This window comes from Numida meleagris, chromosome 11 (assembly GCF_002078875.1).
Source record: "Numida meleagris isolate 19003 breed g44 Domestic line chromosome 11, NumMel1.0, whole genome shotgun sequence".
In the NCBI taxonomy this organism is placed as follows: Eukaryota; Metazoa; Chordata; class Aves; order Galliformes; family Numididae; genus Numida; species Numida meleagris.
In genome coordinates this window covers 5308359-5564822 of record NC_034419.1, presented here as the reverse complement: position 1 = coordinate 5564822, position 256464 = coordinate 5308359, and the positions used below count along the sequence as shown (strand labels likewise).

The 256464-nt window shown below is 38.9% G+C and overlaps 3 protein-coding genes and 2 long non-coding RNA genes across 11 annotated transcripts in view; 2 read left to right on the top strand and 3 right to left on the bottom strand.

Moving 5' to 3' along the window:
- LOC110405069 lies at positions 7-10255 on the bottom strand. The gene is made up of 4 exons (XR_002442670.1): positions 9166-10255; positions 4670-4730; positions 3917-4066; positions 7-1864 (listed from the first exon to the last, which is right to left on the bottom strand). It is a non-coding gene; the product is annotated as an uncharacterized LOC110405069 (long non-coding RNA).
- LOC110405075 lies at positions 13138-38576 on the bottom strand. The gene is made up of 3 exons (XR_002442671.1): positions 35044-38576; positions 15476-15623; positions 13138-15167 (listed from the first exon to the last, which is right to left on the bottom strand). It is a non-coding gene; the product is annotated as an uncharacterized LOC110405075 (long non-coding RNA).
- HDAC11 (histone deacetylase 11) lies at positions 42355-87773 on the bottom strand. Of its 4 annotated transcripts, none has more exons than XM_021409314.1 (11): positions 87644-87773; positions 86810-86952; positions 66534-66682; positions 63391-63491; positions 56706-56822; positions 53503-53545; positions 51908-51984; positions 50151-50213; positions 47933-48029; positions 46612-46790; positions 42355-44226 (listed from the first exon to the last, which is right to left on the bottom strand). In XM_021409314.1, the coding sequence occupies exons 2-11, from the start codon at positions 86887-86889 to the stop codon at positions 43984-43986; spliced, it is 1149 nt and encodes a 382-aa protein (XP_021264989.1). In that variant the 5' UTR covers positions 86890-86952; positions 87644-87773; the 3' UTR covers positions 42355-43983. The 4 variants fall into 4 exon arrangements, with proteins under 4 accessions (XP_021264989.1, XP_021264990.1, XP_021264988.1 ...); XM_021409315.1 differs by lacking the exon at positions 87644-87773 and adding an exon at positions 87246-87327; XM_021409313.1 differs by lacking the exons at positions 86810-86952; positions 87644-87773 and adding an exon at positions 67808-68799 and having other exon boundaries at positions 63391-63488.
- Positions 87428-148973, top strand: NUP210 (nucleoporin 210). Its single transcript, XM_021409291.1, has 40 exons — positions 87428-87648; positions 95258-95394; positions 95973-96104; positions 98397-98493; positions 100432-100582; positions 103215-103347; positions 104200-104358; positions 104831-104899; positions 105205-105311; positions 106329-106469; positions 107717-107854; positions 110757-110912; positions 113726-113924; positions 115264-115409; positions 116835-117056; positions 118322-118495; positions 119728-119920; positions 120212-120318; positions 121891-121995; positions 122132-122233; positions 125425-125553; positions 126276-126403; positions 127315-127450; positions 127818-127880; positions 128485-128664; positions 130080-130160; positions 131118-131249; positions 131444-131602; positions 132455-132546; positions 133841-134015; positions 138119-138294; positions 139680-139897; positions 140373-140509; positions 141311-141434; positions 142192-142338; positions 144046-144296; positions 144853-145072; positions 145622-145717; positions 145833-145916; positions 147019-148973. Exons 1-40 carry the CDS (start codon positions 87494-87496, stop codon positions 147117-147119), a joined length of 5652 nt encoding a protein of 1883 aa, XP_021264966.1. The 5' UTR covers positions 87428-87493; the 3' UTR covers positions 147120-148973.
- The window catches only part of IQSEC1 (IQ motif and Sec7 domain 1), a 323384-nt gene continuing 271275 nt past the window's right edge, over positions 204356-256464 (top strand). Inside the window, exon 1 of one of the 4 annotated variants that reach the window (XM_021409298.1) lies at positions 204356-204919. In XM_021409298.1, the coding sequence (XP_021264973.1) occupies positions 204654-204919 (266 nt within the window). In that variant the 5' untranslated portion in view covers positions 204356-204653. The remainder of the gene's footprint in view (positions 204920-256464) is intronic. The other 3 variants (XM_021409295.1, XM_021409294.1, XM_021409292.1) reach the window with 3 other exon arrangements.

The window sequence follows — 256464 nt, the reverse complement described above, 5'->3', positions numbered from 1 at the left end:
CAGGACAGCCACGGCCGCCATGCTGTGGGTGCAGGGCAGTCACTGTTGCCATGTTATGGGTGCAGGGCAGCCACTGCCGCCATGCTGTGGGTGCAGGGAAACTGCTGCCGCCATGTTGTGGGTGCAGGGCAGGCACTTCCGCCATGTTGTAGGCATGGGGCAGTGCAGCACTGTGCTGTGGAAGGAATGGATGGGCTGCATAAATAGCTTGAATGGTGACACCAGCAGGCCTTAGTGAAAGATATGTACATCTGCTTCTGGAGACTGGTTGAAATATCTTGATGTTAGTCCACCGATGTCTCTTCAGTCAACACATTCTCTGTGTTGGTGATCTGAACTCTTTCAGTCTCCTCTGTTTTCAGCAAATAAAACCACAGGCAAGGACCCAGCTGAGAGTTCTCCAGCAATTTCTTTATCTTGTTTTTCTTTTTTAGTCCAGAAGCGGTTTATCTGTCGAAATCAATCCACTTTGCAAAAATGCACCTGGTTTGATGAACCTTGGATGAACTGCAGTCCAAACTCAGTCTTGCCACCAGTTCACCTGCAAAGCTGGGGGACTGCAGGCTTCTCTGAGTGCCCAGAATCCAAGCTGTGCAACACAGACACATTTGCATCTGGGGCTTCCTGGGCCCGCGGCGCTGAGGCAGCCATGTGCTGTGGGCTGATCCTGAGCAGAGGCAGCAGCAGCCCCCAGCATCTCCAGCTCCAACTTTACATTGCCCCTGTGCCCTGGTTTCCACAGGCATTGCAGGACAAGTGGGAAACCCCCAGCCAAAAAACGCTGGGACTGTATTTCAATGAGAGCCCAATCCTGGTACCTACAACTACCATCTTCCTTCACAGTTTTCAAAATGAAATGAGTTGAGTGTCTCTGGTATTTTCCTGCCAACGCAGAAATAGAAAAAAAAAAAATATCTGTTAATTGCACTACAACAGAATTTCAAGCTCTGCAGCTTCCCCTGCAGTGGAAGTGCTGACTCGTGATCAGTTTTAGTCACAGCCCTATATGCCGGCCTGCAACTATGTTTCTGATACAAAATGTAAATATCCTCTTTTCTAAATTTTATGCTAATTTGCCTTTTTACTTTACATAATTAGTTTCTTCTCAGTGGTATTTAAGAATTTAAAATATTTGTTCCATTTTAGTCATCCATTAAATAACTGGTTTGCCTTTAGTGAGTGGAAATCAGCACAACCATTTTCTTGTTGCCTGGGAAACTCGTCTCAGGGTTTTCATCAAGTTAACATGTCAGCAAGGTCCTCTTTTAGATGTTACCCAAAAAACCACTGTGGACGGCAGCATAAGGACAGCACTTGTCTGAAATCCCCCCTCCAAGCTCCTGAGGAGCACAGGCCAGTGCGAATCCTCCAGACAAGGGATGAAGAGAAGGCAGGATTGACGTTGAAAGCTCTGTGCCACAGTACTATTATCAGAGCAGGGACAGCCTAACCCACAATATCTTGCAGATTTTTTTTTTTTTTGCCCGTTCTCTTTCCAGAAGATTTAAATCAAAGCATGCGGAACAGTTTGGGTGCTGCAGAAGCGTTGCTTCCTAATCCTCCCCGCCCCTTGAAAAGGGTGAGCTATGAAGCTTTGCTGCATTCCATACAATTTATTTCTTTATTCAGTAGATATTTCTTCTTAATATCTTTCACTTCTCGAAGAAATGTCATGTAAGTACAGCATGGGTGGTTGGGTGGTTCTTTCCTCTCCCACATTCACAAGTTGTTCCTGGATTACAGGGCTCTTCACACAGCAATCACACCTTCAGTGATGACAGAATGGGGTTTCCTTTCTCCCAGTATTCAGAGCTGAAGTTTTGATTCTAATTTGGTAAACCTGGGAAAAACGCTTCTATTTTCACTTATAAAAAGTGAGGGGAAAAAGAAACAAAAAATTTAATTAATAATCACATATCCCGAGTTCCTCATGAGACATCTGGTAAATATATCTTCACTGAGGCAGGCAGGCCTACCTATTTGCTCTTTCTAGGTGGTTGGCTGCTCTTTTCACTGATGCATCAATTCAGATAGAGGTCAAAAAGAAACAATGACCCAAGATGAACACATAATTAGAAATAATGTCTGTTTATGAAATGGTATTTTGAACGATTAAAGTAATCCAAATGGGAAATAGCAAAATACTACACAGAACATAATTATGTAAAAAATACACTAATAAATAATGCACAGTGTTACTACATGTGCCAAAAGCACAGCACAACAGTTTTTCAGAGCACATCATGTACAAGGATACCAGCCTGACCTGCACATGCCTGGGGACATAAAAGGTCTGCCAGAACACAGGACAGTATTCAGCACCAACCACCACCTTTGGGCAATACTGCATGTTCTTGCCTAGTATTATATTAAATATATTGTACCTAGGGGATGAGAAATATATGAAAGAAAAACCTTTATGATTAAAAAAAAAATTATATACTTTCTTTTGAGTTAGTAGCTCATGAAATGCCTTCAAGGCCTCTACTTCAATTTTGTGGTATGAAGTTGGAAGTCCATGAAACTAACACCCCATATAGCCATTAGAGGTCCCAAGACAGGCATTAGTAGACAAGAGAGATTTGAGCCTTTTTTTGTCTTCAATTCTTTTAGTTTTCCTCCTGCGGCCCCACAACCCCCATGCCTTTTGGAGTGCATGGCTGCAGGGTGACAGGCGCTCCCGCTCATGTCCCTTCTCATCGCAGCACTGTCCTGCCTTTGCAAGGCAGCACAAGCACATTTCTTTAGAGAGCCTGACCATCCTTAAAAAAAAATAGTCCACAACCAGACTTTTTCTATCAATTAGTTTTGTGAAGACAAACTGGAAGGCAAGGTTCATTCCAAGCAACTCCCAGTGAAACAGATGGTATCAACAGGAACACATTTTACCAGTGCACAGAGAGCAGTTGTTGTTGAGGTGTTTGTAACAACTATTAGAAGGCCTTTGCAGGTTTTTTCCAGTGGTAGGAGAACAGGCAAAGCATACAGAAACATGCCAAGCTCAGCTTGCCACACTCCTGATAATCAAGGGTATGTCCCAGGTACAGGACATGAGGCTTAGTATCTTTAGGAGCGTTATTACTTCTTTCCAGTCACCTCCAAACAAATTACCTAGTTAGACTGAATTCAGATTACGGTGCAGGCAAATGCTTTTGTTCTACAAATGGTCTTCAGTCCTTCTCTCCTGTGGTGTCTGCAGCAGCTTGGAGCAGGGAGCCCCACATGCCATGCGCATGCCTTGAAGTGGTTGTGGTGCTGCCCAGGACAAAGGCATTCTCATCCCTCAGCACACTGCACTAAGGAATTTTGTCTACCAGATGGACTGCAGAGTGAAGAGCCAACAAGAGACAAGCCATAATTCATAGTTTTCTTGAATTCCTCCCACCAACCACACTAACCGGCATTTGTCAACAAGGAGTCGACGAACAATTAGTCACAGGAATAAAAAGAGCAGATTCTTGACATGAAAAGAGGATTGCTACTGTTCAAAAATATCAAAACTATACTGGTTCCTTTTTCTAAGAAGTAAGTGAAAAATTTAGAGGAGACCATGCCAAATGTTCAAATGTGAACCTGCTTAATTGTGGGAAAAGGCTACAATGTGTGTCTGTGCTTAGACGAATACTGTCAGTCTCCTTCCAGAATGAGTCATTCTTCCAAGACTTTTAAGCTATGAGGAGGCATTGCTTTCAACCCTTATTGCTAAACAGTCATTAATTTGTACAGTTACTTCCATGAATATGAATATAAGAGAAAGATGAAATCTAGCCCTGGGATGGGCAAAGGACCACAGCACCAGCCCTTCTGCATTTCTGCATAGCCCAGGTTCCCAGGATCTCCCCGCAGAAAGGGATGTGTTCAAGTTCTGCTACACTTGAAGGCACTTTTACATGGCTCTGCAGATCCGAATACTTACTTTAAACCACTCAGCCCATTCAAAGCCTGGTGTCAGCACCCCTCACCTCCCTGCAGCACTGGGATTCAAACACACGTGTGGTTGTCCCCAGGGCCTTGTTGCTTCACAGACTGTGCTCAGAGCACAGGGCTTCCAGGTTAAAGATTATATCTATAGAAAAAAATTTGATATGAGAGAAGTATTCCCTGCGGGCTTTAAAAATATACAGACTTTCCCTGAACTATGTTTCATATCTTTCTTAATAGAATACAGCTGGCTTAAGGAACAGAAATATTCAAGAACAATTACTTCAGTGACTGGTGGAAGTATCCCAAAAAATGTATTTATATTAGACAAAACTGATTTATTAATGAAGGCATTTATTCATAAGAAACATATTCAGTAATGATAGTGAAAATTAATCAAACATCCTATTTGCAATTGCTATTCCACCAATTCTAATTGAGAGATAAAATGTCCTTTAGCTATAGTTTTTATATAAAGTGCACAGTGCAGCAATTATTCAGGTACCTGTGCCAGAAATAGTTCAGCAGATTTCAGGGGCAATGGATGCATCAAACAATATCAATTAAGCTCATTCCAGCTAAAAAAATGCAATGTTCTCCTTGGGGTTTCTGCTACTTTCTAGTTATTTTGCATTATTAATTTGGAGTAATGCTTACACAGAATACCAAGAGGAGTTTGACAGTAAATTAACGTAGAGACTCCCCCCAGAGATGTGAGATTTTTCTAAGCCCATTTTTCCTTACCCACCGTTAATGAATAATCATCTCCTTGGCAATGGTTCCCGGAGTAAAGGCTTGTACTTTGGATCCTGTTAAATATAGAAAAGTAAGAAGTGTCAGATAACATAGTATCAGGGGGGATTTATCTAAAGAAACTTTAGTGAGTAAATATCCTCCAATGCACTGAGTCATTTACTTGCTTCAAACTGTTAGGGATATTAACATAGCTAGCTTCACTATAAAGGGAGTTGTACAGAAAAGTCACATTTATTCCAGTCCTTCTAAAGATACCTTGATATATTCTTCACATTCCTGCACATCCCCCACGTCAATCTTCACATTCTTCTGTCAGCCCTATAACCAGTCAGTAAGCTCAGGGAGTTCTTTCGTCCTTCCTTTCTCAAACTGCAGGACAATGACTTCCATAGGGGCTTTTCTTGGATTTCATCACTCCATTTATCACAGGCACGGAAGGTGAGCGCTGGAAGACATTTTCCTGTTGCCCTTGTGCTAACAGGAAGCTGGCCCCAGGGCAGTCTCTCACAGAGAGAGATTTCCTTGGAAAAATCTGAAACTGAGCTAAAGCTCAGTGCCCTTCAGAAAACTGATGAACTCGCTCCCTTTGCTGATGGCTGCAGAGCAGCCTGTGGCTCTGGGAGCACACCCAGCTTGTCCCTCCTGGAACTGCAAACCCTGCACTGCATTTCTGCATAGCTTCCCCAGCATGTCCCTGCACAGGAGATCTGGAAGTGGCAGGGAAGGGTTCTCAGGACCTTGACTGGTGAGAGACTGAGCCCAACAGCTCCACCATCATGGCATGGCCAAAGCCAGCTCCTTGGAAGGACGAGGTCTGTGCTCATGGCCAAGGGGCTCAGAGCATCCCATGTGAGACTATTAACAACAACCAAATGCTTTTCAGTGTGTTTTCCTGGCTACAAAACACTATTTTTCAATATTGCCACCACCACTAGCTTTGCATTTTTGTCAGCAATGAAGAAAAGCCCGTATGCCGTGCTTGTAACTACCTGCACCAGTGGAAGTGACCCACTGTCACTGTTGCTACCAGTGAAACACTGCCCACTGCCTCACTGTGCTCACATCCATTCTCCGGTCTCCATAAACATTCAACAAGCATCAATGAATGTCAGTGGGTGCCATTTCAGTTCCACCCCTTTCCCTCACCTGCACTTCCCTGTCAGATGCCATTGTGTCAGCAACAAAATGTAATGGAAAATTGGTGGGAAGGTTAAACTTCCACTGCTATACCACCAACATCTGCCTCTGGTGTTGTGGGCCAACATAATAAAATGGGAGGCATTATTTTCAGAGCAGTCCTCGTACTAAAACCCTTCAAACCATGGTATTTTTAGTGCACGTCATAAATAGCTTTTTAAAATAAACCCCTAGAACAATTGCTCTGTCACGGAGAAAATTCTGTTTACAAGTCCCACTTCTATCCCCACTATGTACCATACTCAAAATCATCAGTCCGAGCAAGGACTGCAGCAGTAAACACCATGGAGAGCTGGTCCCACCCCACATCCCTCACAGGGCACAGCTGGGGCTGGCGGAGAAGATGAGGAAATAATGAAGGCAAATTTTACCCAGTGACCACCGTTACCCAAACGCACACCACATTTTGTAGGACATAAATAACAAGCATGGTTTTGAGGCTCAGTCATTCCTCAAACACAGGTGTATCTATACATTCAGCATCTTAATTATGAATAACATCAAAAAAAGATCAATCTGCTGGGGACAAACCATCAGCTGTGGGCATCACACAGTGTTTGATAAGCTCTTACTGACGTCACTAAGCCCAGGTTTCTGTTTGAGCAGTTCAGTCTTCTCCTCGAATAAAAGCCAAACCAAACAGAAGAGGTAAATGCACAAAGGAATCTGGTTTACTCCAGGCCCTGGCTGGGCTCTGCTTGATGCAGAGGGCAGCTCTCCCTGCCATGAGCTGCCAGCCTTCCTCACTCCAGGCATGAGCTGGGGAGCCATCAGCTGGAGATAATACTCTGAATTTGGGCAATATTTCCATCATACCTCAGATTCTCAAAAATATTAGTAAGTTCAGGGCAAAAATGGCATTTTCTTGCAAGGACTGCAAGATGAGTTTGGCATAGATTGCAGAGATGGAGGAGATAAGGTCCAAACTAAAATGGCTCCTTGGAGGGAGCACCAACGGAAGTGCAACTAGAGGTGATATTTAACCAAAGCCTATCCATTCAATTGCTGGGAGCTTCAAAAGAGAGAGGCTCATCTGCTGCAATACTCCTGCCACTTGACTTGGGTGTTTCTGTTATCACCATCTTTTTGCCAAAGCAGCCAGGGGAATTAGAAGACCCTGAAAGCACAGAAAGTGCTTTCAATTAGGCACGTGCCTGTCTGAATGTAGATCATTCCTCCTGGATTCAGGTGAAACAAAGCTGTTTTAAATAATATTTGCATCCCTTAAAGGCTCTCTTCATGCCTATGCACACCAAAGCAACAAATGGAGGTTTTGAAAAGAGCAGTAATTGCATAACAGTAGCGTTGGGAATAGAAGAGGTAGAAAAGCATAGGAAAAAGCAGAAAGTATGCATGATATAAAATTATTGTATTTTTTACTTGATTTACTACAGGATATTGTTCTAATAGTAAGGGGGGGAAAGAAATAATGATCAGTTAACTCATTATTAATGCTCATTTTCTTTTCCAGAATTGCCAGCGGGTTGAGTCAATTATTAAGCATGACAGCAGGGCTTTAATATATCAGCTATAGATTCCAATCACAGCAGTCTAGTTCAATAACTGCTTTTTTTCTGCTTCATTTTGACTAATGGCATACTGCAGAAATTATTAAAATTCATCTTAGCACAGAAACCGTTTAAAACCCCATGAAAAAATGGCAGCACAGCAGACCTCTGCTCATTATTTACCACGGAATTCAAAACAGCTACTGAGAAAACATCGAGCAGCTTCTCTGAAAACTTTTCAACAGCCACAACGTGACCGTGGAAGTTCAGTCAATGCCAAGATTGCCTCTGATGAGCTGAGGCCCCATCTGTTGCCAATAAAGTGCATTCAGACTTTACAGGAAAATAAACGTCCCTCTGAAAATGTGAATTCCTATGCAGGCCTTTGCCAACAGATAGCTCAGCTGAGCTGTGGAAGATCACCGGCATTGGAGCAGTGTGGCACTGATCCCATGGGACTGGGATGGGCACTGCAGCCTCACTGCGTGCAAGCTGCCCCACAGGTAATGCAGGGAGGATGGGCTTCTGCAGGACAGGACAGTGTCAGCAAACCAATAGGAGCAGTAGGAAGAACATTTCTACTGGCACCTTGAAGCAAAGAAAGGGCCATCTCGTGTCCAAATAGCATTTTTTCCCTAAACTATCAAGAGCAAAAGCGCAAGACTTAGTAATTAAACCAAGGTCACATTAATAGTTGAGAAAACTAAAGAATTAAATAATAGCAAAGACTGCACAAGATCATTTAGCTACATGCCACTCAAGAACCAAGCCAGAACAAACCACACAACATTTTAACACCATCCTCTAGACACTATTTAAGAGCCAGTAAGAAAAGATCATGGAAGTGATGAACACCAGTTTGTTAGAAATTTTGGTCCAAATCAAAATGCTTTGGGCAAAATTCCTTTTGGCTAGAGGAGACCAAGCTTTCACTGATGGTGCTTTATCATTCCATGACACTGCTAAAAGCTTTGTTTTGTGTGCTCAGCTGTTGCACAAACCAGCGTTTGGCTAACCAGGCCAAGGTTCAGTGCACAAGAGAACATTACTATAAACAGTGGAAATGATGCTCTAATTGTTGGTTTGCATATCTATCTGGTTAAATGACCATCTGGGGAAAGAAGCATTGTGTATGTTAAATTAATCTATTTCATCTTCTTTAAATAAATTAATCACATACTATTATAAAATATTCCCTATTCACACGTTAAGAAACAAAATTATGCCTCATTATTTTCATTCTAGCCTTAAGAGAAATGACAAAGCCAGACTTCGATATCTACCTCTACTGTTATTACCTACTGTACTGCGAAAAGAGTTCTAAGGAAGAGAAGTGCAAATTCCCTGTCACAGAGAGCTGATCTTTAGGATTCTGATATATGTGAGCCATCAAGACAAGCACAGCCTCTTGGGTGCTAAAATCCAGTGTTTGTGGAGAGCAGCGGTCACTGCCAGCAAGGAGATGGGCAGCCAAACACAGCAACCACAACCAGCCGCCTGTGCACGGTGAGATAATTTAAGGAAGCCCTGTCCAGAGCTGCTTTGTTATTTCTGATTCTTTCAGTTTTCAGGTTGAAGCTTTGTACTGCTGATAGTGGCTGACCTTGCAAGACTCCTGTAAGTGAGAGCCTTCAGGAGGGATGCAAAGGAGACAGTGAAAGAACAGAGATGGAGATACTGCTCAGGAAGACCAGAGGAGGATGAGCAAGGTAGAAGCCAATGCAGCACCAAAGGAGGGAGGCCACGGCCTGTAACAGTGAGCTATAACAGTCAAGAGTCTTACCAGTTCTGAGGGCTGTAAGGCAGACCTGTGTCAATGGACGCATCCAACAGGCATGGAAATGAGTACAGAAGGGAAAAAAGAAAAGTTAAGAAAGCAAGTTATTCTAGATCAGCAATGTAACTTTGGAGAGGAAAAGGGGAGATATTTGGAAAAAAAATCAATCAAAATTAAGGCAGAAATTCTAAGACTAAGCCAGCTGCAAAGCAGCACCCCATTCCTGAGCAGTGCAGGGTTTCTAACCAGCAGGGTCAGCAAATAACTGCAGGACCACTGTGCAAGGCTACAACAGAGACAGAGGACAGGATCCCTCCACCTTTAATCTGAGGTATTTTGGCCGGGAGAAATATTCTCTGAAAGAAAGCTTGAAGGATTTCCAGTAAAATATTTATGTCACTATTTAGAAATATCTGGAGGCTACCACAGGGTCTGTGAAAAATCCTGGTATCTCTTCTGGTCCCCTTGTATTTCCCACCTGCTGAAGGAGCTGATCTACTTTACCTGAGAAAGAAAAAGCACAAAGCATACCAGAACATACTGCGTATCCTATATAAATGTAATTGCACCAGTACATAGGGTTCGGCACGTTGACACTTAGAACATTTTTATTTTAAAATAAATTTTTAAAATGATGATCAAATATACTGCATCATACTGAAAAATACCCACAAACTGCTAGCAGAACTGCAGCTAGTGAAGCCATAAGGGAAATGGAGTTAAAGGAGCAAATGTAATAACACGTGCACAGTAAATACACGTGCACAGTATTTTGACTTTCCCATATGGTGAGACTTAAGTAAACAAGTCCTAAGATCTGTAATAAAAGATGCAAAGATTGTTTCAAGTACAACTGTTCTTAAGTACAGAGTTTTGTGCCAACATACGTGCGAAAACCTGGTCCAGACAATGTTGTGGCAAGGGTTTGGGTTCTTCTATAGCAATGAGCTCTCTAGAGGTTTACTAAAATATGCGTGGTTTTAGGTGAAAAAAAAAAACATAGGTATGGCACTCACTTTTGTTTCTTACCATTTGGAGGCAGTAGCTTTCACTTATGCACTATTCCTGGCCTCCCAAGGAATACGTGCTCTCTACACCTGTCTGACAGGAGGTTGTGGTGAGGTGGGAGTCTGCCTCTTCTCCCAGGTGACAGTGATAGGAGGAGAGGGAATGGCCTCATGTTGCACCAGGGGAGGTTCAGGGTTGGTATTAGGAAAAACTTCTTCTCCAAAAGTGTTTGGGCACTGGAATGGGCTGCCCAGGGAGGTGGTGGGGTCACCGTCCCTGGAGGTGTTCAAGAAACACGTAAATGTAGCACTGAGGGGCACGGTTTAGTGGGCAATATTGGTGTTAGGTTGGACCAGATGATCTTAGAGGTCTTTTCCAACCTTAATGATTCTATTTGTGGCTTCCTAAGTCTCTGCTTGGGGTCGGCTGCCCCCGCATGCTGCGGGGAAAGCATGGGGCAGCCAGCACAGCCACAACAGCATGAGCACCACACAGATAAGTGCTGCAGGAGCACAGGATTAATAACCTCAACGGAGCACAGTAAGGCAGGATCAACATCCCTACTCAAATCTCAGTCCTGCACTTAGGGCATGAAAGCAGGTACGTTCAGAACCCCATCAAGCTCCGGCTGGCACTAGCACCATTCTCTAATTAGCTGTTTGCATTCACTTTGCAAATTCCAGTTTGAAAAAAAAAAGTGAATTAAAAAAAGTAATACATTATTCATAAATCTACTCAGGCAATTTTATACCCTGCCATTCTAATTAACGGTAGCAATTAGAAAATAATAAATTGGATTCATACAGTACTCAAGTCCCAGCTAATGTGCAACTTTTAAACAAAGTTTACAGGTGTTCCTTGTCTTTAATATTAAAATATTATAGAAGTTAAATGGTGATACTCAAGGCCAAAACACTGTGGGGGTTGCTGCTGTCCGTTTCCCACCCAGCCATACTACAGGTTGCACATCTCATCTTAAAGGCAAAGCAGCAATTGAGAAGAATGCCAGGGAAGCCATGCAGGATGGCATTCGAGACTCAGCTAGGCTTTGAAATACACAGTTTGATTCACATTTCAAAACTGGGCTCTTGTTTCCTGTTCTCACCCTACAGATTACATATCTACCCAGACTCGTGCAAAGTTGACATTTGACACTGTCCCATGTGACATCCTTCTCTAAGCTGGAAAGAAATGGATTCAATGGATGGACCACACTTAGACAGTTCTTTACTCAGAGGGAGGTGAGGCACTGACACAGGCTGCCCAGAGCTATGGGTGCCCCATCCCTGGAGGTGCCCAAGGCCAGGTGGGGTGGGGCCGTGGGCAGCCTGAGCTGGGGGGGGGCAGACAGCCCATGGTAGGGGTTGGGGCTGGGTGGGCTTTGAGGACCTGTCCAACTCAAACCATCCTACGATCCTAGGGTTTGGACTTGTTACGATGACCATTTACTCTCAGAGTCCTGGGACAACTCTTTCTTGAGAGTCTCCATAAATACACTTTTTAATTTCTTTGCTCACATTTTTTTAAAAATAAATTAGATGATTGTTGCAGATGTATCACTCCACTGGACTTGTAATATGTTTATGTGTGTTTGTGGAGTCAACAATTTGTGTAGCGATGGAGCGCAGAAGTGGAGATATAACCAAAGCTGCCCTTTTGCTCACATTGCCGTTTGGTTTAGGGTTTCTACATCAATCAGTTCAGGACATTGAGTAACTAAAAAAACATTGTGAAATAGCTTGCCTTCCAACACACCAGTGGTAAGTGCAATGGGAACAACAAAATGCTTTTTAAAAGGCACATATATTCTTGGATAATTTCAGAATTACTCAATGCTCAAAGGCATTTCAGCTTTGAAATAGCACCTCATCCTTACAGATTCTGCCATGCAAATTGGTTGCTAAATACCATCTATATATCAATTAGTGACCAATTAGCCAAAAAGCCCCTTTACTTGTCAATAACCCATCTTCAGCTATGACTGCACATTTGGAAATCATATGATAATGAAAGATTTTCTCCTCTTGATAGCAATAAGACAAGATTGCAGCGGGCCCTGTTTTACATTTTAATTAAAATCTCTGTTACCTGGAGGTGCTCCAGCAGTACCTGGCTGCTCCAATGGCTCTCAGTTTCCCTTAAGCACACCTGAGCCAGTCCAGGAACATTTTGGAACCCTGGCAGTGAGAACGCTGCAATTGCTGCACTCTGAAGCCAGAGGTCCATGCACTGAACAGCTCATTCTCCCCTCTCCATTTGCTAAAGGCTGTCTTTGGCAGGTAAGAGCTCTGACTGTTGAGCTTATCTGCAGCTTCTCGACTGCAGCTCTACAGAATGGTTTTCACAGAATCATTAAGGTTGGAAAAGACCTCTAAGATCACCTAGTCCAACCGTTTTGCTTTCTCCCCTTCAGCCCCTCCATCCTGCAGCCACCCGGCCCCTTGCCAGTGGGGTCTCACCGGGCATCGTGGCCCTGGGGATGTCTCCTGGTGCACACGCACCTTGTAAAAGCGTCACAGACTGCTTGCATGATAGCGGTGTGTTTGCATTGCTGGAGAGTTATGTCACTGCTTCCACAGTAAAGTTATTTCAGGGGGCTGTAAGTTAGGTGTAAAAACTCTCTTTGAGCTGGAACTTGGCACACACAGGCACGCAGACATGCACAACCTGATTTCTGGGAAGCGGGCAGAGATTTTGCATTATTTCTGAATTGTGCAAGTGCACAGGGTTTTCTGTGTGGGATTTCCATAGGGAGAAGCTGCAAAGCTCTCGTGGGGCAGGGCCTGGAAGGTGGTTGGAGACTAAAACCACTGCCATTGCCAGTGTCTCCTTCCTGCCTCGCAGCTCTGCAAACAAAAGGCTGAAGACAGCCCATCTGCTGGCTGCAGGGGCCCTCAGCTGAGACATACTTGTTTCCCAACCTCAGTGTAAAACTGTGAGGGCATAGGGATGCTTCAGAGGCCCCACCACATACCAGTGTCATAATGGGGATTTTTTGGAAGTCTAAAGAGACTTGAGACAGATTGAACCAATCCTTGAAACAAGCTTTGTTTCAGATGAATTTGGATATACCACCCGAATGTTACTCAAACTGCAGTGGAAAAATGCCTTCATGTAGCCAGGACCTGAGTCACACACGGCCACAAACAGAGCAAAACCACTTGGCAGAGGTCCTTCCTGCAGGACATTGCAATTCCTGTGCTGGCACTGCAAGAAGACTTGGTGCGTCTGCAGGGGATTTCTTCCATCTCAGTGGGGAGAGCACAGGAGTCTGTAAGCAGCATAAGGCAAAAGCGACTCTCTTACAACCTCTTAAAACTTACTGCAGAGCAGGGCACAGATCAACTCTAACCACAGTAACCTTTAGATCATTTGCTGCTTAAGGTGTTTGGTACACTTGACCTTTTATAATGAAACAATAAGCACATTTTCTTCACTTACTTCACAGCCTACAAGTCTGTTAAAGAATACACCAGACTTGAAGCAGTTATTTGCCGTGACATTTTGTTCCTCAAGTAGCACAACACTCCACCTTCATGTCATTTTTCCTCTGCTTTGCTGGGTTGAAAATCCATGTCTAGCCCCTGGGAGGTGAGTCATTTTCCCATGTGCTTCCACTTCTGCTGCAGCTGCAGCCTTCCTAGACTCTAGACGATGAACATATATAAAGAAACACACAGAAAGAACAGTAATCATCTGGTAATAGGAAAAGGAATGTGGTTGACAATAAGGGTATTCTTATCTAATCTCTTGCAACCATATTTAGTGATGTTAGTGGTTTAAGCATTATTATCTCTCATCCCAACTGGAAATTATCTGACTTCCTGGTTCCACACATCGCTGGAGCTCAGGAACACATCACAGCCGCTTCTTCCCACGGCACGTGCAGCACCAGGATCCCGGTCACTGCTCAGCAGAGCAGGCACTGAGCACAGCGGTTTGCTCCAGCACTAAGCACAGTGTGATCCCAACTGAGAAACTTCAGAAGGATGCATTATTAGAAGTATAACTGCAGCAGGAACTCTGATGGTTATCATGAGATAATCATCACACATCTGTATTTATAAGACACAGGGCACAGTCTGGTGCTTCCTAGTCCCGAGTGACATGATCTCATAGCCACACACCCCTGGAGCTGTACTGAGCCCTTTATGGTGGGAAATTATGCATTTCTGCGCTGGAAGAACATGCAGTTGGCAGCTCATAGCTGTAGTTCACGCAAAGCTGTTTGTTTCTTGTAAACAGATTTGTTTTCCTTCGGTGGTAGGGACCCAAGAGAACACGGTCTAGCAGCAAACAGAGAGCATGTTCTTGCAGAGCAGCAGCAGGGGACGGACAGACCTCCCGGCCTGGGCAGAGTGCTGCCGTGATGGCTTTTACATGAAGAGATGTGGTAAGTATGTAAGGCTAACTAAGGTCAGGAAATCTCTTGCTGTGTGTCTGAACTCCCTGATATTTGTGTTGCAGCATTTTCCAGGTGCCCTGCTCTGAGGCTGGGTGACAAATCCATGCTGCTTGTTCCCTGAGTCTCTCTGTAACTACCCGGTCATTCTTCACATGCTACAGCTGTGACCCAGTTCTCTGCCCTCTCATCAGTAGCAGGAAAGATTTAAGTGGTTATTACTCTTCCCACTCAGGTAATTCTATTGATATAGCCCCACACCTCACAAGCTACTATGGAAAATATCGATACCCCAAATATTCACCTGATAATACTAAAGTTAACACACGCCCTGTGCATCAGACCCCAAAAGAGAGCAGGAAGAAGAAGCGAGGGCTGAGGCCCAAGACCAAACCCTCACAGGACTCCTCAGCGGATGTGGGGTAGATGGAGGTTCTCAGGAAGGAAGGATGGTGCCCACACACCACCCACACTGTGGCCAGAAGGCAGCTGGAGCCTTGCAGGCGTGTTCAGCTCCCTCTGCTCCAGTAGTCAGGTCAGTGTACAGGAACAGCATAACCATGTCCATAAGCGCAGTGCTCAGAATGGCCTGCAAAACCTACTGGAAACATATGGAAATATTTAGGCAATTTTTTTTGTATTGCCTTCAATTTTTCTCTGATGATGTCATTCCGGATACCTGTGCCAGGTGAACTCAAGCCACGTCTGCCCTTTGGCAGGAGCAGAGACAAACCTTTAGGGCCAGCTGCTCAACAGAACGGGGACACCGAGCCCTTCAGAGCTGCAGGTGTCTCCTGCTCACCACCCACCTGCAGGCAGCCACCAGCCATTGATCTCCCCTCTTAGCTCTTCTCCCTCGCCCCTCAGCCAACACACCAGCTCCTCGCACCTTCTCCCATCCCTCACCTCCTCTGAAGTCACAGGCTCTTCTGTCCTCATCCCCAGGGAATGCCCCATGGGCTGCTTCCACAGCCTGCGCACCCACTGTATCCCTTCCACATACTGGGGTGCAGCAGACAGCGGAGGTGGAGAACACAGCAGACATCGGGTCAGTCTATTTATACAGAAAAGACAAATTAGAAGGGTACTTAGTTATTGGGCTCCTTCTCATTCTTGTTTTCCCTCTTCCTTCTCCAGCAGCTGAGGGAGAGCTGTGGAGGCTGTAACCCCTTTTTCTTTCTCCCATGCAAAACCCCTCTGTGCTCCCGAGAGAAGAAAGCAGACCTCTGACCCAGGGTCCAGCGCACCTTCTGACTCCTCACAAAAACAGCACACAGTGGGACTTCTCCCCCAAGCAGTGCAGCAGCACCTTGTGCCTGCATCCCAGCCCAGCCAAACTGCTGCTGCTCATGGCATCACCAGGAAAACTGGGGGTGCAGGAAGCCTGCACCATTCCCCTGGCACACAGCGCTGCCCTCGCTTGTGGTCTGCTCTGCTCACACAACGAGCTCGTGCTGAACCACCAGGAGCAATGCAAAGCACAGTCCTAAGGAGAGAAACCAGCACCAGAAACAGGCAGAGAGACCTGGATCAGAATGCAGAAAGCTCAGGGTGCAGGGCTGGCTAACAGCACTGATCACTTCACAGTGCCCAGCTCTAAACACCACTTCTGAGCTTTTACAAAAGCCTGGTTATGTGATCACTGCTTTGTTTGATTTGATTCAGGGAACGAGCAAATCTGTTTCACACGTTTTTAAAAGCTTGCTGAGGCTGCCCAGCACACTGGGTGGCCGCTCTTATTGCAGTCAGTAAAAAAATCAGCAAACAAACACAATATGCCCAGCAACTCGATGTGGTGCTTCCTGCGGAAAGGATGCCAGCTCCCCATTCACGGGGCACAGACGCCAGTGCTGATTTTCATCTGGGAGAGCTGCTGTGAATTCATAATGCAACTTTTCCAGCTGAAATAATACGCAGACCTGTGTGAACCAAATGTTCACAGTGGGCACACTTTTCCTCTTACTGTTTCCAAATAAAAATCAAATATAAATAGCAAGAAATCAGCCCCATCTCTACTAATGAATGGCAGCATGAGAACATCAGCAGCATTTCAAGTGAATATCTTTCTGGTGCAGTGAATTAGGCTTTTCCTGGAGAGGAGTACGAACCTTTGTGCTTGAGAAATTCACTTTCTGACAAATCCATGGGCGATAAAGAGAAGGAGCATATATATACTTTTCTCTTTGCATCCTGACTCAGCTTTTCATTCAGCCTTCCTTTCCTCTTAAATAGCAAATGCTCTGTGAAGCTCAGTAAGCCTGTGGTTCAGCACTGCTGTGAATCACCCTGCCAGCGAGGAGACACGAGCTGTAGGGGCAGATTTACCCTTCAGCTCACCCCTAAGGGCACAGTGGCTCCTCGCTGCCCTCCTCTCCCTCAGCCTGCCCTGCACCAGGCCCAGCCCCAGCACTCAGAGAGCAGCAGGATGGCCCCTCCCTGTCATGTTGTGGGCAGTGTGGGGGAAAACAACACAGGAACAGGATAAGTGAAGAGGATGAATGTACTGTGGTATGTTCTGCACACAGGGAGTCCCAAGCACAGCAGCAGCTGTGGTTTACAGGCTGCTGTTGGGTTCAGCAAAGCACAGGAGCAGCACAGGCCACAGAGAAGATCCAGAGGTGCCTCTCAGTGAGAGACAGCAATGAGGAGATGTCTCTACTAGTGGAGCTAGTAGACCATACTCACTTCAGAACACCAGTTTGCCTCGCTGTGCCAGCCATCTCCTTTTCAAGGGCACAGGAGGATAGGAGGACATGCAGACAGACAGTAGCGCAGCTTACCCATGGGCAAACAATGTGCTTTAAGTGTTAGCTGAAGAGGAAATGTTGTCATTTTTCTTTAGCAACTATTTATCTATGGAAGTCAACCTTTCATAGAAACATAGAAAGCAACTGAAAAACAGAATCATGGAATCATTTGAGCTGGAAGGGACCTCTAAAGGCCATCTAGTCCAACTCCCCTGCAACGATCAAGGACACCTGCAGCTTGATCAGCTTGCTCAGAGCCCATTCAGCCTGACCTTGAATGTCTCTCCCTCTGACACAGCACATTCTTCTCTTCTGAAGCAATAGAAGAAATCTTTTTCTATATCTAGTCTTACACCTGTTTTGATAGAGGCAGACAAAAAACAAGCAACCTGATGGGAGTGCGAGCGAGCACTGCTTGTGTTAGCCAACCATGGGCTGCTCCCAGTGATTCACAGCGCAGCAGTCACACACAGATGGGAATTCTCTCCTCATTACACACCTGCATGTCCTGTCTGGAACCAGTGCCCTCGCAGCCTTCACAGCTGGGGGCAGGACAGCAGCCCAATGGCATCTTCTAATCAAATCACTCCGGTGTTGTTTGTTTTCTTTTTGTGAAGCCACTAACAGCAGTGCTTTCAAAGATCATTTACTTCTTAAGATAGATGTTCCTGGGATAGTTGTTTTTTGTTTATTTATTTATTTGATAAACAGAAGCCAAAAATGATAAGAAAAAAAAGTCTTTAAAATGATGAATAGTTAGCTACTGTCATTGTTTTTTCAAAGAAATGACAAATATTGTTCATGATAAAACCCAAAGTGTTGTCCTACTTTTCCTCACCGTGTTGTTATCAAACTATTTCCATTTTTCTGGAAAATCCAAATTATTCTAAGATTTTCTGCAGAAAAGAAAATTGCATCTAATTCATAATTTCTACTGTAGGATGCACTAAGACACGTTAGTGAGAATAAACCTGCTGGAAATTTGCACCTGGTCACAACCAAGGCAGCTACAATCTTGACCATTCTAGTCACTTTTAAGGATATTTTTGAGGATATTTGTCATTGGTGTGTGTGCAAATACGCTTCACCTATTGTGTACTTCTGGCCAGATAATGCACCAGTATCTTGAGATGGCTTTTCAACACAGCAGGCATTAAGGCTACCCAGGCCACAGTGGCCCCAGCCCTACCTCCTGGAGGAGGCAGCTGCCCACATGCACTTCCCAGCTTGCTTTCCCATGGAACTTTCTTTAGTGCTGTAAAATACATCACTTCTGCAAAAACAGCTCAGCAGGATTTGAGAAGCTTTATGCCCTTGTTTACGTTAGCTTGTTAGATTCTCTGAATCAGGGTTTAGCTTTTGTTGAATGATATATTTCACCTGGCAGGAGAACTGATGCTCCATTTTTTTCAGAGGCTAAACTCCCATTGACTTTAATAGCTGTCTGGGCAGCATAAGACCTGGAAAACCATTTAACAGACCCATTTAGCCCAGAAAAGAGCCTAATAGATGTATGAAAAGAAGCTTGTTTAAATGTTGGAGACAATCAGAAGACCCCTTAAATTAGTCAGTGGCAAATCTTACTGCTTCCCTCCTTTCCACAGCTTGCAAGCAGCAGGCCTGACAGAGTTCTGTTCCACGGAAACTAAACTATGCTTTTACCCTGGAGAAAAAGTAAATGCACTGTATGTTCTCAGCATCATAAGAATGAGTTACTTAATAAAAATATGTTAACAGCTCAAACTGCGGAACTGTTTCCTCAGATTGCAACACTATCTAAGGGATTTTTGTAAACTGCCATCCCTTGAAAGAGGAGAAGCACTATAATCTTTAAAGGCACCCAGATACAACACCACAGCCTGTAGATATCACTCTGGAGTCACCCACAGCCACATGATAACTTTCATTTTTAAGATTTTTGATTAGGTATAATCTGATATTGCTATGTGCCTGGCATTCGGCACCAACTACAGCAAAATGTTCTCAGTCTGAACAGGGAAACTACTGATGGAAAAAAGCAGCCCAAAGGGAGGCCCTTGCTGCAGGTAACCCATCACTTCCAGGATAGCTGTACCACCCTGCATTGGAGCTGTGCACACACAGGGATCAGAAATAACACCTGGCAAGGCACAAGGATGGCCCCGTGCCCTTGCAGCCTGAACAAAGATGTGTTTCCTGGTGAGGCATTGCCAGCTGGAGCTGGGAGCGCTGCTGGTGGGCTGGGACTCGTGCAGAGCTGCTGCTTTGTTCCTTGACTGCAGCAGACACAGTGGTTAAGTAAAGCAAGTAAGACTCAGCCATCAAGAACAGGTCAAACCCAGTTGCCTTGCGGTTCTGGCCCCTGTCCTGCTTAACGCCGGCTGCACCCTGCTGTGATGTAAATTTAGAGTGCAAAATACACTTACTTTCTCCATCCTCTGTGCTAGGGTCGTGACACCAGAACTCTAAGGGAGCAGATCAGAGCAAGCAGAGGGCGGTAGCCCAACTCTGAGGAGCAGAACACAAAGTTCCTTGTCTTGGGAGATAACCTCAGGGTATTTTGAGAGCACTGAGTGGCAGCCCCGAGCAGCACGAAGCCCAGGGACACACTGTCTCTCATCTTATCAAAAGTATGTTGGACAGGGATGAGGAAGTCACATTCTTTGCAACCAAAGCGCCCCTGCCTATGAGGGCAGCAGCTTCCTCTTTGTTCCTTAGACATGTTCTGTACACTGGAAAAGACAAGATTGTCCTCCAGCTGTCCCAGAGATAAAAAAAAAAATTCCCTTACATATATAAAATTAAAGAACTATGAATTTCCAGAAACAAATGAAACACTCAGCTCATTAGCACTTTCTGCAGGAAATGTTTCCATTTCCTTGGACATTAGAAGCTTAATGATTTCCCTAAAACAAACAAGCAAACCCAAGCCAAGGACAAAGAGAAACCCCCGCCTTACTTGCAGCAGCGAGACCTCCCGCTTGCACAGCCCTGAGCAGCACGGGGCTCCTCTGTCCTTCCGAGCAGAGCAGGAGCAAGGGGAGAGGTGCCTGCAGCACATCCTGGATGTAACGTTGAGGTGGTGCCGTGACAATTACTCAGGACATAAGTTGAGGTGTTTTTGCACTCTTACCATTGCAGACAGTGCACCCCTTGCCTTGCCTTCATTGTATCCCTCTTATGGAAAGCAGTCCAGGTCCTATGCTCAGCACTAGTGTTTCAGAGGAAGAAGCACAACTGAAGCTTTGTGATACAGAAGGGGGAAAGAGAGGTCAGCTTTTTGGTGCTATGTATTTCCATTTTAAAATTTTTGACTTAATATTTAAAATCTCTTCAAAGCTTAGAGAGTTTTTTCACTGGGGTTTAAAACTAAGTGAAAAATTTACATTTTTTATAATTGAAATGTCTGTGACACCTTAATCGGAAAGGAAGAAATCCCCAACATGACTGTGCCGTCCATGCAAGGAACTAACGCAACCCTTATACAGATGTGCTCAGTACACCAGTGCTGCACGGTTTGGGCTTCCTCCCAGTTGCACATCATCCAACCAGGCTAAGTCTAAGAATTTCTTCAATAAAAGCAAAGCCAGGAACTCTCATAGAAACCTGCTTACTTGCAACCGAGGTAAAAAACAGACATGGAACAGAAAACAATGTTGTAGTTGGATTCAACCACACGGCCAAATCACCTGAAACAAATCCTTCACAGCTATCGCGGGCATTTTAAAATAACGTTTGTTCACTTTGAAATGGATAATGAAAAATATCTCTTTTCCTAAAAGGACAGCTATATTGTTGTGTAATGAAGAGCAGATGTCAAAAAGTATTTCAAAGACTCGAAAAAGTATATATATTAGAAAAACAGTATATAAAGGCAACAGCTCAGAGCTCTGCGGTGCAGCCCCACAGCACTGTGCCATGTGTGCCATCAGGGCTCTGACTGCCAGGCCCCAAAGGCCGGCACACGTAGCTGGGCACAACCCCACTGGCATGATCATGGCATAGCTGGGAATTGCTTCCCCACTGTAGATTTCTCCTGGTGCCTCCAGCCACATGCAGGGAACTCAGAGGACACATGTCAAGAGAAGCTTGCCTTGAAGAGTGCAATGTGGGGCACAGCCAAGCCCTGGAGGTAAGAAGCATGGTGCAACCTCATCTGCAGTGCTGGGGAGAGCCAGGGCAGCGGGGCTGCAGGAGTACTGCCAGCTTACAGCACTGAGCAGCCAGCTCACTGCTTAAGCATGTGCTCAAAGAGCAAAGCTGAGATCCAGTTTCATGTACAGTTTTATTAGAGGCCAGGACCGAGGCCAACTGTTTATCTGGTGTCTGGCCTAAGCGCTGATAAAGACTTGGCTGAAATTTATATAATCTGCCATTAATAAAGGCAATTTATGATAGTCTGAAGCAAACACATGACCACTGCTGGCTTCAGTCACGGTACGCTCGGCAGAGGCCAGGCATTAGGCAGCGCAGAGATGAGACTGAATTCACTTCTTGTCCCTAAGTGCTGGTACCGTAGGTCAGCCTAAGACAAAAGCCTGCATAAAAGGCAGTTTTGAGTTGGAATTGCTCATATAAACTGCACTGCTTTGAAACAACCCAGTACTGCACTGCACTCCAGCCACCCAGCAGCACATCTACAATGTCGGCTCCAGGAACCACCTCTCCCACTGCAGGGATAAACCTGAACCTGAAGTGATAGATGGATGAGTTTAATGCTACACACTACAAGTAGTTGCGCTGCTGTGCAGTGGGACGAGAAACAGCTCATAAACACCTTTCCAGAATTAGAGGCATCCAGATCAGAGACAGAAAAGCTATTACATCGCTACTGCATTGTGGTAATTTGTGAACAGGCACGGAGGCTGTTGTGCTTTACATTTGCACAGCCCTTAGCCAAGGTGCAAGGATCCCTGTAGGAGCCCAGCACTCCCTGTAGGACAACTGCTGAACACAGTGCAAAACACAGGAAAAACAGCAGAAACAACCTGACAGAACTGGATGTACAGGAATACTTTTGATTTCTATTCATGACCAGAACAGAATTCAAGGAAATAAATATATTTGTCAAATATTGCCCTATTCAAACCCAGCCTCCTAGTATAAAAGTGCATATTCCATTGCCCGTAAAATATTAGAATTTACACTTACCTATAATATACAAATCTGATCCTTACATAAGCTCTGCGTATTTAAGGAATGTATATTGAAATACACATGCACATTTATAGTTCAAATTCATCATTTAAAGAGTTCCATGTCGCTATCTGAAAGCCAAGACGTTTCTTTTCAAGATCTGTAATGAATGAGATCCAGATACAGGGTTGTTTCACATAAAGTACCATCAGTGCCAAAAGCTTCATCCAGAGAAAAATTCCAAGATCAATTATGTGGATCTAAATATCAAAGACCTAGCTCTGCTCTATTCCAAGCAAAAAAGACGTCTACGAATGCATGGATAAATCACTTAAAAAGTACATGTCAGAGGATATTAAAGGCAGGCACATAAAATAATTTCTAAAATATTGCTAAATGAGTAATTTTTCAGTTGTCTTTTCACTGTCTAATATAACGTCACTATGATTTAGCGCTAAAGGATTCTAACATGTTTATTTATTTAAACATGGAATTTAATCATCAGAGCTTGATTCCTCTAGATAATCTGGCTCTACAGCAAAATTTCACTGAAAAGCATTTTAAAATTCATCTGGGTTCATTCCTCTCACCATCTCCACCTACTTTGAATTACTCCCATACACCAAATCAATGCCAAAATTCTTGGCATCGGAGGTTACACCATGCTAAGATCTGGCTCCAGGTACAAAGCTGTCAAGAGTGAAACGTCAGCACTTTTTCCAACAGCTCTCCTGAAGCACCTGGCTCAGGTCGTGCTGGTTTGCCCACCCTGCTCCCCCACTGAGCTCCACAGGCACCTCCAGCCACTGGACTCGAGGCCAAGCACGTCCAACGTGCGGTTCTACTGCTGGAGAGAGACAAAAAGCCTGACTCATGGGTTCAGCCACTTTGCATCTACTCACTCATTGAGGCTCAAGTCCTTCATGAATGGAAGCTTTTACTGATCTTAGGAGCAAAACAAGAGAGGAGTCAGCAGGGAGTCCGGCAGTGGTGCTGGAAGCTGAGGATGCAGCATGGCACTGCAAAGGGCAGGCACCACATGTAGCAGGAGGCTCAGCTGTTAGCAACATTTATTCGGCAGAGTGAAGTTCAAGCAGAATCCATTAGCGTATACCCAAACCCGAGTCTCTCATGTGCCTCTTGGTGAGGTTGCATGGTCACTGCTGGCCTGGTGCTTATGGAGAATCGAGAGCCATGAACACAGGCACGCACAGGAGCTGGGCCAGGAAGGCCTGTGGTTCACTTATGGATTTGAACAAGTGCCAAGCAGAGAGGCCACGGGGAAGCTGCAGCTCTGACCTCTGGAAGGAAGGGACGTGGATGCAGGTGGAGTTGTCAGGCAACATCTGAAGCACTCACAGCACCTGAAGTGCCTGCAGGAACCAAGTGCTGAGAAACCTGAGCTGTCTCCAGGCACCATTTACATCTGCAATCCATGACAGTTGGTGAGCCACTGACTGAGCTGAACCCAGCTGACAGCCGTGAGAAGAACTGAATTTGGCTTTTGTTGAAACAATGGCTATTAACCAATGATGGTGTCTGCTCCAAGAATAAAAACATTAAATAGAACTTGGATGGTCTGTAATATTTAATTTATCATAATTTAAATTATGAGCAGGGAATTTGAGACAATAGGCACTGCTTCACCAAGGGAAGATTGTGCCTGTCCGCTCTGGTGGCCTTCTATGATGGAGTGACGGCATTGGTGGACAAAGGGAAGGCAACTGATGTCATCTACCTGGAATTCTGCACGGTCTTTGACATGATCCCCCACCACATCCTTGTCTCTAAATTGGAGAGATACTGATTTGAAGGAGGGAATATTTGGTGCATAAAGAATTGGTTGGAATGTTGCAGTCAGAAGGCTGTGGTCAATGGCTCAAGTCCAGGTGGAGGCCAGTAACCACCAGGGTCCCCAAGGGGTCCGTCTTGGGACCAGTACACTTTAAGATCTTTATCAGTGACACAGATGATGGGATCAAGTGCACCCTCAGCAAGTTTACTGACCACCTCAAGCTGAGTGCTGCAGTTAATGTGGCAGAAGGAGGGGATGTCATCCAAAGGGGCCTTGATAAACCCAAAAGGTGAGCCCACATGAACCTAATGAGGTTCAACAAAGTGAAGTGCAAGGTTTTGCACTTGGGCTGAGATAATCCCAGATATGTATACAAACTGGGAGAAGAACTCCTTGAGAGTAGCCCTGCTGAGAAGGACCTAATGGTCCTGGTTGATGAAAAACTTAACTTGAGCCAGCAGTGTACGCTTGCAGCATGGAAGGCTAATTATATTTCAGGTTCCATCAGAAGAGGGGTGGTCAGCAGGGAGAGGGAGGTGATTGCCCCCTTCTACTCTGCCCTCATGAGGCCCCATCTGGAGTATTACACCCAGGTCTGGGGCCCACAGCTCAGGAAAGATGTGGATCTTTTGGAGAGGGTCTAGAGGAGGGCCACAAAGATGCTCCGAGGGCTGGAGCACCTCTCGTATAAAGACAGGTTGAAGGAGCTGGGATTGCTCAGTCTAGAGAAGAGAAGGCTGCAGGAAGGCCTCACTGTGGCTTTCCAACTTTTAAAGAAAGTTTATAAACATGAGGAAAATCAACTTTCTACATGGGTAGTTATAGAACAAGGGGGAGTAGTTTTAAACTAAAGGAAGGGAGATTTAGATTGGATATCAGGGCAAAGTTCTTTACTGAGAGAGTGGTGAGGTGCCGGAACAGGCTGCCCAGAGAGGCTGTGGATGCCCCATCCCTGGAGGTGTTCAAGGCCAGGCTGGATGTGGCTCTGGGCAACCTGATCTAGCACTTGATCTAGTGGCTGGCAACCCTGCCTGTGACAGGGGCATTGGAACTTGATGATCCTTGAGATCCCTTCCAACCCAAGACATCCTATTCTATGAAATGGCTGATAGTAGCACTACAGTTGAAAAAGGCATTCCATGATTCCAACAGTGAGTACAATATAAAAACTCTGCTTGTAAATGACAAGACTATTAAAAATTGCTTTATAACTTTTTGTCATATATAGCATACCTGGCTTTCACTCAAACACGACATGGATCTGGTTTGCTGACACCCTGACAGCAGGTGGGCACCCCTCAGTGAGATGCACAAGGCAATCACAGTCCTGGAGAGAATTACAGGTGTCCTTGACTCAACGGCAAAGAATAGCCCTCTAGATAGTACAGAAAATAGATCACCATAAGCAACAGAACTGCTTTGACAGCAGAAAGCAATAGATCCCCATGAAGGCCCATCCTTTCTCCACGAGGGCTCCCTGCAGGTGCTGTCAGGCACTGGGCCAGGGCTCAACCCCCAGCAGCCCAGCCTGTGCCCCACAGTGCCGCCACCATCTCCTCACTGGGTGATCTGCTCTAGGGGTGGCATGTTGGGGTCTTACAGCTCATCCACTCAGTTGTACTGAGCTGGGCTTCTTGCTGACTTCTGTTCTATTATTATTTTATTATTAATTCTATGAACATATACGAAACCTAACAAACATATTCATTTATGGCTGCTCTCATCACAGACTTAACTGAATTTGCTTCACTCAGGTTAACTGCTGTTACATTAGCTCCACTGAAATGGGTGAAGATACAGCATTACACATTAGTCAAACTGCAGAGATCGTATTATCAGCTGGGGGCTGTGCTAACTTTGGAAGTGACACCCCCAGAGAGAAGAGCTGATTCAAGACAAAAATACCAGTTTGTGTGAGCAACAGGCCTGGGAGGTACAACTCGAGGTCAAACTGCAGAGAGTACTGACCTCACAGCAAAAAAAAAATAAAACAAATGAACAAAAAGAAACGTTATTTGATGCAACACAGAAGAAGATTTGATGCAGCCCTATAGCAAGTCTTAGAGACAAACCCAAGTGCCCTCCTAATAAAGAGAACACAAACTATTTACATTTTTCATTGCTTATGCAGCTGGTTTGGGCCTCCACTGTATAGAACTGATCAAACTCTGTATGCAGATCTGGACGGTAAGAGTCATTTATAGAGTAGAAAATTCTATTCTTTTTTTTTTTTCCTAGGCTTCCCTCTTAGGTTCCTTGCATCATCATTATCAATACAATACAAGTTCCACTTAACGGGAACATTTTGGATATCTCATACAGAGGGAGATGCTGAAAATCAGCAAGATACATTGCAGATAAATGTATGCAGTTTCTATATAATGCACATGGGTATACCAGTATTGACACAGCATAGGAATTGACTGATGAATACTTCCAGACTATCATATTTCCTCACCGCTATAATACCACTTTATCAGAGCTGAATTCAATCTTAGACATCTCAGTGATTCACGACGACATAACGCAGCCAGCTCTGTAATTTAACCAGCAAATTACCTCTTTCCAATCTGCAGGGGAAGTGATGCACAATATACAAGAAAATAGGCAGCTCTTGGAGGAGATGCATTTATCTGATTCATGAGGAAAGAGGTACAAACTCGGTAAGTTCGTGGTACAATGGGAATGAGCTGCAGGATTAAACACAAGAATATCTACCGCTTTTTGAAGTATTCCTTGTGGTTGGAGCAGCTCTGTGAATGTAATCATGATATTTAAAGTCTAGATACAGTTCTGCTGCTACCACGGGATCAGTTTATAATTACTGGAGTCAATGAAAGCAGCAGCAAATTCTGTCAGTTCTCCCTGAAATATCTCTCTATTCCCATTTGTCTCCAAACATAGAAAAAAATGCTATTTGTCAGACAGTCTAGATTTGAAGCTGTTAAGTGGTCTGAGGCGAAGACAGAGGAAAAAAAATTGCACCTTCCTTCCCAAAGGAAGCAAAGCTGTGCTCCTGGTGCCTCCACAAGCCAGACACACATACAAGGCTGGGCATCACACGCGCAGTGGTGCCACACCTCCACCAGACACCAACACCAGGGGCTGATGAGGCGTGAGGCCATCATCCCACTTCTGCCATCCCCAGACTGATCTTCCATGGGGAATCCCACAGGCGCATATCCTTCCCATTCCTTCTCACCCACTGCTGGGGGGGGGATGCCGTGGAGCTGCCCATGAGGCAGAGTCCGAGCAGCGGCCTACCTGCCCAGGCCGACCTTGGCGGCTGCCCTCAGAACAAAAGCCAAGGCTTAGGGAGCCTGGAACCGGTTGTAACAACAAGCAGGACCTGACTGCTCACAGATGAGCGGGCTTAGCAACTCACAGAGTCTGTTATGTGGCCCTGCTTTCTCAGAGATACTGAGCAATAAGACAGGGTATTTGTTTTCACCTGGGGAAGAACAGCAGAGCTGCCTTTCTCTGGGCATGGATTCAGCTCTTAAAGTAGAACCTGAACATATGGCAGCACTGTAAATAGGGCACAAAACAAACAAATAAAAAAATAGTATCTGAGATTAAGTTAAACCAGCAGAAGGAAGACCTTTGTAATTTGGCAGTTTTAAACATGTAATAATTAATTTCCCTAGTACCAATGAGGCAGTGTCCTCTAGTGGTTAGAGCACTGGACACAGAGCCACGAGCCCAGCAGACTGCTCCTTGTCTTGCAGATCCATCATGGCACAACCTCTGGCAGCATCCTTTGCATGAGTTCCACAGTGCCACTTAGGTGCCTACCATGCATGTGATTCAGCAGGAATCAGGAACTAAATAGGGCCAGGATGCCCAAATATTTTCAGAAACTTAGGTCCCAGACCATGATAATTGATGTCCTATTTGCTTCGTTTAGGACCATTTTTTTTTTTTTTTTTTAAGAAGCCATGAAGACAAAACCATCTCTGAACACTATCACAAGTGATTCTATAAGGAGAGAATAGGCAGAGTACTGAAAAGAAAACAACCCTTTACCATGTGGGACCACACAGAGATGAGCTGGCAGGCCCACAGTATGGAATATGACAGTTCTGCTGCCCAAGTTTCTCATTAAGAAACAGTACATCAGGTCCCTGTGAAGACTCATGAAATTGTCTTGAAACATGCATCCTAGAATAAGGGGTCTAGGAGACCCAGCACATCACAGGGTCAAAAATACTAAGTGTACTCTGACTCCATGGAAAATAACTGGCTTTTTTTTTTTTTCTTAACTACAGACTTACTATATTATCAACATCTTTAGACCAGAGTGGTAATAAAAGAAGAGTTTCTTGATTCTTATGCAAATCACATTGTTCCTTCAGTTGAAAATGATTCCTGAAATAACAACTTGCTAGACCACTTTTAACAGCTTGCTCAAAAACAGCGTACCAAAGCCAGGAAATGTCTGCTGTGAGATTTCAGCTATGCTGTCAGCCAGTTTTAGAGCAGAGAACAGGTGCACCGCAAACCTTAAGTAAAGATTTCTTTATTTTTACCTGGAAAAAAAATCACATTCCATAAAAAGATCAGCTTGAAATGGGTCTTGTAAAAATTAGATATACTGAAACAAGCTGGTATCACAGAGTTCCCAATTAGCTTGGTTATAACAAGGTGACTAACGCAGGGGTTTTGGAGATCTCCTGCACGTAATGTTTTGAATTATGCCAAGTACACTTCTCAAAGTATTGTTAACTTGTGATTTGGATTTAAATGGTCAGATTGGTTAAGTTGATTAATAATTACATAATTAATATAATTACACCAGATAACTCGTATAACTGAAGTCACCTAATCCAAAGCATGTAACATAAAGACAAATGAAGCAAATTCACTCTGAAACTGGGATGTATGGAAATAACTAACCAGATATCTCTACTAAGAGAATGCCATCTAGCACTTGCAATAAATATTCTCAGCTCATTGCAGAGTTGGTGGATTTCCAAGCAATCATGATTGTGATACATTGAGACATGTTACTAGGGGAACTTGATGAAATGCTATAGTTGAGAGAAAATTTTTGACCTAGTGGGAGTCCTGGAATTTCTCAGAGCATTGCATATTTCTCTCTATTTCAGCCAAAACCAGCAGGCCAGCCTTCAACATTAAATGTTTCTCCAGAGCACTAACAGCTTCTACAATGGAGACAGAAAGCTTAATCACATTTTAATTGAGCCAAATCAGATTTCCAAATTCAACACACATTCAACAGAGATTTCCTCCAGTTAAAATACAAAACCACTAGGCCTTCTGCAACAAGCAAGTAACTTAGCAAAGATAGACTGCAGGGTTAAAATATAACTGTGTGCACATGAAAAAACATTTTTAATAGAGTTAGCAAAGGAGTAATTGGTGTAGGTTCTCTTCAAGGCACAGGATTTTCCTTTCCAGGGCTATGTAACCTATCTAAGCAGCTGGGTTCCCCATGAGAGTACAGTAAACACTGGCCATCTCTCCCATTACCATGTTTTTTTAGACTCTTCCTGTGGAGAGAGGTTGAATAAGAGATGGTGGAGAGAGGTTGAATAAGAGATGGTGGAGAGAGGTTGAATAAGAGATGGTGGAGAGAGGTTGAATAAGAGATGGTGGTAAGACTGCCAAAGGGCCAGAGAGGCAATTTACTGGAAGCAAGCCAGGCCACACAATTATGGTACATAATGAGATGTAGACCAAGACGCAGCTCATGAAGAGATTTATGCAGTAGCTCAAAGCCTGTTAAACTGCATACATCTTAAAATTATTATTATTACTGAAGAACGCTTATAAATAAATGCAACAAAGGTTTAAATTACAATAATACACCTCATGTTTTTCTGCATGTTTAAGAGACCTGCAACATATCTGTTATGAAAGGATACTAATCCAAGACTACACGCCTCTGTCGGACTCCATCAAATAGAATTCTGAGTATGCCACAACACATACAAGGACATTCTTGACTTTAATTGCAGTGATCATCCCATTGATGTATAATTTTGTGGAAGCAGGTTTTAAATTGTGTCACTGTAAATAGTACAATTGCTTCAACACCACAAAATTAACTCTCTCCAACTCAAACTGAACTGAACTTTCCCATGTACAATGCCATGAGAGAAAGCTGCCAGAAGCCAGACATGTTAATTCCAGACAGAGTCACAACAAATATGAATCTTCTTTCAACTCTCAAATAACTATTTCAATTTCTGAGGAAATCAGCACTGTTGATCCCACTGTTTAGCAGTATGCTAAGGTTCAGCCATCTCCAGCATCAAGTAGCTCAGTAGCCTACAAATTCAGCTCACTTCCTCCCTACAACGTTTTAACAGCTCATGCAGTTTCAGAAAACCTTTCTGTTCTCAGGATTAAGAGCAAAAAAATAGACAAGAGAGGCATAAAGGTAGCAATGATTATTATTGATGTTTAGCCACGTATAATTATTGCACCTAGTTATGGTTCTACGCTATTCCTCAAGACATACAAAAGCCCTTCCTAGTTCTATCAATTTTCAATCCCACATGGAGATCTCGAAAGAAATACCCAGGTGCAGCATAGAGTTTTTCCTTCCATATTTCCCTATAATACACAGTTGGAAAGGTGTATGACATACTGAAGAACACAGATTTCAGAAACCATGTGCTGTCAAAAACCTCATACACCGAAACACTGAGGGTACAACACTGCCACCCCATTATTATTATTCAACAAACAAGCATAGTTTTGTCCAAGAATTAGTAATGTTTACAACTGGTCTGATAGTGCAAATGACCACAGAATCCCAACTCAAGTTCTGATTAACAGTTCTATTTATTTTTTAGAGCAGTTTTCTTTAAAAAGAGGAAAAATGTAATCCTCTGCTTAATGACTAATATAACCAAGTCCTTCTATATAGCAGGTTATTTCTAAGATACCTAAACTTTTCTCTTAACTGCTATGACAAAAATTAGAGGGTATTTATTTCCCTCATCATATGACTAAAGGAAATTTATCATTTGGTTGAAACAAGTACTGCTATTTCCTCTATGGAAATGGAAACACTAAATCATACATTTTTCTCACATACCATATTTTGAAAGGTCTGCATTCTTTCACGTTTCAGACTCAAATGTTCCCACAACTAAAGCTTCTTATAAAAGCATTTGACTCTTAAAGCACTCCCACCTCCAGTAACCAATCAACCCAAAACACCCCCCACTTTTACATGTAGTCTTGTTCATCCAAAGTAAATAATTTAGTCTGTTCACTAGAGATTTATTATTTTAATGTGCTCGTTTCATTGTTGGCCTTGGCAGAAATGTCCAAGCTTAGGAAGAAAGATAGTGAAAATTGACAAACTTTAAATCCCAGCATTACAAAATTCTATTAGGTAACAAATGGAAAATATAATTAGCCACAGCACAAGCCATCACATGCTTAATTTGGAGCCCTACTCCTATCAGATACAGTCACAAAGATAAAATCTGAGAGAAAGTGATGGCCATCATTTTCAGCCACAGGTCCTGGAACTTGTAAGAAACAATGAGAGCTCTTGAAATCTGGGGGAAAAAAGGCCTGTATTCTCTAAATTCAGCAGATTGGTTACACATTATTAGTGATTTATGGCCATAAGCTGGACCTGGGACTGCTGTGAAGGAAATCGCCTTGGTGACAAAATACAATCCTTGTTTGCAGTAAAAACTGGCTGAACAGTCATCACACAGCGCCAAATAATTACATGCACACACACACCAATAGCAAAGATAGGTTCGTCTACAATTTCTATGCAATCAAAATTGAACCACTATTTAGCTACTTCTGCTTAAGTTTGTGAAGGAGAAGCTCTGAGACAACTCTAAATTTCATGAGAAAATATTCAAATAAGTATAAATAAATGAAATATCTTTTAACACTGAAATGTCATGTTGAATTTGTGCTTATTTTATTAGGCATGAAAGGAGTTCTATTTAGATGGGCCAGAACAACTTCCCCCTGTAAAGGATCTTTGACAAAGCAAATCATTTCAATCTGTGGCCTCACCCTGGCTCCGTCTGTTAGTTATTCATGGAAGAAAGCTTTTCCAGCTGTCAAACTTCAACTCCTCAATCACTGCACCTCCATATCTTTTCTATTGTTTTTGTGGTACTCTTTATAAACTGTCAGGAAAGGAAGGCAAGAAACTGGCATGGCTGAACCAGGATCTGCTGGTAAAACTCGAGAGCAAGAAGATGATGCACAGGTAGTGGAAGCAGGGACAGGTAACCTGGGAGGAGTATAGGGATGCTGCTAGGCTGCATAAAAATAGAGTCAAGAATACCAAGGCCCAATTGGAACTGGACTTAGCAAGGGGCGCAAAGGATAAGAAAAGCTTCTATAAACAACCAGAAAAGGAAAATCCTCCAGGAGAGCGTACCACCCCCCTAGTGAGCAACACAGGCAGGCTGGTAACAGTGGACAAGGAGAAGGCTGAAGTATTCAACAATTTTTTGCCTCAGTCTTCACTTGCAACTGCTCTACACACAGCCCTTGAGTGGATGGTTCAGAAGGTGGGAACAGGGGGAATGATGCCCCTCCCACTGTAAGCAAAGATCAGGATTGTGACTGCCTGAGGAACGTGAACATCTGTAAGCCCACGGGTCCTGATGGAATTGGCTGATGTAGTCACCAAGCCACTCTCTGTATTTGAAAAGTCATGGTGGTCAGTTGAAGTCCCTGGTAACTGGAAAAAGGCAATATCACACTCATTTTTAAAAAAGGGTAGAAAGGATGAGCCAGGGAACTACCGACCTGTCAGCCTCACCCCTGTGCTGGCGAAGATCAAGGAGCAGATCCTCCTGGAAGCTATGCTAATGCACATGGAAGAGAGGGAGGTGATATGGGATAACCAGCGTGGCTTCACCAAGAGGAGGTCCTGCCTGATCAACCTTGTTGCTTTTTATGATGGCGTAACTGGAAAAGGGAATGTCAACTGATGTCATCTATCTGGACTTCAATAAAGCCTTTGACACAGTCCCCCATAAAATCCTTCTCTCCAAATTGGAAAGATGGATTTGATGGGTGTACTGTTCGATGGATGAAGAACTGGTAACAAGATCACACCCAGAGAGTGGTGGTCAGTGGCTTAATGCCCAGATGGAGGTCAGTGACAAGTGGTGTCCCTCAGGGGTCAGTACTGGGACCAGCGCTCTTTAACATCTAGTTAGGTTCTGGGGAGACCTGAGAGCGGCCCTTCAGTATCTAGACGGGGGCTATAAGAAAGAAGGGAACAGACTCTTTAGCAGGGTCTGTTGTGACAGGAAAAGGGGAAATGGTTTAAAACAAAAGGAGGAGAGATTTAGATTGGATATAAGGAAGATTTTTACAGTAAGGGCAGTGAGACACTGGCACAGGTTGCCCATAGAGATGGTGGTTACCCCTTCCCTGGAGACACTTAAGGTCAGGCTGGATGGGGCTCTGAGCACCTGACGGAGCTGTAGGTGTCCCTGTTATTGCAGAGGAGTTGGACTAGATGGCCTGTAAGGGTCCCTTCCAGCTCAAACGATTCTATGATTTCTTCCTGCAAGAAACAGACTCAGTGCAATTCAAGAACCCAGTTACAGTAGAGCAGAATGCCGCATATTTGGTAACACACAGATACGTTCAAAGAGAAACTTTCATATGCAGTATTCTGTCACCAAAATGACCAGACATCTGGTTGATGACAAGAGACTGCATCCTCCTCTCTTCTGCTAAAGAATATCTTGAAAATTACCCACATAGAGTGCAAAAGAGAAGCAAAGTATTTTCATAGAAGCAGGGGAAGTATCGTTATGAAAGCAGCATATACATTTTTCAGCTCTACAGTTTTATTCTCAATGGAATTCTTCCAAACAGCCAAAGGAAGAACTGAGCCAGTCCCTGATTTGCAAATTCTTTTCCACCTCCTTTTAAGTAGATGAACTGCAAAACAGCTACAGAAGATTAAGAAAGATGAAATGCAACCACAGCCACAAGTATCAGTTACAGCAGGAGTTCACTTTGGTAAACCTGAGCTGCTGCCAACAAGGGAAGGGAAAGATGAAAAATCAACCTCCCCCCCCCAAAAAAAAACCAACAAAAACCAACCCAAAACATTTCTAAGCATCAGAACAATCAACTTTAAGTCTAAAATAACCTTCACAAGCTGTCTTTCTCTGATGGCCTTTGGGTCTTCTCCCTGACTGCGCCCTACAGCACTGTTGGCTTTTGCCATCAGACAGCACTGATAACAGTTGCTGCTCAAGGGTGTGCAACAGTATTATTCTTCTCCCCACAGTGAATTTGCAGACTAAAAGAAACCTATGAGTCCCTGTACACTCTTTAAACCATTACTAAAACACAGAAAAAAACAAACAAAAAAGCATACTCCAACATTTCCAAATGCCCCCCACCAACCATACTGTGTGTCACGAGCAGGATGCCACGCACCTCCAGAACACAGTGCGCTCACAGCACGTTAGGAGCCTAAGTAAATTGGAAAGTGTACGTATATTTTGTTGTCCAGTGTGGAAGCAGATCCTCGTCAACTCACTGCATCTCAAAGACAGTATTTTTCTGAGAGACTAAATTTTCTATACCCTGGAAAATTTCAAGGTTTTTGAACAGGCCTCAAAATGAAAACAAACCAAAAATACAATGAGAACTATACCTCTGTTGTGTGACCACTATTGATTTCAGCTCATCCGCAGTATGGTAGTTTTATTTTTCCTCTCCTGGCAGTACTCCAGTGATAAAAACTAAATCAAATCCAACCCTCCAAACACTGTCCTTGTTGCAGAGATGCGCAATAAATCAGGCCCTACTTTCTAAGCACTGACCTTGCCAATGCTTCGTAGGAGTCCACATCTGAGGTGAAGTTTTTCTTGTCCTTATCTGGAAAAAGATTGTGTGTGAGTTAAAGCTTACAAGCCTTTTTTTTTTTTTTTTTCTTCTTCCCTTTTTCATTAAGCAATAACTATTATTCCCTTGCCATCCCACTCCTTTTTCTCTTTGGTAAAATTGACCTTAATAACAAATTACTGAAATAAAAGTACAGCATATGTAGTTACTGAAGACAACATTAAGGAAGGCCTAAGTAATGATTGCTTACCCCTAAGGAAGAATAAAAGATTCAGTCTTGCCTGTATCCTGAAAATATTTCATTTCAGCAAATAATCTGAGGAAGCTTTAGAGTATGAAAGGGAGACAGCATGTATACTGCAGTTGTAAACAACTTAAAAGCAACCACACTAAAACACAGGAATGCCTAATTTCTATTGTAGCATTTGGAAAAATCAGCCTTCCAGTTTTATAGGAAAGGATATAAAAAAACAGATGGCAATTGTTTTGAATGCAGTTCACTGTACTCATTTGCTGACTCAGCTTTATTTCTCAACGTAGACCCATTACATCAAGAACCTCAGGTATTTACAAATAAGATAGAATTACTGCAACTACACTGTTAAGAACATATCCATTATAGCCTGTTAACCTTCAGACAGTCACATTTACTTTTTTGAGGTCAAAATAAGGTAAACTTTTTGAGTTCTTAGTATTGTTCTCAAGCATATGCAGCCAGCTCTAAAAACATGTCTGCAGTTCATCAGCACTCCTGCTGCCACACTTCATGAAATTCTTTAATTCAATCAGCATGCTGGCATGGAAGCCTATGCTCTCGCCTTGCACATTCCTGCTTGGGTATGCTATTCGTTTGTGCAAACAGCATTCTCATGAGCAGACAGAACAGCAATTTGCACATATTAAACAACAAGCACCAAAATGAAAAGCCTAACAATGATCGTTTGTGTTACCTCTTCCTCTGTAAACCAAGAATATCCATACAATGAGGCTTTTCTTTTTGCAAATCAAATACAATATCTTAATTGCTAATTCAGACAGTTCATTATTTCTTATAGTATTGTTACTATCTGAATGGTTATTAATAACCATAATGATTTTAATATTGCAGTGCATTTAGACTTTAATAGTAATATGAGACTAGAGCCTTATGTTCTCTACTCATAAGTCTTATGAGGAGTAGCTGAAAGAACTGGGATTGTTTAGTCTGGAGAAGTGGAGGCTCAGGGAGACCTAATCGTTCTCCACAACTGCCTGACAGGAGGTTGTGGCGAGGTGGGGTCAGCCTCTACTCCTGGGTAACAGCATCAGGATGAGAAGGAATGGCCTCAAGTTGCGCCAGGGGAGGTTTAGGTTGGATATTAGGAAAAATTTCTTCTTAGAAAGAGTGGCATCGGAACAGGCTGCCAAGGGAAGTGGTGGAATCACCATCCTTGGAGGTGTTCAAGAAAAGGACAGGCATTGCACTGAGTGACATAGGCTAGAACAATCACAGGCATAGGTTGATGGTTGGACTAGATGACATTGTCGGTCTTTCCAACCTTAATGATTCTATGATTTAACCAGCTGCAACATTCAGAGTGACAGCAACGCTCCTGGCTGTCCTGTAAGAAAACACCTGTCTAGAAATACTGTATAAAAACAGACTAATGCACAAAAAAACTATGGTCAATTGCAAGGTATTCTGACATAACAGTACAGTAGGACGCTCACCTTTACAGCTGCCATTTCATTCTGATCATTATTTAAGATATCACAGATCTCAAATTTCATTGTCAATTTGCACACTGTGTGGAGGAGTGGGTCTTACACTTCTTGCCATGCAAAATTTAGCAGAAGTTCTCCTGCTATAACACTTTGGGAGATGTACTGTAACTTCATAGCCTTGTACGTATCCTGTACACAAACATATAGCATGCTGCAATTGCTACAGACACGCAGCTTCTGCAAGAGAGCAGGAGATCTGGGAAGTTTTTAAATAGAGCAGGAGATCTGGGAAGTTTTTAAATAGCAATAAAAAAATCTTTGCTTTTCATCCTTTTTTATGGCTTAAACTACAAATTCAGAAAAATGTCACCTTTCCTTAGACATAGTTCTTTCTTAGACAGCATTCCTTTGAACTAGCGGTGTCACATCATTCTCTTCCCCCTCCGACACAAACCCTTCTTTTTAACAATATATGGAAAACTGTTCCCAGCAGCAGATGTATCTGATTAAGCGTTAGGAGTTGTAGCTACCATTGCATACAGGACATAGGAGTTTTCAAATTATCTTACCAGCATATGGTCCTGCATCTAATCTCAGTGAGCAGCGTGAAATCTTGACAAGCAATGGAATCTCAATGGCTCTGCCACTCAGTTTTCTTTCAGTATCATACTCCATCAAGAGTAATGCAGGCTAGAGAAAACACAGGAGATTTCTCCTGCCTTTTAACACAGCCACTGCAACTTGCACTTGTTTTTGTGGCATAATACAGCTTTTAGTGTGTTATCTGTAAAACTCGACCCTCTGTTAAATAAGGCTTGGGCGGAATGTGCATGTATTCTACAGATCTATGAAAGAACTTCCACTCTAGATCTGCAGTGTGCTGACACTATGTTTACATCTAGAAACAAACAAAAAAGACAAAAGATCAGCATCATTTACAGAGCTGATGCTACTGTACACTAGAGGGAGCGAAGGCCCAAGTTCGGCTTCTCCTTCTCAAAAGAAAAAAAGGGGTTAAGACTGTTTCCACAGAGCCTTATTTGTTTCCACCATCTAAAATAATCATTTGATTTTCAGTACTTATGGTTGCCAGTTGTGTTCAGTGAATACCTACTCTAGCTTTACAAACTCAGAAGATATCTGAGACGTGAGTACATCCAATCTATGTTTGTAGAATTTTGTTCTCTGATCCTAACATGGCATGAATAATTTTAAGTGGATTATTTAATTTTAAACATAAGTACAACTTCTTTAAGGAGTATTTCTCCTAGTTTCACATTTAGCACTACTAAAACAAAGTTGTCCAGAAATAGTGTTCTGTTTCTGCTTTTTAATTAACAAAAGGTGACTTTCAGAAATAACGGGAAAGATGAAGAAATTTCAGCTCAGAATTAATCTCAGGGCCAGCCCACCATGAAGTTTAAACAATTCCTCCAGTTGTTAATTGTTAATTTCAATATTTCTGTTTGCAAGTTCCAATAGTTTAAAGACTTCCTCCTAAAAGTATTTTAGGAAATTGTTACAAACCTGCTTTAAAACATATGGATTGTAATAGGCAGTGTATTGTGTGACCTCCTAGGGCTACCTGAAAACTGACATAATATATTGCTGACCTGAATCAGATGCCCAACGTTCGGAGACGTTTTCATCCAGCCTGCGTGCTGCAGCTGGAGCTGCTGAGCCACACAGAGAAGTGCAGCCCCTCTTGCAGAGCAACAATCCTCTTTGAGGTGCCTGAGCTACAGCCCATGCTCAAGTGCTCTGCTAGATTGCAGCTGAGCCATGGCCGTGGCTTGTGTCCATCTGAGGATTCTTGTGAATGCTACAAAAAAATTTGTAAGAATCAACACTTTTTTTTTTTTTTTTAAGGAAATATCATTTGAATCTCACAATGTTCAAATAATTAAGTATTCTGGAAGAATAAAAACAGGAATTAGGATTCTTAGTCCAGAATGTCACCCACTTTTTACGCCTACAAAGCAATGAGCAGGGCCGCATTTTATACCATTCCTTCCTCTAAGCCAAAACAGCGTTATCATATCAAAGTAAGAATGACTATAGCAGTTGCATCATGTCACCTGCAGCTATTCCTTTTTCTCTCTGCTTTCCATTAATCCGAGCAGCGCAGATTATCACAGGATGTAGTCTTGGCAAAGACTGACTCATCCAATTTACAGTGGTACTCCAAGACAAGCATAAGTCCTTGAAACTGAGAACCACCAGATACACTAGTTTTTGGAAGTCCCCTAGGAAGAACATCTCCATTGTACACATCCATTGCTGAGAATCCATATAGTATGCGACCAGCAGCCGCTGTAACTAAGGACCAAGACAAATAAGCCCAAACTCCACTAAGACCTTATGTTTATCTCTGTAAAATGTAATTAAATGTTCTTGGTGACAATTTTGATGGGTGTTAGTTACCGGAAAGATTAGTGAAGAGTGAAAAGAGAAGCTATGGAAGATGTAAAAGAAAGTAAAACAAAATATGCTGATAACTCATAACAAGAAAAATTCTATCTGATTCATACAAAAAGCAGCTATCAATGTCACATCACATGTAAAGAAAGTAAGCACACTGCAGCTTTTTACTCAGGAAATTTTCAGCATCCTTGCCTCTTCTCTGCAGTTACCCCAAATCATTTTTACTCTCTTCTGTACTTGAAGTAAATACAAGGGCAAAAGCACAGACAAATGACAAGCTACATTTGGCTAACAGGATTAATTGCAATTGTTCTTAAGATGTCAAAATTGAAAGAAAGGAGACATCTTTTTGCTCTTACAAAGCATTGTATCTGTTACAACTCTGCTAAGGACTAACTTGAAGACACTGTATAGATAAGCAGCATCTTTCTATTCTGGCTTCGGATTTATTTATTTTCCTCATTTTTATAAACTCAGACACGGATTTCCAAAATAAAGATAATCTGTTCCAGTCTCTGTTCCAGTCAAGCTCAAAGGAAGTTACATTTGGCTGCAAACACAGAAGTTTGGATCTGATTAATGAGATGCGTAACTAGCTCTATATCTGACAACTTAGTTTAACTAATTACCTTCAATGTTAGTTCTGAAGGGAGGAAAAGGGAAGGAAATGAGTGATACAGACCATTGTCCTGGCCAAACACAATACCACAGTACTGATAAAACAAGATGCATCTCACAGCACTGACATTCTCCTCAAAAATTTTGTGTTGACTCCATTCCCAGCCAGAAGTTTGGTCTCAGATAAGATGTTGGGAGGAAGGTCAGAACTGCAGTGGGCAAATAAGTCAGACCCACAGCCCTACCACAGTGACCTCCTATTCAATCTTGTCAATTCAGTTAATTTGTCTTACCACCCTGTTTTGAATTCAGAGTCACTAAAATACGAAGGACATGGAATTTTTGTACATTCGAGATGCAGTAGTAAAGTAAGGCAGGAGTTGTTTACCTCTTCCTAAGCACCATCTAAAGGTGGGTACCATACTTGCACTGATTTGGGAACTGAACAGAACCAGTCTCCTATTTTCACTGCTGCAGTAAGCATAGGAGAGACTCAAGCACAGTAATAAGAGTTCTCCACACAGCTAACCAAAGTGTCATTTCTTTTGGAATTAATTCTGTTCATCTTTAATTAAAAAAAAAAAAAAAGGTGACATTAGCAAAGCTATCCACACAAAGTACAACAGAAAAAAAGAAAAAATAGATGAGCACTGGATAGTAATCCAAGAGATTACCAAAAACATCAGGGTCAAAGAAAAACTAGAAACCTGGAAATCACACCTATTTAAAACTTAAGATAAATGTGAGTACATATCAAATGACTTTGGGCCTGCCTCTAGTTGGGGAATAGACAGACAGTGCTAAATGCAAGGTAAATTTAGGATACAGAACCACTTGGGATTAGGCCCTCTATTACTGTTTCTGACATGCTCTGCATTTCAGAATCAACGAGGGATTATAAGGAAGATCGTTTCCCATTGGCTAAAGATAGTAAATGAACTTTCTTCTCTTGCAAGGAGATACAGATTTCTAGAACACAGAATGTCTTCAGTTATTCAGCAACTAGCACAGCGCACAGCACCAAGATCATAGACCCTGCACCTTCCTGAACTCAGCCAGCTCTAGCTTCTGGCAGAACAATGTGAACAAAGACTATATCCAAGACTACAAACTTATTAACAACTGGATTTGTCAGTGTTCTCCCCAAAGTGATTATGCTGCATGTAGGACACAAGTACAAGAAATGAGTCACTTCACAGCCCACCAGAAAGCATGCAGCCAGCACTGAAAAGAACTGTAAGCATTGTATGCATAAGAGAGAGCAAAGATACTAGTGCACAGCTCTCTCCAGTAGCAGGGAAAGGTCAGATTTCAGAACCATCAGGTTCTTCAAGCTGTGAGGATCAGCAAGGAGTAGGGAACCTGTGTGTTGAAACAGTATTCACCACAGAATGTCCCTCCCCTGCACACAGTAAGCTGGCTACCAATTCATTTTCTTTAACTCCATGTTTTAGCATTATAACAGCTGACAACAACATTTCTCAAATTCTTCCTTGTATTTATGGCAGAAGTCTGGGACTTCAGAATCCGGGGTATTCAAAAAAAAAATCAAAAGTCAAGATAAAAAAATCTCACATTCAAGTTAAAAGAGATTGTTATTACCATCTAAAGCTAAAACGCAGTCATTATGAGACTACTAACACAATGCACAGTGCTTTTAACGCCAACTTCTACACTGTATATTGACTGTGAAACAGAGAGGTGAGGGGATGGGGGTGAAACTCACCATGCCAACTGTTAGATCAGAGACGACAGCATCAACTCTTCAGGTTTTTCAACACACTTCATATGTAGCTGACTAAAAAAAATTCATTTGTACTATAAGCTATTGAACAAGTCTATTCTTAATTAAAGAATTTGAGTAAAAACCAATATCTCATTAGGAAAGATGACCTACCAGCCTTTCTTCAGGATAAGTATTTTGTTATATGTTACAGCAGCAGTTCTGAAACACTCCTTCCTATTATGGGAAGATTTATAGTCAAAAAAGCAATTCAAAAAAACCAAGCAAAAACAAAAAGAAGAACCCAGACTAAAAAAAGTCCCACACCTTTTGCCAGCATCATCTGCTACTATTCAGCTCTCCAGCAGCCTTAATTAGTTCAAGTTCCACTAAAATTTTTGCAGAAGCTAAGAATTCTGATGGTTGCAGGTACCTGCAGATGTTTTCATGACAAAATGTTTGGTGTACCTTGTCTACTGGTAACAAGATTTTTTTTATGAATCATAACGTACTAAGTTTAAATTCAACTTAGAAAGTTTGTCACTTCTAGAGTGCAATATGGAATTAGAAAGCAACATTAACACCTTATGATGACATCTTAAAATATATAGAGACATAAAAATTCCAACTTCACTTGAGAGGTCAACGCGTTAATTGCCAGAGAAGAACTCCACTGCTGACAAACACTGTACCGTTCATCCCTGAGACCTGCTGCAGTTTCACCATTTTAACTACAAAAAAAAGCATTTTTTTTTAATAAAGTGTTTCATCCAAAATGTTTTCAGACAAAATAAGTGAAAAGCAAAAGAAAAGTCAGTCATCATTATTCAACGTTATTTTAATCTCTACTGAGTTAAAGTAAAACAAACAAGTTAACACAAACAGAATATGTACTATTACAGTGTTTTAGTTCATAGAAATTCATTTATAATTTTATAAAAATTATATGAAAGAATACCAACATCTTTCAGTAACACAGACAGCATAGAAAAAATAAATCTCAACATTAGTCGTACTCTGACCACCTATAAGTAAGAAATTTAAAAGTGCCTTTTAACAATGGTGTTGCAAATCAAGATTAGTGCAATATGCCAAATCTGGTTTAAAGCAGCTATTTATAGCAATTGTGCAAATTCCAACAACGAATAAACATCAAATTTAAAAATGACATTACTGAGGTAAGTATTCTAATTAGAATGAAACTTTCCTTAAATAGCTTACACACCAATTCTACATGGAAAATATCAGGGTCCCTTCATAGAAAGGCTCGAACCTGAACACAACATCAGTGAATACTTGGAAGTTAAGAAAGCTCTTGCCAAGTATACAGTTTAGTACATTCAAGACCCAATGTTACAAACAGTACTTAATGCATAATATGCCAACTTAAACAAAAACAAAAGTTACAGTCAACGCACCAAAAATTTGTTTCTGAATGCACTATTTTGTTTCATATCATAGTACCTCCTAGAACCTCCCATATAAGGTTATTACATTAGCTTAACGTAGAAATTTCACAGTACTTTATTTCTAAATATGAACAATTTGGTTACCAACTATGGCTGTAGCTATGACTACCAGTGATCTTCAAGCAAGTGAAATACAGCACTAGCTGGAAAAAAATTGAAATTTACTCTTCAAAGCTTATATATGACAAGTTGGTGATAAAAAGCATTTTATATTTCTACATGACATTTTCTGCAACAGTTCTCAGTACACTACAATTAGGTTTAATTTTTCTAGTAAATCAGAGTAAACAAACTACAATGCATAGAAACTACTGCCTTTAAATGCAGGCCTCATTTCAAGAGAGGCGAAAACCACACTTATTGCTGACCCCTTACTGCCCATCATATTCTATTTTCAGTGTATTTAAAAGCAGGATCTACATCACTATTGTAAATAGGAATAAAATATAAATTAACAAACATTCATTCTAATAGGCTGTGGCTTAAAAGCCAAGCAATTGAACTGTTTTCCATATTATTGCACCTGAGTGTTAAATTGACAGTAGAAGACTGCACAGAACCATTGTAACACTTTTTTTTTAAAAAAGCAATAAATACAAGACAGTATCTAAGAATAATATCAATAAGTTTAGTGCAGATTACTCTGGCCACTGTCTGAACCGTACCACCAAACAGGTCTATGTCTTTCAACATAACAGGCAACCTATAACAATAGGAAGCAATTAAAGCTTTCTACAGTAATATTATAAACCCAAATAAGGTACTCTTGAGTACATCTAAATGAGCACAAAAGAATTTGTTGCCTTTGCTCAAGACAGTTACAGAAGTTAAACACAGTTAATCTGCAACTGTGTATTGTCTGTACTGGGTTATTTTTACAGGCAAGCTGAGTCCTTTGTGAATTTCTTATATTAACCCTGATAATGTGGAAACTTCCTGCTCCCAAATCACTAAATTTAAGGAAAAAACTTATTAACTCATCACTGCAGTGATAAATTGGTTAAGTCTGTTACAGAGTCCCTAATCATCTGTTCTACCTTGGGATTTTCAGCTCCACCGGCTGCTAGCTCCTTGTCAATAAGCCCCAGGTTGTGCAAATTGAGGATAGAATCAGCAATAATCCGTGCAGTCCTCTTCTGGTAGCCTCCAGACGTCACCATCAAGATCGGGATTCCGCGTCTTCTGGCAGCCTTGAACACGACTTCATCTCTCTTCACAATTCCCTGCATGTTTACAACAGTTACAAAAAAACCTGAAGTGATACAATATGGTATTTTACTTCTAACAGACAGTCTCTGGCTTATGGATTTGCAGTATGGGATGCTGAATAATTAATTCAGCCTTATATTTTGTATTAGGAACACAAAATTAATTTAAAAGCCCTGTTAGAGACTTTACATGTGTAAGCCTTTAAAAGAAAAAAAAAAAAGCAAATCCAAAACCTTCGTCTTGGTTTTAGAGGACACAACTGACAGAAATTGCCTACTACAAATTCTTTTAAGAATTCTTGCCCATGAAATATTAGGAAGTTAAAAAAAAAAATTGTCCACAAACAAATGGAAAAGTAAGAGAATTTTAAAAATGTAGCTGAAAAATATTTCGCATAACCATGAAATATTAATGTGTTTTTGTATAGTTTGACACAACCCTGTAAAAGAACAATGGGTGTAAGGACTAACAAATGAAAATCAAGACACAGAAAACTGAAGAATTATATTGGGAACAGATCCCTCAAGGTAGTAACAGAATTACAGAATGAGCTGTACATTCCTGGGGAGCAATCAGTGGATGCAGAAAATGCTATCTTGAAGGAGAACTGGCAGCAGTCACTGCTTATGGGAGCTGAACTGCCTCAGCCCTCCTCCAAAATCTCTAGTCGTTACTCCTGGAAGAACTGAGAAAAAGAGACATGGGTTTACTCCCAGCATCTGCATGTTACCAGAAAAGAACATACAGAAACTGAAGATGACAGCCTACTACACTTGCAATTTACAAACAAAGCTAAGAGTGACTACCTGCTACACATCAAATTTTCTATAGCGTGGAGGCATATTCTGAGTAGAGTTAACACTGTAGTGAGACTTTAAAACATAAACAGCATCCACAACTGACAACTGGACTAACTAGCCTTGAAGAGATGAACTATCCATGCTCAGTGTCTTCAGTTTTGGCATTTCCACTAGGCTGGGATTTCAAACTTGGTGAAACACATTAATCATTCCTAAGCCAACAAGATCAGAGAGAAAAGAAACCCTGCCCTCAGTTCAAAAACTTTTCTCCATCAGATGTCTGAAACAGCACACATTGCATTCCATCTCTTCTTGTAAAGATGGAGGGAAAGGAAGGTGAAATTATTTTTTGGTGACATTTTATATAAACAGCAACCAACAGGCTACAACAACTCATTGTTCTTGGCAGTTAACATATGGCAGAAAAAAAAATTGAAAAGGCATGTCAAAGTGTTTTTCATTTATCATTTAATGGCAGTTTCCTCTTCAAGCCTCTTCCCTTTCTCAGAGGAGCTTTTACACAGTCATCAAAGCAAAACCTGGAAATTCCAACCAGTTCCCAAATTCTTCTACCCCGGGCTCATTAAGGTATCTGGAAGCAGTCAGAAAGCAAGGACAGACTGATTGGTGATGGAGACAATAAGAGTGAGGAACTGCATCAGAAAGGCAACAGAAACTAACAAGAAACTAGAGTTCTGTGGAAGACTGAGAACTAAAGCACTGAAAAGCAGAACAGATTGAGTGATGGCTCCATTAGAAAGGATTCCCAGAGTTTTTCCTGTATTGAACTGGTCGACAATAAAAGAATCAAATGTGAAAACAGGACAAAGAACTGAGGAACTGTCAGAGACGGAATCATCAAAAAAGAAGAGGAAATGCGAGAGCAATAGAATTTTGTATTTTGAGAAAAGCATATCTGTTATGATATCAAGAAGGTGAAGACCTCTAAGCAGCTATACAGGACAAATGAAAATTTAAATCCGAAACTAAGCCGGGGAGAAATGCAAACTGAACTGAAAAAGGAAGCGATAGTTCGATAAAAAAGAATGAGGAAAGTGAAAAAAAATCTGTTCCTTTGTTAAGAATAACAAATAGACTGCACAAGACTGCTAGACATGGGAGACATCAAAAGAGCCATTTAAAATAGACAGGAGTGCTACAGAGGAAATTAAGTGTTAAGATACATACCAAGCGCCAGTGACAAAAATGTCAAATGGATTGTATGAGGGGGAAAAGAAACAGAGAGAACCAGATGCAAGAGAATGACCATACAGGGAAAAAACAAACAAAGTAGGTGCAGTGTGATATATACATCTGTCGGGACACTATCTGGATGTTCAATATGGGTATATTAATATATCTTAGAAAGAAAGTGAATGATACTTAAACAGGCACATGAAGAAACAGTCAGGAAATGAAGAATAAAAAAAGATATGGTGAGCAACGGATGCATATCTACAAAATAAAAATGCTTTGGTTTACCGTGAAGTACATTTCTTACCTTCCTCTAACAAACTGCCACAGGCAATTCATTCTTAGCACCAACTCCAGCATTTAATGAATAGTGAGAGTCTCAATGTATTTTGGTGTTATACAAACCTGAGGTGAAATAGCAAGTCCTCCCAATGGATCGCCATCCAGAATATCAGTTCCAGCGTTATAAACAATAATGTCAGGTTTTAATTCATTTAATGCTCCTTCCACATGAGTATGTACCTTCTGAAGATATTCTGTGTCCTCTGTACCCCACTCTAACTCCACCTTGCGTTTTATGGCACCTGAAATTTTTGTGTTATTGAACAAAGTAAATGCAGTGCACTTTCACAAATTCTTCAGTTAAAGAACATTTTTCAACTGCTTGGGTTTTGTATCAAATGTAAGCACAGTGACCTTGAAAAAAAATTCCACTGAAGACAGAATTCAATGCAGGAGAAAAGAAATCTCTCTAAATCACAAATGCAAAACATTGATGAAAAACAACTTATCTACAGGACCATTTACCAATCAGCAAAGAAATCATAAAGAAAAGAATAAATTTAAGAAGCAACCTAAATAAAGCATAATTAAAAGAGAACACCAAATTGCTGCTGCCGAGAAAAAGAAATCCACAATACAAACATCACTGAGAAATTAAGATGTTTTATCTTTATCTCAACACTAAAAATTTAACAGCAAGGGATCATGAATTTACGTGAATTGCTTTACGTATAACAAGATTTAGCTTTGCCCCAAGCATTTTCAATTTAATGTTCTCACCCTGTAATCCTACCAGAAGGAGCAAACATCTACTTTTAATTTAAATCAAATTATTTGAAACACTTATAATAAAGCATTAAAAATAGAAGAGGAGGGTTGGGAAGGTAGAAGAAGAAAGAAATCGAAGGCTATAAAGCTTAGTTTTGTCTGCTTTTAGGTAGTTATTTTTAACTCTAAATCTGAATTAATCAAATTATGTCAGAGTTGTTTCAAGATATGACTTCCACTTCAGCATATCCTATGCCTTAACTTAAAGGACTTGGAGCCCTTAATTCTAAGTATGGATTCAGCACACAAAAAGCATGCATGAATGAATTCAACACACAATGTTACTTATTGCCTAGTGAGTGCTGAGTACTTTTTTAATGCTTTTCTTGTCCAACATCAGTGAAATAGAGATGCTTATGCTTCTCACCCTACCCAGTCTACCCAATACCCACATCTTGCATTCAGTGCAGAAATGAAGGAAGGCACTTCGTTCTCAAAGCAAGGCGAATCACTACAGAATTAACACTATTCTGACACGTAGCAAAATCATTGAAAGCAGTATGTTCTATGTGAAGAAAAGATAACATTGTTGCAAGGAAACTTATCAGTAAACGAACAAGTTATTTAATAATAGTCTTTCCTTCACATTTGGAATATGAACTTCAATTATACTTACGTTTAGCAAACCCATCTCCTGGATAAATATATCTGTTGTACACATCCATAATATACACTCTATGATCATTCATGAAGTCCCTCTCATGGCCATTTCCCTGAAGGAAGTTTAGAGTTAGTTCTTTCTGGCACACTCACACGGAACCATAATCTGCAAATTCTAACATAATTAAGACTACCAAGACTGTTCAAAACTCCCACGACATCCCTTATTTATAGTCTTGAAGGCTATTTTCAGGTATAGAGTCTTGTGGGCTTTACCAGCATGAGTCTGAAGACTGCAGGTATTATCAAAATCAACATCCTACTACCCCCGAGAAGGTGATTACAAGATATTTTTTTATATGTGAAATGAGAAGTGAAAATTAGAAGATAATTGCTTTCAGAAGCATCACAAAAGCAACTGTGGCCAAGACTGCAGAACAGATATCTTTCCAGTAGTATAAAAATGTAACCTCCAACATTTAGAATAGATTCTGCTGCAAGGATACTTACATCCTTGTATAAGGATAACATATCAGACTGCAGTTTTCCTAGTAACTCAAGTCTTGGTGAGATAAGTAGACACTGGAAGCATTATGAACACTGAATAAGCAACGTAATAGTTTAAATTTTCAAAGATTAACACCACGAATTCCCTACAAAGATGTTTCAGGTGAAAAGGTGGATGCTCAAAAGAAAACTCAGATTCTGAATACTTCCTCCTTCCCCCACCTCTGAATTTAAATAGTATTCTTTTGTCTCTCCTGTAGACTTTTTTCAACCAGTACAAAATTATCTTCACAGTAATTCCCAAGATAATTTCATCTAAATCAGTGTATCATAAAGGACCCATTCCCTCACTCTCGATACATTCATTAGAATGATTTCATTTCAACTGTAGAAACAGAATTCCAGATATATCCTCAATACTAAAGACATATAATTTACGTTCATTTTGTAATCTTCCCCAGCAAGTACTTAAACTATATTTCTGTTATGACTTCCTCCACTGGAAGCAAAACAAGAAAAACAAACACAGAAACAATGGGCTAAAGCTAGTCAATACAAGCAATAAGGGGAATAGGATACTAGAATACTCCATATTTCTTTAGGCTAAAACATGGCAATGCCTACTTACTTCTTCAGCATATTTGGTCCACAAAGAAACAGTTACTGATATAAATCTAGGAATACAAGAGCCTCTGGGTAAACCATTTTCTTATAAACAGTACAACTCATAAACACACCAAGAACTGGGACACTCACAGGATGAGAATGTCTGCACACTTAAAAAGCATCTCCTGAACTAGTACTCCACACACCTCCTAGATCCCAAGGAAAGGAAACAGTTACAGAAAGGGGTGATTTAGCGTGCTGACTGAGGTCACTGGCATGACAACTGAATATAAAAATGCATTCCAGTAAATCTTTAAAACACACACACACACACACACACAAAAATTTAACACCAAACAAACAAACAAAGACAGAAAACCAAAGGCATCCACACCTTGATGGAATTACCCAGACAGAATGAGAAACACAAAGTATCTTTCTGCTGTATAAGCTATGCCTTTGTTTTCTGGCAATTTTAGGATGCCTTGCAGAATAGAGAACTGATAGAAGATGGAACTCTTCTGCAGCTATTAGGCTTCCTTTCCGCAATGGTTTATTCACAAAAATCTTCAATGCTTTAGATTGGATGTAATTTTAGCCCATTAGCTGCTTTTCTAAAAATACTATTTCCTTCCTTTTAAGATTTATTTTGGAAATCCTCCTAAAGATGAGATTTGTTCTCAGTATCCACAGTAAATCACTCTAACAGGAAAGAGAGATGCATTATTTACTTCATTAGCTTGAAGTCAATCTTTCCATTGTAACAGCGAAGGCCAAATTCACCTCCTGAGAAGGCTGCTGCAATGACCATGCAGCTGAACTAGCTGTCATTTCCTTATAAGAGATTTTACTTTCTTCTGGGAAACTGAACTGCTTTTCAGACTATTATGCTACAAATCAGTACGCAATTCAAAAATATTTTTATATCTAACCACATGATGGAGCTGCAACTCAGTTTAATTTTATTGAACTGGCTTAACAGCCCATTGGAACATAAAATAATAAAACAACCAAAATATTACCTATGATTTACTTTGCATCCCATGAGTTAATATTTTGTTACTACTACAAAAAAGGTGGTCTTCTAACAAAACAGTACTGAATACAGCAAAGTTTCTCACCTGGTGAGCATCCAGATCAATAATTGTGGCTTTAGACACCCCAGGTACTCTTTCAAATAAGAACTGGAGAGGTAAACAAACAAAAAGTAAAGACAGCTGTGAAGGTAGGTGATAGATTAACTGGAGGCTTGAAGCTTAACACAGTGTATTATTGTTTCAATTTGAACATCATGCATGTCATTTCATTCACCAAACAAAGAGCTAAATGATTTCAAAATTTCTAATTACATAAAAAACCCTATATATTTCCATCATACGAAATGCATAAAACATGCACTTCACAGTCATCTGTGCAGGGTATCTATCTACCTGTAGAAGAATTTGGTGAAGAGGGGGCAGAAAGTGATTTCTACTCATCTCCTCTTTTTCTCCAGAAGGTAGCAGGCTCAATCTAAAAATCAAGGACACAACCTACAGCATCACATGCTGACTTGCAAAACGGACTTTGCAAATGAGGCTTAAGCTCAAAGGCACTGAATAACACGGGAGAGCCCAGGATAAGAAGGGCTGCTGTAGCAGTGCTGGCTCTGCATAAGCACAGGTGGCAAGCCTCTGCATCCCACTCCAGCCAGGCACAGAAGGACATGTCCAGCTAGGGCTTATAAAGCTGACTGTGGCACTGGTGCTGTCAGAGACAACAACAGCAATGACCATGTGTTGGGACAGGGTGAAGCAAGAGCTGCATTGGCCCCGAAATGGTGAGGATTTTGTTTCCTGAGACACAAATGACAGCACAAGTGATGCTGAACAGCAGGAAGGGAGAAATGCTCCACTGATGGCATCCAGCTGTATAAAACTCACCACAGCAGGGACTGTATGCATTATAGTCACTTTTTACTCTAGTAGGGGAATTTATTTTCCATGTCAGCAAATAAAAAATATATATTTTTTAATTCTGTCTTACAACTTTGCCAAATCACTATTTTAAAATAGATGTTGTAAAAAATGTAAAGGTTTAGTATCAACTGCTACCCGCTATAATTTCTCAATCTGTATTATAGCAATAGAGAAAACAGAACACTGTAGATTGCTCTCTGCAAATTATAGTGTACAGAAATTAGGGTGTTCTGTCATTTAATGTGCTGCAATCATTAGGTCTTTTTTATGTTTTGATTATTACCGATATTTTATAAATATTCTAGTATACAAATACACCACAGGGCACTTGATAAAAATAAGCTCTAATTGCAGAAAGCTCCTGCTTCAGCCTTTCAACAGCTAAATAGCACGTGTATTCATTCAAATTCAGTCATTATTTTGGACACATTCACACTTTTATTCATGAATTTGAACCACTCTGAGGACTGTGCAGAGCAACTTGATTTGGAGAGAGGATTTCTGTCTCTGTGTATGTCTACATCATAAGCACCAAAACTCACGTGGAATTTGCAGGTTCAGCTGCAAGGCCAGGATAATTATCACTGAGGATATTAAAAGACAATCTGCTTTGACTTGCTGTTGGTTGGTTTTTTTTGTTTTTGTTTTTGGTTTTTTTTTCCCTGCAAGAATATATTATTAATGCAATTGGAGCAGTTTGTATTTCCACTCATAATTCTGGCCCTGTATCTCTTCCCTTCCACTTAATAGCTGCTTATGCACTGTGCTCTGTAACATTAAATATTGCATCATTTTCCTATTCCTACCATCTCTAGGTTTCATTTTTTCTGACTATGAGGTTAATTAGTTCTTACAAATTTCTGGAACGTTTTTCCATTTGCACAAATAGTCAAAAAAACCCTTTTGAGAGTATTTCTTACCTTAATAGCTAGTGTGATATCAGCATATGCACAAAATCCTCCACCTTTGTCACTTGAACAGTGATGAAAACCACCCCCTAAACATAAAAATTTTGATGAGGTAAAAACCTAGGTACCAGGGAACATTTATAGTCTTTACAAAGAGATACATAATATCAGGCATTTTTTTCCCTTTATGAAGTATCTCATCTAGAGCTGTCAGCCCCTCACCTAGCAAACCTAAACATCTCATAGGGCTCCGTATGCATCAGGCCACTGTGCAAAGGACCAGCAAATGCTCAGTTTGAAGGCAACTGTCATCTAGTGACTAAACTAGCAACAGAGAAGTACACGCATAATGTAGTGCCTACATGACCAAGCATATTGGTTTGAAAGCTCACCTCCTCCCAGAAGTGCCAGAGTTGCACTTGGCTTATATATCCCACAGGCAGCACATCCTAATGAAGCCAATTAACGTGTCCTTTGCATTTGCCTGTTATAAGTGCCTTTTATATGTTGAACACTGGGTCAAAAAACAACAAAACCACGAACTATGGCCTTATTATTTGCACATGTCATTGTCTTTTGCAAACAGACCAGAAGAATATTTTAAGAACTGATCTTTAAAACAAACATGCACATTCTTTGTAATGAAAAATACTTGGCCCTCTCAGAACATTAAAAATATACTAATTCAAAACATTTTAAGAAACCCACTACAAATATCTAGGCAAGAAATTTAACAACTCTGCTTTATACATCAATAAATCACAGGATATTAGTGTTTTTTTTTTTTTAAGATACACTTAATTTTTAGTACTGGATATTTACTTTATAGATTATATTTTAATGTATCATTTGCTACTAAAGGAGAAAAAGGTTAGCTTTACATTACACGTTATACAGCAGATCTTCCTTCCATTTGAAGTTTGTTAAAAAAAACAAATCAAACAAACAAATAGGAATGTTACACAGATAACACTACCCAAGACTTATTGCCTTCAGAAATAACAAGAAGCATGTGTAAGAAATAATGGAAAAATCTTAGAACTGATGAGCACTGAAAAAGAAACTACTAGTTCAATAGCTTACTGGTTGGCATCACTATTTTGTTATGAGCAAGGGTATAGATTTATACTCTTTATCATTTCTTTAGTCAAGTCTTTTTCAGGAAGAACTGCACAGCCAAAAATAGATCCTAACTGGTAGAGCCCAACTCTACAGCATGTCAACCAATCCCTTGATCACAGCTAACAAGATCTATGCAAACTTTTGTATAATTTAAAGGAATATTTTACTGAAATATTTACATCTACTCTGGACACTTTTTCCTCATTTTATTCTCACTACTACAATCCACACACTAGGTATAAATATCATATCTTTACCTGGTTATCTTTTCCCTTTCAACAAATATTTAGTTATAAAACTGCAACACGGGTGATAGTAAGTAAGAGAACAAATCCAGTACTCAATCCCCTTTTATTTCATTTAAAGTTTCTTTTATCCAGTCATTTTATCTTAAACAGAATATACATCATATTGAGTGAAAATTATGATTTTTAAAAAACACATTTTTTAAGTATCATTTAATACAAATTTACATTTGTACTTACCCACATTGATTGCCCAGCCTCTATCAACTGCAAGTTTTCCTGCCTGAAGGAAATGACAATAAGAACTTGACAAATGAATGAGGCAGCCACTGAGTGCTGTCTGCTCCCAACCCAAACGCAGCTCCTGGCATTCTAATGCACCCATTGCATTTTCAGATGTTTTACCAACGAAAGTCATTCTGAATCAGATCTCTCAATACAAGCCATACAAAACTATTTGCAGCAAAATTAGTAGAAAAAAAAAATTTGATTTCACATCTGTATTTTGTTCTCCTTCCGTCAAGAAGATTTAAAACTAGCTGGGCTTTGTGGAGATGAACACTGACCCCTAGCAGACAAATGATAAACTGAAGGTACAAGTATTGGTAGGAATATAAAGTGAGCAAAAAGCTTCCAGTATTCTTCCTTGTCATGTAAGAAATAGGAGGAACTTCAGCTCAAAATTCTGAAAATATGGATTAACATAGCTTCAGCTGTGGGTGGGAACAGAAAAACGCCAAGCATTAAGTGTCCTTTTTTTTTTTTTAAAAATAATGTAACATGCACAGTATAAAATACGACCAATTTTTGCCTTCTGGTACAAAAAGAAATCTGTGCCTGTTACTCTCCTATGAACTCAAATGACGTTGAGGAAATGAAAAGTATTGACAGAGAAAAGATACATGGGGCTAAAGTGATAAAATTTAATTGAAAAAAAAGTTATTCTGGCCAGGAGGACTCAAGCAGGTGTTTAACTGCAGAATTCCTTAAAGCCACATTAAAAAAAATATATATATATAAGTCATATATATATATGACTTTTTAAAAGCAGCCACTTCCAACACATAAGCCTGAATTAAAACCAAACTCAGCAACAAGAGGTACTTTTGGCTTTTCAAGAAGTTGTATGCCCTCTTACAACTCCAAGAGTGACAAACCAAAATTTCCATTGGAAACAAATCAGATAAATCCATCATGTCTCCAAAGCGTAGGTGAACAAATAAGGGTTACAGGAAAGTAATTTGAGTCCTAACATTTTGCTGCACACCTTGGCATCAGAAACACACCTAGGAATCAAAAACACAGCTTGCTTGAGAATAAGTATACAAAAACTCACTTGGTACTGCCTACAGCAGGCTTATTCCCTACTGACTGCACTCCTATATTCATGCAAACACCCAGGATAAGATATTTTACTACACACAATTCTGGTTACTGCTGATACAACGCTTCTTGAGGAGACTCTCAAGGCTCTACTGACTTTTTTTGAGATTAAAGAATTTCCAAAAGTAGTATCAAGATACCATAGAAGTGCAAACAGATGCTTAACATTTTTAACTTTGTGATTTCATCCTTTAACATTTAGCAAAAGAAAATTATTTCAACTTAAGTAATTCCCATATAAATTATGCTGTTATACAACATTAGCCAATAAACATACACAGGCATATATTTTTGGCAACTGTGATACAAATTCTTGTATAATTCATAGCATGACCACTAAGCTTTGAAATCCCAGAAAGTATACACCATTAAAGCCTCCAGTTACTTTGACAAACCCAGCAGTTAGATAGGATACAGATTTAAAAAAGTACTAAAATACTGAAAAAAAAATGCCATTTTTCCTGATCAAGGCATTGAGTTGTTCTGCCATTAAAGATGCAAATACAACAGAAAAGCTCTATTTTTCATTTTGCCTTTGTCTGATCATAACTGGCTTTCCACAATCATTTCACATAGTAAAACCAAAGAGGACTGAAACGTAACACTGCCCCGTGTATGTCTCACATAAGCCCTGTCATGTACTTGGAAAACTGTTTCATCAAGGTTTTGGGTTTTCTCACTTCAGTTTCTCAGGTCAGACCCTGTCGTTCTACATTTTGATAGATAAAAGGCATGGCACCATCTTTTATGCAGCAGTCAGAGAAGAGCTCTTAATTTTTATATCCTCAATGAATTCTTTATACATTCATGGAGGCATGCACTTAAAAATAAGAAATCTCAATTCTACTGTACAGTTAGATTGCTAAGTACCTATATTAGTCTTGACAAAAATGGGAAGCTGCCTAATAGGCTATTTCTGAAAATAATGTCATTTCTTTGTCATTCTATTATGGCTTCCCAGTCTTGCTCACCTTAAATATCTAGTGGTTGCAATAAATCATATACTTATATCTGGTATAAACATACTCTGAAAGGTTTGCCAACCTGCAGAACAATGTTCTTCAATAACTGGCTTCTAATAGATATAAAAGAAGCAATATCTGCTTCTATTCTTTTCACATGCATCCACTGTAACAGCTTCCTTCAGAAGGAGTAGCTAAAATGTAGCAAAGATTCATTTGTATCATAATATTAAGGATTTCAGATAGGATTTTTTTTTTCAATTTATGTAACCGTGAACGTTCAGTACCCATGAAGAGATTTGTAGTGTTACCACCTTATCCCAGACAAGGAATGAATAAAGGGAAGAAAGGGTTCCATTAGTTAGTGGGTTACAACTGTGAAGGCCTATTCTCCTCAACACGTCCCAGGCTACAGCAATTAACTGTTTTCTTTCTACATCTTTAACATCTCTAATGGAAGTTTCTCAGGCAATGTTAGATGTCTGGCCACTTGCACATCTCTCCTCCTCGGAGCACTCATTTAACTGATCAGAAAACAATCCTGTCAAGGTGAAGCAGGCTGTATCTCACTTCAGTTCAGCTGAGCTGCTTATGCAGCATACACCACTGAACAAATAAACTAACTTTCACTATTCAGATTAGACACAAAGTATAAAAAAATCACATCACTAAGCTCATTTTTAAGTTATGAACACTTAATACCATGAGTAACCAAACTACAGTCATTTGGTAAATATGTGCTTTAAAATATCTTCTATTCCATTAATTTTGCAACCACCCACTCCCAGAAATTGCTTGTATTTGAACACTGTTAAAAAGTATGCAGTTTTTGCATTTGCTGTAATTCCTGTCATCTCTCTCATTCCCTGCACAGGCTGCCCCTTACTACTTCTTTTGCTTCTGCAAATTACGGACAATAAAATCAGGTTCACCCTTCTTCTCTTCATTTGCTAAGTGCCAGACTTTGCTTGTGTTTAGGACTGTACGCTAACTTGCTTCCCTCAGTAGGGCTTTGGGGTTCAAGGCTTTACATTACACAGAGTACTACAACTCGCAGGTTTGTATAAATACAGTAAAAGCAAATCAAGAACACCTTACCATTATCGTTCCTCCTGTCTGGGTTCGCAGAGGTTTCAAAACTTTTCTCTGAACAAGGAAGTTGGGAAGAAAGAGAACTGGTGGAATTTCTGTGATTGTAGCCACAACAAATGACCACTGTGAGGGAAAAAAAAGTTGCAATTAACGTAGCCTGTCTTAATGATGTCCTTCAGCTCACTCATCAATTGCTATTCACTGAAAAGGAACCTATAAGGCCATAGCAAGATGTTTAATTTCTTTCAGATGAAGGTGACCACAACAGCGATTACTATTAACCTCCCAATAGCTTATTCCTATTACACTGTTAACAACTAAAAATTTAAATTAATTACCACCACCATTTTTTTTCCATACTTGAATATCAAATGGTACAAAGTCAAGAATTTTTCAGCAAGGCAGTAGTTAAGAAAAAAAAAATCTATGTGGTTGGGAAAAAGAATTATCAAATGTCTTCCAGCAGAATTTACAGCAACCTACAGTTAATACGTTGTTCAACTCTAAAATATTTCCCCTGCGTCAATTCAATAGAATATACCAAGGAGAAAGGAAAAAACAACAAAACCAAACAACTTGGCTAAGATGTTCAAATATGTAAGTGCACATAGTGCAAATCTTTGCATGGAGAATCAATTAAAATTTGTTTAGCATATTAAACACTTCTAAAACATGTTTCAAGGAAACATTTTGTTAAAAAGTCATATCATCAAGAACGTGACTTGAAGGTTAGAACAAAAATTTGCAGTATGTAAATGCTTTCAATGGAAAAAAAAACAAACAACAAACAAACAGATTACTTCAAAGAACTAGTGACATTGCTACCAGTGATAAAACTTCTAAATATATTTCACAGCCAAAGTCACAAGAAGGTTTATACCTTTCCAATCAATAGTAAGATATTCAAGTACTGAGAACTGGAAGTTTCAAGCCCTGTACAAATATTTCACATAGATCCTGTTTTCTTCAACATTAACAAATATAAACTGATTACATTCTGCAGGCTAGCTGCCAGTCAGCTAATGAGAGGATGCACAATTGGCCAATTTTGATGAAAAACAACTAAATGCCAAACTCAGGGTATTCTGGTATTCAATAAAGTTACCATGACTTCATAGTTGTCAACATTTTAACTAGTGAGTACAAGTTGTGTTTTGTTCTGGGGGAGGCAGTGGCACTATCATCATGTCCACAGGCACTGTTTTCTTAACAATTCATTTTTGTATTTGTATCTTTACTTATACTAATATATTTATCATTATTCACTAATTGTGGTATCTGCTTTCAGTTACTAAGAAAGCACTTTAGTTATTTTCTAATAACTTGATAAAATTCTTCCGCAAGATATTTTAGCTTTAAAATAAGCACAGCGTAGCAAACTGGATTAAACCTCAGTGTTCTGCGGTGGAATTGCAAGGGATTACATTTGGATAAAGTATGATTTTCTCATCTCAAATGATAAGCTTGTCATAAAATTTAAACACTTAAACAGTCAATCTTAAATCAAATAAATAATAATAATCCCAGGGGGAAGAAGCATGAGTAACAAGGACTCAAACTGACAAATATTTTCCTACAGCTTTTCAACTGACTGCAAGAAATCCATGCATGGTGCAAGTAAGCAATAAGCAAAGCTTTTCATTCAAAGTTCAGGATATTTACCAGAACAGTTCCAAGTCCAAAGACATCCACTGCCTTGGATTTAGTTCTTGGCTGTAAGGAAAGTTCTAGGATTCAAGAATACAGCTACTGACATTGACGGTTCTCAAAACAAACCACCCTGCAGAATTTAAGAAACATATTGCCTCAGATTGTGGGCACTTCTGCTTGTTTCTTCATCATGCTAATTCTGATTTCCAACATTATCCGTGATAAATTCTCAGAACAGTTATGTATATACTTGAAAAAGAACTCGCAAGAAATTGGTTTTCAATAAGTGTATAATATTTTGTGTCGTAAAAGTAAGAAATGATATTGAATAGATGAGGACATCAATTATGCTTTCGAGGCTGTCAGTTACCTGCAATAATGTAAATCTTCACACTAATGATTATTAGCTTCCTTTGACGCAGAACAAACCCTTCAAACGTTGATTTTAAAAAGCACTCCTTTTTGCTTTCTAATTGTATATATTATAGAAGAATATCAGATGCTGTTCCTTTTGGTAGATATTTGCTCTCACTTAGCCATCAATTTACTGATTCCCTAATAATGTTCTAGTAAATACGTAATTAAACAACAAATTAAAACTGGCTCTGCATTCAGGAAAGAGTAATAATCATACATAAACACTACTCAATATTACTTCACTTACTCTTTTCAACTATCAACTCAATTTAACTCATTTTCTTTATTTCTATCACTATCATAATAATTAAACAATATTTACCTGCACGTGTGTCAGATAAATAATTCTATAATTTCTGACTCAATTAAGAAAATCACTCATTTTCTTAAAAGGAGTAACCAAGTCGGGTTAGCCCTTCACTGCTATATTTTCCTTCAACATCTCCTCCTCCCAAGTTAAATACTAAGTCAGCATAACTCAGCCAAACTTAATGGAATACTCTAAGTGAAATGCAACATACCCCAAAACTAAATTTTCAAGAGCTCTTAATTGCCCTTGTTTAAACTCAGACTCTGTGTTTTATAAACAAAGTCCTACAAGAACAACCTCATTAAATGTATAATTAGCATCAGTGTTCACTCCCTAACTATAAGAACCTCCATTCTTAAGAAGGGTAAAGAAATTTCCAAGTTATTTGAATATGTGGCAGTAGCTATTCAAGTACTAAAAATTAACCTGAAAAATACTAGGAAGATAAAAGCTAAAATAGTTGTTTTATGCTGATCATCCTGGACAAATACAAACACATTGTACAACACATGTACAATCAAAACCAACCTCTGACGCATTGCCTTTATGTTATATCTACTGCATTCCAGCATTTCACAACAGCCAATATGTTATTAAAAACATTGTTTGGTAACATTTAAACTGTCTTTGAATCTTTTCTAAGTTTGTGAGGCAAACTTAGAAAAGAGATGAGTCTCAACTGAAATCTCAGCTTCGTGGTAAAATTCACAGATCCAACACCACGCACCTACTGACACTTTTATTCAGAAGCTTGCTGGGGACAATAGTATGTGTGTCATCTTTTCTAGATAAAGAAAGTATGTTTTTAACCTGAATTAATAAAACCAAAAAGACTAAGAAGCTTGCAATTTTCACAAAGGTTTCCAGGTCAATGTATGAACACACTATTATCATTAGTAATGATACGGCACTGGTAAAACCTCATGGTACCCAGGTGTTACTCCCACGAAAGGCAACCAGCCAAGCCTCACCAGTTTTGAGTATCACTCTCCCAACCAGAGTTGGAAATGCTGAAGAGAAACAAATCACTGTACACCAAGTATTACCATCTCCTTTTAAGAGGCCTAATTGTTGTTTTAGCTGCAAAGAATGCTCAGCTGCATTCACATATCAGTGAAGGTACTGAAACCTGTAAAATATTGTTCCCTCTAACCAAGTCCTCCTGTACAGTGTTTTAACCAAACACATTCAGATGCAATCATGTTTAAAATAACATTTATATTCCTTTACCTAACACATGTTTGCATGAAAAATTAGGTGTAAACAAATACATTCGATCTAATGATTTTTTTTTTAAATCAGTGTTTTACAGAAAACAAGCACTAGCCTTCACAAAACTTTCACCAATCAAGTCTGAAAACAATAACCAAGTAAAAAGCGTGATGGAGGAAGCAGAGACAATAGATGGCAGAATGAGAACCACAAGAACTAAGGAACTGGACAGCAGAATTTTAAGGATCTCTGAAGGTTCTCATCTTATCCAAACCAAAACGACACATTTTCAGCTGCAAAATCACCTACACTGACTAAACCAATGCACGCAGCCCAAGATTCATTTTGTGCTGTTTTCCTGAATACCTCAAACAGCCCAAAGTATCACAGGCTGAACTGTTTAACAAGGCTGCCTCTACAGCTTTCATTCCCAAACATGCTGCCAACACCACTACATGACAAAGACAGGCATCTCTTGTCTCACAGCAGATGGGCTCAGATGACAGGGCAAGAGTCAAAGCACACAAACACTTTAGCACTAGAAAACGCTCGCTGCAATCAAAAGGCCAGAGCCCAGCAGGCCCACGCAAAATTCTTTCTGAAGGACTGATATACTTCTTCAAAAGTAGCACACTAGTCACTGATGTTACATATCCATCTTGCACAAAACCAGACTTCCAAACAATTTCATCTGCTCAATTTGTTTTACCAAGCGTATCCACTTTTCACTAGGCATAAATACTTACATTCCTAAGAAAAAAATTCACTTTCTTAAAAATACCTACATCATCTGCAAATATATAAAAACAGATTACAATATGCAAGTTTGACTGATTGATCACCTGTTTCACATCTGTTCCAGAAAAACACATCTTGCATTTGACTGGCAACAAGCACTGTCCATGTTATTTGCATTTCAGTATTCACTCACATTCTAAAACTTCTGATAGATCAAAAAGTTTCAAGACCTACAAGTTCTGAAGATAGGTTCAACCTCATTGCCTAATCCCTTCCAGAATTTCAGAATGCTGATGTACATTAAATTCATTATTTTAGCTAACAGCGGACCATGAGGATGAGTAGAGAAGTACAACAAGCAAATTATCCAAAGGCTAGTCACTACCCGATGGACCTAAGTTCTTGAAAGAACATTTAGGGAGGAATCACCTCAATTCAAAATAACAAATTTTGTTGTAAGGATTGTTCATGTTACCTGAGCAGGCAACCAGGGACATTCTTTCTCCTAAAGGAGAACTGACTGACAGTATTCCTTGATCTACTTTGACTTAACATTTTGTTTCCCTACAACCAACTCCCAGCCCATCCCTAGGACAGCTTCTTCAGCTGCAGTTAAGATATCACACACCATCTCCTCTTGCAAATGCATGGAAATTTCCTACCAAATTCATGCTGAAATTTTAAATGAGGAGTATTCAAGTGATTCATTATTTTAAGAGATCCAGACGCTCCCGGAATGCAAACATCTTTGTAATCTTCAGAAGCGATAACAAAAATCTCTGCCATTTATTGGTAAATCTGTATTTGTCTGTATTAAAAACAATTAAAAATAGCACAGTGGACTTCACAAAAGCAGTGAACAGGAAACCCTGGACCATTTCGTGTAAACGAAAAATAACGCTGCTAGACAAGTGAACACTTCTCTGCTGCTTAGTAGGAATTTGCTGATGTGACCAACACAATATCTCCAAATTCCTACAGTTGTAGGAAATATGGTCTCAAATAAAGAAGAACAAGAGATACAATTAAGAACATCTGAAAATACAAGACAGTATTGGTTTTGAACACCAGAAAACAAGTTATCAGACAATTTTCAGTGAAGAGACCCTACAGGTACCAAAAATACTACTGTATTTCAAACTGAGTTACGCACATTACACTCTGCTTCAAAGAGGTGACTCAGTAAAAAGAGGTGGGTGATTCAATGGAATTAAAAGCTCAATACCAAGAATAGATGCAATAAGATCAAATCTAATGATGTATGAAATTACAAGTAACTTCATAGCTATGAATGAAGAAGCCTGTGTGAACATTGCAAAGGAATAAAAGTAAAAAAAACATCACACAAATCATAGATTCTTTACAGAAGAAAAACCATCAACGTTTCAGAAATAACAATATAAGGGCTTTTTTACTGTGGAAGGGCGAAGATGACTCAAAGTAACTTATTCTGAATTACAAAATGCAAGATTAATTTTAATACTCATCTCTCCTCTTCCCTCCAAGTAGAGAGCTGCCAAATAAAAGCAACTTTGTCTGCTACTACTCAATTCCTTTTGTGGACGACAATATATCTTCAAAACCAAAGATCTCTTATGTTTTAAAGTTAAATGCAAGTTTAACAAATGAATGCTTCATGTAGAATTAGCCAATGAATGCTCTTTGTGAATACATAATCCTGTATGAGGTGGTATTGCAAGCCCTCTTACACAGATAACATACAAGATTATGCCCTCTGTTGATCGTTCAACTCCCTCTGTACTCCACTGAAACAGGCACTCTCTACGTACAATGCCACTTCTTTCTTCCCCATCCCTCAGGTTGATGACAGAATTCCTACATGGATGCTCTTCTAAGATTACCTAACCTTCAAATCAATAACACAAAACTTACATTAAAAAAAGAAATATTGAATATTGTATAACAATCAATTTCAGGGTTCTTCAGTGCATTTTCAGTTTCAGAACCATACTTTGTCAGAGTAAAACAAAACTTGACACACTTAAGACCAAAACGCTGGCAGTGAGGAAAGTATTACTTGCACCTCAAACATTTTTATTTTCCTTATGTTCATTTAACTTTACTGAAACGTGCCTATATAAGATGGTAGACTCTCTCCCCCATCCCTCTCCTATACTTTGGCTTGTCTAATATTTTCATTAGTTTCTTTCAGCATTCTCAATGACTACGCTGAATTCAATATTTGTCACTACTGTAATCTGTAAAAGTTGATTCTACAATGAATCAAGTGGGATATCATAGAATCATATGATTCTAAATTATGACGAATCAAGTGGGATATCTGCTGCTCCTGGCACTAATTCTAGACACTTTGTTTGAAAAACACATTAGTAAGTACAGCACCTTTAATTTATTAAGGTAGCGCCTTGTGTGAACAACCAAAAGATCTTCATCAGTAGCCTCCCGTGCCTGCACAATCAAGTCATCTCCAATTAGTTTTTCTTCTGAAACAACAGGAAAAAAATTATAATTGTCATTGTATACCATATAGCATTCCCACAATCCACCCCATCAAAGAAACTACTTTGAGCTTAATTCCTACATCTGTAATGTAAATCACTGCAAACATTTTTGTTTACTCAGTCTTTGGAAGTTTTCACATACTCTCCATACATATAAGCTCTTAAATTAGAGCTTATCACGTTGTCGTTTTTTTTTTTCAGAGTTTTCATCGTGTATTCATGGTAACCTCATGTTTTGACTGAAAGGAAAAACAGCAACAGAGGACAGACAGGCAAAAATAAAAAAATTTACAAGGCTCCTTATAGTCCAAGACTTGATATTCTTGGGAAATCTCAGACCATCAAATATTCTTTTAATATCCTCTAAAAAAATTCTACAGTTGATAATAGTATTGAATGCTCTAAATTAGACTGGTGCACACACACACACAAATGAAGACTAAAAACAACTCAATTACTTGGATGTTTATGGACATGAACGTTTACTGTTAACCGTGGTATTTCTAGCACATTCCTACCTTCATTTAATTTCAAGATATATCAAGGAACAGCTATTAATTCTTTCCCTTAGAGAGCAAGAGAAATCTTATTTTAAATCTGTTTTTAAAAGAGTAAGTAACAAAATATCACTCCAAGACTCCTGTAGGTGAACAAACTGCGGATGTTTACATCTGGATATACTTGCCAGGAAGTTCCAGCCTGCACTGACTGAAGAAGCCAAGTAGCGCAGAAAAACAATGTTGCTTTGCATAGGATCGCTACAAGTAACAAATACCAGGCATCAGGGCTGGTCTTCCCAGACAAGTTTTAATGTTTAATTGCTGCAGGGCTGCAAATTTCCAAGACTAAACCTTCCCTTCCATTTTAAACTTGGCGGGAGGGAACAACTCAAATGTGAAAGATTTTGTTCTTAGTGTTATACAAGCACAGCACCTGCAAAAATATTTATTTTGGCAAGCTTACATTTCTCGGGACTGCAGTTGAGAAGCATTTCATTCACTCACATCAGACATAAAGCCAACGTACTAACAGTTTCATTCTTGAAAGGAAAAAGTAAGTGTATAAGGATTTTCACTGGTGATTTTTCTAGAAGATAATAGGAAACAGCACAGATCAGGTGTTCCCAGGAGTTGTTATAGAGGCAGAGAAAACCAGGAATGTCGTAAGGAACGCTGTGGCTTTTCTCTTTTACAATGAAAAGAGGGTGAAATGTTTGGGAAAGCTGGTTTTCTGTGAAAGATGAGAGCAAAGAGTAGACATTTCACACAGAAAAGAGCTAGGAACAAAAGACTACGCAGGGAAAGAGCAGAAAGGCAAAGGTTTTGATTAAGAAAATGGTCATGGAATCCAAGACTTCGATAGTGAAGATCATTAGAGGTCAGATCTAAAACTCAGCTAATAAATAGTGTTGGAAGTTATTTAACCTCAGTTAAATGAATACAAGGAAGCCTGAAGTAGGAAGAGCAGCATTTTACTGTGAAAGATCATCAGCTGAAGGAGTCATTAGAACCACATGAACTGTACAGGCCTGGCTCTTGGACAACCTTTGTTTTGGCAAGGTTTTTTTCTTTTCCCCCCCTCCAACTTGATGAGAAAACTCAAGTTTCAGATAAAGGCTTAAAGGCTCTGATCCTAATCTTAGTCTTAACATTTGTATTTCCTTGAGGTATTTATCTATATTTTCAAATTTATTTAAGAAGCAATAATGAGCACCAACACAAGAAGTTCTGCTTCCCACCAGAGGGGTTTCAAAGCTCCCCCCAAGACATTATCAGAATGGTATCATGAGGCTGAAAAAGATTTAGACAGGTTGCACTGATATTTCACACTGATGAATGTCATTTGCCAGCAGACTGCCTGCAGTCTCATGAGTAACTGCATTACAGCCTGCAGCAAGGCAGTTATCAGCAGTGGTGGTTTCCCAAGCCAAATGGACTGCCTCCTTCCTTGTTACACCATGTGTAAAAGCAGTGGAAGCCCATTGGCTAGACAAAGCTGAACACTCCCAAACTGCAAAGCAGGTCTTGCAAGCTTGCAGCTAACACAGAAAGGATTTTCCATTTGTTGTCACAAAAGTGAAGTCTGCATTTCATTTTAGATTCAGGCTTAGTGCTCAAAAATAAAGAAGAAACTGGAACTGCAAACAGCATCTATCTTCAAGGGGAAACTTAATGGAAATATTCTCATATACTTGCCTAGCACTGCAAGAAAATGCAAGAACCATCACAAGTCTGCTGAATATCAAAACATGGCACTGAGCTATGCACATAGGGCACCTGACTCAGGCTGTGCTTCAAGTCAAGACTCTGGTGCTCGCTTTAGAGGTGGAAATAGTTCTCATATATCCCACGTGCATCTTTCTTGTAAAGGTCAAACAATGAAATTCTGCACAGTCCATGCTTCCCTTCAAATCCCAAAGCCCAGAAATATTTTAAGATTGTCTAATACATTGCTATGCTCATGTTTCCCCTTAATCCTTTTTACTCAGCCTTGTAAAGTTCTAGGCCAAAATGAAATTAACCAAGCTGTTTGCTCTAACTAGTATTATTCATGCTGCTGGGAAGAGCAAGTTGTTTAATGAGCTTGAATTTTCAATCACATTTCACGAGTTTCACTCTGTACAGACACCATGACTGAGACAAAACCGGGCTTTGTTCAGTGGAGCATGCAAGAACTTACATTTTCAAAGGACTGTGAAATAAACCTTTGTATGAAAAAGCCCTGGTGTAGGATGCTTGCTCTAACAATTTCATCAACATCTTCAACAATGTACAATACGACATTCAACCCACCTCATAAATTCTGCCATCAATTTAACTTCTTCAGATTTAAATCTGCAGATACTTAAACATATTAAAGCACTTCAATGATCAAAGTGCCTAGCTTAAGTCTATACAAGGAGCAGTAATGATGTACAGGCACTATTACATTGGCAATTATTAGCACAAGTCTATTCTGCATGAATAACATCTTTTTTTAAATTGGTACAAATGTTGGTCTAAGTGGTACCTTCTCTTATTTTACCTTTCAAGAAGTTGATTACTTTCCCCCATTTCCCCGCATCAAATGGATGTAGTTTCTCCAGTCCCATGAACGTGATGTTGTAGTCTGGAGAATACACGATAGGCCAGCAGGTTGGTGGAACGCCTTCATATAACTCAGTTCTGTGAGGCCTTGAAAAGCAAAAGCCAAACTAATCACCATTTTTAGCCAACTGCATATGGAACTGAATATTTTTCACTGAATTCCCAAGCTACAAGTTCTTAGCAATCACAGCTTTACATCGGGAATAGCTCCTGAGGGTGCCGTTTCCCACAGTTAGACAGGAGCACCTGTTCGTAGCTTTGCAGTTCTTCATACATAACCCCCTTCTCAGCAGCACAGTTGAAATTCTTAAAGTAACCAGTGAGGAGGAAAACTCAAGAAGGAAAAAAAAAAAAAAGAAAAAAGAACTAAAGAACGTAACATTAGTGAATTATACATACAAAGTTACTGGAGACCTGAATTAATGGAAATATTTGCTTCTCTCCCCTAGTCTTTCCAAATTCATCAAGCAGTACCTCTACCTTAGCAAGTTCACCCAGATTCCACATTTATAAATAGACACATTTCCAGGCTCGTGTGCAAACACAGTGAGCTTTTGGATGGGACACAGATGCAGTCAGGCCAAGCCCAGAGGTGACTGCATCCATGCATGACCTCCGTCCCATGCCCCAAGCCTGGTGCTCCCATCCCAACCCCTTTCTGCTGCACAGCCTTCACCTGCTGGCTACGAGAGGCACCGTAACTCACAAAGTGAGACACAAGGTTCTTTGTCAGGCAAACAATACAAACAAAACCCACTGATTTCCAGCCTCAATATGCTCAAAACCATCCTTCTAGCACTCAGAAAGAACAGCTGCACGAACATGAAAGCACAATGGTGGTCTTTCACCAGAGCCCGCAGCCCCGATTCGCACACGACGCCCACAGCCGGGCTCTGCAGTGCCAGGGCTCCCCGCACCCTGCAGCGCGAGGGCAGCTCCCTGGAAGGCGCTGTGCCTCCCCTGCAGCCAGGGACGCCCGCCTGAGAGAGAAACGGCCCGGACTGCAGGAGCCGGGAGGGCGGGACGCTGCCACCGCCCTAGTGAGCCGCCAGGTGCGCGCCTCGCGGCTCCGCCCCGCCCGCCGTCGGGCCCCGAAGTCGAGCAGGCCTCCGCGGGCTCGCGCGCAGCCCTCCTCCCAGAGCCGCCCGCCGCCGGCACGGCTCCCGACACAGCGCCGGGCTCGGCCCACCCGAAGCCCCCGCCCGTACTCACATCCCCCCGCCGGGCCGGGGCGCGCCGCGAGGCCGCGCAGGGGAACCGTCGCCCCGCGGCCCGGCACCGCCAGCGCCAGGGCCCGCCCGCCGCGGGCGGAGACAGCGAGGGGCCGAGCCCGGGCGGGCGGGGCGGAGGGCCGACTTGCGTCGTCGGAGGAGTGAGACGCGGGCTCCCATCTTGGGCCTTACCACTGCCTGCCGCGGTTCTGCACCGAGGCGTCAGCAATCGCGCATCAACAGTGCCCGTGGGCCGGAAAATACGATCTTGGTGATGAAGTAAAATGAACGAGATATGAGGAAGCGTGGAGAGACAGCAGAGCAGGAGCTGAGCGGGGATAGCACAGGTGAAGTAGTGATGGTGTCTCAGTGAGCAGAAACACCAACGCTGTCAGGCCAGGACTCCCCAGGAGGGAGCAGCTGCTATCCACAGCCACCAGGAGCAGCAAAATGAGCTCCAAGTCAAAAGGCACTAATCCTGCTTGAACGTACACAAACAGCATTTCTTAAGCAATTGTACAGCTAAGTCAATAACACCATCATGAATAACGGCCCATCCATAACAGCAATATCTGTCAAGCAGTGCACAAAGCACAGAAGCACTCTTTCCTCGGGAGGCACACTGCCCCTTTATGAAAGCTGCGGACAAATATCTTGCCTTTCTAAATCTGCTGTCTTTGGCTGGCCTTCATTTTGATGGATGCCTGGATGTCACCTCAACATTTATAGAGCAGCAGGAGACCATTATCCCAACAAAACATTCCATTCCTTTGACATTATCTTTTAATTAACATTTCTTTGTTCCAGCCCTCTGTGCGTGTGCCTCAGTGTTAGTTCGACATATCTGCCTTTTACTCTTTGTTCCTAACCACCTAGTGCTTGATGCTTAATTAGAGTTTTACTGTTGTTTGGTTCATTAGTTACAAATATGTTATTTCATTTTCATTTAAATTAACTTCTAAAATTAAAAGCACATTTGCAGACAGGCTTCCTCATTTGTTGGTATGGTAAATTGCTCTTCAGGTGCATTCTGCCATTTAGCATTCATATCTAAACTGTGACACCCACACTTCTCAAAATGTAATGTTGACTCAACCATTCATTTTTTTCACCCAAACAACATCAAATGAAAGAACCTTCTCTGTGCTGGCTAGCGGTGGCATTTGTTGCTCTCCTTTTCCTCCTGTGCCACAGCAAGTCAGACACTCCTCACCTCCAACACGCCCCTCAAAGAGCTCCCTTTCCTTTCTGCAGCAGTGGCAGAGATGTGCTTGCTCTCTTGGAGGCACCCTAAGGAAGTACTCTGCATGTTCAGAATAACTCTTTGCTCTACCTGCTGGATGATTATTTTTGCCATCTACTTGTAACACATACCTGTTTTTGTGCAGGATGCACAATTTAAAATATTCTGAATTAGGAAATATTGCTTATAGTTTCTCTACATTACTGCATGCATTTGAGCATTCAGCAATTGCTAGTGTCAATACTGCAGCAGTATTGCAGCAGAACTGCAGCTGAGGACAACCCTCGTTCCAGAGAATGAACCACCCAGCTGTGGAAACAGTTACACTTCATTACTGAAGTGAGTACTGCTACTGTCACTTAACTAACTGCAGTTTTTAAAACAACCATACAAGGCATAATACTATTGTTCAGTCTCATCAAAAACTTCCTCATGCATTAGCCCCAAAGAATGCACAGAAATGACTTCTCTGGATTTTGGACATTAACGGACATGCAGCATTCTGGCAGCAGAATTTTCAAGACAAGTGGATTAGGAAACATTATGGCATTGTAAAAAATGAACAAACAATCAGAGTGTAGCAAATAATTACATCTTTGATTCACTCTCAGAAAGTTTCTCAAAGAAGATCTGGAGTTCAAATTATTATTTTTTTTTTTTTTGATGTTGCAATGTTCAAAACAAAGGGAAATTTTAGAAGTGAGTCAATCTTAAAATTATTTGGAATATGTATAGGTGAAATGATTTGATCTAAAGAAAAAAACATAATAAAACAAGAATCTTTTAGATTAGTATACATTCACAAAAATGCACTGAATAGCTGACTCCATACTTTGGTGAAAGATATTTCCTTTAGAAGTTCTGTTGAGTTGTAACCTTCAGTTTTCATGTTAGAAAAGCAAGGCAACAAGCAGAAGTCAGCAGAAACTATGAGGATATGACTGAAATCTCTCAGAATAAAAGCACATAACTAAGAAATAGCTACAGACAGCATGGACACACAGGCTTCTCTAATTCTATTTTTCATTCCTTCAAAATTAGGCCCCAAATGCATTATAAAAGTGAGAAAATTGATTAATTACAGCCCAGCTCATACAGTGTACTGATATTATTTTCAGACTGATAGCTCTATTTTTGCAAAACAAAGGAAAAGTTTTACCCTTATTCAGTTCTACTTCTGTAGAGACAAAGTGCAACTTGAATGGTTTTGACAATATTATGGATAACAGTGGTGTCCTGTGGTAAGGGAGTTTATTAATTGCTGCATACTCGAAAGCACAGATACATCATTGTTATAATAAAAACCAGCAACCTATTAACTCTCAAGGTTGGCCTGTTTAATTTGCTTTGTCATCCAGGAGATCATTCATTTCATGTTGAAAATCATAAAAAAAAAAAACCCACAACCTTTGGGAGGGGAGACTTCTTTTCAAAGGGAAATATTTTTTTATAATGTGGCTTCAGATTGATTTTTTTTCAGATAACAACCCTGGCCTTCCCAGAAACTCTTTTCAGGCTGTTGATGTGATTGGCTTCTTTGAAGTTCAGGGATCCACTTGTGCAGATCCATTTGAAGAAGCGTACCAGAGTCCAACTCAATAGCAAAGCCTTACTTGGGCAAATAGAAAGACGTGTCTGAGTAGCATCCCACGGGAAAGAGACAGGCTGGTCAGGCCGCCAGTGACTGTATCAGTTTATTACATCTGTTCATGTAATTTGTTGCACATTCAGGAGAATAAGGGAATATGGCAAACTACCTCCTTTCTGAAGGGACAGCAAAAACCCTTCATTAGTTTCTCAGCCTCACACAGAATAGAAATTGACTTTACTTACAATGTTTCATTTTGGTGAAATGACTAATATTGGATGAATGGTGAAACATAAGGATTTTCTCCAGATTAAAAAAAAATGAAGTTAGAGATAACAGTGAGTGACAGGAAAACCCTGATAGTATGAAATTGGGTCTATAGATTCAGTCACCCATAATTTGCATGTGATTAATCCTTTGGGTCACTTGCAAATTAAGAGTCACTGCACCTTACAGTACTATTTCGACCTCCCACAAACTGTCCTGTTACTGACTGTAATGTAGAGTTGGAATAATACAAGAGTTGGAATAATCCCAGTAGGTTTGATTAGGGCTGGACTCAGGTAGGTATCCCTCTGCTCTACACGGAGGCAACTTAGCCGCCTCCAACATCTCACCCCCATTTCTAATCATGGCAACATGTGCTCTGTTAAAAAAAAAACAAACAGCATGCAAATCTTCACTGATTGTGCTTCAGCTTCAATGCTTAAAGAAAGCATCCTTTCTTTAAGGGGCAAGACACCTTCCGGACAGAAGAGACATTACAAATTATTTACTGTCAAACTATTTTGAGTTTAGGCTTTTGAAATAGGTAGCATTAAAAAAAAAAACATGTGCTACAAATAGGATGAAATGGTTGGAAATGAACAAAAAGAAATGGGAGATTTATTCACACTGGGACTTTTTTTTTTAATAGAAATTCATTAATTAAAATTTCTGTAGAAACTCATCTAATGTTTTCCAATTGGAAACCAGTATTTTGAGAACCTGTGCTTCTTTAATCTCTTTGATCCTGAGGGCTTTGATCTGCCATGTGATGACATGACTGAGATCAGACATTTACTTCCACAGTGTGCAGAAAGTGTGGAATTATTGATTCCTATAATCCGGCAGAGCAGAAAAAGGCCTGTGCTTTTTATACCTCAGAAACTGATGCAGTTCTCTTTCCTCACTGTGGTTCTGAACAGCTGGAAATGCAAGGCCTGGGAGCTCCTCAAAGGCACAATTATTCTTCTCACATCCTTATCTTTGCTGTTACTAGCATAAGTCCTTCTCCCTTGCTGAATTACACCTAACTGAAATCCTCTGGTTTTAAAACAATAGAGTATGATACCACTAGCTATCACTGTGTGCCTTCAGAATCATACCTTCAAGGTGAGAGACACAGGCTATCACAATAGAATTCAGATGATACAAATCCCAGCAAAGATTTATTCCAAGAAGTCCTTAAATTGCATTTTCAAATTCACTGGAGTGACTCAGCTTAGAGCCTTAAACCAACCACTGAAAAAAGCCTGAGGCTTGAGTTACTCTCATGCAGCGTAAACGTCTACAGGTCAGTATCAAAATGGAGAAAACTGTACTGAGTACAATGAGATGCTTTCTAAAACAACAAAAGTTTTCAAAGAAGAAACTGTAGGCCCCTTGAAAGGTGCAGCAAGCTACTTAGCAGCATGAGCAGGAGCACAGAGGAGAAACATGATGAAGTTAATAACACACTGTCTATTGCCTCTGAATAATAATTAACACATTCAACTACGAGCATTTAGTTCATCTTTTTTTCTGTACCAATTTTTAAATGCTTTGGTAATATAAGTGATACTTAGTCAATGTATAACGGATAACAAAACAAATTTGTCTTGTATTTTCCAATTTTCCAATTACACTGAACAGAAATACTTTCAGGCATCGGGTACTCAGCTGGTGGTAGAAGCATAGCATACACTGACAAAGTGCTTAGAAGCATAGCATTTCATATTCTACCAAGAAAAGATTACATTTCAGATTTCAGGACTACTTTGTGTTTTTGATGGCCTCATGTACGCTCCTCACTAATCAAGTAACAATTGCTACAACTTCTCAATACCACTATTGTAATAATTGCCTAGTAACAATGCATTGATACTTAGTCAAATATTTTAAAAAAACAAGAAAGAAAATGCAATTTAAGGAATATTTCTAAAGATACCAGTAAGAAGAAGAGAAAAATTGCCAGGAGAATAAAGTCTAGGAAGAAACTCTAATATCCAGTCCAAAAGTCACTTGAGAAAGTAATCAGAATATTAAAACAGTCCTTTATTTACAAGTTAAAGCCAAGCAAGTAAAACATAACCAGAAGCATGAATGTTCTGATACCCATAGCACAATTAACGTTTGGAATGATTAAGAGAATTCTGTTGTCTTAAGAGAAGCCAGCAGTTCAACGAAGCACGCGAGGCGTACCTTGTCAGAACAATCATCTCAACATAAAACGTACTAGAAACATTTCTGTTGGTCCTAGGAAGCAGCAAACCTGGTTCTGACAAGTTCTTCACAACAGAAGGCAAAACATCATTAGGAATATCAATAATCACGCATAGGAAAATGTTAACTCACCTGACTGGTGATGAGAGTCTCTAGCTATAGAACACCCCTTCTCAGGGGCAAGTCTTTGTCCAGGAGCCGTCCTCCCTCCAGAGGCAAGCCCTTAAATGAGCCCAGGGAGGGATGGACCCAGGGACCCCCATTTCCAGTCACATGGAAAGCACAGTGAATTGCTTGCACCTGTGCTTCCTGGGCCAGCCCCCCCATGCTTTAAAGGTTTGATTAGCTCTGAACTATTCAGAAATTCTATTTCAGAGTCAAAGGCTTTCAGATAAAATCTCCCACAGGCACTATGAAAAGTTTACACATTTGGATAGGAGTGTCTTGCCATAAGTAGACTGAACATTTTGTTTATTCTCAAATATCACTGCATGACTTATAAATTATCAGATAATTAGACTAAAACTATATTAGGCATCATAAATTAATATCAATATTTTGAAGGACTGGTTTTAACAAATAGGTAGCTAATATAGTCCAGCACATAAAGGCTGGTAGGAGAAAACAGATGTTTCAGTTGCTGAGTGGTTATGATGCAATGACTGTAAGAACACAGGAATGGTAAAACCTATTTGAATAAGGCAAAACAGCTTCTGAGCTAATTGCCCCACATCATGCCAACCAGCCAAGCAGCAGTTATTGAAAGAAAACTAAACTGCTACATGAAGTGTTTCAAAAGCAAAGTGGTATATACAGGGGAATGGTAGGGATATTCAGTTCAATTCTAAAAGGGTGAAGAACGTTCCTGTCACATTGATAACAATCCTCACAAGACTTCCCACCAGTATTCTTAAAGTCCCTTTTTCAGTCTCCAAGTAACATTTTTATAAAGTGAACTTCACTGGTATTGATCCAGAACTGGATATACTGCTCAGAGAAATTATAGGGAGCATGGAAGGCTCTGCAACAGCAGAACTCCTAAAGAAAGCCAGAAATCTATGAAGCGAAGTCAAGCCCTATCAGCAAGGAGATAAAGAGCCAAAGGAGCACCTGCATTAGCTCTACATAAGTAGGGCATGATTCTGGGGTGCTCTGGTGGGTGGCTAGAGCAGCTGTCAGCCAGAATTTACACGAAATCCAGCTGGGGCAAATTCTACTGCTTCACACTCCCTGAGCTGGGACAAGACCTGCATTTATTTTCATCAATAAAAGCAAACAAACAGAAATCCCAGCATTTCTTATTTATATTGCAATTACAAAAATCATATATGCAAAGAAACATTTTATATATACATATTATTCACATATATTAAGAGATGATAGACGTAACAGGGGAACATATATAGACTTAGCACATCCTGCTCCAGTCCTAGTTTAAGAAACACTTGCTTTTTGGAAAGCATCAGTCAGGGATGCTTCATAACGTTCACGCAGAGAAATTCAGAAAAAGACAATCCCCTTCTGTTTTCCACACCATCTGACTAATTATCATAATTAAAGTGAAACAAACCCATGTTTTTTTTTAACTATCTCTGCAAAATTTTTCTTACTATGTACAGAGCAGCTCACTTCTTACTTTTATTCCACAGGAAGTTATTTTGACAAAGACGTGCTGATCACATAACATGGTAGTAATAAACCTCCCTCATTTCTAACACTAATAGGCTGCTCATCTGTTGAAGCATGTCAGTGACCAGCAATTAGCAGCCTTCTCATTTAGCTCCTGTGATTACAACCATTCTTATATTAGCATGGCATTAATTGCAGCTTATACCATCTTGATTTGTGGCACGTGGTGATTAAATGTAGCAGCAGGGGGTGGTGGCAGCGGCTTTTCTTACTTGCTTCACCACCAGAAAAGCTGGGAAAAAAACAAAGCAAGACAATGGCTAAGGCAGTTCAGCTCTCTGATCTGTTATGTGCTGCGGATTTCCATTTCTTCTTCCCATGCTCTAATCAGCAAAACTCACAAGAGTATTTGTTGCTCTCTCAAGTTTAACAATTAATTATTAATTTGTTCTTAGAAAAGAAAGGAGTAACTAAAAAGTAAGTTTTGTATGGTCATCTGTGTCTCTTCTATTGCTTCAGTTAAAGTTCTTGAGCTCTGTGAAAATCCATACATCCCTGGTCTATAAGGGAGAGAGAAAAAATCCCATATTCGAACCTGGCAGAGCAGCTAGATATTTGCAATTTCACATCTACGCAAAAAAAAAAAACAAAAAAAACAACAACAACAAAAAAAAACCTGTTACAAGTATGGGGAATTAAGATATGCAGTGAAGTTTGTTGTTTTTCAGGCTTTCCCCTTGTGAGAGCAGAATTTAACCTTGCCTCTGAAACTGAATTCTTCATTGGTTAAACCAAAGCTTCTCAGAGATGCTCACTAATAATATGCTGTTCTGGCAGGTGCCTGAGGCTGGTGCTCACTTACAGAACTGTTTATGCATCAAATTAATGAGAGCAAAACCTAAACCTACTAATGTTAGAAATCCTTAGTAAATCCCTAAAGCCAGGCATATCAACTAAGTCATACTTGTGAGTTGTTCGTACATGACCAATACTGCTACTCCCATAATCGTGACAACTACTCTGGCTTGCAGGAATGCTGGGGAGATCAGTTCACTAGCAGGGGCTCTTGGGTGGGTGGATGTGCTGGAAAAGGAAATTATTTGTTTTTCTCCAGGTTACATTTTAGTTGTGCAGTAGAGACTAGGCTTCGGAGTACAAACTTCAATTATAGGGAGAAAACAAAACAGAAAACTGTTGTCTATTCTGTGCTCTTGACTAAGGAAGTTTGTCAGAAGGGTTTATGCCAATACACCAGCACTACTTGAATAGGTAATTAAAGATTTAAAAAATCTATACAGATGAAAAAGGACACATATTAGTTTCTTCAGTTAGTCTCATTCTGGTAATTTATACATTTTCTGCGTGTAGTTGTTGTTTTTATTTCTAGCATATTTTTATTTGAACTTGGCTGTATGTTTTGTAACAGCCTGTCTCTTCTGGCAAGCTATTATTGGTTTATTTGAATGTATGCATAACAAAATAGAGGGGAGAAAGCAAAACTCATTGCTGGCTTTTTTTCCCCTGAACGCATTAACCTCCTCACACAGTATTCCCTGCTCACTGCAGAATTAATCCAGATTAGAAACTATCTTCCATGTAAATATAGCTGAACAGTTGCAGTATGTCTGATTCATTTAAACCATCAAGACAAGTAAGCCCGTGAGGAGGTACCTTCTTTGCATTTCCAAATGTGTTTAACCTGATGGCCAGAGGCATAGCACGTCATTGCTCATGGTTTCTTCTCCAGTGTAACTGCTCCGATCATCAGGCACGATGCCAGTGTCCTGAGATGACCATGAAACCTCACAGCACATTTTGGACTGGATGTCCTGGCAGACGTTTCAGCTTACAGATAATTAGAAAGCTCCCTAGAGAATACCTAACTTCGGAAAGAGAAGACTGTGAGTTGTTCTCAGTACGAAATAAACTGTACATAATATTTACATTGATCCCAGCAGTGCAATATGCTTTGGGTTTCACAACGCTTCATCTTCCCCTCTTCCTGGAGGGCATGAGGAGCTGACTGACCAGCTGTGATGTAGTCCAAGGATAAATACTCTTTACCTCTTTCTAATTCTGGCACAGTACATGCTAATTTGACCGCTCTAGAACAGGATCCTACTTCCTGGTTGTCTGCCTTGGAACACTGAATTGTTTACCCGCTTTGTTAATTATTAGACAATCATATTTCCCTACTGTTTGGATAAAAAAGGATGGAAGAGATAGCCAGGGGGGCGAGGGAGGGGGGTGAAAAACAGCTTCATGTGAAGACAAAACTTCGGACACCTCCTGCTTTTCAATATCAGATACAAATTGTTGGTTCATTCATCAAAACCCAAATACGTACATCATACAAAAAGCTACGTTTCGGTAGTTTGCAAAGTAAATCTGTCCATTTAACTGCATTATTAAAAGAAGTATGCAAGATCCATTTGTAGTAATGTAACTAAAATGCAATCAATGTGATTTATTACTGATGTAAGCTAATACGCTAGGGATTTGCTCCTTTATTAGGCAAAAGGGCAACATTAAGAGATTAAAAGTAAATGACAAGTTGCAACAAAATGCAAATGCATAATATATGTAAATACATAACCAGCAATAGCCAGGTGTAATTTCAGTTCACTAGCCTGAACTAGGCTTGTGGGTCAGATAAGCTGTTTTGGGGAGTGATGTTTTGTCTCTGAGTCTCTAACATGTTAAGAAAATGAAAAAATAGAAATGAAAGTACGTTTAAGTACTGAAAATGTTTAAAACACTCATGCTTTGCTTTTCAATTGATTACATTCCCATCTGAAAGAAAAGTAGGTTTATCTGGTTCAAAAGATGCCTTTCTTGTCTTTCTAAGGGGAAAAGCGTGGGGTCTTTTTGTTTCTTATCCTTAACCTTAGTCTGAATGTGTACCAACCCAGTACCAGTGCAACAGAGTGCAGAATCTGTAGCAGGACTTGATCACTCTATGCAAAATGCCAACATTTTGCTATAGCAAACACAGTTAATCACATGAATTCCAGGCTGTATACCTACTTTTCAGATACACTTATTTCACATCTCTGGATCAATTTAAAGCAAAAGATGTAATTTAAATATAACAATTCCCAGAGCTTGCAGTGTACAAAATAAGTGCATACATAAATCTGCTGAGAGGCAAATTGCCTGTAATTATAATGATGCAATTTTAAAAAAGAATTTGGGAAGTCAATAAAATATTTAGTTCCGTTACAGATGGTTATTGCACTGAAGAAATATTTTGAGCTCTATTTAGTTTCTTTTAATTAAATGATGTCCTTTACAAGAAGATATAGGATTAAGAAAAGGGCACAATTAAGAGACTGAGATATTGCTTAATATTTGAATTATGAAGCATATGTTATTTTTGCAAATATAGTACTTGCACATGCACATAGTCCTGCAGTATAACTAATCTCCTTAGTTCATTGTGAGATGAAACTCAGACATAAATTGGAAGGAAAAATGGTTATGGGGCTTACAGTGTAATTTTTCTCAGTAGATTTGCATTATAGTCCTTAAAACTAAGCAGATGCAAGATCAGATCTGAAAGGAAATTCCTTGAGCATCAAATGTATTCAGAATTCAATAAAACAAAGTACATAGTTTTACAAAGCTACACAAGTGCAGGGTTGTTTGTTTACTTATTTGAATTCTAAATTAAAAAAACAGCTCTTTATTATTTATACAGAAAAATCTCCTTTGTTGTCTGTTTTTTACCAAGCGTTTTTCAATTTAAAAGGGTCATTTCATTCTAATTTAGTCAAACATTAGTGAATAATTTAGTACCTTTCTCTGCCACCCTGTCCTATTAATTAGTTAGAACCAAAAAGTTCAAACTTTCAAACAATAACAAATATTTACTCAAATAATTGGTAATATTCAAAGACTCAAAGCTGTTACAACAGTCAGTTATGAGCAAAGATCATCTTTGTGAAAAGAAAACTAATTAACGAAAAATATTTTTCATCAATTTCAGTATTTCCAAAAGCCTAGGCCTTCATACAATGTACTACTGGGAATCTATCTGTAATTTCATTTGGCAAACACAAAAGCTAGATTTCCCCTCCTTGTAACTAATTTGGAACAGTACTGCATAGAAATAAGGAGAGAAAAAATCACAAAGAGAAACTACGAGCTGCAGAGTTTTTAAGACAGCATGGCAACTCTGGGGCTCTCAGCTGGGACACTTAGAGGGTTTTACAAGTTTTAAATAGAACGCCACAGTGGTAAAATAAGTTAATATTCATCTGTTTCATCCAAGTTCACCCACTTTTTTACAAGAGAAAAGCAAGAACAAGTGTTCCACAGTTTCGCAGTTCAGGGGAGACCAACTTTTTAAAACGGCATGAAAACCTACTGCTAAACATCTTTCTATGGCTTTGGTTTGAGGGCAAACACTACTGCAAAGGACTATTTGGTATTTCCATTTGAGAAGATTAAAATACTTGAATTTCACTTTGTAGCAGAGTGCAACTTATAAAAGCATCTAGCCTCGTAGAATCACTGTTGCTTATATCATAACTAACCTTGTCCCTAACCTTAGCATGTGTAATGCTAATGAACTTACAAGTTGATCTTCCTGTCTCTTTATCCCCTGATTAATACACTCGTTATGTGATAGAGCTGATCTGAGATAGTGAGAACATCCTCAAAAGGAATCAAAGCCAATTAAAAAAGCAAGTTGGAGGGAAAACGGAGAAAACAAATGTGTCACTGGGATCCCAAGAGAAAACGTGTATAAAGAACTTAAAAAACAGCACCACCAAGATGCCAGCTAGTTAGGAGAAATAAAATGGAAGAACGATGCTGATGCGCGCAGCGTGATCACACAGGAATACAAGCAGACTGATGAAATCTTGCAAAGAGCAGATCTTTTCTTCATAGAGCAACAGAAATCTGTTCATGAGACTATCACAAAATGGCACTGTGCTCAAGGCCAGGCTGGACGTGGCTCTGGGCAGCCTGGTCTAGTGGTTGGCAACCCTGCACTCAGCAGGGGGGTTGAAACTCAATGATCTTTGAGGTCCTTTTCAACCCAGGCCATTCTGTGATTCTATGATTCCAACTTTACCAAGCATGTGTTATAACAACAGGCTTCCAGCTTCTTGCATCAGAAACAAAACAGACTTGAACAGGGACTTCCAAATTATTGAGAAATGGCCCTATCTTAATTGGGATGGAATGACCCTAGCGTATTGTGAATTTTTACTTTGAACTGGAACTAATATTTTGCTATCGTGTTGTATCATTTTTATGCTATTTCTTTTTGTATTACAACACCTTATGTAGATTTTGACTACTACTGAGCATTGAGAAGAATTTCTACATTGTGCTGGGCGTTCTTTTTGCCTTTTGGAGTTAGGGATAAGTTAGAACAGGGCCACGCATACAAGCAGTTCAGAATTTTCATTCTAATGTGCACTAGGCTACATTTGTCAATGTCTGATTGTCATCAAGCATTATGCTGCCAATTTGTCTACCTCTGTTTGCATGAAGTTCCTCACAGCCTCCTCTTATAAAGACTTACGCTAAATAATTGTGTCATCTGCAAATCCTGCTGACCTCATTTTTTTCTTCTACCCTTCATTTCTGCCTTTCCAGATAATTAATGAATATATTAAGTACTAACTATAACACAGATCCTTGGGACATACTAATATTAACCTCCCGCTAAATTGAAAACTGACAGCCTAATGAATTAAATTCTCCACATAAGAATGGTGTTGCAATAGAAATCAGAATGACTTGTGCTTCATCCCTAACCTGAAGAGGAAAAAAAACAAACATGAAAACAACTTCTACAAGTACAAGCACCTGCAGTTGGTACTGAACGTTATGACACTCATGAAAAAACAGGCTACTGAGCACAGAGATTTATGCATCTAAGAGCTACTGTCCAGAATTAAAGAAGCTGAAAATACCTTAATAAATAAAAACATCTGGTCTCTGTACAGCTCCTTCACTTGCTGTTTGAAGAATCATTTAGCAATCAATAGTACCTCAAGCATTTTTCACCTACAAGACTGTTAAAAGTACTTTGGCAGAAATATCCTTGCAACCCCAAACCTTACTCTTGAGTATATAAAAGAATCATATATTCAGAAAGGACAATCTATAGATTTTAGAGCTAATTTGAACAAGATGGTGCAGTCAGACCTTGTACTTAGATCTGTACAGTAGATTTTAACGCATACGTATTGTATTCTGTTGTATATTGCAGCACCTCCTGCATTTTCTACTATCATTCCACTGCAGTAATCTAAATCTTCTCTGGAAGAACTCATTATTGAAATAACAGAAATTGTGTTATGTTCCTTCAAGGTCAGCAAGAGGTCCTGAATTTTTCTGTACTTATGCAATCTTAGAATGGAAAGTAAATTCTAATTTTACGTTTGAAATGCACGTTATATACTGCAAACATACATGGACAAATACAGAAGTATCTTGCTGAGCAGACAGGTACAGAAGCCCTCTAGAGTGGTGTGGACTCACTTTGAACTTTGCGTGCAGTTGTGGGTCCACAATATAAAAAGGATGTTAAGATACATGAACACATCCAGAGGAGGGCAACAAAGCTGTTGAAAGAGCTGGAAGGCACATCCTGTGAGTAGAGGCTGTCAGACCAGACAAAAGGAAAAAATTCTTCACCATAAAGGTGGTCAAGCACCGCAGCAGGCTTCCCAGAAGAGGTTTGTTCCCTACGCGTGTTAGTGTTCAAGAGGCATTTGGATAATGCCATCATTACCAGTGCTAGGATAAGCAAAGTCAAAAGACTCTGCTCAAAATACTTCTGCTGGAGAATAGAAAAGATGCTGGAGCATAATAAATTGTGCCGTGTTGGTGTTTAAAGAGTAGAAAATAAGAAACCAATTCAGTGTTAACATCTAAAAAGACACAGAACTATTGTACTTGATTGCCCATTTAAAATTTCTGAGGTGTGCATACCATAATATGAAAGCAAGTAACCTTGAAAAGATCATAATTCATTTTCCTTATTACCATTACCTAAGTCATTAAACATATTCATATGCCTATTTATATATTTGACTAATTATTTTCAAGATTTAAGATTTCTGTGATTTCCTAAATTTCCCTGATGTATTTAAGGGGAAACAAAGGTTGGGATTTTTGTTTGTTTGTTACTCATCTATTTCTTGTGAATTCTCATCACTCATGCATTCATCCTGTTGTTCAGTGAATAGCTCATTAATATGATTTCAATCTCTGTATAAAGGCACATGGAAAAACACTATTATGTAACACTTTGAAAAGAGCTATAAATAGGCTTCTTTAATAACCATAAATTTACATTAGAAAGGTAGATAAACTCCGATGTTAAAAACGTTTATTTTTATCTGATGTTACTGTTTCATAATCTCAGTATTATCAGACACATCCTGAATAATTTGTAAGTTCTTGGCGTTTTATACTATCTGGGAAAGTCTTGCATAGCAAATGGATTTATACAATAGGAATAGAGATTTATAAAGAGTTACATTTCTCTTCTGAGACTCAGTCACACTTACCTGGTACACATTTAAAAACTACCCATGGCATCCAGGACAGACTAGATATAGCAACGAATTATAGATTTGGCTCTGATTTAGCTCATTTTTCTAAAGACAAATGGTCCCTTCCAAATAACTTGAAAGAAACCAACTTTGCTGGAATTTAACGCTCTTTCCTTATTACCATTAACTGGCTGCCTTGATTTTAGTAATTTCCCGACTTTATGCCTTCCTTTGGCCAAACATCTTCTCATGATGCAGCTTGGAAAGAAAATACTGGCAGGCATAACCAAAGTGTTCAGTTTCATAGTTGCTATAAATCCATCTTTAGTTCTGTAGGGAACAGCTGTAAGGTTCAGAGTATGTTCTCATAAAATCTTCAATATGCGTACGAAGACACAAAAAGTCTAATACAGTAAATTTAACATGATAATTCTACTAGCAGAGAAAGAAATAAAGAAATAATTGAAAAATGAACGTTGTTTTATATACTCTGTGTCTATGACACCTATTTTAAAGTAATGAAATGTAATGCACTCTCTTGAAATTCAATCTCTGTAGGTAGACAGAAGCAGCAGAACAGAGACCTAACAGAGGCAGGTACCTAAACCAGGCTCCTCTGACAGCAGGACGGATGCACACTCAGTGAGAGTTCTGCCAGTCAAGCTTAGCAGCTGTGTATGCACATTGATAAGATCCTTCATATAGTTTTAAAATAATGGATGGCTGTAACCAAACACCCAAATACAATGATCTGTGAACTCCTAATTCCCACAAGCACTGCCATAGTAAGAAGGGATGCCTGTTACAATCTATTTTTTTTTTCTCTTGAGTGGTTAAGTACATTTTCACATATAGGACTACTTTAAATACTTCCATGACTGGTGCTTCTTTGATGGAGATATTTTACAGGGCTCTGCAGCTATGGGAATGGAACCAAATAGCAAACTAAGCAGGAAGAAAGCAAAGCAATGAAAGCTATAGGAATAGTCAGCCAGGAAATACACATAAAGCACTGTGCTTTGAGAACATAGATGAGTAAAACAGACATAATGGGGGTAGCTCAAGTGTTATCAGATGTGGCCTGATAAGGAGGAAATTGACCTTCTTTCCCAGCTATTTTACAGGATATAATTTTACTCTTCTTAAACAACAAACATCAGAAAAAAAAAAAAAAGGTTCTGATATTCTCACACAAATGTACTACTAACAGACCACTTTCTTTCTCCAACTCTATTAACCTACCCTTTTCATTTCCTACTCAGCTTGGTGTGTCTTCTTTGGATTCTCAACCAGGGAATCCACATCCTTAAAAGAACAGTCTTTTCATTACATTACAATTACTTGGTTGCCTCTCTTCAGACTTCAATTTATTTGAAAGGTTCATGAGGGCAACGGTGCAGAATTTTTTTCATTGACCTACTGTGTGAACTCTGATTTTTCCAGTTTCGTGAAACTGTCCATACAATTAGACTGTACCCAATGCATTCACCTGCTCCTACAGCACAGAGCCCTATATTGTTAACACATACAGATATATCTGAGGAGGATATGGTTGAAAGTGTCCTATCAGTAATACTAAGCTTGAACAAGTATAATTTAATATAATCTTCCAGACCTCATTGTGTTACTTTGCTGGAATTTAACCTTTTGAGTTGCAATTGTTCACACTTGGTATTTTGTTTAGAGCTACTTTTGAAGATTTAAAATAGTTCACACATTTTAAAATATGAAATACCTGAAAATAAAGGCGAGTGTTCTTTGGCTAGGGTTTTTTTTTTTTTAAAAAAAAAAAGTAAACTTTTCTTCCAAAGCTGATGTTTTCTTTGGTCAGAATTTGGCAGATACTCAGGCTTCGATTCAGGAAAGCATACAGATACATACTTAGTATCCACAACAAGTTGGTTCAACCTACCTAAACATAAGCCTTGCAAGTAGTTGTACTGCTAAAATAGGACACGTGTTGTATACCCCTGAGATCTGAGGCAGAGGAAAAGCTGAGGCAATTCTAAGAGAAGACAAGTGAAAAAATTCTGCATCAGCACCTGGTATTTGGTTGTTTTCTCAGTGTATTTCGATTGCCTCTTAAATTTCTTTAAAATGCAGTTCTATTCTGTCTCAGCTGCTTGGAGAATAACTGTTTGTTGTTTGCCTTTATCCTTCTCACAGCTAAGCAGCTCATTAAAAGCACTACCCATTATCATTCAGTAATTGCATTCTTTGTGACCAAAAAATTTCAAATTTTGCTCGTCATCAGACTTACTTTTACATGCATATCAATGTATACACCTCACTTCACAAACACATCTTTCCTGTTCCTATTGTCTAACACGCCAGCTAACCACCACTCCACGTGAAAATATTTCTACACTCTTTGTAGTGCCATTTCAGCCTGAGAAAGGTGTGCTGACTCTGTACTAGTCCTATCACTGCAGTACAGAAAAAGAAATCCAAGCACCGCAGCAACTATACTAAGTCAACCAACAAGTTTAGTAACTTCTCAGAGTGGGCAGCAAGTCTGCCTCCTAACCTATTTTTTTCCAAACCAGTCTCTAATACTAATGCAGTGCCACAATGCGTGACTTTCAATTTAAGTCAGTAGAATACTTGCTTCATAATTCTACTGTGTAATGGAAATTGCTGAGTTGCTCATCAATGTCTCCTCCATAATGCACTTCTTACAATAGTTTTGAAAGCTTTTGAGTACATATTTACGTCAGACACTTAATTGCTTCAGGTCTTAAGTGCACATTAATGTTGCTTATGAAATATTTTAAGTCACTCAGGTCTAACTATATGAGAACAACAATCTTCCAGTAATACAGAATAGTTACTCATCATATACTGCAGACTAAGATACTCTCCGATTGCGAAACCAATTTTTGACAGCTAGGAAGTACTTTTTATCACCTCCTACAAAGCAAAGTACTCACTATCTACTCCTTAGCTACACTATTGTAATTACACTGTAATTGATTGTAAACATAAGGTATTGATTTGATCATAGGCTATTTTATCCCATCCCTCCCTACTATCTGAGTCTTTTCTGAGCTTATCTCCAGAACACGTCTGTGAAAGAAGATTATGAACTGTGTGACAGTCAAAGAAAAAGAAGTGTCTGTTTTTTGGGAGCAATTTAGTGTGTAGTGCTTTGATTTGCCAGAACTTTTCATATTGTTGTAGCAATCAGAAAGACCAACATGATGGAAAAGGTGTTACAAAAGAGGCGGAAGGACTAGAACGATAGCAAAGTGCTACAAAGGAAGGGAGGTAGATTGCTCACCCATATCAGAAGATTCTGGGTTCACAGGGAAAAGCTTCCACTGAGGAGAGATCCTTCCTCAAGGGCAGTCAGCCCTTAAATGAGGCCTGGTGCAGGTGAATTACCTACACCTGTGCTTCCAGGGCTGTCTGGCTCTTTCCTCCAGGTGCTCAATCAGTGGTTCAGGCCAGGACTCAACAGTTCCCATACAATCGTAAATATTTCTGGGCCCAGTTTGCAGTGACTTACATTGCAGCTGTGAAATTCAGCTCTTCTCTAAAATCACGCCATTTCATTACGTGCATTCAGAAAATGAGCAATATACAAACAGAAGCTGCAGTGAGAAGTGAACTGTCCAGCACACCACAGTTCCCTAGGACAGAATAGGGAATAGTCTGATAACTAACACACTACAGCTGAATCAATCCTGGAAAAAAAGTATACTGTTAGATAAATAAAATGTCCTGTGTAAGTTTACTTGCTTAGAATAGATGAGAACCAGTTAACTTGACTATGCAAATTGTAAGCGGGCAATAGGTCAGCACGTCCCTGGATGGCATCCAAACTCTCTAAACAGAATTCAAATACTTTAAAATCAAGATGATTCTTCCCTTAATGTCCCTTATCTCACTGAATACTTAACAACTCTCTTTAAGGCAGACATTCCCTACACAACTTCATTCACAATGTAAGTGATTAATTCAAGGAGCTCAACCTCTCTCATGTACTGAATGGTAAAGAGAACCTACCATTAAACGTATGGTGAAATAATTATACATATGAGTGAACACTGACAATAAGGTAAGATTGCAATATCAATCTGGCTTTTAACTTACAAAATATGATGTTTTTTACAGAGTGCTTTGAAGTGTGTCCCAAACTTCTAAAAAATCAAATGAATAAATACAGAAATTCCATCATATGGAACCATAGTTATCCCTACGTACAGCAACCATTCATTTGAAGTTTTCAGCAAAAAATACCCACAACAAAGTGAAATGAATGCTACAATATTGTCCTCTGCTTCAAAGTCCAATAAGTACCTTGTGGTAAAGTAAACATTTCACAAGGTGTTTACAAAACATGAGGAAAAAAAATATTACATTGAAACATGTGCTTCCTAGATTCCATTTCAGGCTCTGAATACTTAAATAATTACAGATCTATCAGTGCTAGTTAAGACTTCTCTCTCTTCTTTCTGCATTGTCCTACTTCCCGTGCTGTCCTACCACACTTCTGAGCGCTACAGGAAAAGGTCAAGCCAGCATAAGGCCAGCTGACAAAATCCACCTACTTACTGTGCTCCTTGGAGGGGCTCCAAGCTGCTCAGACTACAATCGCTGCTGCATTCACCTGGCTTGCAGAGTTCACGTCCCATGGAGTTCCCTTTCTGGCTTCCTTGACCTCTTTCTGCACTTTGGTCTGTGTGCCACTTCTCTACCTATGATATGAAGAGTACAGGAAAATAAGTCTTCCTACTTGAAATACATAGAAAGGATATATTTGAAGGATATAGAAAACATGCTTTTATCACAAAAGTACTGCTGTTTAGCCTAGCTGTTAGCAGCACTGTAAGTAGCACAAGCTGCACAGTGACAGTAGAATACATAATGATACGTAATGTAAATGTTGAGAGGTAATACCTCAGCGGTGTTTTTGAACCGGGGGGAGGATTTAGTTTGTGTTTTTAATCGGTAAAGTCTATTTTAACCCAATCGCCCCACACCTCCGTACCTCCAGGCGATCTGCCGAGGCACAACGAGCCCCTTATCGACCTCAGCCATGCCCCGGGCTCGGCACCGCCCGCAGCCACCACCTCAGGGCGGCAGGGCAGGGCAGGCCCGGCCCCCCTCCTCTCCACTCTTCGCCCCCTCCGCCCCCCCGGGGCGCCGGCCCGCCCTGCCCCGCCGCTGACGTCCCTCCGCCCGCAGCGCACTGCCGCCCTTTCCCGCCCCCAGCGGCGGCGCTCCCCGTGGCGGAGCATGGCTCCCCCCGCGCCCCGGGCGCTGCTCCTCCTGCTCCTTTTCCACCGCCTCGCCGCCTCCTCCAAGCTCAACATCCCCAAAGTGCTGCTGCCCTTCACCCGCGGCACCCGCGTCAACTTCACGCTGGAGGCCAGCGAGGGCTGCTACCGATGGTGAGTGCAGGTGCCGCCGCCGCTCTTTGTCCGCCGCTTCTCCCGGCTGCACCTGCGGCGTTCCCTCCGCCCGGGGGGAGCACGCGCCCCGACCTCCCGGCGCCGCGCGGCGCCGTGCCGCTGCGGGAGCCGCGCTGCCAGGCCGCCCGCCACGCGGGCTCACGTTGCTTCGGCGCTCCGCCCGCTCCCCGTGCAGAATCCCCGAGGGGACAGGCTGGGCGGCTGCTCGCGGGCTGTCGCTGCTCGTAACGTGCGTCGCACGCGCTCTCGGGAGGGGCTCCGTGCGGGGAGAGGCGGAGGAGGCCCTGCGGAAGTTTCCCGCCGTGGTCGGGCGCCTCGTGCGCCATGTGCGTCCCCGGCCGCCTCGTGTCCCCAGCGCTGCCCTGCTGCCCACACGCGTCCTCACACAGCGGCCTTGTTGCCACACACGCAGCACAGGTGCGGGCACACCGCCCCGGCCGCACGCCCCGTCACCGCTGAGTAACGAGGCACCGATGGGTCCGGGTTTGGTTACCAAGGTGAAGGAGGGACTGAACAAATAGCAATTAGCTCAGCAAGTGCAGATTTAGAAACTGCCACGGCCTTCGTGTTAAATGAGTGTTATCAACTCCTTATCCTCTCTTTAATATGCCTAAACTATAATTTGGATGAACAGGAAGCTTCCGCTGAAGAAGCTGTGGCAGCCAGGATGTGTTCAGATGAGGCGGGACAGGTGCTGGCAGCTTGCAGTTGTTACTTGGTAGCTGACCGTTACTGAAACACATTTTTTAGGTCGATGTTTTTTTCACTGTATCGGTTTATTTGTGCTACTGCATTTCCCATCCCTGTGTAGTTCCAGGCTTGGGTCTGTGGTAACTCAGGTGCTGGAGGAGGCTCACGTATTGGAGCATCAAAAGTTGGCTGGGAGCAAGTTAGTAGATGCAGCTGCATGTGGGGATGTAATATTCTTATATGGACTGCTTTAGTGACAAAGTGCAGGGATTTTCCTTTCTGTAGTCTTAAGAGGTAACTGAGCCCCTTAAAGGCTTTGCTGTTGTTGGTGAAGTACGTTCTAGAAAGGTGAAAACCAGCTCATCAGAGCACTAGTAAAGTCTGGGAGGTGTGGGCAGCCTTCCCTGTTCTGCCAGTGGCCGGCTGGCTGATGCTGGGCTGGCTGCAGCCCTTCCTGCACGTGCCAGACACTGTCAGAAGTATGTGGGTGTCTGTACATCACACTAAGGTCTGCAGATGGAGGGGTAAGACTGTGCTCTAGGGTAATGCCAGATTTGGTCCATTAGGGTGATCCACAGGCATTTCAGAGCATGGTACGGTGGTTTGCCATGGGTCATGTCCCCTGTGCAGATGGGTTCAACAGGCTTTTCCATCCTCTCCCTCTGTATGCCTTCAGAAATGGATTCTGGTTGAGAATTAAGGAACCTATACCAGCTTCACACAGAATGCCATCATTTTCTCTACTGGGGTTGTAAACGTGTATTTGCTCACTTCTGCTTTGCAGGCTGGCAGGATGTGGGTGTTAAAACTCAACGTGTGTTTGCAAAACCATCAGAAGGAAGCAGTAGCTGTGTGTGTGGGACTGAGCAGAAGCAGTAATGCTCATCGCGTTGCTCTGATTGTGTTTGCTAGACTGCATCTGCATCTCTCTTTCTGCAGGCCTGGAGCTGTAGGGTATTAGAAAGAAATACAGACTTTGCAAGGGCAAGTCTATATTGACCTGCTGTACTTTCTTGAAAAGGCTGTTGGTAGTAGCTGCTAATGGAGAGAGGCCATTAAACTGCAGATGTTTGGAAGTACCAGATATAATCAGCGCGGAGGTAGTGACTGTATCTGTAAAATGAAGGTTAGGTTTCCATGTGTAAAAGCAGCAATTCAGTGAGGAAATGGTATGTTTTGGGCTGTTCGTGTGTCTGAGGAAGGGACTGAGGTTGCCTAATACAGGTGATTGTAGAGTGGGAGGTAGCATATGAATGCTGTTCTCATGTTATCAGCATCTGTCTTCCAAAGTTGTCCTTTGAGCATTTGAAGCACTGCATTAGTCATGCCAAGCATCCAGAATCCATGCCCAATTTCTTGAAAAATCAGTCTGTGACATGTTGTGACTTAATTTCTTCCAGTTTCCCTTTGGAGCTTATCTTTCCATGTTTACCTCTGAAAGCAGGAGATTTCCAAAATGACCATTGTGATGCCTGAAAATTCCACAATTTTTTTTTTTTTTTTTAAGATGCTTGTTGCTTTCAGGACTTTGGGTTGCCTTTATGCTCTTTTTGTCTTTTTTTTTCCCTCTTTTTTTGTCTGGTAAAAGCTTTATTTTCAAGCATACAGTTTTCCTATCTGTAAATTTTGTACATAGTACTATCTTCTGGGATAAAACAGCCTGTGTGGATATACTCAGCACTTAAATCACATTTTAATTTATCCTTTAATTACCTTAAGCCTGAAATTACAGCTGGCAGAATGAAAGCATTGAGAAGCAGAATTCTCTCCTTGAAATCTGCCTCACCATAATAACAACTGGAGAGAATGGAAAACAGAAACATTTTCCCTGAAGGTATACAGCATGGCATAGGGTATTTCTAGCAGAAGTTATCTGTAGCATCTAGATATGTTGCCACGTTTGTAACGGTATTATTTCATGTCTTTAGAATTGAGGTTTACGGTAAGAATCAGTGGAAAGTCGAGCTTCAGGAGTTAGCTTTGAGAAATACAACTGATTAAGTTTAGATCACTACAGTCAGTTTCCTTATGGAAAGGTTACAGGTATTCAAAGATGGTAACGGCTGTGTAATATTTGTTGCGAATGTAATGAAGTTGATTTCTCTTGAAAGGTTTTGTATGTGGTGCTGAGGCTGCTGCTGGCAGAATTGAAGCTGATTGCCCTCATGGCAGAGTGCTGGATGAGATGCAGTGACTCGGTGCTGTTTGGGCTGTCATGGATGGTACTTCCCAAGAAACCAAAGCCTATATGCAATGCTGCTGTTGCAATAGTTGGCCACCAAAGCTCGTTCTCCGACTCCTTATCTTGCATTTCTGTTACTGGTTTGTAAATTAGTCTTATCACTCCATGAGATATATCTGATGGTTTGCAGTAATAACACAGCAGGGTTGCCGACCAAGTCTGTAACCTTGTTTTGCTACTGACAGTCTAAAGATGTTCTGCTTTTTTGTCACTGCTGTTGTTTCCTGGATGCCTGTGTTAGCAGAAGTCTACAAAAGCCTTGTCTTAGATTCTGACTGAAAAATGTCTACTGCAAGACTGATTGTCATTTCCCTTGCTATAAAAAGACTCATTATGCAGAGATTGTTACTGCCTGCTGTTCTTACCCCTTCCTTTGGTTTCCACTTGGCCTGCATTTCCCTCTGGCAGGGCCACAGTAGTGGGAACCAGCTCAGGATCAGGCTGAGGTTGGGTACAGAGGCAGGCCGTGCTGCTGTGGCTCTGTCTGCACCACCAGCATATGGTGGCTTGAAACCAGACCGGGTGGCATGAGTGTCTGGCATAGTTGTTCTGCCAGAGCTGAAGATGTCCAGGAAGTAGTTGTGCCTTTTCTCTTAGCAAATGTATCAGCCTGCAGTGTAGATTTACTCTTGAAGAAGCTGCTTCTGAATCAGAGCACATCCTGCCTGGATGGGGAGCAGGCACTTGTGTTGCTTTTTAGTTTGGCAGCCACTGTTGCTGGGCACCTATGAATTGCTCTAAGAGTTTTGCTCTCTTCAGGTGTGGATCATCTAAGCTTGAAGGGTGTCTGCATATGACAAGGTTTACTAGGCTGGATAATCTGAAATAATGCAAAATGTGAAGTCTGTGTTTTGGAATGAAACTGCCATTTTTCACTTTATTTTCTATTTTGAAATCAGGCTAAGCTAATATCAGAAAAACTCGTGTAGGCAAACCTTTACTTGTTGCATTCTTTTAGTTACGTGTTTGCAGTTCAAAAACACCAAGCTGTCCAGCAGAGGGGCAGTGCAGCATGCTGATTCCCTTCCTGCAGATAGGCAAGAGGCAGGGATAAGCGCTTACAGTAAAATGCTTTTGGCCACCTGTTGATTTGACAAAGTATGCAAGTTGGCTGGGCTTCTGGGTTAGATTGTGAAAGCAATCACTACTGGCTTAACTCAGCCTCCTTTGAAGTTAACGTTCATGTCAACCCATCTCTTTATAAAATCTCATGAGCAAAAGCTTCATTCTTGTCTCATTTTCTGGTGTGTGATGTTTCCATTTGCCTTTAAAGCAGAACTGGATGGAGGATTTCTTGCCGCTTTTTGTTTTCCCAGTGCAACGCAAAGCATCCTATGAAAGGACTGAGTGAACAATTATCTCCCACTGGGTAGTTACAAATCCTTAAGATTTGAGGGAACTCTGCCAGATTCCCTCTGTGCTTTTTTTTTTTTTTTTTTTTGGAGTGGGTTCAGTTCCCATGTCTTTGGTTCTCTAGGAATATACATTTTATCATATAACTACAGTTGCCTGTATGCTGTTCTGTCCTGTGTGTTCTTTTTTGTATGCCAGCAGTGTTAGCTCCTAGAGTGGGCTAACACTGCTGGCATACAAAAATGAGCACAAGTAAGGCACCTGCTGCATTGGTCAATCTAGTCCGATGAAACTCTTTAAAATCTTTACTGTCCACTTTCTCTGGTTAGGCATTTGCCTATGTACATGAAACGAATTCTAAAATATTCAGTTCAGTTATGGTACATCTCTACAAAGGTGGATTTTTCCTCATTTAATCAGTTGCATTTAGTCCAAAGAGCTGACAAAGCAATGTAATATGTGGAAGCAATACAAATGAGTGGAGTTTTGCTAGACTTGGGGAAGTAATATTTGCCTTATCTTTAAACCAGCTGATAAGAAGATTATATTTAATCTTTGAAGTATTCATATGTGATATCACAGAGCAGTAAATAAAAATACAGGAATAGGGCTGGATAGATCTGTAGATGTAATCTTGCCACTCAGTTCTGTGTCCAAGGGAGAAAAGCTTATGAATGAAATGGAAATGAGCGAAAGGACTGGCTCTTAATTGCAAGTTCTGTCAGTTTCTCCGTAAGTAGGATTTTATTCATAGGGAAATAAATATTGGCTCTTCTCGTAGCTTTTTTTTTCACCTCCACCACAGTCTTCTTTCTACTACTCTCTCCCCTGCCTTGTTCTTTATTCTAGAGACTGATAAGAGATTGAGAGCTAGTGCCAGACATGCTTCCCATTGCTTGCTTCTCAGGATCTAATTTTGACCTCTGACAAGTGTCGCTTTCAATATATATCACACACTGACGTGCTGCTGAAGACCTGCTGTAAGTGGAAGATGATACAATTGGCGGTCTTTGGTGTCGTTTTAAAGTAGAAGTTTCTTGTCTGTCTAGGACACGGGAGCGATCCCTTTGTGTGTTGCAGCAGAGAAATGCCACTAATATATAGCTTATTTGATTATGCCTTATCCTTTCTGTGCTTGGCCCTGATTCAGACATACCTGAAGACAGTGTTTTTTTGATGTTGACAAATGATATAGACGGGTCATCAAATATTTTGTGATTGTGGTGTTTAAAAAAAACCAAGCAAACGAACAAACCAAAACAGACATCATGCAGATTGCTTTATGATATAAATCTCAGTAGGCCCTATGTCACCTTCCCAGTTCAGGTAATTGCCTCAGATGAGCAGGATCCTGTCAGTAATAAGATTAAAAATGCAGTGTCAACTAAGAGTTAGCCCATATCCAGCTGTAAAAGCTTAGAATTCTCTTTATAATTATATAGAGTTTATCTAAGTTTACAGCTAAAATTTAACTCAAACTATTGGTTTCTTTGTTCCTGGCTTTTTCTAATCTGAAAATTATTCTGTAATTCAGTTTAGTTCTATAACGCTACTATTAGTGCTAACTGTAGTTGTTATGTACTACATTACTTAATGATATATTATAAGAACAAATACAAAATACAGTGAAACCCCTGTTGTGTTGTAAACAATCAATTTCAGACTGTAAAAAAGCCGAATCTCCAATTAATCAAAAATTCTCATGGCCAAGAATATTAAACAATGCGAAGAACTCAGTAATAAAAGTCAATCCCATAGATACATGCTTATTTAAAAATGCCTGAATGCTTATTAAGTCGGATCTACATGCTCAGCGTAAAAAGCCTACATAAGAAAAGATTGCCTGGTTGTGAATAGGAATCTTGTTAATGAAACTTGCTGCATGTTGCAAACTGTTTCATGCTTGCCTAGGAAGCTACGGAGTAACAGAAAAATAACGAATTGGTTATTCTGAAATAAGTAGCTTTATAGCCAATTTGAATGTACTAATAAGATACAAACAAACCATTATTTTAGAAAGCAAACCATTATTTCAGAACCAGTGTAAACGCAGTATAAAAATATGTTCGTATTTGTGTGCATTGCTTAGGTATCTCGAATTAACAAATAAAATATTTTGAAAATTCCAGGTTAGCCATTATGACTGTTTCAAAGTCCTTTAAAGCTGGTCTTTCTCTAAGCAAAACATTGCTGGAGGCACACCAATATTATGAATTAATAATTCATTGAATTAATGGATCTTGCCCAAGATAAGCATGTTATAATGCTGTGCAGTGTCTAATGAACCTGTATGCCTCCAATTAGCAGGCACAATTAAAAATGTTCCAGCTGGGCTTTTGTGCCCTTGGATGACAAGCTTTTGGGGCCTTGCTGCCTGTACAGGTATAATAGGATAAAATCCAGACCAATATTCAGGGGATCAGAGAGATGGCACAGAGTTATTTTTGTTTCCTGTGAAGGAACGCAGTGTTCCTGTCTTACTGACTGCTTTGAGCTGAATATTTATTTGGATAAATAGATGTATTGTTTTGCATGCTTGGATTTGTCTCCCAAGTTGTGTTTTTGCCCTTACTCCAGTGCTTCCAAGCAAAGTGTCAGTGTTCGCCTGGACTGTGACTGTTATCGCTAAGAAAGCTGAGTGTATTGTGCTATTTTATGGAATAGGTACCCTTTTAGTCAACGAGAAGGTTGTCTTCAATCCTTTGGATTGGTTGGTTATACCAGTAATAGAAGTAAGTAAAATCAGCCTCTGCAGAGACAGGTGTGTATGGTACTGCTGTTGGTTTGCAACCCGCCTCCAACTCTTTGCTGATTTGAAAGGTATTTCCCGTAGATAACAGGTTAATGTTTTTGAACCTCCTTCCAAGGAAAGGTCAGAATCCAAGCAATGTCATCATCTTAACCAGGTGGGAATCTACTAAATGGTTTAGATTGCATTTGTCAGACAGCAAAATGGCTTCATCAGTACTGGCACAAATGATCAGGCCAGATAACTTTGGAAACAGCTGGAGATGGCTGTCGCAGGCTGAATTGCATCCACCTGTGAGGCTGTCACAACAGGGAGAACACTGCTTTTGTCTGCCTCAGCTCTAGTGGGCTTCTGGTCTGTGCTTTTCCCATCCTCAGCCCAAGCTTGCTTTTGCTGAAGTCCTTGAGGAGCTGTTGCAGTTCAGCTCCTGTGAAAGTCACATTCTTACCACTTAGCACATCTAATGTAAGGTATTCTGATAGCTTTATGCTAGCCTTTTGATTTCTATATAGCTGTAGTTTAAATACTGCTAATGCAACTGTGTAATATTGTAGGTCCTCCACCAGGCCAGAGGTTGCAAGCATAGAGCCTGCAGATCAGGGTGAGCGCCAGTGTTCGCAGAAGGCTGTTGTGCAGGCACGGTCCTCGCAGCCCACGCGTCTGACGAGTATCATCTTTGCTGAAGATACAAGTAAGTTCTAACTTTTGTAAGGTAATTAAAAAATAATAATAAATGGAGGTGATGGTTGAAAACAGTTTGTCCTTTAGAAAGCTGGAAACTGCCTTTATGCCTGTCAGGCAATATACCTGGTTAGTTTTTAGAATGATAGATATGCAAAAACAGATGGTTGAATAATTATCTTGCAGTCACTAAATCACATTGACGTAGGATTTTACGGTCTCTGGGTAGCAGTCATTAAGTTCTGTGGGATGTGAGCTGTGTCTGACAATTGTACTGTACAAGCTCTTAATATATACTCGGAGAAAATGTCTGTTACTGTTAGCATAGTTGGAAATGAAAAATGTTTAAGATCTGTTCTCAGTGAGGAAGGGAACTGTGAAAGAGGGAACTGCTTCTCTATCTTGTTTAGCCACGATCACCATTTGACCAAGAGTTTCTTAGCCAAGTTCATGACCTAATTTCACTTCCTTCATTGTCAGTGTCTTTCATCATCAGCTTAAATTCAAAGTGCATTTTGTCTTGTTACTGATGTTGTTTAGATGATGAGCACATCCAGTGCTACTGATTTCATGTGATTTCTCTTCAAGTGACTGGACAGGTTCTTCGTTGTGATGCTATAGTTGATATAATTCATGGCATACAAATTGTATCTACAACAAGAGAACTCTATCTTGAAGATTCACCTCTAGAGCTAAAAATTCAAGCTTTAGATTCAGAAGGTAAGCAATTTATTAGCACTGAAACACTTCATTGTCTGATATATTGAATATTAAAAGCCAAGCTGAGTAATCTAAATGTTCTCTGGATAACATACTCAATGATCTATTGATTTTGTTTAGGTATAAAACCTACATACTCAACTACCTGAATAGGAAAATCAAATGTTATTTGATTTCCAACATCTTTTCCTTGCCTTTTTTTTCCTTACTTGCCCAGGACAATTGACGCTAGTGCTAAGAGTATTTTTAAAAATTAGAATTTAAAGTCAGTAAAACAAAGATGTCAGCTGTTAGCAATTATACCTTCAGGTCGGGAGCAAGAATATAATGTCAGAAGTTGCAATACTTGTTCTATTGAAATGTCATGTTAGGATTTAACTAGGCTGAGGAATTTGAAGAAGTCAGTTTTACTTTTTTCTTTTTCTCTTTTTTCTTTATGACTGTGATAATCTAAAGAATTTTGTGAAGGGACGTTTTGAGTCTAACCAAACATCTAGCAGGATGTTCAGAGATGATGTTAAGGATCAATCACCAATCTCTTAACTATTATGGAAGCACTCATTATTGGGAGGTATAATTTAGGCTCATAAGTGTCAGTGCATGTGGGTTAAATCCATATTTACTAAGAGCATGAAGCTTCTGCTTTTTGTTCTGTCTGTTCCATCAGAAGGAACTATGGTACTGGTTTAGAAAAAATATGCTTTTTTCAACAATCTGTTTTTATGCACGCATGAACACTCTCGCAAACTAAATGATATTTAGGAGGACAGCTAGTGGAAAGGAAATGATAGGTGAAGTGGCTCTAAAAGCTTAAATTGTTCATTTAGGATAGTTAATGAGCCCATCATGAATCTGTTTATTTGTAAAACCAGCATTACCAGGTTATGTGTGGCAGTATGCTAATAGTGAGAAGTAATTTTCTTTTTATATTATGTGTGATACCAGATTCTTGGTTTGATATTTCTGCAACCTCTCAAGCATGCGTGGTGGACAAATTTCCCTTGGACGCTATCTGAGTTAGAGTTTGAACAGGAGCAATAGTTTAACAACCCAGTGAACCTTTAATTTGAGTGACTGAAAGAAGCTATTTGTTAGAAGCTTTAGGACTAAACATCCCAGTCTAAGCTTTGGAGATTGGAATACACTCAAAAGCTTTGAAAATCAGTTTCTTTTAATCAAAAAAAGTTGGTGGTTTGCACCCGGGAGAACTTTGGACATCTTGGACAGTGGAGTGTATTTCTCCGCTGCCCCTGTTATTGGAGTAAGAAAAAGAGTGTAATACAGCTTCACAAAGCTAATTCTTGTAACATTAAAACGTTAAACTTGACTACATGTTAAATAATCCAGTCCCAAGCTATTTTTAATTATATTGCCATGTATGTTTGGAGTTTTTTGTTTAAAATCCTATTTATTTGGGATTTATGGCTATCTGTAATAGGCTGTATAAAATGGGAAAGACAATGTAGTGTGCAAGTTGTATAATCCAGTCTTAAAATCTTTTTGTGGCTTCAGGATATCGTAAACCTTAAAGCGCAGGAATTTGAGAATACATTTTCTTTGATTCTTACTTTGGTGTAAATATGAATATCAGAGGGAGGAATACAATTTAAAACATACTTTAAAATATAGTAAATGCTGTCATTAATTTGTCTCAGTGGACACTGCAATTCAGAGCAAGACCTATGCTGAAATTATAAAATCCTTCAGATCAGCAGTTCATTATACTTAATTGTAATCATGAAAAATCTTTGCTTTCAGTCTGTTTATTCCATTTTGCTCCTTTTTAACGTTTACTGTTCTTCAGTCTTGTAGTTCAGTTCTGTAGAAAAGAGGTGTTCAAAAGCACAGCAGTATACGTAGAAAGTGTAGTTCATCAGTGCTGTGATCTCATGTTCCTCAAAAAGAATCTCAGATCCACATGTTTCTAAGTGAAAGATGTTTGTTTGTTTGTTTGTTTGTTTGTTTTTGCATCCTGCCACTATCCAAGAAATGGTAAGGTTTTTGTAGTCAAGGAGGTGGCTGGTGCCAAGGGTATCTTAGGTGCAGGTGTCTCCACCTATCCTCCATCGTTCAGCCCCTATCTAGTGGGTTTTGTGAAAAACAGAATAATCTTGAATTTGCACACGTCAGTAAAGCAAAATAGATTGTGAATTCTGTAGTTAAATACTGATGGAATACCAATGGTGTTCCTCTTTGGGATAAGAGAGAATTCCTAGAGAAAAAAAGCTTTGTTCCAGGAAGACTCTGTGGGTGTTAGTAGTTTTTGTTTTAATCTAATTGTTTGGTTTGTAGGAAACACTTTCAGCACATTGGCAGGGTTAGTCTTTGACTGGACGATAGTAAAAGACACAGAGGCTGATGGCTTCTCGGATTCCCACAATGCACTGCGGTAAGTTCATTTAAGATGTTATCAAATTAAAAAAAAAATTAAAAAAAATAGGTAAATCTCACGTCCTTTAAGTTTCTGTGTAAATCTTTCCCCGCTTCTAGGTAGTTAACCCAGTGAGCACCTAACATAATGCTTATGTGTTGGTTGGGGTATGTGTGTATGTATTTTTATTGTTTGTTTGTTTTAACTGTCTACTCAGCGGCCTGGTCACTTTCATCTCTATTTAATTTAATAACTGATAGTGTTAGTGAACAGACCAAGTATCTCTAATCCACTAACTAGAGAACTAATATTGTGGAAAAAATCCAGAAAGGGGCTCCTATTCCAGAAAGGGGCTCTCTCAACTCAAATTGCTTCAGGTGTCAGTCAGCACCCAGTTCTAATGCTGAAATAGCTTTCAAAGAACTAACCTTAAATGAGAATGGGCCAAGTGGCTGCTTGCAAGCTAGGTGCAGCTCACCGGCCAGATGAAATAACTGAATTCCATTGGTCAAAGCAATGGATAGAAAGCACTCGCTTTGTAGCTAAGTCATGATGCTTGGTTCGTTACCAATACTGGCTCAGAAAATAAATTGATTGCAATTTAGAAGTGCTCTTTTTTTTCCCCCAACTCATTAACGATTTCAGTGTTTTCCCGTGTCCTTCTATAATCAGGAAGTACCGTTCTGTCCATTTAAAGGAGGTAGAGTTTTTGCTCAGAAGTCAGAGAGCTCATCTGTGGCAGGAGCAGGAATAGAAATGAAGTTGTATGATTTTCTTTGTTCCTACATTTCTCACCAGATCACTGCTTGCCTTATTTTGTTCTTGGCTTTTTATTTATGTGCTCTGTCCTTTTACAGCGTTCATTTTATTATTCTAGTCTTCAGCTTAGAATAATGGAACTAAAATGGCTTCAAACAGAAACGTCAGTTTCCATATTTAATAAACTAGCTTAAGTTGAAGACTGCTTAACGTTTTTTCGTTGTAATCTGGGAGTTTTATCTTTACATTGACACCAGCACATTGGAAATAAAATCGTCAACCCTGGGATCCTGTTGTCTAACAATGCTGTGCTAGTATTCATTGCCTGAAGCGCTATGGTGAATTTCAACTTTACTTCATGTGAATGTTCTTAGCAAAAATGCCTCCGAGATACCATTGAATTTGAGCAGGCTGCATACACATGAAACATAGATTTTTCTCACAAAGCAGTTTACAGATTCCTACAGCGTTATTCAAAACCCTGACACACAGTGAGCTTGTAAGATTAAATAGATTCAAACTCATGTAGCAGCAGGTTCAGTTACTTCAGAAACAGGTTCCAATGAAATGTTTGTAGATTGAGGGACATACGTTAATGTGGGAAGTTATGTCTTCCTTTGAGGAATCTGGCTTTATTCACAAGATTATATATATATATATATATATATATATATATATATATATATATAATTTATAATATATATATAATATATATAATGTAGGGAAATCAGCTCTCTGAGAGAGTAGTTTTTTGTTGTTTGTTTTTCTTTCTTTTTTTCCTCATAGTCATTTATTAAAAGCATCCAAGCTTCTTTATATAGGTCAAAGTTGCGTTCTGGTTTGTTAGGCTGTTGCTTTTATAAACATAAGCTGTGGGGCCTTTCACATCTGCTGTTCCACAGTAATGTAGAGTTTTTTGCAGTCTACACCTACTGTAAAAACTGAGGGATCATTACAGACAACACGTGCAGTTTTCTGATACCTTTTGAAAGCCTGCAAACAAGCTTCAAACAAACTTTTATCAGTCGCGCAAATGAGCTGCAGATATGTTCAAGAATAAGTAAAATTTGGATATCTGGTCCCAGGCAGACATCTTAAATTTGCAAAAACCATGGAAAAGGCTGGGAATAGATGGTGGTGTTTCTGTATGGGTTTATAAAGAGTGGTTATTTTTTATGCTCACTTTCTGCCTTTCAGTATACTCAAGTTTTTAGAATCCACTTATATTCCACCCTCGTACATCTCAGAGATGGAAAAAGTTGCCAAGCAAGGAGATACAATTTTGGTGTCTGGAATGAAAACAGGGAGTTCTAAATTAAAAGCAAGAATACAGGAGAGTGTCTATAAGGTAAGAAACTTGCATGCATCATTCTGTTCTTTGAATTTAGTCTTACGGTCCACTGTTACAGGAGCGTACAGCTGTATTGTTTCCGATAATATCTGTTGCCGTTGTGGATATCAGCGCTGCATCTCACTCTTACTGGATTGACTCCATAGTCTGTGTCACAAAAGGTGCTAATTTTGTTCCCTGTGGAAGGGTTGGGCTTTGATGCAGTTACCTTGGTGTAGCTGTCTTATCCTGCACAAGTGCCAGAAATTGTTTCTAAACCTGACTCTACAAAGGCCCTATGGCAGAGAAGCACTCTTCAAATACTTCTGTGAGATTTTATTACTCCTGACAGCCATTTGTCTTACATATCTAATGAGAATCGTGCTCATAGTAGTACATCCAGTAGTACATAGGCTTTTTAAGTCTTTCTGTTTCTTTAGATTTTTTCAACAAATACTCTTTTCAGGTCTTTTTTGAATTAATGAGTAACTAGAACGAAGATTCCTATCTTAGATGTGCATGTGTTTCCTGTTGTGCTTGTGATGACCATCATACAGTTTCTTGGTTCGTATTTATTTCTGCCTTGTTAGATCTTGGTTTCCAAGAAAGGGCTTTGGAATCAAAACGTGCTACAGGAGCACTCAACTGCTGTATTGGCATTTTTCCCAGCTGCTACAGAACCATGCTACTTCTTTCTTTGTAACAATGTGACTGTTTTTCATTTAACGCTGGTAACAGAGTTGTCTTTTCGTAGCAATAACTCCTAAAACCATCTCCCTTCTTGTAAATTTTTAACAGGAATACTTGGCGATTTGCTGTTATCAACCTTGAGAAATCATTGTGTAAAGCACTGTGCTTTTTTCCGAAGTTCATCTCATATCTGCAGTCTGATTTTATGGTTTTGTGTTATTAAATGTTGTACTTAATGTTTTTGCTTAAACCAGGATTACCTAACCCATACCTGCAGAAATTGTTCTATGAAAATATTCTATGTAATACTAGCCATGTGGTAGAAATGGTAGATCGTTTCAAGAACTGTGTTTTTGTTAAAGTTCTGCCCTTGATAAGTAATTCAGCTGAATATACTTGCTCTAAAATTACACAAGATGAGAGATGAACTCCTTATTAATACTTTGAATGCTCATCGCTTGATTGGTTTTCCCTTTTGTCATTTTTCTGAATTAGTTTTGAGCTGATACGGTAAGTGTAATTGAAATGCCATTACTTGCATTTACAGTTTTTTGCTTGTGGTTAGTAGCTCATTTAAATCTTTCACTGCTGCCAGACTGCACATTTTCAGTGAGTATCCCTCAAACAACTGCAGTAGAATTTATATAGTTGTCTGTCGTATTTCTAATGTAATAAACCAACGAAGTTGATACAGAGTACGTAATGAAGTTATAAGTAATATGTTTTATGGAGGTATCTTTTTTTTTTTACAGTAGAGAAAGTAAATTTCAATGTCTGAATAGTAACTGTGCCACAGTGTATCTGTCTCAAGTATTTCTGTATTCTCCAGAAAGCTAAACCAAATTGATGTCCAACACAGACTTGTTTTTCTTCAGCTTTGCATAACATTACCGAACCACGCATAGATGGGAATTGTTTCCCTCTTTTAGTTGCTGGGGAGACTGGCGGTAAAAAGGGAATAAAGTAAAAGAGATTGTTTCTGGAATGTATCCAGAAAACTTTCATTTCGCTTTTCTTCTTGAACCATGTCCAGATTATTCCTCCTCTGTCTGCATTTCTCTCTTTGAAAACAAGAAGCGATAGTGAATATTTGAAGTACAAGACATGGTGCATTAGTGTTTATAGACACTTCTGAGACCCGTAGCTTCTAAATGGTGTGTTGTTCTAAGTTATCAACCAGCTCCTGATGCTAAACCAGGAGTTAGGGGGGAAAAAAAGTGACTAAAGGGAATAAAATTTGTGCCCAGAACTGCAGCAGTAGATGAACACAGCTAACCCACTAGTGCTAAAGCAGCTGCATACTGCCATGTAGGATAGGTTTTCACAGCAGTATCAATGCAGATGCTGGGAAGATAGCAGAGCAGATTCATATGTCAGCACTGCTGGCTTCTGCCAAGCAGGTAGTGGTCAAGTGTCACTCTGCAGGGACCCCTGTGGGGCTCAAGGATGGTCCCTGGTGCGTGTGAGGAATGGGAAAGCTCTGCCATCCTCCTGGCGCGAGGCAGTTGGGTTTCCAGTTTGTGTTCACTTAGTGTTACAGATTTTCATGACTGAGATAATTGAATAGTCAAAGTCAGCTTTTCTTTGAGCGCTTTGACAATTCTTTCCCTTTTTTTAACAAGAAAAGCATCCCTCCTTCCCCACAATCCCCCTCTCCTAGATATCTTTCTCTTGTCATTTACGTGTTAAATTATTCATTCAGTTACTTTTAAGGGCTTGCATGGATTTGAATAAGTTTTCTTGTGTAATTTTCATTAACTTATTTTTCCAGTGGACATACAGACTGGATCTATGTACAATTCATTTTCTTCTGTGTTTCCCTGTCTGTGCAAATCTTAAGACGATGATAATAAAGAGCTAATTAAAGAAAGCAGTGTTTTGAATTTATCAGTTTTAAGTTGTTGCAGCATGGTATGTTTCAAACAGGTGAATTGATTTTTCTTTTTTTCTCAATCAATAGCATGTACCTCCAGCAGAAGTCAGATTGCTTATTCTGGAAAACATCCTTCTAAATCCAGCATATGATGTTTATCTTCTGGTAGGAACATCAATAAAGTACAGAGTTCAGAAAATACGACAAGGGAAGATTACAGGTTTGCCCTGTTCTTTTCTTTTTTTTCTTTCATTTTTTTTTCTTTCTTTGAGATTAGGTATGAATTTTTCACTGCAAAGAAAATTTTAAATAGGTTTAGATAGCTTTGTTAATATTTAACATTGTTTTCCTAAGCCACAATGATACAGCCATTTAGAATTATTCTCACAAAAATTATGCCTGTGAAGGGTGTACTCACAGATTTGCTGAGGACACAAAGGTGAGGGCAACTTAAGAGTTGGTGCTATAATTCTGATTCTACATTGACTAAGAAACCGTGTCTGACTTTCTTAGTTAAACTGAATTTACTTTTGCTAACGGGGTTTGTTCCCTTGACAGATGGATTTGCTGCACTTCTACAAGAGTTGGTCAGCTGGCTTTAACTACTCTTACAGTTGTGGGAGTTTGTAATTGCATCCATTGTAACAAGGAGCCTGTGCTGTTAATAACTTCTTTTAAACAAAGAAAACTCTAACAGCTAGATATGAAATATTTTACTAGGGCTGTCATCAGCTTGTAGTGCAGAATGAAGCAGCAGAAATTATCAGTAACTTGTAAAAAGTAACGTCACCACTTTTGAAGCTGGGAATGAATTTGATAGATTAGGTCTGAACAGTGCGGCGATGCTAGTTGGAAATTACACTTCAAAGAAATGCAAATGAGGCAGGCAGCTCATTTTTTTGTGTATGTGCATGTGTTGATCACAGAAGTGCTATTTTTACAAGACATTAAAAATACTAATTTAATGCGTGCTGTAGACATCAATAAAAAATTAATCAGCGATAATTAGCGGCATCCAAACACTGACATATTTGCTTTTATTGTTTCATGTGTTGTCTTGTTTTATGTACAGAATTAATGATGCCATCTGATCAGTATGAGCTGCAGCTCCAGAACAACGTGCTTGGCCCTGAGGGAGACACATCCTGGCCGGTTGCCAGGTTGGACCAGGAAACATCCATTGTAACTGCAGTGCAGCAGGGACAAACTAATGTCATACTTGGACACAAGAGTATCCTTCCTGGGTGATGCTTTTCCATCCAGATCCTTGTGGCAGGAGACAAACTTTGCACCCTTTGTAGCACAGAAAGATAAAATGATGCGTATGTGTACCAATAGCCTTGAAAATCAGGAGCACCTGGCGGGGCCATAGAGAACAGTACTGCTGTGAATTCCATCTTCAAAGAGCAGCCTAATGCCTTAAAGTTTTCTATGAGATTAGGCTGGAAAAAGATGAATGAAATCATGTCTGTTCTCCTCAGTCAGTGTGGGAATGTGATGGGACTTAATTTAATTTTTGTATTTAGAGCGCTAGATTCTCTAGTGCAATCTCTGAAATACTCACTGTCTTTTCTGGATGGCTGGGATACTGTTTGTTGTTAGTGTGGAAGTAGCTTGAAATCTCTCAAGAGGTACAAGGAACCATGGGCAGATGCTGATCTTGACTGTGTCAGAAATGTTGTGTTCCTTTACTGAGACTTCAGGTATTCGCATGCAAGGTGTTTCCAGGCTACCAAACAGCACTATCTATGTTGTAAATCCTGGTTATTTAGGTTGGTACTGGCATAATTTTCCTGATTGCTTAATATAATTTGCTTTTGTTCTTCTGTTGGTGCTTTTCTCTGCGTATCCGCCCTTTTGTTTCTTGTGAGACTTTATCTTGGAAAAGTGTTTTTATTCATAAAATAAGCTCTGTGTGAAATGGATTTAGCAGTAAATATTTTTCTTTCATCTCTGTAGTATGCAGCTTAAAACAATTAGAGGACATCTTAAAATGTGGGCACTAGAATTTTAGTGTTTGTATTCGTTATATAAAGAGGATGTTGGTTTGTGCTGTTCAACATTTCCTGTTTTGTAGGATTTGCAGTTCATCCAGGTGACAGATGGGTCCTAGAAACAGGCAGATTTTATGAAATTACAATTGAAGTGTATGACAAATCAAGCAATAAGGTGTATTTATCTGATGTAAGTGAGATGTTGATATACTTCTGAGTGTCTGTCTCCTAAATCCTGTCTTTATAATTACCTAAGCATCTTATTTACACAGAGCTATGAATTTCAAAGCTTGTTGTTTCTTGCCTTTTCCTTTCCTTTTTTTTAATTGAAGTATACTGAGTGATTCATGTGAAAGTGACCATTAGAGTATAAGTAGTGTAGAAGAACTGGAAGAAATGTGCTTCAAATATGTAGCATAGATTGTGCACTGGAAATTAAATTTGTGGAGAGCAGTACTAATGCTGTACTTGATTACAGTGCAAAATAATTTCCTCCCTTGTAGAGGCAATCTTTCCTATTCTTAATAGAAAAGGTGTAAGATAGGCTCATAATACTCTTGAGGAACTTGCAGTTTCCTTGCAATTGATTATGGGAAAAGCTTTGATGACTAGCTAGCTTTCATAGTTTAGGTAGTCAAGTAGAGAAATTGTAGGTATTAGGTACCAAATATATGGTACTCCTTAAGAACTAAAACAAAAACATTGAAATAGTTCATTTGCAAGCAAAATGATTTAAGTAAATGATGGTTGTTCAGAATATTCAGTTTCTGTGGTTGTTAATTTGTACTTATTTGCTCCTTCGGATGTAGGTCTGAGTTTCAGCCAAATCTCAGAAGAAATGTGTAACTGTGGTGTTATATTCACATGTTCTTCTCATTTTGTATTTTAAAATGACAATATTAAGAAATTATTTTAAGTATGTATTTTTAGTGATAAATATTGCTACTTCTATGTTAACTTGCATTTTGTCGTTATCATAAAAAGTAATTGTTTTCTGTGGAGTTAGTGCTGCCTCTGAAAGGTATAGTCTCGTTGAAGGGCTGAAACTTTCCTATGGTAAAAGTTCTTACTCAGTTTCAGATGAGCTTCTTCGAACTCTGTTACTAAGTGATTTTCTCATTGATTTATTTCTATTATGTTTATGGCTTTCTGCACAACATTAATGCTAATGACATATGGCAATATTTATTTAATGTTATGATTTTAGAATATCAGAATTAATACAAAGCTGTCCGAAGAGTATTTTGAGGTCCTGAAGTCATCTTTGAATGGATCATATCATTATGTGAAAGCAATAAAGAAGGGTCAGACCATTATTGATGCTGCACTGACATCAGTAGTAGATCAGGTATGTCTCTACAAAAAACTGTACTGCTGTTTCCAGTAGGCTTAAAAATAATTTACCTGCACAACAGACTTAGTTGATGGCAGGCCTAGTAGAAGAATAGCAGGGAATTTCATGGGTCTAAGCCATCGTTATTTAAACAGATTAAGTTTCAAATTCTAAAATCCTTACTTCCGGAAAACTGTCAATTAAGTTAACAGAGGAATTGCTTAAATAAAGACTGTGGGATTTTGCTACTGAATGCGTGGCAAACCCTTGTTAAACTAGCAGTGCACAGCACTGATGTATTTTTTCATGGCAGATACCTTACGTGGGCACATACCATATCCTTGTGTAGGTGCAAAGGTCTTCTCACATTCTCTGAGGGAATTTTGCAATTTATTGTGGCAGGATCATCAGTGTTGTACCCTGGCCTTGTTCTGCATTCAGTTACATTTGGGAAGTTTTCTGTCATTTGGTAAGCGATGTTAAATGCTGGAATGATAATCTGCCAAACGTATCAGCCTAAAAATTCCTTCAAATTAATACTCATTAACTTTCTGCTATTTGGGCAGGCTGCTAAACATATGGCTAACTCAGGGCGTGGGGTGTGGAAGTGATTTGCTTTTGCTTGAAACTTGGAAAGACTCAACACTTCAACCCATTTGCTCTGAAATCTTCTCAGTTATTCCTTGAGTAGGATTTGGTTGGTCCTTGTGTACGATGGGCCATGCTTATTTACTATGTCAGAGAGGTCTGGTAAGAACATCTAAAATTTTCCTTCAGAACTCCAGCAAGAAACAGTATGTTGTGCAAGAAGGTTATAGGGTCACAATTATAGCAAAGTTATAAAGTTACAAAGGCCAGTATTTCAGCATGGGCTGAGATTCAAGATGGTCTGGGTCTTTTAGGCTGAGATTCTTCTTCAGTCTTTGCAGGGTGGAAGGAGCAAGGAGTAAATGGAATTGTGGAGTTACCAAATTAGTTTTCTAGATGATGCTTCAAAAAGTAGGAGTAGTGAAAGAGTGTGTTTCTTATTGCAGTTTGCCTTTAAGTGAGCATGGACACCTGAATCTTCATAGTAATGTTGCTTGTTTAATACAATAGCTCACATCACTGGAATGAACTGACTGCTCACAAAAGCTGTTCAGGAAGGACCCTTAATAATTGCTTTCCTTCCTATCTGAGATGTTCTAAATGACTCGACTAAAGGTTATTCATAGGATGTGCTGTGATGTCATTTGTGATTCTGTGCTGTTCCTTTTTTGTAGGATGGAGGTGTTCATACATTACCAGTCCCAGTGAGAAACCAGCAAGATGTTGAAATTTTTGTTCCAATAGTTCTTTCACCCAGCATTTTGACATTTCCTTGGCAGCCAAAAGCAGGAGTCTACCAGTATACCATACAGGTATGCCAAAGAATATCCAAATGAGGAAAGCTCTGCTGAAGCAGATGCAGTGAGGCCTGTACCACTTTAACCCCTTACATAGAATTGACTTTGGATCCTTCAGGCACAGCGATATCCAAAATTTCATTTGGTGGAATTTTGTTGGATGCTATTTGCAGGAATTAATGTATATTGTAATCAATAAATATACATCTTTTTACCTCTATCTTTTGGCCACTTCCTTTTTCACCTTATGCACACACAACAGAGTAGTTTGGTATTACAGAAAACATCCTGGGCACAAAACTCCGTAGTAATAATTAGAGATTGACATTGCTGTGTAGAGGGATGGAAGTATGGAGTCTGAAGTGACCACAAAAATCAAGTAAGATGAATGAGCAACACCCTACCAACCTTTGCCATCAATATCCTTCACTCTCAGTGCATCTTATACTTCTAATAAAAGGAGACAGGGAAGGAAAGATAGAAGATAGCTTCATTTACAGTATCCCCTTCTAAAGGGACTTTTTCTTCTTACATTTTTTTATGTGGTGTCTTTGCACCCATGCTGCCAATCCTTCCATAGGCTTTGCAAAGCAAATGGCTTGTCTTCTAGTATCTAGTGCAGTGTCCCTAAGATCCTGCACTCAGGTGTTTTGTGCACAGTTCCTGCCTTTGTTTCAATATGAAGAAGTGCTGAGTTTCAAGTCTATCTTCAAGTAAAGAGTGTACAGAAACAGGCAGTAGGACTGGCAGTGTTTAAAGTAATAAATAAATCTCATAAGGATAAAATTGCATTCCCAAGTGTAAATCTGAAGTTACTGACATTTAACTGAATGTTCTCCTTCTCATCTGCGTTTTTGTTTTGTGGGATCAGTTTTGCTTCATTCGTGCCATACCCAACCACGCCAGCAGAGTATGGTAAAAATTCTTAGTACAAATATACATTTTCAATACTTCATAATTTCTACTAGATCCCAGCTGGTAGAAAGTAAATACACTTTTTCTGCTTTCCATCTCCTTTACTATACTTTTCTCACCTTATCTGTACATAATCAAATATCTCACTAGAGAGCACTAGTTCATGTTATTCAAATAAGCTACATCAATAGTCTTAGTTTCCTGTGATGTTTTTCATTTTAAAAGATCTTTCTTTTCCCTTCCAACATTTAAATTAGTTTGTATTTATTGAAACTGTGAAGACTTTCTCAATCTGCATATTCAGCTGTACTCATGGTTGTTTACAATGGCGCACAGCTTGACTGTTGGTCCAGCTTGTAGATTAGCTTTTGCCTTCTACTCAATAGTTTTTGAGTCAGGCTGTTTTGAATCAGTGAACGGACTTGCTAAAAATAAGGTAAGAGGGATTTTTGGATCAAAGTTCTGTAACTCCTTCCAGATGGTATCAGAGTGACTTTTAGCTGTTTTTATTGGTTGTTTTGTTCATATCTATGCTAATAAGGTTGCTTCTATTGCTACTGCTTATTTAAAAATTAAATAGTATGAAGATATTTCCCGACCTGTATGGGAGAAGTGAAGTGCTGTCTTGTGAAATTCAATATGTGGATTTCAAGGTGTAGGTTATTTTTCCTAGTGAGGGCATCACCCTTTCTGGTAGCAGTTTGTGAAGTTCAGCTGTGGGTAACAATTAGGCTGAAACAGAAGCTGGCTTATTCTCCGTTAGTACAAATTGACTGCTAGAAAGAAAAATGCAGTAACATGTCTGATTTGTGTGGCAAGGAGTTAAGAATATAGAATTATTAGGAATTGGGCATTCTTACTTTTTTTTTTCTCATTTCTTTGTTCTAATTGAAAATTTCTTAACAAAATGTTCTGAACATTAACTAAAATTTGTTGCCACATCCCATGCATCTTGCCTGTTTTTCTGTTCATCTTTGGTGCTCTTTCTGTAATCATGTTGGGCATGTGCTTATGGAAAGGAAAAGGGAAAAAGACTGTTTTTTTTGTTGTTGTTGTTCCCACCCCCAGGTGGAAGCTATTAGCCGGACTGTTCCGAATTAGATGTAGTTTCCACACCTTACTTCTAAGCAAGATTTAATCTTTTTGTCAGTGTTCAAATTCGTTTATTTATGAAATGGATTAGAGCAAAGGAAGCTAAAGGAATGAAAAAAAATCATATAAACAAAAGATGGTTACAGTATTCACCCTAGTTTGCATTCTGATGGAACTTCGTAATTTATTTTGGACTGTGACAGTCCCTATTTAAAAAAACAAACAAACAAACAAAAACTGGTTCAGAGCAATAGATATGAAAAGAAACTTCCTGTGCTTGCCATGAGCACTGTGAGGATCATCACATTAGTTGCATGGCTGCAGGTAGATGTTCTTTCAGCATAAAACAAAGAAGTAATGCTGAGAAGAGATGTAGATTGTTTTGTTTTTTTTGTGCCATTCACTCCCTGCTTATCCTTCTTATTTTCTCCTCCCTTTAGATCACTTAACAATTCCTATTAGCAGACACTAGTCAGTACAAAGTGTCAGGTTAGCACCTCTGAGATCCTGAATGGTTGGGTTAGCTCTTTGGCTGACAGCAACAGGAAAGTAGTGGAGTTTTCAGGACAGTAATCCCACGTGCCAGGCCTCTGGTGTGGCAGCTTGTGAAATGATGCACTGAGTCCAAGCACTATCAGTTACTGAGGGCTGTCAGCATCAGATTTCTCAGCTGAGAGATATGTTTGGGTTAGCGGCACTGCTGAGCACATAGGATATGTGCTTAAAGAGATGAGAAATAAATTGAATAAGAGTGGTAACCTTTTCATCTTGTATTTGATCCTGCTTTTTTGAAAGTTCTGAGGTGTTATTTTACTTATTTCTTCAGTAATAGCATTGTTGTTCAGTGTGTTCCTGGCTTCTCATGCGACATAGTCAAAGCCTTGACAGCCAGATTTTCTTTGTTTTCTAGGCTCATGGTGGAAGTGGAAATTTCAGCTGGTCCTGTTCTAACCAGGCAGTTGCTACAGTGACAGTCAAAGGAGTAATGACAACTGGAAGTGATATTGGCATCAGTATTATTCGGGCAACTGACGTTCAGAATCCATTGCATTATGGTGAAATGAAGGTAAAACTTTTATTTTCCCACATTCCTCTTGAATACTGCTTTTGGAAAGCAATCTAAGCAGATAAACAGAACAAAAAATGCATTCTGCAGGATAAGAGGTGGATTTAACTGGAGTCCATTGGGGTAAGAGGTCCTTTAGTGGAAAATGATGATGGATATCATCAAAGTGTGCAAGAAAATTCCTGCCTGGAAAAGTGGCTGGAATGAAATACACAACACCACGTAATGAATATAGATACCAAAACTGGCGAAGAAAAGATAGTCTTATAGGAGCATAGGAGAGAATAAGAATGAAAAATACCCATTCTGAGATGGTTTTTGCTATCTCTGTGCATATCACACCCTATTCTTAGAATATTTTCATGGTGATAAGTGTGTGATGTAAGGAAAATACAGGAATGGTATATATCATCTACCCACAGGAAAGTGTGTGCAAGGATAGGTGAAGAAGCTGCTCTTGCTACCCATTACTGTAAATCTACAATTTTAAATACTTTTTTTCTCTAAAATGTTGCTGAGAAATAACATTTGGGAAATATTTCATTGTGTCCTTTGGGTGCAAATCATTTTCATTAATGAAACTCTGTCAATGCTTACTCCCATCAAGCTGTTCAGAGCTGTCAGACACTTAAAATGGCAATATAAAAGCTAAAATTACTACTGTGTTTGATAATTACTACTGTGAAGTAGTACTATGCTACCTCCATATATTCAGGCATTTTAGTCCATGTTTTAAATGTATACCTTTTGCAAAGAGCTAAGCACTGGAATGGAAATCTGACTGAGAAGAGGATCTTTGCTCCTGACCTCTGTAAAACTAAGAGTTAGTGTTCAGAGCATGTGAGACTCATCGGGGATCCAGAGACACTTTGTCTAACTGTGTGGTCATAAGTGAAATAGGTTTGTTTGTGCCAAGTGGACCCTATTGAGGCCAGCAAACAACCTCCATCTGGCTAAGGCATGATGAAGGCAGCAGTCCTTGTTTGTGAGGGAGCACAGCAGTTCGTTTAGGAAGCACATCTTGCAAGTCGTGATGCAGTGCACCTTCCTTCCTGGATACGTGCACATCATTTAGCAACTGGTGGGAACAAACTGATTGCATTAAATATTAGCTATACTAGATACTTCATAGTTTTAAAATGTTGCTATGTGCAGCACTGCTGTAATTGTTACCTTGTGCTTCTGTATTACCAGAGTTTCCTTCTGACAGGAGTGTTAACAAATGTTTTTGGTCAAGACTGCCAACTTTGTCCCATAATGAAATGAGTGCTATTTAGGCGGGTACTTTTTTTTTAGTATGCATGTTTTAGGAAATATATTTCTAACCAGGTTGTACCTGGGACTACCGCAGCTACCGATGCTGTTTTTGTTATCAACGGGTGTCTGTTTTCTTTTGTTTTGGTTATAGGGGCAAATTTGCTCTTTTTTTTTTGTGCTTGGATTAATTATGTCAATTCTAAAAGATGAATTTCAGATAGGTATTGAACTTCATGTTTAAAATGACGACTCTGGTCTTTAAAGCTTATTTTACAAGCTTGCTTCCTGCACAACCTGGATTTCAGCAGTGCTGTTTGTTAGCAGTGTGACAGTTATCAGCAAGGAATGCAGGAATTAGGGTTTTCAGTTGCAACTTCTTATCCTCAAGGGTAAGTCAAAGTTTGAAAGACAGAAAAGAATACTTCTCTATGTGAGCTTTCAGAGCAGTGTATTGCATAACCTGAATAGGTTATTTTTGAATGCCTTTGTCCTTGTGCTAGGAATTACATTCTTCTTAGAATAACTCTGAAGAATTCTATTTACTAAATTCAGCAAGCAAATTTTAGGAATATTTAGCTGTGTTCCCCAAAGGTTACAATTTTAAATCTACCATATGGTTCAGTATTCTATCTTTCAAGCTGTTTGCAATTGGTTAGGGGGCTGAGACATCGCAAATGAAACACTTTGATCATTGTGATTGTTATGAAATTTGCAGTCAATCAAAGATGGATTCTTTAACGTTAATGGGAAAAGTCGCAAATTAGAATTACAAATAATGTAGTTAAGACTGGTTCGTCAACATCAGATATGAGCATGAGGATCAGTTTCTACCAGTTTTATTTTAGGAAGTAATCCTTTTGATTTCAAAAGTATCTCTGACATAAGGATTACTTGCAGAAGCAGAAGGTTGTTAGATTAGGCATTAGAAATCTGGTTACTTATTTTAGATTCCTGACGTTAGGAGGGGGAACTTTAAGCCCTGGAAACCTTTAAAAATGTTTTGCCAACAGAAATTCCCAAAAATGAAAAAGCAAGTATTCTTTTGGAAGAATGGGCCTTTAGTTTTCTTAAGTTCTATAGATGTGCTGCTGTGAGAGATGCAGGCTGGGGAGTCTTGCTAACTCTGTCGAGTCTAGCTCAAACATTTATACTGTGCAAGTCAAGGCTGGATACTAAACCTGACCCAGCTGGTGGTGGTACCTACTGCAGATAACACACACCTTAAACCTTACTTTCCCGTTAATACAGCAGAAGCAAGAATGTGACAAGTAGTGGTAGAGGGATCACCAAAGTAATGCAATCTTGAAACGTTAAGGGATAAGATCACTAAAATAGCAGCAAGCTTTTCATGGTTTCTTCCAATACCTTTCTGTGGCAGGTAAACACAAAAGCAAGTTAGAAACTGGGAGAAATTTCTTTAAGCCACCAAAGGGAATTCAGTAGCTGGGAGATGTCTACAAGACTTAAAATAAGGAGAGCATGTTGAAAAATTCTGTTTCAGCTGGTACCTTTTTTGTGGATTTCATGCATCTCTGTCATGTTTCTTTCCTGTTCAGGTGTACGTAACTGAACCTAGTGGGATGGAGTTCATACCATGTCACGTTGAAGCACGTGTTGGCCAAATGTTGGAGCTGCCTCTGAGGATTAATGGTTTAACCAATGTTGAAACAGGCGAGATAGTCCCACTAAGTGACTGTTCACACTTTGATCTAGTGGTGGAAGTAGAAAATCGTGGTGTGTTCCGGCCGCTTCAAGGTGATTTAACCCCTTCTCTCAGTTTTGGAAGTTAAATTCAGGTGTTTCTATATCTCCTTTAAATCAGTGTTTCAACTGGTCAATCAACACGTATTGGGTAGAAGACCAGGAGGAGAAAAACGAGCTGATTGAAGCGTTTAAGCAGGGAGTAGGGAAAAGACCATGTGAGTACTTTGAACAAGGGAAAGGAACTTGTCCGTTTGGAGGAAAGTGTCTTTACCTTCCTAGATATGTGCTTCACCTAGGAGGTGTGGATCAGAGTAGATACACAGTTTTGTTTTGAAAATGTTTTTATTTTTTATGCAGAACTTCTCTTTGATATTTTTGATGTCTTGAGAGACTCTGAGAGCATTTTGGCAACTAGTTTATTGGAGAGCGTGCTGTCTGTTATCTCTGTACAGATGCAGAATTTTTAATATGCTTCTGTAACAAAGCTGATAGTGTTTGAGATACATTAGAGGATTTGCCACGACACTAAAATTAGAAGTTGTTTTGCCCTGTTTGTTCAGAAGTGCTTTCTGTTCTACAAAGACCCTACTGTTTGCTTGCAAGGAACTAAGTTGATCAGCTGGTAAATTTTGCCAAAACTCCGTTTGTTAAGCTCATTACTTCAAAAAAAAAAATGTAGTAAGAGCATAAAACATTCTTGTTATGGTCAGATAATGCTATTAGTATTTCTGGGCTAAGTGGACATTGAGCAACATGGTCATTCCTGCATCTGCGGAATTCAGTATGTTATTCAGATGTATCAGTAGGTTTTTCCCAGTATCTCCTGTATGGAAGCTCTTTCCTGTGCCACCAGGCCAGTAAAACCAGTCTGTGTTGTACCATCTGTTTGTCTGAGCGGCAGCTATTCTAAATATCAGTGCATAATGTGCTGTTGTACTGCACATTGTTTTGTTTTGTTTTTCAAAAAAGGGGGAAAAAGACCCCCAAACTCAAAAATGTTCTCTGAGTGAGCATGAAAATAACCTCAGCTAGAGAAAACTCAAACTGTAGGCATCATGTTTTGTGCAGGAAATCTTGGAAAGCTTGTTTGTGCTTAAACAAGCCACTTTCATGTTGAAACAGCAAAATCAAAACACTGCGGTAAGAGAATGTCATGTTAATTTACACCAGAGAAGAGTCATGACCTGCTCTGGACAGCGGGAAAGTAAATAAGGTTGAGGTACTTCAATAAGTATTGGTTTGAGATGAAAGACATTAGTGAGCATTTTTCTTATTCAGACGGAGAAGACATCTCTCATTCACTTCTGGTAGAAATGCTTTTGCTGAGAAAAACCATGTGCCTAGGCATTTATCTCCAAATGTATAATTGTGTTTTTAATTTATTTGATAGGAAGACTTAAGCCAACTGCTGATTTCTGTAGTGGAGTCAGAGTGAAAGCTGAAACTCAAGGATACACAACACTTGTTGTGAGTTACACCCACGCTCACGTCCACCTCAGTGCTAGCATCACCATTGCTGCTTATCTACCATTAAAAGTAAGTCTGATTTATTTGTTTCTAAACCAGTCCAAACCTTAAAATACTTTTAAGTGATGAACGACAAATTGATATTATGTATATAGTATGTTTAGAAAAACCAGAAGTGGTGAACGGTTGATTAACAGGAAAAAAATCTATGGTTTGTTTTGGATCATCGTGTTCTAATCCCCTGTCAGTGGAGTCTATATATATTCATATGTATGCTAGTAAATACTAGCAAGCCCCTTGGGGCATTATAGCATTTTTTTTTCAAGTATAATGTTAACTCATAGAATAATTCTAGATTACTCAACAGAACCAAAACATTGACCGGGAGGATAGATTAAGCACAATTTTAAAAAATCTGTGCTTAAATGTTATGTGCTTAAAAAATAAAGATAATTTTAAATCTGGGTTTAGGTAAGCTTCATACAGTGAAGATTTTTTTTCTTTAAAGCAGAGAACAATGATTTCCCCATTTTTTTTCCCCCTCTTTTCTGTAGAATAAAATATTTACGATGCTCAGAAATAGGGGACACCTGCATTTTTTCTGTCATATATCTATCATAAAAGAATTTATAGCATAAAAAGTAGGGGAAAAATAATCAGGAGTCAAAGGGCAGGCAGATGCTCAAGACTGAACCTTAGTTTTCCGTTGGGCTTTTACCTTTGCATTGCAAATATAGCCAGGGAGTAACTGGGAGAAAAGAGGAACATTTATGTCAGCTCTTTCCGTGCCTCTTCTCTTTCCTTTCTAAAGGCACCTGGGGAAGAACCGAACCATTCTTTCTTAGCTATTATTTATTTCTTACTAAAATCTTAAGTAAAATGAGGTTATGGAACACAAACTACAAATGGTTATTGTGTATTAACATGTGAAGCTTATTTCTGTGATGATGAACAGCACGGACTGTCCCGGTACATTAATCTGAAATTTATTGTAGAGGTTTGAAGTAAAAGTTCTGTAGAAAAATAACTACGTGCACAGAACTGTGCCGGAGAGAGCACTGTCAGGTGGGAGGATTTTTTGGATGAGCACAACTTGACACTATTTCATTTGTTAAAGTACTGTCTATTTAAAAAAAAAAAAAAAAAAATCTAATGTATTATGTCTGTGCTCAGACAAGTATGTTCAGGGTCTTACTCTTGTGGTAGCTCTTCATGAAAGAGATGAGATTAGAATGTAGATAACTTCTCTCTGCGTCCTTCAACTTCATTGAATAGAATCTGACTGCATAGACTTCAAGTAGGTGATAACTAATTGTTTTGGTACAATTTGCTTCTTAAATAATCAGGTGTACAAACCATTGCATAGAAAAATCATAGCTTAATCAAAATGACAAATAAATGTAGCAGTTCAACTAGGAATTAAATTTCTTTTGTAAAGAGCAACTGAAATATTCAACAATAAAATCATTAATCCTGAACTGTCATTCATTCCAGACTATTGATCCTCCATCTGTTGCTTTAGTGACTTTGGGTTCCTCTAAAGATATCTTATTTGAGGGAGGACCTAGACCTTGGGTACAAGAGCCTTCAAAGTTCTTTAGGAACATCACGGCTGAAGATGCAGAAAGTATTGGTCTTTCTTTATTTGGACCTCCTACATCTCGAAATAACATCCAGCATTGGGTTAGAGTATCCTGCAAAAGCCTGGGAGAGCAAGTAAGTACTGGAAGGTGTTTGTATCATCCTCCATCAGACATGGAGCTAAAGCAGCTGAGAACAGGCTTTGAACAGATTTATGATATGATGTATCTTTGAAATACTGAGTCGTTCTCGTTTTTATAAAAAGACAGTAAAAAGACTCACATAAGCACATTGTGTATGTATTTTGTTCATTGTGATGCTGATACAGGTTTTAGAGTGTTTCATAATGTTATGTTACAAGGTGGTTTATGATGAGTTTATTGCAGTATAAAGCCAAGTTGTAGTAACCTTATGTTTTAGAATGCTTTAGAACAGACAGCTCCTAATAACCACAGCATGTTTCAGTTTGCATAAATAGGAGCATAGCAGAAGACAGTAGGCTCACTGTTCAGTCTGACCTGCTCACCTGAACCGAGTTACCTGCCAGTGTAATTCTGTTTATTCAGACAAATAACAGTCATGTGAATGGCTGCAGTCACGTTGCACCTGGACTTTTCTCCATCCTGCAGAAGTAATTTGTTCTGCGTTGCTTACACTGGCCAGTTTGTAAAGCATTTAGTTTTGATTTCATTGTTTTCTCCTGTAATTTTGCAAGAGCTAAGCATTTCAGTGTGGCTGCCAAATTGATTAAATGTTTTCTTCAATGCATACTGTATAAAGTGTAGCTATTTCTGTACGTGCAAGTTCAGAAAGGACCAAACATCATTTTGTTGCCTATGATTGTGGATGCAGTGGCTGTCTGTCCTCAGTGTTGTCCAGAAGAGATCACATCTGTGTGGCTCTGGCTGGCGTTAGCGCAGAGGTGGATAAGGCAGATGGCCTAAGCTGCCTCAGCGTGCTGGGGAAGCCTTCTCTTTGTTTCCAGCTTGTGCTGCTGAAAGCTGAAGAGGGAATGCAAAATAAAAAATGTTTTAGAAATATTTAACTGGCTATAAATATTGTCTTTTTGCTGTTCTATTCACACGTCAACAAGGAAAAAATCCCTGCCTGTTGGATTTTAAAATTAGGATTTTTTTGCATCAAATTAAATAGTAGCAAGCATTAATACCTGGGAAAAGTTTCCAGGAATGATATTTTGATAATGATATAGAACTCTTCCTGAAATATGTGTATGCTTTTAAATCTTATTGTGACTTCATTGGTACTGTAAATCCACAAGGATCACATTTTGCTTGTTCCGACACCAGAGTATAACCAATATGTACGAAACAGAATATGCCTGAACCCAACCAAGTAGTCGTCTTCTGTCTCTTCACTTGCCTGTCTTCATAATTTTGTAGGTTATTGCTTTAACAGTTGGAAACAATCCCACTATGACCAACCCTTTTCCAGCAGTTGAGCCTGCTGTTGTGAAATTTATCTGTGCTGTCCCTTCACGACTCACTTTGACTCCTATTTATGGAAGTCCTCAGCTTGATCTCTCCTGTCCTTTGCTGCAACAAAACAAGCAGGTGGTAAGTCTGAGAAAAGTAACAGAAAAAGAATGTGTTCTTGTAACTTAAATCAGTATTTGGACTTCCGCATTAGAAAAAAGCAGTTGACTTGAATTTGTAAGGGTAAAAGCAACTACACTTGTATCATTGTCTACTTTTGCAGAGAACAATTGAATGTGAGTTTCCTGCAGTGGTTATTTGAATATGTTTATAAAGGGGCCTTGTCAGAAAACAGAAGGGTATGCAAAAGCCTATGGATAATGGCTTCTCACAAAAGAATCACTGCAAGAAGCCTTTCTGAGCTGTCTGAAAATGTAGTCTAAGCCGAAGGGAATGAGAGAAGGAAATCAGGTTGAACTTTTGTAACAGCAACAAAAAAAGGAGTGGGTGTATACATGTTTCCAGCAGATATTTATAAGTCTTTTTCCTTGTATCATTTCATTCTAATCTGGATATTCCAGTAGTATGTGGAGGCAGGTTTTACAATGCATGTTTACAAGTATATGTTTTTGTGTGTCCTATTACTAGAGGGGCAAACACTGACATGAAAATATCTATATGGCATGTGCAGTGTGTATGGTTTAATGGCATCAGGAGTACTGTTCAGCTTGAAAATCTAGGTCGCAGTACATGGACAACATGTATACATTATCAAGCATGATTTTTTTTCTCCCATTACCAAATGAATGCTGTCATATCTTCTCTGCCACGTAAAATGTGTTTCATCTTATTCATATTGCTAAGCATACATGCACGTCATCCTAGTTTGATAAAGCTGCAGTGAATATAGAGCTGATGAATCATTTTGTTATTTATTCTATGTAGCAGAAATGTTTACTTGTTTTTCTAGCTCTTGATGTGTCAGGAGTTGGACTACTTCAGTGCACTGCTATTGCTAACACATTTCACAAGATAAACACTAGAATTTAGCTCGATATCTGTCTTCTGACAAATGGCAACATTTTTTATTCTTTTGAATTCCAAAGGCAATGTACTTGAGGGGTGTAGTTTGGTTTTATTTTGGAAGAATTCAATTCACTGATTAAAAAGAAAAAAACACCAAAAAAACCCACCTTTGCAGTTGAAGTACAACTTAATGAGTTAGCATTGATGGCTCAGTTTAGTGAACATGACTCATGTACTGAGCGATGTGATAAATGTAATGGAACTCGAAATATAGTTGTTTTTTTTTTCTTCTAGTGATTAAAAATCCTCTTGCATCTTTTCAGATCAGAATATGTATTCTTTTTCAGGTTCCTGTTTCAAACTATCGCAATCCAGTGTTGGATTTGGCTGCTTATGACCAACACGGCAGTAAATTTGATAACTTCAGTTCTCTTAGTGTTACCTGGGAATCAACAAAATTGTCTTTAGCGAATGTTGAGCCTGATATGCCAATGGAACTAACTCTGAAGGATGATGGAAGTGGTCAGAAGAAAATGCATGGTACAAATTAGTTTAAATGAGCATTTCATTATTTGAAGCAGGCCAGGATTAAATCTATCTGGTAATGTTATCTTGATTAAAGAAATTCATGTAATCCGAAATCATATTTCAACTTGTTCTAAACATGCATTTTTAAGTGTGCATTAATTAACAAAAGCCAGCAAACAAATCCAGGTGTGTTTAGGGAAGAAAATCCTTGTCTTTTAGAATGACGGTGGAAGAGATTAACAGTGTACACTGTATATTTCTTCCCTCATAATAAGATGTATTTCACTTTTCGTGTCGTTCCAGGCTTACAAACTGTTCTAGTTCATCACAAGTCTGGAACTACTGCTATCTCTGCAACTGCAACAGGATACCAGCAGTCTCATCTCAAGGCAGCTAAAGTGAAAACACCGGTACTCAGAAAATTTTTTTTTTGCTACTGTTTCCCTGTGATGCTTAATGTATTGTGCTTCTTTGCGCTTCTTTTTCTTTCCTTGGTGCATAGTCATCTAAAAATAGGACAGCTCCATAAATGGCTCTGAAGACTGATTCATAACACTGGATTTTATAATATTAATGATTTTTCTTGATTTTTTTTGTTTTGTTTTGGTTATTTTTCCTCTCCATTGTGTTCTGCTACCAATATAAAATCTCCAATTCTTTTTTTCTTTTTCTTCTTTGTGATGTTTGGGCAAGTTTACAGACTATTGTTTCATTTAGTTCTGTTTTGATTCAGTCTTCTTTAGTGAGTTGGTGAAGCTCTGCTGCTTATACTGTAACTTACTGATAGTGACTAGATTATAGGGATAGTACTTTACCACCTAAGATACTGGATTTGATATCTTTTCTCTTAAGAAAATTGAGTTACAGTAAGGGTACCTTGTGTTCTTCAATCATTTTGTAATTTTCTGTACTCTGCTTTCTTAAAGCAATATTCAATATTCTTTCTTATGTCTAGAGATAACTAGAAACATGAATTCTGTAAACTTTCTCTCAAATTTGAAGACGTTTGTTGTATTTCAGTGTGGAATGTATGTGTGCAAAATGGTCCTGGAGTTCTCTTGACATTCTAGTCTTTATGTTTGGGAGAAATCTTTTTGTTGGTTGAAAGGAGCTGTCAACATAATTTCTGCTGCAGTTACTGTGGGCTTATGTGTTATTTGTGTAAATTAGATGACTGGCTTTTTTTCAAATGTATTAGAAGCAGTCTGCTACATTCTGCTTTCAAAACTATCCATGCTTACAGGTTTTTCTTACAAAAACTCAAAAATCTAATATGTGGTATATTAAGATGTCTTAATCACTGTTCCCTGTTTAAGTGGAACAGTCATTATCTCATTAGGGATAGAGAGCATCCTTTCTACATCAAGGAAATAATTCTACTAATAAGCTGAAATGGGTACATAATACTAACTTCCTCTAAAAAGCATTTTCCCTTTCTATGCTAATGTTGTTACAAATAAATAATTGGATTTGCATCTGGTCCAGCATTTATGTTTATATATAAGAGAGAATTTATTTTGGTTGCTTGCTAGAAAGAATCCTAAAAGTATTGAAACAGAAGAAATTATTATTTCTCTGTACTTGATTGTTCTGTATGAACTTAAAACCACATCCCTGAGTTAATATCCTATCAGTGTATATCAGACATGGTTAATTGATTCTGCCAGGTCTAGAATGCATAGGCCTTCGTTTGTTGGCATGGACAAAGATGCAGAATTTGACAGCGTGTCTTGTATATGACTTTAGATGTAGAAGAAAGCTTGCAGCTGAGAAGAATGTTAGCAGCTAATTACTATTTACTGATAATAAACTACAGATTAATTACTTGATCTTTTGGACATTCTCTTAACAGAAACTTTTCGAGATCTGACTCTTTGTTCGTCAGCTCTAAGCGTCCTTTCTTGCATGTACAAGAGACTTGCACTGTTTTTTAACTTCTAGTGTTTGCTATAACGCCTGGTAAATGGAATTGTTTCTTTCAGTATGAATCTCTTCTACCAGTGTCTGCCACTATTGAACTGATATTAGTGGAAGATGTAAAAGTCAGCCCTACTGATGTCACCATTTACAATCATCCTGACATTCAAGTAAGGAATTACTCTACTGCTTATTTAATTGAGGGAGGAAAGCATCAAGAATTATGACGTGTAAGTTTTAGCAAAGTGCTAGGAAGATGCACAATCTTATTTTGGGTGCTTCTCTATTTTTGTTATTGTTTTGCAGGCAGAACTGTTCATCAAAGAAGGTTCTGGATATTTTTTCATTAATACCAGTGTTGCAAACGTTGTCAGAGTGGCTCATGAGGAAACTCAAGGTATTGCTTTGGTGAGTGAAGTAACATGTCTTTCTGGCAGTCTGAATGTTTGTTTCTATTCCATGTCCTTTTTGATATTGGAAGGGACAACCTGTAGCCCACAATAAGGAGGTTAAGGGAACTGAACAGGATTACAGATCTTCTACAAAGCTCACGAAGTCTGTCTGGCACTTGCACTAATATATTGGTTTCATTCTTTTATTTTTACACTATATTCTTTTAGTAGAGATGTCAGAAATCTCTTGCTAGCACTTGAGGCAAATACACATACTGGAATTCAATTTTTAACAAATCCAATTTTTCTTAAGGAGAAAATATAATTAACTACTGCAGAATACTACAGTGGTGCAGTTGTATACTCTAGAGCAGAAAGAAGGCCTGGGTATGGAATTAACAAAAATGGGTGATCACACAGTTAGCTTTTATCCCAACAATAAAGATAGCTGCCTGATAGACTTGCTGTATTTCAGCCCACTGGCTGCCTGCACAATTTTCAAAGCTATCTGTCCAGTTCAGCTCTACTTGTTTTCTATAGGCATATAAAATAATGGTTACGCATCAGTACTATTGTGGCTTTATAGTAATGTGTGTGTGTGTGTGTGTGTGTATATATATATATATTATTTGAGTTCCTTATCAGGAGCCCTAGTTGAACTATGTATTTGTATGAAGTGTAATATGCGTCTCTTGTCACATCTTGCTGCTCTGATGAAATGAATTTGATTTGTAATACAGATAGTGCGTGTGTCTGGCAGTTTCCAAGAAATAATTAACTGCCTTTTCTGGTTTACTGCCTTAGTAAGGAGTAGTGAGATATCTGGGAGAATCCAAACTGACACATACTCACAAAAAATTCGCCTTAGTATGAGTTTAACCTCAAGTATTTCAAAATAATAGTGAAAACTGTGAAAGAAATATAGATACATCTTTGTGGAAGTGAGATTAGAATCTATAAATCAAGCTTGTGTAAACTTTAATGATTATTTTAATTAACAGACAGATTCGTAGATGCTGGGGGATGGGGGTTCTCCCAGTAGCTATGAGGGCTGCTCCAAAAGCAATGCCTCCTATTTTATTCCTCCACGACGTCGGAGGCAGATGTTGTTGGTTTGGCAGTAGAGGCTGAACCTTCCTCACCAGTACTGCATTACATTTTATTGCTGTGCAACAGATGGCAGCAGAGGGGCAGCCTGACAGAATGGTGTCTGACATGGAAGTGTGTATGAAGCAAACGGATGGAATTGAATTCCTTCATGCAAAAAAAAAAATGACACCTACTACTGACATTCATTGAATTGCTTGCTGCATGTTGTTGGGGACCAAAGAGTGGATGTGAGCACAAGGAGGGGTGGGCAATGAGTTTTATCGGTAGTGACTGGGTTCCCTCCCCTGGTGCAAGTGTTTAAGAGCGTGGCATGCAGGCTCTTGTTCATCCCTGTCAAAAATGCAGAGCTAATGGTTGTTACTATTTGAAAAATAATGTTTTTGTAGCTGAGAATTCGCTCTATGAAATTGTGTTATTGTGTTCTTTGTATGTGTTGCAGTTTCCATGGAAATGAATAAGAGGCATTGCTTTTGGAGCAACTTCCGTATATATGTATGGGGATGACATCTGTATGTTTGACAATTATCAGACATGAAATTGAGAGTTTTTCCTGTATCAAATAGTTTTCTAAACAATACTCAAATAGGGATCTAAGAAAAGATTAATGGGCGAGGGTAACACAAACTGTAGACTCATGTTATACATCGCAAGCACGATTTGATTTACAGAATGCAATATCCTGGTTTCATTGAAAGAAGTAGTTGCTGAAGTGTATGATGGAAGCTTACCATGCTGTATTTAGAAGTAGGACTTTGTATATTCTGTGTCATCATGCTCCTCTGTTATCCCAATTCTCATTCTGCACTTTCCTCATTCCTGGTCATTTTCTAGTCCGTGAGGCAAGATAGGCAGTGAATGAATCCAGGGTACGGATCTGCCACAGCCGTGATTCAGGCAGGAATCTTTGCACTAGCAGTAGCAGCTGGAGGATTGTTTCAGTACAGTAGTGCTACATAGAGGTACTTTGTATTTACAAGATGAAGGCCAGTATCAAATTGTTCTTTACCCATTGCAATACTGCAGTCATAGAATCGTAGAATTGCTCGGGTTGGAACAGACCTTCAAGATCATCAAGTCCAACCGCAACCTAACCATACTGCTCTAACAGCCCGCTGCTAAATCATGTCCCCGAGCTCCACATCCAAATGGTTTTTAAACACATTCGGGGATGGTGACTCAACCACCTCCCTGGGGAGCCTGTTCCAGTGCTTAACAACCCTTTCTGTAAAGAAGTTTTTCCTGATATCCAATGAAACATTCCTGATTGCATAAACTCAGAATGGCTAATGATAGGACAAAATTATTTAGAACTGGGATCTGAAAAGGTAACTCATATCTACAGTGATACTGGAATATGTGCTGTAGGGCGGCACTTCTGAACCCGTCAAATTATTCCAGCATTCTGTCCAGTTCAGGGTGATTTGCTATCATGGTATGTCATTCTGATTTTGTAATATCAATTAGAGTTACTTTCTGATCTCCCTATGAAGGTTTCTACAAACTTCTCTACTAGAAGATGCAATTAAAATGCAGTTATGGTTGACATGATCTCAGCCCAGGATATGAGATGCATTCTAAAGTGAAAAACAATAAAACTGTCTATTTGGATTGTAGAATTCATTACATAAGAAATGAAAAGGATGCAGATTATTTGAAAGAGAATTCTTCTTAAACTTATCAGTAACAAATAAATTTGTACTTCACAAGATAAATTAGTTGCTTCCCAGGCATAGTCTCTAACCCTAAGTCTTTTTCAAATCATTTTGTTTCTCAGTCCTTTAGGATAAGAGTTGCATTAATTGATTTGTTGTGTATGTTGTCCTTCTGATGGCGGAAGGAGGTTAACAGGATGCCAGACATGTTTCTAGATGAAAATTCTTTAATTCAATTGCTGCCCAGAGGGTGTTTATACTAGCTCAGTAGTATGATACCAGTTAAATATGTTTTAGTTCTTCAGTGGAGGAATTATCTCTGTTGAAGGCTTGGTGTCTTCTGCATGAAACTGCTTCTGCCCTATATGGGAAAGAAATTTTGTTCTATAAGTGACAGGCAAATAAAAATAAGAACTGCTATAACAGAATTTTCGTTTGGTTGTAGGTGCATCCTCTGCTTCCAGGATCAGTGACTGTAATGATTCACGACTTGTGTTTGGCTTTCCCTGTGCCAGCCAAAGCTGAAATTTATGTCTCTGATATACAGGAACTGTATGTCCGAGTGGTTGACAAGGTTAGTATCTTTGAAACAGTGTTAACAGCTGATCCAGATTGCCGTGATTCTTCATGCAGATCATGAGCATAAAGCTAAGAAGTGTACAAGGTGATGCTGTGTAGTAGTTAGGGTCCTCTACTACAGCTGTGTGACCTTAGAGAAGAAATAGTTTTACCTCCCTGCACCTGCTTCTCCCTCCAAATTTATCGTTTTATAAGTCTTTCAGAGTATCATGTGTCTCCTATTTCATATTCAGCACAGCTACAATCTCAGCTTTTGCCCTTACACATCAATGTTAATTCATAATTTATATGAACATGCTAATTTACATTTCCTGTTGTTTGAAATGCATGAGAGCTATACTTTTAGGAGTATATTTTGCCCCAAGATCATTTTCTGTATGTCATGCTTTGAAAATGAACACCAAAAAATGTCCACCTCACTTTACTTGCCAGCTTCAGTGTGTCTTACGCAGAATAAGTGCTGATATTTCTGGATGTTTTAATTACATCCTTGCCAACTGAAAGACCTGAATTCATTTATTTAATTTGACAATAAGTATAGCTGACAGGAATTATTCTTTAAAATCAGCATGTATCTGACCTTTGGGTCTTCTCTCTTAAAATTCTCTCTGCTCTATTAAAAGTGTAATATGAAAGTAAAGAACATGTATACCTATAAATAAGAATTATTTTTAAAGTAGTTAAAATGAAAAATGACTGGATTTGACTGTATTTCAGGTGGAGATTGGAAAAACAGTTAAGGCTTTCATCAGAGTTCTGGATGACTCTAAGAGGCCTTTTCTGGCTAAATACTTCGCTGTTATGGATCTAAAACTAAGAGCAGCATCCCAGATTGTTTCACTTGTGTAAGTTCATGGATTTTTTTTTCCTGTTAATCTGCAAACGTTTACAGGCAGAATAAGCAAAAAATTAGTAAAGGTACTGTCTTGGAGGTACAGTAGTGTGCAGTTGCTGATGTTTTCATGATGAGATCATTTCAAAGGTTGTGTTTCTACAGTAGACCTTCAAGGTTTTAATTATCTGCTAGATGTCTTTAAAAATGCCTTAGATAGCCCTCTAAGTCTGGTTGGCTGATGAATGAAGCTGTGTTCATATGCTGTAACATTTCATGGAGCCTCAAGCATCTTGGAAGCAGTGACTTTGCAAACCACGTCAGATGAAATACTGTGCTTGTGGAGGCGTTTTGTTGTATAGCTCGTTCTGTCTGCTTGTTATGAACACGTAGATTAAATCCTCATATTGCCTAGAAGCTTTTTACTTTTTAGGCTCAAAGCACAATGATTAAAATCACAGAAAAAAGTTCTTGGACAGCTGAATTTTAGCGTTCAGATAATCAGTAAAACAAGCATTCCACTTTGTATAGGGAAGTGTGTGAGCTTTTATGTATACATTATGCAGTACTGCCTCGGTGTACCCATCTCACTCCATTAAGGAGTGTCAAAGTATGGATTTGAAGCCTGTGCCACTATTGCCCGTTCCTGTCAAGTTGTCAGTGGGTTCCCTGACAGAATTTTGGCCTATGCCAACTAATGCTTTTGTTTCGTTATCATTTGAAGTATTTCATTTCAAGAAGAAATACGGGCTATAGCTGTTTCCTGTAACCATGACAGTTGTAGATGGTACATAATTTTGTCTAACATATAGTCAAATAATAATTCTTATGATAAAGCTAGTATGCAGTAAATAACTCCCTTGTGTTTGTTATTCATATAATTTATTCAGTGAACTTCTCTATTTTAATCTTTCTTTGCTACAGCCCACTTGATGAAGCCCTTGATGACCACACTGCTGCTTTCCTAGTGCACGGGATAGCCATAGGTCAGACTAGTCTTACTGCAACTGTTGCTGACAAAAGAGGACAAAGAATCAATTCTGCTCCACAACAGATTGAAGTAAATAATTTCAGATTACATATGTCTGTTTAAAAAAAAAAACAAAACAAAAACAACAACAAAAAACCACCTATGTTAGCACAGGAATATTGTCATATTGTCATTGATATATTGTATAATGATTACTTTGCCAGAATAATCTATTCTGCCCAGAAATTACTTTCTAGTCTGTTTCTGATTTTGATGCTTTTCTACTACAAGTGATGAGTTGAGTTTCTGCATGCTCAATTTACTGTAATTAAGCAAATAGAGACACAGTTTTACACTTGAGAATATATAATGTTTTGTGAAATAATTTGATCAAAAGAGCATGAACACATGTATTCAGTATTTCTTTTTCTTTTTTTTTTTTTTTTTCCTTTTTGAGGTCTTTCCTCCATTTAGGCTACTACCAAGGAAAGTGACACTAATTATAGGAGCCATGATTCAGGTAAGGCATCTTCTGATGTATTTTCTTTTACTTGTAATTTCTATTTTAAAATAAAAGCATACAACTTATTTTTTCAGGTATTTAGCTTTGCAATTTAGCTGTATTTACACTGAGTGTCCTTCCCAAGAAGTTTTATTTTTGAGCTGCCATACATTTGACTGTATTACTGGATCAAAACTTTTGTATTTGTTTGTGTCAAGAGAGTGTAAGCTCTTTCAGTGTTGAATACCAGGAGAGCATTAGTGAATCTGTCCCCTGCATGAAATTAAGCACAGTGGTCTAGTTATACAAACTGAAACACAGAGCAGAGTTCTATCATGTGGAATGAAGAGAAAGTGAAGTATATTTTTTTCTTAACTTATCTGGACTGTCACACTATACAGAGCACCCAGCCCATTTTTCTCACTTCGCTTCACATACTTCCCAGTCCAACACCATGGATGAACCAGTGTGCAAGAGAAAATGAGCTGAGAGGTTCTGTGGTAATGTTCAGCATTTTACTGAGACATAGCGGTGCTGAGCAGGAAAGATGTTACATTGTGATGTTAACCAGAACGAATATTTGATGAATAAATTTAGTTGGTTTGTGTGCTTTTATTTATAGATCACTTCAGAAGGAGGCCCTCAACCTCAATCCAACATCATTTTCTCCATCACTGATGAGAAGATCGCATCAGTGAACAGCACTGGACTCATCAGAGGAGTGGCAATAGGGAATGGGACAGTAACGGGCGTGGTGCAAGCTGTTGATGCAGAGACAGGGAAGCTTGTTGTGGTGTCCCAGGTGATTTTTTTTTTTTTTTAAGGGACTGTTTCAGGCTGAAAAAGTCTCTAACCCATGAATTTGGATGAAAAGGGGCAAACAGTCTTTTTGCATTAGTACTGTCATCTTCTGTACTTGGCTGAATTTTCAGTTCTCTAAGGAAACTAGTGTTTCTTACTACCTGGCATGTGATCTTATGTATTTGCTGACACAAGAGATACCTTGAACAGATAGCTAAGGGCTAAATCTTCCTGTACTTTAAAATCTAAGTTCTACCAATATCTCAGGGAGTCTTTACCAATGGTCTGTTTGATATCCGTGGACTTGAAAAGCTCATTTCAAAAAACCTTTCTCAAACAGCAGAAGGCTGTCCTTCTCTGCATTGCCATATATTTTAGCTGCATCTCGTCAGTAGATGTCAGAAGGTAACTGTTTCCTAAGGAATCTGTTGTCTCTTAAGCTGTAGACAGGCTGTGGAAAATGTTCTCATCTTGTGTTGTGGTTTAAATCCATCTACAGACTTCAAGCATTGAATCGCTGACTTCTACCTATGTCTATGTCCATGCAATTTGCTACTAGCTGAGTGGGCAGGAGCTGCCAAGCAGGCCTCTAGGGAGCGCAGGTCCCTTGGACTAGCATGGCGTTCAGAACGACAGCTGGCACAGAGCTCGTGGCTCTTTATTTGAAGTAAAGTGTGGAGGGGTGCTGCTGCTACAGAGCTCTGCTACTTGAAAGATGTTAAGATGTTGCCAAGAGGAGATAAAGTAACCTTACTAACTAATAAAATGCATGTTCGTATAGGTACATGCACACATGCCCTCTGTCGTTCAGGACCAGCAGTCTGTCCTGATGTTTGTCCGGAAGTGGAATGAACTTAAAAGTTGAATCTGTTGCTCAGTGAGGGCCAGATCTGGCAGCTTACTGTAGGAATAAAATGCTGTCAGGAGTATAGGATATGTGAAGAGAAGACATCAGAGTGCCATAAAGATCATACTTTTATTCTTGATTATCCTCATTGCTATTTTCTGTTCTCATTTCCTTCTCATTCTGTTGATGTCGTCTTGTTTATTTGTTTTGCTTTGTTTACCTTCTGGGATTATTCATCCTTCTCCCATTAGCAACTATAATCTAGTCACGTGCTGTCTGTCACCTCTCAGCTCCATCATTCATCATGTCAGGAGCTCTGAGCAGAGTGGTGACTCTGTTTTGGTTAATTTAGGTGGTATTTTTAAGAACCTTTCAATTTACCAAGGAAGGTAATTCTTTCGTAGTCTTTTACAATCTTACTGACTTGTGTTCTTCTGTATTTTTTTGCAATAAATCGCATGCAAATCACATGATGAGAGTGATTAGATAATAACAAAGTAGTAATTAGATCTTGAAATCGAGTTCATGTTTAATAAATGCTTACAATGCCTTCCCTTCTTCCTTTTTAGGACAAAGTGGAAGTTGAAGTAGTGCAGCTGACAGCTGTTAGAATTCGAGCACCAATTACACGTATGAAAACCGGCACACAGGTCAGTTGATTTATGATTAGCTTGTGTTACTTTAAAAATGTGACCTGCAATTTGTGACCCTTCATGATTAGATCATCTGATAATATCACCAAAGCTCTGAGTGGCCTCCTGCTTCAAGTGGTACCACTGCTGATACAGGAATCAATGTGATTTCAGTGGCAGAGCTCCAGAGCTGAATATAGTAAAGAAAGCAAATCAGGACAAGTTTGCCTTGTGTACCAGGTAATTTTTAGAAATTCAGACCTGGCTGAAGGAGTATTATTTCATCATTCTAAAGAATGGTTCTTTCGTCTTGATTCTATGTGCAGTGGAGGCTTCCCTCCCTTATGTGTTAATAATCTATGATGTATCTGCTATATCCAGTACAGATATCATTCAGATTATTTTTAAACAGGTTGTATTCACAGCCTGTATTTCTCCTATTAACTACATACCCAAAAATTGCCAGTGATGTTAAGTCATTAGTCTCAGGCAACTTAATTGAGTTGGGGATTAAAACCCAAAAGTTGTTAAAATCTCAGTTTTGAGTTAATATGTTGCTTAATTTGGAGAGATGAAAAAAGAAGGATGTTGTCCAGAGCAACTTGTTAATCAAAGAGAGCATCTGGTCAAAGATGTAGAAAACATGAGCATATGACTTAACTAAGATGAAGTGATTTGGTGCTACAAATGGAACAAATAACTGAACAAATCTTTTCTGATGGAAAATTAGTACTTTTTTTTTTTTTTTGCAGAGCAGGTAGCAAATGAGAAAGAATCAAAACTTTCCTCTTACAAGATGGTGGTCATTCAGATTTTCTGCATGGTACACCCTTGCAATGTATATAGTAGCCAAAAATTTTTCTTTAATAAGAAGTACCATATCTTGATCAATTAATTGCAAGTTTAATGGTTTGCTCTGTGCAGATTTAGTGATCATCTTGGAATTACCTAAGAAAGTGGTTTCTCTGTTTCTAGATGCCAGTTTATGTGATGGGCATCACCAGCAGTCAGACACCTTTTTCGTTTGGCAATGCAGTACCAGGATTGACATTCCACTGGTCTGTCACAAAGAGAGATACTCTGGACATAAAGACAAGACACAGTGAGGTAATGGTGTGTATGTCTGTACACAATTGTATGTATGTGTATCTTGGGAAAAGGAAACTGCTACACAATGAGAATTGAGAAGATATCACTGCTGAAAATCAAAGGGCCATTGTTGGTACTGGGTGTGATCCTTCCTCTATATCAATATCAACTCTTTCCATGAGTAAAATTTTAATCACTTTCTCCTGTCCAAGGCTTCTTTTCAGCTTCCTGCAAAATATAACTTTGCAATGGATGTTTATGGCAGAGTAAAGGGAAGAACAGGCCTGAAAGTTGTTGTGAAGGTTCTCGACCCCACAGCCAACCAGTTTTACAACATGGCAAGAGAACTGTCTGATGAAATCCAAATTCAGGTATGATGATGTTATGTAATTCTTTAATGTATATTTCAGAGCTGAATTAAAGTCTGTACTTGAAGCCGGAAATTTGAAATACAAAATTTTGACTTTGTTTCATCTTTGAGCTCTTCCTGTTGTTTTATACTTTGCCTCTATTTGGAGGCAGCTGCTGGCAGGTTCTTGCACTGAATTGCCACATAATGACATATTGCCTGAATCATGAAATTCACAAGTTAGTTTCTGGTGTAGAACACCTGAAATTGAGATGATTTGTGTTTTGCAGTTAAGGAGTGTTATTAGAGCTGTATGAAAACCTTGGTTCTGTAGTACCTCTCTGCATGCTAGTACCATCTGCATATAGTGCTTACTTGTATGTCTGTGCAAGAACGTTAATTTGAATCAGGAATCATTTCCTGAAATGAATCTCCTGGTTGTTCCCACTTACCATGCTTTGAAGAGCAGTTTCAGAGTATGTGAAGTGGAATCCTTTACAAAAGCTGAGGGATGTGTTTGAGGAAGCCTTGTACTTCTGTGGACCTTGTATCCACGGGATCAGATTAGAGATAGTCTCAAGTAATCTGGGTGAATGTGGGGTCTCCAACTCTGCTTCACTTGACAAATATGCTTCATTGTTCATACTGCTTGATAGTGTCAGTAGAACCATAGAAATGAATGCTCTTCAGAATAATGTGTAGAAGATGCTGTGTATCCCATTCTCAAATATTCATGTTATATGTAAGGTTATAGAGGTTGGTGGGGTTTTTTGTTTGTTTGTTTTGGTGTATTTCCGTTGTTCTGAAGATGAAATAAATGGAACTAATGACTTGCTGTGTACAGCAGTAGGCTAAGGTGCTTTTTATTTTCCAGGTATTTGAAAAACTTCATCTAGTCACTCCAGAAGTGGAAACAGAACAGATCTTAATGTCACCAAATTCCTTTATTAAACTTCAGACAAACAGGTTAAAGACCATTTTTCATACTCTGATTTGTGTCATCAGTTTATCAAAACTAGCAATTCTGTTCAAAATAACTTCTGTTCTTTCAGCCTGTTAAAAAAGTACTACAGTATACTAGTATAATACACAGCTTATCTGATGATGAATAGTATATTTCTGTACTCTTGGTCTCCGTCAAATCTTGCACTTGTTAGATTGTAGTTTGATGACTTTTCCAATATTTGGGACTTCTAGATGCTTCTTTTAAAAGATGCTGAGCCAGGAAGCAGTAGCGTGCTTCCACTAGAGTTTTTATGGGCAATCAAGGCTTTATGGAAAATAGCTTTATGTATTTCTTGCACAGAGGCTGTGACTGGATTTTTGAGATGAAAACGTCTTTTTCAAATGCGATGCCATTTTTATAGTTCATTTTCAGGCTCGTTTCAGGCTTAATATTTGGTTACTTTTCAAAGCGATTTTCTGATTAATTCATGATTAAGTTGCTAGACAGCAGCTCTTAAAATTTTGTCCTATTATCTTTGTTATCTGCTGTTAGAGTCCCTATGTCTAAACTCTACCATCAAAAAGAATTGCACATTTGCCAAGTAAAGGGCAATGAAAATACAGTTTGAATGCAGGGCTTCCTAGGATAGAGTATTTCTATCTGCATGGAAGAGCTTGGGAGTAAAATGAAAATAGTTATTACGGTATTTCAGAACTTGTGATGTTATACTCAAAAGCAGCTAATGTCTCAGAATGCCAACCACTGAGTTTTTGTATATGCTCACTTTATTAATATGCAAATACCATGCTGAAAGCTATTCCAGAAATTAACCTTGTCTGCAAAACCATTTCCTGGAAGCTGATGAGATCTACTTAATCATGTCCCTGACTTTATCTCTAATACCAGCATTGACCCAGCCTTAAATATTGTTTGCAGAAGATGACTGCAGAAGCTGCATGTAGCAGTCTTAGCCAATATTATTTGGAATCAAGTTTGCATTAGGGAATGACAACACGCAGCGGACAGCAGCTAGATTTCAATACACTCCTAAACGCAGATGAGAGTTTTACCAAGTGAGCTTGAATCAGAGGAACTTTTCTTTCTTTGATTGGAGCACGTTGTTCTCAGCTCTTATTGCAAAGATATGGGAAAACAGATACCAGTTAAGACTGTCTTAGATTTGCATAACATATTGGTGTAATTTTTTGTTTTACCTATTTATGGAAGTTCTCTGGTTTTGCTCTTGTTTTCTCTTGTCTCTTCCATCTTTGTATGTTTGATTAATTTGTGTTGTTTTCTTTTATTTTCCTTAAGGGATCGAGTGGCTTCACTGAATTACCGTGTCCTGGATGGCCCAGATAAAGTGCCTGTTGTGAAAATTGATGAGAGAGGTTTCCTTAACTCTGGGTCTTTGATAGGTTCATCAACAATTGAAGTAGTTTCACAAGAATCATTTGGGATTAATCAGACCATTGTAGCTGCTGTTAAGGTAACATTTTTCTCTTTCTCTTGGCTAGAGTCAAACTGATGTAGTTTTCCGTTACAATTTTTATTACTGCAACAGAGTCAGTAATCTGTATACTTTAGATTTCAATTCTGAAAAATATAAAGTAGAGGAATTAATAGTCAGTTGTGGGCTTTGAAGAGTTTACAAGCTAGATAAGTAAAGATTGAATCCCAGCAAATTCTTAAATATGGTATGTGTTACAAAAAGGCCTTTGTGTACCTATGCCTTTAAAGGCTTGTCTTTGGAAAAAAAAAAATCTCTTAGAAGGTTGGTAACTATAGAAGATTTTTTTTAAAAGGAAAAATGCTACTGTCATAAGCATGCATTTGGCATTACATGGAAAAGGTGATATCTGGGTGATGATTATAAATACAGCATGTCTTATGAGGCATGTGATACCTAGATTTTCTGGATATCAGATGTAACTGTACAGCTCCAAAATTTAGTTTTCTCCGCTGCTTTCCAGCAATTCAGATTTTATACAATGAGAGCCTCTGCATGAGAGGCACAACTTATCAGTGCCACAAGTTAGCTGATGTTCCATGTGTTTGGCAAGCCGAGTGCCTTAGGGAAATGCAGATATGTAGCAAAACTCAACAGTTTTGTTTCAGGCAAATTAAACATCTTTCTTGCCCAAAATTTCATCTCTTAAACTGAATGCTATTAGGCTAAGTATACTGCATCTTACTGACTGGGCACTTAGGACCCTAAGGGAAGATATTGAAAGACTAAGTAACCTGGATCTGTTCAGCCTGAGGAAATGAAGACTGAGGGGGGATCCAATAAATGTTTATAAATATCTGAAGTGAGGTGGGAGACGAATGAGGCTAGGCTCTTCTCAGTGTTGCATAGTGATAGGACAAGGAGCAATGGCCTAAAGCTTGAACATAGGAAGTTCCATACTAAAATGCTGAAGAACTTCTTGTGATAAGGGTGACGGAGCACTGGAACAGGCTGCTCAGAGAGGTTGTGGAGTCTCCTTCTATGGAGATATTCAAGACTCATCTGGACACGTACCTGTGCAACTTATTGTAGGGCGCCTGCTGTAGCAGGGGGGGGTTGAACTCTGTGATCTCTGGAGGTCCCTTCCAAGCTCTGCAATACATCCTTTATTTCTGTTTGAATGTCCTTGTCCCAAGAACTTTATTCATCTGGCAATGTGAGCCTTGAGATACCCACTGCTCCACTTCCTCATATTCCTTTTTACTCTGTCAGCATGTTTCCAGTATGTCCCAGCTAAAAGAGGAACACAGTTAATTAAAGTGCTGACTTTGAATTATATGTAAGTTAGTTATCATAATCACAGGGAAATGGCTTGATTGTGTTTTTTATTATTAATCTTCTTCTACCATAATATTCAGATTTGTCTGTAGAATAACACGTAGATTTGTCATCCTGGGAGGAGAATGAAAAAAGAAATGATGGCTGGGTTTCACTAATGCTACTCCTGCTGCTAGGTGGTGGCAAATAAATTCATACAGCTCTGTAATAGGTGACCTTGTTTCCTCCCTTCACTGCTGGATCTAGCCAGTGAAAGACATCTAATGACTTGGGAGATGGCTCAAATGACATTTAGTCAGCATACAGAGGTACTGAAGTTAAATTCTCCCTTTGTGCATGCTTTCAGTATAAAGTTATGGCATTGCAGAATTGCGGAGTCAGCGCAGTACAGTTTTAAGTCTTTGAAATCTTTCTAGTAAAAACCATCTCTGTTCAGCACCTTGTACAACAGATTTGTTTTCCTGTAATTATTAGGACCATACTAGTTTTATGGAAGAAGCATTTTTAACCCCCCCCCAAAAACCTCATAAGTTCAGAAATTACTGTTGTCTTCCATTTATATATGAAGGACTTGTGTTTGAGTGGTTTTGCTGAAGGTCATGTAGAAAAATTTGTGACAGAACAGCAGATAAGTGTGAATCTTGTGTCATTGTAAGGCTGAGTTTTCTCCTTCATGCTGTCCTTCCTTATCATAAGTTCTTGTTTTGTCTGTTTACAACTATCTGCAATTAAGACCCAAGCTGCTGTAGCAGCATCACTTAATGCTTAGACCTTCAGCGTCGCTCAAAAACAGACTTTTATAAGGAGGACAGTGGAAGTAAGAGGAGATGGTGTGCAAAACCTTAGCATGGAAGCAAGCTGTGCACAGCCTTACTGATGGTGCTTAGTTGAAAAAAAATGTGTGTATATATATATCTAAACAGCAAGTACTTCAAAACCTTAGATGTTTTAACAGTAAATAGCTGTTTTCATCAATATTAAATTTAGCAGTTGTCCCTTGTGGGCCAGTTTCTGAAATCTTAAAGTAAAGCCAGCCAGAAAATCTGTCAGGGCAGTAGCATTTTTGGTAGCTCGTTGCTTCAGCTCTAGTTGGGCAGATGACTACGCACTGATATTTTAACTTATTATATTAGCTTGTAGAGTAGACAGTTGCATATACTGATATTTTAGCCACTTTTTTTTTAGATGCACCACAGATGCCATTTGCTTGAGGCCAAATTTGTCCTTTCCCTTTTAAGTTTTGACATGTACATTTTCAGATTGCGGACTTGTACATTTTAGCTTGAACCTCTTAGGTCAGAATAAAGGAATTTCCTACAAGATAAGCTTGAGGGCTTTGTTTAAAATAGTTTTATATATATATATATTTCAGGGTTTTTTCTTTCTTTTTCCTTCCATTACTTATTTTCCAAAAGCTGTAACAAGGAATAGGTAATTTTCTCTCTTTCATTGTGTATTTTTGTTAGTTAACTTAGCTAAGTTAATCAAGGCTAGCAATGCATTTAAATAAAAGGTAGTAAGGTCTTTATCTTGAGATATACTTCCTTCAAAGGAGCGATAGTACAAAAATGTAAGGATGTGCACACGTGTGGATAGTCTGTCAGACTTCTCTAAATTCTTTAGAGCAGAAGTCCCTAACTTCTGTCTTGGTTGAGGAGAGGCAGCAAAATGCAGCCTGCTGACCAGCTAGGATTGATCAGATGCTAGCCCTGACTGCTCTTATCTCTTGCACTTCTATCAGCCTGAGCCTCAGAGGAAGGCCTGGCTACAGCATCATACAGCCAGCAGTGCCAAGGCGAGTGAGCCCAGCCACGGGTCAGAAAGCACACCTGCACAGAACCCCAAGAGGGAAGATTATGGGTGTAGCTTCTTGCCACCTCTGGAAGCCCCACTGTTAGACCACAGCAGGCCTGGCTAAGGGCAGCAGTTTGTAGTCTCTGTGATGTTATTCCACTGGGATTACCAGGGAGCAGCTTTGCGGTTATGGCTCCTGTGTTCTTCTCTGAGCAAACCTCCCACACAGAGCCATGGCTGTTAGAATCTGCCCACATCATCTCGGTTGTCTCACCCGGCACAAGGGAATTGGGCAAGCAGCAACCGTTTTATCCTCTTACTCTCGCAAACACTGCAAGTTACTCCTGTTCTGGTAACAGAGGAACGAGTTACTTGGAGAACTCCTTGGAGAGAAGTCTTGGGAAAGCGTTTCCTCTTGCATACCCAGGGAGACTGAACAGTTTTTCCTTATATGATAACAGTGTATTTTCAGAGGTCTGCATCAATATTCCTGTCTTCAGTTCCCAGTGCTATTACAGAAAAATAACAAGAAATGTCTGGTGGGAGGGTGTAAAGAAGGCACGTTCCTCTTGGGGGTGGACAGTGTCAAGACAAGATGGAATGCACACAAATTGAAGCACAAGAAACTCTGTGTGAATGCAGGGAAACACCGTGAGGGCTGTCAAACAATGACGCAGGTTGCCCAGAGATATTGTTGAGTCTGTCTTGGAGGTTTTCAAAATCTGACTGTGCGTGATCCTGGGCATCTGGTTGTAGGTAACTCTGCCTGAGTAGGGTGGCTTAGCCTAGGCGGCCTCCAGAGGCCCATTTCAAGCACAGCTCTTCTGTGAAATACAGGTACTGGTAATAAAAGCCCTGTGTCTCAGTACTGTCATATGGTTAAACATACAGGAAGTGATTTTTGAAGGAGGCTTTATATGTTTGCATAGTAAGAATGCTTTTAGGGTAACTGTTTTTATAGAGGAACCAAAAAAAGGCTATTAAAATTTTTCACTCCTGATATTTTACAGGTCTACCCCATCTCATACCTAAGAATCTCCATGAGTCCTATTCTGCGTACACAAAACAAGGAGGCATTACTGGCTTTACCCCTGGGAGTGACACTGACATTTACAGTCCATTTTCATGATAACTCTGGAGATACTTTCCATTCACATAACTCTGTACTCAACTTCGCAACAAACAGGTAGGTGTCTGTCACAGGATTTAATTACAGAGAACACATAATGCCAAATGCATGTAGCCTGATCACAGCAAGGAACAAAGATTGTTCCAAAGATATCAGCTGAAGATATAGCCTGGACTGGGATTAGAAAAGAAAGAATTTCATCTCTGAGGTCTTCAGAGGCAGTGTGGAAGAAAAAAGAGTTCCAGTTGGTAATCGATAGTCTCTAGCAAATGGAAAGTTGCTCAGATAAACGTGATCCCTAGTGGGGCCTGCTGGGGTACATTTCTGCTCTAAGTGACTCTGAATCACCAGATTGCATGCATCAGCAGCCTATATAAACAATTGATCTTATTAACATTTGCTTCATCTTGCCTCTCCTTTTCTTCTAGAGCCTTTTTACACTGACTCACATCTTATATAAGATTTTCTGGTTCAGGGGCTGTCTCTTCAGATAAGCTTGTACAGCCTTTGTCTGGCAGAGCCAAGCCTCACACAAACTTCTGCTTTTTGCCTCAAAAACTAATAAATATCACAAAACAACCCTCTTTGTTCATTAGTAAGCAGTGATTAATTCCATTACTATAACATAGTGTGTTTTGTGCAGAGCACATCATGGTTACAACTCAGATCATGATTTAAAAACATGGGGTTGAGGTTTCGGAAGGGAAAGAAGGTGAATGCAAGATTTTCTGTCCTTCTACCTAAATGATCTGCAGAAATTACTGGAGCTTACAGAGGTCCCTGAGATAACAGTACTGTAGCTTCCAAGCTAGACATGGCAGAGCTGCATTGCCACAGCACTGATAATTAGCCTTAAACACAGAAGCATTGCTCATTAACCTCAGGGGCAGCACTCCAGTGACCCAGCTTTACTGCTCTCAAGACTTTGACTGCTGTCTTTGTGGTGCTGCCAGGGTGGCAGTCTTTGCGCTGTGTATGCTTACGTGCTCTGTGTTAGTGCATTTGGGAGTGCTGAATATTAGGAAATATCAGAACTTGTAATCAAATCTGATTTAACTTTGCAAAGACATGGTTGGAAAGCTGCATAACGCTGATTTAATTTATTTCCTTCCTAGCTCCCTGAGGAAAAAAGAAAAGAAACAAATAACCTTATTTTTAAAATTCTATGTTTCTTAAAATTAGGGAAGAGTTTTCATACATCATTGTAACCTCAGTATTTCTTCAGCATAACCATATAAGAACTGAAATTTATCTCAGTAACACCTAAATCATTTTTGTGTTTTCCTTATTTTGTCATTGTTCCTGAGAAAATAACCATCACAGCAAAGAAGACGTACAACATCTAAAAACAGAGTTTGTACATGCTATCTCTTGTAGAAATGAAGATATTAGCAAACTTGCCTTAAAAAAAAAAAAAAACCAACTTTTTTTTTTGTGTGTAGAGATGACTTTGTACAGATTGGGAAAGGAGCCACAAACAACACGTTTGTAATCCGGACTGTAAATGTAGGCTTGACCTTGCTTAAAGTTTGGGATGCAGAACACAGTGGAATTGCAGACTACATCCCCCTTCCTGTGCAACACGCCATTTTTCCTGAACTCACGGATGTGGTCGTAGGTGATGTCCTCTGCTTGAGTACTTCGCTGATAAACCAAGAAGGTAAGTGGCATTTCATTCATTCTGTTTGTGCAGCTATGTAATTGACATCAGTCTGACTCTTTCTCAGGAAAACTAGATGCATAATTTATGATGTTTTCTCAGAATCAAATGTCACTGTTCTTGTTAATGATAAAAATAGCTTTGATCAGCTCTTCTAATTTTAATTGTACCATGCAATATGTTGCTTGTATGGAATTCGTGAGCATCAGACTTCAGTTTTCCATTCTCTTGGCTTGAAAGCCTGGGTTTTTTTAATGGGAATCGTGCAAAGAAGTTGTCATGGTGTAACTTCACTCTGTTTTTAATTCTTAGTATTAACAGATTTTTGTCAGGGTAACTCCAAGTCAGTCTGCGTGAGTGTGTGACAATCATGCTGCCCATGCAATGGGTGTACACATAATGACACCACGTTAAGAATGAAATGCCTCAGTGACATAAATTTGTTGCACAGTGTACAAATGGTGTGTCTTTACAGGCCTGCCAGGCATATGGAGCTCTTCATCAAACAGTATTCTTCAAATAGACTCCAAGGCTGGTGTAGCTGTTGCAAGGGATTCTGGTGTTGTCACTGTCTATTATGAGATTCCTGGGTTACTTAAAACATACAGAGAGGTAAGTTATTGCTACACCCTACCAGAACTACTGGAGTTTGTTTGCTTCCACAAAAATATGTCCTATGGGTTTTTAGTTATATTTAAAAATAAATATACTAAGTATACATAGTTTATATAGTTGCATGAAAAATAAATATAGAAATTTAAATCCTGTTTAAAGGAGAAAGCGTTAGAAATGCTTAAGTATGCTTTCTAACCACTAGACAGGAACATATGATGTGTCAAAAAATATCATGTTAGTCTTTTTTTAATCATCTATGTTAGTTAGCATAATCTGAGATTACTGGTTTGTGGTTTTAGCTCAGACTGTTCCTATCCTGTACATTTGATTGCTTGGCTAAGGTGTTTCCAGATGCTAAGCAATTTTTTAAGTCAGTTCAGGCAGAAATGTCAATGAGAAGTTTTAAGTATTGTACTATATTACTGATTACATTTGATCAGAACTACTTGATTAATAGTTGTACTTTTGATGCAATTCACGGTATCATCCTGACATAAGCACCAGACTTTTTAAAATTAAATTCAAACTTAAGGCTTTATGCTGATTGTGTGGGGTGGATGGAAAGAGAAGAATGTTTTACTAGCTTAAATTGGCTTGGAAGGCAATTAATAAAATTAGAGAAACTCTGTTTTTTTTTATAAAGACCAGCACAAACTCTTGGTGCCTTATCTGTTTTATGTAAAAGGATGTGTGCTTTGCAGCCAATCCAGTCTCTTTTTGCCTCAGTTTCTTTTGTTGATATTTTGTTTTGTTTATTAATACAGTTTTTGTTAACGATGTCCTTCATCCTTTATTCAGATATTGATTAACATACCTCAGAGGACTACAGCGATGCATGTAAGTGGAGTGAAAACCAGCTTACAAGGAGTGGCAGCCTCAAAAGTAATAGTTTTGATTGGGGAAAGAAATAAAAACTTGAAAGGTATGATTGGAAAAAAAAGATATGCTAAATGTTTATTGCACAATGCATAGTATGTTTGTATATTCATGATAAGTGTTTCTTTGAAGGGTCTGCGAAGCTGGTGTAGGAAGGTCTCCATGAACCTCTAGCGCCTCTCCAGACTCCCAGGAGCTCTGGGAAGCTTAGGGCCATGTTCTGAGCCTATTACAATCTCCCAACTAATACAATAAGTAGATAATGGAAGGGTTGGTTTTGACGATGTTTAAAAAAAAAAAATAGTTAAGAGGCAACTGGCTGAATGCTTGCTTCTATATTTAATTCTGATTGCCTTCCCAGTAAGTTAAGCACACTCAGTAAGGTTGACAACCACTTTAAAGTTTTAAAAAAAATTTTTTTTACAGAAACTTTCATCAATTAAAAGCCTGTAATACAGAAATAAGACAACATCTCATGTCCTTAATTAATAAGCTGAATTTTGCTTGATTATGGTTTCCTTCTGTCATTACCTCAACACTTAACGCTCACTGAATAGTACTTTATTGTAAATTTATTGTAAAAAATTTGTTGTAAAAAAAACAGTTTTATTGTAAATTTTCATTTACTCTCTCTTTGAGATTAGATATGAGATATTTTAAGGTTATCATAACCTTGTGGAACTAGCTGGAAATAATAGACAGCAGTTCTATTTTGGAAGGTAGGAGAATAACTTGCTATTTCAAGCTATGGTTTTGCTTTTATGGGGAACCCCCATAATTACTTTTTTTTTTCTTTCCCTCAGGGGAGTGCTTGCCTGCTCAGATTGAAGCCATTGCCGAATTACAACCACAATCCATTATCAGCTGTCATCTAAAATTTGACAATGATGCGTTTGACTTCCCAGCACGTGATATATTTATAGCAGAACCTGGATTTGATGCAGTTTCAGGTAAGATGAGAAAAGTTGCCATGCTGCAGGCAGACACTTTGAATTCTGCTGCAGTGTAGTCCAAATGCCCAAACAGATTTTCTGCTGAAGCCACTGAGCTTTGCTGTGCAGGATCTCAGCTTCAGTGAGTCCCCAAAGTGCACTCTCCTTGTTTAGCTCAAGGGTTTTCTGCATATGGTAATAACATTGATGTGTTTTCTAGAAATCAGTGGCAGCCCATTCTGTATATTTCTTTTTGACTTACTACTATAACTCTGAAAAACTCTGCTTTATACAGTGCTGAAGAAGTATTCTGGGGGAGGGGTTGTAACAAACTTTGATAAAATTTTCAATTGTAGTGATAACAAAGGTCAGAATTTTTCAAATCTCTACTCTTATATTCATGGATATTTGGGCAGTCTAATGGTACCTTGAGACGGAAGTGATAGCATTATGTACTGGGTTGCACCCTTTACAAAGCTAGTAGCTGTGATGATGTACTCCAGCTGAGTAGCTTAAAAATAAAAAATTAAAAATGCCTTGTATGTGGCTCAGTTTAGAAATGAATGTCAGGCCCGTATTTGTTAAATGATACAAAGTTTAATTTAAGTATACTTGCTTAGTTTGTTAAACTAAGCAAAGCGCATCCTCCTTCAGCTGCTTCAAATGAGCGCTCCAGTGACAAACATTCCAAAATTGGAAACAGTTGCAGTAATAAAGAACTCGTAGCTAAATGTTTGTAGGTGTGCTCTAGCTAGACATCAATACGTTTGCTGTATACTTAAATGCAGTAGGAGACAGGGATAAGAAAAAAATCATGAGTTTTATCATTTGGATATTGAGGATCGTTAAATTTTACTCTGCAGAGTCAAGTATCCTTTGTATTGGATGTTGACCTTTTAGTAGTGCTGCCACTGTCATTATTGAAGTATAACTAACCTTCATGATTAAAATGAGAAAAATAGTTTAAAAGTGAAAATCTGATGAAAATGATACATTGAGAATTCTCTGGATTCTGCACTTTAAACATTTCTGGAACTTACTGAGCTTTCATACTTCTTTGCAATCTAAGTGCTATAAGTTTTTTTTGGTTTTTTTTTTTTTGGTTTTTTTTTTTTTTTTAGCAAAAGCTGGAATTCATACATACTTCCAAAACAACAGGAACTGAGACTTAAAAGGGGTCAAAATTACCAGATACTGTGGAAATAGGAATAATATTATGAAAGTTGTCTGCAAGTGTTAGTGTTTCATAACTATAGGATGGTTTTTAGAAGAACCATAGTACCATGAATTGTATGGAAATGACATTGATTGTGCACTGGGTTAGTCCTTACACCTATTGTTTAAAACACTACTATACATTGCATAATAAGGGCTGCCTCTGGTACTTTGTTAGGGAAAAACATAAAGGTAAAACAGTTAACTAGCCAAGTTCTGCTTGTTTCTTATGCTTTGAATCTTCCATGCTGCAGGAGGGATTTTTACTATACTTATCGCGATGCTTAGTTTGGGGCAAAAATTATGTTGCTTTAGTGCTGGGACTGTGATGCTTGGGTGAGCTGATGCGCTGTGTCCAATTCACTCACCCATTCCTGATCATATTTGAGTCTTTCAGTTTTTCTCCAAAGATGTCACAAAGATCTAATTCTGCATGGAGGGGGGGAGGGGGAAACAACCCAAAATCACCAAAAAGAGCAAGTAACAGTCAAACTTCTTTTGGTTTTATAGGACATTACACATGTTCCATCACAATGCACAGGCTTACTGACAAGCAACTGAAGCATCTCAGTATGAGTAAAACAGCGCTCAGAGTTACGGCTTCGATCCAAGGCAGTCACTTCTCTGGAGAACAGATTGGCACTGAGGTGCCATTCAATCCTGGGTTTTATGCTGACCAAACAGAAATGCTTTTAAGTAATCATTACACAAGCTCTGATGTGAAAATATTTGGTGCCACTGAAATTCTTGATACCCTGGAGGTGAGTGTATTGATGGAACATATTAATCACAGTTGGAAAGCATTTTGAACTGTTACATGCAACTTTCTAACCAAATAGACTCTGCCACATTTACCATCTCAAGATTGTTTTTGAGATGATTTGGAAGTGCTCATCTTTAATGTATTTCTCCTCAGTTTTCACTTCTGCTTCAAGGTAGAAGAAATGTGTTTGGCTCACCTGTGTGCTGGGTGGGATGCATTAACTAGCACACAGACTGGGGAGCAGAAAATGTGCTTGATCCCTAGTGGCAGGGGTGGGTATTTGCTCACTGTTCCCGTAGCCCAGCAGAAGATGCTTTCATGTGTTTGGCTGAAACCCACAGAAATAGCAATTACTAGGGCAACCTTAAAAAATAGAAGTGAAGTGATGCAAGTGTCAGTGTAATATTACAATCAAGTCCAGCTGCTGCTGAGAGGTGAGTTGCCCTAGGTTTGTGGAACAACGTCTTTCTGAAGCATGGCCTGGGAGATGGATGTGTGCTGTACTTTCTCAAATGGTCTTTTTCAGTTGTTTTTTTTTTTTTTTTCCTTGGCAGGTGAAATGTGGATCACCAATGGTGAAGGCATTTGAGAAGGAGAAATCCTATGGGCTGCCTAGTTACATAGTCTACACTGTTAGTCTGTCTGATCCAAGAGTTTCAAGCCAGGGATCCTTATCAACTACTCTAACTATCTCTAGTCCTATGACTGACCAGACTATCACTATTCCAGTGACAGTAATTTATTTGACTGACAGAACCAGTGCACCAGTGAGACGTAAGTTTATCTCCAGACTTCATATGCCAGAATAAAAGTAAAATTACATTAATGTTTGAGATGATAAAATCTGGTGTGTTAAAATCTGAGCTGACAGCTCACATTATCATTGACATTCAAACAGCTCATTGTGACCAGAAGACTTGAATGCTATTGCTCATTATAACCAAAACAGAATATATTTTCCTTTTGGGCCAGCCCAAAATACTCTGTCAAAGTTGGCATAAATATCCCAGTGCTCAAGTATCCAATGGTATTTTTTTGCTTTGCTTTTATTTACTCTTAGGACAAAATTGATTAGCAAATTGGGGCTGAAGAGAATAAAGAACACTGCATATCAATATCTTAATTTGTTATTGGTAAATTTTGAAGAGTGCATTATAAATAGCATGATTTCAATACTAATGACTAAGTTGATTAAATTTATTTAGGATAAATACTCAAACTGAAAGAGCCAAAAGAGAGTGAAGAAATAATAACTATTAAAGCAGATTGGAGAGACAAGGTGTCTCTTAACTTTATATTGTCTTTTCTTATTTGGTTTTACAGATGGAGCAAGTCTATTCCAGCACTTTCTTGATTCCTATCAAGTAATGTTCTTCACACTTTTTGCACTATTAGCAGGGACAGCTGTTATGATCATAGGTAAGAGAATAAAAAATCATTAATATCTTTTCTATAACTTCATACAATACATTAGTAGTGAGATATAAAGGAAAAATTTCAATACTAAATCATGTTTTTTAACAATGTCTTGCAGCCTATCATGCAGTTTTCTCACAAAAAGAACAGCACACTCATCCAGCGTTTACCCCACGGACAACTCCTCAGCACAGCCATAACAGTAAGCAGATGTTGCCCAGTTATAAATGAAGTCATTGATTAGTCTAGAATACTGCATTTGAATTGAATGTAGGGATGTATCTCTACTAGTCTGTATTCTGAGTTAAATGACAACAAGCATTGTGCCAGTTCCTCAAAAACTTGTTGCTAGTCTCATTTCCTCCTTCCCCCTACTGTCCCTTTCTCCATCACTAATTCTTTTCAAACTCCTATCAGATGCAGCAACATTGGAAATGAGCATGCTGAAAGTCTGGGAATTCATGAAAACCACCAGGTGGCTAGAGAGGAGATCCACAGCTTTGATCAGTCCAAGGGAAAGTAAAGCAGTATCAGTTGCTGATCCAGCGTGCTTGGCAGCAGCTGGCTGGTTGTTCAGTTCATGTGACATCAGCTGAGCTGCAGCAAGCGCTGATTTTCTTGTGTTATCAGCAAGCTGTGAGGTTCTGGGAACGGGGGCTTCTGTAAGAGGCAGGGAAGGGCAAACATTAGGGGGATGAAGGAGACGAATCTATGGAAGACTTAGTTATGTTCCGCAGGAAACAATTTGTTTCTTCACTGCTTTTTGTCTTGCAGTCGTGGTTTACCTGTATTGCTTGATATTGTATTTACTTCCTATTTTGCTTACTTGCAGTATTGCAGAATCAAACTCTTTCAGAAGTATGTTTAAAAAAAAAAAAAAAAAAAAAAAAAGCCTATTTATTGCAGAAGTCCATAACGAACCGTAGCAAGTAATGTCCACATTATTACAAATGTAGTTAAGGTGTTGGAGAGTTAGAGTCCTATTTGTAAAAATGTCTGATACTTCAGATAAAATATGTTACGTTCAACCTGAAGGCTGCTTGCTGAAATGAAATGTATTGTGCCTTCCTCAGAAAGCTTCATTAATTCTTTTATTCAAGTCCTTAATGAAAGACCTACAAGGTTTTGGTACATATAGGATGACTTTTCAATAGGCAGTAAGCTAAAGGGCTTATTCAACTCTGAATGAATCATTAGACTCACTTGCCAAGTGTTCCAGCAGGTGATGAGTGGCAGTTATTTTTTCCTACTTCCTCCACCATTCCTAAGTATGATTGTTTTTCTCATTTTTCCCTTTGTTTTAGGTTTCTCTGTGTCACCCATGTTTTCCTTCAGCCCTCAGTCCTCAAGCAGGAAAACGAGCCCATCGTCTGCACTGTGGAGCACAGATTACGGTTCGCGTTAGAGAAAACAGCACTCTTCATTGTGAACTAGGACTGAGGTGGAGTGGGAGGAAATTAGTGCCTTTAAAATAAATTTCAGAGCTTTTGCAGTTTTGATGCAACTCAAATAATCTCTTGAAAATAACCAGCTTTTTTCTTTTTTTCTAATATTTAGAGCTCTTTGCATTTTTTTTATGTACTTCAGTTCTCTGCAATTTATTTTACCTGCTGCTTTATGCGAAGTTGATGAGGATGAATGGACGAAAAGCAGTGTTCATGCTAAGCTAGCTTTCTTGCACTTCAAGCAGTTGGAAATTGTCTAAGTGACAGTGACCCAAGTTTATTTACTCTTGCAAAAATTAACTTTCTTTTTAATGAACTTTTAAAAAAGGGAAATAGAAAAACAGGTCAAATACGAGCCAAAAATATGAAAGATTGTATATTTCAAATTAGTTTCTTAATTTTGATTTAGACTCAGGAATGTACTGCACTGATAAGTATTCTTATGTTTAGCCTTACAATGTGATTCATCGTCATAATTTGCTGTTTAAACATTAGGAATGCTGGAACAACTGTGAATAGATTTTGAGATGCTTTTTTTTTTGCTTTGTTTTTTAACCAAAAAAAGAAGTTTAAAAAATGTCTTAGAAGTGTGGCTTCCTTTGGGTAAAGCTGCAGTGTTCCTGTCTTGTTACTGCGTAAGCACTTTTTTTCGATTGGGAATGTGAAAGCATGTGCCTTCTAAGAGGATTTTCTTCCAGTAGTAAATAGTTTTAATTGAAGGCAATTATTTTACCTGTTTCTGATTAAAAATCCATTTTATATTAGTTATTTTACACATAGAAGTACCTCAATAAAAACTGAGCCTCCTCTTATTACCACTAGTTACCTGATGCACTGGAAAGCAAGTGGCTTATTTCATACTTAGAATTAGCGACCTTTTCAGTTGGTTCAATCTGCTTATCTCTAGTGTATTTGTGTACATAATAATACAGTCACATCCAGAATTAATTTAAACTATACAGTGAAACATGACTGATATGACCAGACTGAGGAATATTTGTACTTGAATATCCTATTATTAAGTGCACATTTGTAGATCTTTTAAATACAGCGCTGCGTTTCACTGCATAAGAATTATTGATTTTTTTTTTGATTGGTTTATTATAGCTTTTTTTCTGTGACTGTGAGGGCGCACAGATTTAAAATGCACAATTTTGAGTACGTCTGAAAGTATTCTGCTATATCAGGCAGCTGATCACTGTGTATGTTCAGATATATTTTGCCTTCTAAACAAGATGGCAGCAAAATATGGTGACTTGAACTTCTTTCCAAACTGATTTTGAACAGATTGGTTGGGGACTTGTTATATTACTCGGTCCTAAGATACTTCTCTGAGGACAGAAAAAAGTACCTCAGTTGGAATTCGTCATCTAGGAAATCATAATCCCAGTAACTTTTAATATGCAAACAGTATTTTGTAGCTGACAGATGAGGGATTGTTTACATATAAGTAGTATCACAGTGTCAATTGTGAATAGTATTCTGGGTGTGCAAACTGCCCTAAGGACCATTACGAAAGTGATCTCAATTGTTCTAGTTCAAAGAACAAAATATTCCATGCAAAGTTCGAAGAATTATGTGGAAAAATTGTCAAAGGAATGGATTGCAAACAGTCTATGGTATGTATTTTTGGCTTCATACAATATTACAGAAATGCAACACTGTTACATATTATTCTGAGTCTTGTATAATTTATTTTCTAGTTTTGGAAAAAGTGTGCCTTACATGCTACTACTAAAAATGGACAATTTGGTTGTAAATAATCATTTGTATCTGTATTATTTAATAAAGCTTTGTAAGACTCCTTTAGTATACTGCTGACGATCTTGCTTGGTTTTGTGGCTACTCAGAATTTAGCATATAATTCTATTAGCTGTACTTCATCTTCTGTGTTTCATGCCCAACTTTTGTGAGTATACCACTCTTTCCACCCCACCAGTGCAACAATAAGCCATTTTCTTATGAAAGTTCTGATGTTGGCTTTGTTTTAAAATATGTTTTCCTCTGCTCCTGGAAAGAGATGGAGAAGATGTCTAGCTGTGAATCCAAGTGTGCGTCTTTACAGTTAAAAGGGAGATGATGGGGAAAAATCATATGAGATACCATCAGAACAATTTTTGCATTAACTTGGATCGCTGAAAGAAGTGCTGCTCTTGCATTGTTACTGTTGTGTTAATATGGTAATTGCACTGATTAACAGAGTAGTCTTGTTAATAGGCGTTATTGTGCATGTTGTATGAACTGTAGAGGTAAAATGCTTTTATATAGAACATAGCTGGAGAATAAATGAAGCAAAGCTTTTGAATATATGCCCTTGTGAAAAAGGAAGGTGAGTGGAAGCTAGCTGTCTCAAATCTTCTAAAAAACATGGCGTGATGTTATATATTATGTAGTGCACTATATATGTATTAAAAAAAATACTCTGTTAGGAAGTGGCTGAGAACACTGTCTTGAAGCAGGTATCCATGGTATATGAACTCAATATCTGCATGACTTTTACAGTCATACTTTTTCACTTTTGTCAATATTGTAATGATTTTAAGGTATGTTGACAACTTTTTCATCTACTATTTCTTGTTGGAAGCTTTTTCTTTTTTCCACTAAGTGTTGTCAGTTCCTACTGAAGTCAGTGGAGGTGGCCAAGGAAGCAGCCCTTGCCCCTTTCCTTTCAGAGCGAAATGAAAGGGCTATGGACATCTTAATGCTAGTGTGATAAACTATTCAGAGATGCTGCCAGGAAAGGTTTTACTGCCCAATTCCTTTCACTTCTAATTCAGCCTACCAGTCCAGTACTGTATGTTGTGAAACACACATTGCTCGAAGGGATGGGGATACTTTGGTAAATGCCCACTGTTTATTTCAACTCTTTAGGCAAGTAGCTGCAGTCTGCTGGCATGCATCTTTATGGAATGTGATTTGCCACAAGCAAGAGTCAGAGGGGGATGATAAAAAGGAAGAAAAGAAGTGGGAAATGGAGAACTGGAACGGATCAGCAGCCAAACTACTACAGGAAGTGATGAGGCTTTTGACTTCAGACCACTATTCTGTTCTGTCACAGGCAGTTCCAGTGGGTGGGATTTGGTGAGGTACATTTCTCTGAGCCTGCTGCTGCCAGTGGTAAATATCAGCCTTTCTAAAAAGGTTCGCCTACTGCCCTTTCCCAAGAATTTGCTTGCTTGAGCATGAGAAAGGCTGCTGGAAATGTATATGTGGTACATTCTAAACTTACACAAGTTGATCTGCCTTCTTGAATTCATCAGTTAACAAAAAAAATCGGGGCTGCGCTCATATTTTGTTAACTGATGAACTCCAGAAGAGCAGGACCTGTCTTCATTTTTGGTAGGAGGGGGATTTGGTGATTTGATGTGTGCCAGTGATGGCAAGTTCATCACGTGGTGATTCTGGACAGACAGCTGTTCCTTTTAAACCTCCATAAACAATGAAAAAAGCAAGCCAATCTACTAGCAATGAATTCATTAAGCCCCCCTCAGCAGTAAGGCCTCAGCTGCAGATCCCCATCCTGAGCTGCTCAGCAAATCATGCAGCGGAGCACTCAAAGTGGCTGGGCGCCATTTTGCAAACGCTGTGCTTCGCCTTCCCGCCACAGCGCTCCTGGCCAATCACAGCGGCCGTGACAGGCAGCGGCTGCCAGGGCGTGGCCCGCACTGAGGAGGGAAGCTGCCCAGGAGAGCACTGACTGCACAGAAGCTCCCTCTCAGCCCCTTTTCATCCTGTTTTTTTTTTTTTTGGTGGTTTTTTTTTTGTTTGCTTGTTTTTTTAAAGTTCTAGTTGAGAGGAGGCTTGCTGTATGCTTTTTTCCTGCTAGTTGAAAGTTGGAGTGGATGTGAATAGTCATCTAAAAGGTACAGTTGTGCTCAGCAATTAACATCCACAGAGATTAGGAAAAGGAGGAGCAAACTTTGTTTGAAAGCAGTTACCATGAAATCCCAGTCAAGCTGCAGTATCTGCATGGAGGGAAGGAAGCACCGTGCTAGCAAAGCAGGCGGTGCTGGCTAAATTGCAGTTGGCCAGTGTTCACATGCTTGGAAGGAGGGAAGTGTTAGAAAAGCAGTTAAATAAACAATCCAAGGATCATACTGAGACATCACCAAAAATAAGAGTACTTATTAGAATTACGGAGTACAATTGCTGTTTCCAAAATAAATTTCTCTGCTGATTAAAGCTAGCCCCAGATCTCCCATGCCTCTCTGAGGCAGAAGGACTGAGTGAAAATCTGTCAGCCTAATGCTCTTTGCTTCAGTGACAGATTTTTCTCCTAGATACTGTAACCAGGTCACAGTTAATTGGAGGATGTTTGCTTGTGACTGCAGACGTGAAGTTCTCGTGACAATGCGATAGGCTGTGGCCTGCGCAGTTCCCTCGCGTGCTTCCTTTGAGCAGAGGTGCGGGGGGACTGGGCGTCTTCTGTGTGTGTGAGCAGAAGTGTTGAGACGTTGCAATCAGCAGGACGTGCCCGGCAGCTGCCACACAATTCACAAATTATACCTCAGCCATTCGAGGTACCGAGAGCCTGTTTCCAGTTCATCCAGAAAATTCCCACCCATCGCCAGCCAGATTGCAAAGGATTATTGACAATTAACTTACTACCTCCCCCTCTCCCGCCTTAAAATGCACAGCTAGATACTGAATAAAATGTTGAAGCAATCTTTTTAAAGTTCTTCCTGATAAGGAGTCAGGGTTATTGTGTGGAGTTTCAGGAGAAGGTTCTCTTTGCAACTTGTTTTTATCAGCATGTATGCCTACTTCTGTTTTTTAAATGAGGAGGTTATGCCTTACAGGTATTAATCTAGCATCTTCTCCAACTACTGCATTTTCTTTAAGAGAACATCCTGATTTTCTCCTCTATTTGGATGCTAACATACGTATCCTCAAGGTACCTCCCTGGAAGCCATTCATAAATCTATGGGCTTCTTAGTACAGGACACTCCAAAAAAACAAGGTGCCTCCTCCTTCCAGTTAGAGATAGAGCTGGAGTGGAGCAGGGACCAGCTAGGGTATGTTGCTCAAGCTCTCGTCTCTGACAGAGAGTCTCCTAAGAGAAAGCAGTCAGGAAATATCCAATGAAAGCATCTCTGATGCTGTAGATGCCATCATTGTGTACCAATCACTTTTGGCAATTTCTTTAGACAGATTTTTTTTCACGTGTATAAAAGTTTGTCAGAAAACTCTGCCATTATATTGTAACAAGCTGAGTGTAGATAGGATTCTTGAATGAATGCTGAGGAAAGCCTTTAGGAAAAAATATACAAAAAAACCCCACACGATAGTAAATATTGAAGGCAAAGTCATTCTTCGTTGTTTTGAGGAAGCAGTAACACCTCAAGAGCACAAAGTTCCTTCTATTCCACAAGTGCCACAGCCAGATACTTACTCATAGGTACTTACAACCTCTAGAAGCTCAATCCTGACCTACAACAGTAAGTGCACAGGTTGTACAAATTTATGTGGATATTAAGTTTTTGAGTGAATTAGTTATTGCTTGCGTACTTGTAAACTACTGCCCCATGTGTCTAGGCTTAGTTCTTGTTGCTACTTGTACATAAATGCAATCTGAAGCTTGCACTGCCAGAGAGTACCAAGCAGTTCACTTCTGTAGAAGCAGGAAGGTGTGCGTAGCAGAGCATCTGTTCCCTGGTTTTCCTAAACACCCTGGCCTTTCCTTGCAGGACGTCTCCAGACAAGAGATCCTCTGCCAGCAGTACAGCTTCTGTATAGCTGCCTGCTTGAGAGACTTTGAAATTTTGGAGTTCACCAGTAACTTTCCTGGCCTTTTCTGCAACTTGCTGCTTGCCACCCACATTATGCTGTGTCTCATCGTTTCACTGTAATTCTACAGAAGCACCCTGATTTATCAGCTGTAAGCAGGGAAGCCCTCGAGATAGCATTTGGTTGACAGGCAAGGTATGTGAATGGATATGAATTCTGTTTGTTTTATGTATTTGTTTGTTTTTTCTCGGAAGGCAACTAGATCTTTTATTCATATATTCACTTTATGTAGCTGTGTTAGTCTGTGTAACATTTGTGCTATGATTAAAATCATTCCTTTTCAGCTCTTTCCTCATTGTCTCAGTTATAAGTTTAAGGTTTTAGCTGACTTGAAAAGCCAATCACACTTTCTCCATGACACAGATGCTCTATTTCTACTCATAAGAACGGTATCAACTTTAAACTGGAAAGAAAAGAAAAAGTCCTTTAGTAAGTAATGGTTATCTGGCTCATGGTCTTCATGCAACGTTAGATATTCTGTATATTATGTTTTATTGGTTTATTACCCATACTTCAAAAACGTGTGCATTATTTTTAGTTCGAGTGAATCTGGGTTCACTTTTCAGCTGTTAACTCCAACAGGAAAACTTCCTGGTGTAACCGTGCACAAGATTCAGATATATAATTTCTAAGATTCTTCTCTTGAAGCTTGCAGATTTAATTTCTCCTTAATTCATATTTATCATCACTGTATTCGAGCTGTGAATTTACTAACAGGAAGCCTAGTACCATTTTCCATATTTTCCCCAGTATCACTTGTCCTCTTTGTCTTCAGAGCTATTTTTATCACAGCTACTGTGTTTACAACTGCAGGTGGCCTGCTCCAGAGCTTTTTGTATTAATAAACCATTTCCTGCAATTTATGTCTTCACAATTCAGCATGGTATCTTATTTCTCTGTTTAGTGCACTAAACTCTCTATTTCAAGCCTTAAGGGTCTGTTTCACCATAATTACCAAGTGGATTGCAAGATGCAGTTGCTATTTTCCATTTACAGATATAGTATATGTGTTTGTTATTCACCCAATCATCTGTTTTTGAGTTCTCTTCTTAGTTACATCACGTTTAAAGTGCTGTTTCCATTTTGCCCAGTCCAAATGATACTATTTTGCACCTCTTACTTTTGCATTTAGCATAAACAAGTGTATTTTCAAGGAATTCTGTTTAAAAAATGTGTTAGTGTTATGACATTTTACTCATTTTTCTTCAATTTATCATAAGGAGTGCTTTCTCACTGCTTAAAAATGAGGTAACGTGATTAAAGAACAAGATTTGAAATTGTATCCACAATCCTGCACCATTAATGTTAGAACTGTTATTTCTAGGAGTCGTTCCCATTGCTGTTGAGGTAAGACAACCATCTTCCACTTGAGCGGTGGAAAAATGTTAAGCATCTTAACGTTACATAGCTTTATTTCTAAATATAGACTGCACCAATACAGATGTTCCAGTAGATAATGTAGTAAGAGGCTGCTTCATGTGCCCCAGATAACAAACCCTTAATAAATGCCTGGGATTTTAGGAGACTTTTCTCACGTACCATCCTTCACAAAGGTAAAGAGACAAACCTCATCAGAGATACTGTAGAATTTTTTTTTATACGTTCTACTGAGCTCACATAGCCAATGTCATTTAGCAGGTGTTCAGCTTCTGCTGCGGTGTCATCAGACTGAGTCTGTTTTGGAACGTGGCCTATAATAACCAAATGTGAAATGGAGTTGGAGACAGCACAATAAATTTTAGTGTCACTTATTGAGCAAAACTTTGGATTTTCTAGGGCAAATAGCAGAATGAATGAAGGAAAATCAAAGGGGTTGAATATAGCAGAAACAGAGTATAGAAAAAAAATCTGTAAAGAAAAATTAGTACAATTACTTGAATTCTGAGTTATTTGTTTCCACTGAAGATGAACACACAAAAAGTTAAGAAATATTAAAACATTTTTAGGGGAAATGTAATGAACAACCAAACAGTGGAACTGACTGTATTCTCTATGAACGTATGAAGACATCAGGGGCAGTAAGTGTGATGGATTTAAAGGAGAAAAGGCTTTAAAACAAGGATTATGATGGGTATAGCAGGAAGAACGGTTCTCTGCACGTTGCTTCTGGCAGAGAATCTGTTTGAGAAAAGAGTGGCCTAGAACTAGACTTCAGTGATAAGGTCTGAATTGCAGCAGTTTCAAAAAGAACACCCGGTGTGGGAGATAGCTGAGCCAAAGAGCTGTTTATTTACTTTCTAAAGCCCCTGATCAGTGTTTAGATGGCAATGTATGGTCAACCGACAGTGCTCAGAAATCACATGTCAGTGCGTCCTGCTAAGGTCTGTTTTTTCCTTTCTCCCTGGGGTAAGTCAGGAAAATCTATCTGCATTTATGATGATCCCAGAATACAGATGTCCTCCATTGGGATCCACTAAAGGGGTTAGGGGTGGCAGGGCAGGGCCAAAAGGGGGTGGGGGAGGAATAATAAATAATTCTTTTTCAAAGAAAACAAAAGAATGCTCCAGTGATTATTTCAATACCAAAGCTAAGTGGGCACTAACCATACAATACTGGGCCTCATCTGGAATAGTAATTGATGAAAGTGATCAGAATGCAGCAGTTCCCTCACACGAAAGTGAGGTCAGGTGGACTTTCAGGACTTACAGCATCAGTAAACATATTTGCAATAACAGAATAATGTGTCATTACAGTATGCACAGTAGTACAGAAATTAATTAGGTACTTTTCTGTGTACTTTTCCATGATTTCATCATGGAAAAAATGAAGTTGTGGGGGGAGAAAATCTGAAGGACTGCCTGAGCTATCAGAAAACAAAAAACTTCACAGTGTTTCTGACCCACTAAATATTCTATTCCCAGCTCCTCAAGCTAATTCCCAAATGAGAACATCATTTTACATTTTGTATATGGAAGCAGGATGTAACATTACCAGAGAGGCAGGCCAGTAATCACTGCAAATGGGCTTTGAGACTTCAGCTATAACAATGGCATCCATAGTAATTAATTTTAAGCCAATGCATGTTAGTTGCTTCCAACGACCACTTTAAAAAAGAAAAAAAAAAAAAAAAAAGAGAATTGTCTGGTAAAGTCCAATGACTGAAATGGAGCTGACTGGTAAACAACCTCTGAAGTTCTGTAAGAAGTTTTAAATAATGCTTTATCAAATTTATTCATCTTTGAAAGAGACAAGAGGTGGGAGATACTCTTACAGCACATGTTTTGCTTAGGTTCTCAGAATTCTATTTTCCGTTAAGTAAGAAACTGCCCTCTGAAAAACAAAATAGTGAGAATTGTCATATTTTACTCAAAAGGAAGGGAAAAAGCTCATTTCAGAAAGGAATGGCTTGTAATTTGACAGCATGCGTCATTTGTGTTATTACGAGTGAGTCATAAATAAGAGGCACTAAAAGAGTTATTTTTCAAAATGTTTCAAGGTAACAAAGAAACTACCTCTGAAAAAATGTTGATAATACGATAACAATCCATTGAATAGTCTACAGCAAAACTTATTTTAAATGCTTAATGAAATTTATTCACTAGGAGTGATATTTTTATGACATTTTATTATTTTATAAATGAGGGGTAAAGGCTGAGTTCACTTTTTTTTTTCCTGTAAGAACCAATTAAAATGCCTTTAATGGAAGTAGAATCACATTTGTAAGTACAAAAATACTCAGAAGCCTTGAGTTTCTGTATTACGATCTGTCTTCTGCCCATTGAGTTGGACACTCAGCCACCTCTGCCCCTAGATTTTGATTCAAGTCACCACGAGCCCAAACATGGCTATTAACAATAGTTTAGTTTCATTATTTTGTGATAGTTTTATTTATAAATGAGCTTTACCCAGGTGTGGGGATAGATTGGATAGGGGGGGAAAATGAAAACTTCAGAATAATAGCAGCGATATTTTTAGCCTGGATCTCTAAAGAAAGGAGGTGTTCTCAGCTGCGCTGTTCCTGTGTGTTTGCTCCCACTTAACTGTTTTAATTTTTAAACTGATTCCTACCAAATTAGATAACAGAAAGGACATCTAAACAATAATTAAGTCCTCATGAATTTTGCAAAAGTTAATCTCTGTGTAAGGGAAATTTTATGATTCTACTTCTAGCACTGTGAGCTCATACTTTGCTAACTTCTAGATAACCCCCCCAAAAACACAGACTTTTATGAATGCCCAATTTTAGTGAGCGCTTGCAACTCTCCACGAGAATCAAATCTGTAGAAAACCAGGCTTCAGTAGAATTCCTCTTCATCCCTAGGAGAGAATATAGAATTTGGTTATATGGCAGAAGTGCTATATAATAGAATTCTCTTAAAGTTTGTGAATACAAAAAAAAAAAAAAAAAAAAAGAAAGCAATGACAGCAGAATAAAGCAGCAATATCCACTGTGGCAGCAACCATGCAACATACCAGTAGAATAAGTTGAGGGAAACTGAAGATTTAATGAGACAAATAAAGCTCCATGAATGGTACAAGTTTTACCAACAAAGAATCAAGTCAGTAATTTGCATCTTACAGTTGTTTTGCATTATTGAATGGGCTTCATTGTTTCTTTGACTGTTTACTCATTAATAATAGTAAAATCTGCGACAATAGCAGGCACAAAACCAATATCAAGTGGGAAAGAATGAACTTGCACAAAATAAGTTGGAGAACAAAAAGAAACCAAGTAAACAGAAAACAAGTTTGAGCTGGAGGAGGAAAAAAAAAGCAATTCTTTGTGGAAGAAATCATGATGTTATTACACAGAAACAATCATTTGAATTGGTCTTGCTACTCAGCAGTGAATAATGCATTATAGCACCTATCCTGCATTTCTGAACATGGGAGTTCTTTGCTCTGTAGATGTTTTTCTATGTCATTTCTCATGAATGCACATTTATTAAATGAAATTCCCTTGTTCATCAGATGGCTAAAACAGTACATCTGTACACTCCATGACTGCTCTAAGAGTACAGTCATTTACAAACTTCTCTTTCCTAAGGATCTGGCACAGTAGAAGCAGCATGGCTGTAATAGATGAACTCATTAAAGAACCAAAATATTGGAGTACTATATCAACCTTTATTACAGATTTCCAGGCTGAAGCATGCGTCACCATTCAGTTGTTTGTTCTTTCTTTAGCCCACCAGTCACCTGATGTGATTCTCATTTCTGTATTTGTACGCTAGCTAGCACTGGAGGAAGCAGGAGGAGGAATGGGCTGGTCTCTGACAAGATCTGTGTGTGCCTTCATGATGCCCATAGCTGTAGTGTTTCCTTGGCTCCTTCTGCTAGTGTTCTAAATATTCACACACAGGCTCATCCGAACTGTGTGACTGTAAGTGATTTTTGTGGTCTGTTCTGAGGAGTATTTCGAAATCATTCAGTTGGATTATTTTTGGTTCTTTACTCATCATTTCTTTATGTTGCATGTATGTAGAAAAATTATTTATTAAGGATAGCAGGAAAGTAATACAGTTCTAGGGATTTTCTTTTGGTATTATACATTGTGCACAGACATCAGACTGCTCTTGCGCTTGAAATAATTACCTATCAGCTACATGACTAAGGATGGGTTAAGACCTTTATATCCAGCTATCCTGGCTGAACTGGGGGAATTGTCACAAGTACACAATGTGTGTTTTTCCTTTTCTTTGCATTTTGGGATATCAGTCTCCACAAGCAAGGGAATTAAAATGTGAATCTGGTCACAGCAAGCAAGCGACAGCTTGAATTGTAACTATCTAGAGAAGCTCTGTAACATTTGCTAATTTTTGTAATAGTAAAGGTGTACTTAGAAAAAGCCTTACATTACAGCCCGCAGAAAGATTGCAGGCTACTTGTAGTGCTAGATTCACAACATCATTTGAGTCACTGAACATACTTTATTCTCTGCATCATTTTCTCTTGATATCACTCTGTCTTTTGTCATAACTCACTGATCGTCTTTGGATTTTGAGTTCGTGGCCACGTCCTGGTAAGATTTGGGAGTTCATTCATTTGTAAGATGAATATTTCATTTTATGCTGGTTTAAGATTTGTCAATGAAAATAAATGTCCTTGGTTCTAGCAAAGTAAGCATCTCTTAGCATGAAAAAACTTTGTCTTGAGCATCTGACCTCAGCTGGTTCTGTCTGGCTGCCAGCTGTTTCTTTCTAGGAGAAGAAAATGAATAAAGTAACTGAACAAAAACTATTTTCAGCAAGCACCCAAACATTTAAGATGGAAAGTCCTGCTTGGAATGTCAGGATTTAATTCCAAATCAGCACCTGAACTGAAGGATTAATTCAAGAACATGATAGAAATACTAATTTAGTAGGTGTGTTTAAAGGTTAACTAGAATGGGTTCTGTACTTATTGGTGGGTTTCTTTTTTTTTTTTTTTTTTTGCCACTGACTACTTAGTTCTGGATCAAGCATCTATCATGCTGGGACTCATATTCTGTATGTTACATAGGTTATTGCCTTTGCTATAGTTTGTACATGATACTTCTCCCTTACTACAAAAACTTGTATATGGGTCATTTTCTTTGCCTCTCTGATAAAAAAATTCTTTTTTCTGCAACTAAAGAAATAGATGACATATTGAAGAAGTGGATAGTAGTCACTACTACTCTAGTAATAATTTTATTAAAAAATTTAATTTACCTAGAGATATCTTGTGTGAAAAATGTAATGTAGCCATAAAGCATGATAGAGAAACTTCATTTGTCTTCCAGTTTCATTTATATCCTTTCAAAGGCAGCGGTGTACAGATTACAGGGAATTCTAAAGATGGTGCTATAGCATTTGAATTAGAGATTAAACGTTAGTGACTTAATTTTAAAAAAAAAAATGTTGAAGCAACCTGGATTCTCCAAGACGTTTCTCATATATTTTCACTTAACTGTCACAGAATTTTGCTTACAGATTGTTGACATTTTCAAGAATACTTTTGTCATTATATATGAGTTTTGATTACTGCATCCTTTCTAAATTAAATTTCCCAGATTTTTTCAGTACGATTTGGCTTTGCCAACCACCTGCAGAATTGGTGGCTTGGGTTTTGTTTTTTGTCTTCTCTTTAGGCTGATTGTTAAAAGATGTTAGGATTTATTTCCAATTTCAAAAAGAAATTTTGCAAAATCTGAACTTGCATTTATTGATATATTTGTTTACTAGCCAGTCTATCTCTGCACAAGTTAATGTGGAGAGAATCCTCTCAGTAATGAGTCTCTAATATACCTAAAGGGATCAACCAAGTATCCATCCATTGGAGCACTGGCAAAGATTACACCTAGCCTGTGAGATGATGATTCTCACTTTCACTGCAAATCTCAGTAAGTGCAAAAATATGTAAAACTCAAGTTCTTCCTGGCCTGTATTTCATACTCCATGCATTTTTAAAGCAGCTATATCACATTTGAAAATCATGTTAAAGGACTGGGTAATTCAAATGTAGCTTACAATTCTGTTTGCAGCAAGTAGGATGTAAAATGTCTTACCTTACCACATCTGCGTAGGCTCCAAGAGTTAATGGTAATTTTATCAGGCATTAAATTACAATATCCTCAGTACTGAAATCAACAAAAATGCCTGTTCATCATGAAAGTGATTGAAAAAAATTTTTTAATGTTACTAAATTAATCTTCTCCGATTAGAATCGTGTTCATTTTTTAACCCTCATTTTTTTTGTAATTTTAGGAGAATGATCTGTGTGATTTTTGAAGGTAGAATAAGAGGGAAAATTTCTTGAAAATTATTAGTACTGAATATATATATTCTATCACATTGCTCTTACCTGAATAAGTATTATTTCAAACTATTCAGATCTTATAACTGCCAACTACTTCATATCACTACTTCATACATCAGTTCCTCTCCGAGTCATGTTAATCGTGCAGTGACTGTACAAGTTTGCATCTGAAGTAATGGTGTTGAGACAAGGGAAGCTATTGTTTCCAAAGACATGTTAAAAGCAGAGTGAAAACAGATCAGGTGTTTTCCAACTACTACTTACATGTTCCCAAGATACATAAGAAGTAGAAGAATCTCAGTTCCACCAGTGGATGTAGTGTGTATAGAAAGCATTGCAGAGAGAGAAGATTTTCTTGCAAATTTGAGGGGCGTAGTAGGGGCAGTGTGTTTTGATATTTAGAAAATTACACAACACCATAGTTTTGAATGCATATTTGAAACAGCAAAATCTGGAATCTGTGGACTTCAGGTACATTAGTTAGATAAAAATTGTGCTATTTTGGGAAGCTTTTAAAGTGTACTATATTCCTTCAAAGCTAAACTGCAGGTTTACTGTTACTATGTCTGGCTTCCTAGCTGAAGTCAACATCTTTGTATATGCAAATGCACCTCTCCACTCTTCTTATGTCTGTCAGCAGCACTTTTCCCTCTGACTTAACTTAGGAGTTGATCTGATGATATACAAGTACCTAACTCCCAAGCCTGTGAATTCAGGATTTCCTGGCAAGTAACATTTAATTTGGGTAATAATACTCTTACAGACCAAGACTGATGGCTTCGCATTCTTTAGACTTATTCAAATACTCTGCAACCTTGTTCAACAACATCTTGTCATTTAGACACCAATGGATGAGCATAACATTTTATCAAGGGAAGTTTTCTATGTGATTTGGCTGTTGTCTTTCTGCTGATTCACCCATTATGTTAAGTATCATTATTTTGATATAGTTGGACTGTGTACTCTGTACACATATTTTCAGGAAATCTGTCAAATGTCATTTTCAAGTCATTAAGCATGCTCTGCAACAAAGCAGGCAGAATTATAGAGCAGTGTGGCTTTTCAGAACACTATTGTAAAAGTGTCAGAATTTATTCTAGCTTTTGCATGTAGGCTTATCTTTGAACAGCATCCTGCTGTTATGATTAGTGATTGCTATCATGAATAAAATCTCTTTGGTTTCAGCAAGAAAATAAACCAGTTTCTATATAGAGCCCACCATTGAATAGAACCTTAAATATTTATTTCCTGCTCTTCTTGTGAAATAGTCTTCAAGGTGAAGCCTTTCATCTAATGAAACAGTTCCAGCAGTAAACCCCAGGTCTTCAGGCAGTTATGGTTTTACAAACGAAAGTCAGTAGCAGATAGCAAGAAATTAATTTTGCTTTGTCCAAGTGAAAATTTGCTGCAGTTCTGTATCTTTAAAATACAAATTTGTGTCTTACTACCACAAACTTTGTGGTGGTCCCAGTGGCAAGCAACATCAACCACTGCGCCAGGCTGCCAGGAAACCCTGTGGTAAATCTCTTGACTCGTGTTACAGATGTAGCTGTGCTTACACATACATTTAAGTCTTGGGACTTTTAAAAACAATAGTCTTGAGGTTGCAAGTTTTGACATTGGTGGACCAATAGCTTCTTCTCAGGATTTGAGAAACTATTGTGTAAAACATGAAGGTCTAGTTGTACCGTTCAGTTTCATAAATGGAAGTCAGAATTATTTTACCTCTAAAAGTAAATGATCAACTTCTCAAAAGTAGCCTCATCAGGAAAAGTGTTGGGCAGTGTATCAATAGGAAAAACAGAGAAAAAGCAGACAGCTTTTACTTTTTAAATTGTTTCATACAATAGAAGGAAACTAGCAAAGAGAACAATGTTAACGGTTTTTCTCATTTTTATGCCTGTATATATGGAATGTATAGGAATATATATATATATGGAATATAAGGAGATGAAGCAGTTTGACTTAGAAATTGTGAGATTTCTTATATTCTGGGTCACTCTCCCTTCAGGTTAATATGACATCTTCATGTGAGCTGAGAACACTTTCTACTGGACTTTGGCCATAAGGTTCCTTTGACACCTCACGTATTGCACTATTCATTTGCGCTTCAGGAGTTCAATTAAGTTATTATAAATTTCTCTCATGACAACTATATGAATAGATGAGGTTGTAATAAGTCTACTGTTGTTTTTTTTTTTTTTTAAGTTGTTTGATTGCAAGTAACTAAAATATTTTAACTAAATATATGTTCCAGGACCTTCCGCTACTCAGAAACACAACACAGTATATGCAGCTGAAATCAAGCAATAAGAGCTGCTGATATGAAATATTTCAGGGCCACTGGGCTTCAGGAATTTTATTCTCTGAGATCAGATAATTTCTAAGTTACTGTTCTTTGAATACTTCACATTCTGTAGTTTTGTGCCCAAAGGTTCAGGCAATATTTGTAATATGAATCCTGAAGGATTTATTATATATATATAAAAAACAAGAACATATCCTCTATTTTCAGATAATGTTGGAATTTCTAAATGGGAGCCCTAGATCAGTGTAGCATTCAGAATGTACAGTTTATTCTGAAAATAACTCATAGGCTATCCTGAGTGAGAAGGGACCCAAAAGGCTCATGGAGCCCAACTCCTGGCTCCACACGGCACCGCCCAAAACCCAGACCCGGTGTCTGAGGGCGGTGTCCAAACAGCCCTTGAGCTCCGGCAGCTGTGGGCCGTGTGCTCTGCCCTGGGCAGCCTGTGCCATGCCTGCTGCCCTCTGGAGCAGAACCTTTCCCTGATCCCTACCTGACCCTCTCGACAGCTCTGTGCCGTTCCCTCGGGCCCTGCCGCTGTCCTCAGCGCTGCCCCTCTGCTCTGTGTGCGGAGCTGCAGGACCACGAGGCATCTGCTCAGCCTGCTCTGCTCTGAGCTGAACAAACCCAGAGACCTCAGCCACTCCTCATACACCTTGCCATCTACATCCTTCACCACCATCGTAGCTCCCTTTTGGATGCTCTCTAATAGTTTTACGTCCTTCTTATATTGTGTGCGCAACTGCACCCAGTGCTCGAGGTGAGGCTGCCACAGCACGGAGCCGAGCAGGACAATCTCTTACATCACCCAGCTGCCAGGACTGGGCCTGATGCACCCAGAAAAAAATATTCTAGCTGTCTACCAATGTAGCTGATTCCTTAAAGCTCCAGTGTTTTAATTTCAGCCATGCATTCATTTGTAATAAATACAGTAATAATTTCATTAGTATCTTCTCCTGAATTCATTTATTTAATTTACATGTGTCAATATTCGTTAAGTAAATGTGGCTTTACAAATATATTGATTATAGCAAGAATAAACACAAAGCTTTGTGTGCTAGTGAAGAATTGTTTTAAATAATCTTATCATTTCTAATGCAGGCATACACGTGAATAACATTAAATTCTGATCTATCAGCTCTTCGAGTTAGGTAACTCTAAACCCATTCATAATTAAGCAAGTTCAGATCTCTGTAAACTGGTATTAGTGAGTTTTTAAGTGTCACATTTTCTTTTCAGGGCATATTTAAATACTGAGTAACATAACACATTATAATAGTGTTATAAAGCCTATAGTCATTTTTTGCAGTACTGTTTGTTTCTGCATACAAAAAAAAAAAAAAAAATTGCCATGTAAATGACCAAAAACTCAGTGATGCTTATGCTTTCCATTAATACCAACTTCTGTCCTAGCGCGGTAAGAGAGAATTCATGGTTTTCTCACACAAGGAAATACTCGAGATGGATTAATGCTTTTCTTTAAAAAGGCGTTTGTTATGTTTGTTATAGCTAGATGCCAGGATGAATTATACGTAATTCATAATTCTACTTGCCTAAACTTTTCTGAGATAAATTCCTTCTAAAGTGGTTATATTGCTATGCAATTTCTCTTTTCATTTTTAGAAAGGAGCAAGAGGAAATATCTTGAGACATGAGGAAATGTTCTTGAGCATAGTTCATTTCTGGGAACTGTTCTTGAGAACATTTGACGATGAAAATTTTACAGTGTTTCAAGGTAACCTGTTCCTAAGCTCATTTCTAATTTTCTTGCTTTTCAACATCGTATCTAACCTCAAATCTATCCTGCAAGCAAATTAAAATAATTTTATTACTGTCCAACCCTTGGAGCAGAGTCACTATGTTTTATAACTCTGACACGCTGAAAGCTTACTTCTCTCACTCTCTTACTTTCCTCTCATGTTTTCTCTCCTAGACCAAGCAGTCTGTGATTTCTATTTGTATGATTGCTTTTTCTAATCTGCATTATTTTGAACAATTATTAATTGAATCTTATCTTCTTTAGCTGAATACAATTTCTTAGGTATGTTAGTGTGCCACAGAATACCACTGTAAGGAAGAAGAATATTAATCTCCCTTAGTAAAAAGTCTGAGAATTAAGCTGTGCACAAGATGCTGCAAATCCAGAGAGCAAATGTGTGGTAGATCAAGGAAGAGAGCTGAAGTCTCTCGAGTCTCGATACAGCACTATAACTGGATTACATCTTTTACTGCATTTTAAACAGTATCCTCAGAATGATACGAAGTTCTAAAATAGCTTTCTTTAAGCTGCCTATTCTGACATCTAAATCATTTCCTGAGGTACTGAATCCAGGAAAAACTGAAGTGTACAATTCCAAAACTCTCATACTTCAAACAGAGCTCCAGTCTCTGGAGAGCATTCCTAAATTAGAACTACATGTCATTGTAGGATAGTTAGCTGTTTTCCTGTCACCTGCTCTTTCAAAAAGTGGCAGCATATATTGTAAAGCTGTACTTCTTGCAAGTGACTAATCAACCACCTATTTATGTGAATTAATTTGTCTGTCTGCGTTATTCATGCACTGCTCAAGTTTTTAATTCAGCATATATTTCAGTTGACTTAATGCTGTTGGATTCAGATAAGGTTTTAACATGGTAATGTTGCACCTGTATTTTTCAGTCACTACTTGCTGCACAAAATTTTTAGCAGCAATTTTCTAGTTTTTTTTTTGGGGGGGGGGGATGGAATTGGAGCTCCGGTGTTCAAAACTATTGCTCAAAGCACATCAAGAAATCTGTACTTTATTTATAAGTGATGGAATTACAAGAAGTGCTGAATCTTAAGCAGCTAGTAAACTTGTGACTGCGACAGAAGGAGCGGGCCCCTTCTACATCCTCCAGTTTTGTGTCTTTACAAATACTCATATACAAATTCTTACAGATTTAACATTTTATTCATTTTTATCAGCATGTCTTAATTAGTATGACTATGCAAATCCATGGATACCTTTTTGGTGACTAAGTTTCATTATATGGATTTGCACGTGCAAAAACACTGTCTTGTTCCTGGCATAGTAGTGACTTGATTGCCTGCAGCTGCTGAATTTGCATTGTGGTGAATTAAAAAAAAAAAAAAATTAAAAATGCAGGAGCATTTATTCAAAGTTCATAAATAGCTTCTAGTTTTCTATTTAATGGAAAATGATTAGAGAATGGAACTATGAGAATCCGTTTGATAAGAGTTTCTGAAGCAGGTTTCATTTGCCTCCGTTACAGCATGTCTCCTGAAATCCCTTCATTTGGTTTTTCACGCTTACAAGGCACTGTAAGCTGAGGCACTGATGTGCTATTCCCTCTGATTAAGTTTGTAGAAAGGTGTCTCCACGATGGAGATGAATTCGGTTTGTCTACTGATTGTTCAGGAAACCTTTTTCTCCTTCCTTTATCATTGTTTCATGTTATGCTTTACTGGCCACCATTTCACTAGCGCTTTATACTATTTTTTGCCCTGTCCATAATGTAAATTTAACGTTTTTGTATGCTGTTTGAAATATTTAAACCTATAGAAAATAATTTGTCTAAATGCTAAAATTCTAGAGCTGGAGAAATTTTGCTGCAAGTCACCAGTCAATAAACCAGTGCTTGTTTTTAAATGTTAAAATAATATCTTTTTAGCACATCAGGACATTTGTGTACGTTTCCAAGAATCAGCCAATACACGCTTAGCTAATGATAACGTGACAAGTTCAATGTAGGGCTTAGAAAAGAGGAGAAAAATTCTGGCTTTTGGCAATCTGCATTGAAAAGCATTCTTAGCATCTGCTAAGTATCTTGCAGCTCAAGAATTGTTTAGTGGAGCTCAGCTGGGCATATTAGTAGGGCAATACCACAAGTCCAATGCTTATATTACTGAAGCCGACTTCTTGGAGTTGAAACTGGAAGTTGATGTTTCAAAAGAGAGGTTTTAATTTGCATCTCATTTAGAAGTATTTTACTGTCAATAAAGTTTAGTTCATTACCCACATAAATGGGAATCTGATTCCAATTTGTACATCACATCTACATTATATATTTCAGATGAAAATACGTTTCTTTCTTAAGCAGATGTATGACAGTCTTCCCAATGATATTTAAGAATTGAGCTGCCAAAGTATCAAAATTTGTTATCTGGAATGAGTCTGGAATAAATTCCTGGTATACACATTTACTTCTACTTTCTTCTTCCCCATTTCTTTAGCTTTTTTTCCAGAGAAAAACAAAAATGTTATGTTTGATTCATCAAAGTACTTAAATATGTAACTAAAATTAGACCTAGTTAATTAGTTGCATTTAAGGCTGTTCTACTCAAATTCATAAACTTTTTAGCATACTAGTGTTATATTACTGGATCAGGGCTTTGAGCAGAGAAAGAAATCTGTATGGAAATTATTTAACTGCATAAAATTTTTGTTTGTAATTCAAAAGCCTCCTGCTACGTTCAAAGCCAAACAACCAAGCTCTTTGAAATAATTAGTTGGTACGCACACATTCCTGAAGGAGTTTAAGATGTTTAATGCTGCAGAAAATTGCTATCTGGTGGACAACAGGGAAAAAGCATGACAAATATTTACTATTTTAAAAAATGAAGGCAATTACAGCTAGACAAGAATAAACCAATATAATTAACTAATGAGAGGAGCAGAGCTACTTTCTGACTTTCACTAAAAGGCCCAGCGTTTAGCTAGTACACGTCGTTACCTAAAATATTTTCCCTGTTAGTTTTAGGCAGTAAAATGGTTTATTTAAATGGCAGTCTTGTTATCATCTTATTCTTAATGTATTCTATCTGTAAACAGTGAAGTGGTATTGCTTGGTTATGAGGCAGTGGGCAAGTTTGTCAAGTTGGCAGTGATCTGCAAAGTGATTCTGTGCAAAAGTTCACTGCTAATGCAGTTTCTCTGACTGCTTGGGAAGATGTTGTCCAGAAAGTTCTAGCACAGGCTCTTTCAAGAGTGTTCCCTCTCAGTTACACATCTTGTTTGTATCATTATGCATTCAGGGTGGATGTGTATACACATGCATCAGGAGAGTGACATCTTCCAGATGGAGATTACTTCAGGCCACTGTATGGCCCAGAAAATCAAAACAAGCACTGCAGTTATGTAACAGTTCCTTGGCCTAACGTTATTTTATTGTTGCAGTGATCTAGAAGGGATGAGGTGTGTGGATTTTTGTTTTGTTTGTGAGTTTGGTTTTTTTTCCGTACTTGGATGAAAGGTTAACAAAAGAACATTAAAATATTTATTTAAACCTAGGAATGTTACCAGCATAAAGATTTTAGCAGCATTGTCAGCAGACTAAACTATCTGCCTGGAGTAGAGAAAAAGACTTAAAATGAAATTTAAAGTGTCTAGTGAGCTAGGTTTGGTTCCATTATCAAATTTATTAAGGATGTAATCAGAGTTTTCCCCAATTCGGTTGACTGAACGAGGAAATACAGGTAAACTACTTCTTGTCAGAGTGACGGTGACCGTGTGGAAAAGCAAGAGAAAGGGCTACAGAAATTTGACTCTGAATTTACTCCTGAGAAAGACAGTGTTTGTTACTGGGTAGCAATCTCATGTTAGCTCTCTTTCAGTAAAATTCTGGTGGAAGTTAATCTGGTTATGGAGGTGAAATGGAAATGAAACATTCTTCCCAAAATAGGGCAAACACCTGTAGCATTGCTCAAGACTGGATATTCGTATTCTCCCCGAACTATCTACAAAAAGATAAATCAGAGCTCCTTGATTAGATGACCCTGTATGAGAGGAACGACTATGTACTATATTCATGGATGGGGAGTGGTAGAAAAGAATATTTGTATTGTGCTACATTGTCCCATGTAAATTTATCAGCTTGGATGTCGGAATTATGTTCCAGTGACAAGTACTCACGTGTCTGTAGGACACTTGGTTCTGATCCACTGAGACAAAAATTGCATCTTTGAAGGTAATTCCTGCTGACAAATTTTGAACGGAAATCTAGATGTCTGATTGTGAAGCACATATGCATCGTGTGTGACACCATGTGACACATTGGATTTCTCATTATCCTTCCCACACATTAATCTGTCACACATTAATCTGTACCATTAATCATGTTAATGTCCATGCAGAAATGGACATTGTAGAAATGTGTGAGCAAAACCATGGGTTGTAAAGCAGGACTCTCCCCTATAGTCACTGTGAACAGTTCTTACCTGGAGTTGTTATATTTCTGTTGACCTTGAAAATAATTCCAACAGTAGGGAGAGCTGTTCAAAAAGACCCTGACAGAAATTATTTGCTTCCAACATGGAAACTGTAAATGCACATGCACAGATAAAGTCACCTTAAATGAAGGGTAACGTTCTGGCTCATGGTTATGCAGTGATAAAACTTTCAGGCTTGAATCTCACAATATAAGCCTTTGGGCATTGTATAAAAATAATAATATGAAGACAAAGTAACAACATTTCTGGAGCGGTTAATGGGAAATACGGTAAAAGAAAATCTGTGACCCTGAGATAAGAAATAGTTAAATATCCGACTTACAAAATTGGTTATAGAAGGAAATCTCACAATATAGGAACATAGGCCATGCCCTGCATTCTAGAAAATGTGGCATTCTTGTATATTGAATTTGGCAAATGGGTGAGGTATGAGTGCAGGACAGCAATTGAAGGATTGAATCCATGTCCACATTGATGTAGATGTTGTAATACAGTGTCAGGCAGTAATACAAAGGTGTCTATCTTGTTTTCCCGTACAATGATAGGCTAGCTGAGGTCCTCACTGGAAACAGGGAAGGAATGGTGTTAAGCAATATTTACAGACATCATCTGAAAAATGGCTAGAGATTATCTTTTCTTCAGGTGGCACTACCTTTTGGCAATCCACAGGAATACTTTTTTCCCCTTATTCAATTCCATTAGCAAGACAGCAAACAAATTAATAGTTTGTAAATAATGTTATCTGTGGAGCTGTTGAACTGCAATTTAACTTTGCATTTTCTCTGTTCTGCCTGAAAATTAACAGGCCCTCAGGTGATAACTTGCCTTAGATTTGTGGTGAGTTACTCACAATGAGGACGTTTAATGCAATGCCATTCAAACACGTGATGGCAATCACCAGTGTAAGGAAGCATTCTATATTGCTATGGTATGGCTCATGGCAATAAAATCTGGTACTTGTGTTAATCAGCTTTGCACATTACGCAGAAAGTATCCTCTGCCTCTTCCTGATTAGAGTTCAGATTAACCGTGTAAACATGCAGAGAACAAATCATCCTAATTACAAAGTATTTAGAAAGCTAGGGAGATGGATTGGGATTTGCTTTTCTTCTACTTTAGAATTACTCTGATAAACAATATATTGTGTCTTTTTTTAAGGATAGAGAAAGTTCAGACTGCAGATGCATCTGGAGTGCAAATATCTGGCCCGCAGAGTGCCAATAACCTTACTGAGACTTGATGTGACTCTACTAAACACTTTGAAATCTAGTAAAGAGCACTATAAAATCCAGGTGTTGTTTATTGCATGAAGACTATATGGTATCTTTTAATTACATTTCAGGAAGTGTTTATGACTTCTTCCGAATGTTAAAGCCAAAGTCTGTCAACAGTCCCTGATCTTCACTGTACTGCTACATCAAGTTTTCATTTTAAATGACATTCCCTCTGTTTATCTAGGATTATATTATAATATAACCTTCATTATTTTTTTCTGCTTGATTTGCATTTATCTTCCTTTATGAATGATGAATTTCTTCAAGGTGTTCCAAAATCATAATTATAGATGAACTAGGTATAAAATTAGGACTAGTTGGTAGGGTGAATCCCAGGTGTTTCACACACTGTGCTCTTGCTTGCTCCCATATAGCACATTGTGTAATGCATGCAGTGAGTCAGAATTCACTGGGCATGCTGCACATACAATGTTCCAGGTTTCCCTGAATTCTTGAAGCATCCCCAGCTCTGCGTATGTCTTGTTTAGACAGGTGGGAGAAGAGTGGTAGTTTTTGGTTGTGGAGGTTTTCTTGCCATTTAACTTGCATTTTCTATTCTACAGTTAAACCTGAATTCTTGCATTCTCAGCTGTCGTGCAGAACAATCAATACTGTCTTTGCCTACAATGCTTGGAAGGCTTTCTTTCTTGTTCTCCTCTTTTTCTAGCATAAGCAAATCTATTTTCTTTGGTTAAGATTCAGAGCAGTTTATGTTTTCCACTACTCATTGCTCCCTCTCTCACCTTACTTACTTTCAAAGCACTCAGTCCAAAACTAGACGTAGGACTCCATATGACATCTTACATCTACAAAGTAAATATGGAATAATTCTATCCTCTTTCTTGTGTACAGATCTCCTAACAGTCTCCAGTGAGAAGGTTCGCTCTGAGCTCCTTGAAACATTAGATCTTTTTTCCACAGCATTCAGTGAACACTTGCTCATAATTTGTTATTTCTCGTTTACAGCATTTTTGATATTCTGTGGAGAGTCTTAGTTTATTAACATTAAAACATCACCCATTTTTATCAAAATTACATTAGATTTTAATCTTTTATTCCAAATAATGCACCAGTTCCTTCCAATCCTCTGCAAAGTTTAAGCATAACCTTTCCCATCAGTCAAGATTCTGCTAAATCTATTTACTAGACAGGGCCTAGAACAGCACATTACAGGTCTTACCTAAATTGCTTTGCTTGACAGAACAAATCATTCGGAGTATGGCTTTCCAAAGTGATGTTTTTGACCAGCTGTACATTCATACTGTGTAATGATTTCACCTAGACTATATTTTCTTCGTTTGTTTAGAAGTATGGTTGCAAGACTGTAACAAATCCTTCCTGAACATAAGTTACGTTGCATCTTTTTCTTTCGGAAACATGTTGTATGTTGGAACATACCAAAAGAACCTTAGACTGGCTGAGGGCAAATTGGTTCTCAGTAATCAAAGTTGTTTGGATTTTGTTTTTTTCTTACCTATAACTTAAATAGATATAAATTGATTTTGATAACTGTTCAGTGTCTTCCAGTGCTTAAAAGTTAATCTTATTGGTATTCAACTCCAGCCAGAATTTCTTCCTCTGTTGAAAGACTTTTGACCTTCTTCAGTTCTCTTGGATTCTAAGTCTCCTCCAGGAATTCCTGAAGAGGACTGATAATACTGAGAGACAGCTTGACTACTTCCTTAAGTATCATAGTGAAAATTTCTTTTATGATTTTTCTTTAAAAAAAATTATCTATCCTGGTGTTAACATAAATTACATCCAGCATCTGGTCATCATAAATCAATTTTGCAAAGAAAGAAGCATTGAATGTTACTTCAAGAATTTCAGCTTTCTGTGCATTGCCCCTCTTCCTCCACTTCCTAAGTCTCCTCTCTACTTCTGGTCTGTGAATTTAGTACACATAACCTTTGCATTTTTGCATACTGCACTACCAATGACGGCAGCTGCTCTGTAGCAAACCCTGTATGTGCAAACAAAAAGACGTACCTGCAGTTTTCTCCTTTTTGTTGCATAGAGATGGCAGCATGAGACGCAAGCACTCCTGCTGCTTTGTTCTATGTCTTATGTAGGGGAAAGACGGTGAGGCAAAGTACTTTCATTTTCAATAAAACTCTGAATTAAATTCTTCATCCTTAGCGTCATCCTCTCACACAGTCTTCCCCAGCAGCCTTCCATTTCCTTTAATGTGTAGGAGCCTGCATTTTCATCGTATTACTATTTTTCTTCTACCAGTCTCATTTTATCATCTTCCTTGTAACTTAAATGTTCAGAAATTTGTTAATTTGTACTAGATTATTTTTCATCTTTTGATTTTCAAACAATTTTTCTGTTTCCTGATTTAGGAGAATCCATGGTACTAACTCATCCTATTGGAATTAAGACAGTGTTTTAGCAGCTTCTGATCGACAGTTTGGGTCTTCAGTCCAAGATGATACAGAGGAATATTTTGTTTTCTTCTTAGCCTGGGTGTCTGTCAGGCTGCATGTGTGCATCTTTACCCCTGTATCTATCTCCCTTCAACACTGGAAGGCATAGTTGCTTCATAGTTTGTGTTTATTATTTTTTTTTAACTAAAGCAGTCATCAGAGAAAGTTAATTGCAGTCATTTTATATTTTCAGATATGATTCTAAGCCCGCCTCTCATAGCAGTTAATGCACAGTACTTCAGGAGTGTTGTTTGTGGCTGCAGCAAACAATGCAGTGCTGGGGTATGTCCTTTCAGCAGGTTAACTCTGTAGCCATTAAAGTTGGAGGGTTTTTTTTTTGTTTGTTTTAAACAAAAGCTTAGATTTCAGATTACTACTAATCAGCAACTTTAAAGACAAGGATATTTACGCAGCTATATAATCACATTCAACAAAACACCAGTGTTAAGATGTTGTATATTTAAAACGAAGTTGGCAATTTTTACTTTAAGTCTGTAGTTCATCTTCAGGTCCAGCATCTGATACTGCTACCACAGGAAGCTGATTTTTGTGTTAAAGAAGCTTGCCCTTGCAAAATTGTTCTAAATTAAGTCCTCCCTGCCCCACCCAGTGTCTTGGCTACCATTTTGATTTTCTTTTTAATTTTGTATATTATGTTAAGAAACACCTTGTTATCACTTGGAAAGTCTGTGTAAGCTAACTTAATGTTTGACTCCAGGCTTCCAAGAGGAGATTTGCAGTTGTGTCCTAAGGAATTGGCAGTGTAAGGTTCCTGTTTTGGTCTTGCTCTTGAAATAGAAGCACTCCAGTTCAGAACTGTGCCTTCTCTTGCCTGCATTGTATTGTAGTGGACTATTTACAAGCCAGCGTGGGGACACGGTGTGGCTTCTCAGGATGATATTGGCCAATACTGGCTCTGTCTTGTTAACGTAATCCTACATTTTTAGTGAGATTGACATTATTTTATCTAACATACCAGAAATTTCACTATTTTTGGTTCATGTCTATCCTACTTCTCTTTGTCTAAGTCCCATCTTACACCTAAATGTATGCATGTAAACAAAATAACACCTGGGGTCACTGCTGTGGTAATAGTTCATATAAAACCTTTTCAGAAGGGAACATAAAGCAAACGTAGGAAAAGAGCTGGCAGTTGTCCTAACATAGGAATATGATTCCAGTAACTCAACTAAGCATAAAATACTGCTTCTTTGGGTTTGAGTAATGAGGCAGTCAAAAGTCATAGATATCAGTAACACCTCTTACTGTGTGTATATGAATGCTTTTCCATTAAGAAAGGCAGTTTCTCTAATGAGTCATGAAATCATAGCAAGTCTAGAATCAAAATGTAATTGCCAGGGGATCTGGTAATCATTTTGCATATCTATTTTTTTTTTCTTCTTGCTGTGCATCCTCACTGTTTTTAGAAGATTTTTGTTCATGGTTCTAACTTAGATCCTTCAGAACTCATGCCCCCTTTGCATTTTAATTTCACTGTAGGTAATAACACCATATCACTGACACTTCCTTAACAGTGATGTCTTGACTTGTCACATAAAAAAAAAAAACAGACAACCACCGGTGACTCTTTGAGAACCCTGGATGCCATATTCTTTCAGGTACAAAAAGCATAAATAGTGGTCATGTGCTAAGACATTCCATTTAAATTGTTAAAATGTCATGTCTCTTACCTTTCTGTTTTTAGAGCGTAGCATTTGAAAGCATTGGAATCAAGAACCCAGATTTAATTTTTTCTTACAGTCGAGATTTAGTAAATGAATGAGCGCTGCTTTCTTGCTCAGTGTGCCTCCTTGGAATGCGTTGCTGTCTGCAGACTGCAAGGAGCTTTTCAGGAGTTGTGAAAGAGACCATCGCAGCCAAGAGTACAGAGAGGGAGTGATTTGATTCACAAACTGTATATTTCTTCTCTGAAGTGTCCTCAACATTGCTTATATCCTCTTCTCTGGCCATGTGCCCAATTCTATTTACTGGCTCACTCAAATTGCAGTTCCATACAATGACTTGAATTTTCTGCTCCCCCAAGTTTGGTTGCTGCTAATCTAGATTAGTAGACCAATACTGAAAAATCTACCGTCAAGGTCCTCACTGAGCCTTTGCTAGAGACTTGGAATACACCAGTACATTTCCAGAGATATATCCTGGCAGTAAAACCAGTGCCACCAACCAGGTAATTAAGTTCCTTCTTAATTTAAACTTATGCAGAAGTTCCAGTGAAATGAGGCTCATACTACAGGAAACACTTATCCAATTCTTTCAGTTCTCTTCTAGTGCTTGGAGCACTGTAGAATATAGCAGTTTTTCTGAGATGGAAGTGGGTTTCATGCTCTCATATGCACTTTGATATTGAATATAATCCTATATAATAGTAATAATATATATAATGCATAATTCTGTATGCTTCTGCACAGAGTGTTAACAAATTGGCCTGAATTACCTGTACTCCTGTTCAAAGTTGCTGGAGTTCTAATCTAGTTCTTGTTGAAAGAAATGAATATGCATTCACTGATTCAGATTTAGTCATTCTAAATAAAAGTACATTCTGTTCCGTGTTCGTCTGCAGGTATTTACCCTGACATTTCCTTAATATACTTGAGGAGGGGAGGGAGGTGTCTTATAATTCCTATGTTTTGTTTTGGGGTGTCATTGTTCTTTGGTTTTGAATCATTTTTTGTGTGTCAGATATTAATCTCACCTTCCCACTGATCAACACTGAAAGGAATCCAAAACATCTTCTGAATTACATGACTTGATTGCTGCGTATCAGAGAATGTAAAGAACATTAAAAATAGTGCCATAACACTGTTCTTCTGTAAGTCAAACAATCTACTGTGAAATAAATAGCAAAAAGGAATTTAAATAGAATTCTTCAGTGTAGCAGTTGAGACAGAAAATATTAAGAGGATGGGAAATCCATTCTGACTGGTAGAATCTTCCTTAATGAAAATTGCTGATTCACACTCAGTGAGCAGACATCTGTGAAGATTTAGGACATTAAATCTTACCAGCTGTTAATCATTCTTCAGCTGGTGCTCATTGCCTGTGGAGTAGAGCTGGCACAAAATAATATATGCCTTGGCTTCAGGGACTCACAGGCCAAATTTATTAACTTTTTAAAGCAAATCCACTGTTGTCGGAGTTCTGAATGAATGAATATTCTGTATAGAAAGAAGTATAACTTTTAATCTCTAGGGAGTAATCAGCACTAGGGAAAGAGCAGGAGAGATGAGCAGGGTTCTGTAGTACCTTAAAGTGCTGTGGCAAAATTAGATAAAACTCGTTTCTCAAGTGGCATTTCTTTTTAAAGAAAGAGACCGTTTCTAAACTAGGGAATCTGAAGCTGCATCCTAAGACTGGTTATGTTCCCCTGCCAGATCCCCTCCCCAGTGCTGGGGATACTACCCACTACTACATCTTATTTTTCACTTCTGTTTTTGTACTCCTGTTATAAAAAGAGAGGAACACACTACTGAATGCCAGGAAAAGGAACTTCTGTCTTCTTTAGCTCTTTAGAAAGGGTTAAAAAGCAACACAAACACAGAGACTTATTACTTTTTTTCCTTGTTTCCATGATTCTTACTTTTCTTTAGAAGCAAAAGTAGAGGTAAACAGGTTGTTCTGAGTATTGAATCTGAAGCGAGAATCAGTCATACATTGAAGAAAAGGAAAGAAACCAACCAAGTAGTATTTCTTGCTAGGGGCAAAATATGTAGCTGTTGCAAAATGTGAAGTTCATTGAGCCTTTTCCAATGAAGCTATACCTCTTGCTAGCTGATAATCTGTTTCTTTTCGCAGCACAGTCACTTCATTAATCAAGTGAGCTTAATGTTCTTGCTAGGAACAAACCTTACTAGGAAACATCCATAATGTTTGTTTTGCATCCTTCCTAAACTCAGCCGGACTTAACGTAGCCCTATAGTGTACAAAAGAAGATAAACTTTCCAAAAGCACCAAACAGGGTTATGAGCCAAAGGTCAGTTTTTCAAATATGACTTGTTAATATTAGGAATAACCAAATCTAAAAAGCAAGCATCATTGAGTGTGGGGTCATGACAGTGAAAACATGGTGTCAGGCAGAATTCTTTCAAACTACTGTGAGCAGAAATAGAATAACTGAGAAAAGAGTTAAATTATTCTGCCTTCAAATGAGAGTTTGGTGAAAGTTTTTATAAAACAAGTTTACCATGAGACATTCAAGTTCTTTAGGAACTGAATCTTCAAGAACAAACTGAAGAAAAGATTCCTGTTATAGAGGAGAATACACAGAGAAAGCTGTGTTAGGGAGAAATTGAGGATATAGCCTTTCTGACCTGCTCTGCTGTCCCGCTAACATCAGAAGGTCTAAGGATACTTGAAATGATGGAATATTCTATAAATACCCTACCTCATTCACCAAGTGTCCTACTAAAACGATAGTTCCTGTCTCGTGCTGCTCATTTGCAAGTTGTTTCTGAAAATAGGAGGCAGTAACAACCACTTGCCAAAAGGCATCGAGAATGGGCTAGGAACAACTTGTAAAAATTAGCACAAAACAGGGACCTACATTTTAAAAAATGTTGTCTCTGTTTTATTTGTATCTGTGACTGCGACATCTGTTTTGCAGCTTGAGAATTTTGCTGTGATGAAAATGTCTGCCCATAATGAAGAAGAGTTCAGAGGTTCTTGTATGTTGTTTTGTGCTGAGGGAACTGGCAGCTGGCCCCACTGCTCTCTTACTGTAAAGAACCAAGACAGAAAGCTGAAATTGTGCCAGTTCCTGTTTTTCTTTTGTGTTTTTTTTTTTTTTTTCTCTTCAAGTGCTGGGCTAAGCTTATTTTAAGCTATCTTTTGTATTGTATATAAAAATATACTGGAGTTACCGAGATTATCCTGAACACCTGCTTCTGAACACAAGCTGTCAGAATAGTCATGTTTATATAAAAGATCCAAAGCATTTCACAGAGTACCTTGCCCTAAACCCTCAATCTTATGAGTACTCGATATGGAGCTTGTCTTCTCCACTCCCTGAGCCTTGTTCTATGCTGCAGGCCTGCTAGGACAAGCCTACTTTGAAAAGAATCACTTCACACAAGCCTAAAAGCACTACCTACAGTCCAGGGAAAAGCCAGGTGGCACTACAGATATCTCATGGGACTGTAAACTGGATAGAAAGAGATTAAGGTGGGCTGCAGTTCATGTTTGTATTTAGTGGGAACAAACATATGTTCATGTGGGATGCACTAGTACCCTATGACAAAAAAGGCAAAAAAATATTTTAAGCGTGCCATCTTTATGCTCCTTGCTTGCTCTGAAGTGAGATTATCAACTAGGGAATGATTCAGTAACTTCTTATTGTAGGCCAAGTAGAAAACTGTATGTCAGAGGGTTTGTGCCTGCCTAGTTTATACTCCTAGGAAAAAAAAACACTAGTCTGTTTTCAAACAGGTGCACACGCGGATACTAGTTCAAATTGGAATACTGTAGATGTAAATATATGTTGTATAAGTAAGTGGTATAGTGGTCCTTTAAGGAAGCTGTGGCAAGGTAGGCAGACTTTATACTTTGAGGATCAGGAAAAGTATTTCAGAGCTTCATTGAGAATTGCTTCTCCAACCATTACTGCCATAGAATTTTTTAGAAATGTTCATACTTTAATGCAGTACTCTATTAAAAGACTGTAGAATGGAAGGTATAAAATAGGGATTTCAAATGTTTCTTTCAAATCTAGGTTTTCCAGAGGTTACAATGCTGATAGCCAGTCTGCATTGCACTGATGTGATTGTGAGCTTTGATAGAGTGGTGTTGGGGAGAACTGCTTTAAAAAAAGGCTATAAATAACAGCTGGAGCTACAAATTAATCCAGGCATTGTGATACTCAGAGTTGCACTGTCGAATTCCTAGTTATTTGTCTCCACAAAACAAAAAGTTGGCATTCTCCTTCAGGTATTGGGAGAGTTCTGCCTTACAGCAGACAGAATGGTGAAAGTGAGATATCTGAGCTAAACATCAGGGCATGACCATGATGTTAAATCCTATCTGTCACTAGAATTTAGTGTCAGGTTTTTCTGTGTCCGTCAATGGTTTCACGGAACTTCCTCTCTGAGAAAGGAAGAGTCCTGTCTATAGTACAATAGGCAGTAGGCAGATAAGAATTAGAGGAACATTTAGGATGGAAAGAGCCTCAGCAGGTGCTCTAGAGATGGTTCTTGACAGGCAGTTTTTGGCCATGCTTGCTAGTGGGAACTGACCAAGGAAAGGAAGAGAATGGTCCAAAAAAAACCCAAAAAAATATCCAAACAGAGGCAGTCATTCCATAGATGATCATTTAGTGTATTATGAATCATAGCATGAGTAATACTGGCACAAAGCTCACACTTAACTGGAGAGAGCCTAGGAGGTAGGAATGTCCAAACACGTACATGCCTCCTGTACACATTAGAGGCTATTTACAGACAAACTTTTTGCTCTATCATCTATTTGTAGAAGTGCCACTCTTCCATAGAGGAGTTCAATTTCAGTGAGCTGAAGAAGAGGACAGTACTGAATCACCACTGTAGGGATCAGGCCAGTAACTTGCTTTCTGGTCCCTATTTCAAGGACTAATTAAACAACTGTCGAATATAACATGGTTCTCAGGTTTTCTTAGTTGTGCAGCAGATGTTTGAGTTGTATTGTACTGCCATATTGGGACATATTTCTGACATTTCTCAGCAATGGAGGCAGAATTTTAGCTAACGGGAGAATGTTGCTGTCACAAAGCAAAATCACAGTTGCCTGGGTGAGACAAAGTATGAGGATCTCATTCCTGGAAATACACATTTAAATTGTGCCTAAACTATTTACTTTTTTCTGGCCTAAAGCAAAGGGTTTGAGCCAAAGTTAATTCCTGAAACCACCATCCCCTTGGACTTTACCCAGGAATGGGAACAAGCAGATCCTTGACATGAAATGATGATGAAGAACCTGGAACTCCAGAAGATATGTAGTTGCATATTGGTTTGTGGACTCTGCAGAAAGTTAAGCTGTATAAAGAGACTATGAGGAGAAACCCTGTTGTCTTATGTTTTGAGTCAGTATGGAAAAGGAAGGACAGCAGGATAGAAGTGGCAGACTAAAAAGCCTTTCCTGACACTCATGTTGGATTTTCACACAGCTGTCAGAATGCTGACCTTAGGCACAACTCTCCTTTCAGCATTGTTTTCTATTTTCTTTATCCACAGTGAGTTTTGATGGCATAGCAGCTCTGCTTGCAACATCTACCAAAACATATTACAAATTTAAAGCAAAAAGTAACCAGGATAATACTAGGAAGGAATGGAAATCCACTAATTAGAATCAGACATTAAAAAGTAACCTTATGGTAACCTCTAATTAGTGGATTTCCATTAGTATTAATTCCATAGTATTAATACATCCTCCACATTAATGTGTAAAACACTTTGCCTATGCTTTTTGCTGGTAGCTGCTCCACAGTTCTTAAATAGATAGCCAGGAAGCAGAGAACACTAGTAAACTGTTGCCAGAAATTTGTCAATTCATCCACAACAAGTCTTAGCAATTCATAGCCAAATACCTTCGAAATCTTTATTATAAGAGCATAGGAGCCAGACTGTGTTCAGGACGTATGAGCTTAAATTCATTTATTGTCAACGATTATATAGGAAGTGGAAGATATATTAACTATTGAAAATTCAGGATGTTATTAAATAGAGGAAATGGGAAGTTCTCTCCTCTTTTTGGATTTTTTGAGAAGACAACAGTGTAAAATTCATGTTTGATTTACATATTATTTCTACTCAAGTGTTTAATGTGAAACTGAGTTGCATTTAATAACTTCAGGTATGCACAGGAATTTAAAATTTAAATGAAAATTAATTTAACAGGCTTTTTCTGCCTAAGGCCAAAAGAAGTGCAAAGGTTAATGGTATGAGAAACAAAGGTCTTCACATCCTGATTAAACCTAACTCTCTCCCGGTCTGTTTCCTGTTCTCCACAGGGCATCATCACTTTCACTCTGAAGTGCCAAGGTTATGTACTTTGTTTCTTATTGTGCCTTGGGATAAAAAGTATAAATCTGTTCTTGTATATGCAAAGCTTATGATAAATGCTTTGTGATTGTTTGGTGCGTAAGGAGTGGAGATTTAAGGTTTCAGTCCTTGAAGTCACAGATAGCAAAAAAGTAGGACTTTGGTTAATGTGTTAATGTGTTACTATTACCTTTATGATGGATTGTGCATGCTACTGTCATAATCCGTTATAAAAATCTTTAGAAATAGAGACATGATGACTCATTTTGCCAATAAAAATCTTGAAATATGAAGAATGAGTGTACCTTCCCCAATTCTGGTTAGTGGGAAGGTTTGTTTTTTTTTTTTGCTCTATGTGCAATTTGATGTCAGATTTTAACTATTGAATAAAAATGGTAGTTATTAGACCTCTTTACCCCTGTATGATTTAAATAGAATTGATAATATAATCTACTTGTACATTTCCCACTATTTTCAATTTCTAATTTAGTTGTTCACTGCATCCTTCTAGAAACCAAAATATCTGAACAGAATATAGTGGACTCATACCACAAGATGTTGGGAATTCTGAATAAAATAACATAATATATTATATATTGCTAACATTGTGAATTGCTAACAGCAGGCTAGGCACACAGGAAGATTTGAGCTATTTTTTTAATTAACATGATGGACTAATTTTACTGTCTTTGAGGAGATTCTTCTTGACCACAAAAGCAGGCTAATTGGCATACACAGTAAGAGAAAGACTTATTTGAGAATATACATTAATTTATTTACTGGCATTTCTACATGAATGAAGACTGGATAACATAAGTAATCCAGTAAAAATATTTTCTAAGCCAGCTTCTTCTTGTTTTCTGGTAGGATTTATTAAATAAATGTAGAAATCTGAAGGCATTTCCTTTGTATTTAGAAAAGAATATTTACCAAACTCAATTCAGGAAGTGGTGGAAATGAAGGGTATTTTTATGGAGCAAAAAATAACATTTGTAGCGCACTTTCAATCAAAGCATTTACAATTTCCTAGCAGGAATTGAGTCAGAAGTCTCAATCGTTAAATGAGAAATTCAAAACATTTGTTTCCACATAATAGATAAGAATACAAGTAGAGATGATTGTTAATACATTGATAAGGTGTTAAAATGATCTTTTAGCTATTACTTTTGACTATTCACGTGCATTTTATTAATCTTTCATAAACCAGGTATGAAATGCATCCTTCTTTACTATTTCTTCAAGGTATCCTTGTTCTTTGGATTTTGGAAGCCTATTGCTATTACTGGTAATTCTTAGAGAAGATGTGAATGCTGATAAGGGTTCATGTGCTGGAGAGCCACTTGTTTTGGGAGATAACAAAATAAAGGGTTGTATGTTTGTCCTTTCAAAAGCCTTTCTAAATTACTTTCTGATGCCGTGATGAATGAACTGAGGAAAGAACACACTCTCAGAGCTTTTCTATGTAGAAAATAAGTTGTCAGTTTTCATGATTTTATGTATGAAGTGTAGAGACGGGTACAAAACACAACATATTGTCTTTCTGCAAGATTACAGTGAGACAAAGAGAAAGAGAATTAATTCTCTTATTGCATCAAAGCACCCTTAATATCTCTAGCTACTTGACCCAAAAGAAAGAATTTGAGAATACTTTCCAACCCTTCAAGGTTTGTATCTCTGTTTAACTAAGTTTTTTGAATGTTGCAATAATGTTGTCTGCCAGATTCCTTTCTAGAAGGCATCACTCTGTCTCTTTAGTTTTATTTAAGCTTACTGTTGTCTTCTATGACAGAAAGCCTTCATTTTATTCTGTTCGTCCAGCATGATGCACAATGGCATCTGATTTGTGAGCAGGATTCCTAGGCACATGGTAATACAAATAAGGAAAAATAAAGATAGCAGCCACTGCCCAGCTGCTAGTTTCTTCACCAATATTCTCTAGCAGCTTTATTTGCACTTCCTGGGAGAGGCACGTGCTTAGAAAAACTGGTATTTTATGCAAGCTCATCAGCTAAAGTCCTAGCCAAGAAGAAAAATGAGATAATATTAAAAATCAGAATAAGTAGACTTTAATCTTCAGTGATTCCTAAGATGGTATGATCCAGGAATTTACATTAGAGATTCCAAGGCAAGATGTTGATGTCCCTTGTATGCATCTTATATGCAGTTCTCAAGTAAATAACTGTCCTTTGCTATAAGAAGATAGATAAATCTTTATTGTGCAGTTAATCCACAATTTTAAGTGGAGCAGTGCAACTATATTTATACATAAATATACTCTAGTTACAGCCATGTGAAAGATCCTGCTTCAAAACAAAGCGTAAATTAAAGTTGAATTTTTATTTATTTTTTAAAAGAATGACCTAAATATGATGGCGTTTATTGGGAGTGTTCTCATTCTCTTCCACTCCATTTACTGTGAAAAATATTGAAGTTTCAGTCTCATCCTGCTATGAAAAAGGAGAAGGTTTAGGATAAGAGAAAAGTGGATTTGGAACATGGGTAGGGAGAACAATTGTCATCAGCTCCACATGGCATTCAGGTAGTAGTCACACAAGTAAAAAGTTTAAGTTACCTCTAGGGAAAGCCAAGACCCATAGTGAAAAAAGCAACAGGTATTATAGAAAAGCTGCATCCCATAACTACACCAATTATAGATCTAGAATGTTTCCAAAATTTCTAATCAAGCCTTTGTGTTATTGCTCTTTATGTGTGGAGCTCCCTAGAGACAGCTATCCAGGAACATCATTGTTGTGCACCAGGGAGCAAGACGGAGTTTGGCATTATTGCAGCCATGGGCACATCATGAAGACTTGGCCCCGCCAGATGATCTCTATTTAGTGATAACTCCCATGTTTCCAAGTGCCCCACTCTAGAGAGAAAATAACCATTTTGTTCATTTACTCATCACTCAGCAGACTTGAAACCGGGCGCCCTGAGTTTCAGAACATCCTTCCTCTCCAGATTATGTTGCTCAAATGTGGTGCCAAAGACAGGGAGGAAAGCAAAATTACACCTTCTTTAAAAAACAGGAACCATAGGCTTCCCTATGTCATACTTTGTTATACTCTGTGTTCCTCGTCTTACTGGAGCTTTTCTGTGTTGGTTTTATTTCGCCTCTTCATAATACAGCCGGAAATCCTGTAAAAGCTGACCTAAACCTATACAGAAAGAACAGATAAACAGCTGGGCTCACTTTTAGCAGATATGAGTCGTTTCACTGTTTCATGGGATACAGATAGACTATCAGCGGAAAATGTATGCTTTGGCAGCCAGGATCTGAATTATCTTCATATGGAGTCTGGCATGAATTTCCAAAACACTTCTAGTCTATAACACTTTTTTTCTTTTCAATTTTACTTCCTTCAATTGTTGTATAAGAAAGGGTGATCTGATGAGTAGCTACAAAACACATCGTTAAAAATTCTCAGAAATAGCTTTTAGTTATGCACAGGTTAAAAAAATGACTGAGTTGCCTAGTATGTGGTATACTCATTTTCTGTATGTTTATATTAACCAGATAAGTAGCAGTGCATCCACACTTCAGCAACGTGGTGTACATTCATTGGGGGTGCCTAGGAACCAAAAATCACTGAGTGCTCTTTCAGGTCCTTGCTTTGACAGCTGAAGAGTTCTAATTTAAAAAAAGAGAAACAAAGGCGAAGAATTAACTAATTAATGCCATTTAAATTAATCCAGAGAACCTCACTGTATTAAAAAAAAAAAAAAAGAAAAAAAAGCTCCACAACAAAAGAAGTATCTGAATTCTCAGCATTTTAATTGCCATGGGGATATTTATGGTGACACCGAGGACAGAGCAGCAGGATATTCTAAAGAAATACTTCCCATTTGCTATGTTGTTTCAGAACTGCAGAGAAAAATCCTCAGAAACCAACAAAAAGTAGATATTAATATGTAAAAACCATGAAAACAACCACGTAATGCCTTACATTGAGTTCTTGGGTTTAAAGTAAAACTTCCCATATTGCAGCACTCAAAACTCTTTTATTTACATTACATTTTTTCAGTGAAGCTTGAAAGTTGGGATAACAGAAGAAAATATAGTGTATAAGCATCCTGGAAGCCAGACATTCTTTAAGCTAACAGTTTGGACATTTTGATTGAAATGGACTGCAGATATCAGGATGTGTCATTACCTTAGCAAAGAAAGTCGGTTTTGGCAGCAGTCCATTAACTGTTTGGAGACTGATGATTATTTTCTGTTCCTTAATAGGAAAGAACATAGAGAATCAGTAGGTCAAATTGCCATCTTTCTGTTGGAATGAAGGTTTTAGAAATAGCCCTGTTACAGCATTTTCAGTGAACACATTTATAATAAGGAAAAATAAAAGCCAACTTTACAGTTAATAGACAAAAGAGCTCAGAAAACAATAGTAGCTCTAACATCCGACTATGATAAACAATATGAAACATGAAGTTCAATCACTGAGTCCTAAGTGAAATTCTTTTTAAATTCATGGACATCGGTGTTTGGGAAAAATGGATAATTGTAATGCCAAGTTCAATAGCGCTTGTTGTACTATCTACTGCATTAAATCCCTGACAAATATTTAATGGGATTAAATCTCTCTTCTTCTCTAGATTCATCTAGCACTGTAAGGGCATAAACTCCATTAAAGCTCTGTGCAATAGATGTTTGAATCCTGACTAAAGAAAAAAATTATTTTTAAACACCAAAACAGTTTTAAATTTTCAATTTTTTCCTATTTCATCACCACTTGCCAAAATACGATCCCATTAATTTAATATTTTTAGTCTATTCTTTAGCTTTAGCAACTTCTAAGATACTTCTTTCAACACTTGTATACTCACGCTGAAATCACATTCTGTAAATTTTAGAGATACCATGCACAGCAAGGAGCTGCGCATCCTCAGTAAGTGGACATATTCAGTGCAAAAGTGGGATTCTCTTTCTTAGAGTCTTATATTCAAATACACGTGTGCATGGGTTTACGTTTGGGTAAGTAAACACACGGATTTTCCTGTAGAAATTAAAAAAAAAAAGAATCTCCACCATTTTCTGCGTTAGTCAGCAAAGCACACCATTTATGAAGAAACAGCTTTCCCTTCTCTTTATTTTGTTCTACAAAAGCAGTGGGCAGCCATTGCGTGCATTTACAGTGATTACTGTCTAACTGCAGCATGACAAGGCTTCTTCTCTCCCTTAGGCCACTCTGTACCTGAACATACTTTGCAGGATACAGTATGAGTGCATGGCTTGTTGCAAACAGTTATTAATCTCCTTGCCACAATTTGAGCCAGAAAGAGACAAATTAGCTCAGATTCAGAAGCTGGATGCAAATATTCAATAGATGCTTTAGAATTTGGGGCCCAAATTCACATTCTGAGCAAACTTGCGTGGTAAAATCAATGTATAATGAACTGATTTTCTAACTAAAACCTTTAGTGCTGACCGGGCTAGGCCACAGTTTTCAATTTTTTGCTACCAGCTGTGGCAGTAGATGGAATCAGTTTGCATATAATAACATATATAATGTATAATCGGGCCCAATGCTGCATTGTGCATCCATCTGCAAACAATTAATAATCTTTGCACTGTTTTTACTTCTGAAATAAAAGGGAGGGTACAATTCTTTCTTCAGTACAGCCTTCTCTCAACTACTTGCAGTAATTTATTGTTGTACTTTCCCATAGATAGATTCTTAATTCTTGGTGGTACTTTTTTAGTGGGTGGAACATATGCTTTCCCTGTAGATAGGATAAGCATATTGGACATTTATATGGTTATACTGAAATACAGATACATACAGGAAACTACTACATGACATCTTTCTGTTTCACAGCACCTTTTTAATCATTTATTTATTTATTTTAATTTACACGCAGAGCATAAGTCTAAGTACAGTAGGCTTCACAACATTCATAATAATACTGCCAAACAACCTTCTGAACTGTTTTACTGAGAGAACATTCTAATTTGTTGGCATCTCCTTAATGAAGACAGTGCTACTGCTGTAACAGAGGTGTTACATTAGCTGTGTAGCTTTGTACTGTATAAATTCTGTCATCTGTGCTGTAAATAGAAGTTTGCATTATGCATTGATGAATGAACTGGTGTGCATTTAGTTTAAATAGATTATCAGGCTTTCTTGAAAAATAATTGCTTTATATTAAATTTCCATTGTGTTACGTTATATTTTAAAAAGCAAATTACATGAGTAGTATTAGTATGTATCAACCTGTAACATTACATTTCCTGTTGCAGTCAAACCCTTGAAAAAAAATCAATCGAAAAAACACACACTGTTAACGAATTTCTGCTTTATGAAATTCTAAAAAGGCTGTTTAGATGGAAATACTTTTACCTTACATATGAAGCTGCACAATGCAACATGTTCTTTTGCTGTGATTCCATATGCCAGTGGTGAGACAGATCCAATTGCTCATATACACAAAATTTAATGAATGTTATAACCTTGCACGTTTCCCTACTAGCACGCAGAAAGAGTACGTTTCCCACTTTAAGGTGTTTGCTGCTTGCAGCAGGTGGAGGAATTGTTCTGCAGAAAGTCAAAAATTCACACTTTTGAAAAAGTGCAAGAGCTCCTATATAAACGATGTAAAAATAAGAACTAAGAGCTAAATTAACATACGATTGCAAATGCTATGGACATAGCAATTCATCCATACAGTACATATTGAAGGTGGAAGGAGGGTAAGGTCAGTTTTTAAAATATTTATACAGAACTGAGAAATTATGCATTGGCCCAAGAGTTGAAAGGCACTTTATAAAGGCAGCTGTGGCTGCTTACGGAGCAACAATTGCAGCCTGAAATGAAAAGATGGATGACAAATTATTTTAATATTGACATAAATAGATATATCTTGAAGGAAGAACGGCATGACAGGATCAGTGACTCTTTGGGACTCAACAGCTTCAGGGTCTGAAGTTATAAAATCACATTGTCATATTAAAAACAAACTCCATTTCATTACAGCAAAGATCACTGATTTTTTGTTTTTTGTGTGTGTGAGAGAGAGAGAGAGGGATTTTCAAGATATTAAGATATTGAAGATTAACAGAGGCAGCAGAAGGGAAAGTAACTTGGATCCTTAGACTCTAATCAGTCTTAAATGTGCTCAGGATGTTTCTAAACAGATGTGGTTGTTAAACTCTGTATCAACAGTTCCGCTCAGTGGTTAAAATACTCCCAGGGAACTACTTCAGAATTAATTGGTGAGGTGTCCCTCCTAATAGTAGGCAAGAGCTGGAAAACAATAGTGATTGTGAAGTCTTTATTCAGGTGCTGGAATGATACCCTTTGTTCCCTGCTCTCAGGCATCAAAATGGGTTTAGGCTGCCCATGTGCCAGTGCCTCATTTGCTTCAGTTCTAGCCTGAACTCTGAGATGCATGTAACCTTAGGCTCTTGACATGCTCACCAAAGACCTTTCCTTGTGTTTTCAGTAGTTACTGCTAAAGAAACACTGGGGCAATGATTATCTATAAGAATCTCCAGAGCACACGTTATAGATGCAAGAATCCCATCTGTGTGCTTGTGTCAGAATGGGAAATGAACACGGATGGATGGAGCAGACAGTGAACTCCTTCCAGACAGATAGGTTTGCATCTCAGTGGCCCGCTAGTATGTCACATCCGAGGCTCCTTATTTCCCCCTGTTCAAAGCTCAAGTTTCTGCAGAAAAGCTCGAGGGACTATGCTGAAATTTCCATGTGTTGTCCCAGGAACTGCATTTTATTCTTTCCTGTGGTGTGGGGTTCTGCTCCCTGCTGCTCTCCATCCTTCAGTATTATTGCTTGTGTCGCTGTTTGTGGACAGTCTCATTAGCACAATGCAAATTCCGTACTTCCTGTTTGTACTGCAGCTTTTTAACTTTCTTAGCTTAGAAAATCAGTACAACATTGCAAATGAGCTATTGCTTTACTTCATTACCGCTAAACGGGAAAAGCAATAAGGAGAAAGGGAGAGCTACATGGATGAATTTGCCCTCCAGTCTTTTTTTTTCCCCTCTTTTTATCTTTATTTTTCATTTAATTTCTGAATCTAAATGTAGGTTCATTTTATTAAGTATTTTGCTAATTGGTACTGACTGTATTTTTTTTTATTACTATCCTGCTTGGAAAACATTTGTTTTTCACTTGGACAGCTAGGGAGACATTTTGCAGCTCTGCCATTAAGAGCTGTCTGTCAGCTTCCTGTTTCATGACATTGCTTTCCTCTCACAGCATAACCAACTTTTCTGGTTTTACCCATACCAGAGAAATAGAGCACAATGAGCCTTTTTTGGAGATTTCCTCATCTTACCAACACAATCAGTGTAACTGCTTTTCCACCATTTTAATACTTCCCTTTCAAATCCTTGTAGCTTCTCTTTCTTTCATTCAGTGGCTGAGCAGAAGAGGCTCCATGTTACACCAGTGGCTCTTGGATCACAGTTTCTGAGCCATGATGACACACAGCCAGTTTTAACCAAGCCCAAGCCTTCTTCCATGCCATTCTCCTTGCCTTCATGGCCCCACGTGCTATAGAAGTGGTGGCATTAGGATTTGAGTTATTGAAGCTGTTGCCAGGTACCAGGACTGTTAAAGCACTGTAGATGCAGCAGTTAGGTGTGATGGATTATAGCTCTACCTATCACCTTCCTCTCTGACTCAGACTGCATTTTCTGCTGTTACATGGTGGCCTCTGAGGGGATGGCTGCCAGACTGACAGCCCTCTAATGGTTCACCCTTTTGGCTAAGTCAGTGGTACCAAACAGTGAGCAGAGCTGGGCAGGCCCCTGGCTGTTTTCTGTCCTGGGTGTTCTATAAGAAGACCCTCCTCAAACATAGCCCTGCTATATAGTTGACTCACATCCTTTTTGCTTGACAGTACCTGCCGACACTTATGTATACAAATGATTCAACTGAATGTGTTCTCCTCCCTCTCGTTTATCACTGCATTCAAATTGGACATTCTGCATATGAAAATTACAGGTTACTGTGAGCTGCATTTAAAGGGTGATTCACTGAGAAGTATAACGGGCAATTGTTGCTGGCATCTAGTGATGACTTCATCTCTTGCTGTTGTTTCAGCAACAGAAAGCAGCTTTATCTGGAAAGAGTTTATGACCCTTCACAGAGATATTTTATCCTTTATTTCATACTTGTCTGCAAGCAATCCTTCTCTGGATGTTTTCAACTCATAAAAGTGTGAGACTAAGGAATAGTTTTGTGTCCTTCTTTTGCACCGAATTCTGGAGGTCCCTTTTCTGGCTCTCTCTTTGATGTTCTCAGGCCAGAGATCAGGGCACTGAGTCACTTTTGCAGACACCTTTGTATCACTGTGTGTTAAGTCAGGAGATAATATCACTTAGGAATGGGGACAGCCATGCAGCTGAACAAAAGAGTACACAAGCTACACATTGTCTTATGTAGTCAGCAACCAGAGAGAGACAAACAGCGCTGGCAAATCTTGTAATTGAGGATAATTCTCCCTACTATGGCACATAGCAGAAAAAGTTGTGCTCATATAACTCAGCACTAGAAACACAGGTGGTTTAAGAGAGCCAACTGCTTGGCTTTCACCCATATTCAGTGCAAAGACTGAGATGTTTGCAGCTGGAATGGGATTGTTTCAGTTCAAAGTCAGATTGACTTCCTAGTAGGGGACAGAGTACTGACCTGAAGTTAGACACTTTGCAGGGATCATTCATACAGGTATGTAACAGCTGAGGTTTTCATAGGCATTCAAGAAGAAAATTTGAGAACTTTAACCCAACACTGCGCTCTGATTTCTAGTCAGTAATTCGGCTTCGAGAACATCTAGAGACAAGGGTAGAAAGCAAATCCACCTTATTATTCAGTTCTCTCTTCTCAGAAGGATTTTGTAACAGATGCAATGCTGCCATACAGCATCTGTCTTCTCAAGACTGAACATTTCCCTGTGTAGTAAGAAAAGAACATGGAGCCTGCTTTTAAGATCCATATGGGTAATCCTGGTGAAAATATACATCGTTGTAGAGAACTGTATTTCCAAATATGAATATCTTTATGACAGGAGAAAATACCCCAAGAAAAATTCCCCATAAAAAGAACTCCCTAAATTTACTTCAAGTGGATGAATCTCAAATAGTTTTCCCAAAGGATTTTCACCTTTTCATATATGTCTTAGTAATAATAGTTCAAGCATGAAATCTATTTGAGACCAGGCTACCAAAGCTAAAGATTTAGGGTAACTGTAATAAATCATGTATTCCAAAATAGATCATATGCAGAGGTGCGAAGTTCTTTCCAATGTGGGACTATTTTCCCTTTAGTGAAGAAAAGACATTTAAAATAACATATTGAGAGTACATTAGTGACACTTCCCAAATAGGGGCAACTAATAGCTCAGTTACATGACAATTTTCTGACTTTCTTTCTTTCTTTTTTTTTTTTTTTTCTTAGATGGGAATTATTACAGCCTAATGTCTGTACAAAGATGACTTTTACCCTGGTATGGCAGTCTATCATGGTCCAAATTAGATTTGAACTCCAAATTATTCTGTTTTTGTGGGAATTGTTAAAATCTAGACTGAGGCATATCCTCCATGTTTCATAAGGTGGGCTCAGTAGCTTGTATCTCCTAATGCAATTTACATAGTCATATCCCTTCACATTCTGCTGAAAGTTTATCCTTTAATAATTCTATAAAATGTTTTGTGCAGATTTAATTTGGTTCTGCCACCAGATGGCACTTGTAGAGGGTTTATGTTGGGAAAATAAGTGCATTATCTACAGCATTCTAAGGCAAAGCATTAAACCAATTTGAAGAAAGAACACTGTTTATAAGCAAGGATTTTGCATAGCAAGGGACTGGATTCTTTGCCCATTGGATTTTGTAAGAACTGATAGGCAATGTTTCATCAAGCAGCATACTTGCTTCCTTCTTTTTAGAGGGAATATTTGTACAAACCTTGTTAAGAATTCTTCATGGTTTTGCAACAAACTGATGTAAGACAAAAAGCAGAGTGTCAGAATTATACTTTTGATGACCTTGAGTTCACAATGTGATGCTATAAATGCTCTGCAGTGGAGTCTGGTTGGTAACTGATTTCATCAGCATCTTTCTGAAGAAAAAAAAAAAAGGAGAAAGGAGGAGGGATGAAAGGGGGGAAGGGAAGGAAGTAAAAATGAGGGGGGGGGGGAAAGGAAGAAGAAAAATGAAAAAAAGAGAAGGAAAAAAACAGAAAAAATCACTTGTCAGCTTACAACTGTGGTTGCAGCAAGCAGAACAAGGGTTTTGTCTGTCTACTGCAGTTTTTTGACATTGAATATTATGGAGATAAATCCTTTTTTTGCCAGGCATTCTCTGAAATAATAACAAATAACAAAGCAAGGGCCTGTGTGACTTCACAAGCTGTGCTTTTGCTTTGGGGAAGGGGGGATCTATCTTCAAGGAGAATGTTTATATTCAGTAAATGCTCCATCTTTGCCCTTCTAGCACGTATGGCAGATGTAGCAGCAGAATATCTGGGAGTTTAAAGAGAAAAAATCCTGATGGACCAAAAAAGAACAATATTCTGTTACAATGAAATTGCTAAAAACATAGTAGGAGTATTAAAAGTACCTTACATGGCACTGAGCACTAAAGAAATGCCGTGCACATATTTTGTTGTTGAAGAACAGAACCCATATTTGTTTCTATTAATAAAAATGTAAAAAATTTTCTTGGAAATAGAGTCTTAAGAACAAAGACAAGAGAGAAGATAGTAAAGAGATGCTAAAAATAAGAAATATAAAGGCAGAGTGGAAACACATCATTTTTAGAACATCCCCTGCTTTTAGATTTAACGTGTGGTAAAGACTATGACTTTTGATTCCTGTTCTTTAAAAGTTAAGGACACACTGAAGGAAAATACGTTTTAGTATATATATAAACTACAGCCAACATAGAGAAGAAAAGAAATTGAGACAAAATAACTGAGAAGCTAATCAAGACTGCTCTCCATTGTAGCTACATGGTCGTAACAGTGTTAGAATGCATCCAAGATAGAGAGGACTGCTCTTGGTTAAATGGAGCTGTGAAGTACAGCACTCAGTACATTTAAAAGCTTTGTACAGAAATCTTTGCTTTTCTGTGTGGGAAATGGACCAGATTTATTGCATAATTCAGAATGTACTTCCCCTACCAAAAACTCAGCAGCACTTCCAGTGGTAGGAATTCACTTAATTGTCAATGTAAAGAAAATAAATTCTCCCAAACACACTGAGTATCAAAACACCTGAAGAAAATTGCATTCATTCCCGTGCACATTCCAGAAGCATAGGGGAGAGGTTTAAAGAGCTCACACACTTCTCCAGACCAAGTTCTTCCTTTGTGAATGAAACTTTATTTGTGTACAACACTGATGCTCTTGAAGAAGAAAGAAAGCCTCTACCACATCAGATCCATCAGATTTTGCTAGGTTTGGCCCTAGCTCCATACAAAGATAAGAAACAATTTTCTTCTTTTCTCTTACTTGGACCTTTATAAACCTTTGCAACCACATGATCGGTTTAAGATTTTGTAAACAAACATTTTCATTCTTTCATAGCTTTTGCCTGACTTGAAAGAAGAACAATTTTGAAGTGATTTGTTCACACCAAGGGGTGCATTCCTACACATTCTCATTGTGTGTGGCACGTTAGTAAACTGCTACAAGGCTGCTGAGGAGTGAAAGCAATGCACCTGCACTGTCCTGTCTGCTCAGGCCTCACAGAACCTGGTGGCTGAGGAGCCTGAGCACAGCAATTTATCTTTGGGTAGTTGCTGCCCTTTTGAAAATGAAGCAAGTTACTTCAGAGGGTATCTGAGTTCAGAGAAACCCAAAGGCTTGTCCCAGGAGTTTGTCATAATCTCCCAATTAGTCCATTTCATATTCTGAAGTTTAAGATTTCAATCCTTCTTGAGGGACTGGTAATAAACTACATTTGTCATTTGTACTATTAACTTCTTTTTATATGGTGTTTCTCCTTGTGTTCTGAGAACCTACCCAGTGGGACAACTCTAAAGATCTGATTAACACTTTGATGGAGATCTCAGAGATTATTCAGATTGTTATTCTCCTCTTGAGACACTAGCCAGTATAATTTGGACAAAGCAATATATTAAAGCAGACATATCAAGAAAAATCAGCTAATTTTTGTATTGCATTTCTAGAATTTACATCTCCATAACGAATTCTTTGTACAAGCAACACTTTCCTCTTCATACTTTTCCTTTCTAGTACAATTGCAATTCATGTTCAGAGTGAATCAAGTTACTTTTGCCTTCAGATTGTCATTGGCAGGGTCAATTCTGGAACTTCCTTTGCCCTAGAAAAACTGTTCTCTTTACCAGTCTGTAATCCTCCACATAAGTGCTCACTGAACATTTTACTGCCACAATATTTTGTCATTCCAAATTACAGATTTTCAATCTGTGATGGAGTCTCCTCTTGAGAGATGGTTCAGATATGAAAAAACTTCCAAAAGAAAGTACATCACTCTCTCTCTTTTAAATTTAAACTGGAAAGAACCTAGCTGGAAATTTGTTGCAGAAATTGCTGCATTTTTCTCAGATCTTTAAAAAGAGAGCAGGATCGATGCTTTTCAGCTGGACTGGTTCAAGTGAAGACTTTACACTAATAGTTCACACCCACTAGCATGTGAAGAGCCCTGCTTGTGCAACCAGTAAAAAGACTGGGGATGCACTGTGTTCATGTGAAGCATTTTAATTGTTAGTTATTAATAGTGACAGGAAATGTACAACTAAAGCCACATACTCTGAAAAGGACAAAATACCCTTGAGACTAGTGTCCCAAGGCTTGTACTTTGTTTGCTTGTACTAGACTGTGTTCCAAATGCAAGAGTAGAAAAAAAAGGAAATAATAAAGGTAAAGCTTCTTTGCCACTATTTGTCAACTCTGAAACATCTTTTTTTTTTTTCATGTTAGCTTTGACAGAAATAATTCCCTTATCTTTACACCTCCATAGAGTTCAATAGAGCTTAACTACATTGCTGTAGGGCTTCTCAATGCAGTTACAGTTCAAATACTAATAATATGGAGAAAGGCCAACACTAGTTTGAAGATCAAGTGATAAAATACTTTCTGAGGCTTCTAGGTTGAAATTGTAAATAACAGACTGTTACTAATGATTCAGTCCAGCATCAAAACATTTCACTCTGCTCCTATATGTACCACAACAGTCCAAAAGGGAAGGGATAAGAAAAGGTTGATCCTGTTTGAACTTAGCATTTTATTGTTCAGCTTTCCATTTCCTGGTTTTGAATATTTACCTAAGACATCTTGAGATTTAGCACTGTATATGTGTGTAAAAAGCAATGGAAATTGACTTGTCTGTGTTGGGATGTATCTGAAAAAATTTCCAGTTTGAATTTGCAAATCTACTTTTAACTGTCATTGCAAATAAAAATAAAGAACTTAAATTCCTCTCAGCTGTCCTCAGTGATACAACTGAAGTAATGATTTCTACCCCTTTTTTATAAATGAGAAGTTAATACTCCTTCTCTTTACATACATATCCTGTCTTTTTACACGTTTCTTCACCAATCTCTAGGCCATCTTTTCATCAGTGGTGGGAGGAGAGAGAGGGAAAGGTACATTCTGAATAAACACTGTAGTCAAAGTAGCATACCTCTATCCTTCCAGTAAAAGTGCCCCTTCTTTTGCCACCACTAATATTTAATGATGAAAAACTGTCATGCGTTTGCTATACTTTAAATAGATCCTTTTTTCTCTATTATATACACAGTTAATTTTTGTAATAGAGGTTCATATTAAATCTCAATATACAGGACCATGTGGAGATCCATGAACTAGCTGGGACTTAGAGTGACCCCAGGACGTAAATTGTCAGCACAGTGCTGCACCTCTGCTAGTTAGTTGAGGCTGCAGGGCTCCAGCTGGAGCAAAGAACTTCACCAGTGCTGATTTCTCACCTACGGTACTGGAGCCAGTTCTCTGCAGAGCATTTTGCTGTGTAAACACAAAGTCATTCTTTGGGATCTTTGCCTTGCTCCATTTGGCTAAGGAAAAACCAGCTGCAGCACCAGAACACTCTTCAGAGTATCTTGCACATTTGCTGCATTACAACACCCACTTTGCAGACAGAAGGATGGAAATTTGTTGCTTATTAGGACAGAATTTTGAGATGAACCGGGGAGTAGTGATTCTGAGTAGCAATCTTTAATTGTCTGCTAGTGACCTGTTTAGTTAATGACAGCCTGTATTAACACTGCCCATTTCTACCTGCTAAACTACATTCATAGTAAAACAATTACTTTCCGGTTATGCTATTCTTGACAGTAAGTGGTGTAGCTACTCTATGGATGCTATACAACCAGAAAAAACAGTTGAAGTCATTCACAGCACTATTAAAAAATGGTCAGATGTACATTGCTATACTCAGCCAAAAGACAGTCCGGACTGCATTGAAAGGATCATGAACCTGGGCCTTCATGATCTGTATGTTGTTGCAATTGATGTGAGATAAGTTGTTTGGCTTTCTTCCTCCAAACCTCTGCCATAAGCTTCCTTTTCAGTCATGTACGTGCTTCCTGACTTATCTGTGGATCTTACTTCAAATACTGTTTTAAACCGCTTATAGCAATAAAAGATTTCAAATGAGTTTGAACACACAAATGCTAGGAGATATAGAGATAAGTACTACTGAAAAGAATCATCAAGGGTGAATTTTCTAGCATCCCGAATGTATTAAATGCCAAAATGAGAATTATCCATTAGTTTTGATCATATTCACATGATGGTATAGAGTACATTCAAATTATTTGCAAATGTATCCACTGGATTCACACACAAGAATACAAACTAAAAACACCATTTAGTACTGATTACTCAGGACATTGCCTCATTTTTATTTATTTCACTTTATCAACTTCGTTTTGAAGACAGAATTATTTTCCTAATGTAAAAAATATTATTGTGTTATCTAAGTGAGTTTCTGTTTATAGCATCCTAGAAAGCAACATGCTATTGTGCCAAATAAAGATGTGAAGTGAGAACAAGAAACTAACACTAAGAATCACTGGGGTTTTCATCAGTTTTAGGTATCTAATTTAAAATGCCCACGACAAACAAATATTTCTGAGGAGCTCATATTTGAATCAGAGATTTTTCTTCACATTTTGATTTATTTCCATCAAGGCTTTTAAAAAAGACAATTAGCTAAATTTTAATCTTCTTCTGAAGAAGTACTATTTTCAGAAAATCTCCAGGACAGTTAAGTCTGAGAAATGCAATAAGCACATAAAAATTTAATCCAAACAGTTAAATACAGAAACATTAAAATGTACATTAAAATGTACATGTAGGTAATCAAAATGGAATGCAACATCTTAACATAGAAAGTTATGTGTCAATTTCATATTAGCAGCATAGATAATTATTCCTTTAGGTAGAACTTAGAAAATAAAAGCCCTCCATAGGAGAAAGTGTTACTTCAGTTTTTATTTAAAGCAGACCTCAAAAAAACTTTATTATACCATTTTATTGAAATGTTTATATTGTATTGTATATGATAATTTATTGCTTTATATCCTTGAAAAAGAAGAATGTTGCAAGAAATTCATATAATCACACTTTAGCATTTGGCATTTCTTCCTCCTTTCAGTGAATTCATGAGTTGTAATTTTGGGAGTGTTTATTTGCTTTCCTCTTTTAGCTTTCAGCTTCCTAATCTGATTTCTAAGGTTTTTGTCCCTGCCAATATGCCTGTGTTGTTCATCTGTAACGTGAAGCATTTTCCTCTGGCACTTATCTGCTATTGGCACTAGGTATTTGATGCTGTAGTATATATTTGTCTCCTTCAGTCACAGTTTATCCTTCAACTGCAAATATTATTATTTAATGAAAGATGTCTCTCATTCCAGCTCTGATTTGGCTTGAATCTCAACTTAAGTACCTAGAAAATTATTCTTCTGCACCATTTATAAAATAAGTTTAATTATCAGAGGAACCATTACAGCTGTACTCAAGATTTCATCGTATTTATTGCTGTATTTGAGTTATAAGTTCTATTTGGTATCCTTTTTAAAATTACTTTCCACTTTCACTGCAGAATCCTTCCAGGATTTAAATTGTCTTGTTTTGTTTCACTCAGAAAAACTAATTTGCACAGAAAAGACTCACAGAACTAGTCAAAAGCTGTTCTTACGCAACATGCTCAAGTTGAACTATCATAAATTCTATTTTTTTTTAATCTTTTTTTGATCTTGTTTGTTCTTGTAACAGATCATGAAAACCCCTGTGATAACCATAGCCAGGAAGCTCAAGTAGCTCAAGTTAAATTCATATTCTGTGTACCCTCAGGAAACATAACAATTAGAAATCATGTCTGCCTGATCACATATCTGAATTAAACCTATGTTTCTAAGTTCCTATCTCTCTCTGGCTTAACTGACAAGCACTCTTCTGTTGCCATACTGCAGAAGATGGCATTTTTCATAAACATTTGGCAGAGCCATTTACACTTTTTTTTTTGCCGTATCCTCTGCTGTACCATTTCCCAAGTCTACACTACGCTGATGGGTGCTTCTACCCAGTAGGTTAGGAAGTGGACTGCAGCTCTTCTACAGATTGTACCAAGTGCTGCATTTGCAAGCAGTCTACATGACTGTATTCCCCTTACCTTGCTAGAATGTGGTATTTGTCCCACAGCCCAGAGTCTCAGCACACTTGTCTCCCAGCACACAATAAGTCTTGCACTTGATGTTTCTGACACATCATAATCTACAAGAAAAACTGAACCACCTTTTTAAACACCATACTCTTTCCTTTATAAGCCTATCCTTGATTTTTTCCTCTTTCATCAAAGCAAGATAGCTTGTTAGTTGATCCCACATGCTTATATTGGTGTTGTTTGATACCTTATGTTAACTGTTTTTTATTCTACATGACGCAAAGACAGTCATTTCCCAAAGAGTCTATATAACAAGAAACTTTTTTTACTGCTAACAATCCCTGATATTGCTTACTAAAAACAAGATATATAGAGAGAATTCATAGAAACTAACAAAAATACAAAGGAAATATTTCCATGAAATGCTCATAAGAGTTAAAGACTTGGTTAAAGATAGGTACTAAAATGAATCAGCTCTGGACCAAACAGCAGGCAAACTTCAAGATCAGGATACATAAACCAGAAGAGTCAATTTAGCCTTTATTTTACAAGTAAATGAAAAGACAATTCATACAAACAGAAATGATTATTACATTCAGAATTAGAATTCAAAGTTAAAATTGTACTTTCTACTATCTTGTGCATGTGCCTTAAAATACAGTTTGTCATTTTATCATGCTTAGCTTGTCTGGGTAGAAACATAGCCTAATTGTTCAAGTGCTTTCATGGCATAGCTGTACAAATTCTAAGTGGCAATGTAAGTATGCTAGAATAAAGTACAGAATACTTCAGGATTGACCATTCTTTCCTCTAGAAGAGGGGCTGAATTGCTTAAATGTGAGTCTCAATACATGCTATTTGTCTGTGCAACAGTTAAAAGGCAATTTGATCAGATTTTACAAGAGATTATTGCATGAAAAATATGTGATAGGAAAAGGTGTAAAGAAGCTTAGTGCTTGAAAGAAGTCAGATACACTGATAATAAAATGTCAGTTTTAAAACTGGGTTACACCTGACCAGGGGAGGGTAGAGAACAAGCCAGAAACACCATAGCTCCTAAAAGACTTCAAGTCTTTAATGCTGCTCTTTTTTTTTTTTTTAATAGTTAAACAGTACCTTAGGGTCAGATAGCAGTCCCACAGCAAGCATTTGGCCTACTGGGACAACAGTACAGGTCAGCAGTGTAATTTCTATTGCTTTCTTTCTCCAGGGAGCCTGGAGCATGCAGCAAACAGGCTACAAACAACGTTGATTTTTCTCACATCACTCAGCTGATTTCCCACTGTCAGCCCACAGAACATGAACGAGTGCTCCTGGCGATGCGGTGAGTATGCTGTTACATGATAAGGAACATATATGTCCTGTGTTATTAGGACACATGAAAAGAGGGTAGACTTTAGGCACACGGTAGGAATGAGGTCTGTACCTACATTTAAAATCTAACAGCCCTGTAAACATTGATATTATGTTAAATCTCCAAATACAACAAAGCAAAAACAAGGAAGGAGTGAAGGAAGTGACAGAGTAGAAGAAGTGAACAAGAAAGAAGCAGTGTCCAATTGAATTTTTTAAGAGATCAAAGGGAGAGTTAAGATCGAGTGCAAATAACTGCATGACTTCTGGGTCCATGTCTTTTGTATTACACTGGCCTAATTAATTTTACATGAAAAATATATTTGAAATGCTTTTCCCTGGAAATATCTTACTTTGAAGAAATTAAGTTATCTGGCTTTGTGTTCACTAATCACATTATTAGCCATACCAAAAAACTTTTGGAATGGTAGCAATATAGCTTAATTTTAGCACAGTACAATAATCCTGAAACTGACAAAACATCCAATTTAGACATGTAGCAAGTGCCAATAAGGGCCAGATTTGCAGAAGTGGATAGGCAAACAAACGTACCTGTTCTCTGCTGGATGCATAAAAATATATGGAGGACATTAAGCCAGGCACCTTTCAGTTCTGCAGGCAAGGCTCTTTTTGAACTGTGATCAGGCTTTGGATCAGACATTGGAACTAATGACCCAACAACATTCATAAACTGTACTCTACAGTGTATCAAATTCACCAGGCAATAAGATCTGAGACAATAGAAATTTACGATCATCTTAAGGATTCTCTAAAGTGAGATGGGATATTTATTTATTGCTAGTAATAAATCAGTAAGAGGATTCTACTTACTGAATGAGAAACATTTCCTTTAATATTTAAATCTTCCTTGACACTTTCCCTGGCAAAAATTAACCATGTACTATTTACCTTATAAAAACTGACAGTCTAAGATAAGATGTTAGCACGTAATAAGAACACAATTTTGGTAATTTCCTATTCAAAAATTTAGGCTTGATATCACTCAATTTTCTGAGCAAATCTGAACAAGCTGTATCTGTTTTCATGATCTGTCTCACACGCAGATAGAGATTGAATATATTACTGATTTTATGAATATGCTTGTTTTCTAAGTTTACACTCTTCTTGCTAATTTATGAAGGGTGATGAAGCATGCATGTGTTTGGAGGCTCACAGAAACAATCCCCTTGGGCACAGAGTACTCCTTTCTCTTTCTCAAGCAACATGCAAAACACACCAGTAACATGATCTAGGAAAAGCCAGGTGCAAACCCAAACATGTCTCTGAGGGCTTACTGTACATATTTTTCAGTCTAACCTACAGTTTCCTGGTAGAACATTTCTAGTAAGTTTGATTCTTTCTACGTTATCTATGGGAAAGCATAAGTAATTGAGCTACTTGTGATGGCTTGAACCAGTGATGGAGCACCTGGTGGGAAGGCAGGGCCGACCCAGAAGAGCTCAGGTGCATGCAGTGCACTGAGTGACTGGAATGGGTGGAGCCAGGATCCACCCCATCCCAGACCTCATTTAAGGGTTGGCAGTGGAGGCAAAGATATCCCAGGGGAGATCTTTGTATATCTGAGGTCTTCTGAAGGTAAGCAGATTCTTTCCCTCTATTTCTGTGCCCATGGCTGTTGTGTTTGAATGAGTCCTTGCTTTCTGTGGCCTGGGATCTTGCTGTTCTGTCGTCATTGTTGCACTTTCTATTGTGTTGCACAGGTGAAGTTCATTTATTTGTTAAGTTAGTCCACTCCTGAGAAGTGGAAAACCTAGCAATGTCCTCTTAAAAGAACCCTCTGAAACCATCCAAAATGAACCAGACAAAGACCCCAAAGCTGAAACTAGACCCTTCAGAAGTTATGTAGATCGCTCTGAGAGTAATGCCTTCTATTTATTGCAGTGGAAGCTACAATAGACGTAAATAATACAATAATGCTATTTAAAAGAGCAGGTACAAAATGCTGTTTTTCAACATAGTCACTGCCATAAGCTCTGCACTTCTGTCAACCGTGAACAAGAGCCTGTATGCCATGCTCATAAACATCTGCACCAGTGGAGGTAACCCACTGTCATCACTGCTGAAACGCACCAGCCACCACCTCACTGTGCCAGCATCCGCTGTTTGGTCCCCATAAGTGTTTAGAAAGCACTGATGAATGACCATGGGTGCCATTTTTTCCTTGTGGAGAAAATTCCTTCATGCCTCCTTACTTCATATGCGCTTCCCCATCAGACACCACTTAGACTGCCCTCTGCTGCTATATGTTACATGGCAACAAAATGTGATGGAATATTGGTGGGAAGGTTTAACCTCTACTACCAAACCACCAATATCCACCTCTGACATCATGGGCCAAAGTAGTAAAATAGGGGGCATTACTTTAAGAGCAGCCCTTGTATTGTTTCTTACTTTGCTCATCTAGCAAGATTGTAAGCCACTGAACAAGATACCTCAGTTCCTACATGGCGTAATTGTATTTGGTTTTTCTCCTGTAAAGGAAGGAAAGCAATAATTTGAAATGGCCTGTGTCTCTTTAGCAACATTGCATGATTCCCATGAACTCAGGATTATCTATCCAAAAAGATGTGTCTCTTTGAAAGACTAGCTGTACTTGCTGCTGCTGCTCGCTTCAGTGTTCCTTTTTGTGAAATGCTTTATAAGCTTTTCGTGTACATTAATGAGTTTTGAGTGTCTTACTTTGCATTTTATTTTGCATATTAAAAAATAAGTTCCCTTGCTCTATTTATTTACACCTGACAAGCATCCTGGTTTCCACAAATAAAATGATGCAGGGTGCCTCAGTGAGATGTTGTGATAACCATTTCCTTCCAAAAAGGGCAAGCCATTCTTCTTCAGTTACATTCTGAAGAAGTAATTACTCATATTTTCAACAATTATAATGAAAAATTCTGATGAGATTGATTAGAAAAGAAGCTTGGCCTCTTAAAGTAGTAGCTAAAGACTTTTCTGCAAATCTGTGATCCCCAGCAGAAGTGGAATTAGCCCCCTGTGCTTCAGTCGTGTTGACACAGATAACAGGCCTTGGTTGCACATACAACCAGAGCAAAAGTAACAGTTCTGAGGATAACTTCTTTCTACCTAAAGAGCAGAACGGATATGAAAATGGCTAGATGAATCTCCTCACCTTGAGGCTTCTCCTCCCCTCTTCAGTAAGCTGTTGGGGTAGGGATCGTGACAAATGTCTTCGTCTAGAATTCCATTCTAAGAACTTCAGCCCCTCCTTCCAAGGAGGGATGTGGAGAGCCCAGTCTCCAGCCTCTCAGTAGGGCTGCTGTGAGTCTCCCACTCCTTCAGCCTTCTGCATCAGCTGCACTCCCAAAGCAACGCATCCTGGCAATGCTAGGAAGAGCTGCCTTTCCAAGAAAGGACTAGTGTATTTGTGACAGCAGCAACAACTGCTGTAAGGAAATTATGCTAATTGAAAGCTTGAAAACTTTAAAGGTGGAGAAAAGAGAAAATATGAAAAAAATATTAAGTAGCTAAGGAGAGGAAGGGGTGAGAAAAGCACTTATTCACCTTTTTATCTTCTTCCTGCAGTATCTCCTTCTGTTTCCCTTTCCTATTCCCTGTTTTCTTAAGTGTTCCCAGTGCGTGTGCATGGATGATATAGGACCCCAATCTCAGCAACTTTTCTTGGCCTGATGCAACCTTAACGGGAAGCAGCATCTCACCAACAGAGGTCTCAGATGTCAGGGCTGCTGACGGAAAGGCAGCGGTCTCTGCTACGCAGCAGTTAGCACGAGTCTGACTCCGAGCGTAGTGCTGGAGAGCTCCCGGCTCCGAGGGAGCCAACACCCTGATGCCATTTATACAATAAATAATCGTTTCCCAGGTGTGCTAGGGAAAATCTTCGCTCTGAAATCAGGTCGCGCAGAGCGGAATCCCCGCATGGCTGCCCTACCCCGCCTGCCTCCCTGCACAGCGTGCTTCTTCCCGGACCCAGGGGCACAGCACGCCCGCCCAGCCCGTAGACCAGGACAGAAGGGGCTAAGGGTTCCCCTGTCCGCCGGGCTGCGCCCGCACCGTTCCCGGAGCTCTTCCCCCCCACCGATCTCCGGGATCGGCCCCCTAAACGCGGGGAAGGGCGGCGGCGCCCAGCGCGCCCGCGGAAGGCTGCAGCGGGCCGCCCAGGGACGCGCCGCTCCGCTTAGCCGCCGGCCCCCCGCAGGAGGCAGCCCGGCTACTTAAAGCGCATCCCCGACAGCGGCGGCTCCCGCGGCTGAGGCGGGCGGGCTTCGGCGCGGGAGCGACCGGAGCCGGCGAGGAGCCGCAGCGCAGGGCGGGTTGCGGGCTCCCATGCCCGGCTGCGAGCTCCGCGGGGGCGCGGGCGCTGCCTGGCGACGGGCTGACCCGGCTGCGGCTCCGGCGGGGCGGGACAGCGCCCGTGCGCCAGCAGCAGCACGGTGGCGGCGGGGCTCCGCGCAGCTCCGGCGGTGGTTCCGGCCGGCGGCTCGGTGTTCGCGGTCCCCGCCGGCTCTGCCCTCGCTCGGTATCGGGAAGCCGAACACCAGCAATGGCGGCTCGGACTAGGAGCCGCTACGCGCCGCTCCTACGCTCGCCTGGGCAGCGACTGCTCTAGGAGGGGAAGAGCAGAGCTGGCGAGGGGGCTGGTTTCCGGCGGGTTATTTATTTCTTCCCTCTCGCTTAAGTTCCCAGCGGAGCGGGCTGGTCGGCACCTGCGCCCCCCACCTGCTTCTCCGAGGGTGAGAGGTGTGGGGAGGCCATGGAGAGCCCGGCGGAGAACCCTAGCAAGGCGGCGGAGTATCTGAAGGAGCTGAACAAGATTATTGAGACGCAGCAGGAGCTGCTGGAGAAGCAGAAGCGGAGGATAGACGAGCTAGAGCAGCAAGTGGCCAAGTTGTACCATGAAAATGCCTGTCTCCAGGATGAGCATCACCGGCACCTGGCCACATGCAGGCTCCAGCAGGGCGTCCCCCCTGCGTACCCGGGGGTGCTGAGCGCCATCCAGGAAAACGCAAAGCACGAAAAGTAAGCGGCTCCCGGGTTTGCGTGCCCTTTTTCGAGGAGGGTGTTTCTCTGGTGGGGCTTTCCGTCTCGTTCGTCTCCTGCCTTCGGTTTCCTAAGGCCGTCCCGCGTACAAGCTCTGAGAAGAGCGCAACTCCCCTACAGCGTGCGCCTAGGAGGGAGCCCTGTGCGGCTCGGCTCAGCGGGCAGCTCGCCGCGAAGGAGGGGGTCCTCGCCGGGCAGGGGCGGCCTCAGCCTGGTCCCTCGGCTCCTCTCCCATCTGGATGCCAGCGCTTCACCGGCGCTCCGGTCGGGATTCCGAGGAGAGCTTGTCCCCAGGGTCTGAGCTGCGGTAGTACGCCCGGGGCTCCCCCACGCAGGTTTCTCTGCCCGCTGCGCCTGTAGGTTTCTCTATGGCTCTCTCTGCCGCCGGGGCCCCGGCAGCCCCGCGCGCTTCTAGGGATGTCCCCGGGCACTCCACCTTCGCAGCGCTAACGGGGCGTTGGGAGAAATGGGACAAGCCTGCCCTTCTTCCTAGGGCCTGTTCCCGGCCCTTTCAGCACCTCGGCCCCTCGGGAAGCCGCTGCCCCCCGGGCATACGGGCGGGAGCCCCCGGACCTGCCTGCGCTCCCCGGGCGGGCGGTGCCGGCTCCCCGCCGGCCGGGCACGGGGCCACCGCGCCTCCCAGCGCTCCGGGCAGCGCGCAGCGGCCGCGCTCTCGCCGCTAACGAAAGTGACCCGGAGAAGGGGTCAGCAGACCCTGGCAGCTCGCCACTGCGCGAACTGACTCATCCAAACGCGGACTCGCCGCTTTCAGATACACGTTTGCTCCCAACGTTTGCGTCTAACGTGCGGACTCTATAATCTGTAATTAATCGTGTGCTCCTTTACAGTGTGCAGAAAGCTGCTTAATTGCGTGCGATTCTTAAGTAACAGGAATTCGAGAATAGCGATAACTGAAGTCGGAGCGTTTACCCGCCTCGTTTCTACTGATGGAAAAGTATTTTAAGACTTAGTTTTACTTGAATTGAGTGGGAAAAGCATGCATCATATTAAGAGCCCACTTCACTGCTCTGATACAGCACAAAGAGCTACTTGTGCTGCGGTACACTCGAGTTCCCCATGTTTACAAATAAGCTCTTGGGCACAGGCCGGGATTGTGCCGGAGCCGCCCCGCAGCGGTGCGCGCCTTCTCCCGGCTCCCATCTCCGTGCCGGGCCAGCCCTGCTGCCCCCCGAGGCTGCCTGTCCCGGTGCGCCGAGGGGCGAGGTGCGGCCCCTCGAGGAGATGCCCGGCTCAGGGACTCCCGTCTGCTTTCCTCCGCTGCCCGGGGTACCTGGGGCACGGCATGAGGCAGGGGCTCCCTCGCGGCTCGGCTGCCTGCAGGCGTCCTTCAGGAGGCCCGGACGGGAGCGTGCCACTCGGGGAGCCCAGGAAATGCTGCCCCACACCTGCGGGTGGTTTGCTCCCTCCATGTGTGGTCTTCCCGGGCCAGTTGTGGGACGAAGCGTCTCTGCCTACAGAGTCCCGAAATTGTGGTGCCCTGAACTCATGTTTTCTTATTGTACTGCTGGGGGTGTTGAAGGAGGTGGGGTAAGGGTCGCGAGTCACCCACTGCCCCCTCTGCGTGTTCCTGTTCCCAAATGCCTTTCACCCGCTCGGTGTGACAGAGAGGGAGGGAAGCAACCCCACCCCCAGCTCCTTCCCTGCTGTCTGTGTTAACAGCGAGGGGTGTTCTAGTGATGCTGGAGTGGTCCTTTCAGGCTTCTTTTTCATAGAGATGTCTCCAGGCAAGCTAAGCAAGTAGCTCCTTAAACACGCTGGAGAACATATGCTGTCGTTTAACAACCAGTCCTCAATATAAGCAGGAAGAGCTATTTCCAGGAAATACATGTGGAGTACCAATTTATAAAACATAAATTCATGGAAATGTACAGAGAATATTCACACAAATCCTACCCCATGCACTCATTCCTGGTATCGAGGATTTCTTGTGGCCGTGCAGTTAGTACAAGATGTCAACTCAGCTATCTCGTCCCATTTGTCTCTCACAAACGACATTACTAAAATTGTACAAATGGCTTGCCTTGTTTGATAACATGTCTCATCTCCACCAGCCCAAGACTCATTTGCAGAGCCCTTTTTGGGCAGGCAGCTCTGAGGACTTGGAGGCTTTTAAGTCTCTTAAGTGGATTTGATGCTGGGATCAGAATTAATCTGGGATATTTATGGCAGAGATGTATTGCTGTGAGGCATACCCTGTGGGGCTTAGCGAGGAAGCTGGGAGACAGCCTGCTGTGTCTGGTCCTGGACTCTTTGGCCTGTCCGCATGTCCAGGGGGAGTCAGATCTTCAGGGCCTCCTTCCCATCAGGAATCCTGTCCCCTCTTCCCCCTGATTTGTCATCTTCCCTCTTTATTTTGTATGGAATGAGCCTGGCCCCTTCTCCAGGACACTATGCATCATCGCTGTATAGGGGGATCACAACTGAGGGCTCCCCAGCTGCATGGGTTGGGGTTGTGGCAGTAGCTGCTGTGGCTCCGGCTACCTGGCTGGGAGCAGGTGCAACAAGCCAGCTTCAGATCAACTTAATATCTGGATGCAGAAACTGGAGGAAGTCTCCAACTTGGAAAATAGAACATGCCCTTGTTTTAAGGCCTTCTTCCAGTCCTACTGTTATCTTTGCTTTCTGAAAACTTAACCTGCAGGTTCTGGCTGTGTGTAGCTTCCCATTCAGGGAGGAAAAATCTCAGTTTCTTCAGAGTTAAATGTTACGTGCACCTTGCATATTTTTAGGTGGGGAATGAGGATCCCTTCTTTGCTGAAGTTCTGTAACAGTTCAATATCAAATGTGGATAATGCTTGCTTTGGATGACTACTGTGTCAGGAGAAAGGCAGCATGTGATGTGGCGTGTCCTCCTCATTCGCTGATCTACAGGCTCGTGTTCACCCCTGAGGCTGCAGGGCTGCTTTGTGCCCAGGTGCCAGCACTGATCAGTGCTTCAAAACTAGAGCGGCTGGAATCCTTTGTAAAGGAAACTGGGATTCTCTTTACCAAATGCTTCACAAAATCAGTACTTCTAGGATGAAATCCATGCCTCTGGGAAGTCATCTATAGAATTTGTACCTTAGGGCTTAAGTAGTTTTTCCTAAAGAGTTTAGACTCCTGTCTCCAGAGTTCAACTTGTGTAAAGCAGGTGTTGCTCACTGACACCGCAGTGTCAAGATAGGAGCTTCATATTACCAAATGGTAGCTAATTTGTGACAGCAAAGAAATGTTACACGAGCCTTGAAACTTTCCATTTTTCTTGGTGGGAAGAATATAGCAGAAATCAGATTAAATAATTTGGAGAAGTTGGCGGATTTGTAGAAACTTTTTACCTTGATCTTATGGAGCAAGGAGTAATTGTTGTGTTCTATTACTGTTAGTGAGCACAGTAATAGATTTCTGGAAGGAAAAAGAAAACGTCCAAAAAGAAAGTAAAAATAGTCTGTTGTCCCTCCAAAAACAGAGCCAGAGTAGAAAGGGTGTTTTTGTTGTGCACATTGCTGGTTGTAGAAGGCAAGTGCATGGGATGGGTTAGCAGATGCACTCACTGTCTTGCAAGGAAGATTGTATACCAAAAAAAGTTAGAGTGGTGTTTCACTTAATTTTGTACTAATTTGCTGAGTGTGAATCAACCTTAAACTTAAATCTACAAGTATAATTGAGGATAATTAGTTGATTGCAAAGCTTTGTTAAATGTAGTGAATCAGTGTGTTAAGTATAACAGTAGATATTTAACTAATTAAGTTGCATAAGCCTAACTTGCAATTAGTCCATTTCATTTAATGTTTGATAAAACACCGAAAACTTCTAAATTTCAGATCCTCAGTGTAAGGAAGAAATGTTCAGTACACCAACTTTTGTAATGCACCTCTTAATGTAAATATGTGGAAACCAGCTGGCGTGTTACCAGCTTGGGGAGTGATGTTTTTGCTAAACCTAACCAAACTAAATTCTTTACTGCTTTTTACCGTGAGAAAGCTCTTTTTATTTGGGGAGGAGGTATAGAAGGAATTGTCTGTTAAGGTCGAACAATCTCAGAGTTCTGTTATTTGCAACTCGGGCTAAATTCTGTACCTGTCTTGACTGATTTATTTTTAAATGAATTTAAAACTGGCTTTGTTTTCTGGGGAGAAATAGTCACAATCCAGAGCATTGAGAAGTCCCCAGCATTTAGAAGATGCTCTCAATCTGAGCTGAGGTGTGCTCAGTGCAATCTAGTAAGTGGGCACTGTCTTTGTGGCGCTTGGTGAAGGCTGCTTTATGGCTTACATAAAAGGAGCTTGTGACTTTGCATGTCGCTGTTGGCAGTGAGCGCTACCCCTGCGCACAGTCTCAGCAGGAAGCCAAAGATTGCATTAGTGTAGAGACCAGCCTGACTTTTTTGCCTCCAGAGATGTTCTCTGCTGAGACAGACTGTTCATATGACGTAAATCATGTTTCAGGACTTGTGCTGCTTTTGGATGGAAGCTTATTTTTGTTTGCTTTAATTAAAGTAGAGGTATCTGACATCTGTTAAAGTGTGCTCATGTTTGGGCAAGATCTTACTTTCTCTGCCTTCTTGTCAGAAGGAAATGTACACGAGATACTTTTGTGCAGCTCTTTTTCAATCAGCTGAGAAGGGAAGTGTGATTTGTGACTGATAGTCCTGCTGAAAGAAGCCTACAGTAGAAGTGCAAATTATTACTACAAATTGCACTTCTACCTGTTCAGCTTATTTTGCTCATGAAAAATATCTTACTTTTAAGTGGAAAGCATAGTCTGTATCCAAAACAAACATTTTACTGTGACTATATGTTATATATTCTTTATGAGTCCCATGTCAGATAAGGATGATGTAAGTCTGGGGTTGGGCAGAACTTGAACTTACATTTTCAAATAACTGAGAACCATTTTGTTCGTTTTGTCATCGGTACGTCACTGAACGGTATGGCCACTAATTGTGAGAGTAAGGATTTGATGCTGAAGGAAGTGCTTTTGCTCTTGAAGCATGTGTTTCAACATTAGTGTTATTTGTACGCAGCAGATGAGTGAGTATCTCTTAAAACACATTTGTTGTTCTGGCAGACAGTGGGAACTCGATACTGTGAAGGTGTGTAATAAGACAACAACTTGCTAACATAACTAAATTATTTTGTTTCTGTTAAAAAAATTGGCAAATTCTTTTACTTAACATCTGCTAAATGTTAAGCAAAATGATAAGAAAAATAATTTGACTGCAGATGTGTACTATGACTAATAAAACAAGTTGAAAAGGGGATGAGGAGGGAGCAAAAAGTGATGACAAAACAGGGTGCTGGTATCAAGAAAATTCCTGGAAATCAGTGGAGAGATCAAAAATATGGTGTTTGGAGAAAGAAGCAACAGTGCATTCTATTTTGACAGAGCAAATTTTACTCTGAGAAATGCAGCAGAAGGTAACCCATCCTATTGAGTACTGAGTTTAAATATGGTTTCCAAACTTGAAGTGAAGTAAATTGTCTCTCTTAAAGCAGACCAGACCTAAACAATCAGTTCCCAGTGAATCTGAAAATATTCTCTAATGAACCCTTCTTTTCTGCTGACACAGAACACAACTTGTGAGCTTCCTAATTTCAGTATTCTTGTGTTTGGAACTTCAAGAACCAAGCGCTATTTCATGCTCGTTAATGCTTTAATGTTCTTCCTTAAGAATTCATTGCCAAGGAAATAGAAATGCATTTCCAAACATATGCTTGTGGAAAATATTTGGGTATGGTCATGGATCCTATGTTTTCAGCAAGCAAATGAGAGCTGCTGTAACTACTGTGGGTAAAATACATGGATCAAGAACCTCTTCCAGAAAACCTGGCTCCAAAACAAGCCTCTACATGATGCTCTCTGTATACATAGTTCACCAGCAGCATGCTGATTACTCTGAATTTCTCATGTGAAGTATGAGATGGAAGATCCAATACTTAGTCTTCCAGTTCCTACTAAAAAGTAGCTGTGAGTTCAGTATGTGTGAAACAGAGGCACTTAAGGACCCTGTTGCTTGAATTTAACTTCTGAAAAGCTGGTAAGCCGTGAGCAGTGTATTGTTGTCCTAAAACGGCAGGCAGTGGCTTTTGGATGAATCCTAAAAACTACCATGATCTCCAGTGTAGTAATTCTTACCTGTCAACAAAGTAGATTTTAATATTTTTTAAAGATATTAGGGAGATTAAGCACTGAACAATTACATAAGAACACGACGGATGGGGGGAGCAAGTACAGAAGTGTTCTTTGAAAAACTTAGCTTCCTTCTGAGTGAGGGATGCTAAACTTCGTCCTTTTCCTCTTAAAATAATACACTTGTGGGAGAATGTGAAGCATCGACATACCTGTTTTAGAATCTGTTTTGCAGTCTTGTTGGCCTGGTTATTTGCATAGGAAGACAAATCTCCATAAAACCTCTGGGAAGGTGTCTTCTGGAAGAGAGTGAGTTGCAGCTTTTTGAAAACATGAAGCAAAATACATAATGCTCAAAGGAATATCTGTGGCAAGAACTTTTTTAATGGCAGATTGTAGAAGCTATGAGGAAAGAACAAGGTATTTCAAGGTGTTTTCTTGCAGCATACTGATAGGGGGAGTAAATTATTAAATGCTTCTTGCAAAAAGAATCTCAAAAAACTTAGTTTTACTAGGTCTAAAAATGAAATTAGGTGGGTCTTATGTGCAGGCCAATGACACTGAACTGAAACTGCTGTGCAAGATTCCATGTTGTATGTCAGGCCATGGCCTGTAACCACAGTTTCTGCCTAGAATGGTTACAGAAGTGCGTGTGGTGTGTTCCCTCAGGACTTCTTCCAAAAGTAGGAGATCATCTGGGAATGGCCATAGTAGCTGCTTCTTCTGCACTTCCAATTCTGATGCTATTTAATTTTGCGGGCTCCTGAACAGTGCAGCTGTGCAGACCTTCAAAACACTGCAATACGCTGAAGTTCCCCTGAGTTTATGGCTCAACGGGGATTCCAGTCCTTGGCGAGGGAAGAGTTGCTTACGAAGTAGGCAGCCCATACCAAGACAAATGTTTGTGTTCATAGCCTGTTTGTCTGGGGGCTCCTGTCCTCCACATGCAGGTGGCAAGGAGGTCATCTCATGCTATTCACTCCGGGTGTGTGGGAAGCTGCTTAGGTAAGTGGATTTTGCGGACCAGAAGTACTTCCTGATGTGCAGCCCACACTTGCATTATTCTAGTTTGATCCTATCACTCCTACTCATACCCTCTCTGCTGTGTTAATTCTATCTTTTTTCTATGTGTGTTTTGCAGTCTGCGGGTACTTTCAGGCTGTTTTTGCCAATGCTCATTTCTTTCATCTTAGCCCAGTGAGAATGTGAATGAGGTTGTCATCATTTCAGTCTGCCTGCATCCTTGCCTAATTGTACTATTTTTCTCTGCAGAATTGTTGAATTAGGTATTTGAACAATCTGAGCAGTCTTTGATATAACAGGGCAGCATGGTTTGAAGGAACAGTGTATGATGTACATTCTGCCAGGTTTTAGGTGATGTGGGCTGCTTGCTTACACCACCACCCTTTTCTATAGGGTTCCTCTGCAGATTCCTAACAGTATTTCTTTGAAATACTGAATTTTTCATTTGTTGTAGTTTATTACAGATAGTGGAAGAAATGTCAGTTTGTGCTAGCTAGAAATCTGGATAAGAATTTGTTACCTTTTCATGGTCATTACCATGGCATTGTGATTAAGGACAGAAGTGAGAAGATGTATTTATTCCCTGTTGTTTGCCTTCAGCAAAACTAAGCACGGATAACGATTGTTATTATACAAATGAGCATGTCAATCTTAAAGTTTAGAATTTAGATCTCTAAATAAATCGTTCAGATTTAGGTGAAAAATTATTGCATAAATTATCCTTTATTTTTTTTAATCTCAGGTTCCTTAATGGCCGTATGTTAACTTATTTGGTTTTAACTGTTATTTGTATCGGTGGTGTAATGGAAAAATATTGCTGCAAAGTAGCTGAATGCTTCAACAGGGTTAGTGCTGTAAAATATAACAGTTTTCCAGTAGAATCTTAAAACCCAATACTTACATTCTTCGAATGGCAAGTTTATAAATGCATCTCTTCTTTTTTTTTTTTTTAACTGAACTATATAGTTCTGCGTGGACTAACACCCTTCCCTGTCCTAAAATACCCAGCATTTCGGTGTCTCAGTGACTTGTGCTCCCTCTGCTGGGTTCTTGATAATAGTTCAATGTGCACTAGTTTTGGAAGGGTATGTGCAGATATGTATGTATATGCATGTGTATTGTGTAGAGTCTTCTTTTGAATGGTAGCATCTCTACTACTTTAGCATCTCTACTGGAAAGACTTACAAGTGTGACAAAAGATTTCTCAAGTTTTTTATTCTAGTGTCCTGAAGTGCAGAGGCAAACTTTTTAAATGGTGTTATCATGATCATATAGACAGATATTAATCTGCTTTAAGGAATCTGGTTTATTCTCACTACTGTGCGAGATAAGAAAAGTTCTGCTACTGAATAGCTCTCTACAGCAATTAATTAAAATCTAATGAATTATTTGAATGACAATAACATTTCTAGCCATGTTTCCCTGACAAGTATGAATGAAAGAAAGACATACTGTAGTGCAATAAAAACATATGTAGTTCAGATTCAGTAGGTGTAAAGAGTTCTTTATTCTCAATAACTGAACAAATGCAACAGAGAAAGGAAGGTGGGATGGCATACTCCTGTCCTTTTCCAAAAAGTTAAGGTATACTTTGCAGTTAAGGTTTGTCTGAACTTCTCCATCTTTGCTAGATTTCTGTTAGCTGAAAAATCTGCAGATTGTGTGAACTACTTTGGTTAGAAGCTTTGAATTTTGAGGGGCACTGAAACATGCAGCTATATGGTGTGCAAGTTTTATTACAACCCAAGCTTGCCAAATAATAAACTCTTTTCCCAGGCTATGGGAACTGATCGTGCCCATCTCTGAAAAACTGATTTCTGCTAGAAGAGGATTTTAACTGACAACTAAGTTGGACTGCCAAGTAGTACAATATAATCATGCTGAAAGGGACAGACTGAGTTATGGAGGGTACTGGCCTGGAAGACCTATTTAAAAGCATTAACCTAATGTTTTATTGGTCATATCTAAAATTTAGGTGTAAATTTGAGTAACATAACGTCTATGCACGTTGAAATGAGTAATGAACAAGGTGAGATTTGACCCACTTTCTGAACTCTGCACTTAGGTTTTTGCAGTAGCATTTGAAACAATCATTTTTGGAGGCTCTGAAATTTCATGTTTTGATATTGTCAGCCTTTGTTTAGAATTTGCAATACTACTTTTGATGGGTGGATGAAGTTTTACAGTACTTTTAACAAGCGTTAACTACTTCTCCTGAGGTAATGCTGCATGGTAAATGAATGCCCAGCCAACTTCCTGGCTGCTGGTGTTGACCCAGCATGCACCAAGCTGTGTATTCAAAGAAATCTGAAACACTTGCAAACTAACTAAGCTGTTTTTAGTATCCTTTCTGTTTACTGAGTGTGATGCTAAAACCACTATATGCAGAACCCTCTGTATGTTTCTCCCACCTCTAATTTTCAAGCTCTTTAAGTTTTATAAAACAGATTTTCCTATGTTTAGACCTCTCTTATCTTATGGCCAGATTCTCCAGAGAGGAGTGAGGTTTTCTCTTGCATTTTTCCATTGTGGAATTGTGAACATATCTAAGCATCAAGGGAGCATTTTTTCCTCTATTGCTCCACAGTTTTCCTCTAAATTTCCTCTGTTAAAAGAGGAGCCCAGGGGGTACAATCTGAAATGTGATGCATTCAACTCTGTACATTACAGAGTGCCATGGATATCATTGCAGGTTTCAGGATGTGTGAAAGCACTTTCATGAAGTCACAGATGAGGTTTGATTTTTCACTTGATCAATATGTTAACATTTGACGGTGGAGACTGCTTAGTTCTCAAATTCTAATCAGCTGGTCATCTGAGGGGGCCAACATGCAGCACATTCCCAGAGAATTCAGTGGCTTCTCTATGCTCTCTAAAACCTGGGATAACAGGAGGAGTAATCCAGCTTGGTTCTCCTGCAAAGTATAGAAGACTTCCAACTCTTCTTGCCCCAGTCAACATACTACTGAAATAGTCTTTAAAAGAGAAAAGAAAGCACCTTCAATCCTCAATGAACACTGAAAGGTTCCTATATAACCACTGAGTTATTTATGAGCTTGGCTTCTGTAAACGTGAAATGTGGTTAAGGGTACACGGATGATAATTGGTTATGCCTAGAAAGTGTTATTGTAACTAAAGAAGAAACTTTCAGAAGTTCTAACTGCATTTAAATTAGGAGAGTAGTGATTTGTTGAAATAATAGGATGACAAGGCATATTAGAATGGTAACTACTTTGTGAAGGTGTTACGGGTAAGTATCAGCCTGAATGTCTACCAACTTGGACACAATGGTCCCCAACAGTAAGAGGGATAAGCTGAAGATGGTTTCTTGCCCACTGGCAGTTGTGACCTCCTGCTCAAGAGAAATACTGGGGTGTGGCAGTTGGCAGTGGTAGGCTGCAAACTCTTGGTTTGGTAGCCTTCAAAATATAGTTGGAGCTGTTACAGATAAGAAATAGGATGCTGTAATGAGATGAGCTAAGACCTCTGTTTGCCTTATTAATACTTTCCTTCTAAGGATTTCAAAGGATCAGACTACAGCAACATTTTGCTTTTAATTACCTTCCCGTAGATGCAGTGGTTCTCTGCTCATGTCTGGGGAATGTGAATGCTTTGTCCTTTCTCTTCTATGAATGACACGGGAAATGATGCAAGATGTCAGTAAAGTGTGAGATCCTAGTGAGCTGGTGTCTCTCGGTTTAGGTTCAATGTGTCCTATAACTTCAATTTTGATCACTTAGCTAGCTCGGTTCTGCCTGAATTTTGGTACTTCACAAGTCTGAAGAATTTCTGACAAACCAAAAGCAAGTAAAATCATTTGTGTTGAATTATAATGTATGGCAGTATTCTTTTAATAGTTTGTTGGTAGGACATACAAAAGGCTTTGAATCTTAAGGCCTTCTATGAATTTCACATGCACTCAAGCCTGTTGCAAAGGTATCTGTTCTATCTCTTCTAGGGGAGCAGTCTTTGACATGGGTGTTAAAATCTAAATGGAGTAGGTTTCATTTGTACCCTTTGCAAATACCTTGAATTAAAAGTCCCAAGTCCTGGTGATCCAGGTCATGTACAGTTACCGTGCATAGAGTGTCCAGGGAAGCTGCAAACAGGCATTAATCTTTCTTACTGCAATGCAGCCAGGATGTTGTAATTGTGCTAAAATCAGAGGAACTTCTTTGCAATTCTCAATTTTGCTGCAGTAGAGGGATTGCAGAGAGTTAAGCCATCATTCTTCATCGTTCTTGCTGTTTACTTTCCTACATCCATACATCTTCCTTTTACCAATGATTTTGACATAGAAACTAATTTGGAATGCATTCTGCTTGATAGTGTTTTGTTCCTTCGGCAATTTCCTTGGTGAGAAAGCTATGTATTTACTTGAAAAAGTGTAAGCATTAATTAAATCCAAATGTATTGGCATTTAATATATATATATATATTTTTACCTGAGTGCAGGATCCACGGGCGCTGTGGTCACTGAGGTGCTTGTGTGTAGTACATACCACGTTTAATATCGACTTTCTTTATCTTTAGGTTGTATGGTGGTGTAATTTGTTAATGAGTAGGGCTGCTTATATTAAAGGTCCTTACAGTGATAATAAAGCAAGAATTCACAGCAGTAGGAGTATTCCTTTAGTTATTCACTCTCTACTAGGAGTTAAGATTAATGGTTCCTTGTTGTTGATAATAGATGTAGTTTGACTTTTTACTAGACTTCTATTTTTTACATATAGATCCACAGCAGAAACATTAGGTTAATTTTATTTTCACATTAGGTACAATTGTAAGGATAGGCAGCAGCAAATATACTTGCTTTAAATCTAAGAAAGGTAGCAGTCATATGTATGTGGGGGGATGGTTTTGATCTAATGTAGATTAACTAGATCTTTTTGAATAAGGTAAAAGCTGTATTCAGCTTTCAGATATGATTCTATTTTAAGCTTTTAATTGAGCCCACTAGCTCTTGAACACTTGAGGTTATAATGTGTTGAGAGAATGACTTTGTCTTGCAGTATATAACTATTTTTTCTAGTTTGACTAAGGTCATAATAATAGTGCTACTAAAATGTTAACACACATGTGACACACAATACATTGCCTTGTGTGTATGTATTTGGGATTAGTGATGGTGTTAATCAAGAATTTGGAGATGTAAGCACCAGTGGGGGAGGTGAGGGAGTTAGTACCTACAGAATGATAGTACAGAACTTACCTGTGAATGTCTTCCTAAACTACTTGGGAAGAAAACTTTCAAGGCAGTGATTTGAGTCTCTTCTGAGACTGCAGCAGTAATTCAATAGCTACTCTTGATTGGTATTTCAAAGAGAACTCTAAAAGGCTTGTGGAACCTTGGATACCTTGGGTATGCAGAATTTTTAAATTTGAGCTGAAAGTTATGACCTTTGGTTTAATTATAGTGACAGAAAATTTGATGGACTGTGCCTGTGAATATCTTGTCCACTGTACCTTTAGATGGAGCATATCTCAGTGTGGTTATTTTAATATTTAAATAGAGGATGATATGCAGACAACAGTAAATTTAGATACATGAAGAAGGGGAAGCATGGGAAACAGTTTTTGCTCCTCTTTTTCCCTAATTGCTTATGTGGCATCCTCTAGTTTTTCTGGTCATTGCTGCTTAATGAAAGAGATAGGTGGATTTAAATATAGATTCTCTATTAATCATAAAGGCAGCTTTAAATCTCCAAAAAACAAGTTCCATGCTGAAATATCTTCACAATAGTATGATTAAAGGAGGGGTGGTAGTATGGAACAGAGTTTGGTTGTGCACAAGTGTTCAAGCAGTACAGTCATCTGTGTTGAATTAACTTGAGTAATATGTGACATCTCATGCTAACATGGAACAATTCCTAGTTATGTTGTATTCTCTAATGAGGTTCTGCTTCAACCTGTACTTGCACCTAGGGCAGAAACATTGTCCTCTGAGAGTGAAACATTATATACATCAAATGAGATGGCAGTTCAAATGTGCATGGAAACATTTTTCTTAAGTTGGATTTGTTGTATTGAAGTCTGATCTGAGCCGTAGACTGTGTAAGAGGCTAAATGACATATCTCTTCAGTCAGATCTCAAACCTTAAAGAAGATCAAGAATTCTTATAACATAAAAGGAGAATAAATTTCACGTCTTCTTTTCCACCTTCTCTATTCTATTTCAATACAGTGTCAATTTCTTCTTCTTTCTTTTTTTTTTTAACATATTACAGAGTCGAGTAAATTTTTCTCCATGAAAGTTGTCTCTAGAACTGAGTTTTACTTGTTACGTTGCATGGGGATTGCTAGGTTATGGGCTGAACCAGTGATTGAGTACTAGGTGAGAAGGTGTGGCTAACCCAGGGTGCACAGGTGCAAGCAATGCACCCAGGTGACCAGGAGGGGCAGACCCTGGGTCCAGTACTCCTCACTCTCATTTAATGGTTAGCGGACAAGGGAGCATGATTTCTATTTGGAGGCTGTCCCTTCTGGAGACTTCACCAACCTTTGGAAAGGGTAAGATACTTGTCCCTGTATCGTCTTCTGAAGTATATCTTGATGAATACCTTTCAGAGTGTGTTTGTATCGTAGTAGAAAGCAGTATTATTGCCTTCCCTTGTTCCACATGATATATCACCAGAATTTGCTGCAGTAAACCTTGATATTCATATCTAGTTGCTCATAAAAAACATTACTACTACTTTGACCTTATTTACCTCTAAGGGCTGTGTGTGTCTAAGCAGGTGCAGTGTTAGAAACTGTTAGAAACATGTTTGAGTATTTTACTTAGAGTAAGGAAAATAGTGCTAGTAAATCAGGTACTAATCTGGTTTGTCTACTGACTGACAAGTACGTATCTTGGAGTCATATTTTTTACTCTTGAGACTCTCATTGTTTCAAGCAATGTTTTGCTATGCAATCATACTTTGAAAGGAATTTTTTCCCAATTTTTTTTAAGGAATCCTCAGAAATGCATTTGTTGAAAATGTGGCATGACATCACGCTTAGCTCTTTCATGAGTCATCTTGCTGTGAGTGAAGGAAATTAAGCCTCTTAGGCTAGATGAAGGTTTCCCCTTGGAAAATGTTATTTAATTGAGGATATACTTCACTTGTGATAAACTACGCAATGAACCTTGATATTTAAATATCCTTACCAACACATTTAATTAACTTTACAAAGGTAACTGATATTCCCAGAGGTCACTGAATCTTTATTTAATTTCATAGCTCGTTCAGATTTGTGATTTGGTCCATCTCCATGCATTGTGGTGGTGTAAGATTTTGAATCCTGGCTAAATGAATACATTGTGTAGAAGAGACCGCTTAACAGCTTGCTGTTTTAATAATAAATCTTAAGTAAAACAGGTCTGATATGCTTTGTAGTTTTGGGGGCAAATCTAGAATAGAGGACAGAGGAATTGACACATCTAATGGGGTGTTTTTCTCCTTGTCTGTTTCCTCTGAGTTAGGGTTATTAACTGTAACTAACTTAATGTTAAACACTTTTTGAACTAAGCTCCAGAAATGTACATCTGGGTTGTTGAGTTTATCATTTAGTTTAGTCTGGAGGGAACTTTATGAAACAGTTCACTTCTCTTTTGTTAAATTTGGTTGCCAGTGCAAAATATGAAAGCTAGAGACTTTCCTTTCAAAACTTTTATATGAAGGGAACTAAAAAGACCATTTAGAGACACACAGACAATTTGTAAGTGATCAGCTCTGTGGTAGCTGCAATGCCAACACAGTGTCCCAAATTTGTCACCTGCTCAACTAAGCACAGGATTTTTATTTTACTCCTTGTGCTTAGCTGGATAGTTATTTCTATTGGTGGAGAGTTAACTAGAAAAAATTCTCATTTAGGTAGAAATGATTGCTAGTAGTGATCTCTTAACTATTATGGATCTGCTCCTCTTCTAAGTAATGGGTTTCTTTCAAGACATCTATGTTAATAATCGATGTCCTTATATTATGCTATCATCACCAATTAAAATCCGTTCTTTTTCTTTTCACTTGGGCAGGCTGGTTCTGCTTCAAAAGAGTAAGGACAATGTATGGAGACATGGAAGAACTTTTGATTTCTAGCTAGAAGTCTGACCTCTTTGAAATAGAAAGCTGTTATAATAAGTACTAATGCCTGGGATGTGGTGATAATAGCCAAAATAAACCATAATGCTCTGACGATTATGAAGCTTATGATGCTGTCAAAGCAGATAACTGGTTCTCTTCTCTCTTGACTAATTTCCTACTTGCTTGTTTAAATATAATGTGCAGAGGTACAGTTGCTCACTCCCCCAATGCACTTGAGAAAATGTACTGAATGAAGAATGGCTGAGCACACTAGCTGCAGCACTGGAGTTTAAGACCTCCTATGTGATAATTCTGTTGGTATTTTCTAGACACAGGTGAATGAATTGGGGTTAAATATTTTTGCAAATAAATGTTTAATATCAGAGATACTGCCTCCTATTCAAGACTAAGTGTATCTGAAAAACAGTAGTTTTCTCAAAGTGGGAAACATGGTAGCAGGATGACTTCTTCTCAGAGTGTGCTTACGTATCCTGCTGGTTTCCTGAGCAGACATGAGATAGACAGATCAGAAGGTTAAATACAGTAGTATCAAATCTAAAAGAATCACTCAGATGTACCTTTGCTAGGAGTTCTGATCCCACTACAGGACTACCAAAGTAGAGATCGTATTGAAGAGTTTCAATGACTTTACTGAAACACATAGCTCTTGTTGACTTATGTAAGCTTGCCAGCTGAGGAGGAATAACTCCAGAGCCACTTCAAATGCATGTGTTGTTCTTAGGCTACTTGTGTGCTAGTAAAGGGAAGCTGAGTATTAGTCAGGCCTTCTATTGGAGATGTTTTATCAACATACCTAGCACTGTCTTTGCCTGACGTTCCAGGTATCCATATGAAGAATACAAATACCCTTGCACACAAGATTTGATATCTTATACTTGAGGACATGGTGTTAATTTGTTGTTTTGGTGACAGTAAGGAGGAAAAATTTTCCCCCTTTCTAGGTTAGTGTGTACTGATAACGTGCTAAGGTTTAGCATGTTTAGGCTAGTTCTGGCATTTGCTGTTTGATCTTTCCGAAGCCTCCTACTGAGGCTGGTCTTGAGTATATCTGTGAGGAGAGTATTCTGTAAGTTCAGTGCAGTTCTAATAAACATTTAAGTGCTAATGAAGTTCTACAATTATCCTTGCAGAATAGGATGAACTAGGAAAGCAAGCTGCCTTTTGTTTTGCTGATCCCCTGCCATGTGTTTATCTGTCAAAATAATAGGAGGAGTTAGACACTTATTTATGCAGTAGTTGAACAGTCTTGGCATATTTATACATAATGAAAGCAGTCTTTTCTGATATTCCTCAGCATTAAAAAAAAAAAAGTTTGAAAATACCAGCTCCACAGACTGTGCAGGTAGGAGACTAAATTATTTATTGCCTTACGTTATGATCGCTCCTGAGACTGCTATATTTAGACAATAAGTGATAGCATTATCTTGCATTTTGCTTTCTACTGGCCAGCCTCTATCTCATTTGGAAGATGGAGGCTATTTCTTTTAAGTCCTTGTGCTTTTCTGAAGCATGTTTCCTCACTGGAAAAGAGGAAAGATCATTTTTCATGCTGCATTGTCATTAGAAAGCAGTGCTTCTAGAAAGCTTGCTACTGTGTTTATTCTGTTTAGCCCTTCTAAAGGCACTACAGCTTTCCCCCCCTCAAATTTAACTTTCTGAATTTCCTTAGCTTCCCTAACATCTCAGGAGTTCATATTTGGGGTCCATCTGTTATCTTGGCCTTGTGTGTAATTTTACATGAGCTTGTTTCTTACTTTCTTTGTGTGGATATCAGTTGCTTGGTTTTATCTTTAAACTTAATGCACATATCTAATCCTTCGATGCTGTACAACCCAGAGAGCTGCAGGTATTTTTATCTGGATGTGACCAGTAATCCACTGGTAGGCATCAAAGTCAGCGTTGACGATTTTCTATTGGTAAAACAGATTATGAACATCAAAGGGTAACTACATGGCACAGAATTATTAACAATTAATTATTTCTGTGTACAGTAGTTGCTTTTGGGTTTGCTCCTTTAGTAGTTTTGGGAAAAGCGCTCTCACTTGAAGTGGTTATCTTCTGCAATTTTGACAATGTAATTCTTCATAATGATGACTTTGAACTGAATTAATATTTCATTGCAGTAAGAAGGCAGCCTGAAAAACATAGTGCTGTTCACTAACTTGCTGTGATAGTAAGAAAAATTTGATGTTTTCCTCCATAAAAATACTGTGAACCAGAAATTAAGCTAATTATTCTTTAAAACAATACTACTTACTTGCTAGATCAATAAATAAATTAAAAAAAAACTCATAGAAACAACTAAAAAAATCCCAAATCCTGCAACCAAACAAACCAACCACCTTTTCTGTCTGGTTCCAGTGGAATTTACATAATATGCTTTATTCTGCCTTACCCAAGCAAACATGGTAAAACAGCCACTGATTTCCTGTTGTCCTTCTCCACCCAATAAAATATTCTGTGGCTGTTGCACATCTGAAGTAATCTAAATACTGCTTAGATAGTGCTGACGAAAAAAGTCAGACATCATTCTCTCATAATGCCTCTGCCCCTTCCCTGTTTTCAGAGAGCGTTGCTTTTTCCCCATCTTAGCACTCCTTGCACTTAATATAACTTATTTGCTTGCTCAGGAAGAGGCTCATTGAGTGAAACTGCTGGGTGACAAAAATGTGGAGCTATGAGTCTGTCTTTCTACTGCATCTTAGAATGAGCCTAAAACGCATCTTTATTCTAATTCTGATGTTTCTCACTACACAGAAGAGAAAGATGTTATTTCCAACCTGCCTTCACGTACTGCAAAATGCCTGACTTGATCAGCAGTGATCACATAGCTGTTGCTAAGTATAGTAAATATAGGGAGTGGAGAGAGACTGACTTTCCTGTCTGCTATTTGAAATAGCAGTAACTTTCCCTCCTTCAAAATATATTTTTAGAGGTTTGCAAATAAGAGTGATATGGCACAGCTTCTAAGTGGAGGTAGTGAAAAAGAGACATCGTGAGATTTAATGTTGAGATTTGTATTTTTATTTTAAAAGATCTTTTAGTGTAATATCTGCAATGTATTTGAGTAAGCATTCCATTGTACCCTGTTTTTTCTGTCATTACTAGTTTAGAGAATAAACATCCAGATACAGTTCACCCTAGCCCATGATGTATGCCCCTTGTATCTTAACCAGATGCTCTTCATAAGTTGGATTTTCTTCTGGCTTTGGACCATCTAAAACTTTTATACCTCGCTCCCTGCTACAAGTTGAAGGAGTTGATGGCAGCCTTTTCACTTTTCTAGAATGATTTCACTTTTCTTCATATTGATTTCAGATACACTAGTGTTCTACTATATGTTCTTAAAATCAGATTTTCTTGATTCGAATCTGGAAATAACAATTGGGCCGATCTGAGTTGAAGCTACATGCTGTTATGGATAACCATGAAGATATGTCCTAGTTCAGAAATATTCTGCCACTGCAGAACGTTTAAAGCATATGATAAACTTAAGTTCACAATTACATTATGCTAAAGAGATGGTAGCAGTGTAGTAGAAGAAGGCATAGTAAGAAGCTTGTTGTTATTTGGACTTAATAATTGAAACAAAACAACCACAACACACACGTGTGCACACAAACTTAGGAAGTCTGATCTCTTATTATGTAATTAAGTAAAAGGATCAATCAGGAGTTGCAAGACCGGAAGTGCTATTAATTATGGCATTTCTGCCTTACATTTCTTAGTAGCTGGTACTACTGACAAAATAAATCTATATTCCATTTATTCCTTGAGCTGCCAATAGAGGGGGAGTTACTGAGGAGCCAACAGTGACATTCAATATGCTCTTCTGACTTAGTGCTTGCTCTGCTGTGTACTCTTTGCAACCATTTTCCAGTGTGTGTCTTGGAGATTGAAACCTCAAATGGTAATGGATTTAATCATGAATGCACGTAAATACAGCTAGTAGGGTCTTGACACAGCTTTAGATGGAGTTGTGCCATTTATCTGTCAAGTGTTCACAAAATTCAAACTTTGTAAGAGTAGGCACAGAAAGCCTAGCTATGATGTTAGTGTCTTTTCTTGAAACCATCTGGTGTTGGATCTTTAGCATTAATGAAAAAAATTCTTCTTAAGAAAAGAAAAGAAAATCCTTCCAGACGAGTCAGCCAAGAAAATACAAGGCTTCACCTTCTTTCTTCTAAAGAAAAGTTCAGAGAATCTAACTACAAATACCATGTGAAATGCAATTAAAAGGCATCTGTGACTTAATGTCTCATCTTGCTTTAGAAAACAATTGCTGATATTTTTAAACCAAAGTCAGAAATCATTGCTGATTTCAGTGCTGAAAAGTAGGTTTCAAGAAGAGGATTTGAAGATCAGATGGTCTGTCTACAGTTATTTCAGGAATAGGCTCCTGACCTTTACAGGCTCTGAGGGATGCAAATCTTTCTTATTTTGTATCCACCTCAGTAAAAGCTGAGGGTGTTGGAAAAACTCCATGAATTTCAGGAGGGATGAAGTCGGCTTGTCTAAAAGTGCTTTTTCTTTCCTGGCAAACTGGTACAGCAAGTGTTCCAGTGAATGCTACTCTTCTATCCTTAGTAGTTACATATTATGTAACTGAAGAGTCTAGAGATGAATATTTTCAATTAAAAAAAATTTTATAAGAACTATGAATTGAAAGAGTGGGCTTGGTATTTCAGAAATTTAAGGCTTCTTTCCCAAAAGAATTAACACATTGCCTAGTTGAATTGAGTGCTGGGCGGGGAGAGGAGAGGATGGAGTTCAGACCAGAGATGATAGAATAACAGGAGCCTTTGAAGAGCAAGGGACACTCTGCAGAAGAATGTTTTTGTATCTATTATTGTGTGGAATACTTCAGTGATGGAAAACAGGCACAACAGAAGTGAGTAAGCATAAACATCGTGACTCAAAATTTCCAAGTATGTGGAGTTCTTATCACTTACTGATGTTCCTTTGTCTAGGCTGTAATTTCAAAGTCATTATTGGGTGTTCTGTTTCTCCTGTATTAAACTCCGGCTTTCCAAACAAGTCAGTGAGATAACTTAAGCCTTACCTAGATGTTGTAGCTTTGCAACTGAAAATTTCTTTACAGTAGCCAGAATTCACCTGTTCATGTAGTATGGCCTTTTTCTTGGTGGAAATATAAAATTAAATCCCAATTGAAAGATAAAGGAACAACTTGCAATTCAGTCAGCTTTAATGACTTTCCAAATGTGATTTCATGATTCTGATAATTTCATGCTGAGTTTGAAGTTAGGCAGTAGTTATCAGAAGCTTTTCAGAACTCCTATTTTTCCTTTTTTTTTTTTTGTTTTGTTTTCTGCTCATGCAATGAGGATTGGCACACTGAGAATGCCTAAAACAAGTAGTATAAATACTAAATAAATACTAAAGCTGTTGTCTGGAATATTAATCCATGCATTACTACTTCCAAAACTCTGTTTATTTCCTGAGGATAAATTATGTATAATTGCCTCCCAAGCACGTTTCTTGGAGTTTTTATCAAGTTAAGTGTGATTTTTTTTTCTTCTCGAGAGGGAAAATACTCCATTTCCAGTTTACCTTCCTCTAAACAATGTCTCTGCTTATTTGTTACTTCTACTGAATGCAATCAAATTAGTATTACATAAGTATGTTTTTGCACACACAAAAAGGAAAAGCAGGTACATGTGCACACTGTGGAGAAGAATTAAATGTTCATTATCAGCAGCAAGCTTGCAAGCAAGAATTTTAAACTTTGTGTATAGCTACAGTGCCCTTACTAATGTTCATTCCTCACCCCTTTAATTATCAATTCTGTGGGTCAATGTCTGATGTTTTATTGACATTGGTGCACATATTAGTGCAACTTTGGACTTGTATGGTAACGAATAAAAATTGCACACTGGATGACTAATTGTAGATGAAATGAAGAAATATATGTAGCAGCTTGAGTTTGTACAGAAGTTCACTTAGTTTTATTCGAAGTGGATTCCAGTTACTTTATGTCATAGTATCAAAATTGTATTTCAGTTTTGTACTGATGATTTAGTCCTCTTGTTTGTTCCTGTAGATTACGAACTCATGATTTTACATGTCTTTTTATAGGTCACATGTTTTGCAGCCATGTCATATAACCTGTCATGGTAAATCAGTTTAACTGCAGTCTAGCTTGGATGACATACAATGATAATAGATTTCAAATTTAATAATGCTAAATGACTTAGTTCTGGCAATCTTCTAACCATCACCCCTTGCAAATGGTTTTATTGGATTTGCCACTCATATTAGAGATAATTAGTGTGTAGTATGGGATGGTGCATTATTTGAATTTACTGCATAGATCAACAGACTGAATGTTAGCATCAAAAATTAGTTATGAAGATTCAGAAGCACAGTGAGTAAATCTTGGAGATGTGCACTACTGTGTTCTTAATAGAAATCAACAATGCATATTTTTTTCTTGGAGGGGAATTTTAGCAGTAGTGTCATGATTGACTTGTTTGTCACTTAACAGCAAGAACTGCAGATGGGGAACTGAAGAGAGCTGTTTGTTAATATAGCAAGCGTTTTTTTATATAGACTTTCATCTAGCTGCACTAGAATCTCCCAACAGACATTTAAGAGTGATCCAGTATTAACACTTGCATATGAAAAACATGTAGGAACCTGCTTCATTTTTGAAATTGAGATGGTACTTATCCAGTTTAGCATATATTATTTAACTGGGGGCTGTTCTACTGGAGTTGGCCTCATGTGGAGTAAAATACTCAATATGAGTATGAGCTTACAACTAGTCTGCCTTTATATTAAAACTACTTTTAGCTGAGACTTAAGAAAATAGGCTGCAATTCAAGTGCAGGTTGTTCAGAATAAATACTTCTGTGTGGTTACTTTAACAGTTAGATTCTTAATAGTGCTCAGTTTCTCTCTTAACAAATTCACTTGAAGAAGCTTAGCATCAAGCAGGACTAAGCCTTGCTAATCCTTCAAAAATGTGTGAACTTGCAGCACAGAAGATGTTAATGAAGTTAGTGGGACTACCACTAGCAATAAACATAAGGATTCTGCTGATCTAGGATGGAGATGACCAAGAAATGCTAGTGTTGTCACTGTTTGTGTGTGTGCCTAAGGGTTTATGTGAAGACTGCTCTCCAGCATTATCTTCTTTCCTACAGAGAGCACTCAGCACATATGAAGCATGGGAGTGCAACTCAAAAGCCTGCACTCCAGGATTAGGAAAAGTAATAAATAAAATTTTAAAGAGTTTCAAATATCTCTGTTTTGTTCCAAATGTTCTTTCCAGCCTCTGGCTGGAACTGAGTTGTAGCCGTGGGGAGAAGCCAGTCTTTGGCCAGGAGGGAAGACAAAGCCAGCTGTTAAGAGGGGAAGCTGGCAGCTGAGTGAAGCGTTCTAAAACAGTTGTGTGGGGAGCATTGCATAAAAGCTCTCATAGAGTTTCCTAGCCACACTTATCATTTTGGTACATCGTTCTTTTAAGGAAAAGATAAAAAAAATGAAATGGAAGTTAGGGAATTGTCACTTGTTAAAATGGAAGTTAAGGATTGAGGTTGAGCATGGTGTAAAAAGAGGATAAAGAAATGCTTCTATTTAACTTTACTCTTTGCCAGATGTCCCAGTACTTAGCATTTGAACTTGCACCTGCAGTGGCTATATTTTGGAATTCTAATTTTTATTTAAAGAGTTTATGATCTTCTTAAGTGGTCTTTCTGATAATTTTAGCTATGGCTTGTACTAACTTTTAATATTGGTGTTCATTAAAGTGCTGGGAGTGATGGACTGGACTGTATTTTTCATTTTGAAGGAGAATATATGTATATATTTCAAGTCTTTGCCAAAAAACTGACAAGGGCAGGAGTGTGTAATCAATTGGTAGAGAAGCTACTGATTTCCTCACTGCAGACTTCAAGTTTAAACTGATAATACTTTTTCAATTTTGACCCAATAGACACATTGTGCAGAAGTCTTGTGGTTAGTACAGTTTTTGTAATCAGTAAATCTTAACAGTATGAGCAACAACTTTAATTTACAACTGAAGTATAAATAAGCCTTAATGGGACAGAATTGATTTTCCTTTTTTTGTTTAATGTGATGGAATTTTGTTAAATAATCAGCTGCTGTTCCTTATTAGATGCAAATGTTTAATTTGTATCCTCTCTTTCTCAATCCACCCCCACCCTGATAAAACACACACAATAAAACTTAGTAGGCATTGGGCAGGCCTGGGCTGTCCCTGTGTTCAATGATCTCCAAGCATTTTAAAAAATAGGTATTATCTGACTTGTATCAGCCAACATTTTTCAGCTCTCTCAGATGCAGTGTAGAGATGAGCTACTTGTTATGTCACTGGTGTGACCTACTTCTAATGCTCTCCTTCTGGCTTACCAGCAAGACTCAGGGCACCAGTATAAAGTTACTTTGAATATAATTTAAAAAAAAAATTGCAACACTGAGAATGTGCTTTTCATCAGATGAGATCCATTATTATAATTTTAATTAAAGTAAATCAAGGGCAATTGAAATTTATACCACTGTGGTTAATAGTGAGCCTAACATGATTCTTTGAGTGTTAATATTCTAATTACATTTTGTAACACTCTGTGTGCATGTATATACATTATTTTGTCACGGAGATGTCTAAATTAAGTGTGATCTTACTTGTTGCTGAACTTTCTATTCACCGGTTGTCAATAGTTTACGGGCAGGTTTGGCCCAGTTCCGTGATGAATGGGACAGGGGACCCACACCCCGGGACAGGGGACCCACACCCCGGGAAAGGGAAAAGGGGGAAAAAAATGGTAAGGAGATGGGCCTAAGAACAAAACAGCAGCAACGATCTGAGGAGAAACAAACTGATTTACTAAGTAAGTTATCAGAATGCGAAATAACACAATATAGTACAATATAATTACAGTTTAAGCTAATAAATCCAATAAAATGAGAGAGAGTGTCCAAAAATCAAAGAGGCCTTTCTCTAATTGCTGAAGGCGAGATGGCTGGGGGGTGAGATGCTGCCGGGACAAGAGACAGAACAAGAAGAGAGAACGTCTTGTGATATGTGAACAGTTTTATCTTTCCCTCTGACCGGAAAACGGCAACAGGGCAGCAAAGTCCTCTGGGGAATGTAGTAGTTCTTCTCTTCTGAGAACCAGGTACCCAGAACTATCCACGGAACTGGAGCATTAACTCTTTAACTCCCAGTACACTACATGATGTTATGATGTGGAATATCAATAACCAAAAATCGTAAAACCATGACACCAGTTCACTTGTATTAGCACACTTGTATGTGCACAAATTGAGAGCTATGACAGTAAAACACAATATACTTACTTGTTGGTAGATAAAACACCAAGCCTTGAAAGAATTGAGACAGCTAGGGGCTCTCTATATAGCTAATCTACTGCATACTGTAATTATCACCTTAATGTTAACATTTGCACCATTCCACTCAAAGTAATGTGTTTGGCAAGTTCTCTGTCAAACTAAAAAAAAGTTAACTTCACAATATAGATTCTTAGGTTGAAGGGGGAAGGGAAGAATAAATTATTTTTGTGCTTTAAATGCCTCCTGATTTAATATTTTGTGTATTAATTTTAGCACAGCTTCTTGTGTAAACTAGAACTTGCATCCAACTTTAAGTCTAAAATCATTTGGATGCACTATACTTTTATCATTAAAATTGGAGACTATTAAGAAAACGTATTGAGGAGACAGTGGCAGTTGAAATAATAGGTGCCGTAACTCCTATACACCTTTCTAGTAGGGAGGAAAAACAGCCACTTTCAGCAGCACTACTTTTATGAACAAATGGAATAGCTCTGTATCCAGAACTTGCTGATACCCCTTCCAGTTCAGATCCTGTGTGCTATTCTCTTAGGAAGTGGTTTTCTTTATCTAGATAGGACCCCATCTCCATGGGAACAGAATGTCTTTGAAATATTTTTCTGAAAGAAAATATCATCTTACAGTAATATCTTTTCTGCTGTTAGTGCTTGGGAGAAATTGCTTGATTTGTTTTGCTTCATTGTAGATGAATGTACAGTGCATGTATTGCAGGAGGTGTTGAGAAATGATTTGGAGAGGAGCTGAAGATGAGAGTTTGCTGTTAAAACCAGTGGCTTTCAGAATTTATGGCTCATTCTTATTCTTCTTGGGTGAATTTTGCCTCAGTTCACTTGGTCTGAAAACCATCTGTGTTCACTGGATGCAGTTCTCGTATGACAGCTAAATTGCTCTGATGCAGCTATTGTGTGTGTGTGTTTCCTGCAGAAAAGAGTAAAGTGCCTATCATGATCTTTGGTGCCTTCCCTATGTCTAACTTTGCTTTGTAGGGAACAAAAGTTGAACTGTGCAGGGTTCCTGAAACTGTCTGAGAGGAATGAGCTCACCTGTAACAATTAACCTGTGTATTATGCTTAAAATTGAGTCTTTTTTTTGTCTGTAAAAGCCTGTGTGCCCTCCACCCCTGTTTTCTGGTACTGAGTAGTTGAGGAAACCCAAGCCTGCAAAGTGAATTTAGTGCTTGCAGAGTGCACTTAAAAAATACAGGTTGTTTACAGCATTCTCTGCTAGCTCTTTATTCAGCTGCTGCTTTGAACTGGGTTGCTGGAAAAGGTAGGCAATACTGCATCTTCAGCATATGGATCTAAACTGCAGCTTCATATCAATTTTCACTTCATCTGTGGGATTTATAAGCCAGGGCTGTGATCATGGATAAGCTTTGCACGCCTGATAAAGTTTTCGGTTTTGTTGTCCTTGGTAGGTATGGACAACTGCCTCAAGTGATCGTCTGTCCTGAATGATGTACAAAATCAGATTCATTCTCCTTCAACAGTGCCTCCAAAAGTTCTGTGTTTCCTTTTGAAGTAGGAAGTGAAATGCATGTAGGACTGTGATTATGAAATCCACAGTGAGTTGTAGGTGTATAGTTGTTGGGTGCAACAGGAATATGTTAGCATCTGGTTTAAGTTTAGATATACATTCAGTGTTCATCTTTCCTCTCCCTTGTGTGATTGGCAGACTATAATATGCCAATCAACTAGATGTCTCAGAGTTGGTCATTAACTAAAAATCCAAATCTGCATTTTTGCGCTGTATTTGGGGCTATATGGGGAAACATGCACTTCTTCACATTCACCTTAAAATCAGAAATATTGTTTCATTCCTTCATTCTTCATTTGACAGCTGGTACCAGCTCACCGCTATGCCAAGTTGTTTTGCAAATTGGCTGTAGATGAGGTGTAAAACAATCTATTGCCTCTATTTACCATATTCTTTCTTTTTTTAAACAAAAAAAACTTAACCTTTATCTTTAGCAGTATTGCTATACTTATGCCACTGCTAGCATTGACCATCAGCTATCTCTTTACACTATGTCAGAATAGTTTGTGTAAATATTGCTGTCAAGCTGAAGGAAATGCGACTTTAAAACTGCTCTTTACTGAGAGTGAAATGTAAGTAAGAAAAATAAGATTTGTGTTATATAACCTGGGCCACCATGTTCCCTAGGGAAAGTCCCTCAGTCTTTGTGAGCAGGCACTTGTCCATTTCAATACCTGGACAGGAACATAAGCAATTAAGCAGTCTCATGTTAAAAATGGTAGCTTGATTATCTTAATACCTGGATAGAATTCCTGCTACAGCATTCTGGCCAGCATGCTGGTGCTGAGGCTGAGAGAAGATCATTGTTAGCAGCTCAGAACTGGATTAACTTCAAACCTCTAAAAATAGCTTGCAAGCCATCAAAACAAAAGATGCTTTTTTTCTCTAGTAAATCATGTATTCCAAAGGGAGGACATGTGAAAGAACTAATCTGTACTGTCTTCTCTGTGGAGTCTTGAGGAGAACTGGCTAACCAGTGGAGCCCAATGCTATCATACGCTTTTAATAGGTGAAAATTCTGCAGTAGTGATAAAGCATAACACATGGCAAGTGAATTTTTAAATCTGATTATTATAAAATGAAATTTTGCAAGAAATTCTTCTGCTTCTAAATGCCATTTCTAAAGGTGGCAACTGAGAGACAGTAATGTCCTAATATTTCATCACTTGGAGTATTGTGAATAGCCTGAATTGCTCTTCCTGCTTCTATTTTCCTATTACACCTCAGCATTTCTAATAACATCTTCTGTATAGCTGGCCATTAGTGACCTCTGGTATTGATCTGGTAAAGTTCAGTAGCTTCTGGAGCTTAGCAAGCTGTTCCAGGTCTGTTGTCACTGACATGTAGTCGGAAGAGCTATTAATTTTCTCAAATGAGGTTAATTGACTGTTTCTCCTTTAACTTCTACAGTGATAGAGGAAGTCTAGCTTGGTGTTTCCGACAGTATCAGCTTTTCAGCAGTATTTCTCCTGTTGATTATTATCTGTTAGAATACAAATTTGAGTTCTTCTTAAGTAGTGTTACACTTTGTGCTTTTGCCAGTAGAGTAGTAATGGAATACAAACGTTCTTCGTGGGTACTCACTTAGTTGTACCAAAGTGGTGTTTAAAGTTGCATATTAGGCTATACTAGAACATGTGAATGGGATAAACTAGCAATTTATACCCTGAAGGTTTTGCTTTTACTTCTAGGATCTAAAGGGGAAAAAAAATGTAGGGAAACCAATTCAGAATTCGCTGTGCTATCAAAAATACAGATGTGCAACTATAGTCTAAATACTACTGTTTTGCTAGCTTGAAAGACAAATTATTACTTGTCAGACCAAAAGAATTGAAATTGGCATCTAAGAAGGCTTTGGGTAACATGAAGAACAGCAGAGGTGTTTAAGAGCAAGTGAAGAACAATTAGTACTTGAAAGAAATGAAGTTGATCTTATGGGTAGAACTAAACTAGGTGTTATCTTATAATGTCCTAAACTGTAGAGGGGCAGTTCTAACTGTTCAACCACTATCCTCCTCAACAACTATGTGTGAGTTTGTGGACTTTGCATTTGAAAAATAAAATGCTGCTATTAGCAGGTTGGAAGGTCCTTGTTGTTTCTATGCTGGTTAAGACCTAATTACTCTGCTGGCATCTGTGTAAGGATCTGCTGCACTGAGCAAACAGGAGTACTGTAACAAAGGAAGAACTACCCCTAAATATATTTTCAGTTAATGGGGGTTGGAACAGCCACTAACCTGTTGAGACAAGTGCTATGAAAAATCCCCACTGTTTGCTGGAAGAAATAATTGCCATAAGTCGCTGCAAGCTTAAGCTTTTTCTTTCAGTTATGTATATGGCAGATGGAGCATCTATGGTGGAAAAAATAATAAAAGACTTCTAGTACAGAAAGTGTCTGTTCTGAGAAGTCCATATTTTAGATATGGATAGATAGTATTTTGTCATGCTTTTTTTCTGAAACAAAACGATACTCAAAAACTGGATTTTAGTATTATTGTTACTGCAAAACCTGTTTTAGAATTGTCAGGACTACTAGGTGGGGTACAACCAAAGCATGCAGCAACAAGCAGGAGTTAGGTTTTGTAGGGGCAATGTACATCCTTATAGCTGTTCTCACCCCAGTTATTCAGTGAGCCTGTTTCCTTTCCACTTTAGCTCACCTAGTCCATCTTTTAAAACATCCACAGAAGTGACATTGGTAACTGAAACCCAATGATGCTGTCATGTGACAAGTGAGATAACACAAATTCCTCATTAATATTGAACCATTAGCTGCTGGCCTCCTTATTGACTACTTAGTATATGCTGTGCTGTACTGAAGCTATAAGGAGATCTTGTAATCTTGGAAATGGCTTATTCAGTTACACTTGTCTTACAGTTATACTACTGTGTCTTAAATGGAGAACTGAGACTTTTTTTTTCAGTGGAGACCTGAAATGTCAGACATCGCAAATATCAGTTTGGGCCAGTTTGAATGTATGGAACTAGGAAAAAGTAAACAAGTTATACAGCTTTCCTGGATCCTACAGGTCACACAGGTCTTCACAACCTTTGGATTCTCAGAAGAGAATTCTTGCTGACTCTTAATCAACCCTTGTCTTGTTAAACTATGAGATTTCTTAAAGGACGGATCTTTATCTTCACAGTTCATCAGTCAGTTAAAACAGAACAACTGCATACACTTCAAGGTTTGTCACCACATTTTTAGCTCTTCTCTCTTAATGAGAAAGATAGATTTTACTTGCTTGGTAAGCTGAGAATATATAACTCCAATTGAGCAATCTTAGTTTCACTGTGTAAGCTTGCATTTCAAACTATTGACGTATCTTCTGAGCTGCTAGTAAATGTTCGCAGAGTAACCTTCTGTGAAGTCTTACTGATTGTGTGCATTCAGTTAATAAGACAAGGTCTTTCACTGGAACAAGCTGTTTGAGTAGTCTGCTTTTCTGGAGATATTCAAAATGCATCTGGATGCTTTCCTGTGTAACCTACTGTAGGGAGCCTGTGTTAGCAGGGGAGGTCGGACTAGATGATCTCTAGAGATTCCTTCCAACCCCTACAATTCTATGATTTTGTTCATCACATTTTTTTTGATAAAACAGAAGTCACTTTAGAAGGATGGGAATAAAGGCAAACTGAAGCACGGAACTATTAATGGCACCATTAAAGAGCACATGAAAACTTCCAGAGGTAGGAGGAAAATAGATTTAACTGTAATCGCTAACTTGGGAGTCTTAATTTAACCGTTGGTAATACTGAAATAGCAATTCTTAGTTACTTTCTGAATCAGCCATCTGGAGGCAGCAACCTGATGTCATTAATATACGGAGATAAATACTACTTTATGTAATTAATACTAAATTATACTATAGTGATAAATGATATTGTATGATTTATATAATAATTTGTGTAATTAGTAACAATTTGTGTAATTAATATAAATGTTAACATGAAATTCAGAGGATAAAAATTAGATGCTTAGTAGAAGTGATAATAAACACTGAAAATATCATTCCACAGAATTATCCATCAGTTGTTAGAAGGTGTTTGAAGTCTGACCAAGCAAATGTACTGCAGACTTGTGAGACCTTGGACTTTGTACAGTCTTGTTTCTTTAACGTCACTTGGTTGTCTAGCCAGACCTCCAAAGTCTGAGGTACTTATATTTGATCTCTACTACATACATTATTGTGTTTTTTATTGTGAAGAATAAAGAGATATCAAAAAAACCCACAAAACTGCACATGTTGGAGAGCTATTAAATTAATGCATGCAGGTTAGCTGCACTTGTTTTCTTACACTACTGAGTGGTTAAGAGATCCTCAGTAATTTGGCAAGTATGTATAAAATATCTCAGAAATGCAGCATGTTTGAGGCATTTATGATTTCAGCACCAAAGTGTTGGTATGTACCTTTTAATCTGCTTGCAAATTTGACTCTTAATTAAAAGTCTGGCTAAAGAATTCTCAAAAAGTGAGTTAGAAACACTAAGTATCACTATTGAAACAAATATAATAATGAGCATTGAATGAAAACTGTCTTCATGTCATAACTGCTGTTCAGATTCATAGATAGTCAAGAATGCTAAAAACTTTTGGAGGAAATTTTAGTTAGCACTGGACAAACTGTGAAAGAAAAAAATGAAAGAAAGTACTTAAAAAGAGCTTCAAAAATAAGAGTTAGTTGGATGCTATGTATTAACCTTTAGTTAGCATAGTAAAGATTAAGTTAATAGAGGAATCAGAAACATATTGTTTAGTACCCTTTCAAGCTGCTAAAAATAAGCGGAAATAAGAATTCTTGCCAGAAAGGAAGACCATGATATTCTATGGACTTCAAATTAATTGAGAGGAGAAGACTCAAACCAAGAGTGGAGAATGGAGCCTTCAAAACTCCATGATGATATTGATTAACAGAACTACATTTTAGCCTTGAACTGTTTATTTGTCACAGAACTGCCAGTTCTGAAGACCAACGTTCCCATGCATAAACACGAATATATTATCCATTTGAAATGTGGGATTGTTCCCCTAGGAATCCTAGGATCAGCCCTTCTCCAAGTTAACTAAGCCCTACAGAAGAGCGTTCCAGCAATAAAGTATTATTCTAGATTGCCAGTAAGTGAGAATATTTCAGAAACTTGTTTATTTAGAGAATCTCAAAGAATGCTCCTAATGTTTCCTCTGAGACTTAGTCATCTGCTGTTAGCTTTGATTACAGTGATAAAATGGGATATATGAAGCTGCAGTGATTTGTCAAAGAGAGCAGTAGGCCAGTGGTAGATCTGGGAATATGTTTTGCCCTGTCCTGTGCCCTCTCCAGCTAATGGTCAGTCCTTCTATGTGATGCTCTTAAAGATCAGTGGCCTTCGATGAGTATGTCTTACTATTATGGAGGTGAGTCCACTTGGCAAATACTTGTTTTCTTTGATTCAGTGTTGAATTGACCAATGTTTTATGTTAGAACTTGCATTACATAGTAACTGCTTCTTGTATGTAGGTGAGTTATAAGCATCTGATGACTTGAAGTCTTTTTTTTTTTTTTAGGGGAGCATAGTGATTTAAAGCGCTACAGGAAAATCTATATTTGTAAATAATGTAGATAAGTGCAAAGCCTTGAAACAAGATGGTTTGGCATCTACTGATGTCAGTCACTCAAAATAATGCCAGCGCATATCTAGAATATTCTCCAGAGACTCAAATTCTAGGTTTTCATAATACGAAAATTTGATTGCTGGGGTTTCTGTAGACTGTGGTCTTTAAAGCAATTTAGTTAGTATTGTTTGCTACTAGAAGCAAAAGCTAGCTAAATCTGCACTCAGATGCGATCTGCAATGAGTTCTCCCGTAAGAGAGGCACCTGACTACTGACTGTGATTATTGGGTTGTGGTCAGGACTCTGTAATGGAATTCTAGATTAAAAACCTGCACTATACTGAATGTTACAGAACTTACAGTACTTTAATGTATGAATACTGTAACTGTGGCTATAAAGATGAAAAAGAATGGCAGAAGAAAGTTGTAGCATTACAAGAGGATGCCGGGAATTTTTTGAGAACATTTTGTCAGATATTTGGTACCTGTGGTTTTGCCGGATCAGTGGTTGTTTTTTTTCCTTTTGTGTTGTATATGTGTCTGAGGAACTTGTGCTCATAGCCTTTAATATCTTCAAGTTAGCTCAGTTAATCTTTTAATAACTAATGTCACTTGGAAAACATGACTGCTTTCCTGTTTGGGACAAATAAGGTGGTTGGCCCCATTATTGAAATCTGTCATGTTCAATATGGGAACAAGGATTTGTCTTAATCTATTCTGTAATTCTTAAGAAAAGAGGCTTTTAATCTGTGCCACATTCTTTAAAAATAATTTCATAACTGGAACAGATGTCTTTGTTAAATCAATCCTGAAATCCATTTATCTTCCTCTTTTGCTGGAAGGAGATGGCACATTTGTAACAGACAGATGTTAATTCAAGATTCTTATTTTTGTATCTCAAATGTGGCTATGTTGCTTGTCTTTCTTGGCTGGAACAACCTGTAAGAGCACACAGTTCTGGGTGGCTAAATAAATCACGAAAAGGCCATTCAGTGGCACTTCTGATAAGATGGGAATTGTTTCAGTTCTTGATACCCTGCTAAATGAGTCTGTCACCTCGGAGCCTTCTCTTCTCTAGGCTGAAGAGCCCCAGCACTCTCAGCCTGTCCTCATAGGAGAGGTGTTCTGTTCCATGGATCATTTTTGTGGCCCTCCTCTGGACATGCTCCAACAGGTCCATGTCTCTCCTGTACTGAGGACTCCACGTTTGGACACAGTACTCCAGGTGAGACCTCACCAGCGCAGAGTGGAGGGGCAGGATCACCTCCCCTACCCTGGTGGCCATGCATCGTTTCATGCAGCCCAAGATATGGTTGGCTTTCTGGGCTGTGAGGGCACATTGCTGGCTCATGTCTAGCTTCCCATCCACCAGTACCCCCAGGTCTTTTTCAGCAGGGCTGTACTCAATCCTTTCATCCCTCAGTTTGTATTGGTAATGGGAGTTGCCTCAACCTAGGTGCAAGATCTTGCACTTGGAGTAGTTAAAATATATTTTTAAAAGTTTGAAAAGAAAATATCTGGGAGTTCAACATTTTCGATATTATCCATAAACAAACATTGATTACATGAACCTCTTTTTTTTTTGTTAACTACAGCTTGTGACTGTAAGTAGCAAATACTCAAAGTATGAAATCATAACTATTAAAATAAAGAATACAGCAATGAACTGTGACAAAGAACTTGAAGATGAAGCTGAGATTTTCTGGTGATGAGGTGTATGTGAAATTCTCCCAAGAACGTTCCACCTGAAGATAGTTGTGAGGGACAAAAACTGAAATACTGGCAGTGCTTGAACAAAGTAGCTACCAGAGAACGTACCGTGTGCAGTATGAACTCTGAAAAATGAATGTAAGGAGCATGATTAACAAGTGCAGCAGGAATGTTCTACAATGTTTTCTGCTGATGGGATCAAATAATCTAAGTTATTTGTTCTAAAGTATAACTACAAGCAATATAACCAACTTACATGCTGATTTAATAGTGATAAACTGTGATTGTCTTGCTCCTTGTTGTCTTGCTGCTGCTTCTGAATCTTACCACAAGAAATGTTCTGCCTGGAACAAAACGTTAAGAATCTCAGCTCTTAATGTAGTTCTCACCATAAACATTATATACCATCACAGCAGATTGTTTAAAGATGTATATATTTAAATCTGTGTGTATACACATGTATACGGTTAAAATCAAAATACAGTATCAGACACTGAATCTGTATTTTATTTCTGAAATACAGGTTTGTCCCTTGGCTTCTGAATGGCATGAACTGCAGCGCTTCTCATTTTCAATTCTTTTATGTAGTAATTAAACCCCTTATGAGTTTAATTAAAATGTTGCTAATCTTCCTCTAACTTTGAAGACCGCTAAACAGCGATTCAGAGCCTGACTGGGCATTGTTCTACGCAGTTCTGAAAGCTTCAGTTTAGCCTCCATCTTCATATCAGTTCTTGTTGCCTTCCCACTGATAAATCATTGCTCTGGTGACTAAGGTGTGGGAAGCTGCTTACTATTTATAGCTGTTTTTGTTTAATCCTCTGTTTTCACAGCACAGTGTAGCAATTCCAGGTTGTTTATGTTGTGATCGATATTCCTCCTCATTAACTTTGCCATCTCATTCTCTGCTTCTGGAGAGTGCCTGCCAGCTGTGGATATCCATCTGGATTAGGCACCTGTTCTTATTTTTTTTTATTTTAGTGTTCCTACATAAAGGCTTAGGAACTCAGGGACTTTGCAATACTTACCAGAAATACTTCAAGTACTGGGAGAAAAAAAAAAACAACATTTCTTTTGAAAACTCATTCAATTTGACAACTTAAAGAAGAAAATAGGCACTTTTTTGCTTGTCTTTCTGGGACCGTTCATTCTGTTTCTGAAGAATACTGGATCTCAGAGATAATGGAGTTGTTGTAACCCTATACAATGTAAGAAATCATATAGACTCTTGTAAGACTTACAAACAGAATCCTGTTAGCAAATGCATGAAATAAGCTCTTGTGGGGTGCTGTTTTTGCATATTATTGACAGTATACCAGACAGTGACCTGTCCGAGGAGGGAAAAATCTGACTCCCAGTTGGCTGCTTGCACGAAACAAATTTACAATGCTGATAGGCCAGGAAAGCTGCCACTGAAGCCTCCATTCTGAGCCAGGCAAAGCAAGCTGAACCCTTTGAATAGGCAGTGCTACACAGAGCCATGATCATTGGCCTTCTGGGGCTGGTTAAGCTTTGATGCTGTTGTGCAGATGCAGTTCAGGCCTTCTGTGTTTATCTACCAACAAGAAAGCTAATGGGGGAAGCCGCATACTTAATCACCCTGAAAGCTTATCACGCAGTGAGTTTGCTTTCCTAAATTCTGATATCTCCTTGATAGTGGAGTTACCATAAGCCTGTTCCTCATATGTAATGATCATTTTCTGTGAAAGCAAATCATGAATGGTTTATGCAATGGAGAACATTATTATTGACATTATTTATGGAGCTGAGTTTTTAATTGAGTAGATGTTCTGTTTATGGAAATACTGCTGGGCAAATTGGGCTTCAATTTATATGTTCAATTTGTTCTTAGAGCTACCTAGATGTTTTTAGGCACATAATATCATTTACTTATTTGAAAATGTCCATTTCAATACTACAAGGAGGTGTGTGTACACATTGCACCTGCCAGCTTCCCCTTTCACTACAGGCACCCAAATTCAGTCTCACCTGTTGGCAAGAATGTGGAGGGGGGGAAAATGGAGAGAAAAAAAAAACCACAAGCAGAGACTGGGAATACTGCATAGAGAAGTACATTGGCAAAAGGCAATGAAACGCAGTTAGTTTGATATCATACTGTGAGTGCACTAAGTGGCGTATTTTGGCTGTAAGCTCTTTTACTTAATACCTAAAGATTCTCTTTTCTTTGGTATACTCTGAGAACATGTTCTATAGATGTCTGCTAGAGAAACGTGAAGGAATAATAAAACTGAATCCTCTTCCTCTCAAACAAATCCATTTGGCATTTCAAACAGGTTTAAGCATAAATCCATATTGTCTTATTTGAAATGTTTTATGCTGTGATAATTTCCAAACTCCTCCTTTACTGCAGAGCTTAGTTATGATACAGAGGTAGAACAGTAGAAAATTGCTCTACTGTACAAGTTTAGAGAACATTGTTCAGTTGTAGCAAACATCTCCTTAGTACTTACCTGAAATAGCATCTAACCTCTGATTGTTCTAAATCTAGACCACTGGAAATGTTGAGTGAATTATGTAGACACACGGACTAGGGGTGAAAACTATATGAAACTGCTAATGCCTTGGAAATAGTTGACTTGGTATGCAGTCTAATTCAACAGGAAAGGGAGTCAACCTGAAGCTGCTGTATTTTATTTCTTAATCACATCAAATAATTGAGGATTAAAAGACAAAATGAACAGTGAAAGATTTGTTTCAACAGATGGATTTAGTTCACTTACTGTGCTATACAGCGACTTTATTCTATGACATCTTTCCAGTTATAGGTAGCTGATTAAATTAGAACTGTATGGAGCAGAAAGCTTTTTCTTGTCTGTGTAAGTGAGGCCTATGACTGGGACAAAGAGACTCTGAGAGAGAACCTAAGATCTTTGAAATGCTAATATCAATTGTTTTTAAATAAAAAGATAATGGAGGAAAAAACTGAGATTTCTACAGAATATTACACTTGCTTCCTGTTTGGAGAAGGAAGTAATGCTTCCTTTTTAGAACTTTTTATGAAACTAGGAATGTTTCATGTTTGCATTTAGCACCTTGACTGAACTCCCACCAATTAAAAAAAAATTCCTATTCTGTTCTGTCTCCACAGTTAGAAAATACAGAAGTCTCATAGGAGCAGATTTGCATGGATTCCTGGAAATAACTGATTTCTAACCATGTTAGAAGTTGTTCCTTTGCCCTAATCAGAAGGTTTTCTCCTATGCGTTCTTAGTCAGACTTCACTTTGACTGAAGCTGACCTTTTATATCGGTGTGAAGTTACTGGAGCTTAACATTTTTCTAGTTACTTCTGGTTGGAGGGTCAGCTGGGGACATAGTAGTACTGTATTCCTACCACCTCACCTTCTAGGTGTGTAAAAATGGAGCAGACCTGGAACATTTCAAGGGAAAATTCTTGAATTTAATGCTACTGAAATGTGTTGTGCATAGTTCTTTCTAAACTGTTTCAAAGAGAAGCACTTTATTTGTATGTAAAGACCCTAGCAGAAGGAATGCTCTCATGATCATTTTAGAGCTTGAGACTAAAGGGAACATCTGGCTTGGTTTGACTTATAAGATGTCAAGATTAACTGTGTGCTGTGCTGATTGTCTTTCTTTGGTGTCTGAGTAAGCATCCTTAAGAAATTTTAATACAAATTATGTCATTTAAGAAATTAATATTTATTTTTTAGAAATGTTTTCTGTGACCATGATAAGAAAATGTAATTAAACTTCATCAAGCTTTGTCATTTTTCTATTGTTTCCATTGACATACTGGCTAGAGTTACGTGCTGAAGGAAAGACGTGCTTCTTTTCTCGATGCTGCTGTATAACCTCAGTGACCCTGGACACCTCTCTGCACCTTCTGTCCCCAAGAAACCTTGCTGTAGAAGGGACAGCATTCTACTTGCCAGAGGTGTGCGGAGAGTGCTTTGACTTACTGATGATTGCATAATGACTAATGACCTCTACTGCATAACGACTAATGGCCTCTATTAAATACTTGACGCTACTCTTTATCAGAGCTCCTTCACAGTTCCCCTTCGTATTTGAGTGAAGAGCTTAGAAATGTTCTGTCTGCCACTGGGGTGACAGCATCAATATTGAGATGACAGTGGGGGTCGTAGGGCTGTGAGGTGGGGTATGTCATGATGTAGGGGGAGCTGTACATGCACATATCCTTCTAGGAAGGAACACTGATCCGGAGTGATGGGTGAAACTTTTCTCTTGCAAGGGGCTGGAAAAGCTGTGTTACTGGACAAGCTGGGCAGCATGCAATGTGCAGCCATCACACCCTTCCCTGAACTTTTGAATTTTAATCATAAGATTAAACTTCTCTCTTTATTTGATCTGGTTTTTTATTCCACTTCAAGAGTTCACATTTCTGCTCTTGAGTAGCTGCAGTACAATTCAATATAGAAGGCAATTTTGTGTATAGTGCTACTAGAAAAAGTGCTGTATCTGCTGAAAAGCTATTTCCAAATATAAATATATGAAATTTGTTTTCAAATATCACAAGGCTTTAGCCTATCACGATGACTAGTTAGTTCTGGGAGCTTCAGTGCAATGGCATTTTATGTGAAATTTGTCATAGAAGTCTGAAAAAAGGCAATTACCCTGAAGTATAACTTAAACCATGCAAATGGAAAATTTGGATTTCATTTTTCAGTCTGTGACTCATTCTGGGAAACGTTAAGACCCAGAACAAATTCTATTGCAATATATTCTTTCTTCTATGTGTAGGAATTGTTTAGTTTTGGCTAGTAGGTAAATTTCCTCTGATGGATGAAAAATGGTTAGGATCTAATTCAATGAGGTACTTAAGCATCTGTCGTTAACTTCAGTCATGTAAGACATCCAGCTGTAAGGAATGCCACCAGTTACATCTGTGCACTGTTGAATCTCAGCTCCATGCAGTGGCCCAGAGGACAAATTGCTCCTCAAATGACAAAAAAAAAAAAAGGGACAAAAAATTCTGTGTGAGAATATCAAATTGATGATAAAGATGCTATTACCATGGACAGTGAGTTCATCTTTGCTTCTCAGGCAGTTTGCTGGATTTGGTTTGGTTTTCACTGCATGTTTGAAAACTATGCAGTAATTCTTAAGTGCAAGTTTAATGTGAATTAAAGAGGAATACTCTTGTATTAATTATAAACTGATGATGTTCTGTCTATGCTGTCACTCACTGCTTAAGTTTTTATGCACCATTTTTCATCTGGTAGATCTAAACAATTGCCTTATAACATGTGAGAGGAATGTGAAAAATCACATAAGCAAAGCATTCATGTCAGTAAAATAAAAATCGGTGAGGAAATGACAGTAATACAGTCTTTCATAACTTGTTCATCATATCCTTTTGAGAGCTTAAGCTTGTAGTAGGAACTGAGCAGTTCTGCAAGCAGTTCAGCATATGAACTACTTGGTTACCATCATTGTTTTGGTTAAATTGTTAGAATGACTTCTGCCTTCCTCCTTTATTGAACAGGGTTTTTAACTTAAGTTACATACCAAGTCTTGGGTACTGTCTGTGATGGGCTACAGCTGAGCCTGCAAATCTAAGTATACTCGTAACTGGGTGAAAATATCAGAATAGTGCACTTTACCAAGATGCGCATGAAGGCATATCCTACATCAGCAATGGATTATTTGTTAGAAACATGAACGTGGATACTTGGTCCTCCAGTCATACTTTCTCAGTTTCATCTACACTGTTCTCCATCAGCTGCTGAAGAGAACGTCCTGTGCAGCAACATCAAAAACCTTAATGAAGTCAAAGATATTTGTCACCTTGGTTTCCATACATGTCTTTTGAGTTAAGTTCTCTATTACCAGAAGAACATTATAGATCCTTTTGTTAACAGTGCAAAGGAAAAGCATTTTGTGTTTTTCAAGAGCTTAAGCTATAAAGTTTTTTCCTTTCTACATAAAGCTCCTTCTAATACTGTGTAACATATTGCTCTAATTCTTTATCCCTCTTAATATTTGCTTCACATATCTTAGTGTCCAATTTAGTTCCGTCAATTACAGTCAGAGGATTTTAAACTGTCACATGGAGAAACTTATTTTTCTGAAGGAACGACATGAAATTTCATTCTGTGAGTGGGAATGGTAGATAGAACCAATGTGGAAAAAATGACCACTTTTTAATTTTTGAGAAAACTATTCTGAAATGTTTTAGGGTAGCAATAAATTTGGATAAATTCATTGTGTTTGCTTTATTTTCTTCATTCTTCACTTTCTCTAAAATGAAAGAGCAAACTGTGTCAACTACAAACATTGGCTAGCTGAAGGCCAATAATAGTTCAAGAAAGAAGCAGGAAGGGGGTAGTTTCTGATGTTCAGAACCCCTTTATTTTTTTTTGTGGGGGGAGACCACTTGTAACAAAGTAAAAACCCTCACCAAACTTGTGTTCTTCCTCCACTCCCCTTTCTTTATCACAAATGGTAAAACTGCATTGCTAGTGAATTGAGTTATATTAACCTTCAGTAAGAATCTTTTATAGTACCTTGAAATGAAACATGGCAAGCATTTATACACAAATATTCAGGAAAATAATCTGTGTTTTTAAGTGGTATTGATTGCATTTAGTCCTTGGATTCAGTAGCAGCAGCATTGATTGGCCTTCTGTCATGGCTCCGATATGCACTATGGTCTATAGCTTCAAAATACACGAAGAAACTGCTTCTTAATTTCCTATTCTTCTGTATTCATAGCTGTTTGTAGCAATAGTTTGTCACCTGAAGCATGAATTCTCAACATGGCCTCTAGTTAGTACCAGATTGCACATGCTCTGTATAGTAACTGACTTGCTGGTAGTAACTTGCTAAAGAAATGATGGATCTTGTTGTCATGATTGCTTTTCTTGAATTGTTTTTAGTTGTAATAATAGTCTTTCTCAATCAATGCCCTATTTAGACATAAGTTGTGTGGTTGATATGACTTAGTTAAGGAATCTACAATGCACTGCAGCAAATGGGTTATGTAAAACAGTTTCTAGTAAGCTGAAGTCTCTGGTACTTCTTAACTTTTACAGATGCAGTCCATTCCCTTTGCTATGAAGAGTAAATGAGCCACCCCTGTGAAATCAGAGTAAGCTTTCTCTAATGCATCCTTTTCTGTAGTGGATATGTGGAATTCTCTTTAAGGCTTCTCTTCTCCTCAGTTTATCATTCCCATCTACTACTTTTATATCTCCTCCTTTAATCAGACGCTGACCAGGGCAAGGGAGCGCTACTTGTATTTCAGGTATTAATTACTGCAGCAGCAGTGTTGTAATTAACATGGTTCAATTGTTCCAGTGTTAGAACTATTTGTACTCAGTAGATAATAGATAATGATGTTTTACGTATTAATCTAATCTGAATACTCCTTAAAAATATGATAAACTCTGAGCCTTTTGCACCCCAATGGCCACAGCAATTTCTCTACTGTTAGGAAGGAGTCCATGCTACACCTAGAGGCTTTAGAATGTCTTGTTGTTGGGAATGTTTGCTACAAGTGATGCATGAAGCTCTGTTAGTATACAAATGCTCTCTTGTCACAGACGACACAAGATTATGTATCCCAGTGTGGTTGTTAAAAGACACAGGTTTAGGTAGATATTAAAAGTTAACAGTATGATGTTATCTTTTTCCACTGTACAAGATTTCTTTTTTTCAGTGAGAGTGCAGATAATTATTTTCTCGATAGGGGATTCTTCTTTAGATGCCTATCCTTATACAAGTTAATTATTTTAAAGCAAAGTACCTTCTGCATATAGTATATTTTGATGGATATTTGCTTTGTACAAATCCATAATCATAATGAACAAGCTATGTATCAAACATGACTTTCAAGCATTTTATTGTGTGGAAGGGATTCCATAAACTTATATGCAGTATTTTGTTAGAGTTGATGTGTCCTAAGAGTTTATTTTTCCTGGAAGAATGGAAATGTAGAAACCAGTAAAATCTATTTAATATTGCAACATACACACACGCACAAAAAAAAAAAAGAGAATTTTGTTTAAATATCTGTCAGGTAACAGCTCTCCGAAGGCTCTTGGAGTTCACAAATAAAAAAGAAATATTGTAAGGAGTTTTACTGAGGGCAAGAAATTGAATATTTTCTCAACTTCTATTCAAGAAGTAGTAGGTAATAAGGGGGGAAAAAAAAGCTGATCACTTTAAGTAATAAATTCAAGAATGGCTTTTTATAGACCACAAAATACAATGTTGAATTGCTCTGGATTTATAGAATTGTAGAATGTCCCAAACTAGAAGGGACCCACAAGGATCGCTGACTCCAGCTCCTGGTTTCACACAGCACCACCCAGACCCTATGGCTGAGACTGTTCTCCAAACTGCCCTTGAGCTCCGGCAGCTCTGGGCCGTGCCCTCTGCCCTGGGCAGCCTGTGCCATGCCCACCGCCCTCTGGGGCAGAACCTTTCCCTGACCCCCACCTGATCCTTCCCTGACAGCTCCATGTCGTTCCCTCGAGCCCGGCTGCTGTCCCCAGAGAGCAGAGCTCAGCGCTGCCCCTCCACTCCATGTGAGGAGCTGCAGGGCCGCGAGGCCTCCCCTCAACTCCTCTGCTCTGAGCTGAACCAGGGACCTCAACCGCATCTTGTGTGTCTTGCCATCTGGACTCTTCACCATCTCATAGTTCCCCTTTAGATGATCACTAATACTTTTTGTCCTTCTTGTGTTCTGATCCCCCAAACTGCACACCGAACTTGAGGTAAAACTGCACCAGTGCAGAGTACAGCACAGAAGTTAGCTGAAATCCTTTAGCAATTCTCATTAATTTCTATTCCTGGCAGAAATGTATTTTCCTTACCACAAAGCAAAGCTGTGGTGTTGTCTACAAACGCGGTAGACTAGCAACCTGAGCAGCCAGTCTGGTCACTCAGGACTCATGCTGGAACCAGCAAACCTTGTTTCAAATGCTCACTTTCTCGTACTGATGTATCTGCCTTACATTTGTACTTTTTTTTTTATCAGTAGTGCCCACGTAAACATAGTATTTCTCAGATTGGCTTCAATAGAACTTACAGTTGACACTAGATAAGGATTTTGACACTGTGAATTGGATTTTTCATTAGGACATTTCCTAAACTGTAAACTTTTCTTCTGGTAATGAGACATACCAGCATGAAATCTGTTTACCATGATTAGTTCCAGATGTGCATTCTTTAGGCAATGTGGTTGTTTAAAGTCAGCAACTTAAATACTGAAGGCAGTAACAGCTGCAAGGAGTCAGTTAATAACAAAACTAGATGGCAAGCCCAGGCCTAGCAGCTGGTGCTTCTGCCTTAACTAGGGCTGTCCGTGGCTGGGCATCCTGAACATGCCAAAGTCAGACTGCACATAAAGACTAAATGTGTCTGTAAGGTCCCAGTGACACTCTTAAAGCAAACGCTATTTAAATCTTGCCTAATCTGAGCATTTGGGGGTGTGAGCTAGCAAACTGAACAGCTCCTGTAAAGATTATTTTATAAAGATGTTTTAGGGCATGGAATCTGAAAATCTAGTAAGCTGAAAATGCTCTGTGTAGTTTTAGAAGCTGTTCTGCATGTACTAGCATATGAATTGCTTTTTAAGGGTAGGTTAACGTTTCTTGAAATATTATGAACACAAACCAATAAATTAAGGCTCAAACTTGCTCCCACTGTTCATAATTCACTGTTTTGGCAATGATAATTCTAGTAGCAGCTTTCCTATTGGTTGTCCCTAATGCATATTTTTAAATGTAATATCTTTAAATGTATCTTTAGTTAAATTATTGTTGTTCTAACTTTACTTACTGGCATCACCACTGTGTAGATCCTCTGGTGTATTAAATAGTCTTTACCTTTTAATTTTTTTTGGCCAATTTTGCTTAGGTAGCCTGTGGATTCTGTGGGCCTAGGTTTTAAGTAAAGCGTTACAGAATCATAGATTCATAGAATCATAGAATGTCTTGGGTTGGAAGGGACCTCAAGGATCATCAAGCTCCAACCCCCCTGCTACTGCAGGCAGGGCCACCAACCACCACATCTAATACTAGACCAGGCTGCCCAGGGCCCCATCCAACCTGGCCTTGAACACCTCCAGGGACAGGGCATCCACAGCCTCTCTGGGCAGCCTATTCCAGCACCTCACCATTCTCTTGGTAAAGAACTTCTCCCTGATATCCAACCTAAACCTTCCCTCCTTCAACTAAAAACTATTTCCCCTTGTCCTGCTGTTATCTACCCTTGTAAAGAGTTGACTCCCCTCCTGTTTGTACGCTCTCTTTAGGTACTGGAAGGCTGCAATGAGGTCACCTTGCGGTCTTCCCTTCTCTAAGCTGAACAACCTCAGCTCCCTCAGCCTGTCTTCATGGGGGGGTGCTCCAGTGCTCTGATCATCTTTGTGGCCCTCCTTTGGACCCTCTCTAATAGCTCCCTCTTTTTCTTGTACTGGAGGCCCCAGGCCTGGACACAGTGCTCCAGATGGGGTAAAAATAATAAACTCAGCAAAAGAACACTCCTGTGTGACTCAGGATAGATCTGATAGTTTCTAAGTTATGGATTAGAAGTTAACCCAACTATTAATTAGATGATGGAAGTAATCGTTCAATAGCTAATATTGTGACTCAGTACCACATAGTCCTAATAGTGCACTTTGAATACTGAAGTGATGCACTGTGAGTTGCAAATGTTGCTCAAACCTATGAGTAGTTAGCTATAGTAGAAAAGAATGCTAGGGACATGCAGTGCAGAGCAAAGACCTTTGAATTTGTAGCAGCTCTTAAACACAGCAGCAGCTGTTACATCTGGTTTTAATTATCTGTCCTTACATATTGTTGTCAACATAGCTAAAGATCTTTGCTATTTCATACCTGATGTTGCTTAATTATAGCAGCAAAATTGAGGTCAGTACAAAAAAGAGGAGTGAGAAGCGTTTTGTATACTTGGTACAGTTTTGAGTCAACTTTGTCAGAAGTACTGAGCCCCAGGCAGCTGCTGACCCCTTTTTAATTTAGGTTGCTTTGCATATGTGAAATTACACTTAGCTACAGTTCAGAAAATGCAGACATTCAACAGTGTTTCTTAAAACATTCTCCTCAATCTTTCTTTGGCACCACTGCAGAAGTGTTGAGGATGCTACTTCAGCAAATATGACCCCAGAGTGACTTAAGCGGCACTTTTGCGAAGGTTGTTCTAAATCCTTTTAACTAAAGCTTGAACTAGAGTTGGACTGGGAACAAACCTAGGTGCAGACCTTTCCTGAACTTGAAAATTTGAGATTGAATTCTTCAATTTTCAGGTGTGCTTTTGAATCGTATGTAAGAATGATGGTGGAATACAAATCATGTTTTCTCTTAGTGTAGTTCTAAAGAATATTCAAATATTATGAAACTAATGAAATGAGATTATGAGCTGAGATTTCATCCATAAAATAAACTGCCCTGTGGAAACTAATAGTAATTATTTGATTATGCTGAGTTTTTTTCAGGTGGTGATTTTAGACATAAGTGTGCCCAGAAGAATAGGTTTGTTTTCCTCATGAACTAAAGGCTTTCAGTAATGCTGTGCTGATTTAATCACAGAAGAGATGGTCATTTTACACAGAAACTCCTTCAATCTTGTTTTATTTCAGCTGGATGTCTTTTACTTTGTAGGATAATATTTGACTAAACTCTAAAATACTACTGCCTTATTATTTTACTGAGATTGTTCTTTTTTTGATGCAAGAGTTATTTACTCAAGTGAACTGTGTCAATTCAATCAAGACGAGCGTGCTTGGCAGAGGTGAGCAGTATGTAGTAGTCCCTCTCACAGAAGTATCTGAAGCATATGTAATCAGGATAGTGCACAACACTCCTTCAGTACATTATACATTTAAAAAAAAAAAAGGTAATCTTTCCTCTGAGCTTTCTTCAGGACACACTCATTCAGAGAACACTTGCATAAGACTTTATAGGTGTGACTTTTCTCCTGCTAATATTTAGACAACTGAAATGAGACGTATATTGAGCTGGAAATATTGCAGTGCTTCCCAAGCCTTTGTCAAGTTTCTCGTGATAGGTTTGTAGAATTTGTCTTTCGTTTACTGCCCTAGTCTGCTGCTCTTGTAACAGATGTGAGAGCAAAAATGCCCATGATGAAATTTTGCTGTAACGTTTTGTTAACAGTGTGATGATTGGTCCCAAACTAGGATTTAAAGAACATGAGATTAAACTGGCCACCTTCCAAATGTGTTTTGAAATTGCACAGTATATCATGTATATGGGATCTGTGAAGTATACAGTTTATCTGCCAAATTAGGAACTTTTCTCTTTGTACCCCTCTTTGGGGGGCACAGGATAGATGAATATTTATCCCAAGCTAATGACAATTTGTTTGGAGATGAAAGTGCCCAGATGGAACTCTGAAGTGTTTTTTTGTTTGGAGTAAATACTTGCTGGGCAAACCGGGAAACGTATGAAAGAGTAAGAATAGTTTTGCCATTTATCTCTGGAAATGCACTATTGACATAGTTCTTTGAGATGCTTCTGGAGATTACTCAGTCTTGGTTTTGCTATCTCTTGGGAACACCTTAGGTGAGAAAGCATGATGCAGTATGTCACAGTTCTCTGTGCAATTGGATGGGAACCGAGGCAGAGCTCATACTGGGTCAGTCTAGCTGTTCTCCTTGTGCCAAGTTCTACAGACAAAGTACATTTAAGCTTAGTCAGACATTTTTTAAAAGAAACAATTTTTGACTTTTTTTTCTTAGAACTGAGACTTTTTTTCCTTTCTTGTCTCTTAACCCTTCCTGCACACACTCCCTGCAGTCTGAGGTTGGTTCTGGATAGCTGCAGTGAAATCTGCAGTCTCTTGTGTGTCTTCTTTTTGTGGCTTCTGAGGCTTTCTATTCCACTTTCTTCATTTAATATGGCAACTGAGCAATAAATGGGTAGATAATTATAAGAAGGAGTGATAAGAGGGACGCAATCTGCTTGCCTCGTATTCATTTGTTTACATTACTGCTCACGTGAATGCAAAAGTGAATCCTTAAGTACTGACCATTTGTAATCAACACTTAGTTAACTATCTTCCCTTTCTAGAAATTAATTCAATTCTATAGTATTACTACATAAAAGCTTATGATTAATGCAATCCTATTACTGCTTTCTTTTTAGGGTGATTAAGATCTATTATAAATGTTAAATTATAAACTTAAAGACATTGGTAAATGAGATACATTTATGCACGTATAATTGAAAGTAGAAATGATTGGCAAACATGAATCTAATGATTTGTACTAACCTTAACATAGCTGCCTAATGAAATTATGCTTTGTCACTAGTGGTACGTGTTAATTTCATTGACTTATGTGCCTCTGAGCGATCTTACTGAGAAGATCTGTAAGCAGTACCATGTAGTCATCTTTTCTGTGTATTCTTAGCTATTGCATGGAACTCTGTGAATTAATTTATTAGGAAAAAAATATCATCTAGTCTTTTATAAGAAAATTTAAATGTCAGGAGTGAAATCATCAGACTTAATGATACTGTAGGTGTATATACTCCACAAATCACAAGACTATGTTTCATAAAGAGTACAGAAATTATGTAGACTCAAACTATTACCTTCACATTGTGTGGAGGTGCAAAAAAGCATAGATTGTGTTTTTCACTTGCTTACAAGATCTGCTTCGTGGTTCCATTTCTACATGATATAAATACTTGCAATAAGTGTGAAGGCAAATTACATTTGTTAACCACTGTGCTAAGATTCTCTCAGTCCATTTAAAAACCTGAATTCTAATAAACTTTCACTCATTTCTATTGCTACTACTACCAGTAGCTGAATTGAGGAGCTGCAGATTCTAGGCTGGTAAATTTATCGTGGAAATAATGCATTTATTTCCCTCAGTGAGATCATACCTTTGTATTGACTCATATAGAAACGGCAATTAGTAAAAGATCGAGCCTCCCTAGAGGGTTAATCTCTGATGTGTGAATGACCGATTAAAAAAACAAAGCACCTGTATTAATAAGTTTTTCTGTTGTTGTTACTATACATTTCCAGTACTGCTGCTACTTCTGTGGCCTTCCCCAGGTGATATAGAGCATGACAAGGCATAGTTCTTATTTTTCTTGGATCTTCAAGTCTGTCACTTCCTGAGAAACAGGAGTAAACTATGACACTGCTTCAATGTTTGTGTAATCTTCTCAAAAATTTAATAGTAGTTTTTATGTAATTTCTCAAATGGTTTGTATTAATTTGTGTGATCTTCTCACTTAATAGTTGTATTCAGTAAAATGTTTTACAGTGCTTGATTGTGACCACACTCACGCCATCTGATGTTTTCTGCGTTATATTGTTTGTCAAAGGCTCTCACTACAGAGCTGAGTAATGCATTTTGGGTCTCATGCTCACAAATATTTGGTGATCTACTGAATAATTGCACTGTGAGCGATGTTATGGAGGTACTTTTCCTTTCATTAGGTATCTTCTGTGAGACGGAACTAATGTGTCAAGAAGCAAAGATTTGCCATCTAGGTATAGGTACCTGACTCTTCAACTTCTTTTGTACGTACTTTCCTTTACCTCTTCTGGCAGGCTTCGCGTATCATATATCTAGTTTGTATATCTCATTTGCTTTACAGTCACATATGGTCACTCTAATGTTGTGGGTTTTTTAATACCCTTAGCATAGATCAAGATAAATTGCTGCTATTGTGACTTCAGTTCACCTACAAGCAAAGGTAGCTTCATACCTGCTAGTGCAGGTCTAGCTGTTCTGATCTTTATTGTTCATTCCTCACTCTAATTGTGCGCTGCTTGAGAATATGGAATGCTTTCAGGCTACCAGTTTGCAAGAGACAGTTAAAAGCAGAGAGAAGTCTTCTCATTTTACTTTATCTACGTACCATTGACATGTTTGTACCACATTACTACTTCAGGCATAAATGAAATTCCCTCTGTATCTTGGTCTGCACTGTCTATAACTGCACAAAATTTGAGAAATGTATAGTGTCTGATATACTGCAGTTTATTCTCTGCAAATTTAGTGTTCTCTTAGTAATTACTGGAAAGTCAAAAGGTAATTGCTAGACATAATTAGTTCCAGCTCTAAGAGGTGATGTGAATGGATTCAATACTCTCTTCCATATGGACATTTCTACTGATAATATTCTAGAAAGTAAACAATACCTAATAGTGGTATAACAAGCAGTTCATAGTACCATTTGAGCAAAATATAATGTTAACTTGTTTTACCTGGGTTGGATTTTTAATAGTAATGTTCTTTCTTGCTCTTTTTCCTTCTAATACATAATACATTTATCTTATTAAAATGACTGAAAATGAATATATGAAAATCACTCTGTAACCTAGACGTGATCTGAATTTGCAGTGCTTTCTGGAAAGGAAATAATCTTTCCAGTGAGAGCTGGTCTATGAATAGAGGGGGGAAAAAAATGTAGTTTTTGTGAGCTATTGAATAACTCTAAGTTTTGTTTCGTGGTGGGAAAAAATAATCTTGTTCAGAATTAGTATTTAACATCTGACTAAGCTTTGTCAAAACTTTTCCTTTTTCTAAATAAATGAATCATATTTAATATCTGTATGCCTGAAGTTTATAACAAAACAGCCTCAGCTTTTTACTAGGCTTTCTGTATACAGTGAAATATTAAGTAATGACAATAACCATATTTGCTGTCCAAACCTTTTGAGTCTGCTGATGTAAACTAGAATGATAATGTAAGTAGGAAGACTTGCAACTTTGTGAAAAATGCTACATTTACTCTCAACATCTGGGGGGGGGGGGGAGGAAGCCTGAATGTGTGTTGAATTGCAGTTGAGAGGTGGAAAATGAATTACTTGGGACTGATAGGCAACGTGCAGTTGGGCATGCTGAAATTGGGTTTTCCTTAGGAATTTACCTTCAAAGATCATTTTGGTGGTGTTGCTTCTCTGAACAAAGATTTGATTTTTTCACTTAAAATTTTAGGGTTGATAAGATTTGGTCCGGGAGTGTCTTTGAATAATGTGGATAACCCAAGTAGGAGCTCATGGTAGGGCCTGTGCTGTAATGCTTTTACTCTGTGAAAACTTGTGTGCTGTTGTAAGCGAGAAATTTTTATTTCTTGCTACAGTGTAGTGGCTCAGCTAAAGAAACATTTGGCTTGGTTCACATAATCTAATAACAAATCTGTGCTACTAAGTTTTCTTAATGAATTCTACTTGAGAGTAGGATTACCAATACTAAACCTTAATGTTTTACTTAATGCAATAGGAACTTTTGGAGGAGGGTTCTGTTTCTTCATTAATAGCTTCTCATTCTGTGGGTTTTCTTGGAGTTTTCATAGAATGAGAAGTTTTGATGTCGGAAGTGTGGGATAAAATGACTTGTAGAAATGCTGCATTAATGCTGCCTTTGGACAAGCTTAGTGCTGAGTTTTCAAGTGCATCATTGTATTAACTGTGCAGTCCACCCTAGATACTGGGAACAAAATTGGAGGCCAGTTAAAAGTACCATAGGCTAGCAGAGTGGGAATAGCTGAAACAAAAGTAGCCCAGTGACAAATCATATGGATTGCTTGTTTGTTTTCTCAGGCAGGATGAGTTGACTGCTGTCTCCCAGCTGCAGCCCAGCTCCTTATACAGGGGAATTGCTGTGTGGCAGAACAAAGATCACAGAGAAGATAACTCTATCCCTTTCACCTTCCCAGGGAGCATGTCATGACAAATGCTAAAGAGATGTTTAAAGGAAGGCAAAACTGACATTCTTTTATAGCTCAAATAATAACAAGATGCAACAGAAAAAGTTTTTATTGAAACTGGTGCATTTGTTCTGATGTTGCCATGTCATTCCCATGCCTTTTCTGTTGCTGTCTCTTACACTAGTTAAAGTTAGTATTGCTGTAGTTCTGTAGGGATGGTACCTCATGAGAGACCTAACTTCTCTATGTAATGAGCATGACAGGTTGGCAATATATCAAAATGGTCAAAGTTGTGCTATCTCCCCACTTGTCTCCTTGTGGAGACAGAGTAAACTTTGTCATACAAATACATGGATGCCTAATCTTTGCTAAAACCTGAGAATCTGGTGACAATCTGGAAAAGGAATTAGACTGAAAATATTTCAATTTCATGACACTTCAGTTGCTCTGGAATTGTAATGGTCTCTCAGACCAACACTTTCTGGAATGAAGACATTTGTACAGCTTGCAAATTTACAGGTCTGTTTTCAAGCAAAACGTACTTGCTCTCTGCTTTTCTGTCCTTGGCTTTTGTCCAGTAGTGATTGAAAACGATGTCTAAAATAATCATAGATGGACACTAGGTTAAGGATCCTGGCATTGTTATCTTGAAGGGCTGCATTCTGTGAGGTGAGATTAGTTTGGGAACTCATTGTGCCAGATGACACTGATCCTTCAGAATCATTTCATAAACTGAAGTGACTGTTCAAATGGGGAAAGTTGATTTATTGTAAAAGAAAAGGAGTCTAAAATTTCAATATATATATAAAGAGATCTCTGGAGTATCATCAGTGTTCGATCTTTGAGCTTAGCTTTGTTTAATGTCAGCATACTGTAAGAATGAGTTTTTGATGGATGAACATTTGAAGGGATGCTCTTTCCCCAGTTCTATTGGCACATAAGGTTGCACTGGTTTACAAATTTGTAGTTAATAGATTCCTTACGAATATTCAGGAATCGTTTTTTAAACTAAAATTCTGTTAACTAAACTATAACTTGTTAGAGTAAACAGTAGGTCTCCATTTGTGTAAATAGTATGCATTAGAGAGAAAAAGACTAAAAAATGGCAGCAGAGAGACTGTTAAAATGATATTCAGGGCAAGGATCAGAGGGCAGAAGCCTTGAGTGTGCATTCATACCCATCAATCAAAAGAACTGAGGCTGAGCATGTGGAAATGCTGGATATGTTCTTACTTTGTTGCCATAAATTTTGAGAAGTTAAATAGTGGCCTAGAGGTCACCTGGACTTTCTGGCAGGAGGGGAGCAGTGTGACTCTTTACATCTTTTCAGAGGATCAACTAAGGGTGAAAGGACAAGGAAAAAGATGGTGAAGATAAATGACATCCGTGGTGATATCTCCAGTTGTACAGTACTATGGTTTTAACACAC

What these genes read in the sequence shown, in the direction of transcription:
- HDAC11 (XM_021409312.1), bottom strand. Translation starts at nt 67,986, where the DNA reads ATGGGAGCCCGCGTCTCACTCCTCCGACGACGCAAGTCGGCCCTCCGC. An exon ending in AGTAATCAACTTCTTGAAAG is followed by an intron (nt 63,492 to 66,533) that starts GTAAAATAAGAG and finishes CTGTTGTTTCAG; the next exon opens with AAGAAAAACTAATTGGAGAT. An exon ending in AGGAGATGGGTTTGCTAAAC is followed by an intron (nt 46,791 to 47,932) that starts GTAAGTATAATT and finishes CAAAAATTTCAG; the next exon opens with GTGCCATAAAACGCAAGGTG.
- NUP210 (XM_021409291.1), top strand. Translation starts at nt 87,494, where the DNA reads ATGGCTCCCCCCGCGCCCCGGGCGCTGCTCCTCCTGCTCCTTTTCCAC. An exon ending in CATCTTTGCTGAAGATACAA is followed by an intron (nt 95,395 to 95,972) that starts GTAAGTTCTAAC and finishes TTTCTCTTCAAG; the next exon opens with TGACTGGACAGGTTCTTCGT. An exon ending in AAGAAATAAAAACTTGAAAG is followed by an intron (nt 141,435 to 142,191) that starts GTATGATTGGAA and finishes TCTTTCCCTCAG; the next exon opens with GGGAGTGCTTGCCTGCTCAG.